Here is a 265,863-nt window from a genome sequence, read left to right on the forward strand (position 1 = left end):
ATGCGACAAACATTCTTGTACTCGACAGCTGCGATTGCATGGACGCATGGTAATTTCTCGTATTCGAAACGCCGCATGTGCATTTTTTCTCTTTCAAGTTCACAACATGCAAAAAAGATCCAGAAGTTACATACAGTAGAACCTCTATAAATTAATAATGTTGTGACTTTAAAAATTTATTAATTTATAGAGATATTAATTTACAAAAGTTTTCTTATTTATATTTTTTGTTTTAAGATATATTTATTCTAAGATAAGAAAAATATTTGATCTTATTATATAGACATTAATTGTTATTTTTTAAATTTGACATTTATATTAATTTTATTATATTATTTGGTGTATTTAATATATATTACATAGAACTTAAATGTGTCTTTAGATATAATATTACTAAATCTCATCAAAAATATATTAAATGTTAAGAAAATATAAAGATAATTCTATTGTGAATATAAATCAAACCATATAATAATAGGTTTTTACTTATATAAAATATGTATACATATAAATTAATAATTTATAATTTTGATGGGATCATATATTTACATAAAAGTTTTTTAAAAAAATATTATTTTATTATTTTATCTATTTGTGTCAAATTTCAAATTGGTCCAAGTTGGTATCAACGAAATTTATTAATTTATAGAAACTATTAATTTATCAAGTATTAATATATAGAGATTTTATTGTATGTAACTTCAATGTGATAAGTATCATTCCTTTGCACCGTCATTGGTCTACCGACAATAAAATGACTCTATTATAAATACAAAATAATATACATTAAAGCTGACTTAGTAACAAAACATATAAATATATGTTAAAACGTTTTTTTAGTATTGACAAGTGCGGGGTAACCATAATCTAAAAATCCGAAATCCGAAAACAGAAAAAATTAGATTTGAACCTTAGATAGTATCGGAACGTCCATAATATACACTACTAACAAAACTAAAAAGAGAAAACTTGAAAATATTTTTTAAAGATATCGAACACGAAATAACAAAATTATATTGGTTGGCAAACCTAGAAGTTCGCCTTAGGAGGTGAACCCAAGAATAAGCTATCAAAATTATGTAACATATTGATAATTAATCTAAACGAACAAAGTATAGAAAAGCATTTCCAGAAAGATATTGGGCAACATCAACACAATAATGGCACAAGGTTCTCTCCAAATCATGACACATCAGATTTTAAAATGCCTATGAGACTGCCATGTCAATAAATGAAAAAACTGTGAAAACCAATAGAAACATTTTGTCTCTCCACGTCACTTTTGTTTGTGCTTTACCTTTTCTTCTTCGTTTCTATCATCACTTTCACTTGTCAAAGATTTGATCAGATGGGTTCTTTGCTCTCTCTTTTCCTCTTTCGATTTGATCGATCTCTCTCTTCCTCTTTCGCTTTGAAATCGAACGAGGATGGGGAAGAAGACAACAAAGAAGGCAAAGGTTGAAGAACTTCAGACCCAATCAGGGATCTTCACCACTCTCTTCTCCGGTGAGGTGGCTGAGGCCGGCGAAAGTTCTGGCTTTTCAAGTCTCTTCTCCGTTAACAACCCTTTCCGGCGAAAGAAGCCTATGCCAGAAACCAACGAACCTAATATTATTACTCATTGCATGTCTCTCTCAATATGAATATGATGGTTCTGTTTGCTGCTAATTAATATTATTGTTTGGATTTGTATTGGTTTGACGCCATCGTACGTTGATGCTTCTCTGCAAATTTGTTTTTAGGAAATAATATTGTTTCTTAATAGGTTCTCATTGTTGGGTAGTTGTTATTTGCCAAACAAATGATTAGAATGAAATAGTATTGGTTTGACGTACACTAAATTTTCTTTGATCAATTCTTTAATGTCTTCTCTTCCTTCTAAACAATGTATATAGATTCGTTGTTCAGTAAAATAGTATATAAACCAATGAAATACAATTCACATGAATTCCTAGAGAAAAACTTTGATCAAAAAAAAAAAAAGAATTCCTAGAGAATTTAAGACCCGTCAATATCGATTTCAGAGAGACAAACATTTACATTTGTGTATTTGACTTGGGCTCATTGAATTTTTCCTTTCTATCAGGCCAAACAACGACCTTCCACGTTCTTTTAAACTCTTTATTAGTTTGTGATGGCTTTTACATAAGGCCATCTTTATTTTTATAGTACTGTCATCGCTTTAAGTCCATACCTGAAGTTTTCTAATTTTCCAGTTACATAGTTTCACAGGTTATAAAGAGTAGTGCTTGCTTCTCCTTCTCTCCTACCAAGCTTTTGTTTTGATGAAGATTGTAGATAAAGGAACAAAATGGCTACACAGGAACATTCATCACTTTGCCTTCCTACCAAACCATCCCATCATACAAAACAGAGAAGATTATAATGTGAGCACGGCAACCTGATATAGCAATCTGCTCACATGCGTTTTTCCAAATATCATGAAAAATCCATTTTTTTTTGTAAAAGGCATTCATAAATCACGGGAGTTACAATAAGGTTAGTGATGTCTATTTTTAAATTGGTCGTATATAAATATATTTTAGTCATTTACATTCATAGGTATACACATGAATGTCAATATTTCAAAACATTCAGGTGTAAGAGATCAGAGTTGTGGTGATTTTCTTGCGTCTTTTTCTTTAGTATGTAATTAATATTTTTAGGTTTCTTTTGTGTGTTTGATTGTTTTGGTGATTATGAGTTTATTAATGATTTACTGATATTTGGTTAAGTGTATGATTTGTTTTATGTTGTTGAACCATTCTTAGGTATTGTTCTTAGGTACTGTATGCACGTGTAAACCTTAACAAAATGACAGTCTATTTACCAACACGAGTATGTTTAATTAACACGAGGCTTAAAATACATCAATCCATATCATGCTATTTTGGTATTTTAAGGAAACATGAAATAAATGGAACAAATAGGAAACAGCAAATAATAACATGGAACCATTTGTTAAGATGTCTAGGACCTCGAAGGACTTGAGAATATAAAGGAGGAGTGATATCAGAGAGAAAATTGTTTGATGCATGCTTTTGGAGTTAGACAAGAGAATAATATGTAAAACGTTGGTTGTGGGGACTTGGTCAGAATAGCTGGAGAAGAAGACTAATGGATATGCGGGAGTAAAATGAAGAAAAATGAGATGATGATTGGCTCGAGTGAAGGTCAAAGAAAATCAAGATGAATGACTCAGTTTAAGACAAAGATGACCAAGCTTTTTTGCAAAGATTTAAATTACTCTAAAATAGATGATTAAAATGAAGTGAATCCATCATGGTGAAAAATGATCAACGAACAAAACATTCAAATTATCTTCATCGAGCAGTAAGATTGGGATGATGATGGCCACAACCTGTGGAAGATTTTATTACAGATGATTTCAAAGAAACTGTCTTGCCGTTTAACTTAAAAATGTTCTTTTTTCTTTATATTACTGTTTTCTTGGCGACAGGGTACGATTGGGCAAATAACATATATTATTAAGAAGCTGAAGGTTTATGTTAGATTGTTCCAACAAGTGGTCGGGACCCATGTCCATGAGAAGGAAACTTTATTTTTCTCTAGAATCTGCAGAGAAAAGATGCAGTGACACATGTGAAAATGTTAAGGAGGTATCGAAGAATTCTCTTCTCCAAAGACAAATTACATTTCGAGCTCTGCTTTCTTTTTATTGTCTTATGTTTGAAATGAATATGGCAAAAACGTTAGGTCTCTGAGGATTACAAAAAAAATACTTTAGGTCTCTGAGTAAAGTAGTTAAACTTTTCACTATTTCAGTTATGTTTTTTTTTAAATGCATTGTGAAACTTTAGTGTTTGTTCATATATACACTGTTATTATTAATGGACTAACCAAACACTGATGCATTTCAAGATGATGCAAATTTGCAAAAAAAATTATGTCTATTTATTCAAAAAGATCAGAAATCAGACTGATGATTTGGCTAGGGATATTTGTGTGATGACCATATCTGATTGCTGGTATAAGATGGTGTACGAATAGTCAAAACAAGTGCATTAATGTTTATAAAATATGTTAATGTTTTTACATTTTAAAATTTATAAATTTTCTATATCGTTTAAGGAAGAGACACTTATGTTTACAGCAGAAACACTTCAGCTAAGCTTCACTTCAGGGTAGGAGGATGATAGGAGAAGAAGTGCCGATAAATCTTCTGCCAAGTGCATTTGAAACACTAATGCTAGGAATTTTTTGAAGATGTAGTTTATATTATTAAATGAAGTTAAAGCCAAGTAGACGAAGGGGATAAAGCACGGATTATATTATGTTTGGAAAGAAGCTTTCTAAAGATAGAGAGGAAGTTGCAATTACTTAGCAAGTTGGGACAAGCCATCTTGCTTTTAAGTCTGATGATTCGAACTGTGTTGTTTTCATTTTTATTGGGAAAAAATTAACAGTTTAATTCGAAGTCAGTTCCGTTTAAGCATGAAATAACATGACTTATAAAAATCAGTTAGTGTTATAATATTCCGCAGCGTAGCGCGGGTTTTGCCTAGTTTAGAAATAAATCACTTGAACACAACGCCAAGAGACCGTAGAGAAAAGTTGAAAGAGTAGCTTATTACCACACATTTGATTTAGTTTACCAAAGCATACATAATCAGAAACCAATTAGCCAATTTTACAGACGTACTTTTTGTTTTTATATTTTATTTATGGAGGTGTGCAAAACAACAACATTCCTTCAGCTCACACTTGCACCTCCGGTTCGGTTCGCCTGGACCAAGATGAAACAATCAAATCATGATCAATCCCAATAGAATCGAAAAAAAAAACAATGACATAGATCTTAAATCTCAACAAGGCCATTGTAGCTTGCTATTGTCTGCCTCATGTTACCATGAGTAATAAAAACTAACTGAATCAAAACGGTGAGAACATTTTGAGATTCCGCAAACTACAATGGTCTGAGAAATAAAAAGCCTCAAAGTAATCAAGAAAACACAAGAAACTCATTACAATTATCAATCATATTCAGGAGGGTTAATCTGAATGAGATGAAACAGATGCTCAACGTGCCCATCTCATTAAAATTTAATCCATTAAGACTATTTTAATCAAAGATCAGCTTAAATTTAACAACAAAAATATTAATATTTAATCAGTTGCAATTCGGATTCGAGATAGCTGATTGAAACTCTTTGAATATTCCAGAGAATTGATTCAATTCAATTTCCTAAACAAAGCTAAGATTTCCAGAAAATTTAAAACATTAATAATTGATAGTTCGCTAACATCAAACAGAGAGGGTCGAATTATATAATCAAAAAACAAAAGATAAGCGGAAAACCTAATTGTAGTAGAGCTCGAGACCCATGCCGTCGTGGAATACGGGCTCGACTTTTGCAACCTTTCTCAGGAGTGGTGCTACTGGTAGGAGACCAGTGTCTCTGGTGACCAAGCTATATACATACCCATACACAGTTCACCTTCAGGCTAAGTATATGAGAACAATATTTTATTTAATAAAACGTCAAACATACCGATACAAGAGCATTACCAAAAGACACTCTATAACTTTAAATTTGAAGTTTTGAGGAGTGAAACTCTATATTTGAAGTTTCACTATTCAAAACTTCAAATTTGAAGTTTCATATTTTTATTTGCATTTTGGTCCCTACAAGTATACATCATATTTATAATTCATAAGTATTTTCTCGTGTATTGTTTTAATCCTTAAAAAATTATATCTCATAAATATATTAAATTTTGTTTGCAAAATTTAAGTTTTACACATAAATTAAATAAACTTTAAAATAAGATTTAAACAACAAAAAAATATACAAAAGAAACTTAACAAAAAAACTTTTAAAAAATTTCATGAAGACATAACTATTACACAAATTTAAATATTACAACAATACTAATAGTCATGTAAGTTTGATCTGAAACCTTCAAAATTTCCAAATATTGTCCAATTTGTTTTGTGTTAATGAGGATGATTTTTGTTGTTGATGTCTTTTTCATACAATATTTTTTTGTTCATATCGAATATATATTAATATCATCGATAAAAGTTAGCATTTTAGCAATATTTTAATATAATATAATATAAAATTTTATTAATTAATATTGTTGTAATATGTTTATATATGTGCTAGTTATTTATAAAAGTTTGATGAATTCAAATTAGTTATGAAAAATATAAGGACTATATTATAAAATACAAATAGTTTTGAAGTCGAGTTTGAAATTTTACTTTTGGAGAAGAACATTTTTAAACTTCAAATATGGAGTTTTGGAAACTTAAAAATAGAGTTTCTTTTTGGAGATGCTCTAAACACGTTTGACCAGCAATGGTCTCCTTGTCAAAATAAATGTGAGTTCCTGACGTGGCATTGAGAAACAAATGGCCTATATAAAAGCAGCTTATCAATATATTAAAAAGGTCCACTATTCTTTATATACAAATATATTTTAATTTTCGATAATGATTTTATGAGGAATTGCAATACCTCCAACCATTCTTGGCTTGATGTTTGTGGTAACAACCACCTTTGGATCAACACTCATGGAATCAAGCCGTCTGTGGAAGGCAATAGCCTTTTATGCGTATAAACATATTTGAAACATATAAGGAAGAAGAGTAACTTATCCATCTTGATTGGGGGCATAACATGATTTTTTTCCTTTTGAAGGACCACTCACAGTACTTTTCACAGCAGAAAGCTATGCTTCAATGTCTGCCAGATGATTATATTAGTAATAGAACTGGATATAATGTAGAACCAAAGTAATACGGTTATCTGGGAGTTCAGTGTTTGTGTCAGCTAGTCCGAGATTAGAAAGGGGGATACGATCTGCAAATCGTCGATCGAGCAATTAGGATTAGAGGGCGAATCTCATGGTCTCGGGCCGAAAAGAGCGACCAAACTCAGAGCCCAACATGCAAGTCACGATGAAAACCCAATACGATTCGTGCTTAAATGAAACGTTGAGTTTCATTCTTATGCGACACATGTCGATGCGAGAGAGACCGACTTATCTCGCTGGCATCCTATGTGGCTTCATGAGAGTGAAGCAAACACTCTTTTATAATAATAGATATTGGTAACGTATGCTATTGGATTTGAGTTTTTTTTGTTTTTTACGTTCATGTGGTTTGATTAGTAACTTGTTTGTCAAGTAATCTTTGGATCTCTAACTAATTTTACTGCAATGAAGTGCTCTGTAATACAATATTTGTGAGGCTTTTTTAAAGCATTTGACAAATGTTTTTTTTAAAGGTTTACTATTAAATAAGGTATATGTGAAGAGGTTTTTAAGTTATTTGAAAAGCAACACATGGAACATTGGGATAAAGAGAGTAATTATTCAAGCTCTCGAAACTCCATTGTAGATGTGGGAGAACATATCAGAAGATCGTCGTTGTCCGGGATCGAAGAGCACGAAGAACCCTAAATTTTGATAGGACGCAGATGAAGAAGATTCAGGTTTCTCGTTATCGAGATGTCTTGCTTGAGTAGTATCTTAAGCACACATAAAAACACATCACATTAATGAGACGGCGAGTTAATGAAACAGTGAGTTTTAAGTCTGGATAGATATCGCAACGTTAGGAAATGACTTATTTAGCTGGAATCCAATGTGGCTTCATTAGAGTGAAGCAAACACTACTATAATAATCCTTGTTCAAAAACTCGGCCGAGTTGGCGATTAAGCGGCCAGTTAAACGTGACTCGGGTGGTGGACGTGGCGAGTTTAGCCAATTCGGTTGAATTATGCGGGAGGCCGAGTAATGGGCATGGACTACGTAGAAATTAAAAACACGGCCGCGTAATTGACGTGGACTGCGTTGAATATGTCTCTTCAACAGCGTTATTGAACTTACATTAAAATCAGAAGCAGATATTGCGGTAGAAGATTGTTTCAGATTCTTGGCGGAGACAGATGGTGTCTTTGGGTTTGTTGAATGAGTTAGTGCCTGATGTCTGGCGTTTTAGGACGAACCGACAAGACTTTAGCTTGTTATGATGCTTGTGCTGATAGATTGACGGTCTTTGGTTGTTACGGTTTCTAAGATGATTTCTGAATTCTGAGGAAGAAGATGATGGTGATGGTGGTGCTGGTGGTGGTGGTTTTGGACAAGATATGGGAAGTGGGAGGCTATATCTTGTTTTGTAAAATCGAGCAATATTGCTTTAGAAAAATACAGTTTGTGTAATGGATGTCTTGAAAATATGAACTTTTCTTTCGAATCTTTGTTAATTATTAAACAAGAAACGTTAGATAGAAGACAAAATATGTAAGTTTCCTTGTTTCATTTGATATGTAACCTCTATAACGTGTTAGGTATAGCGACGAAAATAATCTGTTGAGAGATAAGTGTTGAACGGTTTGTCATTAACCATGAATAGAGTAGATATTGGTACATTGTGTATATACAAATTGATGAACCAACGGTAAAATATGAATTCATAACATTAATACATTAACACGAGATGTAACAAATTATTATTTCTACACAAAAATTGGCAATATACGTATAAAGGGAGTATTATACTTATACAAATACAAAAAATTCCTCCCCGCGTACTCCCCGTTTTTTTTCCGCTTTTCTAATAAATCGCTAGGCCCGGATGCACCGCACGCGTAGCGCCTAGCGAGTTTCCGAACAAGGATAATAATAGATAAATATGAAACTTTTTGTGGTAAATCAGAGGGAAAAACCCAATACGTTGAAACCACCAGGATTCGAGTCCCGACCACTGAAGAATTAACATTTCGGCATCACCAGGGATAGGAGACTGATACGTGGCAACACGTAACTAGTCTGGATCATTTTTGTGATTTTTTTTTTTTTTGTAGTATTGACAGGGTGCTGGGAAACCATTAGATGGTATCCGAACGTCCATAATATACACTACTAAGTACTAACAAAACTAGAAAGAGAAAATTTACAGAAAAGCCCCCTCAAGTGAGAGAGAGTCTCTTTGTTTTCCATCGGAGCAGTCTCTTCGTCCGCCCGAATCCACCCACATAAACCCTAAGAATCTCCAATCCCTCTTTCGATTTGAAAACATTCAGCCCTGAAAAGCTTTCATTTTTCGAATCTGACAAATCTCCGCTGCATAGCGTATTGCTCCGTCTTGTCACTTCCTCCTCCGATGGATCAGCAGCAGCAACAATCCGCCATTCAAGTAAAGCTCTGAAATGCTACTCTCTCTCTCTTTTTCTCAATCAATCCATCTCTTTTTGAATGTTTTCGTTTCGGGTTTTCAGGGGGCGAAAGTGCTAATGGTCGGAGCTGGTGGGATTGGCTGCGAGTTGCTCAAGACTCTTGCTCTTTCTGGCTTCCATGACATTCATATCGTAAGTTTGTGATTTAGAATCTACCTTTGCACATTAGGAATGTTGCTTTATATGTCTCCCAATAAGATTAGTTGTGTTTTTTTAATCACATTACTTGCTTGTGGTTGCAGATTGACATGGACACCATTGAAGTCAGTAACCTCAATAGGCAATTCTTATTCCGTCGCTCACATGTTGGGCAGTCCAAGGCTAAGGTTGTTTTTTTCTTTCTTGAACTAACTCCAAAGGGAGTTCATACGAGTTATTATATCTTTTCTTTTTGCCATATCACACCAGGTTGCCAGAGATGCAGTCTTGAGATTTAGGCCTCACATTAATATAAGGTCATACCATGCAAATGTCAAGAATCCGGAGTTCGATGTTGATTTTTTCAAGCAGTTTGATGTTGTTCTGAATGGACTTGACAACTTGGACGCAAGGCGGCATGTGAATCGTCTCTGTCTTGCAGCTGATGTTCCTCTTGTTGAAAGCGGAACAACAGGCTTCCTAGGACAGGTTACCTCTGCTTCTTATTTTTTCTAACTCATAGCATTTCTCTCTATCTAATACTTGTTTGTGTGTTTGAATCAGGTAACTGTGCACGTAAAGGGAAAGACAGAGTGCTATGAGTGCCAAACCAAACCCACTCCAAAGACATATCCTGTCTGTACAATAACCAGCACTCCAACTAAGGTATTGACACTGTATTGTCCATCTTATCCTAAGACGTAGTGCTTGAGTTTGATTTGCCAGTGGTATTTTGGATTTGATCCTACAGTTTGTGCACTGTATCGTGTGGGCGAAAGAGCTGCTCTTTGCGAAATTGTTTGGCGACAAGAATCAGGATAATGATCTGAACGTGCGTGCCAACAAGGCGGCTAGCTCATCCAAAGAAACAGAAGATGTATTCGAGCGTGCAGATGATGAAGATATTGAACAGTACGGTAGAAAGATATATGATCATGTCTTTGGTTATAACATTGAAGCGGCTTTGTCCAATGAGGAGACATGGAAAAATCGTAGACGGCCAAGGCCTATATACAGTAAGGACGTCTTGCCTGAAAGTCTGACTCAGAAAAACGGAAGCACTCAGAATTGTTCCGCTACTGATGGTGATGATTCCACGACGGTCTCTGCCATGCCGTTGCTTGGCCTGAAGAATCCACAGGAACTGTGGGGTCTAACACAGAATTCTCTAGTGTTCATAGAAGCATTGAAGTTGTTCTTCGCTAAGAGAAAGAAGGTCGGTCTGTAAACTCTGCCCCGTCTATACATAAGCTTTCAGTGTACTGATTATATTCATGGTTTTGTATATATATGCTGCTACAGGAAATAGGCCACCTTACTTTTGACAAAGATGACCAGTTAGCTGTAGAATTTGTCACTGCTGCTGCAAATATCCGTGCTGAGTCATTTGGAATTCCTTTGCACAGTCTTTTTGAAGCCAAAGGTATTGCTGGGAACATTGTTCATGCCGTTGCTACGACTAACGCCATTGTTGCTGGTTTGATTGTTATTGAAGCTATCAAAGTGCTGAAAAAGGATGCGGACAAGTACAGGTTTGTTACTTTGATATCTTATTAGCTTCAGAATCCTTAGTATATTGTTTAAATCATCTTTATTCTCATTGGGTCTCTGTAGAATGACATATTGCTTGGAACACCCAAGCAGAAAGATGCTTCTTATGCCAGTGGAGCCATTTGAACCTAATCCTTCTTGTTATGTCTGTTCCAAGGTATAAACATTACTTTTGTCGTTCTTGTATTTTGTCTGGCATTACCAATCATCAGGTTTTTCTGTATTTTATATTTGACAGACCCCTTTAGTACTTGAGATCAATACTCAGAAATCGAAACTAAGGGATCTAGTTGATAAAATTGTCAAAGCCAAGCTTGGAATGAACCTACCATTAATTATGCACGGGGCATCACTTCTTTACGAAGTTGGTGATGATCTTGATGATATTATGGTTGCAAACTACAATGCTAATCTTGAGAAGGTTCGGTCTCGGTTGTTCTTCAATTTGCTCTTCAGACACAGGCTGAGATTTCGCAGTTTCTTACATGTTAAGTGTTCTTTATTTCAGTCTTTATCAGAACTTCCTTCTCCCGTTATCAATGGAAGCATCCTCACTGTGGAAGATCTTCAACAAGAGCTATCTTGCAAGATTAATGTCAAGCACAGGTATTGATCCTGATTCAGTGTCATTTTGGTTTCGGGGAATCTTAGCGTAGACAGATCCCTGAACTTCATATATTCATCAAATCAAAAATGTGCTGAAAGCTTTAGAATAGGTCATCCTATCATTCCATGTCAGACGATTTAGACATCCTCTGGTTATTATGTTCTGTCACAGGGAAGAATTTGACGAGGAAAAAGAACCGGAAGGAATGGTTCTCTCCGGATGGACACAATCTCCAGCTACCAACGGTGAGAGCGCGTCAACATCAAACAATGAGAGCGCTGTTGATGTCACCGAGAGTTCCTCTGGACCAGAGATTGCTTCTAAGAAGAGAAAACTCTCCGAGACACAGCCCGAGAATCACAAGAGAGAAACAGAGAACGTCGAGAGTGAAGATGATGATGATCTCGTGGAGATTGAAAATCCCATGACTGTGAGCAAGAAGAAAAGAGTTGCTTAGACTTTTCCTTAAGGCATCTCCGAATCCTTGCTCTTTTCTTATATATCTTTCTAACATTCTGAGGTTTTGTCACGAGAATTACAAGTATGAACTAGGGATTCTTTCATGGGGGAAGAAACTACTCGGATTGTTAAATATTTTGTTTAGGACAGGATCCTCTGGAGGAGGAGCTCAGCAACTCGAGAGTCATATAGATTCTGTAACATTTTCACCTTTTCTGTTTTACTAACTGTAAAAGCTCCCTTTGTATCTTAATCCTCGTCACCATATATGATCTACTTCTTCATTTGGAAGAAGTATCAACTACTATTTCAATTCATATAATGATTTGTGGTCATACCCAGGTAAAATCTCAAGGCAGTAAGTAAGAGAGTGGGTTTACTTCACAGACACGTAAGATCAAAACTTGAAAATGTCTTATTGTGAAACCTAAGTATCAACAAGCTACAATATAGGAGGGTGACTAACTAAATCTATCAGAGTATTATTCCAAAAAACAAATCAAAATGTAAAAAAAAAAAAAGAAACAACACATTATATTACAAATCTTGTTTATCTTCCGTTGAGACTTGCAAACTGAGTAAACCTGGTGGTTCCAGAGTGTTGGTCCACGGCCGAGTCATCCTTCTCTCCAGTCTGAGAAACCGGACCTTCACTTGTTGTTGCGGCAGCTGAAACAGGTGGAGCCGCCACCGTAGCAGCCACGGTCTTCCCGGCTTCAACCTCCTGATCAGACTCAGTTTTTCCCTGAGAAAAGGCTTCTTGAAGTTGAAGAGCATATTCCAAGTTCCACAACACATCTCCCATTGATGGTCTATCAACACCATATTCAGCAAAACACTTCTCCGCAGCTTCCGCAAACTTCTTCATAGACTCGGGACACACACTGCCAACCAGATGAGGATCAATGATCTTTTCCAGCAACCCTTTCTGTTTCCATTGCATAGCCCATTCGGCTAAGTTGACCTGTTCCCTCGGAAGCTGAGGATTAATAGCCGGTCTCGCACACAAAGCTTCTAGAAGAACAACACCAAATGAATAAACATCGGACTTATCCGTAAGCTGTTGTCTCCTGAAGTACTCCGGGTCTAAATACCCGAAACTACCTTTAACAGCCGTGCTGACATAGTTTTGTCCGTAACCAACGTCTTTGGAGAGACCAAAGTCAGCGACCTTAGCAACCAAAGCTTCATCTAGAAGAATGTTTGTCGATTTAACGTCACGATGGATAATGCCTTGAGCTGTTCCAGTGTGTAGATAATGAAGCCCACGTGCAGCTCCGATGCATATCTCTAGTCTTTGTTTCCACGTCAAAGGAGAGAGAACTTCTTTACCATAGAGATGGTCTCTGAAAGGCCCGTTGGACATGTACTCATAGACGAGAATCATCTCCGAGTTCTCGTCGCAGTATCCAATCAAGGAGACTAAGTGTCTATGTCTGAGTTTAGAGAGCATTTGAATCTCCGTGTGAAACTCCGTGATCCCTTGCTCTGACTGTGGATTCCCTCTTTTGATAGCCACTTGAGTTCCATCGTCTATGGTTCCAATGTACACGTTCCCAAATCCACCCACGCCGATGATCTCGGACGCATCGAAGTTCTTGGTGACTTCTTGAAGCTCCGAGAAGGAGAAACTGCGTCCGAGACCAAGCGTGGTATTATACAAGTTGGATTTGTGACTTGACGAGAAAGTAGTGTCACCGGAGTGTATGGGCAGCAGCCAAGAAGAGAAACTGTTCCTCTTCTGCCAATCTTGCGGCCGTTTCTTCCACTTGTAAACCATCGCTCCGAGGCCCACGAAGGCGCCGAACATCATCATGAACCCCGCGGTCGCAACCATCCCGTGCCTCCCTGCGCCCGTTGTTCTACCGTCAACTCCAAACTCTCCGTCAAGACTGTCCACTGAGTTGCTCATCTTCATGACCTCGACTCCGTTCAAGATGGCGTTCTTGGTCCCGGTGTCTTCTCCCAAGGGACCGATCTGGACCTGAAGCTCGGGTTTCATGAGCGTGGAGTTGACCACAATGTCTTTGTAGTAAGGAGAAGAGAGACCCCCGGCTAAAGTGGACAAATCAAGTCCGGAAATAGCAGTCTTGCCATTGATGTAGACGTTGAAGTAGAGGTCGTTGAGGGACTTGCTGACGATGTCGCAGAAATGGAGACGGATGAGGTAGTGAAAGGATGGGTTTGATGGGAAGTTCCATGTGACGTTGAAGTTAGGATCCATGGTGTGGGAATCAGCCATCTCTGCGGCGGTTGCGTAAACCGTCTGTGGTGCTATGAGGGGTGTAACCCCTGGAGGATACTTGATGGTGGCCGAAGAGGTTGTGTTGACATCTTTAGCAAGATTCTCATCTTTTAAGTATCCTTTGTCGGGTGTCCATGTTCTTCCTAGTGTGTCATTCTGTGGCGTGATCAAGGGGCCACCGACGTTTACCCTGTAAACCGGCTGGTACGCGTAACCAGACAGACCAGAAAAACTGTTGACAGGGAAAAGAGAAGTGCCTGCACATACCAGAGGTCATTAGCTCAACTGGAAATGACTCTTGGCCATTGTGTCAAAGATCCTCAGTTCGAGTGACCGCTGAGACGAAACTAATATTACATGCTAAGAAAAGAAGTACCTGCATCAGATATAAGCTCGTCTGGAGCAGACACTACTTCTATCGCGTTGATGAAAGCTGCAGAGTCTTTCATAGGTTTGAACCTGAGGGAGAACTGAGCATCCGTTATGTTGACGAGGTACTCCTTCTGAAGAACAGCGTGGCTATCATTGTTGTTGTTACTCAGCTTGAAGTTATGAATCAAGACGTATTTCTCTGTTAAGACAGAGAACGTTGCTTGTTGGAGATCAAACTTGTCATTGGGGAAGGCAAAGAAATGAAGACGAACCCAATGCCAGCCAGGCTGAGTCATGTGGAACTTGTAAATGGCTTCTTGTCGGAAGATCCTTGCGGTTAGGTAAAGAGGAGAAGGGAGTTTATCTGAAGGTGGGGCAGAGATCTGAATATCATCTTTGGCTTCTATGAATTGAACCGTCTCTGAGTCACTCTTGAAGACTCTACCTTCAGGAGTTTTGGCTGAAGACTTGGCCCCACAGTCGATGAGAATGTTATCTGCTGGTTTAAAAGCAGTGGTTGGGCCTCCACTTGATGAAGCTAGGCCGGTTAGGAAGAGGATAATGGTCAATAGAAGAGCCATCAAGGATCTGGAAGAATTAGAATCTAAGACTAGAGTCATGGGGTATATTTGGTTCCTTTCTTATCTCCATCTCTGCTTTGTGGGGAAGAGAGAAGAATGAGAGAGATATATGAAACGAGATTGTTGGGTTGCTTGTGGTTCAAGGAAGAGCGAGAAAGAAAAGTGTATGAAGGAGAAAAAGGATGAGATGATGTTATATGTGTGGTTCTACTATAGTAAGTTATAATTAGTGATATGTTTTATTTTTAGTAAATTGTTAAATTTGCTTTATGAGAATTTATTTTAACATTGAAGCAAAAAAAAGAGACAGCTACTATGATTTCTTATTTCAAGAAAGCTTTAAGAACTAAGTAGAAAATAATCATGATTTCTTACTGATCTTCCTGAAGCTAGGTGCCAGAAGACTATAGTTATAAACGATATGATATGATAACAAGATGAGTTAACAGAAGAAATTACATGCTAGAGCGTCTGCCACAACATAAGAGGAGATAAGAGCACATTAGGCAAAATATATTAATCTTTTTATAGATAGAAACAAAATGATACAATGTTCACATCCACAAAACTATAGAACTCAAAGATTGTGTAAATATAAAGAATTACTCTCTTTATTAATCTTGAGAAAATCACTCAAAACTCAAGAACAAACACAATCTCATAAACCCATAAGTTCATGCCACAACTCAGCATCTTCTTATATAGAGATCTCAATTTCCTATTCTCAATAATTAACTTATTTAGATAACTCCTAAACAAGCATATTTCCTATTCTTCAGTTTAGCTTGGGAAACAAGTTATCTTCAAGTTTACTTTCAACAATCTCCTCCTTAAACTTGAAGTCCATTTTAGACAAATCTTCAACACCAACAAGTTCTCTCATCTCTTTAAACTTCAATCTTCCAAGTGCTTTTGTCAATATATCAGCTCGCTGTTCTACTCCGGGTACATGCTTGACGTTGATCAAATCCTTTTCGACACATTCTCTAATGAAGTGATATCGACGATGAATGTGTTTGCTACGTCCATGGAACACAGGGTTCTTCGTGAGGGCAATGGCTGACTTGTTATCAATGAGAATTGTCACCTTTTCATTCTTCTCTCCAACTATCTCTTCAAGCAATTCTCTCAACCAAATAGCTTGCTTTGCAGCCTCAGTTGCCGCCATGAATTCAGCCTCGCAAGAAGAGAGTGCGACCGTCTCTTGTTTTGTAGAACACCACGTGATAGGACTGTCTGAGTAATAGAATATGTGTCCTGTTGTACTTCTTCCGTCGTCTTCATCAACATTATGGCTACTGTCGCTAAACCCGACAAGCTTTGTACTTGTGTATCGCCTGAAACTTAAGCCGTGCTTGAGTGTTCCTTGAAGATAACGCAGTATTTGTTTCAAAGCAACTCCATGTGATTGTCTTGGTGATTGCATATATCTGCTGAGAACTCCTACACAGAAAGACAAATCTGGACGTGTATGCAATAGATACCTCAAACACCCAATATTTCTTCTGTATTCCTTTTCATCTATGCTTGGCTCTTCTTCGCACTTTGAGATGCTCAACCCCGGTTCCATAGGTGACTGAACAGCATTGCAGTCGGACATTCTTGATTTCTCAAGGACTTTCTTAGCATATCCTTCTTGGCACAAAGTTATACCATCTGTGTGTTGGACAACCTCAATACCAAGATAATATGTAAGTCTTCCTAAGTCACTCATCTCGAAGTTTTTCGACATTCCTTCCTTAAACTCTCGTATTAACTCAAGACTTGAACCACACACTAGGAGATCGTCTACGTATACTGCTATGAGAAGGACGTGATCTTTATCTTGCTTCCGATACAATGCAGCTTCTTTGGAGCACTTACTGAAACCTAAATTACCAAGTACCTTGTTAAGCTTTTCGTTCCAAGCCCGAGGAGCTTGGCGCAGTCCATAAAGTGCTTTATGTAGTTTGTAGACCTTATTCTCTTGTCCTTTTATTTCAAAACCCTCAGGTTGAGAAACATACACTTCTTCTCTTAAATCACCATGTAAGAAGGCTGTCTTAACATCTAAGTGATGTACTTCCCATCCTCTTGATGCCGCTAAAGCAATCAATAACCGCACAGTCTCCATTCGTGCTACAGGAGCAAACACTTCTTCGAAGTCCACACCATGTCTTTGTATATATCCCTTTGCCACTAATCTAGCTTTGAACTTGTTTATACTCCCATCTGAATTTCTTTTAATCTTAAAAATCCACTTGAGTCCGATGGCTTTTGCTCCTCTTGGAAGATCAACTAACTCCCATGTTTTATTCTTTACTATCGACTTGATCTCATCCTCACAAGCATCATTCCACACCTTCAAGTCTTTTGCTTCATTATAGCTCCAAGGCTCGTCATTTATAGTCATCAATAAACGCTCGCAATCAAGCTCGGCCAAAAGAATGTAATCATCAAGATAACTTGGCTTCTTTCTCTCTCTCGTTGATCTTCTCAAGAAACTTTCACTTGTTTCTTCCTCTGTATCATCTTCCTCGTGATCATCTTGAGTTTCACCATTAGTGGTAGCAACAGCATCATTATTATTATCTTCTCCACCTTCGTTTCCTTGTTGTTCCTCAAGAGTATCATCGCTTCTGTCTATTCCTCTGTTTCCGAATTCTCCAAAAGAGATGGTAAACTCCTTTATATTTGATATTTCTGGAACAACATTCTTCCAGTTCCATCCCTTATCTTCATCAAAAACTACATCTCTACTGACCACTATCCTTCGACTCGTTGGATCAACTAATCTGTAGGCTTTAGACCCCGGCTCTGTTCCAAGGTGTATCAGCATGCGCGATCTATTATCAAGTTTCTTAAGATGCGTACTCTCTATCTTAGCGTAGGCAACACAACCAAAAATTCGAACATGTTCTATGTTGGGTCGCTTGTCTTTTAACATCTCATACGGAGTCTTTAAGTTTAGAACTCGTGTTGCTACTCTGTTTATCAAATATGTGGCATGCCTCACAGCCTCTCCCCACAGATAATTAGGAACCTCCATATGTTTCAGAATACTTCTAGTCATCCCTAAAAGAGTTCTGTTGCGTCGCTCCACCACCCCGTTCTGCTGTGGCGAGTATGGAGCAGTCAAATGTCGTTTGATTCCTGAGGTTTCACAGAAAGTCTGAAATTCTCCAGAGACGAACTCTCCTCCTCTATCCGTCCTAAACGTTTTGATAGTGGTACCAGTCTCTTTCTCTACGGTGGTTTTAAAGATTTTAAACTTCTCAAATGCCTCTGCTTTGTCTCCAAGAAGTATTGACCACATGTATCTGGTATGATCATCAATGAGAACAAAAATATATTTCTTCTGTGATGGCGTAGGTGGTGTGATTGGTCCGCAGAGATCACCGTGTATGAGCTCAAGCTTGTGTGTTGCGCGATATGAAGTTGCTTGAGGGAATGTCTTTCTTGCATGTTTTCCAAGTAGACACGATGAGCATGTTTCCTTTTCAACTACTAGTTTTGGCACTCCAATAACCAGCTCTTTCTTGATCATTGTATTCATCGCATCTCGTCCAATGTGGCCTAAACGTGCATGCCATTTTTGGCTTTCATTGGATGTACTCAGCTGTAGGCATCTCGTATCAACAACATCGATTACTACCTTATACAACCTATTTCTTGACCGTTGTGCTCGCGTGATCAACTTGCCTTCCTTATCTCGCAAGGTAAGGTAATCATCTTTCATTCTTATGTCACACCCAGCTTCTGTAGCTTGCCCTAAACTGATGATATTGCTTCTTAAATCAGGTATGAAGTAGACATCAGATATAATCTTCTTTCCTCCTGTTTTGCTGTGAAACATAATTGATCCCTTCCCTTTTATATCTATGCGAGAGTCATCTCCAAACCTCACTTTTCCTGTCACCTTTTCGTTTATAGTCTGAAAGTATGATCGATTTCCGGTCATATGATTACTGGCCCCGTTGTCTAAATACCATATATTGTCTTTGTCCAGGCTTGTCTCAAACTCTTTTGGGTTAACATTCTTTTCATTCAGGAAAACAACTTCATGTACCATCAGTTCTTCAGCTTCTCGTGTATCATCATCTTTCGTTTCTGCTGCTTCTTGGAGCTTGAGTAGTCGGTCAGGACAGGTGGACGCAAAGTGTCCCTTCTTATCACACCGATAGCATGTTATCTTTGATATATCAAAGTCACCGTAAGACCCATATGATCGACCTCGACCTCTTCCTCTGTTATAGTATCGACCTCCGCGTCCTCTTCCTCTGTTATAGTAACCATTATCATCACGACTTTGTTGATTGTGTTGTTGAGGTTGAGTCTCAGAATTTGCAAACATTAATTTGCTTTGGTTGTCTTGCATATCTTCTTCTTCTTCTGCAACACGCTCTTCATATGTTTTCAAACGTCCAATGATGTCTTCGAATGTTGTAGTCTTTAGATCAAGAACCTGTTCGAGTGAAGCTACAATGTGGATATATTTCTTCCGTGGGAGACTTGAAAGAAACTTCTTAACTAGTTTTGGTTCTTCCATTGTTTCTCCTAGAGCGGCTGATTTTGATGATATCTCTGATATTTTCCCAACAAAATCATCAATCTTATCGTTATCTTTCATCTTTAATCTGTCAAACTCAGACATTAGGGTCTGAAGCCGAGCTTCCCGAACCCTATCTGCCCCCATATGTCTCGACTTAATAGCCTCCCAAACCTGCTTTGCTTTATCCAGTTCTCCGACTTGCAATATCAGAGTCTCGGGTATGGATTGGAACAGCAGAGCAGTCGCCAAATTATTTTTCTCACTGTCATCGGAATCATGTTCAATAACCTCCCATACTTTATGCACCTTGAGCAGAATTTTTATCCTTATTGCCCACACCGTATAATTCGTTGCGGTAAGCATAGGGCAGCTTATCGATGATGATCCCCCCTCTTTAGGTTTCATTGAAACCATTGTAATGTCTCCCATTGCTCACAACAAATCGCAAACTCCTGGAAGCTCTGATACCAATTATAGAACTCAAAGATTGTGTAAATATAAAGAATTACTCTCTTTATTAATCTTGAGAAAATCACTCAAAACTCAAGAACAAACACAATCTCATAAACCCATAAGTTCATGCCACAACTCAGCATCTTCTTATATAGAGATCTCAATTTCCTATTCTCAATAATTAACTTATTTAGATAACTCCTAAACAAGCATATTTCCTATTCTTCAGTTTAGCTTGGGAAACAAGTTATCTTCAAGTTTACTTTCAACAAAAACTTAACTAGGTAGTAGGTACGGAGGTACCACATTCATAACTGATAAAAGCCCTACATTAATAACCGGTTTATTCATACGGGCCCCTCCAAGAGTGCCATGTGTTTATGTTTGTGAGACGTTTGATTAAACATATCTGATCACGAGATTGTTTTACCCAAAAGAATGTTCTGAGTCTGGTACTGAAAAAGAAGTTTGGATATAGTCAACAAGCATTGGAATCTGAAGTTGGTGGATAAAATTAAATATACTCTCTTGTTTCATCCTAGAAACTCAAAATTTAGGATTCAAGATTACATTTTTATTTAAATGACAATTTTTTTTTTGTTAGGTTAAAGAGAATTGGCCGAGAAGACATTTTGAGAAATATGCTAGTGCATAATAGTCTAGCAAACTTCTCAAGAAGTCTATTAATTAGTGCATAACTTCTTTGCATATTTTTAATAAGTCTTTTATCTCAAAACCCTTAAATTCGATAGTTTAAATAATAAATGATTAATTAAACATAAAATCAAATTATAAAATGTTTAATATATACAAAGCTAAACATTTAGTATATGTCAAATTTTAATTTAAAAATAGGTATTTAATATTTCAAAATTTAACCGTAAAAATAACATTACTTGAACATGTGCTACTAAACTCTAACCAATGGACAATCATAATTTACAATATATATTCAGTTATGTATGTGGAATTAAATTTTATTAAATTTAAATTTACATGATTTAGAATTTTTAATATTTACATGATTTCAATTTTTTTTTCATCAATTTTATTTTAAAACATTAATTAAAATTAAATACATGAATATGTTTCTTAAAAAAATTGAGTTTAGTAGTCTTCTCTAGAATACTATTTTTTTGTTCATAAGGAGATATTTATAAATGCACTACCATTTTTAGTTATTTTTCTTTTTGGTTGAATTTGAAGTACAGATTGTCATTTAAATTCAAAATTTTAAGTTATTATTGACAAATGCCCCTTCATGTAATAATGTTTATATTTAAATAGAATAGATATTGTTGTAAATGAAAAATTAGAATATTAAATTATTCTTACAAGTACAAAAATTAGATTTATAAAGTTAATAATATATATTATATATATATATATATATATATCAATATACGATACATGCATGGATTTGGTGGTATATCGATTCGTGAATCAGCCCATCTTCTCGAAGATAGAGATCAAAGGAAATAGAAGATTTTGTCGAAGGAATCCAAGATGTCATGCCCTAGACCATGTAAAGAGATCTCATCTCCTTTATTATTATATCTTCGGATTGATTGATTATACTGCGTCAGGTATTGTAGCGTAAACTCTGAGGATCCCATCTGATAAATTATGTGAATCGTATCTCTCAGATAAAATTTTCGTGACTTTTTGCTGAAAGTTAGGGTTTTTTAGGCTCAAATTTGAAGTAGTTAGGTAATGTAAATTGTCACCTATCTGCTGCTATGTTCTTGTAGATTCTTCAATTGTTTTGAGCTAATGCAATCGTCACTTTATGGGTTTCATCAGGTTTTGCAACAGCTTTTGAGGTATTATTGAGCAGTGATGACAAAAAGGAACGAAACTCAGACTTTAATGCATCTACCAAGTTGAAGCACTCTCTCAACGAAAAGAGCGGAAGAAGAAAAAGTGATTCTGTCTCCATTGAGGATGTCAGGGATATCGAGGAGCTCCAGGCCGTTGATGCGTTCCGACATGCATTGTTAACCAACGAGCTGCTTCCAAGTAGACACGATGACTATCACATGATGTTGAGGTTCTTGAAAGCTAGGAATTTTGACATTGAGAAAGCAAAACTCATGTGGGCTGATATGATTCAATGGAGGAAAGAGTTTGGCACTGACACCATTCTTCAGGTAACTTTTTAACAGATGATTGATATTGGAAACCCTTATTATTCTAACCTTTTTATTTGTCGCTAACAGGATTTTGATTTCGAAGAGATTAATGAAGTGCTGGAGTATTACCCGCACTGTTATCACGGTGTTGATAAAGAAGGCAGGCCCATTTACATTGAAAGACTGGGGAAAGTTGATCCTAACAGACTCATGCAAGTTACAAGCATGGATCGATATGTAAGATATCATGTAAAGGAGTTTGAGAGGGGCTTTATGATCAAGTTTCCTTCCTGCACAATTGCTGCTAAGAAGCATATTGACTCCAACACAACTATTCTAGATGTTCAGGGAGTGGTAATTAATCTCCTACAACCTCTAATTAATGTTCTTTCTCAGACGATGACAAAAAAAAAAGTTCTTTCTCAGATTTAGCACTATTGAATGAGTTTTATCATGCCTTGTCTTGCTTCATATAATTATTTTTTCCAGGGATTGAAAAACTTTACCAAGTCTGCTCGGGAGCTTATCACACGATTACAAAAGATCGGTGGGGATAATTATCCTGAGGTACTTTGTAACTGAATCTTCTAATACTTGATCCACTCTGTGTTATATGCTAATATAGGCTGTGTGTTAATTCATGCAGACTCTCCACCAAATGTTTATTGTGAATGCAGGGCCTGCATTCAGACTGCTTTGGAGTACTGTGAAAAACTTTATAGACCCAAAAACAACTTCCAAAATTCATGTAATATCATCTTTAATTACTTGTCTTCAGTTAATATAAAATTCAATTTGGTCCATTGTGATGTAGGTCCTTGGATACAACTATATGACCAAATTGCTTGAAGTGATTGATGTCAAGTATGTGAATCCTATTACTTTGGATTCTTCTTTAGGGTCTGATGCTTATGTCCTAAACCGTCTGCATTTTTGTACAGTGAGTTGCCTGAGTTCTTGGGAGGTGCATGTACTTGCGCGGATCAAGGTGGTTGCATGCTTTCTGACAAGGGACCATGGAAAAACCCGGAGATTGTGAAGGTCATTTTAATTGACTCATATGTTTCTTGCCTATTACATTGTACTAGTTCTGAAGCTGACACAACTGGATATCTTCACTTTCTTTCAGATGGTGCTTCATGGGGGAGCATATCGGACGAAGCAAGTGGTGAAGGTTTTAAACAGCGAGGGGAAAGTCATTGCTTATCCATGGGTATGTAGTTATTGAATCATAGAACTAAGTCAAAAGTTCACATGTGCTTAACCCTGACTTTTGTCTTGAACATAGATAAATGGAAGTGACACTTCCACTGCAGAGTCTGGATCTGATGCAGAAGATATTGGGTGAAACGAGCTTGGCCGGTAGTTTTCCGGGCTATAATGAGTATGTACCCAGTGGCGGAGCTATGTAGTGGGAGAGGAGAGGGGGTCAGCTGACCCCTATCACTTCTATATATAAAAAGAAAAGATATTTCAATTGTGTTTGTTAGGTAGTTGTTCGAATCTTTAGTTTGATCCCCATATTTCAAGATCAAATCTCTCCCTTGACCCAACTTAATACTCTCTTTTTTCAGTCTTTTCTTTTTCTTTTTCTTTTTTTTGGTAAAAAGTAAAAACCATTGTGTTTTCTCTTTTGGTTTGATATTTTAGAACTATTTATTATAGAGATTTTTGTTTCTACTATGGGACATATATATTAACAATATATAGTTTTTATACATAAGAGTATAACAACTTTTTACAATTTTTGGTTACAAATTAGGTGTGAAGGAATGACGAATAGTAAACATAAGCTTTCAGTTTTTTTTCAAGAGACAAACAACAGAAACAATTACAGAAAGCATATCTCCACATTTTAATCTTTAATACTCTTCGCGAGTAATTTTATGTTTATATATATATGGTTTAAAAAAAAATATTTTCCAGGTTTTTCATACCCGAGGCATCATCAAGTCTTTCAGAATCCAAAGAACTGAAAAAAAAAACAAATAAACAATATACTCAAAATGAAGTAAATCTGAATAATCGTCAGAAGAGTGTTGTTTGTGTTTTACCTTCTTCTTCTTTTTCTTCTTCTCGATGTAAGCTACTATCTCTAGCTGCTTAGCCATGGCTTCGTCCAGCGTCTGATATTTTCAAATAAAAATAAATTAGTCGCTACATCATACGTGTTCAACACGTTACATAACACAAACAATAAGAAACTGGTTACCTTCTTGGTCTCAGACAACTGAAACTCAAGCTGGTCGACGCGGGTTAGAGCGGCGTTGAGAATCTGTTCTTTCTCCGCGGAGAATGGCGCCGGCTGATTGTCCAACGACCTACATTTCTCCTCCAGCTCCGCCATTCTCTTCACCATCGACATGTACTCTTGGGTCGACACCATAGCCGTCTCTCCTTTCTCTGCTGCGCCGCCGTAAATGGCTGCCTCAGTGAGCTTCCTCGGCATGTTCTTCGTTAGCCTCACCACCGTCATTAACCCCATGACCAATGACATCACGCCGCCAAACAAATATCCTTCTCCTCCTTTCCTCTCCGATGGCTTCACGGCTGAGTATAAATCTGTTCCAGCAAGTAAAGACACATGTACATGAGTAATACGTTAAGAGTTATAACAGTAACAGAATCACATTTTAGAAATTTGAATCAATGTTTCTGTGTATTGTAACCTTCAGGCTCGGTAAAGGTTGCCTTGTGGAGAGTTGTAGGCCAAGTAGACGAAGCATCCACAGTTTTGTCAACAATTGGTGTGAAATTCTCATTCTCTGCGTTGAATGTGTTCTTCTGCAAAATTGGATATTTACATCAATCAAACAGAGGGATATCTTAAAGGGATAAAAGACTTAAAACTTTATAGACAGAGAAAGAAACTCACCTCAAAGGTTTCACATTTCTTCTATGTGTTGTTACAAGCAAAAAAAAGAAGAGGACAAGCTTTAGAACTTTACTACAAATGTGGGTTAAGAAAATATTGGGTTTTGTGTGTTTTACCTCTGTTGTGCTCTCATACACTGAGATTGTCTTCTCTTCAATGTTTGACAATGTCTTCCTTGGGCACTTTCCTTCTCCGTTTTGAACCATCTAAATAGTTAAAATACTAATGTTCAGTACCCTAAACCCTAATTGTTTTTGGGTTTTGTGCCAAGATAGTGTCTTAAAAAGTACCTTGAAGATGTCAGGGTCGTTCCATGGACCTTTGTCTGAACGCATGCATCCACCTTTGTCTGCACAAGTGCAGTTACCACCCAAGAACTCAGGTAGTTCACTGAACACACACACAAGAAAAAAAAAGCAGAGATTTAATTTTATGAATCTTTGGCTACAAGTCAGAGTTATTTAGGTCTTTGTATCTGTCTTACTTGGAGTCAATAATCTCAAGCAGCTTGCTTTGGTATTTGTTGCCAAGAACCTGTAACAATAAGTAAGCAGGACATTTAAGATTATGGTATTTGGAGTGTTGAAAGCGAAAAAAAAAAGATTACGTGAATTTTAGCAGTGGTCTTTGGGTCAAGGAAAGATTTGACAGTGCTCCACAGAAGCCTGAAGCCAGAACCAGCGTTGATAATGAACATACGGTTCAATGACTATATATGATCCATAACACACACAAAAACACACTATCTCAGTACTATTGTCTTTTGAGTTATTAGCTATAAAACAAAACTAGGTCTAAACCATCATAGTTACCTCAGGGTAGTTGTCACTATCAATCTTCTGGATACGCTGGAGTAGATCCCTTGCAGCCTTACTGAAGTTCTTCAACCCCTGGAGTTAAATACCAGCATAATCATTCGCTATATCTTTGAGTCTGAATACTGAAACAAATGCGGTAAGAGACTAAAAAAACATACCACGCCTTGCACATCCAAGATGGTGGTGCTCTGATCAATGTGCCTCTTGGCAGCAATGGAGCAAGCCGGTAGCTTGATATTGAAAGCCTTCTCAAACTCCCTCACATGGTAATTCACGTACCTATCGATGGTAGTGACTTGCATCAGTTTTGTGGCATCAACTTGGCCTAGCCTCTCTATGTAAATAGGCCTTCCTTCTTTGTCAACACCATGGTAACCTTGAGGATAGTACTTGATGACTTCGTCTATTTCCTTGAAATCAAAGTCCTTTTGAAAGAACAAGAAGAAAAGAGATACAATTTAATCCTAAAGTGAAGATGATGATGATATTAAAAAATGATATTGGTTATGTTTTTTTTTAAAACCTCCATGATAGCGTCAGTACCAAACTCTTTCCTCCAATTGATCATATCACACCACATCTGCTTAGCTTTTTCGATATCAAATTTCCTGGCCCTCAAAAACCTAAGCATCATGTGATGATCATCGTGTCTCGAAGGAAGAAGCTCGTCTAAGATGAGAGCTTGACGGAAAGCGTCAACAGCTTGAAGCTCTTCCACATCAATGTCGTCAACTATTGAGACGGACATCACTCTGCTGTTCCTTCGAGTTTTCTTGGTGAAAGAGTGTTTGAATTTGTTCGAGGCATTGATTGCTTTCTTCTTAAACGAACAAAGCTTTGTTTTCTTGTCATCCTCTGAGCATTCATGATCTACATCAAGAAAATCAGAATCTTTGCTAAAAGATGTCTCCTTCATTGCATAAAATCTTTACAATATTTTGTCCTTACCTGGCTTATTATGTCGATCCATATGAGCAGACATTGTATCCGCCATGCTTTTAGTCTGGATTTAAAATTCTGTTGTCACATAAACACATATATACAGGTTAAAAAATTATCTCTGAATCACTAATAAACCCCACAGAATACAAAATAATTTCATCAAGAGATTGAAAAAGAGGGTTCAGTTTTATAGATATTTGCTAAAAACAAATATCTAAGCATAATAAAATATGTCAAATCATAATAAATATTTTGTCAACTCAGAAAAATGATCTCTGAAACACTAATAAACCCCATAGGAAACCATAGAAAAATGATCCAGAGGGTAGTCCATGTGACGGTTCCTTGGCTAACAATCAAGCAATGAAAGAAGAAACAAAGAAACCCATTTAGACATTTGATCAAACATTCACAATAATCACCCTTCCTTACGAGAATTTAAGATAGCTAAAAGAATATATTCAATAATCATATGAAACGATAAAGGCATCCTGAAAAGGTTAACTTAGAGGAAACCAAACCCACATTTTTTATTATTATAAGAAACAGATAAACGGAAAAACTCAGGTAAAACTATAATCAGGGAGGATGGAAACAATCGTTGTATTCCAACATCTAGCGATTGAGATATAACAAATGAGAAAATGAAGAAGAAAAGACAAAATATAAGAGGGTTCTTGATTTTCCTGAGTGTTTTACCTATTAAAGATCAAAAGCTAAGGGAAGAAGAAAGAAAGAGAGGCGTATATAATCTCCTCTCCCCTCTCTCTCTGTTACCTACCCCCAAATAAAGGATGGCTCCAGATTTACACAACGCCAAATCTCAAAGAACAAATCTAGAAGAGAGAGAAAAGCTTATTTCAGCACAAGGGTATTGACAAAGGGTTTTACCTTCTTTTGAAATCCAGAGAGAGAGAGTTAGCTTAATGATCCATTTAAAGGAGGTTTGAAAAGGTTTGCCTTTTTTCTCATATGAAATGTAAAAGACGAGAGTACATTGTAATTTGTGTAAGAGGAGAGATAGAGAAAGAAGACGCCAGTTTTATAGGACAAGGAAGAAAGGCGCGTGCTTTTCCCGTTTTTTTCTGTTGACAGGATTTGTAAATTTACGAGGAAACCAATAAAATCCTTTTTTACTTACTTAGTGCAACTAATGCCTCCAACAAATTCACATGTTTCATAAAGAAAGGGTGTTAATATGTTCCAAAAAGTGTTATTTGAACATATTTTCCTTTTATATAAATACTATTTTAAAATATCAGTTCAGTTAATATCTACATATTTTGTTTAATATCAATAAAAACACATTGGTCTTATAAATATTTTAATTATCTCAAACCTTATTAGTTAATTATTTTCTTAATTTTTTTGTGAAAATTTCAAAATAAAATTCTCAATAAAACATTGATTATATTTTACAAAAATTGCAAATGTTATTTGTTCAAATTAGGCGACCTCAATAATTCTAAGCTACAGTAATTCATTTTGTTCAGATAATGTTCATTTTCTTAAAGAATACATAGAATTTTTTTTAATTCCATCAGTTTCGAATTATATATTGTATTTTAAAGGTAAAATTTTGTTTTGTATGAGTCGCTTTTATACTTTTTATGCAAATTTTTAACGAAATTTCCAATTTTATTCATATTCCTTCAACTATTATTTAGTAATATTAAAGAATTTTAATATATTAACTAGAGAAATATAAATTTTTTTAATATGTGTGAAAACATTAAACTAATTTTTTGTTGAAACGGAGGAAGTATATGATATTTTACTTGTTTTATAACAATTCTATATATTTATGCGTTTTGGGAATAAGTCACTAAATTACAAAAAAAAGTACTTATATTTCTGATTAAAAAGCTAGTGAAACATTGTAAAATAAATACTATGATCATGATAACTATTGTTCAAAATTAATTTAAACATATGATTTAGTTTTATTCACTCCATAAAATTTTGTGGTTGGCTATGCTACTGCATTTATGTATGGGTAAATATATACTCTCTCTGTTTTGAAATGTAAGATGTTTATGTTTTAATATATAAGATATTCTCATATTTAGATAGTTTTAACTTTATCAAAATCTGTATAACCATTCAAATTTAATAATTCTATTTTGTAATTGGTTAAATAATTTTAATTTATAGTTTTAATAATATTTTTTAGATAAAAATAATTTTTTAATAAATGTTTTACTTAGAATATTTTATAATTAGGAACAGGGAGAGAGAGTATATACGAATTACAATCATACAATATTTTTTCTAACATAAGAAAAAATAATGATATGATAGGGAAGAGCTGGTTTTCTTACTTTGAAAATTGTTAAATGAATTTTCTATTTCCGACAATATAATCATGAACGGGATGGATGGCTTCGGCTTTCCCAAATTAATAAAGCAGGCTGATAAAAATAAACAGTTAGTATCATTTATTTCTTCTTTTTTCATTTCTCTATGTCGACCTTATCATTTAATTTTTCCAGCTAAAACCTATAAACTCTATTTAAATTTTGATATATGGACCGACCATCATGAATGAACACAAGCCTCCAGCTCCTATATTAATTAACTTTATAATATACACATTAATGATTACTCTTCTAAAAAGAATGAGCATTGCAAATAGAAAAATATCAGGTCAACATTTCACAGCGGCCTTACAACATTTTGACATCAAACGGGTTTACAATTTTAAAAATAGAACAAATAACATTGATGGCCCGAATTTAGGCCCTTATCCTTTTTTGTTTGCATCTGATTTGGAGAGACATATCGACGGTTGCGTTCTTCGTCGCCGTCTTCATTTTCCATGGCAATTGTACTGTTACGGCGACTCCAATGTTTATCGTGGCCGAAGATCAATTTCTGGCGCCAAATGCCTAAGAAATTAAGGAGACAAGAGAATGTGCATGGCTATGATAGCCTCGCTTGACATGCATTATCGCATCATCGCTGCATACTTTCTCTATACATGCATCATCACACATGATTTGGTATGTATACATAAGTCCAATTTTAACACTACATTATATCTCGAGTCCAATGATCTCGACTGTGGACACAGTAGCCGCTCTAACACATATGCATATGGATATGGTCAGGGCCGTCTCAAATTAATTTGAGGCCCTGTTCAAAAAAAATATTAATCGTACATTTTATCAAATAATTTATAAATTAATAATTTTATCTGATTTTTTTTTTAATTATAAGTTCTAAATTTAGCATTATATCTAAATTTTTAAAGTTTTTTACCATAATTTATCTATATATTTCAAAAAATCCTTAAATTTTTTATTTTTATATTTCGGGGCCCTGTTCGACCGCTCCACTTGCGCGTGCTGTTAGACGGCCCTAGATATGGTGCAATTGCATAGGGTCCAATTTTATTTTACACATTTTCTTTATATTTGAAGGTTCACTTAAACTAGACTAAAAATATTATTACATTAAGATATGAAAATACTTGTAAAGTGGGGGGTCCATTTTAATATTTGAATAGGGTCCACTGAAACTTAAAGCCGGACCTGCTGTGGAGTAAAGACTTGAAAGCATTTGTTTGGTTTGTTGTGTTTGATAGATCTTGGTGATGGTGATTTTATCCATGTGAGTGGAGATGCTCATGTTAATACATGCATCTCGCATGACTCAAGGCTACACAAAATCAGTTTCAAATCTCCCCAAAAACCACCCTTCCCGGTTAATTAGTACTATAACTTGGCTCATACGTTATCTATGTAACTATGTTTGATCTCTCCCCAAAAACGAAGGCCTAGTGGAAACTTCTGATTTGGATATATTGGGGATGTGAGCTGCTTCATATAGAGCTATGAACGGCTCTTTTAATTCTCTCCTTGTTGGTTGGTTCTTCTCATCATGTTATATGTCTACAACAAAATTAATCATTTTAACATCAAACTGACAGAAAATAAAAATATATATCTCTCTTTACAAAAACGAACAAAATTATACAAAGAAAATAAAAAGAAAAGCTAAACAACATTTTATGCTCGGGCTTTGAAATATTTGTACCCGTATATTTACAAACACACAAAATATATGTGAATGTTATTGCATAAACTAAAGTTTTTCCTTATTCTTCTTTTTTCCTTGCTTTTTTATTTTTCTTTACATCTAAACAATACAAAACTCTTCATCCTTTTGGTTCCTCCTCTGTCTCGCAATGAAAGACTCGATCTTGTATCGGAGTTCATCATCAGAATCATCAGAAGGCCTCTCAGTCTCCGATCTCTTCAACTTCCCACAAGAACTCTTCTTCGAGCCCTCTAGTTTCTCTGACCGACTCCTTTCGTAACTGTTCTTCGGACTTTCCTGTTTTTGGGTAATGATTTGTCTCCGTCTCTCCACAGTTACGTCCTTCTTGCTTTTCTCCTCGTCGGACCTCTGTTTCGCACTGTTCTCGGTCTTTTTCTGTTTCTCTCCCTTATCTCCAGTGCTCTGTGTTTCTCTGCATATCACATCTGTATGTAAAGTCTGTTCTCGTCTAGACCTCTCCCAAACAAACTCGTCGTAAAAATCATTGCTATTTCTCCGTGCATCTGGTTCTTGACCCACAAAGAGACCACACTTGGCGACTATAGTGATGACTATCGCATTCCCCAAGACGAAAGCAAGGTGACGGTTGATGAGAAAACGTGTGAGACCAGAGTCCTCGAACATGATGATTAGTTGGTAACAGAGCTTGGCCACTGTAACCATAACCACAGTTATTTGGATCACCCGGTAAAACAAATCTAAGAGTATTTGAACTCGAGACTTCTTCACAACAGCCTTCATATTTCTTGGTTTAGCCTTTTGGGTACTAGTAAGTGAATCCATCGGCGTCGATGAGGAAAGAATCAGAGGAGGGTCTGAGTCTGATTTTCTCTTAGTTCTTTTGTTTTTATTGTTGGGTTGAGAGAATGCAGCTTCGCAGTGTGAGTATTTATAAAGGGTCATTGAGTGCATTTGCTTTCTTTTTCGGGGCACTAATCTTCTTTTTCGAGTGAATTATTGCTATTTTGTTTTTATATGAAAAAAGAGTTCATACATGTTTCACACTTCAATTTCTTAGAACTAAAAACCTAGCAATAATATAGTCTTGTGTCCTAATATTTCGCGACTTTATTATTCATAAACTTGACATATAAATTAATTAAACATAATTCTTGTGACAGAGATCCAGATTTTTAGTGGTCTGATAACCATCTAGTTTGAAAAAGAATTAGTTTTTTCATTAATTAAAATTATTTGCATAAACAAATGTTTCAAATTATGAGAAGCTAATGATTTCGAACCGAAAATAATGGATCAGAAAATGTATAATTAATTAATTATATAACTCTGAATAGGTGATTCAGAATTGTGGCTCACTGTCTTATAGTATGTCAATCAAACAAGTAACATACTAACTTTGTTATAAAATACTATTTGATCATGGAAAGTGTGCAGTTCCCAAAGGGGTTTGTTAGCTAAAAGGCCATGTCTCACTTGTCAAACAATGTAATACAGTCTATTTTATACTTCTAAATTTTTAATTATGTGCTATGTGATTTACATTTTTGCAGTCAAGGTAAAGAAAAATCATTGAAGCTAAGGAAAAGGCCACAATATACGTTTAGTCATGGAACAAGAAAACGAACACTATTTAGTCATGGAATGGTTGCAATTAGCTTTGGGCATTTCAATTTCCGGTTCCGTTCCGTTAATTCACTTTTTGGTTCTATAAAATATAAGATCCATTCAGATATTTACGAAATCCAGTTCAATTATTATCGGTTTTCGATTCAGTTTGGATAATAAAATTGGAAATCAGATAATATCAGAAAAAAAAGTTTTTTTGGTCCAACTCGGAAAGTTCGATTCCATTTTCAGATAATTTCGATTAATTTGAATAAGTTTTAAGCATAACTCGGATTTTCAGAGAAAATATCAAGATTTTATTATTTTGGGATAAAATTTCAGATAATTAGGATAAAAAAATATTTTTTGATTAAAAATTGGATAATTCATTTTCTTGGATGATTGGTTTATAAAAGTATTTTAGAATATTTGGTTATTTCAGAATAAATATAATTAATATTTTAAGTATATATATTGTATTTAAATATTTGGGAACCATTTGGTTTTCAGTTTGGTTCTGATTTTATTTTGTTTTTTTTTTTGTTTCAGAGATATAAAATCTATGTAGATATTCATGAAACTCGTTTAGATTTTATTTTTTGGTTCAATTCAGTTTTTTGGCTCCGAATAAATGTGTCCATAATTAGCTGCAATGCTATTTTTTAAATTTATCAAATTATTAACATGACTCAAAATTAAAATTATTTTATAGAAATATGTGGATCGACAAATATATATATATATATATAATTGAAATTTAATTATATGCATGTATGTTAATATTTAGCAATGAAAGTTAATATTATGTTGTTAAACAGTCTCTAATGTATTTTACTATTTTCTAAAATAGATGAACTCTATAGTAGAATTGGAGTTTATTTCAATATATTTTTTCAGAATAACACTATCTAATTATAGAGTAAAAATAGATGATTTTTATTTTTCTCCTCTTTGTAGAGCAAAAAATATTAATATTTATTTTAGAGGAAGAAAATAGTTGGATTGGAATAGATTTGCATCTAGACGTTGTTATAGAGATACATATATAGATGAATTGGAGCATTGCTAAAAAGTTACATGCACTATCTGCAGCCATTTGTAATTTCTCACTCAACTCACAGCAGCACACCATTATTTTTCTATATCAATTAAGTAGCTTTTTATTTTAATCAAAATAAAATAATCTCTTAAATTAATATGTATCACCATATTTGAAATTAAAAAGAATTGAAAAAGTTTGTAGGACTTGAATGATTAGTACAAAGCATGTCTATCGTGTCAATTAAAATACTCCGGGATATATAATATAGTATTGTAATCGCCTACGAACTCAATCAAGTTTATAAAACCTGTTTTCATTTTCTTTTCCTTTTTGAACCTGTTTTCTTTCTTTGTTCTATAAACTAGTTTGTAAAGTTTTGGTAACACAGATGACAGATCAACCGCGAAACCAAACGTTCCGGATAAAAAAAATATCAATACTATTAAAAGGGAAGGAGTCCTAAAAAATCTACTTAAAACAAGTCATAGTTGAACCATTTCATTTAACTAGAATTCCTATTATTTCTCATACTACTAACTTAATTATTCTTCATTAAAAGCAAATTAGTCATAAAAAATGGTACTAACCTAATTATCTACTTATACGTTTACTATATACGCATTATTCCATCATAAATATTTTGAGCTAATATTAAATAATGTCCACCCTATATTTATATAGTATATGGTTACTTATGATTTATTTAATAGATAATACCTTCAAAGACTATAAACAAAATATAATATCTATTGTAAAAAATACATTTTTTACAGAAATGAACCATTATTTTATACTAACCTTATTAACTAAACCGATTTCATTAACCATGTTATATATATGAACACTTCAACATTATCATTCACAAACTAAACGATGTTTGTCACAACTTAATATTCCAAGTTGGTTGTATTATTTTAATACCAAACCAGTTCCAATAAAAATCCATAGATATGTTTATGATCTACATAAAACCGGTTCAATCTTTCCATCTGCTATATTTTCAGAAAATGACTATTTATCTTCGGTTCTGTTAGATATTTAGTCTAACCAATTATAAATCGGTTAGTGATAACTTCTAAAACTTTGAAAACACTTTGTTATTTATTAACACTATATCGATACTTTAAAACATGTTAGCAGTAGAATTGTGTTTTAGAACAAAATCTACTTATTTTAAAACATAATATTATTTTGAAAATAGTTTTGATACTATGTGTTATATTAAACATAGTTATATATATTTGAAATAAATACTTATATACATAAATTATACTTTTGGTTAACTAAATTATTTATCAACCAAATAAAAATATTCGGGTAATTCAAGTTTTCGTGTTATCCGGTTTATAAATAGTTTAGGATATGTCGTTATTTAAAAATTGAATGTAATTAATATTTTTAAATATATAATTTTTATTTAAAAATTCAAGTACTCATTTGGTTCTCGGTTCTGTTTCAATTTTTCGGTCATAGATTTATGATTTGCTATATTATTTATGCAATTCAATTCAATTTTGGTTTTTCAGCTTGGTACGATTTGGTCCCTGGTTTTGGATAAATGTGCTCAAACTTATACACTATCTTATTAGAAATTCGTTTACAATATATTTAATTACAAAAGCAAACCCGCGCTTTCCAAGCGCGGGTCAAAATCTAGTTATGTATTATTTTGGCGAAAAGTATATCATTTTACATTCTATGATATTTTTGTCAACTCAAATCCATAGATACTGGAAAACTATGCAACTAAAAACGGTTATGTGGTAATTTCTATTTATAATCAAACTTAATCTAATATAGCCACAATTCACTTACTAATTGTCTGCATAACACTATAATATATAGTTTAATGCGCTGACTTGTACATTTGATAACAATCTTAAACATTACCTCGCTTGTCTGGTATATATCATTGTATTGCATATTTACATGTATAAGCAACCGAATATAAATTCTGATCAATATTTCTACTTATTTCAAGATGCGGATAAATAAAAACCCTTTCTTACAAGAACATCACTCTATTGTACTTTATTTATAATATCTATCATCAATTATGCTATTTTGTTATTAGATCTATCATATAGTACAACTGTTTGTATTGATATGCAGTATATGGAATCTCACACTGAAATCACAAAAAACACAAAAAAATGAATACTTTAAGTCATTCTTTTAAAATATAGAAATAAACCATTCCTTCTTCACTAAGAGATTGAGAGATGGCTTCTACTTCTACAACGTCTCTTTGTTAATGTGTTTCTTTATGTCTTGTCTCTTTCTAACCAAAAAAGCATATATATATGTGGTTTCATTTTAATTTCAATTTAAAATTTGCTATTTGATCGATACACTTTGAAGAAAAGATAAAAGTCCCACTTCTTTGTTCTCACAAGACATCTTCATCAATCACCATTGCCCATGAGCGTAACGTGTCACTCGATGCTTCAATCTACATTGTGCAAATTATGAAGTTTTTTTGTGTACTTTTTTGAACACTAATCACTCTTATTCATATTTAGTTTACGCCTTAGCTAGATTATATATAAGCTAGTTTTGATCCCAAGTAATGTGAATTATACTCAAACACGATTTTGATCCTGAAATTTAGAACACAAACTAGTTTATCAGAGGAGTAACATAAACTAGTTTTACCAGAGAAAAATCTACTTAATGATCGTTCAAAAGAAAATATTCTTAATCATCGTTGCATGGAATCTATAAATGAACCAAGAAGAGGAAAAAGAAAATAAATGGACTGTAAAACACGTTTTTGTTATATCACCCAATATAAAAATACATTAAATATTATAATACTTTGTATTTGAAGATATCTTTTTGAGGTATTTAGACCAAAAAATCTTTTTGAGGTATTTGATAAATTTAATAAAACTATCCCTTTTGTATAGAGAAATGGCTGGACTTAATGAAGCACACGAGAAAATTTCCTTCTACATAAGATTTGTATGTGGGCCTCTCTAAAAATCTATGAATTTCATTTTCATTATAGATTTAGGAATATGAATCTCACACAAAAAGTTAGTTGATGGAAATTTTGTTATATGTTAGTAGATCTTTATAAAATGTTATTCTAAGAAAAAGTATTCGTATGCTTAAACAAAGAATAATTTTTAATAAATTGATTAAACTATCAATGTGACTGACCCTTTTTCTGGTGGCAAATCTATAAAGAAGCAGAATCTGAGTTTCATCAGATAAGGCGACCTGCGATATTTAATTAATCTCTAGTTGATCATCGATAATTATTTCAGTTTTTTTTTTCTGTCTGATACGTGCATTTTTTAACATTTTACCCTAGATCACATGTGAGTGCATGCTGATTCAGTGGGGTGATTCGGTGTTAAATGTTAACAAACAGCTTTAGCAAAAAAAAAAAAAATGTTAACAAACAGTTTCGCCAAAAAGAGGGAAAACAATATGTCGCGCCACGTATTCACTTGGTTATCTTAAAATCAATCAACCATGCAAAATAAAAGCTGTTTCCTTTATTTTGTCTAGAGAACATTCTTTTCAAAAAAAATCATTTAATGTGGCAAGAACTTGAAATAATTAAAAAATATCCGACCTGCCGGAATCGAACCAGCGACCTAAAGATCACAGCAACAACTACAGTCTTCCGCTCTACCAACTGAGCTAAGGTCGGTTTGCTTAGTATATGTCAATTAATTTATTAATAATAGAAGTGACTGAAGCTCATCACAGTGAAATTTCATCTTTATATTACGTTGTTGGCATCCATGATTCATTAATGCATTCCCAAGTCATTTTTACATCCCAGTGTCAATTAAACATGAATGAATTAGTTAAAAGAGTAGTAAACATGCAATTTCATTCATTTACTGTCACACATAAAAGATAATAATAAAGTTTGGCTGACAAAAGGGATACTAAATTAAGATGCACTATAAGTCTATATATAAAGCACGCTTCAAATTAAATTATATTACTAGGTGATTTTCTCGCCCATACACGGATACAAACATTTTACGTAATAACTGAATTATACCGATTGATATATATTTTTTAAAATTTTTATAAGTTTTAAGTTTTTTTTTGTATTTTATATGTATAAGAAAAAATATTATGTATCAGCATGTTCCCATCTTAGTTTGATATGTGATTTCACATATAATATTTTGTATTTTTTCAAATATTTATTTTTGATATGTTGAACTACATCTATTATTTTAAATTAAACAACAATTTATATTATTTTAAAATTGGATTTTTTTTTCTTAAATTCATGTAGTTCAATTATTTAATTTGTAGGAAACAACTCCCATGACTTCCATCAGAAAATATGTTCTTCTTTAGATATATGCAAGATCAAAAGGAATGATACTATATATTGAGATGGTTTTGATTAATGATGAGATAATTTCTATCATGTTTTTCAACTTCCACTAGTCCTACAATTATAAAAATCCATGTTTCATCCTTCAATTCTATATAGCTTATATTTTTATTATTTCATAGGGTAGCCGTATTCATGCAACAATTGAAGATAATAATTTTGTTAAGAAGTTCAAGAATAAGTTAGTAGAAGGTGGATCGAAAATAAATAACACATTTAAGATCACCTCTTACACCTGTGATTTTAGAAATTTAGAAATAATTATCATGGCCAAGTTGAATGTATTGAAAAAATAAATATAGCACCACAACTAAAGTATTTATTAATAAAATTTTAATTAAAATAACATAAAAATACAAAAAAAATAAAATTAAAACTAATAAAATATTATCCAAAATTATTATATTTTGGTTTCTTACAAAGATTCATGTCCGCGCCTATGAGTCACCTAGTTGAAAATAATCGTGGATAGCAATACCTAGTCTTTGCTCACAAGTTCTGTAACTTTTTTGTATTCGACATTAGTACATCACCTAGAATTTAAATTAGTAAAGAAACAAATTATGCAAAAACAAAACTATACGTGAATTATTTATAAATTGCAGATTTAATTATAATAATGTTGAGAAGTGAAAAGTATAAATCAAAAATAAATAAAAAGAAAAAGTTATATTTTTTTATCAGCCAGACACTTCAGTTAAAATACATTCATCTTTATATCATAATAATATTATTAATTTATACGCCAAAATATTATTCCCTCCATTTCACTTGGTGTTTAGGGATATTTTTGTTTAAAAAAGAATGATATTTTTAATTTTCTTTGTAAACAAATTAGTATTATTGGTGTTTGTAACTGTTTGTATTATGCAGACTAGTTTTTATTGATTGAGTTAGTTGTGGTTAATGTTTTTTATGTAAAAACAAGATAAATAAAATAAAAATTAGTAATTTTATTTGGTCTATATAAATTTTAAAATCACATATATTACAACATAAAGAGTAAGTTTTTTTTTTTTGTCAACATGTTTGATATTATTAATAAAGCCCACAAGACACAATAGAAAGAGGATAATGGCCCAAACCAACATACTTTCAAACAAAGAATAATCATACTATACATTAATTGAGAAATCATTTAAGTAATTTTTGCTTACGTGTCATTAATTGCTAAAATATTAAATTGTTTTTATAATTTGATTGGTCGAACTTTAAATTTTATTTGTAGTAATTTTATTTTAATTAAATCTATAAAAGAAAAATTAAGTCTATAATCTTTTAATATCACCTGTCAAATAATCTACAAATAAATACAATCAAATATTTTTAAAGTAAAAAGTATTTTATTAAAATCAGTATATTTACCATATTATTACAAAATTAATTTAAATAACATAAACTAAGATATCTTTAATGAATAAAAATATATTTTTATTTTTATTTAAGTTTCCTTTTATATTTTTCCAAACAACATATATATTAAAGATTCTTTTATAAAATATAAAACAGTTTATACATAATGTGATAAAAATAAAAAATAAAAGTTTACAAAAATAATTTAGATATTAAAATATAAAATAATCTTCCCTTTTAAAAATCGGTTATGTTTTCTTATTCAACTTTGTTTTGGTCATCACTTTGTTTTTTCTAATTTTATTTTTGAAAATCAACACATACAAATTAATAAAAAAATATTTACACATCTAAGATGAAGAACCAAACTAATACAATGACTAAATTTTTATTTGATTTGACTGTATTATATAAAAAATAGTTGTACTTTAATTTGAAGGAATATGTGTAACACAATATACCTATAAACTGAGTAACTAAACCAGTCCAAATTTTTATTCCAAAATAAAAAATTTACCTAAAATAATAATAATATTAGTATATATAGTAATAGTTCTTATATTTGTAAATCAAAGTGGCATTCATAAACATAACTTGTAGTATCTTGAAAATTCATACACACTCATAATAATTGATTTATTTTACTTTTCATATTAATAATGGTTGTTTATTCATATTTTAGTATATTAAATTGTATCAATTTTTTTTTGAAATGAATCACATTTTAAAAAAAAAAGACTAAAATAAGAACATCTTGTTTATTTTATATATTTTGTAAGATTATGTATAATTTGATATATGTTGTTTTCAATAAAATTAAAAAAACAATTAAGTGTTTGAATTTATATACATATTACATTTCATATCAAAATAAACATAGAATTGAGTATATTAAATATTTTTTAGGTTTTAATATCGATTTCAAATAATTTTGTGACGTATTTTTGCGGTTTTATGTGTTTTCAAATTTTCGGTTTACCATTTAGTTTTGATTGCTAACATTTCAGGTTCAAGTACATTTTCGGATCCACTTGGATTTTAGGTTTTTTTTCCCCATGTTTACTAGCTAGTGCCAAAAATTGGCAAATTGGCAAGAGGACGTGAGAGAAATAAATTAAAGGCCACACACATATACATTATTGGGAATTGGTGAAAATGTTAAGAAAGACCACTCATCATCTTTACCTGAAGTTAATTTATGTATTTACCATAGAGGAAATTTTTGGTGGTTGGCTCTTCTCTCTCCTCTCCCCAAAATCCTATGAAACAAAATCCTAATCCGTATTGCCTCTCCTAGCTCTGGCGGCGGTGGTTCCTTTGGCCGTCGTCGGAAGCTAACTTATTCTCTTTTCTCTTTGCTCCGTTGATTTTCCCTCTCTTCTTTACGGTCTTGTCGAACCTCTGGTTTTGAAAGCGTCCTCAAATCCCTTTTCTAGTCGCGATAGATCCTGTGGTTTGGCTTGTGTGGTGGCAGATCTGGTGTCACGACGAGGTTCGGAGTGAAGGAATGTCAACTCTTGTGTGTGGTTAGTGCCGTTTGTCTCTCGCAGGAGATCCTTCAATAGATCTGTCGGTACCAAGGCTGTGTGGAGGAGATGGCTTGAACCGGCATTGATCCTCTCTCCCGCTTGCTCAGATCGATGGAGTGTTCTGCCTATTTTTCTCAGAGCTAGTGTTCCGGCCAGAAGTTTGTCGGGCGCGTGGAGTCCAGATGGGGCTATTATCCGGCGTTCTTCCTCGTATCATCATCGCTTCTCCGCGGTGAGGTCTCTGCTTCTTGGCTTGAATTTAACCTTGGTTTCTTTGTCCCATCCGGATCCACCTTGCTCTTGGGAGATCATGTGGCTGGTTCTCAGTCGTGGGTACGTGTGGGAAGCTTCTTCTTTCGGTGTTGTTGGCCGAGTTTTGGAAGTTTCTGTGGCAGCGTGTGAAGGGTCACGAGACAGCATTCACATCTCTTTGTTGTCTCTGTCTCCTGGAGTTGGTTCTTGACTGTGGCAACGTGTATGTCTCTCTTCTTTCCCCTAGTAAATCGTCATTTTGTGGTGGTGTAGCTTCTGTGTAAGCAGTCCGGTCCTTTGAGTGTGGATTTTAGTTAGTTTGGCACTCGGGCCTCTTGCTAGTTCGAAGGTCGCTTCTTCTGGAGAAGGAATGTCTGACATGTCCCATTACTCTGCGTGTATAGTGGGTTAAATAGGTGTATACGGTCCGGGGTTAAAGGGTTGGTGACAGTAATCTCCAGTTCATCGCCTCGAACGACGGCACCACTTGTTAGAGGACTCCTCCTCGTGCTGTCGGTGTGGTGACTTTGAACGGGTTTGATGTTTTGTGATGCGTTTCTTTGTGAAAGTATTGATTATTGGGTTTCTCGGAAGATGTAAGTTTTACTTGTTACTTCAAGGTTTGAGCCACCTTTCTCTCTGAGAGCTCGCGGCAACCGGGTTTCGGTCCGCTCATACTTTCCATTGGGCCATCAATGCTATGCACGGTCTTAGTATGTCGTAATAGAATTTGCTTATTTACTTGATGATCTGCCTTGACAGTCTTAGTATGTCGTAATAGAATTTGCTTATTTACTTGATGATCTGTCTAGTTTACATTTATGCATTCTGCTATTTTGTGTTTTTGTAAAAAAATTGGTATAATAATAATTTCTGTAAAAAAATTGGTATAATAATAATTTAACATTTTACCAAAAAAATGTATTTACCATAGAGAGAGATCCCATGTATGAAAACACAATATTTAGAGAAAACCGATCTATAGTTAAAGATTAGTGTCCATTGATGTGAGGTTGGTCGAACTATCACTGAAAATTTCACAATTTTTGGTTGAAAACCAACATTACAAAAATCATCATAGGTGGTGGTAATTGACTATATATTTTCTATCTTTCGTTTAATTGGGCTCAACTGGGCTAAAATAACAGTGGATCATATTAAAACGGTAATGGGCTTTCTCGTGCCTGTTATTAACGCTCCAAACTCAGAAACCCTAATATATAACAAGAAGAGCACTGCCTTCCTCACTGTCGTCTCCGTGAGCCTCATCTTCGTTCGGTCTCTAGTATACACACCGATTGTTACTCAACCTCATGGTTACTCTCTCTCTCCGTCTCTCGCAGTATTGATTTTTTATGTTTCTCTTATCTAATCTTGAGTTTCCCGTCTGTTCAGGCGCCAAAGAAGGACAAGGTTCCACCACCATCATCGAAGCCGGCCAAATCCGGAGGTGGAAAACAGAAGAAGAAGGTTCGTTTCCTCTACCATCATCTTTAGTGTAATCTACTTTGTGTTTAAGTTAGATTTTGGGGGTATCTGCTTGCATATATTAATATGATTATAGAAACTCTTTTAGTCGAACTTAATGAATCTTCGAAATGTACTTGATCATTAAGCTCTATGTCTGATTCTGACATTTTGTGTGTGTGTGTGTTAGCTTTGTTGTTTTTATTTTTATCATTTGTGTCTTAATTGTTGTTTTGTTTTTAAAAAAAAAACAGAAGTGGAGCAAGGGAAAGCAAAAGGAGAAGGTGAACAACATGGTGTTGTTTGATCAGGCTACTTACGACAAGCTTCTCACTGAAGCTCCCAAGTTCAAGCTCATCACCCCTTCCATTCTCTCCGACCGTATGAGGGTACTTCTCTACTTCCTATGATGTTGTTTGATTCTTTGCTTCAACAAATGTTGTATCATTCCCTAGTTGCTGCTCTCGTTCTCATCTAGAACGTCAATCTTGTGTTTTACGTTTCTGTCTCCTTGAAAAATACAGATCAACGGGTCTCTAGCAAGGAAGGCTATTAGGGAGCTAATGGCGAAAGGTGTGATCAGGATGGTCGCTGCTCACTCGAGCCAGCAGATCTACACTCGTGCCACCAACACCTAAACAGATTAACTCTGTCGATGGTTTGGTTCTCCAGTCTCATCTCAGTTTCTGCTTTTTGCTGTATACATTAATCTTCAGAGCTCTTCTTTATTTGGTTTTTCTGTACTCCTTTGTATTCGAGAAACTCTTTTTTGGGATTATATGTCTACTTAATTCAGAATCATTTTCTATTTTTGCTCTCAGTAGTCTATCATAATTTCATTCAGATATCCAAGTCAGTTTTTTGTTCTTTTATTTGTTTTCTCAATATTGCTCGTAAGAAATACAAGTAGGCCTGGGCATTCGGGGTCCCAATCAGGTTTCGGTTTTATCCAATCGGGTTTCGGTTTTTCGGGTTCATCAAAATCAGGCCCATTCGGATTATATGAAAGTTCAGTTCGGGACCGGTTCGGGTTCTATCGGGTTCGGATCGGGGTTAGAGAATCTTCAAAGAACCGGTACAACCCAATATACTTTCGGGTTCGGGTCCCAATCGGTTTTTCGGTTTAAAAGTACCTGATTTTTACCTATTTTATAACCAAAACATGAGTAAAATCGATTCTTCAGTTTTAAAATATCTGATTTGTACCTATTTTGTAACCAAAACTTAAGTAAAATCGATTCAAAAATAAGGAACATCAACCGTGATTATTCAAAATCAAACGAAAAGTAAACATATTCACTGATAAAAAGAAAACCAAATAAATAAAAGCATAAAACGAAAACCAAGTTCTCATGAAATGAGAAACATTGGTTAACGAAAACAAAATTAAAATCTAAATACTTCAAGATTCAACGTCCATCTTTAACCATCAACATTCATATAATAGAACCACCAACCTTCATGTAATAGATAAGTATTTTAGATTTTCAATATTTCTTAGTGTATTTTGGATACATATTATGAATTGAGATCATGTTTGGTACAAGATCTTTTCGAGGTTTTGAATGTTTCGGGTTCTATCGGATATCCATTTAGATTCGGGTTCGGTTCGGATAATACCCATAACCCGAAATACCACAAAACAAGACCCATTCGGTATTTACATCGGGTTCGGATCGGTTCGGATTCATTTTTATCGGATCGGATTCGGTTCGGGTTTTCGGGTTCGGTTTATTTGCCCAGCCCTAAATACAAGTATCGAAACTACTTTATTCGAAGTTTTATTTTTAAAATAATTTCACTAATTGTCATGTTTATGGAGTTTTATTTCTTTGCAAAAGAAAAAGTCACTTTTGAGTCATACCCATGGTTTTTTTTTTTTGATCAAACCCATGGTTCTTAAGACCAGCCATCAGTACTCTCAACTCATCCAGTAAAACAAAGAAAGCCTATACATCAGTCAAAACTTCACTCAATAATGGTTACAAAAACGTCACTATCAACACATGACAATGAATGAAATCAGCTTTTCTTTTTCTTTGACATGAAAGCAGTTTTAGATATTTTGTTGCTTGTTCCCTTCTACAAAACTTATCTAGCGATTTTGTAATAATACTATTGGTGTATCACTATTTGAGCCAAAGCTAGTTAATGTATGCGTAAGATGTAGATGTAAAACGAGTTAACCATTGAGCATTTTTAGTGTGCGCTTTCTCAATCTAATCTATTATCGATATAATTTTTCTGATACAAGAAATGCAAAATTACCATGAACAGAAAATAGAGGTTCAGTTTGGGTTTAGATTCTACCAAATCTCTTAGCGAATCCTATATCTTTAGAACCAAAGAATCGGAACCAAACCGAATTAGAACAGAACTTAAAACTGAATGGATACCCAAATTTCTATAATATAATCTACATATTTATAAATATTAAGTATATTTTGTTTTAAAATAATTAAATAATTTTAAAATATTACTTATAAAAAAATACCTAAAAACATAATTACCAGAATATTGTTTTATCCAAAATGTTTAAAATTATGTGAATTATCCAAATTTTTATCCGAAAACCAAAAAAAAATATTTAATCTGAAAAACTCATATTTTCTTGCTTTTAACCCAAATTCACCGAAAAACCAAAACCGAACCGGAACCCAATTGCATCCAAAATTATTTTGGACAATCTATGGTTCCTAACTTTGATATCCAAACCGAGAACCAAAAAAAACAAACTGGAAGCAAACTAAATTTTCTATATATCCGAACAAAACCTAAAACTCTAGAACGAAAGAACTTAAAAAAATACTACACTGGAACCGAAACTAAGAATCGATGCCCATGGCTACAAGAAATTGTGAATAATGAAACTCTTTATCAAAAAAAAATATGTAAACAATCCATTAATTATTTACAAACGTTTTTTTTGAAAAAAGTTTACAAATGTTATTGACAGAAAGGCAATTCTAAGTCGTACATATTTATGTTAATCCTTAACCCTTATATATCAATTAGTAACTTTCGGTACTATCTCATATTATATGATGTTTTGCTTCATTGCACATATATTAAAAATTTTACGTTTTCTAAAAAAATAAAAATAAAATAATTTAATTATAAATAGGAATAGTTAAAATATAATTAGTTACATAGTTTTGATAAATCTAAAGTTATATAGATTTATGAAACATCTTATATTGTGGATCAACAAAAAAAAACTTCTAAAACATTGTATTTAGTTAACCTTTATTTTTTTGTAAATATTGCATATACTAAGTTAAAGAAAAATTGCGTTTAGTATAATTAAAAAGCATTAACATCGTAGAGAAAAAGCTAATTCTTACGAGCGATATGTGACCACAATGTGTGCAGATGAATATGGGGTCTCGGCCCACATTGATCAGACAACAGGTTCCATGTGTACTTGTACCACTAGAGTGAGAGTATGGGAGAAACGAGAGCCGTCAATTTGGCGTTACAATCACATGCCTCCCTGTAAATATTTATCGTACTTTTATTTCTTGAATATAACTTTATTTCAGTTCAACATTTTTTTTATTGGTTTACTGCATATATATATAAATTACGAAAAATCCTAATAACTTTCTTTTTCCAAAAAAATGAGGCATAAAATTGTTTTTATTTCAGATATATTTGTAAAACCTGTGGTATAAAATAAATTGCAAAAAACGAAGAAGAAAAAGTAACAGCTTTCTCGTGGGGGGAGATCACAAGACAACAACCAGGAAAAAAGTAACAGCTTTCTCCGTCAACTACGGCACTTGAGAGACTTGTCCTCCTCTCTTTCTTCGATTTCAAACGTACATCATATTTATCACAATCATAGAAAAATATAGTTTTAATTCTTCTGGTGAGCTTTGTTTCTTAGATCTTCTGTCTGGATCGTTCTTTGTTAAAAAAAAAAACGTTGTCATTACGGTTTTGCTTTCACTAAGCTTAGCGTTTAGCCAATGTGCACTCAGAATCACTCTGTTTTTGGGCGGAAAATCATATTCATTTTTTTTAGGTTCAATTGATATTTGGACAAAGCTTATTATGATTCAAACTTGTTCCTTCTAGTTTTGTCTCTTATTAGGTATATAATATTCACTCAGAATGTTTCTTGCTCATGTTTCTTTCTAACCCAACAATGATTTTGAATTTGAGTATCTTCAAAACTTCAAGAGTTTTTTGTGCTTTGAGACGTATGAGAATTTGAGAATTTCGGGGATCTGTGTTTGTGAACCATCTCTTGGTTTTTCTAGAAAGTTCGTAGCTTTCGAGGATTTATCTATTAGAGTATAATTTTTCTTTTTAAAACTTTTTACGGGGATCTATCTATCTGGTCGGTTTCACTTTAACACTTTGCTTAGATTTGTAACAAACTGGTTTGCATTATTCTATTACTATTTTCATTATATATTTATTAGCACTGAAACGTCCCTTTGTGTGTCATTCACTTTACTTGAAGCTTTAATTATTCTTCTTCTGCAGCAGCCTGAACCCGTCTCTGTTATTAACTTTCTGAGGTTTCTTTCTGTTTCTTGCAGCTCAAAAAAGATGGATTCTTCTCACTGCTTTGCCTCTGGGAAAAGCAGTTCTGTCTTGCCAAAACTTACTTTCAAGAATGTGGACAACAAGTTTTGGGGTGAGAATATCAAAAGCAATGGTTTCTTTAAACGTTTGAACTCCAACCAGTTTGGGAATCGAAAGTTCAAGCACGGTGGTGTTGTTTACGCTGTTGCCACTTCAAAGAATCCTAACGAAGCTATGGTATGTTGATGTTCACACGCATTACTCTTTTTCTTTATCGAAACTCCAGAGGTCTTAACTCTTTTTGCTGGTGCTTTTTGTTTTGTCTCAGATAGTAAAGCCTTCCATGTTTGAGAAAAGAAAGGCAGATCCCAAAAACGTGGCTGCAATTATTCTAGGAGGAGGCAATGGAGCTCAACTCTTCCCTCTTACTAAGAGAGCCGCCACACCAGCTGTAAGTGTAGATAACATTCAAGGCTCCAATGTTTTGTGTAATGATAATATGCTAATGTCTCAAAAAATTATGCAGGTTCCTGTTGGTGGATGCTATAGGCTTATTGATATTCCGATGAGTAACTGCATTAACAGTTGCATCAACAAGATCTTCGTGCTGACACAGTTCAACTCGGCTTCCCTCAACCGACACTTAGCACGTACTTACTTTGGGAATGGTATCAACTTTGGAGGTGGTTTCGTTGAGGTACTAAACCAAAATCTGATTTTCTTACTTAGAGCAAAGAAAAGGTAAAATTAATTATTTGAAACAGGTTCTTGCTGCTACACAAACACCAGGGGAAGCTGGGAAGAAGTGGTTTCAAGGAACAGCCGATGCTGTCAGAAAGTTTCTTTGGGTGTTTGAGGTATATTTTGATCTCATGACCACTTTTTATCAGTATTAATGTTCCTTTTTCTAAAATGGGTGTGGTAATGGTTTCTTGGAAAAGGATGCCAAGAACAGGAACATAGAGAACATACTTATTCTGTCTGGAGATCATCTCTATAGAATGAACTACATGGACTTTGTTCAGGTTATTTCTTTTTATCTAATTTATCATCTTAAAAACCCTCTTTATAGTTTTATTTTTCCTAACTCGATATGTTGTTGTAACAGTCTCATGTAGATAGTAACGCTGATGTTACTCTTTCCTGCGCACCAGTCAGCGAAAGGTAATTAGTTTCCTTGAATCTCTTTTTTTACGCCTTTAATTAGTATTAGAAACCTTAATGTTCATTTTGTGAATATCTTCAGCCGTGCATCGAACTTTGGTCTAGTGAAGATTGATAGAGGTGGGCGTGTAACACACTTCTTTGAGAAACCAACTGGAGTTGATCTGAAGTCAATGGTAATGGTTTTTGTCTAATTCTCAAAACACATATTGACTTAGTAGAAGAGTCTCAAAACATTTCAAGAATGTCTATGACAGCAAACGGACACAACAATGCTTGGACTGTCTCATGAAGAAGCTACTGATTCTCCATACATTGCATCGATGGGAGTTTATTGCTTCAAAACCGAAGCTTTGCTGGATCTTTTGATGCAACAGTATCCGACTTCCAATGACTTTGGATCTGAGGTTATTCCTGCTGCCATAAGAGATCAAGATGTTCAAGTAAGATTTTTGTAAAATCAAAAAAGAACTCAGCTTCTTCTTCTTTTTGTTATCTATCCGTTGGTTGAGGACAAATGAATAACCAAAAGAGTTTCGATCATGGTCTTAGGGATACATATTCAGAGATTACTGGGAAGATATTGGAACTATAAAGACATTCTATGAGGCTAACCTAGCTCTTGTTGAGGAGGTTAGACAAACAAGTCTTATACCCTTATTCTTCATCTCTTAGATCCACTTTCTCTGAACCCTTTTGTTCTCCTTTTTGCAGAGACCAAAGTTTGAGTTCTATGATCCAGACACCCCGTTCTACACTTCTCCACGGTTCCTCCCACCAACAAAAACTGAGAAATGCCGTGTATGTGTGTCCCTTTCTCTTCATGCTTTGTTTCTTTGGTTCTGATCGATTTGCTAATCTTCCTTTCTGATGAACATGTAGATGGTAGATTCGATAATCTCACACGGGTGTTTCATGCGAGAATGCAGCGTCCAACGCTCCATCATTGGAGAACGGTCACGTCTAGACTATGGAGTTGAGCTTCAGGTGGATCTTCAAATCTCTCTTCTGTTTGATTAACAAAACAATCTGAGTATTTTTCTGATCAAACAGAGTTTTTGGATTTGTTTTCCTTGCAGGATACGTTGATGTTAGGTGCAGATTATTACCAAACTGAATCTGAGATTGCATCTCTCTTAGCAGAAGGAAAGGTTCCAATTGGTATTGGTCAAGACTCAAAGATCAGGTACTTTTTCAAAAAGACATAACAAGACAAACCTCTTTTTAACATCAATCAAATTTTGTCTGAAATGAAGAGTATTTTTTTTTTCTGGTGATTTTTAAATAGGAAATGCATCATTGACAAGAATGCCAAGATTGGTAAAAACGTGATCATCATGAACAAAGGGGTAAGTAAGCTTTCCCTTGAATGTCTTCTCCATCAGGTTTTCAAAAGTTTGAAACTTCAAAGACATTATTATTATTTATCCAAATGTTTGCAGGATGTTCAAGAAGCGGATAGGCCAGAGGAAGGATTCTACATTCGGTCTGGAATCACTGTGGTAGTCGAGAAGGCTACAATTCAAGATGGTACTGTTATATGAATGGAGCCTTGAACTATTTGAAATGCCAAAGCAACAATCTAGCCGGAGATTCTATTCGCTTTTTGGCGGGGAGATTTTAAAAGAGAAAGCTTGGATCTTTGAATGTAAAACTTAAGAAAAAAGGGGGGTCAAGTTTAGCTAATCTTTTTTTATTACTACAATCAGAGATGTAGAACAATAAGAACAGAGTAAGGCCTGACTGAACCGCCGATCGGCCAGTCACTTTCTTCTGTATTATGAACCTTTTGATGATTCTCTTTATATTATTAAAAGTTAAACATTTATTTTCACAAAATGTAATTTCAAACAAGTTTGAATTCTAGAACAGCTCCAACAGCAGATACTTCCACAATATCTCATCAATAAAATAAAAAATAAATTAAAAATAAGAAAAAAAAAATCAAAAGTGTTTTAAATAAGCATTTGATACTCTATAGATACGTAACTTTCTCCGTTTCTAAATAATGCATATTCTAACACTTTTTACTTATTTCTAAAAAATCAATATTTTAGATTTTTTATATATTTTTAATAATGAATTGTAAACTTCAAAAAATATTAATTGACAATTTTGGATTTATTAAGTTGTTATTAGTTTAAATTTATGGGAAATTGTTATAATTCTAAAATTGATGCATTGATAGTTAAATATTTTTTTTAATATTTGTAAAAAATCTAAAACATGCATTATTTAGAAACAAAAAGAGTATTATTTTTGGGTTAAGATACTCATTTTGAGAACTTAAGCAATAATGGTGCTCTTATAATTAAATAAGTGAATTTAGTACTCAGAAACATTTTGAGATAAAACTGTTTGTTCAAAATCAATCTAACCAAACTTAAGCAATAACATGATTTTTTTCTTCTGGATAAGCTAAAACTAAATAAAACCCTGGAAGTCTTAATTAAATCCAAACTCAGTTAATGACTCAAATGTTAAATATGGGCCTAGAAGTGACAAACGCAAACTAGTAGGTGAATTTGAAAGAAAGAAAAAAAAAGAACTTTCGGGGGTTACACTGAGCCATACATTTTATTAATTAAAAAAAACCAGAGAACACGAATTCTTGTTAGACATTCTTCTTCCTCTTCGCATCGGTTTGTTGCTTAAAGCCAGAGATCTGCTTCTCTGGTAAGTTGTTTGAATCTCAGCTTCGATTCTCCTTTGGTTTTCCAACTCCAGATCTCACTTTCGCCATCTCTTGAAAATCTATTTGGTCGGTGGAGAATCAATTTCATAAGCTACTTCTTGTCATTTTTATTGTATCTCTATTAGGTTTTTCAAGAATCGCAAATGGACGGAAGCGGCGGCGGTGGTGACGGTGGCGGTTCCATAGCCACACCTGTGCAAAAGCGGGCTCACGAGGCCTGGAGGATTTACAAGTATTACCTCGACAAGACTACGCCTCACTCGACCTACAGGTGGATCGGAACGCTTGTCGTCTTTCTCATCTACTCCTTGAGGGTTTTCTCTATCCACGGTTTCTACATCATCTCCTACGCCCTCGGCATCTACCTCTTGAATCTCCTCATCGGCTTCTTGTCCCCTCTTGTTGATCCTGAGCTCGACCTCTCCTCTGATGGTGGAGCTTCTCTCCCTACTCGAGGCTCTGATGAGTTCAAGCCTTTTATCCGCCGTCTCCCCGAGTTCAAATTCTGGTTACTCTCTACCTATTCCCTCGGTTTCACAAAGAATGTCACTTATACACTTTTCATAGATATTAAAAAGTTCATTAAAATGCATTTATGTTTTCATTAATATCATATATCTAACAAAATTTTGATAAATCGATTTATTTACAAAATCAATGCATTTTGCAATTAATTTTGAGTTGAAATGTTGAAGAAATTGCATTGATATTGTAGAATGACACTCTTTGTGAAACAAAAAAAAAAAGAGTTAAAGTGACACTTAATATGAAACAGAGGAAGTATTTATTATCCTCGTTATTAGCTTCCTTTCTTTTTTTTTAATTTGGATGGGGATTGAATCTGTTTTTCAGGTACTCCATGACTAAGGCCTTCTGCATAGCCTTTCTCATGACGTTCTTCTCCGTCTTTGATGTCCCTGTCTTCTGGCCTATTCTGCTTTGCTACTGGGTTGTTCTCTTTTTCCTCACCATGAGACGCCAAATCTCCCACATGATCAAGCACAAGTACATCCCTTTCAGCATCGGTAAACAGGTAACCTTTCTTTTTTTTCTTCCATTACCCATTTTTTTTGTTATCAGTAGAATCTTCTTGAGGTTGAAGTTGCTAATGTATTCTCAACTGTGTTGGCAGAAATATAGTGGCCGGAGATCTTCTGCGAGTAGCGGTGGTGCCTCTCGTGCTGATTGATTTTGATTATTAGTTCCAGTTTGTTTCATGTTGCTCTCTGTTAGTTCCCTCCGAAGTACCTCTTCTGTAAATATGATTTATTCCTACTTCAAACCGAACTCATTCCCTTTGTTCTTTGTTTCGTTAGTTTCATTTCTTGTTATTGGAAGACTTCTTTTGATGGTCGGAGAGAGCCATAATAGAGAAAGGATCACAATAAAATCACTAGTGGTTATAGAATGGAACAAATTATATCGAACGTGTTTACAATATACAAATAGATAAAGAATATAATCAGTTAATAGTTGGTTTTGTCTTATGTTGGGTTTGATTTGGGAGCATTCTTGAAATGAGAAGGGGCAGGTCGGAGCCACTCTTTGCCACCAATAAAGTCCTTGCTCAAGAAGACAGTAGCTTCTTCGTCCGATAATTGTTTCGACCATTGTACCCTTTGCTTCCTGTCTGCTCCAGGGCCGTAACATTTGTATTCACCGTAATATACAGTACTGCATCATTATTAGAAATACAATTAATTAGTCCAAATTTATAAGAATCTAACCTGAACACAAATAGGACTTTTACTCTTTTCTGCTCGGGTCTCGCCATTCGTTCCATCCTTGAGGTGCGACCACATCGGAGAAGAAAGAATAAGCAAAGACAACCCTCGAATATGCTCCCCATGGTCTTCCCAAAAAAGTTAAACCCGAACCGGTTAACTTGCATCCCAAGAATATAAACCCTGATTTCTCTGTCGCCGACGTTCTCTTTTGAGCCGTTATCGACCCATTTTTTGGTGACAATGAGTGTAGATGACACCTCTACAAAGTATACCCGAAAAAAAAAAATCAAACTTGTAAGTTCTGTCGTCTAATCGCAAGTTTATTTACGTTAGAGAATAATGTAACTCTAGTCAGCTAAAATGTTTCTGTTATTCGATCATTTGAGTATACTATTGTTTCGTGTTTTATTTGACTTAAAATGTTTCTGGTCACACAAATGCATTAGTTAACTCTTTCCATCATTCTAACATTATATCATCTAACAGCTGATCATGTAGCTATAACATAAGTAACGGAACTAAAACTTGACATATATAAGTATAAATAAAAAATTAATTGAGCTATGATATATATTGCATATTATCTGAATTGTGTTTAAATGGAATTAATAATGTAAAAACGAGTTACCTCATAAAGAGAAGATGCGTTTCCACAAATGAAATCGGTGGCTCCTTCAATGTAACAGTTCTTGAAGTAATGGTTCCCATCGTCGTCGAGGAGAGTGTCTTGGTATGACGTTATCACGCAACCATAGAACGCTGCATTATCTCCTGCCACTCGCACCGCGACCGCCTGTCCCCCTTTTCCAAATTTATTCTACTTACAACAAAACAAAGCACGCGGGTCAGGATCAGTCTTTTGTAGTTTTCGAATGTTTATTTGCGTTAACGCTTGATCTACATTTCTACGATCATAACGATTTGATAGGAAATATTTATTTATTTTTTAATTTATAAAATGCATATATACGATGTAAAGGATGACCTGAATAGTGAGAAATCGGCATACGAAATCGGAGGCGAAGACAGTGAGAGTGGGTGAATCCAAAAGGTCTTTACCATCGCTCCATACGAGAATTGTGCTGGAGGCTTTTGTTCCACTCAATGTTATGTAGGGTTTATCCACAGGAATCACCACCTTTTCTCTGTTTCATGTATACTAAACCGCCAATTAGCGTTAAAAAATTAGTTTGTCAAGGATGTGATAAGCATATTAAACTAGTCATCACTAAATCAGCTGCAAAAATGAATTCACAAAAAAAAATAGTTGGTCGAAGTGAATTACAAACATAGCTAGCTGAAGAGGCAAAACCTAGCAACAAAACATATACTAAAATAAAGAAAACAAATAACTAATGAAAGTAGTCTAAACATTGTAAAATCATAAGCCCCAATAAAAACTAGAGTGATTTAGGTAGATAACCAAAATACATAAGTTATTTGGGAGGTAGGACAACACCTTCCTAATTTGGGTGGTCGGTCATAGATGGCAAAGTGAATTTACGGACTTCTCCTGCTTCGTCTATTTGGTAGGGTACATAGGGAGCAGAGACTAGTTGATGCAATCGTAGGCATATGTAGGAGAACAGCTGTCAGGTGTCACCGAAAAAGACAGTTTGTCTTATCCAGTTTCCAACTTGCACTTCGTTTCAAACAAGAAGCGCTTTACTAGCGCGTGAGATAAACTAATAATTGATTTTCATAACCTGAACACAACTATTGTTACATGTGAGCAGTTGTTTAAAATGTGGGCAAGATCTCACAATTATATGATTTTAAACGTGATCTCTATCATAACTAATTTCATAGATTCAAAATAATTCAACAACGAAATGAGGAACTTGAGATATAACATAACACATTTTATAGATACAGAAATTTTGATCAAATACGATTCCCACATGTACGTACTATCTAGACAACACCGTAATAAGGATTAAATCCAAATATATTACAACAATATTAAAAACAGAATTATCTGGAACAACAAAGACAGACTGTTTGGATGACAATATAACAAGTAATACAAACAAGCATAAAGTAGCTACTTTTTCAGAGCATAAACGAGGACAGCAGCTGCGACAAGGAATCCTCCCCAGGAGGAGACCACGAATTTACGAAATTTCTTGTCAGAGTCATTAACGTTCTGTTTGAGAAGCTCTTCAAGCGCCTTCAGAAACTCGATTCTTGGTCCGGTGATACGAGAAACCTCCAAAGCGGCGACCTGAGCATTAGCCTTATCCAATGCTTCCCGCAGCGCGTTTATATCGTGTGTTTGACGCCGCATCTTGTCACGAGCTTCAAGTAAACTTCACTTCTGCCAGAGACATTGTCGTTCTTTGTCGATCCAAACAACAAACCCGTGAGCTTCGCACTTGAAGTACCGCCTTCCTGGGTTATCATCGGACCATGATATGCAAGAAATTGTCGATTGCGAGCAGTGACACAGAGGACCTTGGGTTGTGGAATTATTAGAAGATGATTCTGCCGATGAATACTGAGTCGACGCCATTGAAAGTATTCTCTGTGAAGGAAAGAGATTTGAGAAAATAATGTCTTCTGTTAATTATAGTGAAAAATATTGTGTGGTGTAAATGTAGACGACGTGGCACCACAAGACTCCTAAAAAAATCGAAACACGTAGACCAAGCCGCACAGAAACTGTAATTGCGATTGAGTTATAAACCGGGGTCGAACCGACGAAATCCAATCAATGAAAATGTACCAGAACCGAGATAATCCCACTCAAACCGATTGAATCGTCCGTGTTACGCTCTTCATATAATCATATAATATTGGAGTGTGTCAGAGATATTTTGTTAGCTATATAGGGTATCATCACCCTAGAATAGCTTCTCGGCCGCATTAAATGCTTGGGTTATCTGGAAATGGTAAACTAACCATGGTTAGATCAGTTCTTCTTGCTATAAATGGAGACTACCAGTTAAGAACTTTTAGTGCACAAACAGAAAATCCAGATTTCGCAGAAATCTTCCGGGTACAAACAAGAAGTTCCAGGTTTGTCTCTCTCTCTAGTTTTTTTTGTCATTTATTACTATTTTATAGTTATCGAACGGTTGGAATAAATACACATAAGTTTGGAAACCCTAAATCAGAATCTAACTTATGATCTGCAGATGGCACGAGTCGTTATGCTCGTCCAAGGTCTTTGGACTAAATCTGCTGCTGGGGATTGGACTTTCGAAGAGGACTCGGGATATCGTGGAGATACCATAATGATAACCGGGACCGATTCTTTCGAGGGGCTTGTTGAGATGATCCGTATCAGGCTTTGCCTTGGAATCTTAACACCAGTGGCTCTAACTTACCAGCTCCCTGAGTGGATGCGCCTGCCTGAAGCTTCGAGATTGCCTCCAATCAATCTCACATGCGACAAGGATGTTGAGATATTAGCTAGCGTGAGAGAGTACATGACAGAACCAGTGGTATACGTAACTAGCGGTCCTGAGCCAGTTGCCAAATACCAGTTTCTCTGTCGCTACCCTTTCACTATCGGTGAGAAAACCTACCTTGAAGAAGGGGTTACCGAGGAACAACATCGTCAAGCTATCAGAGGTTTGTGGATCCTTTTAATTTTTTCAAACCTTTATACCTTATTTTTGTGTCCAAGGTGTTAACATCTGATTATTGTTTTAAACGTGCAAGATTTGGTTGGAGCCCATCCGATAGTGTGTAGCAAACACCTCTTGGAAATTATGTTCAACGAGCCACAACTTCTCGTCGTTTTCCGTGTGGCCCTCGAGATAGAAATGGTGTACTCTATTCCCGGTGAAGATGATGATCCTCCTGTTAACTATCACCGTCTCACTGTGGATGACATCATCGAGACGCAACAAGGCTTTCCCTTATCCCCTGATGATCCAGCGAACTATGGTGCAGACGATGAAGGTATTTAAATTTTTCCTCATATTATAGAAGTTACTATGCTGTTAATGTAATAATAAACCAGATCACTAAGAAGAAAGCTATAAGGGATGTGTTCAAATATTAAATAGGCTTTGATTAATATGACTAATAACATCTTGTTTGTTTTAGATATATGTATATTCGCATCAAATATATATAGTTAATTGTAGTAAACTCGTGTCATTAGACTGATAGAATCGGCTATTCTTTGCAGTCTTATATGGAGAACCGATGACAATCGAGGAGTATGACAGAGCCTTTCAAACTCACCAAGGCCCGCCTCCCGTTCACCAATCTACAGCTTTAGGAGTTCAGCCTCAGGGGGGGCTTCCGAGCCTTCCTCCGGTTTGGGAAGAGACAAATGAGATGTCGGAAGATGAACTGACTTACGAGGTATATGTGCACCCAACTCCTCCTCCTGTCAATGGAACTGTAGGTCATCCTATTGGGCAGAATAGGAGGGTCAGTGCTTTACCTCCGCCAACGCTCATAATTATCACCGATAACGATAATGAATCATACACCGGATCCTCCGATGGAATAAACGAGAATGAGAACATCATAACTCTGTCTCCAACCTCACCATTGGCTCCTATCATACCGGACGCCACCAACAACCGTCCAAATGTTGGAAACGGTGAGTTTTTTATTTTCTTGTATTACAAGTAATCTGTAATATTAGCTTAAACCCTAAGAGCTGACTAAATGTTTTGTCTCGTTGAACCAGGAGGTACCCCAGCCGAGAGTTACATGGTTACCCCTCCACCGGCTGCTGACGTCGAAGCTATTGCGACCGATATCTCTAACACTCGCATCAATGAACCTTGTCTCGATCTCAGCCTTGGAGTTGGTAGCGCTAGTGACATTGCTCCTGTTGATTCGGTGAACGACGTTGATTCCTCTTCCGATGCCGAGGATGTTAGCGGTGGGTTGGGTCCCGACTTTTAAATAATAACTATCAATAAGCTGCATGTTGTCTTTTTGTGTAAAATACCGTACGGGGTGTAACGTTTTCTCTTTGTGAACCAATGATGCAAAAAATGGTGAAACGGCTAAGTGTAACGACCTTTTGTAATGTGAAATATCAATATCAATGTAAAATATGTTTTAAGTATCCAACTGTCTGTTTACTAAATATCAACAAATTTGTAGGAAACCAAACAATCGGATATGATCATCTTTATCAAGGAAGGGTATTTAGCAGTAGGGACGATTTCAAACACCATATGGCACTTTATGCTTTGCGAAACAAATTCAGATTCAGACACACTCGTTCCTCGCCCAACAGGATGGTGCTTTGTTGTGTCAGTTTAAAGTGCATGTGGCGAGTTCATGCCATTAAGTTGAAGAATGTGGAAAAATTTGAAATTCGGCGTGTTCAACTACAACATACATGTTCAATAGATGAAAGAGCTGGTAATTTTTAATAACTACCATAGATTAATTTAACAAAAATGAACTTACGTACGCATAAGAGTTATACATGAGACAACACAATATAGATATAAAACCAGTTATAATCCAATAGTGCTTGATTTTTGAAAATACAAGATTATGATGAGCCTTGTCAGAAAGTTATATGTAAAAAGTTACTATTTCCAACTAAATCGTTGTAATTTCTCCAGGATACGAAGAGCAGGCTACACATGGTGTGATAGGAGAATTGATGAGAGCAAGGTTCGTTGGAAATGGAATGGGCCCACGTCCAAATGAGATAGTTCAAGTTATGCTGGGTGATCACAATGTGAGAATTTCTTATTGGAAGGCATGGAGATCAAGGGAGGTTGCTAAAGAAAATGCAAAAGGATCTTCAGGGAGTTCTTATAATTTGCTTCCTGATTATTTAAATAGACTTGTTCTTGCAAATCCAGGCACACTTGCAGATATTCATACTGAAAACGATCCAACCATTGGCGATAGATTCAAATACATGTTCCTCGCATTTGGCGCATCTATTAGTGGGTTTAAACACATGCGCAATGTCATCATTGTAGATGGAGCACACTTAAGGGGTAAATTTGCCGGTTGCTTACTAACAGCTTCAGCACAGGATGGTAACTACCAAGTGTTTCCCTTGGCAATTGGTATTGTAGACAGTGAAAACGACAAAGCTTGGGAGTGGTTCTTCACAATGCTTCTACAATTTGTCCCTAACTCTGAAACTCTTGTCTTCATTTCGGATAGACACTCTTCTATTTACTATGGAATTGCAAAGGTACTTACCTAGCAGATCCAACTTACTTCTACTGAACAAATATTATTAAGAAAATATATATATGCTAACTATTTCGATATGACCAGGTATACCCGACTGCTAAACATTGTGCATGCATCTTGCACCTGAAACGTAACATCCGCACATATTTCAAAAATAAACATCTTGGGTTCCTAGTAGGGAAGGCAGCTAGGGCATTTCGTCTTGCAGAATTCTACAGCGCTTTCAATGAAATAAAGACCATTAATCCCTCATGCGCTGACTACCTGATAAGTATCGGTTTTGAGCATTGGGCTAGATCTCATTTTCAAGGAAATCGCTACAACATTATGACAAGCAATGTGGCTGAGTCATGGAATGCTGTACTTCGCGAGGCAAGGGAGTACCCTGTGTTGTCTATGATAGAATATATTCGTTCAAAATTGATGACATGGTTTGCGGACCGTCGCAACGTTATCAGCAAAGGAAGTGGCCGTTTGACCCCACGGGTTCTACAGATACTTGAAGGAAACTTCGAGCAGAGCGGGGGATTTTTTGTTAGCCGGATCACCGCATTAGAGTTTGATGTGAAAGACAAGAATGGAATCTCATTCCACGTTAACCTCTCAACAAATTCGTGTAGTTGTTTTGCATTCCAGTCGCTCAAGATTCCATGCTCACATGCCATAGCAGCTGCTATAAAGGAAAAAATCAGTGTCGAATCTCTTGTATCTGAGTTCTACAATTTGGAGAAGCTTCAGTCAGCATATGCAGAAGCTGTATACCCCATTTGTGATGCGGCTGGAGATATTGAATTAAACGTGGAAGAGCAGTGTGGAAATGTGACAATATTCCCTCCTGCAACTCGAAGACCACCAGGAAGACCTCGTAAAAACCGGATCTTGTCTACTGGTGAAATAAGGGTAGGTTATATACTACCTAATAACTCTTTTTTGCGATAAGCATCATAATTTTTTTTTTACCTGCAGATGAAAACACCAAGAAAGAGACATCTATGTGGTCGATGCAAGAAATCCGGACACAACCGAGCAACATGCAAGGTTGCAATATATAAAAAAATTTATAAGTTAAAAATAGTATATCTCGGATGATGAAGGTGTTTGAATGAATGGGGGATAAATGGGAAAATAAGTTATAGAATAACAACGACTTTGTAATATACTTCCCATGATATGTATGAGGCAGGAATATTGTAATGCCCGAGATTGTAAGATAAATAACAATGTATTGTTTAATAACATCTAAGAGCAACCACATCCCTGGGACATTTATGCAAGTCCTAAGATGTTTTTATTAATATTTGTAGGTTATGACTTTCTTGTGGGACTTTTATGAAATTTGTGATTATTGGTAGGACTTTAGGCTGGTACTTAGGTTAATTATTTAATTTTAAATAAGGAAAATTATAAAATATGCAAAAAAATCATATAAGTAGTTTAAATTTGGATAACTAATAAGAAAAACAGATTTATTTAGCATAAAAGTTCACATAGAAAAACCATTCAAGTTTTACAAACCGAAATACATAAGTTCATAAGTTGCTAATGAAACAAAAAGAGAAGAGTTAAGATGATAGAGAGGAAAGACCGCAAAAGAGCCATCTAATTTCGTGAGGTAGAAGCAATGCTACCTGCAGAAGAAGAGAACACAAGTTAAAGCAGAAGCAAAGTAGTAACATTGAAGTTATAGACAACACAAAGAAGTCAAATGAGAACACTTACCATCGATTCTGCTGAAGTGGTTGATCAGTAGATCAGTACACTCCTTCCTTTCCGGACATACACACAGTAATGGAGTTGTCGTCCCGTCTCCAACCACGTTGAACACCAACAAAGCTCCGTTGGTGCATCTGTTATCATGACAGAACTTTCTCCACCCTCTGCTGATGTAATATGCGCCGTCTGATTCGCTAAATCCGAAGCGCGCAGTCCATGAGTTTCCCTCCTTGTTGACAAGTTTGACATCTTTGCATTGTTGGTTCAAATCACCACACCTCATAGCTTCCACAGGAAGAAACTACAAACACATACATAACATCAGCCAAGAAGCAGTACTAGAAACAAATAAATAACTAAATTTTACTCACTATTTTGTCGTCCTTTTGATTTGTTGCAGTAACCTCAGCCAAGAAGCAGTAGTCGTATGAGAAAGTAGGAGCATCATCCGCGTCGGCTTCTTCCTTAACGATGTGAGGATGTGTATACTGAATCTCACAACAGCTAGGACCAAAAGGAGTCACATGAAAGACCATGTCTCCTTCGTGTTTGAAGATGACAATGTCACCGATTCGAAGATCATGTGCTTCGGTGTACTCTTTCCAACCTTTGGTGAGTGTCCTGCCTTCTCGGATCACCTCCCAAATTTGATCCGAAGCGTCCGATCTTAGCTTCCATGGTTTATTGATCTCAGCCCCTTGTATGTGTTTTGAGTAGAAATCAAGTGGTATTGTCACGCCACTTTGAAAACCAGGAAGAAGAGGCTTGAAGAAATGAGGTTCTCGGGGAGTTTCCATCTGCAACAATCGAGTTCCAATTACATGTAAGAAACAAGAAAGATGAGAAAGACATGTCCCGGTTCAGTCCAAACCGGAATCATTCCGACTAGAAATCTAACCAAGAACCAACGAGTTGACGCTTTGGTCATTACTACGAGCCACTACTTAGTTACTAACTGAAGTGAATATAATCAAAACTTGATCAATCACTTAGACCAACATAACTAGAATACGACCTGCAAAAACTCAGACACTCAGACACTCTCCACACCAACTAAAACTTGATAAATCACTCAGACACTCAAACACCAATCGCAAACGCCATTCATTTCATCACAAGAAAAATGAACTAGACCCACTAGCAGAGGAGTTAAAGCCACAACAAGAACCACAAAATGTCAAAACTAGGGATTGAGATTGAAATACCATTTCGATTGAAATAGGCGCCGCCGCTTTCGGTGAGTTAACAGAGCAGGGTCGACAGAGCCTTTCGCCGTCGAAATTGCCGAGCCGCGTAGTAATCGGGATGATTCGGGGACCGTAGCTGAAGATGTGTGCGATCGCCGTCGAGAGAGACAGACTCGGGAGAACATGCAAAAGAAAGAAGAGGCAAAACGCAAAAGCCCTACTCCAATTCTATCGACGAATCGCAGGCAGACAGCTGGCACTAAGGACACAATACCGAACCTTCTTAGCTTAGGACAATCGACTTCGTTTCTTCATTAATTAGGCCTTTTGTTATTTATATATTGGTGCTCTAATAGTAGGTAAGGTTTTGTCATAAATCCAGTATTCACTACACTTCTAATTTTGCATTTGTATATCCGGTTATAGCAAACAAAACTATTTTCATAACGAAGCACATATAAGGGGCGAAAATGGAGAAATGATTTCTAAGGTTTTTTGATAGTAACCTGAATTAATTTGTGGTGAACAAACCCAAAAATAAACCATATAACTAACCGTATAAAACACTAGTTAACCGATATCCTATACCTAAACAACACGAAACCCAAATCCTAACCCAAACAACACTAAACCGAACCAAACAGTATTAAACCAAAATTCTACACCAAAACACTAATAAAGCGAAATCCTAAACCCAAACAACAATAAACCCTAAACATTATACCTAAACCCACCAAAACAAAACCTTGAACCTAAAAACCTAAACTCCAAAAATAATAACATAAATCCTAAATCCCAAACCAAAACACAGTAAATCTAAAAAACAAAAGTAAACCCTAAACCCAATGAACACTAAACCTAAATCCTAAATACTAAACTTACACAACCCATGTAACCCATGCAAAGCATTACCCCATCGATGGGAAAAAATCCATCTACAGCGGGAAAAAAATCTACACAATAACCGATTACTGAAATCATTAGCATAAAAACATATCTAAAAAATTGAAACAGTCACCTCTCAATCACGACAGGAGTCTCAAATAACAGTATAAAACAACCAACACATACATAGTCAGTTGAACATAATGGAGATCTAATGTTTTTCTTAATCAAGCAGGACAAGAAAATAATTCATACACGTATATAACACTACAGCTTCTCTGTCGACTCCAAAGCCATTATAGCAGCACTCTTTCCTTCATCAGCAACCGTTTCCGGAGATAAATTCCTACACGCCTCGAAACCATATACAGCATGTCTAACCATTAACAACACCGCGATCAAGCCAGCGTCTGCGGGATTATCACTTTGGAAAACTGACTTTGTTCTATCAAACTTATAAGGCGTAACACATTGCGTTCCCATTTCTTTACCAAATTGTCTTGCCAGATATGGCAACATCTGGAGGAATGGATAAAGAAATCTACCCATCGATGTTTCATTGAATAAAGCCACATTGCAGTCAAGAACATAGAGTTTACCCCTAGATGTGTCAAAGCATACTCCAATCCAATGCTTTTTCCCTAAATTCAGTGGAAAGTAGTAACGTATACCCAACCGCGGTGAGGCATCTCTTTCACCAAAAAAGTCCAAAACTCCTTTGGAAAACTTAAAGGACTCCTTTTTCTTAGTTTTCGAAAACTTTTGGTAGTTCCTGATAATTGAAGTACCAAATCTGGTATCCAGAAAATAATAACTCCTTTCCAAAGATGTCGGCAGTGATACCACACATCGCACAAGACGAATCAGTATATCAACAACCTGATTCAAATAGAGTTGAAAAAAGTACGTTACAAGCAGATTACATTAAACTTATACATGACGTTTCATTGCTAACCTTTCCAGGGTATAGTCGTGATCTCTCCGCCATAAGAAGCATTTCTTTTGAGGAAACCACTAATCCACCAACGTTGATAACACTAACACAACAGAACCACCCTAGATTAAAACTGTCTACACAAACGGCTATTTGGTATTCAAAATAAACCATTGTAGGAATAAGAGCACTAACACATTTACGGAAAGTTTCCTTGAAAGAACGTTGATTTTCCTCTCTATCTCCCTTCTCTCGTAGCATACAAACACCGACTCCCGTGGATGATGCAATCGAGAGTCGATATGAGGACCACATAAGTAATCATGTAGAAGGGCTGGAGGCAAAGTCTTCTGACGCTTGCTTTTACGCAAAGATTGAGGGTACGCTATGTTATCACCAACGTTGATATCAGACAGAGTTGTCAGATCGGCTACTTTTTGGCGTGTTAGAGGTTCTGCAGATCGGATATGTTCCTCTTGTGTAAGTCCTAGGGAGAAAGAAGGTGTCTCGATGAAGTGAGGCGGAACCGTATTGACATCCTCCTTAATATACAACAACGAGGTAATTTAAAAAGACGTTCCACTGCCTTAACGCACAAGTAAATTAAGCTATTAAAACGTTGGGTATCCTTTACAAAACATAATAATCATACCAAAGGAATGATGTTGTCAGTGTGCCTACTATGGTTCTCACTATGGGCTGACATAGCACCGCAATCCGTAGCTGGATCAGGAGTAGCAAATCCGGGTTTTGCAACACCTTCGATAGATGGAGTTTTATTACCGACCTATAAATCATTAGAGAGAACCAATCAACGACCAAAATTCAAGCATAACCAAAATATTAAACTATTACCTACTTTTTACATGTTCTTGTACCTGAATATTTTGCGGCGAAGAAGGCGGTGTAGAGTACTCACTTATGTTCTGAATGATGTTGATGATAGTGTTCGCATTACCATCTAAAACGTGCTTGTCTGGGTGGGCAGATATATCCTGTCCATTCCCTGTAACAACAGTGGGAGCTGCTGGGACTCCACGAACTTCGGCATAGTTTTTGCACAAATCTGGAACCATTGCCTCTACGGATCTGCCTATCTCGTCTTTGAATTTCGACAACACACAATTGACATTTCCAATTACTTTACCCTCGATTAAGTCGACCCTTGTAGAGAACTGTTCGATCTTGTTATTGAAATTTTGGAGCTGCGGCTTCAATCGTTCTATGACGAGATCTGCGATATAACCAGCATCATTGGATTGAGTAACTGAAACGGGTTTCTTAGGTTTCTTCGACTTTGAAGATACTGAGGAAGCTTCTCGCAGACGATCAACTTCACTTCTGCTAACTCCGCCAACAAAATGAGAAGTACTGAATTGATAATTCACATTGATAAGATCAATCATGTTTTCAACGGTTTCATCATGCTCTTCGTCAGACCAAACTAGAGTCGCTTGGTCGATTGGACGTTCAGGGTCTTCCAATAATAAACTGCGCACCATAACCTAAATACATACCACAATAAGTTACATGGTATATTTGCAAAGAGAACAAAACATCACAACAATAACAGATATGGCAACAAACGAAACTAACTTACATTGTCTGTCTTGTCTACAAAACGTGCATGTGCAGTATTAAGAGTTTGTTTCTTCCCAAATCTATCACTGGGATTAAAAACATCATCTTCACTATCAGCTTCCGAAGAGGAACAGCTTTCCAGAACAACTTCAGTAAGAGCAGGGACAGCTTCAACCATGACCAGTTGTAAAGCAAGTACAAATCCTTTAAGTGCGATGTTGCTCTGGGACAAGGCCACCACGTCCCGCTCTCGTATACTAACCATAAGCAAGTCAAACGCAAGTCTTCCCCACGGATATGCAAAAAATTCTCCAAGATCTTCGATTGCTTCTGCATGCTCTCTACAAATCTTCATCTTCAAGCTTGTTGGAAGAAGAACGGAGGACAGAATCGCCAGGCAAGCATATTTGATACGGATTTTCGTATCAGTTACCGTCCTCCTCCGAAGCATCTTGATCACAGAAGCCACCGTTACAACTTCACTCTTACCAAATAGCACCGGCCAGTAGGGTTTCTCCGCTATGGATTCTTTTAACTTCATCTTTGATCTCCGTGGAAACGGCCCGCATGGCAATCCGGTGACAATCGCAAATTCCCGTAACGAAAACCGAATCGGTTTTCCAGCAAAGCGGAACCACGCCTCGTGCTTCTTCTTCGTTTTCAACTGTCTAGACATTATATAACGAGCAAAGCGACCGGAAAATACCGGTTTCGCAGCAATATCGACGATTTTGCCAAAAGCTGAATCCCTGATAACATCAATTTATTCATCTCCCAACGCATTTAAGATTCTTTTTATCGCTCCAGATGATTGGTAAGTAAGGACGCGAACCCCGACTGGTTCTTCGCCGGCCGCAAACATCATCTCCGGAACCGGCTTCATCGTCGGTCCTTCCGGTGAATCGGGTAAATCAACAAGTCGCGACGAAACCATCGACTCTTCTCCAACTCCGCCTGATCTCAAATGGTTCTCTCGAGCTTATCGAAAAGTAGGATAAGAAAAGTAGGTTAAGAAAAAAAAGACTGAATAGAGTTGCTCTAATAATGTAGACAAACGATTCTTTGCTTCTTTCGACATTTCCAGACGCGTGAGATAAACAGTGGTATAGATAGGTATTATTGCAAGTCTAGCTCAGTCTAGATGTCTAGGACCTATAATCTAAGGTATAGACTAGTGTTGTAACGAGATAGGGATAAGAGCGTCATTAATGAAACAGTAAATAGCGACGTCGTGCACATGCCCATAGTTGCAAATAATGTTCCAAACGTGTATATAGAGTGCAATTGCTCTAAAAACTATTCCTATACGGTATAAAATCTGAACCTCTAAAAACAATTCCTAAACCAAAATTCGTGAATCTTAACGTCTTAAACTTTATCTTCAACTATAAACCTAACAGAATATATCTATTTTCTTAATTTTTAAATATACTTAGATTTTTTTCCCAATTGTCTCTATATATGTATGTAATCATATAATATATAAGGAAACTGTTGTGATCGTATACCTGTAAACTCCAGGCTTAACCCAAATGAAATAAAGTTGAGAGTTGTTAAGATTGGGAGGGATGGATTCAATTGCTTCTTGAATCTTATTGAAATCTCCTTTACCCGATTGATCAACCCTTATTAGAATGGCAGTTGAAAAATCAATTGAAGACGACGAAGAAGAAGAAGAAGAAGCCATGGATGAATGAAGATGTGATTGAAGAGAGGATGAAAATCTTGATGATTGTGATTTGATAATAAGTAAAATGTAATGTTTAGACTTTGTTATATAAAGACCCATGTTAGCCATAGCCCATGTGAGGTTTAACGTCTTGGCGATTGTGCAGATGACAAGAAAATCAAAAATAAAATAAGAATCAAAATGGAAATTGATAAATCAATATTTGGCTAATAAGCAAGAATGCGAGAACAAAGATAATAAAAAAGTTTCGTTTATACATAAAGGTATCTTTTCTATATATATCAATGGGTTGACTAAATGTCGAATGACGTTGCCAGCGGCAGTGATTTCTTATGATCGAAGTTGAATGATTGTATTTTCGTCTCCATGAGATTTTTCTGTATCAGATTCATAGTTTAAGATACAAAGTCTATATCATGCTCGAGATAGGGGACTCAAAGCTATGGAACTTGCCAACTTGGTTGGGGAACGTTAGACGAGCTTTCGCAGTCAATTTATCTACATGCATAATTTTTTTTACTTTTATATATTTGATACGAATTATTTTCAAGCTAGATAGCATACCAACATGAGGATACGAAATTTCTTTCGATTTCTCCTTGCTAGTATCGCGTTACGGATGATTAATTAGTTGCTCAACTGTCTGTATACTGAAAATGCAAGTGGAGCTCGTAGATGTCAATGGTCTTCCGTGACTAACTAGGCGACAAAGTCACTGATGTTGGAGGTATTAGTCGTTACTACATAAGGCATGCGGAGTGGTGGGTTACCATGTGGATGCAAGAGATGCTGAGATGGAGAAGGATAAACTGAGGGTTTATGTCTTGACGTAGTCGTTGAAGTAGTTTCTGAGACAGTGTGCGTCAGAGAGTGAACCAGGAGGCATGCAGAGTGGTAGACCATGTGGACGCAAGATGCTGAGCTGGCGTAGGATAAACTTGAGGAGCAAGTTTATACTGTGGAGAAAAGGCAAGAGATAAATTTGGGGAGCAAATTTATGCCTTGAGGAATAAATACATTTCAAGAAAAGGAAAGTGTACTTATTGATATGGAAGTTGTCCATATTCATGTTGCCTTGGAGACTAGGGTTTCAGGAACGTGGAGATCACTATAAAAGAGTTATGGAGTCGTCTGTATTCCATAAGACACTGGCTATTATTATAGAGGAAGGGTGAAAATCCCTTAGGGGTGTTCTTGGGTCGTGTTGAAGCAGATGCTGAAGTACTGACGGGAAAGAAACATGTTTGGGTAGATTAGGAATCTGTCAGTAACGTGTGTTAGGGTGTTAACACTGACGTGTAAAAGCTGATAAGCAAGTCTTGTAATAGATTGTTTAGGCGATTTCTAATAAAGCATAGTTGGTTAGTTGTATCTATTTTGTCTCTTGATTTATCTTCTGCATTACTATATTGTGGTGTCATCTTTGCACTAACATATACTCTTTGTTTCATTTAAGTTTCTTTTTGGTTACCACAAAATGATAACTAATTTGATATTCATGTATAGAAGATATGATTTCTATTATTTGGTAACTTGATTAAAACATATATACCCAATATCAAACTGTTATAAAGTATGTTAAGAAAGTAGACAATAACTTTAGATACACTTAAAAAAAAAAACTTTAGATACACTTTACGTGTTAGGTTGGCGGCTTGCATGCTTCCCGCATTAGCTTAGGCTTAGCAATCTCTCATGCGTATTCTCATTATACCCATAATATAATCAATGTTAACTGGCCGAAAGTGCAAAAACTTAAGGACCATAAAAGAAAACAGTTGCCTAAAACATAGAAGGATTACATTATAAACGTTGGTCTTATATTCTTATGGAGGCGTGATTGAGGTGTCTTGGATCCCGTTTATGATGAGTATAATCGCCCATAATGGGGATGATTCCAAATAACATATTTATTCACATTCATGTACTCGAGTAATGGAGCTAGCTGACTCCGTAATGCGTGACGATCCCAAGATAAAAACATGTTAGGCTATGGATTCGAGTGAGAGACTGCTTGGAAATTTGGAATCGAGGGTACTCATGGGAAATCCAGTTGTTCTCCGAATCAAGTAATTTACACCAGTGCCACAATGAGACACATGTAAAGCTTAATTATCCGCTATGCATTAGTATTATTTCATAAGAAAATTATGTATAAGTTTCTAAACAAAATTAATAACAAACTCAGTCCTTTGTTTTTCGTTTCTTCAAGTTTCATTTCTTGTTAGTTTTTTAATTAGAAAAGTTAATTTGATGGTCGGAGAGAGCCATAATAGAAGGGATAACAATAAAATCATATATCCGATCAAAAAAAAACAATAAAATCATATAGTGATTGTAGAATACAAGTGTTTTGAATAATCATACAATATACAGTTATACACACATTACAATTTACACATTTAGTTACAATCAATACGTCTTCCAAAAATAAAAATTTCAATCAATACCCAAAAAGGATTTTTTTTTTTTACGTCAAAAAACCATTATATTACTCAAATTTGAAGTGGTCAATATTAATCAGTTTATGAAATCATTTATTAGTTAGTATATTACGTTGGGTTTAGTTTGGGAGCATTCTCGAAATGAGAAGGCGTAGGTTGGAACCAGTCTTTGCGTTAGTCTTAGAGAGGGATTACATCTGTCATCAAGGCCCATCAAATACCGAGTTCGGCCTAGTATCAACAAACAACTCGTCCCAAATAATTATATTAATTTATAGTTTTTTTCTATTATATCCCCTGTTCGAAAACGCGACTGAGGCGGCCGAAAAGTCGCCGGAAAAACGTGGTGCGGCCTCCAACCGTGGCGATTTGACCATAGGCGCTTATTTAATCGAAAAAGTTTTAGAACTCATCAAAACTGTCGATTTGGAATCCAAGATTGATTATTCTTTAGCAAATTAGTTATATATTGATTAAAACATATAAGATTAGTAAGAAAAACAATAGAAATCGCAAAAAAAAAAAGAGAGGCGGCTGTAAGAGCATGTACATCAATGAACCCCCTCTTGGGGTTCATAAGTATTGTATATTAATTTAATGGTGGGGCCTGAATAGTGATGAACCCGGATCAATGCTGCTTCTCCATCAATGAACTTGAGAGTGGGTTTATAAGAATAAAATAATATTTTTTATTTGACAAAAAAAGTTAATTTTTTTTTTGAAAAGTGAATATTTAATATAATGAGAATTGTATTCAATATAATGGAAATAAATTTGGTTTTTAAATTTTGAAAAGTGAATATTCAATATAATGGAATAAAGTTAGGTTTTATTCAATTCATAAAAAATTTATAATATTTCTTAAAAGTTTTTATTCAATACATTGAGAATTCATGAACATACAAAGATTATTCATCATGATTACCATATTTTTCCCAAACATTTTCAACTAAATCAGCTTTCAAACGCTCATGTAAATGTGGATCCCGAATTTGATTGCGAATGGTAAGCATAGGGACATTGACACTTTCTCTACTTTTCACCTTTGAACTTCGACTAGACTCTCCTGACTCGAACTCAGATGTATCAATTTGAATGTATCCGTGTCGTTCGTCCTCCACTATCATATTGTGCAATATGACACAAGTTCTCATTATCTTTCATATCTTCTCCTTGTCCCATAGTAGAGCTGGGTTTTTAACAATTGCAAACCTCGATTGCAATACTCCAAAAGCCCGTTCGACATCTTTTCTGGTGGATTCTTGACGTTCAGCAAATAACTCTGCTTTAGGACCTTGAGGGAGTTTGATGGATTGGATAAATGTTGCCCAATTAGGATAAATTCAGTCGGTAAGATAGTAGGCCATACGATAAGTGTGGTTGTTGACCTTGAACTTAACTTTAGGTGCTCGACCTTGTAAAATGTCATCAAAAACTGGTGACCGATCAAGAACATTGATATCGTTGAGGGTACCTGGTAATCCGAAAAATGAGTGCCATATCCAAAGATCTTGTGATGCCACAGCTTCTAAGACATTTGCCGGCTTTCCTGAACCACGTGTGTACTGACCTTTCCAAGCCGTTGGGCAGTTTTTCCACTCCCAATGCATACAATCGATGCTGCCTATCATACCCGGAAACCCGCGTGCCTCTCCAGCGTCAAGTAGTCTTTGAAGATCTTCTGGTGTAGGTCTTCTTAGATACTCACCTCCAAACAATAGTATTATCGCATCCGTGAAATTTTCCAAACATAAAAGTGCAGTGCTTGCCGCAAGTCGGAGATATTCGTCATTCGCATCTCCGGCTTTGCCATATGCCAACATTCGTATTGCTGAAGTGCATTTTTGAAGTGCAGATAGGCCGCACCTTCCGTGACCATTTCTTCGTTGCTGAAAGTATGGAACTTCATTATTTAGGCGTTCGACAATGCGAAGGAACAAAGGTTTGTTCATTCGAAAACGCCGCCTAAACATTTCTGGTGGGTATGTTGGATTTTCACTAAAATAGTCGTGCCATAGTTGATTGTGTCCTTGTTCCCGATCTCTTTCGATATACACTCGTCTCTTCGGGTCGTTGGCAATAACGGAGTCGATGAAATCATCAATTTGTTCGTCGACCATTTCTTCAAATACTTCATATACTTCATCATTTGAGGAGCTTGACATTTTTCCCTTATTTAAAAAAAAACAAATAATAAAATTATCAATTTTATTATCTGCCTAGTATAAAATAAAAAAATGAATTAATCCAAACTAACATTTTTAAAATGTTAAAATAAACTGTGTGTAGCGAAATTATCAATTATATAATTAAGTAAGTTTTAAACAATACCAAACTCTAGTTCATATAAAATTTTACAATTTTAAAATCAAAATATCCAAACTAAAATTTTATCAAATTATACAAAACTCTAGATCATATATATCAGACGTTGGTTTGTGTGTGCTTGTGATAATTATCAAATTATACAAAACTCTAAATCATATATATCAAAACAAAAGTGAAATGCTCTTGTGAAAGAGTAAATTATGTAATAAATATGATACGGATGGTGAAATACAAGTGCGAAACAAAATTGAAATATACCCGATTACTCTTTGGAAATGAAATACAAGAGGAAATGTTCAAATGCTCTTGTGTGCTTAGTTTGTAATAGATCAAGTGCGAAACAGAAGTTGTGTTTTTGGTTAGTAATGAAATATATATGATGATACAGAGAAACAATGAGAAGAAGTTGAGTTCTCATTTAGAAACATACATGAAGAGAGCATATTAATATATGCTTGTTTGTTACATAACCCGTGACATGAAAGTAGTGTAGAAACAAAGTACAACCCGTGAATTCAGAACATAGTAGCAGTGTACAAACTAACAAAATAGTACACTGCATCCGTAGAGAAAAAGCAACAACAGCCAAGCAACATCAGACATAGCAACCCCTGATCCAGACATGATGACAATCCCGTGACCTGCAAAACAAAAACCAAACTACAAAGTTTAAAACTCTTTCTCTTCACGCAAGTTAATAATAAGAAACAAAGATTCTACCAAGTTACAAACTTAATAACTAAACATATTGAGGCAAGTAAATAATGAAAAAACAGAGATTCTACTAAGCAACAAAGTTAGGAAATGAAAAAAACAGTAGTTAACCAATTCAATCTAGCAGTTCAGAAACGAGTTTGTTTTTGAGACTGATTTCGTTTGGAGATAGATCAGTGTCATTTTTGGCAAGGAGACGATCAAGGAGTTTCTGCTGGGATATTTTCTTTCTCGCAGCCAGGATGCTCTCTATTTGATCGAAAGCAGCTTCATTCCCGTGCCGCTTGCGCTTGCTTGCTTTCGCAGCCTTTACACCCGCCGGTCTAACCTCCTCCTCAGGCATCACCTCTTCATTCTCCTTCCTTTTCTCCTTCCCGCCATCTCTGGACTTGGAGTATGACTTCCATTTCTGATCATATCTCAGTTCCCTCCAACAGTGTTCCATGGTGAACTTCGCATGGTAATCATTAAAGAAGATGTCATGGGCAGCCTTCATGACATCATTCTCATTTTGACCACTAGATTGCTCCTTCAAAGCCGCCTCATAACTCCCCACAAACTTGCACACCTGCTCGTTCACCCTTCCCCACCTCTGCTTACACTGACTCCACTCTCTAGCAACTGAGCCAGTAAGCTGAGCGCTTGAATTGAAGTAGAGCTCAATTCTCTTCCAAAAGGATCCTCCTTTCTGCTCGTTACTGACAATAGCATCCTTGCTCGTGTTCAGCCACCCACTGATGAGCACTAGGTCTTCTTTTGTTGACCACTTTCTCTTTAGGACCGGTTTCACTATCCCGGGAGAGTTGCCTACTGCCTCAGCAAAGTCGCAGTCCATTGCTGGACTGCTCTGCGAAGCTAAGAGCGAAGTAAACCCGGGAGAGTTTATGGTAAAGGGATCCATTTTTGTTATGGTTTAGGTTGATGTAATAAGTTAATGGGGTTTGGCTACTCTATTTAAACTAGTTTAAGCGACCACAAGAGAGAAAAATTAAACTCTAGCTGCAAAACATTCAATATAAAAGCCACTATAGAACAACTACTTCACAGAGAGCAGTCATTACACATCAAATCAACCACTTAATACAATCAACTACTCAACACAATTAGAGCAACCAACCAACCAACACAGAGTTAATTACACTGTACTTTTCGTTGTAACTTATTAATACAATCAGAGTAATCAACCAACTCAGACTACTAGTTCAGTTCAGTTTAGTGGAACGAAAAAATTCATACATTCAGAAGAACCAACCAACTCAGACTACTAGTTACAATCAGAGGAACCAAAAAATATTTAACTAGTTCTACTTATTAATTCACGCAAACATTTAGCTAGTTCTACTTATTATTTCACGCAAACATCTAACTAGTTCTACTTATTAATTCACGCAAACATTTAGCAAGTTCTACTTATTAATTCACGCAAACATTTAACTAGTTGTACTTATTAATTCACGCAAATATTCATACGTACCTCTGATTATCAGTCGAAACAGACCTTCTCCAGGGTACCCACCTCGACAGTGAGATAATCAACCTGCTCAGACAGGGTTGAAACCTGTTCCTGGACATGGAAACAACAATGATGCTGTGTTTTAACTTATTGACTCAACAAGTATAATGTAACAAATAACTACAGAAAGGAAATACACTTACCTCCAGGTCCTCAATCCGTTTATTGAGTTTCCACACCCCCTTCATAACCTCCTCTGCCTCATCCAGACGCGTGCTCAGCGTTTTGATCTCCTCCTGGACAGCAACCACCCAAGGATGACGGTAATGCAACCCATCATCCTTATTCACAACAGAAAATAAATATTAGAGAGAGTTCAAGTTACATAAATTATAAGAACATGATTGCAGATTGACACTGACCTCATAGTTTACGCATGTGAAGAAACACTTTCCAGGAAGACTGTCGTAGTCTTCCTTCCCCCGAACCTCGTCAATGATTCTCCCGCCGCAAGCACACTTTCTTGGAACCCCGTACTGTGAATCCGCGACAAACCCTAACATGTCGCAGTGATCCTTTTGCTTCTTTGAATGTCGTCTTTCTTCTGCGGGATCCATCTGCAAGAGGAAGAGAAACAGTTAACTAAGATAAACACAAATCTCTATTTCAATTGACATACAAACGACCCCTATATCAAACCAGAATGACGCTTTACTACCCTAACAAAGAAACCCCCAAAACGATTTCAGATCGCAGACTGTATTGAACCCTAAGAAAGAAAACCCTAACAAAGAAACCCCCAAATCGATTTATTATTGCAGACTGTATTGAACCCTAAGAAAGAAAACCCTAACAAAGAAACCCCCAAATCGATTTCAGATCGCAGACTCTATTGAACCCTAAGAAAGAAAACCCTAACAAAGAAACCCCCAAATAGATTTCACATCGCAGACTCTATTGAACCCTAAACAAGAAAACCCTAAATCGATACAATGAGACGAAGCCACCAACTCGAAAACGGACCTCAGCTCGATGAGATTTCACTACGTCGTCGATTTGATGGACAATTGTGCTCTGGATCGGCGTCGCTACAAGAATCGTCGGCGTCGCTACAAGAATCGCCTCTCGAGTCGCAAACCCTAGCTTTTTTGGAGAGAGGAGGAAATGAGGAGATTCACGCGTTTCTTCTTCATTCCCCGTCGACAACGCGCGTCTCACCAGCCAATAACTCTTCTCCACGTGGCTTGAACTCGTTTCATGCGGGCTCTCTCCAACGGCCCGGTTCAGCGATAAAGATCCATTTTTTATTTTCTTTTGGATTAAAAATCCTATGACTCTCAGCCCATGACCCGCCTATGAACCTTCAATGGACTTGCTCTAACTTGTTCTGAAAATCGCAGATGTGAGGAAGAAGATAAGGTTATTTCTGTAATTTCAATTTCATATAACCTAAAAACTGATTAAATAGATCAAAAACGCACTAGGGGTTTCAAACCTGCGATGGGTGACACTTAACAAAGGTCGCTGACCACTACACCATGCGCCAATATTGTCAATAATTCACATATTTAATATATAAACCGATAAAAACGCATATAAGTACATTAAATTACTCCCCGATTAATTCCCGTATAATCTCCGATTAATTGATTCGGCACTAGGCCCTGCTCGAACGCACGCGTTACGTCTAGCATATTTTCGAACAGGGATTATATCTAAATTACGACAATTTAAACCCACTTATTTATAAGAAAATATATGCAGAATTCCATGTTTTCATATATGAATGACTGAAAGATGCTTACATAGTATAGTATAGTTGTATCATCTATGTTTTGGTAAAACATATTTTTATATATCTATGTTTTGGTAAAACATACTTTTATATTCAAAAAGACTGGTAAATAATAATAATAATAATAATAATAATAATAATAATAATAATAATAATAATAAATAAGGTAAAATGATGGTTTAATTGTTCTTTTATGGTACGAAGAAACAAAAACAAATGTAATATGGCGAAACTGATCATAAGTAACCATATTATCTATTAGCTATTTAAAAATAATAATAATTAAACATTTAAAATCACATTACAATATAAATAACACTTTTAGGAAATAAAAATAATAATTTGAAAATAATCTACTTGATTATTTTAGAATCTTATTTTTATCTACTAATAAAATTTTATCATTTAATTTTAAATGGTACACTATATTCATTATAATATGGCAAGGCTCTAAAAGTGTTATTTATATTGTAATGTGATTTTAAATGTTTAATTTTTTTTTTAAATAGCTAATAGATAATATTTTAGAATGATAACTTAGGGAATATTGTTTATAACATGATACCTAATCAAATAATCCTTAAGCCAAATTCATTACATAAAAATTCATTTATTCAAAAACACAACGAAATTGTCTGCTCGCTTTATTCTTCACAAAAAACCTGAATCTTGTCTCAGTTATTTTTTCTTCAACATCCCCTCTGTAATAAAAATAGATGTAGAAAACTCACTGCACATGTTTAATGGTTACATTCACGGAGAGAGAAAAGGAGATGATTCACACATCGGCAAGTGCAATAAGCTGATCAACAACACTAGGATCTGCGAGTGTGCTAATATCTCCAAGCTCTTCTAATTGCCTTGAAGCGATCTTTCTCAGGATTCTCCTCATTATCTTTCCACTTCTTGTCTTTGGCAACCCTGGTGCCCAATGTATTCTGTCCGGTGCTGCAAATGCCCCAATCTGTAACATTGATTCACCAAAACTCTCATTACATAAATCATCAAAGTTTGCAAATTAAAATTAGTAATTGACACCATATCAAAGTGGCATCTCTAAAGCTTTCACTACCTGGTTTCGGACCATGAGTACAAGGCTTTTCCGAAGCTCTTCGCTGTAAGGAACACCCTCTACAAGAGTGACAAACGCATAGATACCCTGACCTTTCACCTGATACAAAACCAGAGCCAACCGAAAGTGATTTCTACTTCTATTTTCACAACGGTAAACGAAGAACAATGTTGAATGAAGAACCAAATCAAACCCAAGAACAAAGAAGCAACCTTCTGTTCTGTATTTAAGAACCAGGAAACTCTCCATGCTTTCAAAAGGCCAATAAAACTACTTCCAATTACTAGACACACTAAACATCGTACGCTGTTCTGTTTATATACTCGATGACTAACAGGCTGATGTAGTAGCATTACGTATAAATTCTTATCAGTGTCATATGCATACTCTAGTCTACATACCTCATGTTCTACACCTACAACAGCTGCCTCTGCACATTGGGGATGTGAAGCCAGAGCAGATTCCACTTCAGCAGTTCCAATGCGGTGGCCACTGTGCATTAATCCAAACGTAAGTCTAAGTTTGGAAACTCAGAGAGTTTAATGACATCGTTCTAATAATTTGATGTCCTACCTGACGTTGATAACATCATCGACCCTCCCTGTAAGCCAGTAGTAACCATCCTTGTCTCTGGAACATAAAATTAATACGTAAACATGCCACTATCTATGTGATAGTTGAAAGATAACACACTAACTGCAAATTTGTTTTTGTTTTTTCAAAGAAACTAATTAGATTAGATTGTCCTACCTGCTGCAACCATCACCACTAAAATAGTATCCAGCAAAAGGTTTGAAGTATGTGGTTTCATATCTTTCATGATCCCCAAACAAAGTTCGAAACGCCCCGGGCCATGACCCTTTCACACAAAGATAACCACTGCACTCGCCTTCGATTTCATTGCCTTTTTCATCAACTACGACAGGCTGCAGCAGAGTTACACACAGTGAGATTAGAGTGAAGTCCTCCAAAGACAAAATATCTAAAGGACAATGCAGCATACTAAGTCTATAAATCACAGACCTGTACACCAAAGAAAGGGAAAGTAGCTGAACCAGGCTTCTGCGGCCAAGCACCTGGCAACGGGGTTATCTGCCATGCAATTTGATGCACATGAGACAATATGCAAGAGGTATCAAGAGACATAATGAGCGAAAGAGATGAGAGTCCACCATGAAGCCACCAGTTTCAGTTTGCCACCACGTATCGGAAATGGGGCACCTTGAATCACCAACTAGATTGAAGAACCATCTACATGACAGAGCGTTGGTAAACCATTGAATAAACTTCCCCATTCAATTGATCGCATGAATGAAAGATTTAAAGACAATAAGAGTTCCAACCTCCATGCACTCGGATTGATGGGCTCACCCACACTTCCAAGGACTCGTAGCGATTTGCGAGAATGATTTGTCACAAACTATAACAATCAAAATAAGTTGGAAACGAAAAAAAATTAATAAATGCTTTAGATATCTAAAACAATCTAAATGCTTTAGACAGATCAATACTTCTTTAGCGTTTGAACCATCAATACAATGCTGATTAACTTTTAATCACAACCGAAAGATTGCATAAATCTTTACCTTATCATCATCGCGCATGAGAGACCTCACCAACGTTGGAGCAGTGTAAAATATGGAAACCTTGAATTTGTCAACAATTTCCCAACAGCGTCCAGAGTCAGGGTAGTTTGGAGTCTGTTTCAAAAAAAAAAACAGATGATAATATCACAACCATCAGTTCAATCCAAATGACAGAGATGAAAAATGTAACTCATTTGGCACACATTCATAAGCTTAAATGCTGATAGCTATATAAGAAAAAAGAATGTATTGTTATGGCAATGGAACCTAGAATTGAATTTCTGATTCAAGACATTAAATGATGGAAAATAATATCAAGTCTCTAAACATCTACATTTATCCAAATGGATTTACCCCTTCAAAGACAACAACAGTGGCTCCATTGAGCATCGGTCCATAGGTAACATAGCTATGGCCAGTGATCCAACCACAATCTGCTGTACACCTAATGTGAGAGAAGCAAAAGAGATTAGCCACTCTATTGCATATATCTTTTACTAAGTAGTTTGAACAGTCAATGAAAGTGTGTCTTTTGCATACCAGTATACATCTGTTGGTTTGTAGTCAAATGCATATTTGAATGTTGTAGCAGTGTAGACCATATACCCTCCAGTTGTGTGTAGGACACCCTTCAAAAGGACTCATATTAAAGATAGAAAACTAAAACAATAAAAGTCAAAATTCACAAAAAATTACCTTTGGCTTCCCGGTGCTTCCACTGGTGTAGAGTAGAAATAATGGATCTTCCGCATCAACCCATTCCACCTCACACGATGTTGGATATTTGGGAACAACATCCTAAAGAGATTACCATCCATCAACCAAAAGCAGATTTTGAGAAACGGAAACGAATGCATTTTGGCAATTATTGCAGTTACCTGCCACCACACATCTCTTCCATTCTGCCATTTAGTATCTTCCCTTGTTGTCGCTGATGAGTTGTCATAGGTCAAGCATACGTCTGGGTTGCAGAGAAACAAGAGACACAACAGTCACGCTTATGAACCCATCAAACCATATATTTTCTCTGTCGTGCTCAAAGATCGAACTAATAATACATGTTAAAGAGACGTGAAACCCAAAGGGAGATTGGACTAACCTACAGAGACTCCATCTTTAGAGGAAATGTCAAGAGCAGCATCAACAATAGCTTTAAGGTTAATGGTCTTAGGGCCTCTTTTAACAGCATTGCAAGTCAGTATTAGTTTTGGCTTGCAATCAATGATTCTTTGGGCAAGCGAGTCAGCAGAAAATCCAGCAAAAACGACCTGTGGTGTAGAATCAAATTCGGTTCTTGTGTGGATAAATTAGGTAAAATATTGCATTTAAAAATTTAATAGGTTTACCGAATGAACAGCTCCGATGCGTGCACATGCAAGCATAGCGATAGGAAGTTCCATTAACATTGGTAAGTAAATTACAACGGCATCTCCCTTCTTCACTCCAACATCTTTCAAGTAATTAGCAAGCTGCAGTAGGAGGACGACAAGGGTATATGAAGTGCCATCAGCTTAGTGAGAAAGAAGAGTCTAGAGGATCAGTGGCTATACCTGGCAAACTTGTTGAAGCAACTGAGAATAAGTTAAGGAAGCATCTACATCACGTTCATTCCCTTCCCAGAACATAGCTGTTTTATCACCCAAACCAGCTTCAACATTCCTGTCTAAGCAGTTGTAGCAGATGTTGGTGATTCCCCCCTTGAACCACTGGTTGGTACATCCATAATCTCAGATATGTCAACATTTTAACAAGACAAAGAAAAAAACAAAGAAGAGAAAACCAAACCTCAATGTGAATGGGACCCTTCCTGACATCGAGATTCTCGGAAACCACTCGGTCACTCCATTTCTGCTTCCAGTAAAACTCAGACGCAATGTCAGACCAGAACCCTGCAGGGTCCTCCATCGACCTCTTGTGCATCTCCATGTACTGCTGAGGGGAGGAGACAAGAGCCTGGGAGGAGAACTCCTTGCTGGGAAAGACGAGATCATTCTCCTCAGAGGCAATGGATTCACCTAAGACCACAGCGTTTAACTGAGAGATCTTGCCGGCACCTGAGGGTAGCAAGGACATGGACTCCACATGCCTTAGGTGATTGGATGACATTGTCTTACACCGGAGAAGTTTGTCCAACGGAGATGATCTGCCACACCCTTACAAGTCAGATGTCATTTGAATAAAATTTAAAACAAAACCACAAATGTCTTTTTGACTTATTTATCAAAACTGCCTAAACCCCAAACCCAATCATCATCATAACCATATTCATCAATCATTCTATCATTATTGTCATCATTGGATCAGATTATTCATTCACCTTTGAGAAGCCGGAAGAATCCGAGATCCAAGTGATGCGCTTGTTTTCAGATCCTGAAGAAACAAAAACAGATCAAAGGCGAATATTCTTTTTTTATTACAATCAGATCATCAGAAGAAGAAAAGATTGAAACTTTCGTAAACCCAAAACATATCATTATGACAAAAGATCACATCTTTAACTCCAATGATCCCTAAGATTCGACTTACAGGTCGAGCACGAAGAGAGGAAATTTTTTGAAAAATTGTAAGAAGGGGCGAGTGATTGATTAAAAATAGATGTTTAGCGTAAATAAGTCAACTCACCGATGAGCCTGAGCAGGAGACAACGGCGAGAAGCGGAGAAGAAGAAGACGAAGAACAGCCTATTTTCATTTTTGCTTTATTACGGGATTTTATTCTCTCTTTCTCTCTCTTCTGTTTTTCTAATTTTTTTAAAAAAATATTAAATTGTTCTAACAATAATAATTCGTAACGTGCCCACCTACTTATATATCCACTGTGTACTGAGCTGTCACATGTGACATGTCCTGAGAAAAAAATCTATGTTGTTCAGGGTGCCATACCTATTTATATTGTACATCAGTATTGCAAAATCTCCCCACCCCCGAGAAGCTTAGATTCTTATCTTATCTAATTTACATTTGTTTATCTTATCTTGTTAAGATTTATACAATTTTCGTTTCCAGAAATTACATGCATTCATATAGTAAAAATCAATTTGCATACTCTATTACAATTTGACAAATCAAAACATTTTAGAACATGTATGTTTTTGCTTCGATCTATCCCATGAAAGTTCTTGTTGATGGTGTATCCAAGTTCATTTATATAAATAAATAAGTATTTCTCTCATAACGAGAAATTACGAATCAAAGAGATCCTGAAGGCATATATAATCATCAAAAAGGTGTTAAATTCGGAAGCGGCTTTGAGATATCACAGTTCATGTAAGAAAAACAAAGCAAGTGAGAAAAGAAAACACAATAACGGAGGCGCATACGAGGAAATCGATCTTTCCGGAATCATCCGAAAATCTATCGAAAAAGTCCTAGATCGATCTATGCATCTTATACAAAAACTGGAAATCGAAAAAGGATGAAGACTTGCAAAGATCAGAACCCATAGAGAAGATGAATGATTGGGATCAGGGTTCTCAGTAGGCTTGGGCATTTGGGTAGTCAGATTGGTTCTCGTCGGATCCGGATCCTTCGGATCTTATATACTAGGATCCATCCAATAGAGTAATTAGAATTTGTTGGGTTTAAGTTGATTCGGGTCCAGTTGTTTAGAAACATTAATATCAATTATTTTTTGTTTCTAAAAGTTTCAGGTCGGCTTCGGGTAGTTAAGACCCGAAAAATACCCAAAATCCAAAAAAAAATTATAAACCCGAAAAGATATCTGAAAATATTCAAATATCCAAAAATACTAGAAATTTTATCCATAATCTAATCCAAAACTCGAAAATACGTAAAAAATTTATCCAATTATCCGAATTATATTTTTGAAAATCTAAAATTTTACTTGAAAACCAAAACTATACATAAAAACCCGAGTTCAAAACTATCTGTAATACCAAAATTATATCGAAACACCTTATATTTAATATATATTAGAAGCTTCAGATATTTCAGATACCCATGAGGTCTCGGATTCGGTTCTATGTCGGATCAAAAATCCACAATTTCTCACAACAAGATTCATTGGGGTAAATGACATTACATGTACCTGATCCGAACCGGTTTTTTCTAGTCGCTCGGATCACATGCCAAACTTTTGAGGAGAGATTTGGGAGTTAAGTTTGTAATTAGTTTATGTAATTTGACTAGATGGGCCTTCTCTGACAAGTATACTTCCGGAGCTTTCCATCTTTCTGCAACAACGTTTTCAAGACTTGCGCCATCAATTTTACACAACCCAAACCTATTAGGCCTTTCCAAGCCAATTCTCTCTACTGGGCCACGAAGAATTCTCTGGGGCCACTCATCTGATCTTCACTTAAATTGTCTACTAGAGTTTATACTTTCTATTGTGCCAACAAAAAAAAGTATATACTTTCTACGGATTTTTTTTGGTAAATAAAAAGGTATTTTTACCTCTTTGCCGGGAACCCAAACATTGTAAATAGTCTCTCCCACCATTACTTTCTACAAATTTGTAAACTCTTGCAACTATTTTAATCTAATGCACCAAATGTAAGCAAGAAAAAAACCGACTAGATGACGACGCGGATGTATGGGCAAATGGCGAGGATACTTTCGTGATTAGCTTCAAAACCTGTGATTTGGGATTAGATAACGAATCAAAATTTCAAGTAAACCAAGTGGGTTGGCAAAATTCAACTTTAGCTCTCTTCTAATTAGGGTCGACTGGTTAAAACGCAACGTTTGCGTTTGCGGAAGTTTGCGGTTGTGGATGCGGAAGTTTGCGGATACAGATGGCGGTTCCAAGCGTTATTAAGTGTTTTGTACGACTGGCACAATGTTTAAAAATTCTTGCGATTACGGGATATTTGTGACTGGTTGATTATGAGATATTGCAGCGGTTTAATAATAAATTATCAATATTAACATATTATAACATTATAAAAATATAAAACATACTATTGTGATAAATATAATGATTACTAATATAATATGATTTATAATAATATTATGTTTACTTATGATACTCTTTGTGAATTTAATATAAAATGTGTATATATATATTTTATAATATTTCTATTTTAAAATTTTAAAATAATTTTAAAATAATTTTATATTTATTTATTTATATGCAACCGTAAACACTAGCTGAAACCAATTTTTGATTTTAAGAGGTTCAGAGGTGTTTAAAACGTTTTGTAGCGGTTTGTATGATTGGAACAATAAATTAACTGTGTGGTTATGCGGATTCGACAAAAACAAAAAACACACACACACAGAAAGGATGTCAGGCATGGGAAATCTAGTTGTTCTCTGAATCAAGTAACTTACACCCGTGCCACAATGAGACATATAAAGCTTATCCCCGATGCATTAGTATTATTTGATAAGAAAATTATGTATAAGTTCCTATACTAATAAAAAAATTACTACAATATTATAAGATTTTTTTTTAAGAAATCAATGCAATGATCTCTTATATATAATCAGGTACAATTTGGACTGAACATAATGGACGTGGTCGGGTTACAGGTTTGAAAATGTGCCAGGTAAAACACCCCGGATTTGAAACCTACCACTTAGATAAACTGCACACATGTGGGAATATAAAGTATTTTTATGGTTTGTCACTTTGTCTTATGATCTTCGTGATTAGGTCTTGATTGGTAGAGCGTTAGCACTAGCAGTACCAGTATGCTATGGAAGGACTATGTTACATGAGCTATATGTTTTTGTTAAACTATTTAATAGGATAATTGATAGAACAGTATGAGTATACTATTTAAAATTATTATAAAAATTAGTATATAATATATAATATATTTATTTTTAATGAATATATTTTTAAGATATATTTATAAATATAGTAACATATAAAATGAAAAATATATATAATTAATTTATTTTATTTAATAATATAAAAATTATGTTTATATCAAAAAAATATTATTTTAAAATAAATGTTATAATTAAAATATCTATTTAAAAATAATAATATTTCACATTTAAAATACTTTAAATTATATAAAATAAAATTATATGAATTAAATTTTATATTTTAAATGTGAAAAAACTACTTTAAAAAAATTATTATAAATTAATTTTAGAAATCAAACTTTTGTTTTCTGGATATAAAAACAATTCTATGATATTATTACCTAAAAATAAAACAAAAAGATAAATATATAAAAAAAAAATTGACTTTAGATAATGATTTCCTTAGGTAAAAAAAATCATCTACAACAAGATGAAAACAAAGCTAATCCTCCACAAATTATTAAAATTCAAGTAATAGTGATTTAATTGGAAATTTAACTGATTTTGTAAAAAAATAAAGCCAGAAATAAATTTGATTTTTATTATTTTGTTGCAGAACTATAAATAAATTAAATATTAAATAACTATATAGATTCTAATGTGGCTAAAGACATTTGTTGATTAGAAAAATATTATGGAACTGAAAAAAGCTTTGGAACAAAAATCTCCAGACGGTTGGTTGTTTCTAGATAAATTTAACAGGCTAATATGTTTGAGTCAAGGCTAATCTTCAAATATTTTAAGATGCAATACACAGAGAAAAGGATCACACATAAAATGTTACCAAGTTTCTAAAAAAAAAAAAAATTTCGTTAAACTATAAAAGATGAATAGTTATATTATTATGTACAAGATATTTACTATTAACGAATAGAACTGAAATTCAATTTTTGTAAAATATGCTAAAACATGAACAATGTTATTAAAATAGTTTAGTTTTAAATTGAGTAACGAAAATATCAACTATAAATATTTAATGTATATATAAATATATATATCAACTGTATTCTACAGAAAGCATAGAGTGGTAGCCTCGAGATACGATACGCACAAATCCGGTATTATCGTATTCGTACGGGGGCAAACATTCGTATACGTACGGTACGGTATGTCTGCATTGTGTAAGCCACACTTTTACAAGTATCAGATTTCCATTTTCCTGCCCAATTGTTTTTTTTTTTGTAATCGACGTGAATTCTTCTTCATTTCGCATAATTGGCAATGGATCTTTCCATTAAGAAGGAAGAACCATTAGACACATACTGGGTTCGACTTTCGAGAGAACTTCTTCTTCTTGATATGCTTTCCATTTTTGGATTCTCCGTAAATAGTATTCATTACAAAAAAAGAACCATTTGATTCAGATTGGTTTATTGATTCCTTCTTGACGTGGGTTCTTCTTAATCCTTTGAATTATCCCTTACTCTATGATCAACATTTTTTGTAATTGATTCAGACAATTGGATTTTTTTCATTAAGAACCCTAGAATATATTTGATTAATTAACTCGAGGGCTTTTTTTGTTTTACACCTCGACATACTAGTAGTAGATTGTAAGCTTGTGGGAAAGAGCAATACAAACATGCTTAAAGTTGACTAACACATCTTTCTGCGTGTTTCTTTTTTATTCTTGACCATCATCATACCATAGTTTATAGGTTCTGTTCTTTCACTGCAGCTTCATGCTTCTCATCCTGCCAAACAAACAAAATTTTTTAGACATTTAGCTTCTGAGTCTAGTTGATTTTGTTAGTTTTCATGTCAAAGAATCATCCTCCAATATAAGAGAAATATTGTAATTTATGGTAGAAATCTCCGGTTCTAAATCTTATTATCTTAAGCTCTGTTTGTGAATACAAAACATTTAGTATTAGATATTATTTTTGGATGTTTCTTGGGCAATATGTGGGAATCAGTTCATATAAGATACTAGCTAAAGCAACAAGGAATGATTCTAGGCATATTTAGTGCATGTGTGGGTGCTTTTAGTTTGGTTGTAACAAAGCCTGAGAAGAAAACACTTGGCAGATTTAGAGACTCATATTGCTTAGTATCAGAAGTCAGAGAATCTTTGTAAAGTAAAAAGCCTTATGCTGAAACAGACATGCCCTTTCCCTTTTAAGTTTGATTTGGTCTAATATATTGCCATCGCATAGGAATATAATTTGTCTATACAATTATCTTTAAAATGGAACATATAAGTAGCCTATTATGGATATAAACAAAGTGGATTACCTGTAATTATCACAAATTGTGTCTAATTAGATTGAAATAGAAATGGCACCTTTTTTCCTCATCACGCAGCCTGCCCTTAGTGCTGCCTCCATTAGTCTTGTAGTTAGGGAATGCCACGTGCCCATTCTCAATGCTTTCTATGTCACGTACGAGAAGCTCGTATTGTCTCTTAGCTTCATCTGGTGTTGTCCCACCAACAGCTCTAGCGACATTGTACCAACGGTCAGGGGAGTCCTGGTCATAGGTTGCTAGAGCACTCTCAAAGGCTTTGCTCTGCTTAACAGTCCATGCGCCAGATCCATAAGCAGACATTGAGTTTGATGCCATTGTGAAAATGAGTGTATATAAAGTTGATGTTTTCTTTGTAGTAGTAATAATATAATGAGGAAATGATGTGTGTACAGATGTCGAAGAGTTCTTGCTCTTTATAAAGAGATGTGTATGGAGGAGGGATCGAAGTGGGGTATAGTGCCAGTTGGCTAAGATATCTTTGCCAAAACAAAATTAACTTTAGGTCTTTGTCTCCATAGGAAACGCATAACTAATCTTGAAAAGAATATTGAGCAAAAATCGTGGAGATCAGCATCAAAGATCCCAAACTAATCACCCCCAAAGATTACATTTTAAAGTGATTATTTCCATCCACATTTGGCATATGATGCTCGGTAGAGAAATCTTTTCTATAAATGTTGTAATTAATACATTTACTTTTCTTTCCTAATGTGTTATAATGTTATCAATACTATTAAAGCAGAATATTTAATAGGATTATACCCTTAAATTGTTATGTTATTTACAAGTTATGTCATTGCCATATTTTTGCATAAAACAATTTATTAATTTCAACCATAAAATGAACCAATCGTTTTGCAGTATTTGCTACCCAATAGAATTTCAACATTTATTAATATTTCCTATATCACAAAATCATTCGAAAAATTAACCACCCCTAAATATTCTCCTCTATTAAATATCCCATATATTCTCTTTTCCTTATTTTGCATATAATGTAAGTTAAAAACTTACCTAGAACAAAAAAATCTTTTGAAAACAACATCAGATTCAACTTGGCCCATTAAGTTTGTTGTAATCCATGTTAGCAACAAACTCTAATTCATGACAAACTAATTAAATTATTTCCAATTTTATTAATCTTAATGTTTTTAGTTATATCATAGAAACTTTGGATTACCAAAAGCTTTTGAAATGTATATATAGTTTTTAACAACAAAAATGTATCACAATCCTTTATTAAATGTCATATCAAAATTCAAAACTTCACAATCTCATTTATGCCATAAATAAACTTTCTTTCATTTGCAAAAAGAAAAAGTCTATTGAAGGAAAGAACTTATAATTTACATTACTTGGTTCAATTCTTTTAAAAACCATTGTACTATAAAATTTACAAAGTTTGTTTTGTTGTAATGAAAACATATAATATGGAAAAAATTATAGTATAGACCTAAGAAAGTTTTTGTCACAAATATAGATCTTAAAAATAAAAATGATCAAAATATGTTTTATCAAAAGAAGTAAATATATATTTATATCCCTAAGGTTAATTAATCTAAACATTAGGGTTTAGAGTTAAGGGGTAAAGTTTAGGGTTTAAGGTTTAGAGTTTAGGGTTTAGGGTTTAGAGTTGAAGAGTGGGGTTTTGGGGATATGACTTCAAATTTTTAAAATAAAAAAATTTAAAATTTTCAAAATAAAAAAATATTATTTTGGTCATTTTAGTTTTTGAAGTCTATTTTTGTAACAAAAACTTAAAAATGTCTATATGAAGAATTGCTCTATAATATGTCAACAAACTTTTTAATTAATCAACATAAACATTCATGCGTTTTTAAAGAGCTGATCAAAATCTAAAATCTAGTTATCTAGATTAAAAAGGAACAGTTTAGGTGATGAGTAGTTTGGAAAATTCTCTTACTGGAACATTCTGGTCTCTAAACACAGCACAAAGCTAACCGTACCGTAACAAAGGAATTCATAATTATTGGGTTAGGGAGAAGTCTCTTTTAACAGATGATTTTCGTTGACTATAAAGATTTCTTCTTATCGAAATCTTTGTAATTTGCACTAATCCACACGAAAAATATATGGAGCTTTTCATGTGTTTTCTTGAAAGAAAGTGGGGGCAGAGAGCTTTACCTCGGGATTCTGAGTCCTGAAAAAAACATATCAAGCTATCTAGCTGTATGGAACTTTTTTCCCGTACAATCTATAGGCATACTTGTGTGTTCTTTTGTTGTTCTTGTTGGATAAAAGGTCAACATTGTTTACCTACCTTTTATTTCCTTGGCCGGTTGGGTCCATTTTTTTAAGTTAGGTAACTGTGTTTTTCTTCTTGGTCTTATATTTTATCATTTATGTCGATTCTTGGTCGTTAACTTGGTGGATATTCAAATTGTTTTCTGTTCTTTGGTGTCTACTTATTGACTATGGGTATGGGGGGTAACCAAAGATTTACAGCTGTCTTGACCTTGCTCTGATTTAATAGTTTTCTTTAGGCTGTAAATGTTGTTGTTGGTGGTGAGATATATCCACATATCCACTATTATACAGTGGTTTGATACTTTGTTATCTTAGTATCAGCACTTTTGGTTGAAATGACCAATTAATCACTATGTTTGGAAGTATCCAAGTCTGGGATGGACAAATACATTAACGTCCTGAAACTAGGAAGTTAACGTAGACCAAACTGTTTCATTGCACAATAGGAATATAGATACTTGGCTAAAAACAACAAATTCGTAAATGGTGCACTTGTTTGTTGGATTTTAACTCAGAAAGTGAGAACTTTGTTTCAAGTTATGTTATGCTTTATAGATTTGAAGATTTTTCTTCTTTTTTTTTGCAACACAAGTTGTTCATAAATCATCCACTTGTCGTTTGATTTTAACTCAAAATATATAGTTGATATTGGTTTAAAGTCTCAAGATTTTCCTCTCTCGGAAACAGGTGGTATGGAAGATGGATGACCATACACATATCTTATCACTCCTGAATCAGGTTAGTTTTCAGAAGACCCCAAGTATTGTTTACATATTTTGTAAAGTAAAGCTAATAAGAACCCTACTTATTGGATCTTTCTTGTTTACAGAGTGTATCCACTGATTTGTCATGTTTAGTCAAAGTGGTGAAACGTAAGTTGACTTCCCTTATGATAGTTTACTTTGCTTTGCCAATATAATCCCTTATAAGATCTTTATTTCTGTGATCCAAACTATCCCACGTTTATATTATGCTTCAAGTTATTGTATGGATGTTTAGTTTCTAAGATGACATGGTTTGGTTTCAGGGTAGAGGCGAAACTTCTTGAGAAAGATAACTTTAAACTAGAGAAAGAATCTTAATAATAATGAGGCCTTTGTCACACAATATATTCCAGAGATAATAGTTTGCAAGTTGCCAATAAATTTTGCAAGTAGGCATAGCACTACTGATATTCTCATCGTCACTATTCTTCAAAACCGACCCTGGTTGGTTGTTTTGAGCAAGATGCTAGCATATTCTGATTCTTACTTTCTCACTCTGAATAATTACATCAGTAAAGATTTGATCAGGGTTTTATTCCATTGTTAACATCTTTTGATGTAAAAATTCTAGCCCCAGTGATCATTGCTGAGAATTTACCAGGAGGACCTTCTAAGGAATGTGTATGAAAAGGAAGGTAAAAGACAAGAATTCTTTTGGGCTACAAATTTCCTGTTGAAATTTGGAATCATTATCCACAAATCTATCCCAAAAAAAACAAGAAGTATTCTTATTCCTCTCCAAGTGGTTGCTCCTTTAGCAACTTGGAGAACCCGAACATGAAGTAATCACTTGGTTCCTCTATAATGGAAGTTTCTGTAGCTCATGTTCAAGATGTGTGTTCAAGTATCAGTACTGCACAAACTTGAGGAATTTATTTTCCAGCCTAGTGGTGAGATATTATTATCACCAAAGGAATGATCCCTTTACAAATTGGGATTCGGACAAACTTTACTCAAAAGAAGTTTATCACTAAGAATCTATATAGAGCAGTCCCGTTGAGGCACTAAATGTAAGTTACAACAAACCATCAACGAACTCTCTGCAGTTTATAGGAGAGCAAGTGCAGGCTGAAGATGTTAAACGCCAGGTGGGCTCAGCTCCAGTCGAACAACGCTCAAGCCCATTCGTCAAGCTTCAAGAAGGATAAGATCAAATCTGTAGCAAATCTTTTTTTTTCTCTCTCAAAATCTCTCTCGTATCTGTGTCTCTCTCTCCAAATCTCTTTTGTCTTTCCAAGCTCTATAAAACAGAGCTTCACGTTGTCTGTAAAGCGTGTGCGTAAATAATAATAACACAAGTTCTTAACAATCACTTTTTCTTTATAACTCGCTCATGGTATCAGAGCTCCTAACACCTTAACAGGTATAATGGAGCCTAGCCTCGATCCTTATCCGCTTCCTAGCCAAGTTCATGTCGCAAGTGCAGTAACAATCAAGCTCACCGACCGAAATTACTTGCTGTGGAAACTGCAACTCGAATCTCTCCTCACCAGTCAAAAGCTTCTTGGGTTTGTGGATGGACGAGAAAAACAACCACCTGCAACCATCTCTGTTATTGCGGGAACTACATCCACGGAAGTACCCAATCCCCGCTACGAAGCTTGGCTCTGCTCAGATCATCTGGTTCGTTCTTGGCTGTTCGGCACACTCTCTGAAGAAGTACTTGGGTATGTTGTGGGTCTCTCTACGTCTCAAGAGATCTGGAGGACACTAGCAGAAAACTTCAATCGTAGCTCTCTTGCTCGTGTGTTTGAACTCCGTCGTAACTTACAACTGGTTTCAAAAAGGGGAAAGACATTTACAGAATATTGTCGTGAGTTCAGAACTATTTGTGACCAGCTCAGCTCTATTGGTCACCCTGTTGAAGAATCTATGAAAATCTTCAACTTTTTGAATGGTCTTGGCCGAGAATATGATCCTGTCTGTGCAGTAGTACAACACTCTTTGTCTCGTACACCGGCACCTACCTTTAATGATGTGGTCTCAGAGGTAGCTGGTTATGATAGTCGCCTGACTTCGTATGATGATTCATCTGCAGTTTCACCCCACATGGCCTTTCAAACTCAAAAGTCTGAAGCTGACCCTCCATCAAACTACACTACAACGAGCCATAACCACAGAGGAAGAGGATCTTACTCAAACAGATTTGGCTCAAACAGAGGTCGTGGTGGTTACTCCTCGCGTGGGAGAGGCTTTCACCAACAATCAGTTTCTACTGGACAAAACAATCACACGACTTCTGCTACTCAGAGGCCCATATGTCAAATATGTGGGAGAATGGGACATACAGCTCTTCGCTGTTGGAATCGCTTTGACACCAATTATCAAAACGACAACTTACCTCAGGCCTTAGCAGCTCTCCAAGTCTCTGAAACTTCAGGACAGGAATGGTATCCGGATTCAGGAGCCACTGCACATGTCACATCAACTACAGCTGGTCTGAATTCTTTAACCCCTTACAACGGGTCAGAAACAATAATGGCAGCAGATGGTAACTGTCTTCCTATCACACATGTTGGGTCCGCAAACCTCTCTGTTTCCTCAGGTAGTCTACCTTTGCATGACATTCTGGTTTGCCCATCTGTCCAAAAACCCTTATTATCTGTCTCTAAGTTATGTGAAGATTACCCATGTGGCGTGTTCTTTGATTCTCATAAGGTATACATCTTGGATCTGGAAACAAAGAAGGTTCTCACCAAGGGGCCAAGGCGTAATGGTCTCTATGTGCTGGAGAACCAGAACTACAAAGCATTCTACTCAACTAGACAACAAGCCACTGATCTTCTCATCTGGCATCATCGTCTAGGACATGCTAGTACTCAGGTTCTTCAGCACCTTCACAACAGCAAGGCTATTTCAATAAATAAGAGCAGAAGAAATTCCCTTTGTGAACCTTGCCAAATGGGAAAAAGCTTTAGTTTACCTTTTTCAGTTTCTGGTTCATTCACTTTAGAACCACTTGCTCGAATTCACTGCGATCTTTGGGGTCCAGCACCTGTTACTTCTGTACAAAGTTTCAAGTTTTATGTGGTTTTTGTGGATGACTATTCCAGATACAGCTGGTTCTATCCTTTAAAGTTTAAATCAGATTTCTTTGGTGTGTTTAAACAATTTCAGAGTTTAGTCGAGAATCAATTCAATAAGAAAATAAAAGTGTTCCAAAGTGATGGTGGAGGAGAATTCACGAGCAATCAGTTCAAAACTCACTTGGTCGAATGTGGCATTAAACAACAGATTTCTTGTCCACACACACCCCAACAAAATGGTGTGGCAGAACGTAAACATAGGCATCTCATAGAACTCAGCCTATCTATGCTCTTTCACAGTCAAGTCCCGCTTCAGTACTGGGTGGAGAGCTTCTTTACTGCAAATTATCTCAGCAACTTACTTCCAGCTGCAGCTCTGAACTTTAAAACTCCCTATCAAATGTTGCATCAACAAGAACCTGACTACACATCTCTAAGAGTATTTGGTTGTGCCTGTTACCCCTGCTTACGACCATATACTGCCCACAAGTTTGAGCCAAGGTCTCTGCAATGTGTCTTTCTGGGATATAATGCTGCCTACAAAGGTTATCGCTGCCTATATCCTCCAACAGGGCGTGTTTATATTAGTCGCCATGCTATTTTTAATGAAGATTGTCTGCCTTTCACTGAAAAATTCAAGCACTTGGTTCCTGAATACTCCACTCCTCTTCTTAAAGCGTGGCAGTCAGCCTCTTTCAGACCAAAAACAACTCAGACTGAGCCTTATGTCCCCACATTGACGTCTCTTTCTCCACCGGCTACGTCTTTTCAACAAACTTCATCAGATATACTTGTGGCAAATGGTGATCCTGGTGAAACTGATGACAATGATGCTACATCTGACCCACCTTTTGAGACTGATGTAGCTGCAGAACAAGAACATGAGGCTTCTATCAATGTGCATCCTATGACTACAAGATCAAAGGCTGGAACATTCAAGCCCAATACACGTTACCTTCTGCACACTAATCCTGCCTATCCAGCAGAACCCAAGACAATCAGTGAGGCTCTCAAAGATCCAAGATGGGCTGATTCAATGGAAACTGAAATAAAAGATCAACATGCTCTTCAAACTTGGCATCTTGTTCCTGCAACCCCAGACATGAATATTATAGGCTGCAAATGGGTTCACCGCTTAAAACTCAACGCTGACGGTACCATTGACAAGTTCAAGTCTCGTTTGGTGGCTAAGGGATTTCATCAAGAAGAAGGTACTGATTATCATGAAACTTTCAGTCCTGTGGTCAGATCAGCCACAATTAGAGCTGTACTTGGTGTTGCAACAGCAAAAAACTGGTCAGTCACTCAACTTGATGTTAAAAGTGCATTTCTTTATGGTGATCTACATGAAGACATATATATGATGCAACCCCCTGGTTTTGAAGATCCAAATCATCCTACCTATGTATGCAAACTCGATAAGGCGATCTATGGTCTTAAGCAGGCTCCACGAGCTTGGTTCGACAAGTTCAGTGTCTTCCTTCTAGAATATGGTTTTGCTTGCAGCTCGGCTGACCCATCACTCTTTGTTTATCATCGAAATGGGATAACGATGGTACTACTACTCTATGTCGATGATATTATTCTCACTGGCAGCAACCCTGATCAGTTTAAATTTCTCATTGAAGCTCTTAACACTAAGTTCTCGATGAAAGACCTAGGTACACTCCATTACTTCCTTGGGATTCAAGTGGAGCATCACTCTTCCGGGATATTTCTGCACCAAGGAAAGTATGCAGAAGATATTCTATACCAAGCAGGTATGTCGACCTGCAATCCTATGCCCACACCATTACCTCTTCAACTTGACAAGACGCCTAATGGTTCTGAGTCATTCTCCGACCCGACGTACTTTCGAAGTCTTGCTGGTAAACTACAGTACCTGACCATTACTCGACCAGATCTGCAATTCTCAGTCAATTTCGTGTGCCAGCGAATGCATTCTCCCACTATCTCGGACTTTGCTCTACTCAAGCGCATCCTACGTTATGTACGAGGCACAACATCTATGGGTCTTCACCTCAGCAACTCAAACAATCTTCTTATCACTGCGTTTAGTGACAGCGACTGGGCAGGATGCAAGGAGACTCGCCGCTCCACAACTGGTTTTTGCACTTTTCTTGGTCCCAATCTAGTGTCTTGGTGTGCGAAACGACAACCCACTGTCTCGCGGTCTTCAACCGAAGCAGAGTATCGTTCAATGGCTGAAACGGCTGCGGAACTAACTTGGATATCAGCTTTGCTTCGTGATCTTAAAGTTCCTCAGTTGGGTCCTGCTATTCTGCACTGTGACAATCTCTCAGCAGTTCAACTCAGTGTAAATCCTGGCTTTCATGCTAGGACCAAACACTTTGAACTAGACTGGCATTACATAAGAGAAAGAGTAGCTCTCGGTCTCATTGAAACCCGACATATATCTGCTGCTTTTCAAACTGCAGATATCTTTACCAAACCTCTTCCTAAAGCTGCATTTATTCATCACAGACACAAACTTGGAGTTGGTTATTCACCCACCTCAAGTTTGAAGGGGGGTGTAAGTTACAACAAACCATCAACGAACTCTCTGCAGTTTATAGGAGAGCAAGTGCAGGCTGAAGATGTTAAACGCCAGGTGGGCTCAGCTCCAGTCGAACAACGCTCAAGCCCATTCGTCAAGCTTCAAGAAGGATAAGATCAAATCTGTAGCAAATCTTTTTTTTTCTCTCTCAAAATCTCTCTCGTATCTGTGTCTCTCTCTCCAAATCTCTTTTGTCTTTCCAAGCTCTATAAAACAGAGCTTCACGTTGTCTGTAAAGCGTGTGCGTAAATAATAATAACACAAGTTCTTAACAATCACTTTTTCTTTATAACTCGCTCACTAAACAGGCCATGGTAGCCGATAACAGTGGAGATATTTGCTTTACATGTTTTTGTCGTCTCTTGGGAATCTTTGAATAAAAGAACTTAGAATCTCCATGCTCAGAGGCTTTAAATTGGTTTAACGAGAGAATATCTAAGCCCGGACGAATGTGCTAATATTTGCTTTTGAACAACTGATGCTTGTGTTACCAAAAAAAAAAAAGAGAACAACTGATGCTAATCTTCTACCCATCTGAGACAGAGCAAGTGGAAGCATGCATTAGTAGCAGCAGAGAACTGTGTTCATATGTGTTGGTTTTGGTGATTTTTTTTCAGCAGAGAATTGTTGTTTTTGTTTTATTGCATAAAAATTAGAAGCAATGCAGTACATAACTGTTAATACTTTGATTATGTTGCTGAGCTATAATCATACCTTTGTTCTCTGTTGTTTTTTTTTATTTGCAGCAAAGACATGGTTTCTACTAAGCCAAGACCACAAAGAAAAAATGGACTTCTTATTAGTTTGGTTCACATAGCCCATCGTTGGAGACATAATCTATTTTATTAATTTAAGCTCCTATTTGTATCTACTAATAAAAAATTGTCATTCAAATTTTAAATATATAAAAAAAATCTAATAAAACATGAGTATTTAGTGCATTATATATTTGTAATATAATTTTTTGACACTCTCAATTGACATACTCTCAAAAGAATCTAAACAATAAAATAGAACGATATTACTAAAATTTATAAATGAATGTGTATATTATATTCCCACCAATATACTTTTTATTAAATATATTTTATTACTACTGCATGATAATTAGACTTAAGTAATACACTATAAATATGATTTTCCTATACAAGATTGTTATATAATTACAAATATATAATACCAAATATTAATTAACATAGATAATTAACTAAACATCTTAACCAATAGATCAGTGAACCACACTATTTTTACTTAACTAATTTTAAAAATGTAACAAAAGAGAGAGAAACATAATCCACGTTTTAGTTGAGATTTAAAACCAAAACCGGTCCAAAATAGTTCATTTTTTGGTTATAGGCTATTTATCTAATAGGTATTATTATTAAAAAAAATTGTGGGTATCGGTTCTGTTTTGGTTACCAATTAAATCAGATCCATGATGTTTATGAAACATGGAATTGAACATCATAGGAATTCGAACTCATCAAAAGACAAATAGATACCACATAAACATTGAACAATTTCAGCTTATTTGTAGTTACACATTATTAATATATATGTATCAAAATAAAAATATATATTATTTAGATATTAAATGGTTCTAAAAACTCTATAACTGAACTAAAGGGTGGACACAATTCCTTGCTGCTTGTTCCGTATTCGCTACTTGGTCCGTACTCGGCCGCAAAATTGAGTATCCGTCTTGTCCAAGAAGAGTATCAAGTCCTTCTGTTTCAATTATTTGCAAGTACAGACAAGTATCAGATATTAAAATAAAAAATGCTATTTAGCGTTGTTGGTTTGTTACCCGTTTATACTCTTCAACAAAAACTCTAAATTATGGTAGAATAACTCGATTATACGATAAAGTATTGTATACATAATGTTATTGGATGAACAGAGCCGTGCTTATAACCTATTGAAAAAGACATTTGTCTAGGATTCCCAAATTTTATAAAAATTTTAGGGTCCCTAATTACAAAAAAATTTCTTTACATGGTAGTTAATTTATTCTCTTAGTTAGATTTTTATTATTATTTGATTCTAAATTTGACTTCTGTTTAAAATAACTAATTTGTGATCAATTTTACTATATTTTGTAGAACTATAAAGATTCTTCGTCTCGCCGACGCAAGGGTCTTGTGTCATCAAGCGGGCTGGGCTGCTTTCGCTCATGGGAGACGGCAAGTTTGTTGCTTGTCGGTTCGTGCATAGGGTTTGTGTGGTCGTGTGGCTATCGTTCTCTTGTGGTTCTTCGTCTGCATCCTCGGAGGTGTGGTAAAGGTTTGTCGTCTATGGCTTTCTCGTCTGCGTCTCATGAGGGTGCTCTCCCTTTGCTCTCTTCTCCCATGTATCTGGTCGAGCTTCTGTGGCTTTGTTTCGTTTCGTCTTTGACGGGTCCGAAGCGCTCAAAGACCGAGACAGGTGTTCTGTTTCGGATCAGGTCGTCGTCTTGTAGCGCTGGTTGGGTCAGCCGGTTGCGTGGACGGTGAGGTCACCTGGTTAAGGAATGGTCATCCCAGTGCTTGGACGGCCTTTTGGTTTTCTCAGCAGGTCGTTCCTTTTCTTTTAGCGGGCTCTGAAGTGTTCTACTCAGGTTTGTCTCCATCACAGCCTGTGTTTGTGTTTGTTTTGAATAAGGCTCGGCGGTCTAGCGGGTGTGTTAGGTCTCTGGTCTGCCGGTCTATTCATGTTGGACTCGGATTAGGAGGTCATTAGCGAGCTGTTCTTAGATGGACCTTATCTTAAAGACTTGTTCATCGGGTACGCCAACTTTTCCGGGCTCAAGATCTCGTTTTCACAGCGGTCCATCTTTTTGCGGCAAGCGAAGTGTACCAAGTCTGATGTGTTCAGCGTGTTGGTCTTGTAGCCGGTTGTATCTTCCTCTGTTTTTCCAGTTAGAGCTTCTGTTTAGTTGCATTTTAATTTTCTGTTTCTTTGTGATCTCTGTATTCTGTCAAAAACTAAAATTGGTAATGATAATTTTAACATTTTTACCAAAAAAAAAAAAAAAACTATAAAGATTCTACTTCAAATTAACTGCAAATATTTGATCCACATTTATCTTCTTTGTATATATTATGAGTTAAATTTATTTTATATATTTATAGAATTTGATTAAAAATTTATAATATTTTGAATATATAGTTTATTGTATTTAATTTAAACGCTAATATTTAGCTTTTTAACAGCGACCAACATTTCAATCCAACACGCTAAGAATATAGAGTTTGGTTTTTAGTTTATAAAAGTCTGGTGCATAAAATTTAGAAAATGTTTAGGTAATAAATCAAAACTTTTTAGTGTTATATATATATATATGTTTTAAAAAAATCAAAATTTTATATAATTCAAATTTAAATAGAAATATTTTCAAAAAAAATATCATGTAAATTATTTTTTAACTCGCCTTAGGCCTTCAAAAACCTTCGCACGGCACTTTGGATGAAAACCTTTCTATATTTCTTTTTAATGTTTTCATACGTCGAATTAAAACATATGAGAAGCAATAAAAGATTCTTCACAAAATAAGAGAATTGTTTAGTTTGAAATTCTAACTAACTAGACTTTTTCGAACTCATGTACAAATTGAAGTAGCTAAAATATATAAATAGTTATCAAATAATTTACAATTTTTCAAATAAATAGTTCACAAATAATTAGTAAGTATTTCGAAAAAAAAGTAGTGAGACTAGTTTGTAAGTATGCCAATTTCATCAGGTATTTAAAATTGGAATTACTTGTTTTTTAACAAACCAAATACAAGTCCAAATTTCAATTACTAAGTATACTAAAAATGACATGTAGACCTGTGCACACACATGGCCGGTTCCGGGCCCGGGCCCAAGCTCATAGCTCCCGTATAATAAATCGTTTCAATTTTTTTTATAAATCTATATTTTTATACAAAAAATAAAATTTATAATAAATAAAATTAAAAAGAGCCAAAAATATGATATATATATATATATTTATTTCCATCATAAAATATACAAAATATTACTGATTAAATTTTAAAAATATTTTAAATATTATAATTTATATGAATATAAATTTTAAAGGATAAAAAAAAATTTGATCCAGCGCTCATAATAGTGTTAAGCGGGGGCCACGTGCACACCCCGTATTGCCAGTAGAAACCGACCGTATCCAAACCTAAACATTATACGACGGGTACAAAATCACTATATTTGATTTCTTCGAAGACAAACGGTTTTATTTGGGATGTATACCCGAACCCAATCTTTGTTAATGATGAAGAACACCTTTGCGGCTAAAAATGAGAATTTAATCTGATATAACAAATCAATGTGCACTGTGAACCCGTGGTAAAACACTGGATTTTGTAATCTTATGCATGGGCCATGTTCTTCGACATGTGAGTAGCCCAAACCTATAGCTCTTGGACACAATACAATTTTCCCAGAAATTACATCAAGACTAGTACATTTGTTTTTAGTCTTGTTCTTCTCGAGATTAGAGCTTTTTGTAAAAGAAAACTGAATTCATTCATTATAGGATTCAAGGGGATATACATGGTGGAATACGTTGGTAGGAAACATAGTATGGTGAATTATGTGTCAATAATACTGGGAAGTAACACATCATCTAAAGTATGGGTGTAGAAAAGAGCTTAGCTAAGCCGCCCTACATTAAATTATAAGGCCCACAGCAGTTGTAGAGTATAGGGCCCAAAAGAATAGAAATGCTTTATTTCACTCATATTAAGTATTGGACCTATCGGTTGATCACTTTTTGTTTTCTGTAGTGTTGATCTCTTTGTCTATGTGTATTAGCTGACCAAAAGAGAAATCTTAGCTTGTAAATTATACGACTTTGAAACATTCTTTGGTTTTAAAAGAAACATTTGTTATTTAACTTGGGTTCCTTCTTACGAGTGGTCGGTTGGTAACCTTGGTAGTGCAGATATTTACATTCTGTTCAAGTTTCATTTCTATCAGGAACTTCAGCATAACATTATTGGGGAACAAAAATTAAAATGTTTATAGTGGAACGAATGAGCGGCTCTAAATGCGTTGTACTAGCTGCGAGAAAAGTGCGTATAATAGAGTGATTGAGCGTTTCGACAAGTATGGTTCAGATATTAAGCATGACTTGCAAAAAACCCAAAAAGAGAGAAAAATGATTTAACATTGCGTTTCCAGATATTAGATACCTAATCACGAACTGTTACAATCCAAAATAGTACAAACCAGAACCAGACAGCAGAACCAAACATCATCATAACACAGAGAAACATAAACCCGACCCAGAAACGAAACGGTCTCAAACCTAATCTAATTACCAACCACCACCGCCGCCTCCTCCGTAACCTCCACCATCACCACCTCCGTAACCCCCACCCTCACGTCTGCCACCTCCACCGTATCCTCCGCCACCACCTCCTCTCGAGGAGTAGCCACCTCCACCGCCACCACTGTATCCACCCTCGCGTCTTCCACCTCCGTAACCACCACCACCTCCGTATCCTCCACCTCCACCGCGGTATCCACCGCCGCCACCACGGCCTCCTCCGCCGCCGCCGCTTCCCCGGGACTGAGCCTCGTTCACAGTGATGCTGCGACCATCGAGATCCTGTCCGTTCATCCCTTCGATGGCATCCTTCATGGATTGCTCATCCTTGAAAGTGACGAACCCAAACCCCCTTGATCTTCCAGTCTCACGATCGTTAATGATCTGTTCACAAAACATAACCAAATCAGCAAACAAACCACTTATAAGAACAAAAACAATCACAAATTTTTTTCAAAATTCAATATAAAACCGAACGATCTCCAGGCTCATGTTAGCGGGAAGATGAACGTACCGATTAAGAGGAAAAGCAAGTAACAGTAACAAAGAACATAGTAACAGTAATTTCGAATCAAGTAACAGAGAAACACAGATCGGAACAGATCCGTCGAGGATCAGATCACCGGGGAGTCTGATCTCTGCGTGTAACGGACCTTGGAATCAACTAGTTCGCCGAACTTAGAGAAGGCGGTCTCGAGAGATCTCTCGTCGGTGGCCCATGCTAGACCTCCAACGAAGCACCGGTACTCAACATCAGGGGACGCCATTGAGATAAAAAGGTTTACAGTGAAGAGAAGGATGTGTGCTGAAATGGAGGAGACGAAGACTATATTTATAGTCTGGGCTGGGCTGTGATGTTTTAACCCAAGGTTAAGATATTTTCTAGGGTTGGGTCGGGTTTAGAGAGACATCGGTTAACTATGGTTAAGGAAGTGTGGTTTAAATGGGAGTTGTTGGGGACACATCACGTGACACTTTTTTGTTTGATGCGCAGATGGAAAGAGAGAGAAAGATATTTTTGTTCACTTGTCTCGAGAAAAATATCTTGTTGTTCGAAATGACATATTTACCCCCTTAACGTTCATATTGTAGCAGATTGTTTTCGGCTACACAACTACAACCGCGCTATAATTGGGCCGAACCATAGCCCAGAATTAATTATTAGATCGTAAAAATGCAAAAAAAAAAATGTTCACAATGGAATTACGGACCGGAAACTCAACCTTAGACCAACTCTGGCCATATCAACAACGTTATCTGTATTATTTTTTGTTAAATTATAAATATCATTAAACATAATGAAAATTCGGTTACAATACAGTTGAAACTGTTATATTCGGGTTTATTATGGGCTTCCAACTTAAAACCAATTGACAATTAGTGGATTGACCCTAACTTTTTATATATTACTTAATGTCCCTTTGATTTTCCAATGTGGGATACATATCCCTTAATATCCCTCCTCGAGATGATGGCTCTTATCGGCCAGAAATCTCGGAAACTTTTTTTTCTTTTTTTTAAAGACAGTTATACTCGGTCGAGCGAGTCAATTACGACCTATATACCCGGTCGGATAGGGTTAATATTAATTAGGGGTTTTTTAACTTATTAGCATCTGGGCTCTGATACTATGTTAGATTCGGGTTTATTATGGGCTTCCAACTTAAAACCAATTGGCAATTAGTGGATTGACCCTAACCTTTTATATATTACTTAATGTCCCTTTGATTTTCCAATGTGGGATAAATATCCCTTAATAGAAACCAATATCTACTTCTCAGCTTATCAGGATTTTGAGGGCTGTAAAAGGTTAAAAAAACCCAAAAGAACCTAGGGGATTAAGTCCAAGCTTTTCGACACTGGTGCTTGAAGTTAATAAACATTAAAAGACAAAAGACAGTAAGCTAAGCTCCCAATCCTAAGTGCTTCTTGTTCTGGAGAACTAATCAGAAAACAAGAAAATAGCATGAAGGCAAGTTCAATCGAACACTCACCGAAATGGCTCCAAGCAGGCATCGACGGAACGTCAGGCACACACTCTGGAGCTCCACTGGAGGAGGACGTCGACAAAACCCAAGCTATCGCAGCAGACGACAAAAATATTGGCCCATATCAACTCCGCTGAAAGTGGAGAACAAGTTACGGTCAAGCGTAGTCGGTCATTTCAGCTCCTCATCCGGCTATATTATCTCAAACCTTTATGTATTTTATTTCATGTATGACGGTGAAAGTGATTCTACGGACTATAGATGATGAGTTCTGATGCTGACTTTCGCTCTAGCATCAAGGCTTAGTTAGACTTTCATGAACTTGCAGGTAAATGATCTGAGAGCCAAGTTGGAAGCAGAGTTGCTAAGAAGCTTTAACTAATAACTAGCAGACATGTTTTGGGGTTTTTATCTGTGTATCTGCAATAACATTCTCTTTTACTCTATAATCAAAATGAAATCTTGGTTAAGCGATAAATCAACACAAACCGGTGGGGTTTTGATTTTATGCCTACCCATTATCCAAACATACGAAATGTGGACAAACTTGTTTTACTAATGAAATTTTAGCCGATTAATCAAATGTTTCATATACTTAATACAAATTATATGATGAAAATGAATTCTTGGTTTAGAGATGAAAAGACCCAAACCGGTGGTTTGATGGTTTTCCTTATAAAAAACAAGTTCAAAAACATAATTACGCTCGCTCTCTTTCACAAAGACGATGGCTCAAAAGCAAGAAGAAGAAGAAGAAGTAAAGAAAAGCTTCGCCCATCTTCCATACGACGTCACCGAGCACTGCCTCGCAATCGCCCCGAGACGTCATTACCCGAACCTCTCTCTCGCCTCCAAATCCTTCCGCCGTATCCTCCGTTCCCCGGAGCTCTACCAAAGACGCTCCACCCTCGGCGTCACCGAACCCGTTCTCTACGCCTCCGTCGGATTCCCTCCCTCCCAAACCCCGAGCTGGCACACTCTCCACCGCAACCACTTTTCTCTACGCCTCCTCAAGATCGCATCACTCCCTTCCCGCCTCCTGAGCGCCGTCGCCACAGTCGGAACGGAGATGTACGTTCTCGGCGGAAGCGTCGGCGGGAACCCCACGTCGGACGTGAATCTCATCGACTGCAGGTTCCACACGAGCCAGACGCTCCCGAGAATGAAAAGGGCTCTCAGCCGGGCGGTGGCCGGAGCCATCGACGGGAAGGTGTACGTCATCGGAGGGTGCAGGAAGAAGTCTGACGATTGGGTCGAAGTCTTTGACGTAAAGACTCAAGCTTGGCGCGATATGCCAGCTGTCTTGCCACGTGCTCACTGGGAAGGACAGTTCGTGACATGTGCCATGATCAGGGGCGGACCTACTTGAAGAGGTGTAGGGTCACCTGACACCACAAAAAAAATGATAAAAAGTTTGTTTTGTATGAAAAACAGTAAAGATTAAGCAGCGGAATTGATAAAGTATGGAGTATGACCCCACATAAACCAGGGTTTGATTTCCACCTGTGACCTTTTAATTGTTTTTGACACCAGTCTCATTCATTTCTGGGTCCGCCACTGGCCGTGATGGACGGCAAGATTTTCGTTTTGGACCCGAGTGCTACTTGTTTGGTTTTCGATCCCAGTGTAGGTGCTTTGGTGGAGTGGGACGATGGAGGCGAGCTTATGAGTCTGTGGCAAGCGTCGTCGTGTGTGGTTGATGATAAGTTGTATACAATTGATACTGGGCGTTCTCTCAAGTATCCGATCGTTGTGTATGATCCCAAGGCAAAGGTGAAGAGGTGGAAACCAGTTTATGGTGTAAATTTGAGGAGAGATTTGCTTCCTTTTGATTCTTGATATAACTCCAAAATAGCGAATCTTGGTGGGAAGTTGTTGATTCTGGTTGGTAATAACCCCTGGCCTCTTTTTCATTACGGGAGACAAGACGTGTGGTGCGTAGAGATTGCTTTGGAAAGACACGGAGATGATATTTGGGGGCGTGTTGAATCAACTATGCTGGTGCTTACATCACATAACTGGCCTTCCATTGAACTTTCTCGAACTGTTACTCTTTGATGATGCTCTTGAGATGGGGTTGCTTGCAGGTACGTAACTATGGTAAATTCTGAGCTTGCAGATGAAGGATTATTAGTTCAAGTCTCAAGGCTTAGTTATGTTTTCATTAACTTTGCAGGTGAAGGAACTTTTTTTTTATTGCATCTACTGTTTTAGCAGCTTCTTAATACGAGAGCATATATGAAACAAGCAGCTCTTATCTGCCACCTCAAGAGTAATTCTTCCTTCTTAAAACTCTCTGCATAGTGTGAATACTCTTTACAGATTTGGCCTTGAGTAACCATTGTTGTAGCTGCCTCGTGTACATATATACTTCCCAAAAAGGACAGAACTTAGGTTCACCCCCTAGGGTGAACCATTAAATTCACCCCATTCTTTAGGACCAATCAAATTTCCACATAGATTATTAATTAAAAAACATTAAATTAAATAGAAAATAGCTACAAAAAATGAAAACGCTAATTTTAACGATGCTAACGCTTCCAGCGCAACTTTAAACCCTAAATTTAAATTTTAAATCCTAAACCCTAAATTCTAAACCCGAATCCAAACTTTTAAACCCAAACCTTATACCCTAAACCCTAATCCTAGACCCTAAACCCAAACCCTATACCCCAATCCTAGACCCTAAACCCAAACCCTATACTCTAAACCCTAATCCTAGACCCTAAACCCAAATTATATACCTTAAACCCAAAAAATAGACTATAAACCTAAACCCTATACCCTAAACCCAAGTCTTAGATCCTAAACCTAAACTGTAAACCTTAACCCAAACCCTATAGAATCTAAGTTTGGGGTTTGGGTTTAGGGTTTACCCTTTGGGTTTTAGGTTTAGGATTTGGGTTTAGGGTATAGGTTTTGGGTTTAGGATTTACGGTTTGGGTTTAGGATTTACCGTTTGGACTTATGGTTAAAGTTTTGGGTTTAGGATATATTATTTGGGTTTAAAGTTTACGGTTTAGGTTTAGCGTCTAGGACTTGGGTTTAGGGTATAAAGTTTAGGTTTATAGTCTAGTTTTTGAGTTTAGGGTATATAATTTGGGTTTAGGATCTATGATTAGGGTTTAGGGTATAGGGTTTGGGTTTTGGGGTTTGAATTTGTGTTTAGAATTTAGGGTATAGGGTTTAGAATTTAAGATTTAAGGTTTAGGGTTTAGATAGAAGCGTTAGCGTCGTTAAAAATAGTGTTTTTATTTTTTGTAACTATTTTTTATTTAATTTAATGTTTTTAATTAATAATCTATGTAAAAATTTAATTGGTTCTAAAGAATGGGGTGAATTTAAAGGTTCACCCTAGGGGGTGAACCTAAGTTCTGTCCTTTTTCTTATATGAAAGCCACAAAAACAAATAAATAATCAAATATATTTATCAACCAATCAAACTAAATAACAAACCTCAGATAACCAGTTATGTCATATTAGTTGTTTTAAAATCGTAATATTTGATATCCAAGTTTGAAGCAGAGTAGCTAAGAAGCTGCAACTGATAAGTTGATAACTCTTGCAGAATTAGCTACTATATGATCAAAATGAAATATCGGTTTAGAGATGAATCAACACAAACCAGTTTGTTTTTGACGTTTTGATTTCAAAACAAATCTTGGTTTAGATGAAAGCTTTGTTGGTTTCCTTATAAATAAATACACAAGAAGCGAAGCGATCAACAACTTTTTTCAAAAACCAAAGCTTTCTGTTATCTCATTCGCTTCTGACTACTGACTTAACAAGAAGATGGCTCAAATTCCCGGCGGCGGCGATGCAAACAAGAAACCGCAAGAAGAGCCAGTTCTCTACGCCTCCATCGGGTTCCCTCCTTCCGAAAGCCCGAGCTGGTACACTCTCCACCGAGACAACGTTTCTTTAACCTTGCGCAAGATCCAAGAACCATTACCTTCGAGGCTCCTGAGCGCCGTCGTCACAATCGGAACAGCGATGTACGTACTCGGTGGAAGCGTCGGAGGAAACGCCACGTCGGACGTGACTCTCATAGACTGCAGACTCCGGACGTCTCAGCCCCTCCCGAGCATGAGAAGGGCTCGCAGACACGCGGTGGCCGGAGCCATCGACGGGAAGATATACGTTATCGGAGGGTGCAGGAAGAAGTCTTATGACTGGGTCGAAGTCCTTGACGTCAAGACTCGGAGTTGGCGTGTTGTCCCTGGCGTCTTGCCTCACGCTCACTGGGAAGGACAGTTCGTGACATGCGCCGTGATGGACGACAAGATCTTCGTTCTGGACCCGAGTGCTACTTGTTTGGTTTTCGATCCCAGAGTAGGTGCTTTGGTCGAATGGGACGATGGAGTTGAGATGAGGAGTTTGTGGCAAGCGTCGTCTTGTGTGGTCGATGATATGTTGTATACCGTTGATCCTGGGTGTTCTCTTAAGCATCCGATAGTTGTGTATGATCCTAAGGCAGAGGAGAGGAGGTGGAGACCAGTGTATGGTGTAGATTTGAAGAAAGATTTGCCTCCTTTTGATTCTTGGTATGACTCCAAAATGGCGAATCATGGTGGGAAGTTGGTGATTCTGATCGGTAGTAACCCCTGGCCTTGTTTTCATCACGGGAGACAAGACGTGTGGTGCGTAGAGATCGCTTTGGAAAGACAGGGAGATGATATTTGGGGGCATGTCGAGTCAACCACGCTGGTGCTTACATCACGGAAGTGGCCTTCCATTGAGCTTTCTCGATCTGTTACTCTTTGATGATGCTTGAGATGTGGTTTCTTGCAGGTACGTGTCTCTGTGATAAGTAAAAGGCGTTGTCTTTTTAAGTCTCAAGGCTTAGTTTTGTTTTCATGAACTTGCAGGTGAAGGATCTTTTATTGCATCTACTGTTTAAGCAGTTTGTTGATATGATGAGAGCAAAATAAATATGAAGCAAAGTGTCTGTCTTCTGACACCTCAAGAGTAACTCATCCTTCTTAACCTTTGTGGCATTAGTGTGGATACTCTTTACAGATTTCGCCTTGAGTAGATTTCCTTTTGGTTTAAAAAAGGATAAGACCATTCTTTTTAGCTGCCTTTCGTAAATAGATACTTCTTATTGAAATGCATCTTTGGTTATCTGTGTGTTTACATATATAATAACTCCTCTGCGAGTAATCACAATTAGACAATTTCAAGTAGCACACTGTTTACAAATGCTATACTATTCTTATGGAAGATTTCTTCAGCTGCATGGTAGGCCTAGGCCATTCTTTTATTGCGTCACTGTAACATTCTTACGAAACTTATTTGTTGAAATGCATCTTTTTTTAAGCTTATAATTCATAACCACAATTAGATATAACAACAAAAACCAGTCTGCTTCTACTAGACGAGCAAAATGAAATCTTGTTTTGGAGAATAAAGAAAACAAAACCAGTTTAGACATCCGGTGGTTATGACTTATGACCTTATGCTATCCATCCTTAAGTTGGACCCAAATAAGATAAATTAGGATCTGAAACAAGGCCCGCCAGAAAGCAAAAATATAGGTCCCACCGAGAATTGAACTCGGGTTACTAGATTCAGAGTCTAATGTCCTAACCGCTAGACCATGGGACCATTTGTGTTGTAAATTAAGAATAATGATTTCTATCTTCGCTGCTGCTCTGTTTGTCCAGGACATGGGTATTCTTTATGCGGGCAATTGGAAACATGTTAGTCAACTTTCCGTCTTTACTAACCAATAGCCTCTACAAGAAAATCCGACAAGTGGTTAAAAGACCTGAAGTGGTTAAAATCCGACAAGTACACACCATTATGGTTGACAACAGAATTAACTACTGATGAAGAATCTGAGAGGCAAAGGGGAGAGAAGAGATAAATTCGAAGATGGTCTTTGACTCTTGAGGATTGGATTCTCAAGGGTGAGACCATCTTTGATGAGGAGGTTACTTTCTCCGACTACTACTCTGAGAATAATAGATAGTTCGTAAAATGAAAGCTGTACACTAAACATATAATTATAAACTTATCGAATGTGCGAATAAGTCTTACAATGTTAAAACGAAAATATTCATTCTTTAATTGTCTTATAAAAACAAGTTGAATTCCTGTAAATGCAGGCTTGGACAGCAGCTTGGACAAACAGAGCAGATAGGCTTGGACGAAATATTTATTCTTTAATTGCTCTGTACAAGCACCTAGGCATGTATCCACAATCAAATTGATTCGATTCCAATGCGACAGAGGGGATTCTCTTTAACTTTTTTAAGATCCACCTGTGTATACCAATAACACATGAGAATTATAATTACTTTTCTTCAGATATATTTGTATTAAGTAAGATCTGGTACCTTGTGTCCAAACAGCTCGCGGATGTTGTCACATTCGTATAAGATCATTGTTGGTCTGTTTAATGGAAGCAAAACCAGAAAATAATCAGCAAACTTTCTGTGAAAAAGAAAAAACATGTCAATGAATGTCTATCTTTCTATTGTACCTTTCAAGAGAGAGACCCCATGCAATGACTCGAACATCCTCTGGAAGACCCATTGGTCGTAGCATTTCGGGTCTGAACATGCCAGAGTTTCCAATCTCTACCCATTTCTCTAGTCCTGCATGGTAGCTGGTAAAAAGCAGAAGACACATTATCTTCAATGTCTGTTTCTTTTATTAGGGCCTTTTTAGAGATGATGGTTTGTTTGAATGTACCTGAAAATCTCCATGCTTGGTTCAGTGTATGGGTTGTATGCAGGCTTGAAACGCAGCTCGGACATCCCTGTAAAAGCACAATCGCATAAGCCTTTTTTCTCGTAAGTGACTCTGAAGCATCAAAATAAAGAACAAAGAAACTGACCTAACCGAGAGAAGAATTCTTGTAATACACCAATGAGATCACCCAGTGTAAGACCACGATCACAGACCACACCTGAGCGAAAGTGACAGAAACTTTTAAATAGGAAAGTTCTAATGATTCTGACTACGAAAATGTTAAAAAAACTCATTAGCCAGTGCAATTACCTTCAATCTGATGGAACTCTGCGAGATGGGTTTTGTCAACAGCCTCGTTTCTGAAGACACGGTCTATAGAATAGTACTTCTTCGGAGTGAACGGTCCCTACAAAAAAATAAGCAGCGATCAAATGAGTACATAAACAATGTTGCACAGCTTGTAAACGCTTCACGTTCACTAAAAATTGAAGAGAGGAAAAAACTAGTCAGACCTTTGCGAGTTCATAAAGCATCCTAGACGACACCGCCGTTGTGTGGGTACGGAGAAGATTTTTGTTTGCTTCCTCTCTTTTCCATTCACAATTATACCTGGAAATGGGAGATTAAATTTTGAGTTAACTACTTACTATCAGAGGCTAGTAAGCATCGAAAACAAGTTGTTACCCTCGCGATCCGAATCCCCCAGACTCATGGACTTGTTTCACCCTTGCAACATAATCTTCTGGCAATTCCCTTGTTGTCGAAGGAGCTACAATCAAATATTCACATATTACCATTAAGAGTTAAAATCAGATATTCACAGTATTTATTTCCAGAGACAAATTAAGTGACTTGAGGATTCAAGCATTGAACCTTTCAGAAAGAAGGTGTCATGAGAGTCACGAGCAGGGTGCTGCTGCGGCTGGAACAGTGCATCAAAATTCCAGAAGCTACAGGGCAGAGGAAAAAAAAAAGGGTTGAAGAGAAATAGAGAATTCACTCCGTCTCACAAAAAGCTTAAGATATCCAAAAGGCTGATAGTTGCATGAGGTGCTTTCATAGAGAGTAAAAAGAGAGATTTAGATACCTGCTCTCAACAAAGTTGTTTGTTGGCATCTCTTCAAACCTGTGGCCACAAATCATTATTCCCCGGTAGCAGAAAACAATTGGAGAAATACTAGTAACGTGGTAAAAGTCTTACCCCATCTGACAAAATATGTCTTTGAACTGCTTCCGCACCTGAAACGAACAAGAATAAGAAAATTAATAGGCTGCAAGAAAAAAGGTAACCATCATGTAAAATTTATTTCCTTGTGATTTATATAAAACAGACACCGAGCTTCAAGTAAAGACATCCAACAGCTCGGTTTTTACATTTGAGTACCTTTAGAAGTGGGTGGAGATGCCCAGAATCAACAGGCTGTCCCTTAGCATTGACGTTATACTCCTTGAAATCTAACTCTTGCCAACTGCATGATTTCTTTTCTTATTCGCACTATACCAACAATATAATTAACAAGTCGAAAACAAAAGCAGTGGTACATACTTTTGTAGATTTTCTCGAGTCAAATCAGTGGCCAAACTCCTCCTTTCGGGAGCATAGTTGGGACCTTTCTTTACTTCAGAATAGCCACTCCATTTCCTGAGAAGAACGAACGGATGGAAGCGTTAAATAATGTCTCACTTAAGAAAACAATTTAAAAAAAAAATGAAAAGCGCTGTTATTACTCAGTCAATATGATGAGTTTCCTGTATTTGAGAGATTTGAGACTTTCTTGGTCAAGTTCCTGAAGGTGAGAAAGACAAACTTAGTCTCCATAAATTATACAAATCTGGTTTAGAATTCTAAATAATTGTCCTGAAACAAACCAGTCCTTGCTGTATTTGTAAAAGCATCTCCTTCACTTTATCTTCAACATGTTGAACCTACAAAAAGATGGATTTGCTCAGAGCGTATGATAGAGTTAACATAATCACTTACTAACCATATTCCATATACTATATTATAAAGGAGAATAAGAAGTCAAATCACCGTTCTAGAGACTTGCTGTCCCATAGCAACCCACTTTTTCTTGGGAGCTTGTTTACTTCCAACATCGAATACAAAAGGATCTAGTATTCTCTACAAACAAACACAACAACAAAAAGTTTACAGATTGAAGCTAAAAATAAATTATAAGAAGCATGAATCAGCAATCACCTGTAGATCATCCATTGATATGGTACCTTCCTCGGGAACAGCCGAGAAAAAGTGAAACTCCGGCGACCCTTCCGCCGCATATTTCTTCCCTTCATCAGTCAAATTGAAAAACTCCCGTTTAAGCACCTGCACGCACATCACCCACCATTAGAGACAATGCTTAAATCACTAAACCCTCACCCTGTAGGGAGTGAACTGGTGGTGGTACCTTAGCTTCGATGTAGCGAAAAGCCTGTAAGCTCTTGATGACGTTTTTGACTTCTTCGTGATCAAGGTTGTGCTCCGCCGCGAAGTAACCTGAATGTGCGATTTCATCGTTGTTCTGCAGGAACCCTAGAATCGCCTCCTCCGCCATTCTTGCTCACAAAGAAAACTATTTTTTTCCCGTCAATACTCGTTTATATAGAGGAGCGTCGGCTTGATTGTCGGCCCATTTATTCTTAAAGGCCCATATTTGAAATATAAAAATTTCGGCACTTTCACTTGAAACGACATCGGTTTGTTTATGATTCTCAATTTACGCCTATTTGCATGGGAATGCCACGTGGCACATGAAGACGTTGCCAGTGAACGAGTTCTTTTTTTTTTTTTTCTATCAATGTTATGTCACCAAAACCGAATGCGGAAAGAAAAACAAATTCACTAGAGGAAGAAAGACGATGAGGAAGATGAAGCACTTATCCTCCATTGCTAACGACGTCGTTCTTAGATGCTCACGGTATATAGTTCTTCTCTCCCTAGCTATTTTATTTACGGATCTGTGTTTTGATTTAACTTATACAAGGTTAACGATTGATTTCGTTTTTAAGAGAAAAACAAATAGAACCGGTTTAATTTTGATTATGGTTTGTTATGATTGATGTTGAAGGGAGCTAGGGTTAACCATTGATGAAATGGTGGAAGAGTTTGAATGTCAATGGAAGCCTGGAAACGAAGGTACTTCTTACTCCAAGAAGTTTGTAGAATTTTGCAACTCAAAGGTGGCTACTCGGGTTTGTGATCAAAACATACCTGAGAGAATCAAAGATGGTTCTTTTACACGTCTCACGTTCGATATGATGCTGGCCTGGCAACAACCTGATGCTGATGACAACGAGTCTCATCAGGTACCTATTTTTTAACCATTTGAGACTCTGAATCACTTGGTTTCTTGGATTTGGAGTTTGTTAATGCATGTTTACTTTATTACTTGTGTTCAAAGGAAGCAGTAGGTAAGGAGAGTGAAGACAAGAGGATTCAAGCAACCTTATCACCGGAGCAAGACGACATTTCTCTTTTTTATTCAGACATCATGCCGCTTCTTGTAAGCAAATTCTTGTGTGTTGAAACTCGACGGTGACTAACTTTTCAACCTTTGCTTCGTGTGCATTGTTGATTAGGCTGATCATGAACCAAGTGTGGGTGAAGATGCATTTGTGTATTTGGCCTCAATCATTCCTCTCCATGTGGATGTCATCAATGGAAGATACACGTTTGAGACTCTAACCGCTCCAACTGGCCACCAACTTCACTTCCCAGCTTACGATATGTTTGTCAAGGAAATACTTAAGTAACTATTCTTATATATATTTTTGGGTTTTAGACTTTTAGGCTCAGTATGAACCATATTTCTTCTCTTTCAGTTTTTTTTTCTTTCCTTTCAAATTGCTTCAACTTGATTTATTATTCATACAATTTTTGTATATTAAGGTGTATGAAACATTTGCAAAAGCAAGCAAAGCCTAAAGGGGTCGAATTGGCGGATGATGAGATTATATTGCATGTTGAAGGAACAATGGCTTCACAAAGAGTGGTTCGCCACATTAAAGAAACAAGCTGGCCTGGTTTGGTTTTACTATTATTTATTTTGTTATATGTATTTCAACTTAGGAGTCATATGGCTGCTAAGTTTCTTGTCAAAATCTCGTTGTAGGTAGGCTTACTTTGACTAACTATGGACTATACTTCGAAGCCGCGGGAATTATAAACTATGAAGATGCTCTTAAGATAGATCTTACCAAAGACGGTGCCAGTTCTGCAAAGCCTATTTCTACTGGTCCATGGGGTGCCCCTCTTTTTGACAAGGCCATTGTCTACGAGTCTCCCGACTTGTAAGTATTTCTGCACAAGGATGGTTTAAAATAGTGCTAAGCTACATATATATATATATATTGTTACAATTTAACGTGATGGATTTTTAGTGAGGATGGAATTGTCTTGGAGTTTCCCGAGATGACAAGCTCAACAAGACGAGATCATTGGCTTATGCTTGTAAAGGAGATAACATTAATGCACCAGTTCTTGAAGAAAAACAATGTTCAAGCTCCTTCACAAGTATGGGAAGTCCATTCCAGAACAATATTGGGAATCATACGGTTGCATGCAGCCCGTGAAATGCTGAGAATTTCTCCCCCGGATCCAAAAAAGTTTTTAATATTCAGTTTGTTTGAGGAAGTTCCCAAGGGAGACTTTGTACTAGAAGAGCTCGCAGAGATTAGTATAAAGGTGGGTGCTACCAAAAACCCGTGTAGTGCTAGCTCCATATTGAGGAGTATGAACATGGATCAGCTTGGTAACATATTAAAAGAAGAAGGAGAAGCTCAGTGCAAGGAGACAGTTAAAGAGACTGATCATAAAGAAGAAATGCTTACTTCTCTTGAAAGTGCAGTAAATCAAACGAGAGAAGAGGAAAGGGAGATTGAAAAAGCTAAAGCTACAACAACTGAACTCGAAGAAGAAGGGATTACTGAAAGTGTGGCAGTTCTTATGGTAAGAAAGATTTTTGTGATGGGTTAGCATAGTGAACAATAGCAATTAAAATGATTTGGCAAATCATATTATATATATATATATATATATATATATTTTTTTTTGACATATTATATATTTTGGTGGCGAAAAAAAGAAAAATATGAATAGTTGTTTTATGGTGTATTGAACTTACGATAATGATGCATCTTGCAGGAGTTGATGAGGCCATTGCAAGACGCAGTGCCATGGTTCCAGGAAGTGCTTTATTGGGAAAGGCCTTCTCGTACGCTTTTTGTTCTAGCCATAACTATTTTGATCGTCTACAAGTGAGTTTAAAGTAACTTCTAATCTAGAATTCTAATTGTTTGAAGTATATGGTATTAATCCTGAAGACAAATTGATGTTACAGGGAGTGGGTTGGCAAGGGTATAGCTGCTTGCTTAATATGGTTGGTGGTTAAAATGGCTCAGAATAGACAAAAGAGGGTACATACAAAAAAGGAGGATGAGGTAAGAGTGAGCACCGAATCTGACCAAACAGTGACCGAGAGCATTGTGTCGGCTCAATATGGCTTGATAAGACTTCACCAGTTGATGCAACATGTCAACATCACAATCATGAAGTTGCGATCCATATATACATCCAAGGCTACCAAGGTAACTATCATATGATATATGTAATTCGATAATAGTTTTTGTTATTTAGAAATTGTATTCTTTCTTACTCCTCTTGGATCATAGCATGCAAACATGGTGATGGCGTCGATGTTAGCTTTGGCAAGCTTCTTTGCGGTGGTACCGTTCAAGCTGGTCATCATATTTGGTACAATATACTGCTTTGTAATGACATCAAGTATCGGGAAACGCATGAGCAACGATCAGAGTAACCGGAGAATGAAAGAGTGGTGGGATTCCATACCCATTGTTCCCGTTCGCGTACTGGACTCTTCTTCCAAGTAATCCACATAATGTGAGTTTACTAAGGCGACTGTTTTTCGTTCTTTCCTATAATAAACTAAATAGAGAAATAATGTTCAGAAAAAAGTTATGTTTTGTAAAATATTACAACCATATGTCACCATAGGTCCATAACTATTATAATAAATAAATTACAGAGTGTATTTGTTTTCATTTTCATGGATACTTTTGATTAACTATTAAACTAAGAAAACTTTCATATTTTATTCGTCTGCTCTGGAATTTTATTTTGATAATACTATGTTGTTAGTTCAAACTTTAAAGAAATTCTTCAACATGTGTCTTGAAGTACCCATAGATAGAGTATGTTGTAATGTTAAAGACCGTGTGTTGTGTGTTACTGGTTTTGTTAGGGCTGGATATAGTTGCGTTTTGTATTTGTTATTCAGTATCTTTGACTCATAAAACCAGGTAATAGTCTCGACTAAGGGTATGACTGGTTTTTCCGCTACCATCCGCAAACGCAGCTTTTGCGGTTGGTAGCGGTTGTTGGCATTTTGCAACAATCGCTCAAACCGCTCCAAACCACTCCAAATCGCTCTGAACCTCATAAATTCAAAAGCTGGTTCCAGCTAGCGTTTGCGGTTGCGGGCGGTTGCGGGAGGATAAAAAAAATTCTTTTTTTTCCAAAACAATATAAATACAAAAATAAAAATATTCAATAAAAAAATAAATTAGAATTATAAAAATGCTAAAATATATCTATTATATTTTAATTAATATTATAAAACTTTAAATTAAAAATATTTTCTATAATTTTAAAAAAAATTTAAAGTATAACTTTCTAAATATAACTTTTATATATATTATAATATTATTATTTTTGATATTTTTATAATTGTATAAAATGTAAATATTGTTAATTTATTATTTAACCGCTGCTGCATTTAGTAGTTAACCAGTCATAAGTATCCCGCAAACGCACCAATTTCTAACCGTAGAACCAATCGTACAAATCTCTTAAAACCGCTAGAAACCGCAACCACCCGCATCCGCAAACTCCCGCAACCGCAACCGCAACCGCTGGGTTGAACCAGTCAGACCCTAAGAGTCTGACTGGTTCAAACGCAGCGGTTGCGGTTGCGGTTGCGGGAGTTTGTGGATGCGGACGGTTGCGGTTTCTAACGGTTTTAAGAGATTTGTACGACTGGTACTGCGGTTAAAAATTGATGCGTTTGCGGGTGACTTATGACTGGTTAACTACCAAATGCGTTAATAGTCAAATAATAAATTAACAATATTTACATTTAATATAATTATAAAAATATCAAAAATCATAAAATTATAATAAATATAAAATTTATATTTAGAAAGTTATAATTTTAATTTTTGAAAATTGATTGAAATGATTTTTATTATAAAATTTTATAATATTAATTAAAATATAATAGATATATTTTAATATTTTCATAATTTCAATTTTAAATTTTTTATTAAATATTTATACTTTTGTATATATATTGTTTTAAAAAAAAAGAAAAAAATTTTACCCTCCCGCAACCGTCCGCAACCGCAAACGCTAGCTGGAACCAGCTTTTGAATTTATGAGATTCGGAGCGGTTTGAAACGGTTTAGAGCGATTTGAGTGATTGTTGCAAACCGTCGACAACCGCTACCAACCGCAAAAGCTGCTTTTGCGGGTGGTAGCGGAAAAACCAGTCGCCTCCTAAATCGAGAATCAAATAATTTGTTAAAAAAATTTTTTGGTTTAATGTTATAAATAACTAGCATATATTTAACCAAGTTGCTTTGGTCTAGTGGTATAGGAGCTCCAGTTGGAGTGCCCGCCCTGATTTCAAGCTTTGGCCACTGCGGAATTTAACATATAGGCTGCAGCATCCGAGACCGAAGACCGTTACACGGTGAACCACATGGTGACGCCATGGCAGCGTCCATACTCACTTCGGTCTCTAGTCTGGACCACCTCGGTGAGGCCACGATACTCGGTTAGCAAAAAAAAAAGAAAAAACTAGCATATAGAATAAGTATCAAATATTAAAATCCCTTATATATTAAAGGAGAAGCATTGTAATAAATGCATTCACACTATAATAGACACGTGGCAGCCTCACAATGATTTGATAATAAATATGTTAACGCGTTCACACTATATTCATAAATATGTTCACACTATATACTTTGTATTTTTTTTTGAATATAAAACTCATATGCATGGTTCCAATAAAACTTTGGATTTTTCGGTTCGAATCAAAACAAATAACGAATCAAAAGCTAAACTATATATATATTATTTTTATTGTTTACCGATAAAGTTGGGAAAAATATTTATAAGTTTTGATTCAATTCGTTATCCTTTTTGAATTGAACCAAAAAATATGGATATCCGTAACTTTACGAAGCAAATCAACTACTACAATTAAAGAAAAGCAAATCACAAATACCAATATTTTTAGGAGCGATTATCAAATTCGATCTATTATATGCATATATATACATATATGTACAGAATTTTATATATATATATATATATATGTTATATATATTATAGTTTATATAAGTTTTACAATATTTTTATAAATTAAATTTATTATATTAGGTATTAAAATTTAAAAAGTAAATAATATTTTATTTTTGTAATAAAACGTTATTATTAAATTTTCAATTATTTTTTAAATTTTATTTACGGATCAAATCGGATATTCTTTAAAATTCTAAATCATTTCGAATATCATAGTCACCGACTATCCAAGTGGCTAAAGATTGAATCGACATGAATGCCTCCAAATACTCGGACATTCGATCTGTGCCCACAACTATTTATGGATACAGTTGAGTTTTTTATATAAAAAAATTCACTAATGTCAAGGCCTTTTAATTTTTAATTAATTTTAATTTTATCTTTCATGTATTATTTAGAACAAAAATGTCATTAATATTAATTAACAATATCTTTATATATTTGTCATTTATTTTTATATACTTTTACATACACATACATGTGCACCTTGAGGTGAGCACTTTATAAGTGTTTACCACTACTGAAGTATCTATTTTTTTTCTGGAAGTTGAAATATATTTTTTCTTAATGCTTCTTTCACTACCGACCAAATTGTAGTGAAATGATTAGTCTTAATAATTTTATTTTCTTTTTCTTGAACTATTATCCGTTTACAAACTATAATATGAAACTATTGATTCGACATGACGATTATCTAAAATTTATAACATAAAAATAAACAAATAATAATAGTTTTTGGTTTTTACCAAAAAAAAACTAAAAAATCAAACATTCTAACAGAATAAACCAAAAAATAAGTTAAAACTGAACCAATATCCAGATTAAACAGATTTAATGTGTTTTTATTAAAAATAACGAAACTACTAATCACATTCCGCGCAAGGCGCGGGTTATTACCTAGTTGTAATTATTTGGCGCTGTCTTGCTACATGTTTTTACTCAAAAACATTTTCTAAATTACGGTAAAATATTTTATTCATGCCACAAGTAAATTAATTAAATGATATATTTGTCTAGTGTTTTGGAGTTTTGTCCTACTCCACATCAACTAAAACATAGGAAAGCCATAAGTCTTTTTTATAAATAAAACTTTTTTATAAATAAAAAACTTGTTTCGTGATATTCAGTTTTTTTTTTTAATTTTCAATAGAATAACAATGTAAACCAAACTACTTGTAAGTAAATAAAATCTGGGCAGATATTTAGTATTTTCTGGCCGTATTAGCAAATCATGTATGTATAAAGTGGACGCGGATATAGTAACAAGTGCAACCAAAATAATGGCTATTTTCCATGTGCTCATCTCTAATTATGATACAAAAAATTATAAAATATATCGACTATACTAAAAATATTATACATGTAAAATAGATAAATAATTTATTAAATAATGTGCAAGTATTTACAAATAACAAGTAATTGAATAGACAATTATTTTATAATCCGTTATTTTAATAAATACTAAAATTCATAAATATTCTTCTTTTTAACAAATTAATTACAAGTCAAATTTTTATTACCCTTCTGGAACGAGATTATTTCGTGATTTCTATAAATCATTTGTGTAACTACTTTAATTTGTTGTTTAATTAAGGGCATAATTGGTTTCCATATAACAAGAATAAATAAGACCCAAACTGAATTGTATGGAAACAAATGTGTGCCTCGACTTTGTTTCATTAATTTTTGTTATGTTTGTTTGACCAAACTTTATATATAAAGACTAACTAAGGAGCATGCAAGACTTTAAAAATCATTTACAACCAACTCAAAAGTTATTATAAAAAGAAACTACATATATGCGGAAAATGGAAAGCAAGAAATCTTCACATGCTGGAGCATCTTTCCTCCTGATATCAACCATTTTCTTATTTTTCTTGTCACGTAAGTCATTTGTTTTATAAGATTTATACAAACTGAATTATTGTGATGATCTTTGAATGCATAGTTACATTTTCATTTTTGAAAATCAAATACAGGACAAGCAAGTTCGTATCAAATGCTCATATATATGTTCGGGTTTGAGCACATCATGTTCTGAATGCAAAGCCGAGTGCGAGTCAACTTATGGAGCATTATGTATACAAGAAAACTCCAAATCCGATCGTATAATTTGTTGTTGCAAAAAAAGTCCGCCTCCATCATATTATGGTCCCATTGAAGCTCCTTCTTCGTAATCATAATATAAGATTGAATGTGTTCCATTTTGGTTCTATCGTATTATATTAAATAAAAATGTCAAAGCTTACATTTAACAAGAATAGAATAAACATCATAAATTCATTTCATCATATATTTCTTCTAATAATGTCACATTCTTAAATCTTATCGTCAAATAACTTTTTATATAAAGTTTTATGTTTCATAATCTAACATGATCACTGTTCAGTTTACAGCCATGTTAACACTACGACTGAAATTTGTTCATAAGTTTCTTCTTCGTTAATTAAATGGAATGGAGAACAGAGACGCGGCAACATAATAATTGAAGCTTTCCGGTGTTGGGGGTGTCGCCGAAAAAGCAACACATCATCTTTCAGAGGTCGAACCTCATCTCTTAGCTTACGTAGAAAGATTTTTTTTTGAGAAAATAGCTTAAGTAGAAGCTATTCGTAAAAATAACCCTAAATTTTATTCCAAACAATTTTTTATGAATATCTAAATGATAAAAGTGAACATAATTCAAACAGAAATAAAAAAAAAATATTCAAAAAAAAGATGTAATAATAATTTATAAGGAAATAGTATAAAATTAAGAAAATATATAAATATATCTTTATCAGTGTATAACTTTGTATATGTACCATCTTATTCTATTTATTTTTATGATAATTTGATTTTTTCTTTTTTTTAATAAATGGTATAATTTATATAGAATTACATTATCATACGTTATTTCTTTTTGTAACACAGCTCACGCGTATAGTGTTAATTAGCTTTAGTTATAAAAAAAAGCTATCAGTCAAATTTGATTCGACTCTAATGTTAATTTTTTTTTTGATCTATGGATTATATATCACTAAACACTGAACAAACTACAACAAAAAAAATCAAAGGCTAACTGATACATAATAATATCAGTATATCACAGAAGCCAGTAGCCGGACAACCACCCGAAACCACAACCCAGACAAAAATAAACGCACAACTAAAATTATACAAGACATACACCTAATAAAACCAACGAACAAAACAGACTTCACCTAAGTCCAAATCCAACGCCGAAGAAAAATCAAATGAGTGAGCTCTTAGACAACCGAGGCGCCGGACATCTGTTCAATTGGGTTTTTAATATTTTGACTACTAGTAAGTTACAGTAAGTCAACATAGTTAGCTTTTAGGCTTTTAGCAGACAAAGACATCCACAGAAGAAACGTTGTGGTTTTAGTTATCCAAATTTACATGAACGAACTTCTAAATCTTGACAAAAAGTTTGAACTTTGAATAACAATACTCTCAATAAACAAGTCAATAGTTGAACCCAAAAAAGCAAGTCAATAAGAAGATCGAAAAATTAAATAGTTGCAATTTTGGAAAGATACATTTTTACCACGACTATTCAAGATAAAATTGTATGGAAAGAAATTGGTCTCTTGGCTTTTGTTTAATTAATTGTAAATTTTTCTGCCCCGTCAAAAACTATATATATAAGGAGCATACAAAAACTTCTTCAAAAATCTTTAAACAACCAAAAAAGCATAAACTAACATAATATCTAACGAAAATGATGAATATCAAGAAACTTTCACATGTTTATGGGACATTGTTCCTTATGATATCAACTATTCTCTTCCCTTTCATCTTACGTAAGTCATTTTTATACATTTAAATACAAAAACTGAGTTATAGTAATAATAATATATGATATATGGTTACATTATTGATTAGTGACAGGACAAGTGAGCTCGTCGAGCGATGACGAGAACGAACTATGTAACTTTGTGAATGCATGTTCGGGTTGCAAAGCATTTTGCAAAGCCAAAAATAGTTATGTAAGAGAATGTGTAGATGGAGGTCCCGATCTTCAGATTTGTTGTTGCACCAAAAAGCCTCCCCGTGTCGTCATACCTTAATTTCTTGAAACCTTCTTCATAATCGTATTATAGAGAAAATGGTGACAACAATATATGTATAGAGAAAATGGTGACAACAATTTCCGATCAGATTTGGTCAACATATCTTTATACATTTGACAAAATAAATCAAAGAAATGAAAGTAATTTGATCATATTTCATAGATATAATAATTTTACATGCATAAAAATGAATTGCCATAGAAAATGAGTCAACCCCAATGTTATTTAACTTTAAATATTGCAATAACGTTATAATTTATTTCTTTTTCTTTTTTTTTGTGCTACCGTTAAATTTATTTCTAAATGCACATTATGAAGTATCTTGACAATCATTTAATGCGTCTAATTCTGGTATGAAAGAAAATATATGGGTGACAACAATTTTACAATACCATCAAGACCGATTGGGGATATTCTCTCACTACCCAATAATTTTTGAGAATCCAAAAAAATATCTCTCGACAATTACTAGTTACCGTTTCTTAAAACCTCCCGCAAAAATATATAATCCACCATATTTATATATAATCAATCAGAACACCATAGCATAGCAATGAAAAAATATGCATAGTCAGGATCAATTTTACTCAGTTGTCTAGTCCATTTGTGAAAAGAGAAATAAAAACATCCATCTCACATTTCTTCAAAGAGACGCCAATCTCGACGCCACCAGTTCCATCCCTCCTTGCCGACATAGAGATCTGATTGTTCCCGTAAATGGACATAACCTCGGTATTAACGGGTCTTCCCCACCCGAAATCTTACCCGTACATCCCAAACTGGTTAGACCCGCTAACAGATAACGCCTGTGTACCCATCTTGAAGTTCTTTTTTCCTTCCTCGTACTGCTCCCATATTGACTCAACTCCTCTTGAACCGCAACCTTTGACCGAATCGCTTAGAATCTTGACGCCATTAACGAAACCATCTTCTCCCAAAAACATCTTCGCCTTGTATTCATCTAAAACGACGGATACGACACAGTTTCCGAAGTAGGTCTCAGGAACCGGCGGGTCTAACCGGTTTCTGAAATCAGCAGCGTACCTAAACCGAACCGGTCGATCTGGTTCGCCTCCACGCGTCTTCACCATGCAGGTCCATACATATGCGAACGTGACTACGAACGTTGACAAGTGAAGATCAGCAGAGTACGTTGACTCGTTCTTGGCTCTCTCCTTAAGTTTATGGACGTTTTCTTGATTTATCTCTAGCGTGATCCGGACAACGTCGTCATCGACCTCTTTGAAAGGAGACAGTCTTAGGCTTCTTGCGTTATCTTTGTCGAGATACGACATAAGTTCGAGGATCTTTGGTTCAAGTCCAGCTGGAACGTTGATGATCGAACGATAGGTAAATGAGAATCTTGTTGTATGGTTCCATATTTACAGATATGAGCCCATGATTTGTAAAACTTTGCCGCCGTTTGTCCGTCCATGACGGCATGGCCGCATGGTGGTCTGCGGAACCTATGCAGAAGCCTTGGTTCGGGAAGAGAGTGATCTGGAGAGACAGGACAGACGCAGAGTCAGAGGAAACTGGTAACTCGGGCACCAAAGCGCGTAACTCAGCCTCAGGACGAAGCCCTTTGTCGGAGATGCGAGAGAAATCAGCGCTAGACTCGGCCACTGTGAGAGACACAGTGTCTTCCGGGAAGACAACGATGTGTGGCTTAGGATCTTGTGGGTTCCACTTGAGGTGACCGGAGAGTGGAAGGAAGTGCGTGAGGGTGAGGGAAAGAGATCGCTCGAGTTTAGGGAGGATCACCGAGTAGAAGGCGTCGTGAGATGACTCGGTGAGTCTATAGAAGGTGACTCGCTTGGTGGGGCTGCTCTTTATCCACAAAAGATCAAAGAAAGTGAGTGGGAGGATGAGAGGTTCGACCGAGTTGGTTTCAGGGCTGATCCGGGAGATCTTGATCACGTTTACCGCCATCTTTGACAAAGTTAGTCTCACTTTGAGTCCTCGACTCTATAAAAGATTAACAGACACACTTTTGATGGCAACTTAGTGTTAGAGCACCTCCAACGGTTTGGAGCCCCACCACACTTTCTTACAGCTTTTATGTTATTATTTTAACTAAACTTTATTTATGTAATTAATTTTGTTTATATTTAAAAGCTCAAGTGCTAATAACTTGACATTTAGAGCACCCCCATCAGCAAACTCCACCAGTCTCTCGATTTTCAATGTATATTTTTGATTATTTTAATTTTTTTAGTTTGACTTTAGAAAAAAAAAATCAGTAGCCGAACCATTTGCGGGCCGCCATGTGCCGTGGGGCCGCGGAACAGTGTTGATACGGGTTCATAGTGGGGAGCTTTTGTGATACATGTTCATAATAAATGGCTATTTATATTTTTTTTGGGGAACTGTGTGAACCTCTCCTCTTGATACTCCAACGCAGATGCCCTTACTAATATACAAAGAGTTTCTAAAACAATGGTGGCAGAGGACCTTTTACTCTCTCTCTCTCTCTCTCACTTCAACTTTTTTCTTATTTTACATTTTTTATTTATTTTGTAGATACTGTCTTCATTCCTATACGGCTGGAGGTGCTCTAACCCATTTGTTTGATAATGCCAAATTAATCAACCTTTATTACTAATTAATTAATTAATTAGGTAGCTATAAAATAGAGCATGTAAAACATGGTTGTTAATTAGGGACTTATTATTGGGTTCACCCCTAGGGTCCACCAACCAATACGATTATGTTATTTCGTATTTGATATCTTTTAAAAAAGAAACAAAATATTCTCAAGTTATATTATGTTTTTAAAATAAAAAGATAAAAACTAAATAAATAAAAATAGTAGTAATTACAGAAAAAAATATTTTAAATAAAATAAAATAGTAGTAGTTACTAATTTTATTTTTGGTCAAAAAAACTAAACTAATCTTCAAATAGTAATTCATATATCGATAGTAATTAAGAGAACTATAGTGAAACCTTTATAAATTAATAATATTGCGACTACACCAAAACTATAATTTTTTTATTAATTTATATAGATATTAATTTATCGATATACTAATTGAACCAAAAACTCAATTTAGAACTATAAAATTATATTATTTTATAGAGATTTTTAGTGTATATTAATTTATAGAGTATTAATTTAAAGAGGTTATACTGTACAATAATATTCATGGAGCATAAACAAATTTAGAAAATATTACTCCCTCTGTTTCATTATAAGTGTCATTTAGACATTTTTCATACATATTAAGAAAATAATTGAAATGTATTTATGTTTTCATTAATTATTTCTAATTGACCAATGATATTTGAGATAAATAAGTTTATTTATTACTTGTAAGTAGCAAGTAATCGAACAAGACAAGTAACTTGCAAGTAACATATTTTTGAACAAGTACTTGAAATAACAAGTACTTGTTTCCGACAAGTCAAGTACAAGTCGAAAAATTCATTGTTCGTTCAAGGCAAACCAAGTATCAAGTATATCTAAAAAAATAAGTACCCGCCTTCGTCCACCCCTAAAACTTATCTCTATTTATAATTTGACCCAAGTCCAAGTATATAATTACACTATCTAATTTATATACTAATATCTTTAATTTTTTTATTTTGTATTGACAATTAATTCTATTAAGTCCATAATTTTTGAAACGTAAACAATATTGTATAATCTTGGAATATTAGTATTTTTTTTTGTAAAAAATACCAGTACTAATATCTGACAATATTAGTTCTAATCGAAAATTGCTATGCTAAATCAAAAAATTACTCTATACCACAAAACGTATTTAAGAACAATGATCACTAAAATAAACAAAATCGATTACAAAAAAACAAACAAAACCAACTATTACTTATATATACATACTAATCACAACATTATATAATTCTTCATATAAATTAAAACTAAAGAAAATGATACAAGAAAAATAACAACCAAATAGTTATATGTTATAAAATATATGTTTAGAAAATAATTAATCATGCGTTTTAAAAGCGCGGATCAAAATCTAGTTTATGAGTTAAAGTTAAGTTTCCTAACAAATTGATATTGGATTAACTAGTTTTCCAATTGCTTCTAATCATGCCATATTAGCAAAATTGAATTATAATTAAGTGACACATCAGCAAGCTTAATTTGTAAATATTACAAACTATAATGTTACTATTTTTATATGATTCTCAATTAATATATAGGGATAAACTACAATAAGAACATCTCATAAACTACAAAAGGCTAATCCAAGTAACATACATCATTCATCATTTTTATGAGCCCAAAAGAGATACTACACCGAGGGGATTATCATTTATCAATCATCGCTATGGTTTTAATGTAAGAAGTTGATTCTTCAGATATCAAACCTATAATTCCAGCATCAAATGCAATGTTCTGAGGACATTTGAAGCAACATCCTCAACAAGTCTTGTTCATTGTGCTATATTCTGATGATCAGAAAATTTGTTGTTATGTACTACCTACTAGCTAGTACTGAAGCTACTAGCTAATAACTTTTAACACAGTTTCATTCAAGTACTAGCAGCAAATACTTGAAGCACTTTAGCCTTACATGTCCAATATCTCATTGAGTATTTTTACCTTCTCTAACCATTCACTAATCAGATGCTAATGGATCATTTATTCTCGCACTATCCATCTTTTGCCTAATACTCAGATTCAGTTCCCCTATAACATGAACACCCAGTAACCATGCTTACTTTTTGAATAAATAATGATAAATTCAGTAGTAGATATAAATACTAAATTACACTAAGTGTTGTGTCTTTACTAGTATTCTATTTTTTTTTTTGAAGATTATCTTTACTAGTATTCACATGCACACAAACGGATCAATGCTTGCTAGTACTGATGAAGTTCCTTTTCGAATCCTTCGAAACTAACTGTTGTTTCCCTAGCGTTTAAAGTTTCTTCTTAAGCAGGAAACTCTTTGAGATTATGAGTGATACCAACACTATGATGGACCGCTTAGCTTAATCTGATGTCAGGAACTGGTTCATGATCGACGTGGCTAACTCCTTCCAGCCTGAGTCACAAGCTAAGTTTAGAGAAGTAAGAGAACATGACGACCATGGAGTCTTGGTCATGTCTAGAATTGTGAATTTTGTGTTGCTTCTTTGATTTTTCACCTAATGGTGTAAAATGAAATTGTTCTGAGGTTTTCTTGAGGAGAGCTACAGAAGCATGAATCCATCTTATTGTTTAATAAGTTACATGTTTTTCTTTATATGGTCTTCTACCTGTTCTTTTCTTCTTCGGATAATTGTTTCAAATCTATGAAATTACCTAGGATGCATAAACATGAATCAATTTCTTGTTCTACAAGTTACTTGGGATTTTGATATGTTCTGTTTTTGTTCTGATAACCTATATCTGAATTTTCCAATTCTATGGTATAGACATGGTTTTAGTTAAAACACAAAAATCGAAAAAGAGATTCCATTTGTCCATTAATTATAAAAGGAGACTCCATTAGTCCCTTACATGATACTAAAAATAACCATTATTAGATGTTTGCATACATCAAAATTTTAAAGGGGAAGGAGCAGGAGAAGAACCACCGGGATTTGGAGCCTCACAGAAGCCACGGAGGACGTTGGTTTCCTCAGACGTAAAGCCAAGAGATGTTAACATCGACGGCCAACAATCTCTGGTGATGACGTCCACTGCGTGACAGCAACCGGCGCCGAGTTTGGTCTCCCCGTTGAGGAAGAAGAGAACGATTTCGTTGGTGCATGATTTGAGCTCGTAGAGAGCATCCCAACACTCCATTAGTCCTCCTCCGTTAAGCCTCGCCGCTATGTTTGTGGGATCAGCCGTCGCCTCCGGGATTATCCTGCCGGAGGTGTTGAGGGCGAGGAGGAGAGCCGTGGTGGCGAAGAGGAAAAAACATGTGTTAGAAACCATCGTTCTTTTTTTGAGATTTGTGTTTGTGGTGATGATTGGGTTATGAGAGTTGTGTTTTTATAGTGTGGTTTGGATAGACTTGAAGGTTACTGGTGATTTGAGAGTACTTAAATGGTGGCTAAGTATGAGGAATGTGAAAGGGTTAACTTTATATGATGTTAGTTATGAGCGTACTTAAAGCAGAGTTACTGAAACGTATGTTACATTGGTTCGGTGACTGAGCAAATGGAGACGAAGGGTTAGAGTTATTTTAAAAATGACTAATAGGTCTTGCAGAGATAATTACGATAACTAATATTGTTTAGATTTAATCTTCACAAAAGTGGCTGTAGTTTAGTGGTCAGAATTCCACGTTGTGGCCGTGGAGACCTGGGCTCGAATCCCAGCAGCCACAAACGTCTTTCCTTTTTTCTGTTTTGGGTTTAAAACTCGTGGGTTTTCTGTTCCCTGGACTTTTAGCCGGCCTTTATAGCCTAGATACCCATCATCAGGTCCGTACACCCACATTTATGAAATTCGTTTTGGAACATGATGATAATAAATGACAGCGTCGTAAATCCTATCCACAGAAATCAGACCCAATCGATTTTACAATACGAGCAAAGTTAAACTCAACTCCATTTATTCATTACTTTGTTTTGAGAGAAAAATGAAATAATATATTTTGGGAAATTACTCTATTTTGCAAATTCCACAAATATTATGTTCAACGTATGAGATCGCAACATGTGGATGCGCAACTAGGGACCCACTTTGGTGACTACTCCATATTTGGAATCAGAATGGCATACGTGGAATCCACCAAAATGTTGTAATAGAAGTCAAATGCATCTAAGCTAAAAGTAAACCTCATTGAGAAGTAACATATGAAGATAGCACAGCCGTTGGATCAACATGTCAAAACCTAGTGTGGAGAATAACTTCCGATCCGATTCTTACAGATATGATACACATGGTTGCACGAGATCACCACACTCTTAAACTAAAAATTTAATAATTTCAGAAGACACGTTCCTCTTCTTACCAAACCGACTTGTAGCTTCTTCTTCTTTTCCATTGCCCAAAACGAAAAAAACGACAAGATATTTTTTAAAAAATAAATAAAATATCTATCGACTCGCTATTTATTTCTTGAATATTTCGTCTCAGATTAATTAATATCGGAATATGAGCGATCCAATGGGGGAAACTGGATTTTCTGGAGAATCGGCGGAGATGGTCTTCTCCGAGACGGAGATGGCGGCGGCAGAACTGCTTATGCAGCTGAGCGAGGAGGAAACAGTGAGCTGTAGCAGCAGCAACGTCGGAGAAAGTGGAGGAGGTGGCAAGAGAAGACACGAAGATGTTTGCTCGAGAATCGGAAACGACGGCGTAAAAGGCAATTGTAATCTTGCCCGGAAGATGAAGAAGATGAAGGAAAAGAAGTTTCGATCTCTTGAGAGTATTTACATGGCAACGAAAGAGATTAGGGCTTAATAAATGGAAGAAAGGGGGATGGAATAATTACATGTTAATCGTTTTTAATAACCTGTGTCGATGGTTTTTGTGTGTATATGTGGCGCTTAATCTAACGTTGGAGCTTGAGGACGTGTGATAATAGTTTTTGAAGATATTGAGATAAAAATTGTAAAATATATATATTCTCACATAACATGTCTCCGAGTTTTGGCAATATTTTCTATTTAATTGGGTATTAAAAGTAAAATAAAAATAAATTTAATTGAAAAATACTAACCCTTATATTCTAAAAATACTGTTTTTAAACATTTTGTTTTACGTTGGTAAAACAAATTTTTTTTTTTAAATAATTTTTTTTTTGGATTATTTTTGTTAAATTTGTTTGCTACTAATTTCGATGAAGCTAACGGCACAATGCGAACTAGAACAATCCAAAACCATTAACGACATACCAATTATAAACCTAAAACACAATACTATAAAACCCCAAGAAAAGCTCGACATAAGAAAACCGATGAAGTTAGGAATCTTTCCAAGAGCTGAGATCAAGTGAGCTCTTGGTTTAAGAAAGTGACAGTGACATAAAACCACAAAGAGTTTTAGAGAAGTAGGTACATTCATATACAACTGTTGAGAGGCTGCCTGCAAGACATGAATTATTCATGACATATATAAGTTATATTGGACGTTATACACCAGTTCGTATGGTCAAGGCAGGAACAAGCTAACGGCTGATGGTTTGTATTGTCAAGGACAAGAAACGCTTACTTCGTTAATGGATTGAAGGTGTGCTCATTAACTGAAAACCTCGAGGCGAGATTTTACAAACATGGAAGATTTGATCTAGGAAACGAGATGTCACATCAAAGGAGTTTGTTACTCAGGAAATGAGTTTTAAAGAGTTGTAAAGCAGATTTTTAGTTTATCTAACAAATTTGGTAAAGTTCTTTAGCTTCTTTGTATTCTATCTTCTATCCTCTGTATTTTCTGAGAATTGAGCTTATCTTTGTCTAAATATCTACTAGATCCTTTTTCCGCGCTACGCGCGGATAATATATTTAAATTTGTTATATCTATCATTTTTATTTGTATGTGAATTTTTGTATATTAAATTATATATAACTAAACTTCAAAATTTGATTTTTTTTTTATATATATTTTTAGTTTGAAGTAAATATTTCTATTATATGTAACATAATTAACTAATAAAATATGAAGAATCAAGTCCGAGATTTTAGAGTTATGTAAAAAAATAATAATAATGTATAGAACATAAATTATCTTAGGTTAAAAGATCGGAATCTCATCTCAAATAAATTCACTAAAAAAAAGTACTCCAATAACCTACTTAAAATATAAAACCCCCTTTTCAAAAAAAAAATATACTTAATAATAATTTTTTACGTGTAATAGTTGAAAACTGACAATTGAATATCGATCTAGAATATTATTTTAATATATCAAATGGAAAAATATTAATTATAATAAACAAATTTTTAATTTTGTAATATTACATGAATTAGAAGTCTTTAAAATCTAAAATCTATTTTATTAACATAAAATAGTTTTTATTCATTCATTATTTTGACGCTACAAAATATTGCTTTAGTTTTATTTGTATATTAATTTTCTTATAATTTAGTTTCTTTTTAAGTAATTTTAAAATTATCAAGAATATAATATATTTAAAATTATTTATTTAAATATATCCAAATATGATGTCTCATTTTTATTTGTGTTTGCGTTGAGCATATTTATTTATAGTTTGTATATTTAATAACACCTTGTTGCGTGCCGTTCTATTGTTTTAATAAATGTGTTGTCATTTTATTTTTATTACTACTCACATGATTTTTTAGTGATCAGTGATCATTTATTTTTAACATTATGTATTATATTTTATCGTATATTTTTTAACTCTTCATGTTGAGACTTTTTCTTAGAATCATTTTAATTAGATAATGGGTTTAAAGTTGTAAATAAAACTGTGTATGTTGTAAATTTTGACTTTTTAGTGTAACTGGTCACTATCAATTATGGAAATTTTATTATGATTTTATTTTACCAAATCTTTCTTTCTGTGTATATTTTTTGTTTTATTTTGTATTTTTATTTATTGCCTTATTCTTTAATTGCAGAGAATTGCTATTTCTAATTTTTGTTTCACATACCTTAAAAGTCTTCGGTTGATTTTTGTTTGTTTTCTTTCTCCAATTACAATGTACAGATCGACCTTTTTTTTTTTAATCAAACTACTAATATCAATCAGATAGAAAAACTTAAACTCCAAAAAGCGATTATTTGTATTACCAAATACCAATATGGTCGCAAAAGTATTGTCAATTATACGATTAAGTTAAATATTGAAATTCAAGATTGATTGTTAATATAAGAAGTAAATTTGGGATAAGTACTAAGGAATATAAATAAAAATTTAACTAAACTTAGTTATGATTCAACTATTCTTTTATATTCAGAAACATTTTGAAGCTTTCTCCATGTTTTTCCTTTTAATTTTTACACAACTATGTTTTTGGACATTATACCCATTTCCTCTCTACTTAAAACCAAAATATAGATACTATATCTTTGTTTTGACTAAAAGCTTTCAAATTAAAACATAAACAAATGATTACATTGAAAAGACGATAGATCCTATAGTTGGGTAAAGTTTGCATATATACCATAATTATTAATTGGAAAATATGATATACACCAAAAGGTTGTTTCTCAAGCATAAACTCAAATCTTTTGAAAATTTAAAATATGTATTTTTTTTTTGCTTTCTTTATTTGCATCATAAAATAAATGAGTAACTGTTTATGCTTTTACCAGTGAAATTATTCTTTTGAGAAGTTTATAATTAAAAACTTATCATTTTTATATGATTTAAAAAATGTTAGATCTAATGATTATTCTTAAGTAATGCTTTAAGATGTATAATCTTAATAGCTTGTTGATAAATCAAAATAGAACTGTTACAAATGTTGAAAGCAAACTCCATTTTCACATTTTCTAATGATGTTCTAATATTGTTGCAAATGAGGCCATGATTCATCACCGATAAATGTCAGGTTGATTAAACCCACCGACTGAAAAAAAAATGTGAGACACATAATCATAAGAACAGCAGTTTCTAAAAAAACAAAGTTTAGAAGAAGCAAGACGTTAGAAGACTCACTGATTTCTGTCCAGCAAATGAACTCTGAAGGCCATCAAAAGCTGCAGTGAAAATAAGTAAAGACAAAGTAATGTATGTACACCATTGAAAAGAAACAGCCAAAGTTTCACGGCACATACCAAGCAATGAATAAGTTTTCTCCGCTTGTGACTCTGTTGAGTCCTCGATAGGATCCAGAATGACATTCATCACCTTCTTCTTTGTTAGGTCAAAGGGTGCGTGCTAACAATGAGTAAACAATTAAAACCACACAATCAAGCAAAGCAGTAAAAAGACCAAAGTCTAACTTGAGCAATGTCGAAATAATTAAGATATGAAAGGACCTCTTACAGAGAAATAACAGAACAAAACTTAAGAACTGGAAAGACCTATTTGACATGGGTAGCACATTTGGCTTCCTGTGCTTCGCCACTGTTATTTGAGCCACCATTCTCTCATCAGCAAGGTCTCCACATCCTTTGGAAGATGCAGACAAAACATTTCCAGAGAGCAGGGGCAATTCAGCAGTTGCAGCAAATGTGGTTTCACCTGTGGGACTGTCAGAGGTGGGTAGAAAGAGACAACTTTGGTAACAGTTATAGACAAAAGAAAACACCTCCTGCGTTCGTCAACGACCGGGTGATATACGTAGTTAAGCATGTTGATTTGAGTGGCATATCTACAGCTCAAGTTCTACCTTGGCGGATCCTTTCTTGATGTAATCGAAGATTTCACCAATAGTCATTGTCTCAGCCTTAGTTACCTCCCCCTCATTCACCAGCTTAGCAATCTATAAGTTACAATCCAACTTGCAACAATAAGCAAAAAAAATATGATCAAGAGTGTCACTGAAGATTCCTTTGGCATCTTACCAAATACAGAGGAAAAATAGAGACTGAAAACATAGCGATAATATACCACAATGGCTTACTAAAAAATTGAAGAGGCGACTAACATCAATTTCAAAACATAAGAATGGAGGTTTGCTTTCATATTTTTTAGCACTGAATGTTTTTACCAGCTTCCTTCTGAGGAGAAGTAAAGACCAAAAATCACCTCGAGAGAATCCCAAAGAGCTCGGAAATTGGGGGCGTGAGAGACGATACAGATACACTTGTCTGCGTATGTATTGGGTGGTAAACGATAAGCTTCAGTAACATCCTCGCAGACTCGGTCCCGAAACGCAATCTAACAAATATTTTCGCTCCATCACCCTCTGTGGATTGAAGATAACCAGAAACAGATAAAGCAAGCGTATACAAATCAAACAAACTTAAATCAAACAACTTAAATTGAACATGCATAACGACTTCTCCATTGAAGAATGCAAAAATCACATACCCGTCAAGACAATGGGGTAGCTCCGTGGGAAACTCACAGGGTCGCTGGAAACAAACCCAGACGAATGGAATGCCACACCAGCAGGAAGAACACACTATTCAAATCGAAAGAAGCTGAAAATCATCAAACTCTCATAGAGAAATCCGATCCAATTCGAAGTCTCGAAACCTAAACCTAATCGAAATCGGGAATCACGACGGAGTAATCAGAAAGGATTTGATTATAACTTACAGTGGGAAAATGAGGCGGATGGGGAGGGTAGAGAGAATGATCGGAAGGAGGGAACTGGTCTAGAAGAGAAGGCAAGTAACGGCGGTGAAGCTTAGGTGATTTTGCAGAAGATGAAGCAAATATGTCGTTTAGGTTGATTTGGGTGATGTGGCCTAATTCAATACTCTGATAGGTCGATTTAATTTGCCTACGTGGATAGTCTAGATGTTGATCTTATTCAACTTTTAGTATTGTATTGATTCTCGTCTTATAGATTATTTATAATATGAAAAATGAATTATTGTTTCATGAACATTTAATAATTAGTTTCGGTTTGATTCAATTTTGTTGAGCGTTACAGTTTTCTTGTAGCACAAAGTGCTCTCCACCTTCCCCTAAACTCAATGGTTGCCCAAGAGCACCAAAATCTAACTGCTGCTCAAGGACCTGCTGATTCTGCGAATCAATTTGAAGACACTCTCGACTGGGATATGGAAGAGCTTGTTTGGGAATTTCATGAAGAGAGGCTTGAACATTTGTATCTGAACTCGAGGTCAGGCCGGTATGAATTATGTAGGGCAGTATTTATGGTTACGCGTATTATCCAAATCCAACCTAAATCTAAGCGGAAACCCAAAAATCAAAATATAAAACATGAATATTCAAATTAGTACCCGAAATAGTATTCGAAATCTAAATAAATAATTTAATATTCAATATCATGATGTTTTTTTGATATAATATCTAAAAACACCCGAATCCAAAATGGATCTTAGACAGAATTATGAAATATATGTACTCGAGATTTTATTAACTGAACCTGATTCAAACATATATAAAACTCTATATGGGATCTAAGAAGCTGAACACAAACACACACAAAAAACTGCCTAACGGATATTCGAACATCATGTCTACCTAAAGTGTCAATGAATTGATATCCCAACACAAACAAATAAATGAAATCGAGAAACAGAAACCCAATGTTTTAAAGATTGGACGGATCGGGTTGGTTGAATCGCGACATGTAGTTGGATTATGTTTCAATCAAATACAAAAACCTTAAACCATATAAAAACTGACATAAACCATCAGAGATCTATGAACTGGATAAAGCGAACAAATTGTTGACACTGATATACTACATAACGTAAAATTTTAAATATATATTTACATTTACATTCTTTATACTTTTATATGAATTAATTATGCATGTTTTACAATATAATATTGATGAAAATATTAAAATCATAAGTTTTTGGTTTCATATCAACAAAATATAATGAATTAAATTATTAATAATTTTAATAGTTTTTCATTAAATGATTTTTTTATTTTAATATTTTAATAAATTTCATTAATTAATAAAATAGGTTAAATCACAAAGTAATTTCAAAGTTTATACTTAATTTAATACTATTTTCAGTGCTTTTGTGTTTCATATATATAGATATATATATATTTATATACTAATTACAAATATGTTTACTTTAAAATGTATTTATTTACATGCTAACAAAATTTAGATTTTGAAACCAATTTGATCTGCTTGGACTATATATTGAACCATAACCCATATGGTTATTTGGTTGGGCTTGATGCTTATAAACGTTTTTTTTTAAAGTAAATCTCATATTGAGCTCTAAAGATCCACGCGTTATGGCAGAATGAGCATTATGTATAGAGAAATTGGCATGAATACACCTAGAAACCCATGTAATTTGGCATATATCCTTATTTTTTTAAATATTTTTTATGACTATAATACCCTTATCTCTATATCTCTTTCTTCTCTCTTTTATGTGTTCTAATCTCTTTATCTCTCGTATAAATTCTTCAAATCATTTTCTAATTCAACATAAATTTTTATTCTTTTATTCTGATTCTTTTGACACTCATAATGATAATCTTATTATCTCACCCCAATTCCAATGTTTCCAATTTCGAATCACAATCAACTTTTAGATAATATATACGTTAGTAGGTATTTTATTATTTATCTGCTATTATTTAGATTTTAATGGATTCTTAATCGATACATAGAGTGTTAGCTGTTACAAATAGATTTGGAGCTATTTAATAGATAACTAATTAATTGTTAATAGTTTCATTAACTGATATATGATTTGTTAGTCGATACATTTGTTTGGTACATAGATTGTTAGATGATACTGAAATTGTTACCTGATATGTTAGTTGGTATGTAGATTGTTACCTTCTATGTAAATATCTAGTTGATAGATCTAGAGTTACTTGTTTTCGACAAAGCATGAGGGCATTTTCGTCCGCACAGTGTTAAAATATTACTCATTTTTGGGTTATCCATAATTATGGGCATTCAGCTAATTTGGACCTTAATTGCTTATGTATAAAACTTATTTTTATATTTTATTATTTATTTTATGTTTTACATATTATGAAATAATCAAATAATAAATATATCTAAAAATAATTAAAAGTCGAAAACTATTATGTATATAATTAAGTAGGGGGAGCACACAAATCAAAATAACCATGTTTATATATATACAATCATTTATGGTAAATAAATCCAAACAATCAATTTTATATGGTATATAGTTCAATTTAAATGATATCAATATATATATATATATAATATTTTAATATGATTATCTATTAAATAACGTTCAGATTCATATGGTTCTATGATCATTTGTATCTTTTTAAACAATTGCTAAAAAAACTAATGTGAGATTTTAATAGTTTTAATAATTTATAGTCGTATTCTAAAAAATTCAATGAATATTTCAAAACTAAATTATTAAGTTCTCAATACTTTTCAATGAAAATTTTGAAATTAAAATATCATGCATTATTATATGGGATATAGTTTTATTGTACGATATTAAAATATATCTATATTTTAATCTAAAAATCTATTAAATGAAACTTCCTATTTATATGGTTTTATAATTATTTGTATTTTGTTATAAAAAATGTTTTAACCATTGAACACAAAATTTTTAGTGCGAGACTTTTTACAATTTTAGTAATTTATCGTTGTTTTTAAAAAATTAAATATAACATATATAGGAAAATCTAAATTTAATTATGGATATGATTGTTTAATTTATTTTAACAACATAAAATTAAACAAAAATTATAGAGAATACATAAATTATTATCAAATCTTTATTATTTAAAATTATTAATTGTTATACATATTTTGACCACATTAGTTAATTTCTTAGCTTCTATTTTAAAAGAATGAAGAATATTTTTATACTTTAATAATTAATTTTATTATTAGTTTAATGAAAACTATATTATATATTTAAATGAACCAATATATTTCTCTAAAAAAATTGAGAATTATTACGCTAACGATATGACATATTTCAAATGTTGTAATGTTTTTTAATACATAAAAGGATAGGCATACGGATTATACGCTGTATCAGTGGACATATCCAATTGAAGTAGTCAATAGCCACTTTTGAGTTCTGACAATAAAAGCATGTGTTCGTCCGCATAATGCGTGGGTGAAGCTTCTAGCTCTTAAGGAAAATGAAAATAAAAACTAGTGCTTTTACAACTGTAGTTGTAAATACATGAGCCAAAAGATAAACAACCTTACTCAGCTCTTGGTTTTGAGTTTTAAATTAATTTGGGTTTTGAAGTCTTCTCCGAGATCTAAGTCGTCTCTAAAAAGTTACTCCCTCCGTTTTTTTATATAAGTCGTTTTACAGCTATGCACGTAGATTAAGAAAACCATTAATTTCTTATATTTTCTAAACAAAAACATCATTAATTATTTACCTAACCACAATTTAACCAATTGAAAAATAGAAGATATATTATCATTGGTCATACAACATTAATTATTAATAAATTTTACATAGAAAACCGAAAACGACATATAATTTGGAACAAAAAAATTTCTCTAAAACGACTTATATTAAAAAACAGAGGGAGTAAAACAAAAGGTCCATATCTAACCCAGCTTCTCCATTAAATGTGAAGTCAACCAGTTATCAAGTTATAATATTCAGAGGTTATCTTTCAATTGACGTACATTTATTGAAGACGAAACTGTTTAGGGATTTGTTTTAATAATTTATAAATCAGTTAAAAAGATAGACGAGAGTAAGATAGATATAAATCCTCTAGAGAATGATTCAGCAAATTCCAAAATGGTCTCAGATGAGTGTCTTTAGTGACTGTAAATGAAGATTAAAAATCAAATTGGTCTTTAAAATTTTACCTGTTCAGCTTGATCAGTTGATGAGTTAGGATAGATCAAGATTGAAATTTTGTAATTGATTGTGTAACTCTCTTTCCAATGGTTTAGGAATGGAATGGAAACGAGGAAACAAAATTGAATTTAGGGTGCCCAAGGCTTATGGATCAACCTTGAAAGCCAAGAAGACAGAAGATGAAATCACTCGCGATCTCCTTGAATTCGGAAGCAAGTGTTAAGAACATAACACAATCTATTTTATTAGTATAAAAAGGTGAAGAATTACAAAGATGCGAAAGACTTAATATAGTAGTCATATGAACTTAGGTTGAATTAAAATACATTAATTTTATAGAACGAAATCAAAGAAGAAACTACAATAAAACAAACTAGAGATTTTGTGCCGTTTAACTAAAATTTGAATGACAAAGATTTACAAGAAATCATTTAGATAAGCACATTCAATTGCTTTTAGTTTTGGTTGCTCTTCTCCATTTGGTAAATAATTCTTGCTTTGATATTTGGATTCCCAAGAGTGTGATAGGGTAATGACCAAAATGGTGTGCTTTAATTGTGTCTTTGATCACAAGGTAATAATCAAAACGGTGAGCTTTGATTCTTTGGTGTGATGGTAAATAAGATGAATTATTGTTTTTTTTACCAAAAAGGAAGATAAGTTATTGTTTCTCCTTAAGAAATGGCAAATGATTTGGATAAAATCTTGGACCGTCTTATAATAACATATGCTTCGTCTTGGTTGGTCTTGAACTTTTGTTTCATCTCCTTGTCTTTAAGTTTAAATTCTTTTAAGACTTCTATTTGACTAGTCCTGAGTTGGTGTGCCTTTTGTAGAGAACTATTATTTTCTTTCTGATTAATTAAATACTCCACATTTGGTTGAATTCTTCTCTTGATAGTTGATAACTTGATATCGACATTCTAGTTGTGTGTGTGTGTGTCGTTGGGCGTTGACATTTGTGGTTCTATGTCTTCATCACAAGCAGTGCATTTACGCACATTAGGACCTAGCTTTTTATAACATTAACGAGAAAAATCGCATAAAAACCTTAAAAGTGTTATTTACTAGTATCATTTTAAACTTTGATGTTTTTTACTAATATTTTTAATTTTCAAACTGACAATTGTATCACAAAAAAATTTCAAAATAAAAGAAATGACGAATAGTACATGTAAAAGGAAATCTTGCTCCTTTTCAAAAAAAAAAACTAAAAGGAAAAGTTTGAAATTTTGAAACACTTGAGTACGTATTATCGGTTATACATTGCGTTTTGTCTATTAAAAATTTAAAATCTATCATCACTTCCGATAACACTCTCCATCGCAGAATTGTTATCTTCGTCCTTCTTGGGTCACTTGTAGCCATCATTAATTCTGTATGCAATGGTAGGTTTGCTTATTTAATGCTCTACTATGACTTTTCGTTTCAAGCTTTTCAAGGATGGATTTTGAACGTGGGCGTTCTTAAACCTATAAGATAATCTATAAATATTATTGGGATTGATGAAGTTTAGTAGTTACCGTATTTATTCGTTTATCGAAATTCCTATAAATTTATTATAGCGGTATTACCAAAAACAATCACCCACCTTGCCACTATTTAATACCACATGCACAAGTTAAACCACAAATAGAAGTGCGCCTATACTCTCCGGCGGTATTCTACTCTTCCGACGGCTGTCAGTTTTCAGAGTCACTAAGATCCGACATCTCTCGTTTAGGTTTGTTGCTTCTGTTCTATTTCTACTCTCTCTCTCTCTCTCGGTCGCAGCTTAGGTGCTTTTGAATTCATATTTCCATTCATTCTGGTTTATATTCATAAATTTCTATTCCATGTAAGTTTTTTTCTTGGTTATGAAACCTCAATGAGAAGTACAGCGACTAAGCTATAGAGTTCCCCAAATTTTCTTGTCTGAGAACATTTTAGATATCATCTTGTTTCTCAAAATTAACCATGACCTGATGTTTGGAACCTGGGAGCTAGTGATCTGTACTTGCTGCTAACTTGTGAATTGCCTTCTTTTGGATAGTATCTGCTTATGTATATGGTAGTGGGGTCCTTAGAGGAGAATAAGTGACGGGCTGTATCATTTTTTGGGTATTTTTAACTAACACTTGCTTTTGTGCTTGGTTTTCATATTCATTTTTTTTTGTTCGTGTGTCCGGTCAGTTAGGCCAGTAGTATAGTTGCATACGTGATTTGCATATTCGAGAACAATAAAGTTTAACTACTATCTTAACAAACAATAGAGCATGTGTTTTGTTTTAAGAATGATGTATAAGATTCATCCTCTAATCTGGCTAATGAAAAACAAATTCTCAGCTGAAAAAGCATTTAACACTATTTATATATATTAGGCGTGTTAGAGCACCCTTATTTCCAATATAAGGAGTTCTCAAGAATAATAAAACAAGAAAAGTAATAAGTGAGTTTCTCTCCTCCCAGTCAGATATTTGAGATGAAGATGCTCTCATATCTGACATAGGTGTTTTATTTATGTCAACATGCGTCTATTGCAACGTGGCTTTTCTTGATCGTCTATATCCGTTTTTTTTTCAGTTGTGTAAAAGATCAGCAAAATGGTTGCTCAAGGGTTCACTGTGGATCTTGACAAGCCCCTTGCTTTCCAGGTAAGAGTTTAAGTAGTATATGATCTGAATATTGGCTGGAGACCATAACACACAAGATTGTTTTGTTTTTTCAAAGCTGTATTCCCTTGTCAACCCCCCGGCCCTCTTGGTATTGCTTTGAATGTTTGACAGGTTGGTCATCTCGGAGAAGCTTACGACGAATGGGTTCACCAACCTATTGTAACAAAGGAAGGCCCTCGGTTTTTCCATAATGACTTTTGGGAGGTATATATCATTTTTTTTTTAATTTACCATTGAACTTTTCAATAATAAGCAATAATATATTAGATAAGCCCTTGATCCTCCATGGTCTGACATATTTGCAATGAAACAGTTCTTGACCCTTACAGTTTGGTGGGCGGTTCCTGTCATTTGGTTGCCAGTTGTTGTCTGGTGCATCTCCATGTCAGGAAGCATGGGCTGTTCATTCCCAGAAGTTGTCTCATTGGTTGCCTTGGGAATATTTATCTGGACTTTTATAGAATACTGTCTTCACCGTTTCCTTTTCCACATGAAGACCAAGAGTTACTGGTTCGTCACACACACACACACTTTCTTTCTCTGTGTGTTACATTTTATATACTTAGTAGTCACTATGAATCCTCTTCAACTAGATGCTAATGTTATTGTGAAACCATTTCAGGGGAAACACGGCACACTATCTTATCCACGGATACCATCACAAGCACCCAATGGACCACCTTCGACTCGTCTTTCCTCCTGCCTTAACAGCTATTATGTGCTTTCCTGTAAGAATTTGATCACACAGTATATACTGTCCTGTTTTTAAAATAAAACCTTTTTAATGCGTTTTATCTTTTTGCTTGTGTCCCAGCTCTGGAACCTTGCGAAGCTAATCGCAACTCCTTCAGCTGCACCTGCATTGTTTGGAGGCGGCCTGTTCGGCTATGTGATGTACGATCTTACTCACTACTACCTTCACCATGCCAACCCAACTATACCAGTAACCAAAAACCTCAAGGTTTAAACAAGGCCAAGTCTTCTTCTCTTTTGTATACATACAAATCTTACACATCATTATTAAAAAGTTTATGGGTTTTTGTTGTTGTTTTTGTGATATCTGCAGAAATCCCATTTGAACCATCACTTCAGGATTCAGGACAAGGGATATGGAGTAACTTCGTCGCTATGGGACATAGTGTTTGGTACACTTCCCACCACAAAAGCTCTCAAAAGAGAGCAACAAAAGTACTAAGATGGATGCAAACGAAAAAGGATATTAATTTGTAATATACAGTTCATCTTAAACTATTTAATCAATCACTCTATGTTAATCTGATCACGTTTGTTTTGGACTAATAATGTCTTTGTATATCAATATACTACACATCCTATGTAATAGTTTTTATGTGTTTCACAACTTAAAAAAAAAAAAAAGACTTTGTTTACAACAAGTGCACATATATGCTTGTTATGACGCTTATTCTGAAGAGATACAAAAACTAGATGGTTGCGATGTGTGGGTCTCTCGAAGCTTTTCATGTACGAGAGCTAACCACATGGACATCCCCTCGTGTCATAAGAGTGATGGGAATCGAGCTTACCGTGTTCCGTACGTTTCTATCAACAAATTATGATGATCAGTTGACAGTTGACAGTTGATCACAAATGCAAGAAAAGGGCCTTTATCTTGAATTTATTCAAATAAAAAAACCCTGTTAAAGTATGTTAGTCTCTCGTTAAAAAAACTAGAGATTTTACCGCGCTACGCGCGGTTTGTTTGTCTATAAACATTATATAATACTAATGTTAAATATAACTTAAACCTTAGATTTATTTTTTAAAAAAAAAATATTATATCATTTATTTGTTTCAAAATATTTTATTTTTTTGAAATATCATTAATTTATGTTAACATATTAAATGTTTCTATTAATAGTTTAGTAATCATATTTAAATCTTTCTTAAAAATTATAATACTCTACATTTAATAAAATAAAAATGTTTTCTGTTATGTTATGTATATTCTATATTTTTTATAGATCATCTGATTGGTTTTTAATTATTTTTTGAAATATAGGTAAATAACCTTTATTTCATATAAATATATAATTTTATAAATGTGCAATGATTTTTAATACTTAAATCTGTAAATTTTGATAACCAATAAAATGATTCAGTAATTCTTTAAGTTTTGAAGCCATAATTTATTTTCAATAAACTTTTTTGGTATTTATGTTTTTGTAAATAATCATTTGTTATAAAAATGTGAAATATGTAGTAGATTTCAGTATGAACGATTCCATATTAGTTACTACATAAAGTACTATGGATAGATTGCATTACACATATGCAGATATATTAGTCATTGGTAAATTTTAAAAAATTCTAACCTTGGAATATTGTTTGTATGTTACAGTAGAAACTTATTTCCACTATTCTTAAGCTTGCGAAGGTGTTGGAATAGGGAGAAGCAATTTAGAAAGTTTTTAAAACTTGTAAAAAATTCTCAATGCATTAATTGGTGATGTTCTAACCTAAATTCTTATAAATAACGTGGAAAAATTTAATGGTATATAGATAGATTGAAGGTAACAATTTAAAAAAATGTAAATGTGATTTACTGAGAATCAAAAGCAGATCTAAATAACTTATTAAATTGATAAATGTTTATCTTATAATTTTGTGATTAAACCATATTTAAGCTTATTTCTATTTTATATTGACATATATGTTTTTTAAGAATGTCAACACTTTTAAAGTTTACTATATTTATTCTTTTATTTTATGTTATTTTAATTTAACTTTCAATCCGGAATTGTTTTTATACCAATTTCATCTAATTTTAAATCTAATAAGAACTAAAAAAAAGTACCATGATTAACACAATAAATATGATGAAGGTAGTTGGATATTAACCGGTTCCTACTTTTGCTATCTAAATTAAGCGGAAAATTAAAATAATCGAACTAAAACCAAGCTAAATTTTGTAAATACTCAAATGATGTCTTAATTTCTAGAGCTAAACACCGAAATACTCACACCAAAATAGACGCAAAAACTTAACGCTGCACAATTGTGGACATGCGATAGTTTTATTTTTATACGCTTAATTTTAGGTGCCTGTTGTGTTCTCTTTTTTTCCAGGCTGTATCTACTTTGTTGTAAGGCTACAATTTTGAAGATTAATTCCTTATATGAAATGTATTTGACCTAAGATGTCTTGATATATTTTCCAATAGTATTATTAATAAATATTTGATAACCTTATATTTTGAGAAAATTAAGGAAATTACTTGGTAGATTTGTTTTGGTATTATATAGTAATTCATTATTTTTTATCCATAAAGTGTAATAAGGTACATAGATGTATATGCTGTGTTATCTTAAAATTTCGTTGGATGATAGTATTTCCATTATTTTGGTAATCTGAATGATGTATATGTTGTGTTATCTTAAAATTTTGGTTATTTAAATGCACCACTAACTTCAAAATTTTTATATTTCTCTTTTCTTTGCAATGAAACCAAAGACTAAAGAAAAAATCAATCTGTTTGAAAATATTAAACCAAAGCAAAGTTTTAAATAACGTTAAAATCATAGTCTTGACTCAAACTGAAAAAAAAAGGACGACCACTCAGCACGTACGAAGTGAATGGCGTAAGATCTAGTTGCCATGTTTAGGACGCTTAGCCTTCTGTGATTCATCCCTTTTACTGCTACTTTCATTTCCATCATCAGCATTGATTCCAGACCCATCAACGACACTTGCAGTAGCCAAAGAAACTTCATCTTCCGCATCAAGTGGGATTTCAGTTAGAGTTGGCACAGGTGGCAGAATCTCTGGTGAGAAAACCTTAGTAACAGTTATAGCCTGAATCTTGCCGCTGAAGTTGAGGTTAGACACCTTGACCCTGAACTTATGAGTTTGTCCAATGGTGTCAATTAAAGCTTGGGGGGGGGGCAGGCATCTGATGGCCAGCACCAAGTTCTTGATTTGCCTAAAAATTCAAGAGGAATAACGTGAGTTCTAATGAACTGGGTGAGGGCTTGAGTTTATGGCTACGTACCTCAAAGTAGTTGTCAACCAATTCTGCCGCTTGCTTCCCTGTCAACTCAGTTCCTGCATCACCAAGTAGGATGAAAACAGCCTGGTCATTATTGTCGTAGACAGAGATCTTTGCGAGATATCTGTGAATAAAAGTGAACAGAAATCAAATTCTAGAAATATGAAGCATGAAATTGTGAGGTTAGAATGCATACTTCGCTACACCAGAAACGTTAGTGTTGCCACACTTGGCGCACATCAACGAAGAAGGACCTCTGGTGGCCTTAGTTTGACAACCGCCGCAGGCAATATAGTACCATGCACTGTCACGCTCAACATCATCAATTGTGGCTATGCAGTCAAAAGAAGCTTCCTGCAACAGGTTAAAAGACAGTGAATGACATGGATATGCTTCGTTTTTTACAGAGGTATCTTAACGTTCTATTTACCTTGGCATATTCCTGCTTGATGTAAGCAAAGATCTGCCCAATTGTCATTGTCTCAACCCTAGTAACCTAATCTGCATTAACCCGATTTGCAATCTCTGGGTTAGAAGTCAACCTGAGACAATTTACAAAACATAATTATTAAAGCTCACTCAAGAGAGACTGAAAAGAAAACAACTTTGAATTGACAAACATATTACTGTTCTCTCTACAACTACTAACCAGTTAAAGTAATCAATCGTGGGCTGGATATCTTTGTCTATGAAGACACGTGAGGATGACATCGTACTGAGAGCTAAATTACCTGTTTTTGGTTGCCACATTAAAACAGACACACACGTTAATGATACTGTTTCATGAATGGCTGAAACTTCAAAGAGAGAAGATGACCACATATATCTGAACCACAACATAACTCAACGTAAGACAGGAGCCTAAACTAATGAGATATGAGCAACCAAACACAACTTAATTCTTTTCTGAAACTATCAAGCATTAACATAGAGGTTGCGTGAAGAGCATTGACCCAAGTGAGAGTTAATGAGGCAAACAGGAAACGCTTGTATTTGCAGTGGGTGGGTTATGACATGGGAAAAATTGATTAGTGTCTTCACTGGATGTGAATTTCTTGTAAAAATCTTTTGCAGCCTGGTCCCAAAGGTACAGCTTCATAACGGCTCCACTGCAAAAATTTATTTAAAACAGCTTAAGTGTTATCAAGATGTCCTAGAGAGTAAGCTTTACAGAACGTGAGATTGTGATCATAATAACAATAAACACATACTCTTTCGTCTGCAAATGTACCAAAACATGACGCATGCTGATTATTTCGGCCTCATCAAGGACGGGGCGGTCAATGAGAGACTGTCCATTCACCAGCCTCAAGTGGCCAACGACATCTACAACAATTTTTTTGAAGATTAGTAGAGATATCTAAATACAACACAGATTTTTAAAATCAAGATTACCGTAGAGGTCGCCCCTGAGTCCACGGTTAGCTTGGAAATCATCATGTGTGTGGAACCTGAACCTGTCTGCCGGGAAAGAGACAGAGACGGGTATGTCATCGTCGTCAAGGGGAGCGAGAACAGAGCCGTTGGAGAATGAAATTGTTAAACTCTGATCAACAACACGATAAATCTCCTTGCTTCTGGTGGCAAAAAAAATCTGAAGAGTGTAAGTAGCTCCTGCTTTGAGATGAGGCCGGTATGTTTCAGCACGATTAGAGGATATAAAACCTTGCATCACAGTCCCCTGCAGGAGTTGGAATAATTCAGGTTTAATGATGTTGATTTAAAGTACAGTGGAATGAAAGTTAGGGGATTAGAACTCATACATGTTCATCAATGAGTAGGAGCTCTAAGCCAAGAAAGGCCCGAGCTTTGGCTATGTTTCTTGCCTCCCAAAAGTGGATTAGCCGGAATCGAAGCTGTGACTCAGATCGTCCTGGTGAGATGTCGTTGAAATACATGGCGACGGAAGCTTTTCCGGTGGTAAGCTGAGACTTTGCGGTGGATTTCATCGCCATGGGTGTAGTTTTTCCAGATTAAGTTTTTTTTATTTAGGATGGATTTAGGTTAAGAGACATAGATTTGAATAAGAGAAGTATCAAGGAGAGATGGATCACACAATTGAAGAATAGCTTTAACAGCGTCATTGATTGTGAAGGTAACGGGGAAAGATCAGACGTTTGGAGAAGATGAAGTGGAAGGGTCTCGGGGGGGGGGGGGGGAGACTATCGACTCCGAAAGATGCAGATGTACTATCATTGATGGGCCTAATAATAAATCAGAGCCCATACGAAAGTGTGAAAATAGCCCATACGAAACCTGCATGACATATCAAAAAAGTGTGATCTGATTGGATGATTTTTCTAGGTGACGTGGACAGCTTCAAATCTCTCCTTCAATCCCTTTTATATATTAGTTAGATATATTCAACTAATAAGTTGCAGTTAGGCCTGCGGAAATAATCCCAACCAAAATTTTCATTGTTGGTTCAAATTCTGTTAGCAGTTTGGTAGATTTATTTTAATTTTTTTTATCAGTTCAGCTTTTTAGTCGATTTACAAGTTTTTTAAACCAGATTATAACTATTTAAACCAGATTATCCCAATTATAACAGAAAATATATCCAAATTTAACTAAATGTAACTGAAGTATCTGATTTTTAACTAAATTAAACCAGATTTTGACCTATAATCAAAAAAATTGGTCCAATTCGATAAAAAAATTTAAAAATCAAATTAACAATATATATTCAACCGAGGCAAACCAATTTTTGTTTGGTTTAATTGGAAAGATTGAATGGAAACGGAAATAACCAAAAGTCAATTTATCAAAACCAGGAATTGGCAGTTAAATAAACCGGTTTTAGTAGAAGCAATCTCAAGGGAGAATAAGATAAACTGCGTAGCCAAACAAATCATAAACTCGATGAATCAATGGGTTTGGTTCATCAGTAAAAGTAAATCGATAGTCCCGCCTTCACACTCACTCGAATCGTACTCCCTACTCTTTCGCCAAGTTCAATTTCTTTCTCCGTCTCTGTCAATGAGTTATCCGATTTTCATCTCCGACGATGATGCTACTCCTCCACCTCCATTCCCATCCAACAAGAGGCCTCGAAAGACTCCTCCCACCCCTACCATCGAACCCGAAGCTTCTTCTTCTCCTCTGCTCGTCGACGACGACGACGACGTCACCGTCGTCAAATGTCCCCTTGGTTCCGCAGCTGGCTCCTCTTCGCGGCGCCGTGAAGAAATTTTATCCGGTGAGTGTTGATTTTGAACAGTTAGGGTTTGTCTCTGCGATTAGGATGAGCTTCTTCAATTTTTGCAATTATGTTTGTGATTCGTGATGATGATTCTCTGTTAGGGTTTAACTGTAAATATTGGAATTGTGATATTTGGTAAAGGAGTGATATCTCTTGACTCGGATTCTGAAGACACTCCTGGAGCAGGAGCTGAGACTTCGAACAAGTATGGGCCCACCATACTTGTTGATTCTTTGGAGCAGCCTTGTCGATTGGAACCTCTTATCAGTGATTCAGATTCTGGTGAGGAGAGCTTTTACCCCTTGTTATTACAATAATGATATGCTTAGGAATAGTAGAGTTATATGATTGATTGATTTCTTTTAGATAATAGTACTGATTGGTTGCGGGGACCCAGTTCTCAATCTTCACTTCCCAAAGTTGCTATTGAGGTAACACTTTATCTGCCTCTTTTAAATCAAGAAAATGTTTGCTTTTGTCTTCTGTTTTAATGACTATTAAAATCAGGTCGATTCTGACCAAGAGAATGAAGACGTAAGTGTTGAGAAAATGAGTCGCCAAAAGCAGGCCTCATGCTCTAAAAGTCCTTCTCTTTCTGGTAACGCATTGCCAAGAAAGCGGTTGTCAAAGGATGAGAGAATCCGTGCCGCAGAGGAAAAGAAGTTAAGGAAAGAAGTGAGTGTCATTTTTACATGCCTTTGTATTTTTTTTTTTTTTAAGACCAACTGCTTAATAGCCTCCATCATCATGCAGCAAGAGAAATTACAGAGAGCTGCCTCGAAAGCAGAAGAAGCTGAGAAAAGAAAGTTGGACAAGGAAATGCAGAAACTTGGAAAGGGAAAGCTGGCGATTAAATCTATAGTCGCTGAGATTGATCTTCAATTGATTGAAGGAGCCCTTGGAGGTAAAAGACTCTTTCTCCATTCTTTGGATTATTCTTTCCTCTCAAGGCTAGCTATATATTAGTATAGAGGCTGACTGCATTTTGATTTTCTGTTAATATAGCACCTCTGATCACACTGTTCGCTGAGAAATGCATTACATACCGTGTAACCTCTAACCCAATCAAGAGTTCTATTGTGTGGACAATGACGACACCTCCGGAGGATGTTTCTCAGGTACGGTACAGTAGAATCGTGGTCAATTTGTAGGATGTGCCAATGTTATTTAATATGTTTTGCGTTCTTCAGTCTCACCACTGAAATATTTTGGAGGACAAGTGATTCTTAGAACCTTAGAACTTGCAACTTTTATCAATACCCCCAATCTGGTCTCTATCCTTGTTTCTTGTGAGGATAAGCATGTCAGTTGAACATTTGCATTTTCTTTCACTTATGCATCAAACTGTTTGGTCTTGTTAGCTTCATTTCGTAATAGCCTTAGTGAAATGACCGTTTATTGTTCAACGTGCTCTATTCAGTGTTTCAGTTCCAGGCAAACGGGTATTTGATTATCAAATTTATTTTGCTATGTGATTCTGTTAACCTCCATCTTTAAAATGATATATTACTTATTACAGTGTCATTGTATAAATATTTAAAAGAGAAAAGAAATGAATCCCTTGTGTGAAGAGTTGAAGGGATTTCGTTATATGTATCTGATGTATCCAGTATTCTCTTTTGCTTTCTGATTTGCATCTTCTTTTCTCTGTTGCAGAAGATTCCATATGTTTTACTTGTGTACGAGGCTGAAGAATTTTGCAATCTTGTTGCAAATGAAAGACTTCTAGAAAACGTCTCGAGAGTTCGGGACCAATACCCATCTTATACAGTGTGCTACCTCACAAATAAATTGATTTCATACGTTGAAAAAAGGTTGGGTGTGATAAGGTACATTTGTTTTGCATGAAGCTTTCCATCATGGAGCTGAATAATCTAAATTTCTAGGGAAAAGAAAGATTATAACGTGGGAAAATCCAATGGTTGGAAGCGACCTCCTATTGATGAGGTACTACGGTACTTAACACGACCATATGTAGGGTTTATTGCTCTTTTCTTAGTGTTCTTAAACATACTTGCCTTTGTGATATTTGATGTGTAATACAGGTGCTTGCAAAGTTAACAACGCACTATGATAGAGTGCATTCCAGGCATTGTATAGATGGGCCTGAGGTGGCTGCACATGTTGTTGGTTTAACAAGCAGTCTGGCCTCTTGCCACTTCAGGTACTAATCATCTATTCTATTTCGATTTCGTTTCCAATGTATTACCTTGATATGATGCTTTATAGTTGTTTTTTCTTCCCCCCCTCCCAAATCAAATCAGTTAATATCTTGATAGAAACCGATCTAAAGATGATCATGAAAAGTGGGCATTGGCATCTTCTTTTAGACTTAAATCTTACGTGTCTGTGAAGTAAACTGAATGGCACCGACCCTGAGAGCACAGCATCACGTGGAAGTAGAACTTGACACATATACATACATGTGTGGCTGTATGGTTCTGGCGATTGTGTTTCTCTGTATTTTCCTGCTTGGTTTTAGGTAAAACTAATCCTGCTTCTGTAAACTGATGCACAGGAAAAAGTCATCTTGGTTATCAGTAAAGGCTGAAGGTGTTGTAGCCTCCATGGATTCTGTTGACAAGCACTTGATTAAGAAGAGTCCATGGTAAAGTATAAATTAAAACCACTAAAAATGTTGTTATTGTTGTTTAGTCGATCTAAATCACCCGTGGCGTGTTTGATCTGTAGGTTAAAAGCTTTAATAGCAATACCAAAGGTGCAGCCAAGATACGCGGTAGCAGTGGGGAAGAAATATCCAACAATGAAGTCTCTTCTTAAGGTGTATATGGATCCTAACAAATCGGAACAAGAGAAAGAGTTGCTTCTAAAGGACTTGAAGTTAGAAGGGTTAACAGGAAAATACACAAACTTAGGAATAGTTGGTTCTAAGCGGATATATAGAGTTCTCATGTCTAGGGATGGAGAACTTAAGACTGATGAAGTGGCTTCACAGATTTATTCTCCACATGACTTGGACTAGAACTTAGTCAGACAAAAACAGTAGAGTGATTGTGTCTTGAGATTAAATTTTTGTACATGTATGCAAGTTACATAACTTGTAAAAAAAGTTGATAATCTCATAACTTTCTTCTCTATTTGATATCTCATATAGTCTCTAGGTTTTACATCTCTACGCCCTGAACTGAGTCCGGTTCCTTGATGATGCTGATTTTCGAATGCAGTCTAGAACCTTCAGGTATCCCCAAAGGCGGATTCTCACAAGAGCAGTTATCAACAGCAAAGAGCTCCCACTCCTTAATCCCACATTTCTCCAATGCTGACTGCAATCTTTCCCTCTCCTTCTCCTCCGGGTACGAACCATCAGGTGTCACGAGCACAGCCCCGGTGTAAGACTGTCCCGCAACACGAGCCGCTCCATTGTAATGGAACAGTCCCCAACTCAGATCATCAGACACATCCACAATAGTCCAAAACTCGTTTGACACCACACCATTGTCTAAAACACTGAGACGGAAGGTCGCAGGAGTCTTTCCTCTCTTAACCGAGTATCTTCTCCTCCTCCACACCAGTTTCCCTTCAAGCGTCCTCACCTGAAACACAGGTTCGTACCAAAACGATGACTTCCCTTTCCCTCTGTAGAAAAGCTGGTACTGACACGGGAACTGATCATAAGCCGGGTTCTGTCCAGCCGCCACACGCCAGCTCCAGTCCAAGTCCCCTAACCATCCAACAAAAAGGTCTTCCGCTGTCTCATGACATAACTCCTTCCCTCGAAAACTCGTCATGGGAGGCACATAAGGCTTCTCGGGGATCTTTGCATCAAGTTCTAGACAATTATGTTTCTGTAGTACACAAAGAGAGAAGGCTTCAAAGTACGGACTCTCGTAAGAAGCAATGCATCTGTAGCTGCACACCTGGTCCACAGGACTACATTTGTTCAAACACTGAAGAGCTTTCCGACAGTTCGGATCCAAGAGACAGTTCAAAATCTGAGGTCCGCAGTTTTTAACCATACATCCGAGCGTAGAGAACCCTTTGGATCTCAGGTTCTGCAACACGGGAACTGGTCTAACGTAAGCGTTGATGATGACAAGCAAACAGAACCTTATGTCATCAGAGTTGCGGCGTTCCCAAGCATCTCCCACTGTCTTCACAACCTCCGTTCCTTCTTTGTCTGTATCACCGGTTTTGAAATCAGTGCCTCCTAGCCTGTTCATCAAATCTTGAGAAGACTCGAAACAAATCACGTTCTTGATGTTATTGCTGTTCGTCTGAATCCATTTCACGGACTCTGAGTTGTTAACAGCAACCACAACCAAGATATCACTCTGGTTCAGTTCCTGCTTGAGATTCATAGCTCTTTGGTCATTGGACCGTAAGATTTCATCATCAAAGACGAGCATTTCGTAGCCTTCATCAACCCATTTTAGTCTTCTTGCCTGTTAATGAAGATGTAAGGGTTGTAAAATGAGATTACAGAAAGTTAAAAGAGTAATCAGAGATAAGCACGTACAGTGTGGAGCATAACTTCGTGCCAGGAGGTGGATTTGAGTGGACTTACTTCTCCTTTCCCCACCAGAGCAACCAATCTCACCGGAGACTCCGTCTTGGTACTCCTCTCTGTCTCCAAAACCGATTGAACAATCGTTCGCGTGCGGAAACTCACTTTCCGTCGGGGGAATGTTGTGCCATCTATGGAAGGACGAAGCTTCTGGACCGGTGAGAAAGCCGCTCGACCAGTGACGAACCGATTGGAGAAGTTAGCGGATGATCTCGTTCCAGGAAGAGAAGGTGCTTTCAGAGAAATCGACATTACGAAGAAAACTACAGCAGTAACGGTAAGGTAGTCTCACCCTTTATAAATGTTCACAATCAAGCCACGTGTTGAGTCGTGATTGGTCCAACAGCTTTGCTTTTTCTGATCTTCAATAAGAAAGTAGTAGAGATGCCCAGAATCTAATTGAAAGTTCCCAACCAAATTTATATTTTTTAAATCAATAATTTGGATTGGTATAATTCAGAAGAAAAACCAGAACATTTTTCAGAAAGGTTTAACGAAACATTTTATTTAAATGTAATCTCGAGTTTCATTTATATCACCATTATCAGAAACATGAAACCCACGTTTGTGTCTAAAAATCACAAGCGTATTAATAACCGGAAAGAAAGTTAAGAAGACCATTTGGTATTATATTTCGAGTCCATGGTGAGAGACCGACCTTATTAACCAAAAACAGCAAAAGGGAACAATAAAAAAGGGAGAGATCTTTCTTCTGCTTTTCTTGCAAGAAAATCTCAAAATGCTTCTTCTTAGGATCATCATCAAACCTTACATAAAGTTACGGATGTCCAACGATTTCACATCAGGCATCTCCTCATCCTTGAATTCCTCCCTGAATCCCAAGTTCCATACTCGTCTTATAATAAGCAAATATTGAAGATGACAACACAGAAAGAAAGAAAGTAACAGAAGACTTACTTCTTTTTCTGAGATTCCATTGCTTCAAGAGCATCACTCTTCAGCTCATCCAACTGAGCTTTAGCAATGCTGAGCTCCAAGTTCTCCTCGTATTTAGGAAGATCTTCTTTCCTAATCCCAAGCCTGTTGATATTGCAAACATGTAATTTCATTAGCTCCTCTAATATGCAAACCTGTATTTTAAGAAGCAACGGGAGATATTTTTTCTTGTTCAGTTGAAGAGTGTGATGTTAACGCACTTTTTGTTGCCTTTTTCGAATTCAGCAACCAAAAGATCCATTCCTTTCTTGTCGCTTCTCAAGAGAGGCTTCTTAATATCCTTTTCAACTTTCTCCAAAGCCTCGAACATCATGGCCTCAGCACCTAGCTCATCCGTAAGCCCCCTCCTGCGAAGATACAAGAATTATTAACTCAATACTATCCAAAAGAGGGGAATGAAACTAATACAAGGAACATTTACCTGGTGCGGATATCCTTCAACTTCAAGAGGTAAGCACGAGCATCTGGGATCTCCTTAGTCTCGTTCTCAATATCGTATTTGATGCGTTGAGATTCGGAGAACATGTCTGCCCTGCATACAAGCAAGAACACATAACAAGCAAAAACAAATCAGCAACATACAACAACCAAGCAAAATAACAGACATATAGAGAAGGGGGTAAAGAAGAGGCCCTACTTTTGCCTGATGGTCTTCATAACATTAGCATAATGTTTGACCGCAGCAGGGTCCTCAGGATCAAGGGTGATCTTTTCCTTGCGGAGAATATCAACTGCAGCCTGAAATTTGTTCTTGATCTCCGTAAAGACACCCTTCAACATCTCTGTCAAGAAAAACTTTAGTCAATCATAGTAAAACAGTAATGCTCTCAATTCTCACTCAGAACACACACACACACAATACTCGAAATAGACAAAGAGATAATAACAAATTTTCACAAGATAGCTTAAAGACAATGGTGAGTAAGTACTTGTACAAATTCCAAATGGAGAAAGTGAATTTGACATTTTTCTTCAACTAGACACCATGCTAAACTCAAAAGAAGGAACAGCTAAACAAAAGAAAGCATATGTTTTCAGAATAAAAATGCACCCAGAAGCAACAAAAAAAAAAGCAAATCAAAAAATTTGATGACACTAACTAACCATCTCCTTTAAAAGTAGGACGAGCAGCTTCCTTGGCAAAAGCGCGGACTGGAATAGCATGGTGCTGCTGCAAAACGCCCAGGCTCCCTTGTAGCTGCAATAATGATAGTTTAGATAAGTTAGCAGCTACTCAATCAATGAATTAATAAACGGGTTGATATCCGATTGAAAGCACCTTCATTTCGAATTGTATTACCAATCAACAAAGAGTGGCAACGGAGGGATCGATTATCTAAAATTATCAAACTTTGAATCAAATCCATGTGATTCGGTGATGAATATATCAAATCCATCATCTCACTCTCTAATCATCGCATCCAAACACGTGAAAACGAAAAAATCGGGGGGGAAAGTAAAGAAGATGATTGAAATGCATCGAGCGGAGAGAGAGTAAACCTGCTTAGATCTGGAAAGGAAACGAGAAGCGTACGCCATTTTTTTTTGGAAATCGAATCTCCTCTTTCTCGAAATTAGGGTTTGTGCTGAGATCCCTATCTGAGAGAGCACTTGGAGGGTGTTTGTTTGATAGATAGACAGACTACTAACTTTGTTATTCTTTTACGGAGTCAAACTTCATCGTTGTACAGCCTAGATCAACGGCTCAGATTTATCCCTATGTTAAAATACTTAAATTTCTTTTTCCCTGTCGGACCAAATTTTCATTTCTGAAAGCCCAATGGGCAAGTTACACAGACAGAGACAGCCCAATGGGCAAGTTACAACTTTGATTAGTAAATTAAAACAACTTAATCTACTTCTAGGTTTTGATCGGTGACATAAATTACTATCGATTAAGTTTCAGTTAAGATTATAATTCAGAACCAAACATGAATTACTTTTAGAATAGGAATGGTGAGTCTGTGACCAAAAAACGAAGAGAAACAATGCATTCCTTAACATTCCTGAAATTTTTTTAACATTCATAAAGAATAATTTTTCTTTTCATTTCCTTTTCATTCTTTTTGTTGCAGAGAAATATAGAACAAATTTATTTCTCACTAAATATGATAAGGAATCATTATTCTAGCCCCATAAGAACATGACCGGACTTTAAATTCTAGATCCAAAATATTTATGGACCAGACCGGATCAAGCTCAAATATTTACGGGCTTAGCGAATTTGGATCGAGCCGTCAGGCCGGGAAAACCCTAATTAACGCCCCTAACAGTAATATTTTTTAGAATGAAATCTTTTATTGGGGCTCGATTTGAAATAAAGTCCACCAGTATTTGTAAAGAAATACTTTATACATTGATTTATAGAAATATTTTTTTAACCTTAAAATTTTGAAAAATAAGTGTACTAATTAAATGTTCAATTTTTGTTTCTTTATTTTGGTTATATTTATATCATTTTGTTTTGTATAATTTTTCATGTTTAGCTTTTGATACTATACAAATATTTTTTTCAAAAAAAAAAAACAAATTGAATGGGGCCCTCATTATATCGGGCCCGTCCCTTTTTTTTTCTTGAAAGATAAAATTTTAAAACGCTGCGTTTAGTTCTTTAAATGAGACGAATACGCGCGTTTTGAAGTTGGTTATATAACGGAAAGTTTCAGAGGTGAGAGTTTGAGAAGACGAAGAAGAAAAGAACGAAAGAAAAGATCAGAAGAAGAAGTAAGCTTTGCGATGGGTGATGATGATCATAAGCCTCCGCCAACAACGGAGGAGATTCGCCAGAAGATGATCAGCTCCTTTACTACTGAGATCACATCTTCTTCGGAACAAGTCGCTATCCTCATTCTTGAAGCTCATCAATGGGATATCGCCGCTGCAGTCTCCGCCTTCAGAGACGCCGTCGTCGCAGCAGCCGACGCCGCCTCCACCGCCAGGGAAAATGCTCATTCTACGATACGGTTGCGATCACCACGGTCTCCTTCTCGTGCCTTCTCTCCTAGCGATGGGAACATCCTCAGCGACTCCGATGAAAAAGAGTACGTTTCTTTTTATTCTTTCAAGAGATGAATCTTTAGTTTCGAAAGCCAATATGCGATTATATATGTTGAATCTTGTGACCATCTTGCTTTTAGATCATAACAAAAGGTTTTGTATTTTAGGAACGACGATGCTATGGAATCAGATGATGTAGACAGAGATCTACCATCATCATCATCATCATTAGCATCATTACCAAGAAGACTAAAGTTCAGAAGCTTAAGCGAAATTCTTTCAGTTACTCCACAAGTGATCCCGCGCACTGTCACTCTTTATAGGAATGGTGTCACTTTCGATGATGATAATATATTATGGCCATTGGATGATCCCCAATGTGCAGAGTATCTTGAGGTTTTACTATCCTTCTTCTTTTTTTTGTTCAGTTCAAATTTTGTGCTTCTAATTCTCTAGTTTAGCTTGGATTGATTATTAACATAGGTTTCCATGTCGATTCAAGTTCGTAGAAAGCTTGGAGTCACCACGTTCACTCGATTCTCCAGGTGGCAAACGGCGTGTCCTTATCACACTCATTAGGCGTCAACAAGAAGACTTCCATGTATATATATCTCTCTTTCTCTCATAATGCTTATGCATGTTCTCTTACTGAAATGTTGACAGCTCTTTGGTTTTTATCTCTCTAACAACAGGAGCCACCAAAACCATTCCAAGGTGTGGGAAGAACTCTAGCCGAGCCAGACTCTGTCCCACCAGCTTCATCCGACTCACTGACCACAGAAGCAACAACATCAATGGATCCCACAGCTCCAACAACCTCGATCAAGGTCATATTAGCAGACGGCACACCCATTGTCTCCCGGTTCACTACTACTCACCATACCATCAGAGACGTTCGAGACTTCATTGACGCGGCTACACCAGGTGCCTCCAGAGACTACCAATTACTCATCATGGGGTCGTCTCCTCCTACACCACTGACGACTGACTTAGACCAAACCATCGACCAAGCTGGCATCTCCAACTCTGTTCTCACCCTGAAGTTCTAGACCTTCCTCTTATGCACATAAAATATATTACACATGTTGATATCATCAAAACACACGCTTTTTGTTGTTTTGACTTTCTTTTCTCTAGGCTAAAAGTCTTTTACTTTATAAATAAAAACGTTCGACTTTTAAAATTTTAAATAAAAATTAGGTTGTCAGTGTGCAGTTTGCTTTTGAGTTTGTATATGCATAAGTTTAATTTGGGCGAAAAAGGAGCGCCCTTTATGCAACATTTATTTGATCACAATTTAATTTTTCTAATAGTAACTAGAAATAATTATTTGATAAACTTATATTTATTCATTCTCTCTATTATTTGATTTATCTTTTGATATATGTCAACTAGAAATAATTATTTGATAACAATTTATTTTTTATAAAATGTTAAACAGAAGATAATTGTAAAAGGTTATATGCTAGTAATTTTCCTTTCCTAAAATCCTACCCAAAAAATGTAAAATAGTATTTGATATATATATATATATATATTTGATTGTAAATGAAAAGGAGCACTTTTTAAAAACAATCTAAAAAAATTAAAATTTTAAAATTATTTAATAATAATTTAAAAAAAAATTTGATGACAAGTATGATGTTAAAACTATTTAATTAACTTCATACCAAAAAAAACTATTTAATTAACAAAAATTAAAAAAATTAGGATGTTGTCATGATTGCTATTTATATGTGTTTGGTCATATGAAGATCATACACATGTTTGATATGTATTTGCTTGTTTGGTCATAAGAAATAGATTATTATTATTCTCACGAAGTGATTTTTACATGCATTTTGTTAAAAAAATCAAGCTTCATCGCCATCTTATTACATTTTTGTTTTTATTATGTAATATTTTTCTACTTCATTTTTAATTAAAATACTGTTATAGAAATATATCATTAAGAAATAATGAATTAAGAAAATTATTAAGCATCAGATAAGTTTAATAAAATATTAAATTATTACATAAGAAAGTATATGATGTTGTCATTGACTCAATTGACTTTATTTAACTTTTAATTTTTATTTCATTCTAATTCTTAATTCGGGTTGGATTGAGTTTAAAGTTATAGGTATGAGTGTTTTCTCTAGCACTAAGTAGAAAGTTGATAAAAATTACCTATGCACCATGCTTATAAAATATAAATATTAACTGGAATTTGTGTAAAAATGAGTTCTTAATTATAAAATAAGTCTCACACAACATATGAAAAACAATCCTAAAAGTATAATAAAATGATTTATTACTTTTATTTTCTTATTAAATTAAAGCATCAAACAAAATTCGTTGCAACGCACAGACTTATATCTAGTATATCTATAAAGTAAAAGTACAAGAATCTTTATTTTTTTAATGAAATCTATTTTTGTTATTTTTTTTCTTTTTTTGTGCTATTTTTGTCAAATAAATAAAATTTAAATTTTTTTGGAAGATTTGCCCATAATAAATGTTTGTCGAGATATTTTAAACCTATACTAGGTTAGCTTTTGAATCCAAGACAGCTTCAAGAGATGGGTGCTGACAAGCCACTTTCTATTAGTTAACTCTATACTCATCATTTATTCCAAATATAAAATAATGCTTACCTGTGTTTGTGTTTGAATTTAGTTATTTAATAATGAATGAAACCAAAAAGAGAAAATGTAATTGTTTTTCTAAATATTAATAATCAAATTATTCATAATCAACTATCAGGAGTTGTGAAGAGCGCACATTACAATGAGACTGGGGTACTGAATAGATGAGGAGAGAAAATTGATGGACTGATTGATTTGAAATAAACCAACAACAAAAAAAAAACCAACAACTCCACAACTTTAAGAGAAAACCAATAAATAACAATGGAACACCAATAGATCGAATGTTCCAAATGATTTTGATTGTTTGAATGTATCAACAATAACATGAACAAAATTAAATAGAATGCTACACATGAATCAAAACACTCAGGTCGTTGCATGTACCAGTTATTTTGTTACAAAACCGCAATAATTGATATAAACCAACATATGATTAAATAAAAAGACAAGATTAAAAACAGAAGAGCTTCGATTCGATATTATTGATCAGATGTGTTACTTATGAATCAGCAAGAACAGCCTGGTCTTGACGGCTCCTCAAGAATGTCTGTAACAGATGCAGACAAGTCTCTGGAATATCTGCAAATTAAAAGACAAAATAATCAAATTAAGAAAAATTGGAAGAGTTATATATGTCGGAGAAAAGTTGGAAAAGTTAGATGTGTCTATGAATCAAAGTTGATGCACAGAAACTCACATGTAATCTTGTTTATGTTCATTGGAGAGAGCTTTGTGTGCAACACCCAAAAAAGCTTCATCCACATTGATATTTTCCTTTGCAGAGGTTTCATAGTACGGTATGTTTCCCTTCGTACCACACCATTCAACGGCTCTCTTATCCGAAACCTGCATAAGCAAATTTGCTGAAGTTAAGCGTTTTGGTGGGTCAAAAGAGAAGATTCATAGAGAATATAGTCTTACAACTCGGGTGTTTCCACCATCTACATCGGTTTTGTTCCCAATCAAAACAAATGGAAATTTCTCAGGTTCCACAGGATTTGCCTGGAAGGTATCAGTAAAAGGAATCGAATCCGTCAGAAATTTGAATATAAACGCACGGTAACTCTAACTTCTCTCGCAAGAAAATGAATGATTAAGGCAAAACCTGTTTGAGGAACTCCATGTACCAAGTATTGAGTGTTTCAAAAGATTTGAGATTGTTAACGTCGTAAACAAGAACGCAACAATCAGCACCTCTATAGAACGCAGCTCCTAGACTGTGAAATCTCTCTTGTCCAGCCGTATCCCATATCTACAAACAGAGTTTTATAAGATATTTTTTGACAAAAAGTTTATAATATTTTCTGAATAGAAAAATGTTTTACTTGTGAAACAAGGGATGATTTATAAATTTTACTTGTAAAGTGACAGCTTTGTCTTCAATATGGAGCTCCTTGGTGACAAAATCTGCTCCGATCGTGGCCTTGTATTGTCGATTAAACTTCTTGTACACGTATCTTAAGTCACAAGTTAGGGTTTCTTACAAAGACCGCTGAAAATTTAGAGATTTAGCATATAAAAAACCGAAATTTCAACAGAAATCAGACCAATGTATAAGTTTGAACGGTAAGATTTAAAGAGGATACTGGTTCATCAATGAAGTTTTGCCAACCCTGCATAAATAAAGATTTTAAAAGGACAAAAGGAGAAATTTTATTTTATTATTTTTTATAAAAGAACATGATCACAATATAATTCATTTGTATTATGAATTATCAAGAGACAAGTCTCGAAAAATCTTGAAAAGAAGTCTGGGGAAATGATTACCCGCTATCTCCGAGGACGATGACTTTAAGCAATGTTCTGTTCTTCAAAGACTCCATCGTGAAGCTCACGATTCTATGAGATTCTTCTTTTGTTTCTACTGCTTGAAAAGTTTCTTTCTGGTTTTTGACAGAAGACAAGAAAAGAAATTAAAGTCTACGAGATCGGTCTTGATGATCTTTTCTTCTTCTGTCTTCTTGAAAGAGATAGATAATATGAGAAAACAGAAAAAGGGTTCTTTATCAGTTATCACGTGTTAAGATATTGGTTAATGTGAAGAGAAGCCATGTGAATCCTTCGCCAACTAAAAGCAAATAGCTAGGCCAAGCCAGCGAATACTAATCTAAAAAATGTTTTTTTCCCAATTTACTGAATATTAAAAAATACTATATTTTTCCTATTTAAATCATATAATTTACAGGTAATATACGACAAAGGAAATCATTTCATTTACAGGAGAACTGAGTTGTCTTTTCTTTTCTGAACAATTTTTAATAAATTGTCTATATTTGGTCGCCAATTCATTAATTAACAATTATCGGCAAAACAGTTAATTTGAGGATATGAATGTTCTTCTGCCATGAATTAAAAGTCAATGGATACGTGTACAAAGTTCTTTTTTTCTGGTAGTTGTGTTAATTACGTGTATAAAGTTGTGCATCTTTCGCTATTTATCTTTAGCTCCGAATGGTAATTGCGGCTTGAGTTGTGCGGAATAAGAGGTTTAACTGCGGTGCGGTTTTAACAGTTATAAAAGCGTATAGATATATGATATATGTAGAGATTTTTGTTACTGTTAATTACAGTGCAGGGCGGAGCGGTTCGTAACATTCGAAACCTTTATTTGTTTTTATTTTTTTTAATTTTGGTTGATCTTTATTTGTTTTCATAAGTAGTTTTTTTGTTTGTTACCAACAATACGGATTAATTTGCATAGTAGTCATATATCAAATGTAAATTAGATAAGTAACATTGATTTGTCATAATATAATATTCAGATATTTAACACACAGTTTATCCGATTCTGCCATTTCTCTTATCTTACAAATGACATGGTATGTGACGTCGTAGGTTTTGTGGCGTTATAAGAATCACATATCAAAACACAGCAAAAGGAGAAGATTAATTTAGCACAAATGGTTCCATGTAAATATATGTTACGAACTGAGTGGTGTATATGTACTATTTTATATATTTAAAATAGTATGGAATAAATAAGCACATGCTAAGAAAAGGTAAAATAAGATGGAAGAGATTGTTCGGATTTTGTATTTTTTATATGCTAACATTAAATTACCCACTGCTTTGCCTGAGTGAACCAAACTTTCATAATAAATCCAAAACCACTGATCACTAAACCCAAGACAGAAATATAAAGCTCAATCTAAATAGCAAAACATAAAAATAATACAATATTTTGTTCTATTCTATGCAAGACACATAAAATAGAAAAACTGTGTGAAGGTATGTCATGGGGGACGACGGCACCAGGTGTGAGAGAGTATGACGTAGGTACTGGAATAAATGGCCAAGACTTGCTAACATATTTGGCATATGAAAGAATACCAAAAAATCACGTATTAAGGTGTAATTATGAAAGATAGTTTTACTCTGTTAAGGAAACGAGTGGTTTCAAAGTAAAACCCGTAGCAATTCATGTTTCATGCTACATGGGGCACCTAAAATAGAAATCTAGGAGAGAGTAGATGACGTAGTACGTGACGTCGTTGGTTTTGTGGTGTTATGAGAATCACATGTCGAAACACAACAAATGGAGAAGATTAATTTAACACAAATGGTTAAACGAAGGCAGCAAGAAGATGGAAAAATGGTTACCATGTTGAAGTTAAAGTTGTGTCCATTTACATAACAAATGTAAACATATGTTACCAAGTGAGTGGTGTATATGTACTATTCTATATACTCAAAATAGTATAAAATACACATGTGATAAAAAATGGTAAAATAAGATGGAGAAGATTGTTCAAATTCTGTAATTTTTATTAGTTGACATTAAATTACCTACTGTTTTGCCAGAGTGAACTCAAACCCTTCATACTAAACCCAAAACCATTGATTACTAAATCCAAGACATAAATATAAACTCCAACCCAAATAGCAAAACATGAAAATATTACAATATTTTGTTCCACTCTACACGAGGCACCATAGTTTGAAGTCCTTTTCAGTTCCCAACTGACGGAAGATAATGTAATGCACAAAAATGACTGAGAAGGTGTGGGCCTCCTTCTACAATACTTTACCAAACTGGGACGCATTCAACATCACCAAATGCGCTTCCTCTAATGCACTCTTGATCACTTAATCCAACGGAAGTTGAAATAGTTGTTAACTGTTTTCTTTCCAGTTGGTTCAAATCCTATGCAAACATATTCTTAGAAGGCCCAACTCATCTATGACAAACCTGAGATAGTTAAATAACATGTGCAGTCAACAGATGAGATATGCAAATAATATGGGAAATCAACATAGTCGTCAATAATCAGTTATATATTATGTAGTCTAATATTTATATACATTGAACAAAACATACACTAATATGGAATGGAATGGAAATCTTCATACGGGTTGCTAATTTACTCCAGAAAATAGTACAACTGAGTAGAACTATAACATTAAGTAGTGTAAACTATTCTATTTAACAAATCATCCCATTTAACATAACATAATATCCAAGATATTCCATTTCATGCTGCATAGAAATCCAATATAGATCTAATCTCTAAATTTTAAATTCATATTTCAAACATAATTTCCCCAAAAGTTCGCATTAAACAGATGAGTTCGACCAACCGGGACAAGTTCAACCCTAAATCATTTCTTTCTACTAGCCCTACCAGATCCGACATGCAACGGTATTGATGGGTTAGATTTAAGAACTATGTCTTGAGTTGTGCCGATTATATCCCAAATAGGAGAAAAAAGCATCGGCAGAATAGAATCGAAGGCACAAACCCCAGAATTTTCAATGTTTTAATAGTTCTCAGACGAAGAATCGCTGATGTGAAGTAAAAGAAGTTCAGGTTGCTACATCTCGCCGATTGTACTGTAACGACCTCTTGTCTCAAAAAATTTACAAAGCGAAGATGATATCCCATGCGCAACACACTTCGAGATGGCTAATAAACGCAGACAAGAACGACGTCGCCGATGGTGGAGAGCAAAACAGAGAGTTCAAGTTGGTGGAGCAAACCGTTGATGGAAAGTCCTTTCGGCTTTCACTTTCTCAAAATGTACCAAAAAAAGTTAAAATAGATAATGTCAATATAATTAAGCTACGTGTAACTTAACAGTAAATAATTGAAAAAAAAAAAATTTCAGCAGGTTGCACCGGTTAATTTCAAGAACATAAATATATTATTACATAAAATATAATGTGTATACAGAAAAGTTAGGGTATTTGATTATGTACCGAATTATGCTTTTTTCGTTGTCATACTGTTCGATTTTCCTATTTTTATTAGGTCATTTCTTAAAAATTTGTATTTAAATTTCATGACTAACAAAGGCATTTTCACGCAATGGGGGTGGGGGGAATTGTGTCGGTTTCTAAGTGATAGTCTTTTATGGACAAAAATGAATGAATAAATAAATAAATAAATAACAGTGTCAGATTTATTGGGATCTCTGATAAGAGACGAAATAAAAGATTGACAGGCAAAAGTGTGAAAAAGGAAGAGGATAATAGATAGCTGAGAATGGGAAATGTCCTTTGAGTTCGTTGATTGCTGGTAAGTTGTCGACCAGATCGTGCTTGCCTTCACTCCTTCTCATCTCCTCTTTAGTCGTTGACATGACAATACGTGTAGCTGTCAATCATCATATTTGTTTTATCTGATATGTTTATCTAACTTTTGACATAAGAGAAACTATGTATTATTAAATTAAAAAACTGAATAACAACTGGGCAAAACAAAGCTTATAGAACAGGTTTTTGCCCAACTAAAAAAAAATGGAACAGGTTAAACCTAGTTTCCAAAAGAAAAAGTAGCATTAGCATAAAAACTTAACAAACAGTTAAAAATAAATCATGTGATGATAGATTCGAAAGCGCTTCACTATCCTTAATTGTGCGACCAAGCGGACATATGTCCATTGCTTATAGTTCATTCGAATAGATGTAGATAGGTCGATCTGTGGACTAAGTGTAGACCTTGGATACCTATCCTAGATTAAAAGAAAAAGGTAAAAAGGAAATAAGCTCTCTACGTCCGTGTCATATTGCGTAACACATGTATCATCGGTAAGTGATTCATAGATTAAATGATTACTGAAGCACATTTCTACAATTTAATACTTACTATTTATATGTTTCTTAGCCGTTTCATAGAACAAGGATTTCATATTTTCATTTCCATATAGATGATTTTATTTAGAGAAAATTGTTTTTTAGACAAAAAAGAGGTATATCGACTTATTTGACTAATCTCAAATTTATACTATTTTTTTATAATGCTTTTTCCAATTTAAAAAATCAAATAAATAGTTTTATAAACAAATAAATTAGAAAAAATAGGAACTGCATTGTAAATACATATACCAATGTAGAAGTATTTTTTGGTTCAAAAAATTTTTAAATAAAAATTTCAGATTTCGTTTTAAGGACGTTAGAATGTACATTCTACAAAGTAGAAAATAAAATCCACGTTTTTCATTAGATCTACTATAATTAGAATAAATCATCCACATTTTTCATTAAATCTACTAAGATTAGAATAAGTGATCTACAGAAATAACACTAATCTAAAAATATTTGAAATATACATTTTGCGCTATGCCTATCTTTCTAAAATATATAAAACCAACAATCTACACATTAATCAAAATCTAAAACCTATAGAAACAGATTTTAAACGGCTTAAATGTATGTAGATTCTACGGATTAGTATGAACAATTCCGAAAATATGGGAATTGCATTATGAAAATATTAGGAAATATTATGTTACCATTTTTGAAAAATCGTATCTTGCACAAAAAAATACTAACCAAAATAGTAATATTCTTTTCTATTTAATTTATTTATTATTTTTTTTAACATATGCAATTAATTAAATTAATTTTAAATTTTAATTAAGCTAATTTAAAAGGATAATAAGCAACTAGATTTTGATCCGCGCTTAGAAAACGCGGGTTTGTTTGTCTTTTATTTATTGATCGAAAACTGATTTATAAACTACCATTATTTTTGTTTCTAACCATACAATTGAGTTTTTAGGTTTTTATCATTTGTTTTTTTTTTCAAAATATGATATTTGTTCGAAATATGGTAGTTGTTAAAAAAAAAAAGTTCTATAATAATGTTTGAGTTTTAAGAAATGTATTCACTGTGTGACAATTACACTGTGACTAGAGTTATGAGACAATGCATCTGTTTTTTAGTCTAAAAAAATGTTTTATGGCTTCACACGCACGATATTTTGTTTGCTTTGGATCAAATCTGTTGTATCTAGCTTCTTTTGTTTTCTTCTTGGACGGAAATAATTTATTACCCATCTTTTCTATTAAGCATGTTGACAGGGCCGACTCATTATTATTTGTGGGCCGTATGCAATGGTTTTAGATTTGCAAGAATAATAAAGAGAATTTTGCAGAAAAAAGACTCAACTTTAAAAAGCCCCAAAAAGTGCAGATGTTTTTTGAGACCTAGTACAAATGCACCCTTATGCCATAACCATGTAGGGAATATGTATCCAGAAAAGATATAATATGAAGCTTATCATGGTTAGATCTTCAGTCAGATCCTAAATTGATATTTTTCTGTGCAAACTACTTTCATACTTGCAATTATGTTTCCTAGAAGCAGTTATTTGGTGGTGTAAACATTAGTATAAAAGTAAGATATAGAAATCAATTTTCTAGCACACTTTTCTAACTATCATATTCTGCTAGTTTTTTTTTTTGATAAATCCTATCGGCTGATCTGGTCGGTCCGGGAGGAACGCACTTAGTACTACAAAGTGGACTAGTCCGAAAGCGTATCACACAGTCTGATCCGAGTTTGAAATAGTCGGAGGTGGATCAATCATCTGTTATGGCCCACCATGTAAATCATTTGGGCAGAAACCCAAACCCAGACTGACCAGGTAGTGATAATTTAGTTCCTAGAGAAAATCGAACCCATAACTGATGTGAGTACACACGAAGCCTAAGAGATTGCCACTAGATTACCATCACTTGGTTACACTCTGCAAGTTATGTTTAAAATGATTTACATAAGAAGTATTTGTGGTAGAATTGAAATGAACGGTTTGAATCCTTCGTCTTAATATCATAATATGTATGCTATACCCACACCAATTTTTTGTTTGTTTACATTCAATTTGCTAACTTAAAGAATAAAGATACCAAGACATTTATAAACTGAACTAAGTGATTCTTATCTACAAATCAGTTAATATATTTATATACAACATTTACTATCATAATGCATGCGCATACAAGATGATTTCCAGTTTACCCACCCCCCAATTCAGTACATTACAAAACCGACCCAACCAAGTACAAGCGGATACATATGATGCGTGATTACGATGAATATTTACACTATATACACATCTGGACACACAGACTTTTAAGTATGGTCATGGAGCTGAATGTGAATATTTATAAGTACGTGTCTGAAAAGACAAAATGTTGAGAGAGGTAAGATCAAAGTCGTCTGAATCACAATAAACCACAGAAGGGCTTGGGTGATTATGTCTCCCTTCGTAAGTTGTCAACACATAATCAGGATTGCTCGTATCTCTCTCGATCTTCTTCTTCACGATGCAATTGGCGTTCGAACACTTGTGGTAATGCCTGTTTCAAATAATTAACACAAATCGCTTAGTAAACTCTGTCAGATTCTATATGATTTGTAATATAATGGTTTGGTTATAATCAGCTATATATAATAGATAGTGTGGTCCAATAATAATAGAACCAGTGTTAGCTTACAGATAACAATATCGTCATTTATATGTCCACTTGAAATCAATGGTAACATACAACAAAGAACTTAAGTATTATATTCCCATGTGTTAATTGTTATAAGCTTAAGTAACAACTTGTGAGTAGTGAACATAAAACTGGAGCATATGAACAATTTTTTAGTTAACAGAATAATAAGTCCTTGAAAAGTTAATTAGTTTGTATTCAGTAGACGTTAATTAATATATTATATTATATGCCTTACACTTATTGTATATTTAGAACACATGGTCCACATGAATATATAAAACCAACACACACTGAGATATATTATATATATGCTGATGGCATATATATGTATATATATCTGCATGTTGGCTTTTATACACATAAACATACATATAGAAACATGCATTTGAACACGAAACATCTCCTCTGAAGAAGGAACACTAACAATATTACATAGTATATGAGAAACCTTATTAGTCGAAACTCATAAAGGGGTGCTAATTCTTAATTATAAATATAATGATTATTGAAACTTTATCTTTTTTTTTTGGAACACACTTTATCATATTTATATAATCGAATTTTGTAGGTAGAAACAAGCTCATACAAATTGTTGTGTGATTGACTGATTTCTGCAATGAATAAATGTGTAACACAGAGAAACTGAAACTCCTAGACTTTGGTTTTATTTTATTTCTTACTAAACCGATGAACAAGGTTTTGTCTGATTTTGACATACCTCGGTGGCTTAGTGCAAAAAGAGCTGCAGTAGTTAACTTGTAAAACTCAGAGCCTCGACCATGTAAACAAGTTGGCTATTTGACACTTAACTAATACACACACTTTAAGAGATGCATACTTCCTTAATTATCAAGTGGACATATTTCATTTGCGATACTCAAAACCAACACAAACTATAGTTTTTAGCAAAAAACAAAGACAAAAAACACAAACTATAGCACAAGGAATATGCAAATCCTATTATTCAAGTTGTCATAAACTTTAAATATAAGCATGTACGAGTCGATAAATCGTAACTATATATAAAAATAATTATGCATCCTAACGAAGTTAGAATCAATGATTTACCTCGGAAATGGACTGCCCCTTATCGGTTTCTTGCCGTATTTCCTCCATTTAAATCCGTCATCTAAAGCAATTTCTTCAATAGATTTCGTTTTAAACACGTGAATAATCGGATCATCTTTGTGTCTCTTCCTCTTCTTGATCTCAGTTTTGTCCCCTCTATATAAAATTATTATAGTTTGAAATATATCACTGTTATCATATATGGTAATTAAGCTGTATGATAGAAAATTTTGACTTACATTTCAAGGCTCATAGGTGAGGTAACTAGGCTTGTTTGAAGGGGACTTGTGACTTCTGCAGCCAGTAATTTCTCAGATGAAGTCCAACTCAAGGTGGGTGAGTGATCCTCGAGGCTGATTTGTTCCATGATCATCTGAAAAGCATCATCATAATCATCGGATGTGAAAGTTATAGGGAAATCTATGAAATTAGGGTTAGGGTTTGAAGGGTAGTTCATTTTCTTTCAAGAATGTTGTTTAGTGTTTCTTGGCGTTGTTGAACTAGGAGGAGGAGGGATCTTGTTAAGCACATATATACTGTTTATATATACACCAAAATCTAAGGGAAAAAATCAAATAAATAATATAACATCACCAAAGTGTCTTTGCATTTAAATAAGTGATAAAATAATATTTATGGCTACTATCATGCGCTGATTCAACGAAACTTCTTGAATGGAATTACTACAACGACAAGTGTTTTTCTTTATTAGTATTAGTATTATTTATTACTATTTCACATCTTAAAGGTTTTACAGATGTGGAAGCCCCCTGATACAGTGATTTAACCAAAGATTCATTAATGTTTATACACCAAGATGTCTGAATTTTAATTTTTGGAAAAAACATAATTATCCGAATTAATGGAAAAACAGCGTACAAGAGATTATAAAAAGGTTTTACAGATTTTCTTTGAAGTTTGTCCAATCAAATCCTCGAGTTTAAGGTCACGGGTCCCTTGACAATAATGTTACACTAATTAATCACTTTTGATAAAAGCTAGATCCTGAGTGGATTTAGCTAGCAAGCGAACCAATAGATGATGGTTTCAAAATCTTTTGAAATCGAAATATTTTGCGTACCTTTAATCCAAGTCTTTTGATTAGGATTAAACCTAATATATTTTCTAGGAGTCTTTAAAAAAAAATCTTTTTTAGGGATTCTTAGATAGAATTTGCTTGTATGCAGGTTAGATCCAGGATTTTCTTGCATCTCCTTGCTATTTCATCAGAAATAAATTCACATTCTTGACAAAAAAATGGTTTCAAAATCTTACCAAAAACCTAGCTCTGGTTAACAATATTAATGATTTTAAGCTTTCACCTGTTTTTCTACAGACTACAATACCAAGTACTTTATATCGTAATATAATGTTGTCGCGGTACACAGAAAAATCGTAATATTGATTATTCACGAAAGTGGTCAAATATTTAGATACAGTTTTAAAGGCATCATGATTCATGAGTATTCATGCTAAATGTATCAAATTGCAGGAATTACTATTTTCGTAGTTGACAATTTGTTTATAATCATGGATCTGTATGCTGCAAATGAAATTACTATATGACCATGTCTCCTGAGTCTTTCGAACTTTGGCCTAATCAAAAGAGTGACAACCGTTTTTGGTATTATAACATGAAAAATTTAACACTTAAAGAGATCTTTTACGGATCTTATGCTTATAGGACAAGTAGTTCCATGGTTATTTATTTCTAAAAGTAATACTCAATGCCTTATAGGGCACTGCAAGTAGTCTTTAAAAGAAAAGAAGTATGGTCAAACACCAACCTTTGCATGCGTCGCCAAATTAATATATAAACAAGCACCTATCGCATTTTAAGAAATTCAATAAATTGTTACCAACTTACCATCACTGATAGTTTTTTTTTTTTTTCGAGCCAGTGGTTAATTAATTAACTCTCTTTAACAAAATTCTAAACTATTCTTAAAAGCTTGTGAAACATGTAAAGTGCGACTTTTCTTTATAGCCATGTAGGACGCGCACCTTATGTTACCTATATTTTGAATTTATAAACAAAACTTTAGAATTATAAAGTCTCGAATATTCTAGCAACCAATGTCGAGATGTAATAGTTGCTATAATATCTTATTGCATGGTGATATTTGTAGTGTATATAACTTGCTGGTTACTTCTTAGCCTCTAACTTTAATAAGGTCGGAGGCAATGACGTCAGGGAGATGACGTCAACCGTCTTACGTAATTTTCCGTTTGCTGATTGCCGTGGAGCCGAGCTAATTAGTTTTAAGCAAAAATAATTTTATAATTATATGGCTTTTGTCGTTGGTACTTCGTAGGCACATGACTGATCAACGATGCTCGTGATTGCCACGTGGAAAACTTCATTTTTGAAGGACCTTCTTTATAGCATATTCCTCGTTTCTTGATCTTGCGCGATAAATTCACAAGCGTGAAAGTACTTAAACCTTTTTATTCAAGTCTTATCACCTCATCCATCAACTATGGCTGAATACGTTAGCTCTATGTTTTCTTAAGCTGTTTATTTCTCTTTTTGAGTTGTGTTTACATTCTTTTCAGTTTTTAACAAAAGTTATTGACGAAAAAAGTAGGAGAACGAAGCTTGGTCGCCAAGTGGTAAGGAGAACGGTTTGGAATGTCATAACATTTCAAGTTCGATTTATCTGTCATGCAAAACTAAGTTACATTTTTTTTGGTCATCCTATGCGGATATAGACTACTGTTTTTTTTGTCTATTTGAATATCCGGAAGAGAATCTATCTGTTGGAATGCACGTTCCCTTCGAAGGTTAGGTTTGTATTTTTAATAGACTTAGTTTAACATTTTTTCTAAGTTACAAAAAAACAAGTAGTAGAAAAAACAAAACGACTATAATAAACCAAAAATGGCAAACAAGACAATTAATAGTCAAAACACCGATAGTAATTAAAACGAGAGTGAGAAGCTGGGAACAAAGATGAAAAATAAATGTTTGGACAACGTTTCTGTAAAATCTTAATTTCTGATAATCAATATTGATGCATGTATTCTCCCAATAGAAGAAAAAAATGATGCATGTATTCTTAAAAAAAAATGTAAAAAAAACAAAAGATATTTATTTGGTTATATATATCACTATGTATATTTATCTTTTTGGTTGCTTATTTAAAAAATATTATATGATTAAACATGTTTGAGATAAGTTGTAGAACGATGGATGTTTAATATTAAGTGAGCCAAAAACATATAAAAATATTAAGTAGTGATTGTATATTAATTAATTAGTGAATAAGTAGTTTGAATCTTCCAAAATTAACACATCGATCATCCCCGATGGATGGTGAATCTCACATACTGAGTAAACGAACATGGAAAAATAAAGAGAAGGTTAACTATTTCACATTAGCTCGCGGGGGTTGCAGTTTCATTCTGCACCTTAAAAAGTATTGGTTATTAACTTATTATATGAGTCCGATCTTGATAAAAAAACCAACTAACTATACATAAAAGAACAGTTCTTTTTGTTTGTTAATAAAGCTGTATATTTTGGGGTTCTTACATAAACAATTTACTACAATACCAGTTCTATTTTTAATGAAATGATCATTCCTGGAAGGTTAACAATGCTTTGTGTGTTTACAAGTTACAAGTTGGGAATTCACTATCTGGGAGTTGCTACTTGCTACTTGCTACAATACGAATATTTCACAGTGATTTTCACTGTTACAATAAAGTATCTACTTTTACATGATTGAAAGATCAGTATAACATCCGTTTTGCGAGAGTTTTGTAAGAATAAAATGTGATGCCATATTGAATATCTTCCATATATAAACGGTTGTTGGTCTCGCATGTTGGACATAGTCACGTTGACTCATTCGCTATAAATTTCAAATAACCGAGAAGAGCTGTGCCTACTAGACATTATGTCATCTGAAGAAACTTCTCGGTTAATATGGTTGACAAAACCAAAAACATTTTTTTCTTTTACTTAATTGTATTTTAGGCTTGGTTAACTAATATTTGATGCAAAAATCTAATATTCTACTAAAAATCATAGTCATATACGTTGTAATTTCATTTGGTTCATATGGTTCATATCCCTTATATATTAATTGAGAAACATTACTTCTTTTTGTAGCCACGTGGCATCACTAGAATGATTCTTAAAATCATTAGAGAAATATGTTGATTCATCTAATTATATAAAAAGTTTTTTATTAAACTAACCATAAATTTATTATTAGTGTTATTTATTATTTCCTTAAGTAAAAGTTACGGAATTACCTAATGTAGCTAAAGTATATATATAGCAATTAATGATTTTGAATAATAATGATTTGATAAAAATTAATGTATATCCATCATAATTGATTAATTTTAAACTATTAAAATAAATTAAACAACCACATTAACCGTATAATAAAAATTTAGATTTTTCTGTGTATATATGTTATATTTTGAATTTTAAAAAACGAATATAAATTACTAAAACTGTTAAAAGTCTCACATTCAAATTTTGTGATCCATGGTTTAAAATTTTTTTTATGACAAAATACAGATGATACAAAATCATATAAGTAAAAAGTCTAGTTTAATTAATTATTAAGATTAAAAGATATATATATATATATATATATATATAGAGAGAGAGAGAGAGAGAGAAAACTTCATAGGATACCCCTTTTTAGTTTATTTCACAAAAATATCTCTCAAGTATATTTTTACCCTAGGGTTAACTAATCTAGACTTAGGGTTTAGAGTTAATGGGTGAGGTTTTTGGAGATAGAGTTTCAAATTTAAAAATTAAAAAAAATATAAAAAAATTAAAATAAAAAGGGCTATTTTGATCATTTTTTAGGGCTATTTTTGTGACAAAAACTTAAAAAGATATTTGAGAGAATTGCCCATATATATATCGTTTTAAATTAAACTATATACCATATAAAATACATAAATAATTAATTTTGAAATCTACTTTGAACAATTTTATTTTGATAAAAGTTTCGAACAAACATTGAAAAGTTTAAAAAAATTATAAATTACTAAAACTATTATCCCCACAATGAAAATTTTGTTAATAGTAATTGAAAGTTTTTGCTATAAAAAATAAAAATGATCAAAAAGCCATATGAGTATAAAACATCATTTAATAGATAAATATTAAAAATATATTTTGTATGTTAATATCATTTAAATTAATTATATATCCTACCAAATAGAAAAAAATATTGTTTGGATTAATAAAACTGATTTATATGTTCCCACTAATTTAATTATATATGTAATAGTTACTGACTTTTAATTATTCAAAATATATTTATTATTTCATAATAAAAATATATAATACATAAAATAATTTTTATATATAACGTTTATCCCTCGCAAGATAATCTTAACCTAAGTATCATGTTATATTAAACTCACATACATGTGACTATTCAATAAACTCAAATTTATTTGACTGAATTTTGGAAATTGTGATTTGCTGGTCGTATAGAATTGTGTGTCCGTATATTACGAATGGCAATTAAAAATATATTACTTTGCAATATTTGCAAGAATTATCATTAAAAATTGATAAGCTAACGTCATACATGATTCACTACTGAGTTCAAATATCGAATTGTTAAAAGTGAGTAGGTGTATAATATACAACTAGGTGTTTTGTCCGTGATGCGGACTTAAACATTTTCATAAATTTTTGAAAAGTTCTTTATACACAAGTTCTTTGTACACTATATTCATTACTAAAATAAATCTTAAAATAACTCAATGTTATATTTTTAATTATATAATTAAAAAAAAAATATTTGATTAATATTTAATTATATAATTTATGTTTTTAACGTTTTACTAAAATACTTTTTCAGATAACAATACAATATATATATAGAAATTATCTTTTTATTATATTTTTAGATTTTGGATAATTCAATATTCTATTTTTAATTATATAATTAAGAATTTTATTTAATTAATATTTAGTTATATAATTTCTGTTTTTAACTTTTTAGTTAAAGACTTTTTCAGATAACAATACAATATATACAAACGTTATCTTTTTTTTTAAAATTATATTTTCAGATTTTGGATAATTCTTACTATTCTTAATATTAATCAATTATCTAATCAAAATTAATTAAAATTTTGTTTTTATTTTTTAATTTATTTATACATTTTATTTATTAAGGGTATAAACGATATTAACCAGTCTAACTTTTAACGTGAAAAATCTATTGCAAAAATTTACTTTGCAAATAATAGTATAGATCTAAAATCTACGAGTCAATTAGAAATCGCATAAGCACATTCTTGACCACAAAGTTTTGAGGGGTAATCTCATTAGATAAGGACAAGAACCAACCAGTTGTCGTCGGTCGTCCAGATTCTTTTAAAATATTAGATGAAAGAGCAAAGACCATATATAACAGGAAGATGCTAGTGAGTTTCCGAATATTTGCGGCTATTTAATTAGTTATATGAATTTTGTAGTGAATGAGTTTGTCATATGGCTGAATGGTAGAAACTTTATACTTTTTTTTTTGTTCTAAACTTCTTTTGATATAAACCTTACTATTTGCCAGTCAAATCCACAATCCTATATGGCTAACTGAAAGATTCGTTTGTAGTGAAACAATGTTGTTTGAAGATTAAAGCTGAGTGAACATTCAAAAGGGAATTGTTAGGTAATTGATCCACCAATCAATCACAGTGTTTTCATAACAGTCGTCAGATCCTGCACTCAATCTCTATTTCTCAAATATTTAGAGTAGTTTTCTAATTTTCTTAGAAATATCTGCGAGAGGTTACATCTAAAGATGCTTTCGCATATGCTTTTTTATAATGGGAATTTGTCAAATATGACTCAAAACTTGATTTTAAATGCAAAATTATATCCAAACTTGAATCAAATGCAAAAAATAACTCAAAAGCCTTGTGAAATTATAACCAGCCTCTTATAACCAAACAATAAAACATAATTCAATTTTACGAATATAACCCAATAAAGTTGTCTGAGTTTTATAAGTCTTCTAAGGTTCATAAAGTCTTCTATAATTTATAAATTTTGTAAAAAATATTTTGATAGGGGAAAAATTGAAATTATGTAATTATAAACAATTGTAAATGATATAAATTGAGATATAATAAAATTGGAATTTTCTTAACATAGATTAGTGAAAATAGTGAGTCATGATATTCTTTGGTTTAGGGTTTGACAACATATGTTGTAGTATTGTATTGTTAGAGTTAGTTTTTGAGAAGCTTAATTTTTTTTTGAAACTATATTTTGATCTATATGCGTTTAGTTTTGTGCTTATTAAACACTTTTTAAGTTGTATTTAAGTTTAATAAAAATAAATTTATTTAGTTAGTTATTTGAGTTTAGGGTATATTTAGGGTGTAGACAACTTCCAGGAAGTCTTCCAGACGACTTCCAGAAAGTGTTCTTTTGTTTTTTACGTTAGAAGACTTCCAAGTCTTCCGAGTTAAAAATATTAAAGCGTTCTTATTTGCTCTAAAAATATTTTATTTTCTCACTCAAATTCTTGAAGTCGTCTTGACGATTTCCAGAAAGTCTTATTGTGTTTTTTTTTACGTTAGAAGTAGGCCTGGGCATTTTATCCGGACCCGAAGATCCGATCCGAAACTGACCCGAAAAAACCTGGTTCGGGTAGGAACCGACCCGATCAAATTACCCTATCGGGTCTTTGTTGCAGAGGACCCGCGGGTCTTGGACCCGACCCGACCCAAATCCGAAACCCGATGGGTACCCGAATTAATAATATAAATTAAATAAAATGCATCAAGGGGGAATCGAAGACGGGTTATTCATCTAGAGAACATGGGGTCAACCACTAGGAGACAACGAATTGTTGTTGTATCTCGAATAATTTAATATATATACACATTTTAATATAATAAAAACACAAATTTTGAATAAAATTTCGAATATTTTTGGATATATAAATATTAATCAGATATTTTTTTTGAATTTTTAGGTCTTTTTTAAATTGAACCCGAACCGAATCCGACCCAAAACCGAATCGAATCTGAACCGATAAGTTCTAGTTACCCGAATGGGTCTAACTATCTAAGACCCGACCCGACCCGGACCCGACACGACCCGAACCGATCCGAAACCGAAAATTTAAAATTACCCTATCGGGTCATAAACTCTTAGATCCGAAAGACCCGGACCCGAAAAGATCCGATCCGAATCCGACCCGACGACCCGAATGTCCAGACCTAGTTAGAAGACTTCCAATTCTTTTGAGTTATAAATATTAAAATCTTCTTATTCCCGATAAAAATATTTTAGTTTCCCGTTTAAACATTGGAAGTCATCTAGCGACTTCCAGAAAATCTTCTTGTGTTTTTATATTATAATACTTTCAAGTCTTCTGAGTTAAAAATATTAAAATCTTTTATTTCCGGTAAAAATATTTTAGTTTCGCGTTCATTATTTACCAAAAAATATTAAACTGAAAAAATAAAACTAAAACTTAAAATCCAAGTTTCTTTCTGACCCAAAAGAAAAAACTTAAATCTCATTTTTTTTTTTGGTTCTCTCTCTGACGGCTGTTCTCCTTCCCTTGTCATCTTCTCTTCTCCCCTCTCTCTCGATCATTCATGAAGTTGTAATGGTGTTTGGGTCAGATGTGTGAGTTTCTGGCACTGAGATGGTTTGATTTCTTTAATGGAGAGACAGAAGATGAGGCTCGCCGAGCAGAGTTCTGGTTAAAGGTCTAACCTTTTCTTTCGGTTTTGTTTTCTTTACTTATTCACTCTTCCTCTTCCTGGGACCTCCATTCTTTCTGGTTAAAGGTCTGACCTTTTCTTTTCTGTCTCTCTCTCTCTCTCTCTCTCTCTCTCTCTCTCTCTCTCTCTCTCTCTCTCTCTCTCTCTCTCTCTCTCTCTCTCTCTCTCTCTCTCTCTCTCTCTCTCTCTCTCTCTCTCTCTCTCTCTCTCTCTCTCTCTCATCTATGTCTCTCTCTGTGTGTGTTCTTGGTGGAGGAGGATGGAGAAGAAGCTTGACGGAGTTTGAAGGCGGATGAGTCGTGAGTATGCTGTCTGTGGAGAAATTGTTAACATTGCTCAGGTAAAAGCAAGCAACTTTGTCCTAAGTTGATTGAAATTGTTAACATTGCTCAGGTCTTGGCCAGCAGCCGATAACTTTTTTCAGAGAGGTAAAAATAAGTGGGCTTTAATGGTTTTTATCTGTTATATATCTTGAGTCAACTTGTAACATCTATGCATCTCAGATTCTTACTTTGTGTTCCCACACGGCTTTGTTGGAGGAGAATGCAACTTCTCATAAGTTCAGAGAAAGATGGAATCCTCTGTCTTATTCCTCATACCCATTGTACTCAGTTTCCATTGCCCTTCATGGCGGAAGTCTGGTATGTTCCTTATGTATGGCTGATGAATATATCCTATGCTTCCTAGTTTATTGATAAGCTTATGATCGTTTCTATGAACAATTAGTCTCAAATATTGATTCACTTTTTAGAACTGTTTTCATTCATATCTGATCACTTTTTAGACATTTTCTGAGTTGTTACTGAGACTGAGACTTTGTAACTGTCTACGTTTTTGCTATGTTCTTATTTAATTTAATGTCTTGTAGGTTACAAGAGACATGAAGTGTTTGGTTTCAGACAGCATATTTTGTAGGGGTTCAAATGGAAGCAAGTTGCAAAGATAGTGAAAGTAAAGAGTAGAGACCGGAGACAAGGCAACTGAGTGTGGTGGGTGCTGTTAGAGTTGCGGTCAGAAGCTCTTTCATGGTGACTTGCTGATAATACTATATGAAGTGAAATCAACTGTATAAACCATTGTACATGAGTATAAGGTCTTTTGTTGAGCTGATCATTAAAACGTTGTATGTGGGACGTAGATACAACATGAGAAGAAGTGAAATCAAATGAGATCTTTTTAGTTTTCGTTACCAAATTCAACACATCAAGGATCTATACTCATACCAAGAAACATTTTTATCACTCTACCCGATAAAAAAAACTAAGTCAAATTCACAAAAGATCAAACATTACACAAATTCAAAAAGTAACATATAATAAGACATTAAATCACACAACTTGATCTCCCATATGAAAAAGTAACAATTTCTTCTCATTAGCTTACAACATTTATCTAATTAACAATTTCTTCTCATTAGCTTACAACATTTAGCTAAGGGGAAAGACTTCTTAAGAAAACTTAGACATTAAACCACATAACTTGATCTTCCATATCACTTGATATTCTTGAAGTTACTTAACACATTTTGAAAGCTAAAAAAATATATTTTAAAGTTGAAAATACAAGTTTACAAAAACTAACGTAGAAGACTTTTGGGGAAGTCTTCTCTCATTAGTTAGAAACATTAATAAGCATGAACGTTGTTAACCCCATGATTATCATCAATTAAGTTATAAATTTCATTTAGAAACCCCAATATTGACTAATATACATGAATTAACAAGAAAATATTCAAAAATCTTTATAAAATTTATAGAAAATTAAAGTTTATTAAACATTGACGTAGATGACTTCGAAAGTCGCCCAGCAAACTTCTAGGAAATCGTCAGAAATGTCATTTTTGAATTGAAAATTTACAAAGGAAGATTTCAAGAGAAGTCTACTCTACAACACACTTCTTTGGAAGTTTTGCTTTGTAAATATTGGCTTATTTTTGTTTTTAAAAATATTTCAAAAATTCCAAAGAAGACTTCAAGGTAAGTTGTCTAAGATAAACATGTTAGTTTTACATTTGACCACACTGTCTCAGAAATTTGACTTTTCCTAGACGATGTACATGGAAATCTTCCACAAAAAAATAAAAATTCAATATTTAATTTTTGTTAGACGACTTCCATGTAAGTCGTTATTGGGTTACTTTTGCAATTGAAAAAATAAAACTTAAATATTTAGTTTTATCCAGATGACTTACTTGTAAGTCTTCCGGTAAACGACTTACACGGAAGTCGTCTGTGGTAACCAAGGTTTGACCAGAATCTCGAAATAACATCCTGGAAAACTTCCGTGTAAGTCATCCATCGAAAGACTTACATGTAAGTTGTCTGGATAAAATTAAATATTTAAGTTTTATTTTTCAATTGAAAAAGTAACCCGAGACGACTTACATAGAAGTCACAATAATTAAATATTGAAGTTTTATTTTCTTGTGGACGACTTCCGTGTAAGTCGTCTAGGAAAAGTTAAATTTCTGACACAATATGGTCAAATGCAAAACTAACATGTTTATCGTAGACGACTTAAATGGAAGTCTTCTCTAGGATTTTCGAATTTTTTTTTAAAACAAAGAAAATTGGAAGACTTCCAAAAAAGTCGTCTAAAGACGACACACATAAAGTCAATTGAAAAACTAACATCTACATTGACCAGAAGACTTCCGTGTAAATCTTCTACATTCAGAAAACTTACACAGAAGTCTTCTGACGGAGAGATCTGGAAAAAAAAAAATTGATTTCATACTTAAATTTGTGAGATAACTTCCTTAGCACGCATAAATCTTTTCCAAGCACTCATAACCTCAAACGAAAGCGACCCACCAAGAATTGTGAGCTTGAATGGCTCTATGAACCTTACAAAATTTTAGAATCAAAATCTTGGATTTTTTTGATGAATAGAGAAAGGAAGTGAAAGAGATATTGTTTTTACTTCATAAGAAATGAGATAGAAGGAGACAAAATCAATTTTTAGGTGCATTAAGAGCTTCAAGTTTGTTGTTCATGGTGATTAGTGTATTGATGGCAATGTCAATATTGTAAATACTTGATGAAGATGAAGATGATAGAGTAAAATTCTCATTTTCGGAAAAAAAGAAACAAAAAAAATTGCATTTTCGTGAATATTTCGAACTTTTGAGGTGAATAGGACACGTCAAAGTTCCAAAAAAAATATGAGTTAGTTTTGTGTTTTACTTTGAGTTTTAAGGTGATGATTGTTTCAATAGTTTTTAGTTTTAATTTTTGGTTTTTAAATTTTAGTTTTTGGTTTTTTGTTTTCAGTTTTTCGTTTTTGGTTTTTAGATTTTGATTATAGTTTTTGGTTTTGCTGTATTTTTTTATTTTTCAAAAATTAATTAATATATTACTTTAAAATAATACAAAAAAATTTCAAAAATATATAGATTTACAATTAAAATTATAAAAATATTATGATTATTATTTAAAATAAAATACAATAACATATTTAATTATTATAGTTTTATATAAAATTATATTATGATAAAATATTTATCATAAATATATATAAATTGTACAAAAATAAAAAAATATTTAAAAGTTTGAAACTACTTAGAAAAGATTCTTATATAAATTATTTTTAATTTTTAAAACTGTAATAGCAATATTTTTTCTTATAAATTATGAAAAAAATAAAAAATACTTAAAATTTTGAAAGTAATTATAAAATTTCTCATTTAAATTATTTATATTTTCTTAAAATTGAATGGCTATTTTTTTTTTCATGACTAATACAATATATTGTATTAATAAAACATATTATGTTTTTATAATTTTTAGTTCTTTTTAATGTGACTAATAATTATTAAAATTATTCAATTATTTTATATATAGAAATTAATAACTCAGTTTTAAAATTAATTAATATTATTTATAAAATATATTAATTTATTTTACAGATATGAAACACAAATAAATTATATCACATTATTTTTTAAATTATAGATAATGTACAAAAAATTGTATGATTATTTATCTTTATGAAAAATATTATTTATTAATTATTAATTATGTATATATTGTAGTTTCTACAAAAAAAAATCAAATTTCGTTTTTTCTCTTAAAAGCTCACAAAAGTTGGTTTTGGTTTTTTTTTTAATAAATTGGTTAAACTTTTCAAAAACTAGTTTCTCTAAATTTTAGGAAATTTATTTATTAGAAATTTTGATTGGCAAATCAAATGGTTTCTATAAAAACAAAAACTAAAAACTAAAACTTGATTGGATGAAAAATGGTTTTCGGAAAAAAAAATCCAAAAACTAATCCAAAATCCACAAACAATCAACATCTAAGACATATTTGGAAAAAAAAAAAACCTTTTTATAAAAGGTAGAATTTATGGAACAGTTTGCATAGTTTACTTTATTTCAGAGAATAGGTTGGTTACAAAACTCAGAACCAACTTATGGACGTTATATAGTCTAAGAGATCTTCATTGTCATACTGTTGTGATCATTGCTATCGGTTATCAGCTTGTGTCTGAGACTATTATTTTCCAAACCGTCTGAATAGCCATGTTACAAGACTTTATTACATTTCTAATACATTACGTAGCGAAGATTTGGTACCTTGAAATGGTCGGTTCCGGTCTTACGTTTCATTTTGTGGTCGGTCCTCAATACATGATCAAATCCTTTCATAGGCCCGCTTTGGTGGGTGATATACGCTTTTACGTCTGCATTCTTCTCTAATTTTTTATGTTTTTGTTCTTGGTTTTGAACATTTTGGAACTTCATATCGTAATTTATTTTATTCATGCATTCTGAGTTGTCTAAATTAGTTATTGATTATTTGACAAGCTCTATATATCATATCCTTGAGATTACCTGCATTTACAAAACAAGGTAGATCCGCATTTGATGTTCGGGAGAAAATCAGAAAAGGTTAAAACTTGTACATAAATCTATGATACGTGTGGGCATCGGTTAAGAGAGAATAAGTAGAAGTAACTCTAGTTTAATAAAAGAGTAACCATGGTTTAGTTACTTTAACTTTATGGAAGGATATCTCCACTTATCAATGAGAAGAAAAAACTGTTCAATGACTTGTTGACGGCCAAAGGCGATTGGGGGTTTCACGCACGACGAAGGCATGAGTACGGCGGATCCGCCGGATGTTCCGACGAGAGAAAGCACATCTTTGGGGGAGACGCGAGTTTTGGATGGATCGATGAAGGTTTGTGTAGAAGGAGTTTCGGCGGACGATGGATCTACGGAGAAATCACCGACGATCTCGAATCTGGGGGTAGCAAATCCGGGGATCTCTCCGGAGAAGGTGATTGAGAATGGGGTTAAGGAGAAAACGCAGGTGGTTTCAAATCTGGAGGTATCAAAAGAGGGATCGAAGAACTCGTGGGTTGGAGTGGTTCAAGGGCAAAAGGTTCTGAAGAAATATGATGTAGAAATACAGATGCAGGATGGTATTGGATCAGTAATGGTACCAGAGGAGATTACAAAGGGTGTAGCACCGCTATGGGATGACTTCTTGATTGGGAAATTTCTTGATGTAGCGCCGCATATAGCAAAGGTTCATGCCATTGTAAACAAGATATGGACGCTCAATGACAAAGCTCAGAGGGTGGAGGTTTTTGAAGTGAATGAAACAATGATGAAGTTTAGGATACTAAATAATGCTGATAAGAACAGGGTGCTGCGCAGAGGAATGTGGAACATTGCTGGTGTCCCAGTGGTGTTAACGAAATGGTCACCAGTGATTGAGAAGGAGAAGCCACCCACACAATCAATTCCTATGTGGGTGCACATCAAAAATGTTCCAGTGAAGCTGTTCTCGTGGCAGGGTCTGAGCTTTGTGACAAGTCCATTGGGGAGTCCAGTGAGATTGCATCCGGAGACAACTCAATGTCTCAACATTGAAGTGGCAAAGATATTTGTGAAGGTGGACCTTTCAAAAGATTTGCCAAAGAAGATGAAGTTTAATATAGAGGGAGAGGAAGTCATGGTGGAATACATCTACCCGTGGTTACCAACAAAGTGCCCAAAATGTGAGAAGTGGGGACATACAGTAAAGAGATGTCCACAAGGGAATGAAGAGCAGTCCGAGGAGAAAGACCAAATTGAAGAGGGAGAAATAAGAGAAGTTCAGAGTGAGGAAAAAGTGGAGAAGGAAGGAAAGGAGGAAGACAGAGTGGTTCACATGGAAAATAAGGAGGAAGAGAAGAAGCTTGAAGACGTTGAGGAAAGTACGGAGAAAGAGAAGGAACTAGAGTGGTCAGAAATCACTCCAGGGAAAGCTAGCCGCTCCCCTAATACGAGTCAAAGGGGATTGGAATATGATCAAGTTTCTCTTATTACAGAATCCAGATTCTCGGTTTTATCACCAGAAGAAGGAATGCAAGATGATGAGGAGAATGTAGAACAGATTGCAGTGCAGTCTAATTCGAAATTGAAGGAAAAGGAGGAAGTAAGAGTGTCAAGGCAAGTCTTGCCTAGAGACTCAAAGTTGAATCACAGATATTTGGGAGACAAAGGAGGTCAGAAAGCTCAGGAAGGCGATCCTAGCTATCTGAAAAAGAAGAAATCTCGACGATAATATGTCTGGATTCTATTGGAATATAAGAGGTTTTAATAAAGCATCTAAACAGGAGGTGGTCAAAGAATGGGTGAAGAAGAGAGGTTTTCAATTTGGTTGTCTAATAGAAACTAGAGTGAAGGAGAATAAAATCAGGAGGATTGTAAATAAAGTGTTTCCAGGGTGGTCCTATATGGAGAACTATGAACACAATAGGTTGGGAAGAATGTGGATTGTGTGGAAGCAGGGGGTAAGGGTTACGCCTTGTTTTCAGAGTGAGCAGCTTATCACAGTATCTATACTAATGGAGGGTTTGGAGGAAGAATTTTACTGTTCTTTTGTTTATGGTTTGAACTTGGAGGAAGAGAGAAGAGAGCTTTGGAGAGATCTCAAATCCCATCAAGATTCTCCAATTATCAGCAAAAGGGCATGGATCATTCAGGGAGATTTTAATGAGATATTATCAGGAATTGAGCATTCAGTAGAAAGCTCTTCTCATGATTCAGTGGGTATGAGGGAATTTCAAGAAGCTGTTGAGTATTGTCGTTTGTTGGACATGTCGTATCAAGGTCCAAGGTTTACCTGGTCAAATAAGAGAGAAAATGGTATTATCTGTAAGAAGTTGGACCGGACTTTGGTAAATGAGGTATGGCTTCAGAGCTATCCTCAATCATATTGTGTATTTGAAGCTGGTGGCTGTTCGGATCATCAGAGATGCAGGGTTATCATAAAAATGGATCTGTTGAAGCCAAGAAAGCCCTTCAAATTCATAAATGTGCTTGTTGACACTCCGGAATTTCTCAGGGTGGTAGAGAGCTTCTGGTCTGGAACTGAGAATCTGTTTGTCTCAACTTCTGCTTTGTTTCGGTTGTCAAAGAAGCTAAAAGCTTTGAAGCCACTACTGAGGAAGCTAGGAAAAGAAAAAATTGGAGATATTTTTAAAAGAACGGGGGAAGCATATAAGGTTCTCTGCGAAGCCCAAATCAAGACATTGGAGGATCCTAATCAGAATAATGTGGTGGCAGAATCAACTGCTTATGGAAGGTGGTCTCTTCTGTCAATGGTGGAAGAGAGAGTTATCAGTCAAAAAGCAAAAGTCCATTGGCTAAGTGTGGGAGATGGAAACAATAAGAACTTTCATCAAGCAGCTAAAGTGAGAGAAGTTAGAAATGCCATAAGAGAAATCAAGAGGCTTGATGGTTCAGTAGCAGAGAGTCAAGAAGATATAAAGAGGGAGGCAGTAGATCATTTTCGAAACTTCCTCACACATATTCCATCAGACTACAGAGAAGTGCCAAGGGATGAATTGAAGCTGCTTTTAAACTATGAATGTTCTGAGGAAGATGGAAGAATGTTGATTGGGGTAGTTACTGCGGAGGAGGTTAAGAAAGTTCTATTCTCTATGGCAGCGGACAAGTCTCCAGGCCCTGATGGCTACACGAGTGAGTTCTTCAAAGCTTCATGGTCTATTACAGGCAGGGATTTTGTGGTTGCGGTTCAATCATTTTTTGAGAAAGGTTTTCTGCCAAAGGGCATCAACTCCACCATTCTGGCTCTTATACCGAAGAAGAATGATGCCACCTACATGAAAGACTATAGACCTATCTCATGCTGCAACGTATTGTACAAGGTAATCTCGAAAATTCTTGCCAATCGCATGAAAAGACTTCTGCCATTGTTTATATCGCTAAACCAATCAGCATTTGTTAAAGATCGTCTGATCATGGAGAACGTTCTTCTAGCTTCGGAGTTGGTAAAGAGTTATCATAAGGACTCAGTCACAGAGAGATGTGCAGTGAAGATTGATATATCAAAGGCTTTCGACTCGGTTCAGTGGTCGTTTCTGTTATCTGTGTTGGAAGCTTTGAATTTTCCAGCAAAGTTCATTCTCTGGATTAAGAAATGTATAGAGTTGGCTTCTTTCTCTATTCAAATTAACGGGGAGCTGGCAGGATATTTCAATAGTAGAAGAGGGCTACGTCAAGGATGCGCACTCTCGCCATACTTATTTGTGATATGTATGCAAGTGTTAACAAAGCTTCTTGATAAAGCTGCAGTGGAGAGAAGGATTGGCTACCACCCGTATTGCAGAGATTTGAATTTGACTCATATATGCTTCGCTGACGATGTCTTAGTCTTCTCAGATGGGAAAAAGAGTTCAATTGAAGGGATTCTAGAGGTGTTTCAGGAGTTTGCTAAGATATCAGGCTTGAATATTAGTCTTGAGAAATCTACCCTGTTCTTGGCGGGAGTTAAGAGTGAAGATAGTGCCTCTATACTGGAGCAATTCCCATTTGAAGCTGGTTCACTGCCAGTAAGGTATCTTGGTCTTCCTTTACTAACAAAGAAGATGAGTGTACAAGATTATTCTCCTCTGATATCAAGAATAAGAACTCGTGTTTCTTCTTGGACTGCAAGGCACTTGTCATTTGCAGGAAGACTTCAACTGATTGGTTCAGTGATATACAGCATCACCAACTTTTGGATGTCGGCTTTTCGCCTTCCGAGTCAGTGTATAAAGGAAATCCACAGCATCTGCTCTGCTTTTCTCTGGTCTGGACCAACGCTATCCACACGGAAAGCAAAAATTGCGTGGGCTGATGTTTGTAAACCAAGAGATGAAGGTGGGTTGGGTTTGAGGAATTTGTTGGAAGCAAACAGAGTGGCTTGTCTGAAGTTAATATGGAGAGTGTTATCTGCAAGGTCTTCGCTATGGGTTAGATGGATTTGGAAGTATCTCATAAGGAAGGGATCGTTTTGGAGTGTAAATGAAAGGAGCACTCTAGGCTCTTGGATGTGGAGAAAACTCCTGAAGATGAGAGCTGTTGCAGTGCAGTATTTTAAGGTGGAGATAAACAGTGGCTCTACTACTTCTTTCTGGTTCGATAGATGGTCACCTTTGGGGGTTCTTATTGATTTTACTGGAGGAAGAGGCTGTGTAGAATTGGGTATTCCAATAAATGCAACGGTGGAGAGAGTCATTCAAACTTATAGGAGAAGAAGGCGTAGAGTTCCTATTTTACAGCAGATAGAACAAGAGATTATGGTTCTGCAGGAGAGAAGTCTTAATCAGCTGGATGATGTTTGTTTGTGGAAAAGAGAGAGTGGTGACTACGCATCGGAGTTTTCTACTTCCCAAACTTGGAACTTGTTACGAGAAAAGAAACAGAAGGTTCCCTGGTCTAAAGGTATTTGGTTTCCTGAAGCCACACCAAAATTCTCCTTTATGGCATGGATTGTCATTCATAACAGGCTGGCTACTGGTGATAGGATACTTAAGTGGAATCCTCAAGCAGTGTCTGTTTGCTGGTTATGTAAAACACATTTGGAGACTAGAGATCATCTTTTTTTCGAGTGTGATTATTCAAAGGAAGTCTGGTTGGGGTTAACTAGAGGCTTAACAGGCAGTGGAGTGTGTCAATGGGCGCAGGTTATGCAGATACTGATCAATGGCTTACATGAAAGGGTAGTGACGTTCTTATGGAGGTATTGTTTCCAATCTGTTCTTCATGCGATTTGGATGGAGAGGAATACTAGGCGTGTGGAGGATAAAGCTCTGCCAACTTCTTGTCTTATGGTAAAGTTGGACAAACAGGTCAGAAACAGAATTACTTCTTTGAGAAGAAAGAATGGAGGTAAATATGAGAAAGCAATGGAGGAATGGTTTAAAAGAAGGTGAAGAAAGGAGTATAGAAGTTAAGCAATAGATATAAGTTCTTTTTTGTAATAGGAAGCAGTCCCCTCTGTAAAAAAGTTTTTTTGAAGTGAATAAAATTTAAAATTCTTTCAAAAAAAAAAAAAAAAATACTTTAACTTTATGCTTTATCTATATATGAGCTGTAGGGTTTTGGAAAGGGGGTATCTGAGTTTTTAGGATCATAGAGAGAGTATAGACGCCATGAACGTCTTTGAAAACCTTGTACTTGTTCTTTCATCTATGAATTTCATCCTATTTTCTTGAGATCATTTGCTTTTGACCAGAATCGTTACATTTCACGTAACAATCTATTGCTGAACTGTGTTCAGAAGCAACTTAACCCTATGCTTTATGTGAAGCTAAATGACAAATGAGAAATTGATATGACGTGGAGAGGAAGCAAAGTAAGTGTTGGCACTACAAGAAAACAGCGGTATACTGAGAGAAAAAATCGCCGGTATGTCGTCGGAATAACGCTATTCCGAGGACATACCGACGAAACAAGTCGTCGGAAATATCTCCTCGGAAAATCATATTTCCTCGGAATTCCGTTGGAAATATTCGACGGAATTCTGAGGAAACAAAATTCCGAGGAAACTCCGAGGACACAGAGTTCGTCGGAAGGTTCCTCGGAATATACCGAGGGACGTCTTCCTCGGAATATTTCGATGGAATTCCGATGGCCCAATCCTCGGAAGTTTCGACGAAATATTCCTCGGAATGTATATCGGAAAATTCCGAGGAACTTTTGTCCCTCGGAAAATTCCGAGGAACTTTAGTCCCTCGGAATATTCCGAGGAATTTCAGTTCCTCGGAAAATTCCGAGGAACATGTTTCCCTCGGAATTTTCCGAGGGACAAAAGTTCCTCGGAATTTTCCGAGGGACTAAAGTTCCTCGGAATTTTCCGAGGATCTGCTTTCCCTCGGAATTTCGAAAAAATTAATTTTTTTAAAAAGTTATTTTTATTTTTAAAAATTAAAAATTTTAAAATTTAAATTCGAAAATTTAAAATTAAAATTAAAATTGAATAAAACATAAAACATTAAAACATAGTACTGGTCTGGAATGTTCGGGAGCACCTCGTTCGGGTACATCCTCTTCATCATCTCCATCATCTGCTCGTTCAGCCTCTTCTGGGTCTCATAGCCCGCCTGTTGAGCTGCCATCTGGGTCTCCAACGCAGATATCCGATCATCCTTGTCCTTCAGCTGAGCCGTAAGAACTTCTGGATCAACATATGCCGGTGGTGCAGAAGAAGGAGCAGCTGACCGGGAGCGACGACCCAAACCGACCAAACGTCCCTTTTTCTTTGGAACCGACTGAAATATAAATAACCAAATTTAGATAATATAAATTGATGATAAAATAAAAATCAAGAAATAATTAAATTGAACTTTAAAAAAAAAAAACTTACCGATTCAACGATTTCGTTGATTCGAACCCGGGACAAGTTGGTCGAGGACGTCGAATCGTCATCATCGGTTTGAAGCTGAGACACTTCGTCATACACCTGAGTTTGGACCAGGTCGACCACGTCCCTCACAAGACCATCATCAATCTGGCCGGTCTTCTTGTTGGTATACGCCCTTTTCATAAGGACGAGATCATCAACCGGGTCGCCCTCATTTTCTTCCGCCTTGAAAAAAATAAATTAAACAAACATTAGAAATATTGAAAAAATGTACAAAAAATAAAATTCTGAAACTTAAATAATTGAAGAAAAAGCGGTTGAACTTACCATGCGATCCGCCAGAGTGGCAATAGATTTAGCACCCAAGTTATGCTTGTAGATGTCCTTTCCTTTACGGTCGCTCCTGCGGTTGTTAGAGTTGGTGGAAGAAGTTTCTTTCGTCTCTTCTTTATCCCAATGCGCACACAACTCCTTCCAGACCGTGTCGTTCATCGACTTTGGGACCTTTTAATTTTAAAAAAAAAGTTTAATAATTTAAAAAAAAGTTTAATAAATTAAAAATTGTTAATAAATTAAAAACTACCTTGTTTACTTCCCACTTCTTCTTCCACTCGTACATCTGCTTCCCATAGTTGTCCATAACTTTATGGACAAAATGGTGATAGATAGAGAGCGTATCATCGGAATTCCAGTTGAATTCTTGCTGAAATAGTTTAAAAATAGTTTTTAAGCACAAAAATTACAAAAAAAAGTTTTAATAAATAAAAAATAGTTTAATAAATATAGAAAATAGTTTAATAATTACAAAAATAAGTTTTAATAAATAAAAAATAGTTTAATAATTAAAAAAATAGTTTAATAATTAAAAAAATAGTTTTAATAATATTTTAAAATGTCTAATAAATATAGAAAATAGTTTAATAATTACAAAAAATAGTTTTAATAATATTTAAAATATCTAATAAATATAGAAAATAGTTTAATAATTACAAAAAATAGTTTTAATAAATAAAAAATATAAGTTAAAAATTTGAATACTTACCGCAAACTGACGAAACCACAGATGCTACTTCTCGAGAGGGAAGTGAGTGAAAGTCGGATGTCCCCTGTCGAGGGCCGAGTACATCATACGGTTGATCCATGCGCTGATCCCGTTCCCGGATCGGTTGAACCTAATAAAAAAAACAAATTATTAATAAAAAAACCGTTTAAATAAAAAATAGTTAAAAAAAATAAAAGTTAAATTACCATGTTTGACCATGTCCATGTGGATACTCAGTGAGATAGGGAAGATGGTCACGACCGGGCTGTCGAACCAACTCCGCAACACTCATCACTCCCGGAGGACCCGGAGGAGCAGGAGCGGGTGCAGCAGCGGGAGCGGGAGCAGCAGGAGCGAGTAATGGAGAGGGAGATGTATGGTATGAGCTGTGGGACGAAACGGAATCCTGAACATGGCTGGAAGAACCCCGAGACTGGCTCCCCATACCACCCCGGCTACGACGCTGGCGAGGCCGGATCTGATCATCATTAGACCTGTAAATTAAAAAAAAACATATTTAAAAATTAGTTCTAATAATTTTAATTAAAAAATAACAGTTTAAATAAAAAATAGTTAAAAAAATAGTTTTTAATCACAAAAATATAAATAGTTTAATAATTAATAAAAAAAGTTTTAATAAATAAAAAATAGTTTAAAAATTTAAAAAATAGTTTAAATAAATCCCAAAAACAGTTAATAATTACGAAAAATAGTTTTAAAAATATTTAAAATGTTAAATAATTACAAAAAATAGTTTTCATAATATTAAAAATGTTTAATAAATATAGAAATTTATATTTTATATATAAAATACATAAAACGTTTTATAACCACAAAAAAATGATTTCCTCGGTATTTATATTTAAAAAAAAAAAAAAAAAAGGTCGACGCTAGTCTGTTTCCGAGTCGTCATCACCAGATGAATCTGAATCTGGATCTTGGTGAAACTCTCCAATCACTGATTCATCCTCTACGTGAACGGCGGCTTCCTCTCCGAAGTCGGTTAAATCGACTACAAGGCCAACTCCACCTAAATCTTCTGCTGCACTTAAGTTGCCGGATGTGCTTGGTTGTAGTGGGTCTTCCAGCTCAGAACTTCCCTGAACTCGGCCTCTCGGGTTGAGTCTTGTAACAGTAACCCATGGATCATCTATGTTCCTTACCCGGGGGTACTTGATATAACAAACCTGATCGGCCTGAGAAGCAAGAATGAAAGGATCATAATATTGCAGCTTCCGTCTTGAATTTACTGATGTAACACCAAATGCATCTGTTCTCACACCTCGATCTGGAGTGTTGTCGTGCCAATCACAATAGAAAACAGTACAGCGCAATCCAACCATGCCCAAATACTTGATTTCCAAAATCTCATTTATGTGTCCGTAGTATACATCATCTCCTGATGCAGAACAAACACCAGCATCGTAAGTCGTACTCGAACGTCTCGTCTCCTCTTCTGAGTTGTGAATGCATATCCTCGAGTACAAAATCTCGGATATGACTTCACAACAAAGTTTGGTCCAACGACCATCTCGCGTATCCAATCGTCAAATGTTTCACCTCTGGCCAAACCATCACTCACATAAGTAAACATCCATCCACCAAATTCTCTCTGCTTCATTTCTTCTAGTTCGTCCTCTGTGGCGTATCTATATTCTAACCGCTTTTCTGCCATGAAAATCCTTTCATATTGAAGAACATCTTCGCAGTTGGTGAGTAAATATGTTTGCAAATGACTGCGCTCCTGATCAGTAAGTCGACGGTCCTTTGGTTTTCCGCTAAGTCGTCCAACGTCTGTGAAAATGTCTGGAACCTTCCAATGATATGTTGCTCGTTCGCCTCTATCATCATGCCGAGCAGGTCTTCTGTTTTTGGTCTGAACTTCTGCTGGAAAGTAGTACTCGGCAAAGTTTGAAGTTTCTTCATTGATCATCTGTGCGACTATAGACCCTTCCACCCTACTTAAATTTTTCACCATCTTCTTCAAATGGAACATATACCGCTCATACAGATACATCCATCTATACTGCACAGGACCACCAAGTTCCAATTCTCTTACCAGGTGAATAACAAGATGCTCCATAACATCAAAAAATGAGGGAGGAAATATCTTCTCAAGGTTGCACTGAATCACAGCTATGTTAGTTTTCAAATTTTCAATACCTTCAAGAGTCACTGATCTTGTGCATAAATCGCGGAAGAAACCACTTATCCCTGCAATTGCTTCATGAACATTTCGTGGTAATAGTTCCTTGAAGGCAAACGGAAGGAGGCGCTGCATCATTACATGGCAATCATGGCTTTTCAAGCCAGTAAACTTTCCTTCCTTTCTGTCGATACAGTTACGCAAATTAGATGCGTAACCGTCTGGAAATTCCACATCGTTTGAAATCCAATCAAAGAACGCATCCTTTCCCGCTGCATCAAGTCGGTATATGGGAAAAGGAGCCCTACCACTCTCATCAACATGAAGTTCTGAACGAGCACATATATCGACTAAATCCAGTCTTGACTTCAAATTATCCTTTGTTTTACCTTGAACATTAAGGATCGTGTTCATGAGATTGTCTAAAAAGTTCTTCTCAATATGCATGACATCTAAATTATGCCTTAGTAGATGATCCTCCCAGTATGGCAGATCCCAAAAATACTTTTTTTGTGCCAGTTATGTAGGTTTCCAACACCATCTACCGGAAAATGCTCATGTCCACCGACGTCTGGCGTCCTTTCTGCACCAAAATCTCTAAGTTGTGTCTTCAAATCTTTCCCACGAATTTCCGGAGGTGGACTGTCAAACACCCTCTTGTTCTTCGTAAACAAATTCCTACTTCTACGATATGGATGATCTGGTGGTAGAAATCTCCTGTGACAGTCAAACCAACACGTTTTCCTTCCGTGTTTTAGTTGGAAAGCATCAGTGTTATCTTGACAATATGGACATGATAGCCTTCCATGCGTTGTCCATCCAGATAACATACCATATGCTGGAAAATCACTTATTGTCCACATTAGTACTGCCCGCATTTGAAAGTTTTCTTTATACGAAACATCGTATGTTTCAGCACCTTGAGCCCATAGTTGTTGCAACTCATATATTAGTGGCTGAAGAAACACATCAAGTGATCTCTTAGGATGCTCTGGTCCGGGAACGAGAATCGAGAGAAACAAAAACTCTCGTCGCAAGCACAAGTTTGGGGGTAGGTTGTATGGTGTAAGAATGACTGGCCATAGAGAATACTGTCTTCCACTCTTGCCAAACGGGCTGAAACCATCAGTACATAATCCAAGGTAGACATTTCTTCTCTCATACGCAAAGTCGGGATACTTTGATTGGAAATGCTTCCACGCTTTTGCATCTGAAGGATGTCTGATCTCACCATCTGTTGAGTGCTCCGCATGCCATCTCATTGGTTGCGCTGTGCGTTCAGACAGATACAGCCTCTGCAACCTTTCCGTCAAAGGCAAATACCACATCCTTTTATATGGTACTGGAACTCTTCCACTCGTATCTTTATAACGAGGCTTCCCACAAAATTTGCATGAAACCCGCTGTTCATCCGCCCTCCAATAAATCATGCAGTTGTCTCTGCATACATCTATTACCTGATACGATAAACCAAGACCAGCTACGAGTTTCTGAACCTCGTAGTATGAGCCAGGAGCTACATTATCTTCGGGTAGAATACCTTTTACATAATCAGCAATCGCATCCACACAGTCTTCAGCCAAATTATAATCCGTCTTAATGCCCATCAATCTTGTAGCAAATGATAAAGCTGAATGACCATCTCTGCAACCTTCGTACAATGGTTGCTTTCCAGCATCCAACATATCATAAAATCTCCTAGCTTCGGCATTGGGTAAATCTTCCCCTCTAAAATGATCATTTACCATCTGCTCAGTACCTACACCGTAATCTACATCCGTTCTAATTGGATCTTCTAATCTAACCGCTGGCTGAGGTTCGCTACCATGTTCATAATCAGTTTCTCCATGATGATACCAAATTTTGTAACTTCGTGTAAACCCACTCAAATATAGATGAGTCCAAACATCCCATTGTTTAATAACTTTTTTATTTTTACAATTAGAGCAAGGACATCTTAACATACCTGTTTTTGCTTCCGGTTGTCGGTGAACTAACCCCATGAATTCGGTTATACCTTGTTGGTATTCTTCCGTAAGCAATCTCGTGTTCGGATCCAAATGAGGTCGATCGATCCAAGAACAAAAATAATTTGAAGAAGACATGTTTTTTATGAATCAAATTCGTGTGTAAAGAAAGTGAGAGGGAGGATGAAGATATGGAGTGAATGAAGAGGAAGAGGGGTGCTTGTATTTATAGTTGAAATCCTGCCGACGGTCCGAGGAAATTCCGACGGAATTCCGATGCAAACGGCTAGTTCGTCGGAATTTCCTCGGAATTTTTAAAATCCCCCAACGGCTCTCCAACGGCTCTCTAACGTCTATAATATTTCCTCGGAATTCATCGGTTTTTTCCGAGGAATACTAGTTTCCTCGGTATTCCGACGAGATGAATTTTCCTCGGAATTCCGTCGGAATATTCCGAGGAAATTCCGAGGAAGCCAAATTTTGTGTTTCCTCGGAATTGCCTCGGAAATTCCTCGGTATATTCCGAGGAATTCATTTTCCGTCGGAACTTCCGTCAGAATACCGCTGTTTTCTTGTAGTGTGGAGATGAGCTTGTTGCTGAGCTGGCATTTCATGAGTTGAGTCAAGTTGTAAAACCGTACCTTGTCTATATAAAAGGAAGGAGAGTCTTTCATAGCTTTTCATGCTTATTGTGCATCTCGTTGCTTGGGCTTGTTTCTCTGAGGAGATTCAAGATTTGGTGAGCTTGCAAGTTGCAAGTCTAACAAACTTGAATTCTTCCTTGCAGTTCATTTGTTCTTATCAATATATTGATTGTGTTCTTATCAGAAATTCAGAAAACAAATTTACAGTAGCAAACAAAGAGCAAGAGTAGATAATAATTATAAACAAAGTGTCAGAAACAAAGAATATGATCAATGAACCCTCCCAAGTATATAACCACAACGGAAGAACAAAAGATGGAGTTGGTCACTGAAGTTGAAAACGAGTTAGAGAAAACAGTTCGTGATTCTACTAAAGAAACAATCATTCAAAAATTCTTGCTAATAGGCTCAAGCTTCTTCTTCCTCGGTTGATCACAGAAAACCAGTCTGCGTTTATTAGTGGAAGGCTTTTGATGGAAAACGTCTTGTTAGCTTCAGAGCTCGTCAAGGACTATCGTAAGGAGACAATATCTTCTCGCTGTGTGATGAAAATTGATGTCTCGAAGGCTTTCGACTCTGTTCAGTGGTCATTTGTGATTCAAAGTCTAGAGGCGATTGGAGTCCCTCTATGCTTCATACACTGGGTAAAATTGTGTATCACAACTCCATCATTTTCTGTTCAAGTTAATGGTGAACTAGGAGGGTATTTCCAGAGTTCAAGAGGTCTGAGGCAAGGTTGTTCTCTCTCCCCTTATCTATTTGTGTTGTGCATGAACGTGCTTTCTCATAATATAGATAAGGCGGTGAGGGAGAAGAAGTTTAAATATCATCCCCGGTGTCAAGCTCTATCTCTTACACATCTCTGTTTTGCCGACGATTTGATGATCTTTGTTGAAGGTTCTAAGGAGTCAATTGAGGGAGCTTTATCTGTATTTGAAGAGTTCACAAAGTGGTCGGGGTTGAACATCAGCATCGAGAAGTCTACTCTTTATATGGCTGGAGTTTCTACAGAAGAAAAGAGCAGAATCCTGAGGAATTTTCCCTTTGCTGTTGGTTCCCTTCCAGTAAGGTATTTGGGTCTTCCCCTTATGACCCAGGTGATGAGAAAGCAAGACTACTTACCTCTTCTGGAAAAAATCAGGAATAAGATAGGCACTTGGACCAGTAGGCATTTATCTTATGCGGGTAGGCTGCAGTTAATCAAGGCAGTTCTAGTGAGTATTGCTAACTTCTGGGCATCAGTGTTCAGATTGCCAAGTCAGTGCATTAAAGAGGTTGAACAGCTGTGTGCTTCTTTTCTATGGTCTGGTCCGGTTCTGAAATCAACTGGAGCAAAAGTGGCGTGGAGTGATATATGTAAGCTGCAGAATGAAGGAGGTCTGGGAATAAGAGCTTTAAAGGAAGTTAATATGGTCTATGGGTTAAAAATTATCTGGAGATTGTTGACGGGGGAATCTCTTTGGGGAAGATGGATTAAGACTTATCTTTTGAAGAATAAGAACTTTTGGGCAGTTAGCGGGAAGACACAGCTGGGATCTTGGATGTGGAAAAAAATCTTGAAGTTGAGAGAATCTGCCAAACCTTTCTTTAAAAAGGAGATAGGTAATGGTCGACATGTTTCTTTTTGGTATGATAACTGGTCAGACCGGGGTGTGATGGTTGATCTATTTGGAGATAGAGGAATAATAGATTTGGGAATTAAGAGAGAAGCTACAATTGAAGAAGTCTGTTTGGGTAATAGAAGAAGAAGAAGGCATCGAACTGAGCTTCTTAATGACATTGAAGTGGAGTTGGCTAGCGTGAAAGAGAAACTAAGAGAGGATGTGGAGGATGTAAATCTTTGGCAATGGAGGTCGGGTTTCAAATCAAGATTCTTAACTCAGGAGACGTGGTTGATGATACGTAAAACTTATGTATGCTGTAACTGGGCTAAAGGAGTTTGGTTTGCTATGGCTACACCAAAGTTCGCGTTTATGTCTTGGCTGGCTATGCTGGACAGACTCTCCACCATGGACAGGGTTGCTATATGGAATCAAGGAGTGGATTCTATTTGTGTCCTCTGTAAAATGGCAATGGAGTCCAGAAATCATTTATTCTTTGAATGTTCCTATTCTTCACAAGTTTGGGAATATCTTACTCTTGGAATTCTGAGAAGCTCATACTCCAATGTCTGGTCCATTATTGTGCCTCTTATATGTGATGGTAGCAGAGAGAGGATGAGGTCTTTCTGCATCAGATATGCTTTTCAATCAGCTATCTATGCAATCTGGCGAGAAAGGAACAGAATAAGACATGGGGAAAAGGCTATGCCTATAGCTATATTGAAGAAGACCATTGATAAGGGTATAAGAAACAAGCTGAGTTTGATTAAGAAGGATAGGAGGAAGGGTATGGAAAGAGTTCTCCAATTTTGGTTTGAGACAAGAATATAGTTTCTGATTTAGAAGATCTATTGTAAAGGGTTTTTCTTTTGAAATAGGATCACACATGATGTAAACAGGCTTTTTGATGAATAAAATTTAACATTCATTCAAAAAAAAAGAAACAATCATTTCAATGTTCTGAAGATTGTCATAGAGAAACATAAGATTCTCAACCTGACCAGGGAAGATAGAGATTGTACGTCGATCCGAATCCACATCCCAATACTGAAGATCCTGTTCTGCGATTCCTCCAATGTCAACTCTTCTCATGCTTTTTTCTTGGGATCATAAGACAAAACACAAAATGGTGGTGCACGCAAAGTCTCTGGTGCCAAAACAAACTCGCCAGCATCATCATCAATGACACAAAACACTTGACACATTGTGTTCCGGTCAGCTAAGAGAGGCAAAACGAAATTCTGATTAGACCATCCATGTTTGGCAGCATCTTCTAGAACCCACAATTCGATTCGACCAGGGTAACTTTGAAATCCACCAGAAAGCATGATAGCAACCTTCCCATTGTATCTTATCATCCTTGTAAACTGTGTTGCTCTTCCTTGTGGTAATTTGATAAGATCAAACTTTTTAGACCTAACATCAAAACTCATGACTGCATGATCTTTAGTAAGTTTACGTGAATCTAAGTCAAGATAAGCTCCATAGTATAAAACACCATCTATACATATACGAGACCCAGGAGAGTGAGGAGGAGGACCGTCTAGTGCTAGGGTTGTACACCATGAGCTTAGAAGGAGGTCCATAGCAAATCAAACCGTGAACAGATGGAGTTGTGGCTGTGTACGGTTGAGAATGACATGTCAGATGGTAACTTGCTACACAAGATAATGATGATTCATCTCCATCTTGGCGTTGACTCGATGAGAAGAAGAAATGTTTAATGTGACGCCTGCTCTTAAAGGTGAAGATGAGGCTTTGGGGACGAGTCGACGACTTGATCAAGTACGATTCACGAAATCTCGGTTGCGAATGATGGATCTCCAGGGCTTGGATACGCAGATGAACCTTGCTGGGGTTTCCATGGCGAAGAGAGGAATGTTTTCTCCTTTTTTTTCTATAAGAAGAGGACAGGGAATTAATGAATAAAATATGAATGTTTTTTTTTGCGTGATCATCAAGTCACATTAAAATAAACAAACGTGGGGACTACTAAGACCATCTCCAATGCTACACTATAATTTTTTCTATATTTCACTCTATTATAGAGTTACTCTATTTTAGAGTGAAATATAGAGTATTATTGTTTTTTTCACTCTATATTTGGAGTAAAAAAATAAAATTACTCTATATTTCACTCTAACCATTGGAGCAAATTCAACTATATAATAGAGTTACTCTATTTAGTGTAAATTATAGAGGAAAAAATAGAGTTTCCTTGGAGATGCTCTAATTAGACAAGAACAAAAGAAAGATGGGAACGAGCTTGTAAGAAAAGGCCAAAAAGTCTGTCTTTCTGGTAGTCCTGACATATATCTTGGATAGGCACAAGATCATATATAGTCCTGAACTGTGTTACAAAAGCAACTCAACATTAACCATTATGTGAAGGTGAAATTCTTAGGCTTAACAAGCAAATGGGAAATGTAACCAATATTCCAATATAACATAAACAAACTGTCGTTATGGTGAAAATGTAACCAAATATAACACAAACATGAGACTTCCCAATAAACAAAAGACCGGCTAGGTCACATTTCAACATAGTTTGAAGGTTGCAACAGACCATCATCTTACGATTCTTACAGAAACATGGGACTCTCAACCTGACTGGAGAAGAGATGGAGCAGACTACAAGAATCGGGACGATTAAATCGTCTGTTGCTGTCGTAACGTATAGGCACTTTGATTCCATTTACCGCGACTTTTCTCATACTATTTCTTTTTGGATCATAAAATAGAACATAGTGTCGAATACGCACACTTGACGGTGCCAAAACAAATTCACCCGCATCATTGACGTCAACGAAACGATGAAACCAATAAGCTGCTGTGCTTTGGCCCTGAACTAAACTTGTCCACGAATTAGGCAAAACAAAAACCTTCTTCAACCATTTATGTTTCACTGCATCCTCAAGAACCCACAAAACCACGCTACCATCAGCTGAAATTACCTTGGATATGATAGCCAGCTTCCCCTCGTACGTTACCATTGCTGAACATTTGACATTATCGCCGGACATTTTGACACGTTCAAAACTTTCGGACCTAACATCAAATCTCATGATGAATGCAGTTCCCTTCAAGTTCTTGTCAGCACAAGCTTCATAATATAAAACACCATCGATACATATATGTTTCTTGAGAGGAAAATGAGAGTACTGACCAACGTTAACCGTCTTCCATGAACTCCCGTCTCCTAAGGTCATGATCTGAAAAACAGGATTTGGTCCTGTCCTACACAACACTTTGTAAACACCACCAATACCATCATAACCTAAGAAGTGGTTTCTGACAGGAGTCCCGGGTTGGAATATGGGCAATGTGGTCAATTTTCTGGTGCTGGAGTTGTATACTAGAACCCTCGATGCACAAGCACTTGCATAGCAAATCAAACCATGAAGATAGGAACAATTCTTGGCGTCGACATCAAATGCAGGATGAGTCATAGCTACGGAGGCTTCACATGGATTTAGGGTTTGAAGGGATGCCGTGAAAAGGATACTATCTTTGTAACGCTTGAAGGTGAAGAAGAGACGACCATGTCGGTTGGTAAGGAACACTTTCATGAAATCTCGGCTGCGGATGATGGATGCACAGAGCTTCGAGACACAGATAAGCCTCGCTAGAGTTTTGACCGGTAACCGTTTGAATATCTGCATAACTAGATCGATCGGAAGCAGATCTGAAATCGTCTTCTTCCTACGTTTTCTAACCCCAAGTGACGGCGGCGTTGGTTCCATGATTGCCTGGCTGGCTGCAACTTTGACAGTATCAGAGATTATTCTGCCCTCATTTGCTGTCTCTTTTTTTATTTTCATGTATAAATAATATACAGCCCAAATATCATTGATTTGTTTTAGGTTTGAAGCCTATCGAATTTGATACGGTATAAGAGCCCGATCCACACAAATCCAGCCCAAAAGGCTCATCGATTTTTATCCAAACATTTCAAGATTTCAAACCGTCTTTAAAAAACATTTCCTTATCAGAAAAAACGTGGACATGTCACAAATTAGATTTGGAGGTGATCATCGTGGTTTTCAGAACCGTGCTTACATGATGAAAAAAGGTAAACATTGGCCTAGAGCATCTAATTTTTTTCTTTTTGTAGCTTGGTTCTATTTTTTTTAAGTTTTAAGCATTTATTATGATTTATTCTTTTTATTAGATGTAAAAAAAACTTGGTTTAAGGGCGTCTATTTTTAAAAAGTTTTAAGCATTTCTTATGATTTATCTTATATAAAACAACTTTATAAACATAGCATTGTTAGTAGTTTATGGATAATCAAATAGCTAAAAACAGATATTAGAATGAAAACATGCATGGTTTCTTTAAGAAACCAAACAAAATATGGAAACAATTGTTTTTCCCCTTAAAATGGGTAAATGATTTGTTCTTGGACGTTACACTAAACTACAATAGCTTTTATTATTGTAGATTCATAAAAAAAATTAGTATCGCTTACGGAAGCTGACGGCTCTGGTGATTTTGCACAAGAGAAAAAAAAAGAAATGGGGTTAAAGGACGTGGACATGTTACAAATTAGAGAAAGCAAAGAAAAATATCAAACGGCAAGGTCATCGTCGTTGGACGGACATTAATTTTGCTAGGATGAAAATGAGCTTAAAATGATTACAATGATCAGTTCCTAAAGAGTTGCCAGCTCAGACTGACGATCATATTATCAGTAGGCTAATGTTGAGAATACGAAGTATGATGTTTCAAGAAAGATGTGGTGGAGATAAAACACAAGGTTGAAGCTCTTAGGGCCTAGAATGATCGCTTTCACGGGACCAAGTTAAAGGGCCCAAAAAAAATGTTGTGACGGATCAGACGCGCTCCTGGGCCAGATGCTCTACTAGAGCCAGACCGGATGTTCGTGCTGGAGGCCAGACGTTCAACTAGAGCCAGATGTACGTCACGAGATGTCCAACCTCTCGCTTAGTATGATATTGTCTGCTTTGGGCCTAAGCCTTCACAGATTTGTTTTTGGGTCGTTACTCCCAAAAGGCCTCATACTAAATAGGATTGGACCAGCTATATATATTAGACTTTATTTCTGTTGTGACGGATCAGACGCACTCCTGGGCCAGATGCTCTACTAGAGCCAGACCGGATGCCCGTGCTGGAGGACAGATGCTCAACTAGAGCCAGATGTCCGTCACCAGATGTCCAACCCCTCGCTTAGTATGATATTGTCCGCTTTGGAGCTAAGCCCTCACAGATTTGCCTTTTTATTTATTCTGACAGAAAATTATGGGAAATCTTATAACATAAAGAAGAAGACAACTCTCTTTTTATGCTGCCAGCGCAACAAATAAGGCGAGGAGCTCGCGACACCTGTCCCCTCTGATCAAAACTCATCGTTTCATTTATGTGATGACTTATACTCTGCGTTTCTTCTAGCGTCACGTGCCAGCCGCAAGATATTTAGGGTTTGGTATTCCGCTTCAGTAATTAACGAAGAGTCTTCTTCTTCAATCTCTGATATAGCTATGGAGTTTTGATATCTTCAATCCACATGAAGAATCGTTTTTGAATCTTCGACCTGGCCTTCTGTCTTCTCTTCAGAGGTAACCTTTCTCCTAATTAAATCATCCCCTGTATCATGCTCTTTAACATCACACCTCTTCGAACAGATCTGTTACTGAATGCACCTTATTCATCTGCAAGGCGGTTTCTCTACTTCTATAAAAGGTATGCCTTTCTTTCCTTCCCCTTCTGATCTTTTCCTTCTTCACGACTGTGACGTTTGTTTCTAGGGTTCATCGCTTGAATATCTTAACTTCTGAGATTTTGTACCTATGATAGAGATTTAGTGTGTGTATTAATATGTGCTCTCGCTTGAATATCTTAACTTCTGAGATTTTGTACTTATGGATTCAGATTTTTAGTTGTCTTGATGTGTTAGATAGAGCAGCATTACGTGGCTCAAGGTTTGAGTATTGTTGGCTACTTTCATACGAACAAGAGGTTTGGCAAAGTGGAGCTCTCTGGTGTCGCTAATAATATCGGTGATCACATCTCTCTCTATTTCCCTCATGCGCCAATCCCCTAGGCAAAGCTCTTACATTCTGCTTTCACATCATATATATAGATTAGTGCAAGCATTTTTTGGGTTCTGGTGGTGTTATTTAGACATCATAATTTCTACCATAGCCTCTTAAAAGGGCAAGGAAACCTCGCTAATGACGCTGAGAAGTTAATATCTTCATCACAGCAAGAGGTCTCTATCTTATCCCACTCACAAGTAAAATTATCTAACACCGATTGATCTAACTCTTTCTTTGAAAGTATTGGGTAAGAAGCTGCTGTAAAGAACAACTATGGAGGGCTCATGCCAAAGAACCTCCTCTGATTTCCAAGGTCGGTTCATTTATCTACATCTAAAGAGTTTTTTTTTGTGTTTCTGTGGTGTGTTGTTTTATATAAGGATTATGAGCAACCATACTTTGATTCAGCTGACTGGGCTCTTTGAAAGGTAGCAAATGTTCAAACTTTGATCCAACGAGTGTTGTTTTCATTCAGATGATCAAATATAACTCTCAATAATGTTTCTATTCTCATGGTGTTATGATAACAGTAAGCAAAACAGATGGAGGAGGTGGCAAAATTGATCAACGGGAAGGAGATTGACTTTGAGGAGTTAAAACCCAAGCCAGTGTTTTAAAGGAAACGTTTCGTGACAACATTTAACAGCCTTTTTGTTTGAATCCTATGTTCTAAACGTAATCTGCGACGTTGATTCTTTCTAGCCAAGAGCTATTCTCTCTCATTATTTGTCGCTGCAGGCTATCTTTGTCATCAAATATAGTTTTATCTGGCCTCTGCAATGATAAAAATTATTGATAGGCAGATTCTAAACCAGTGTCTCACACTGGTTTCAAAGAGGACTCTACGGAGCTGTCCTTCAAGTATGGCTAGCTACAATCTCTGTTTCCAGTGTCTCAAACTGATTTTAAAAGAATGTTGTGTTCTGTTTTACAATCTCTGTTTCCAGTAGCTTAGTCTCTAAAAAATGACTATTTCTTAATAAATTTTACATATTATTCACAAAAAATAGAGATATAGTTTATCTGTTATAACTAAATTTGATACTTTTTTAGATGTATACTTCCTTCTATAATTCTATGCATCATTGTTAATTATATTAGACAAGGATTGTTTTTTTTTTGTCAAGGAGATGGGATTGTTTTTTTTATTTTTAATTCTCTGTCGTTTAACTTTATTTGCTTGGTCTTTACCAAGACTATAGTTTCATTGTAACAAAAGTAATCCACGTTTAACTCTTGAATGGATCCTCAAAAATTAAAAGAAGTGTATCTAAACAGTATACATATCTCTTTTTCTAAAATCTCTAAGCACTATATCTAATTATTACAAGTATACATATTTCTCTTTGTAAAATGTAAGACCATTAGATCTAATTATAAGAAATCATTTCAAAATCAACAAATAATACAAAATGTTACAAAATACTCTGATATAAAATGCTAATATATTCTTATCCACGTATTGGAATTTTATTTTCTTTTAAAATAATTTTAGGAACAATGATGCAGGAGTGAAAAAAATTAATGCATCTTTATATGTTAGACAAATACTTAATTTTTCAAGACCATAAAATTAATTCAAGACCATAAGATTAATTTAAATTTCACTGAAACATATATTATCATCGAAATCCGGCGCGTAGCGCCGGGCTCCCCTAGTTTAGAATATGATGATCTTGTTTCTGGTGTCCCGATTAGTTGCTTTCAAGACCCTCCTGCTGATTTTCCTCAGGACCTCATGGAATTGACGAATTTAGATTGAATGCCGCTCTTATTCCTCCGCCACTGCCACTGGTTTTGCTAGTCTTCCTCAGCATCAGCCTTGATTTTTCTTTTCTTAATGTTTTGCTTGTCTTTCCATCTATTTTTTTGGTATACTGCCTATGGGTGTCAAAACAACTCACTCGCATCAGTGATAGTGATATGCCGGAGTTTTGCATGACATATGCTTAGGTTTGTGAAATCTCGCTACAAGTTATTTTGAAAGATCCTGTGAAGAAACTTCAACCTCATGACGTCTCCTTCAATACTTAGAGATGTTCCTATCAAACACCAAGAACACAATGCAGAGAAGTAGAGCAGAGGAATCAACTTCAAGCCCGAAAACAGAGCGAGAACTGAACAAAGAAATGGCAAGAGCACACACACTATTACTAAGTTTCTCAGGTTCACACCTATCAACGAAGGTTCTATGTATGGCTGGGATCTCTCTCTCTCTCGGAATCCACTAGATTAGACGTTATAAGAGAGTGAATGCCCAAAGCCCTATAACCTTTTACAATGCTTCTCTCGTTTTATATCTCTAACTCAACCCGAAGAACAAAATACAAGTTTATGCTTTGTAACGTGTTCTCCATACACTCTTATCGTATATATATAGTAACCACCATGACCTAGACTCCCTTTGGGTGCTACTACAAATGCTCTTCCACGTACGACTTCATTAATGAATTTGTCCTTATCTTCTTGTTCAATAGCCGACAAAATGCAGGTTGCTTTTATCTTTATGAGTTGAATCAAACGGCTACTCTGGTCCTGCACGAGTGGCTCATGATCTTATCCTCTATACATAGTTCATTCCTCTCCATGTCTAAGTGTTATTATTCTTTCTTGATCTTCTTTACTAAAGCTCAACAGTTCCATGTCATATAATTTTCTTTTTGAGAATATGATGTACATTGTGTTTTTTAGTTTTAGCTACTGACTGCCAACTGGATTAATTTTTGCATGTAGTCCTAAGAAATAATTAAAAAAGAAGAAGTCAAATTCATGGAATAAATTTTGTAAACCTAATTTCTGATATTCAATATACACATAGATATAAAAGTCAATACTCATTGACAAAGCAAGTGTTTATTAAGTTTTTGGTAGTTCAGAGTGACTCAGACAAAGGCAAAAGCATGTGAGAAACAGAGCGTGTCGCAATCTAACATCGAAGACGGAAACATCGACCACCAACTTTTCAATAGTGCAATAGACCTGTTGTTGGAATAGATAGCTACCAACCTCTTTCCTAATTCTTGTTTTTTTTTTCGTGAATAAAAAAATATAAATTCATGAGTAACTAGTTATCTAGTTAGTAGGTTGCATGTACATCTGAATATATCACGTTTGTGCGAAGTTAACATTAAGCGATCTGATTTTAGATATGAAAAAATTACATGCTCCGGACTAAAATCTTGTGATCGATGTTCAAAGAAACGTTATGGGGGTAATTAGGCCATTTATATGAGATCATCGATTGGTTGGATGTCTAGGCCAATTTTTGAACATCTAAACCATTTTTTTAAGAAATCATTATTTAAACAATAATTAAGGAAAAACATGTTTGTGGTCAAAACAACTAATGAGACGCTTAGAGGCCAGCACCATTTCTGGTTTCACCAACCCCCTCATCTTTGTTCTGTATTAATTACTCGTCCACCCAAATGGATTAGTCACTTATTTAATTAATCAAAAAAAAAAAACTTAAATCTGAGAGAGAGAGAGAGGTCCGTCTCTGCCAGCGGGAGAGAATTTCAGGTGAAACCCTTTTGTTTCCTTTGATTTTTCTGTATAATTTGTCTTTCATCCTAGACTATGAAGGCCTGAACGGTTGTAATTTTCTGTTCTGTAATGGAGTTTCTTAGGGCTAATTAAAATTATGATCTTTTATATGTTTTTGTTTCGGAACTCATTCTTATTTCCCTTCTGTTACTCAATTTCATTTGAATAATCATTTCTTTTTCATAGAAAGCTCGAATTTTCTGGTTACACTCTGACTTGGTAATCATTCTTTTTTTGTTTATCCATTGATTTCACCACAGCTTTATCGATTTCTTTTTTGCTTTAAGAAAAGAAAGAATCTTCCTTTGATGGAAGCTGAGATTCATTGGTGATATTGATGCCCGTAGAGCAATACTTGTCCTTAATTATAGCTAAAGTCTCCTCCTTTACAATGATGTTTGGTAGCTGCAAAGGAAGCTGAACCCAGTTAATATTGCTTTTTTGCAGGGATTTTGAGTACTTTGTTATAAGTGTTTTGCATATGGAAGCAGCTATTGCTCAGAGGGTTCAGTACCCTTCATGGGTTGATTGCAGAAAGTTTGAGGGGAAGCCGCTTGGTTCATTGCGGTATTCTCAGCGAGTTAAGGAAGATAAAAGGTTCAGAGGTCTTGTTGCTTTGGCTCATTTGCAACCTGACAGAAGATATGATCAACGGAGATCGGTTTCTTCAGAGGTTTCATGTTCTGACAACAACTCTTCAGGTTCTTGTGAAAACATCTCGATAGCTTTTGAGTGTCTCAAATAAAGGAAAATCTTATTCCATCTTTAACTTATCTTTGTAGCATTGTTGGAGGCGGGAAGTGTTCATCCATTTGATGAAGATCTAATCCTCAAGGCAAGTAACCCTTGTATAACATCATCTTCTCTGTTAGATTTGTGTTAATTTCCTCTATAACAGAGAAAAGCAGAAGAGGTTAGGCCGTATTTGAATGGACGGTCTATGTACCTTGTTGGTCAGTTTCTTTGCCTGTTCCGTTTGTTTGCATATGATTTGTTCTTAATACTTTCTTGTAACTTGATGATTCAATGATGAACACAGGAATGATGGGTTCTGGGAAAACAACCGTGGGGAAGTTAATGTCTAAAGTGCTCGGTTATTCCTTCTTCGACTGGTATGTATATTGCTTCTTTCGAGTTGTGTTAATAAGCCTTTATATGTTGATGTTATGAATTTGTAACATTCTTTAAGTTTTGTGGATGCGTGTCAGTGACACTCTGATTGAGGAGGCGATGAATGGAACTTCTGTGGCAGAGATATTCGAGCATCATGGAGAGAGTTTCTTTAGAGGAAAGGAGGTTTAGTTCTATGACTAATTCTTTTAGTCTGTGGTTTATGTTTCAAAGCTCTTCTAAAGCTTAAAAATCTCACTTTTCTTTCTTTCTTTCTAGACTGATGCACTAAAGAAGCTCTCTTCAATGTATCAACTTGTTGTTTCCACTGGTGGAGGTGCAGTTATAAGACCCATTAACTGGTGAGTTTATCTTCATCCCATCTGAAGTCGCAAACATATGAAACTCAGGTCTCCTTCTGAGTTCATTTGGTAATCTGATGATATTATCAGGAAATATATGAACAAAGGAGTCAGCATTTGGCTAGATGTGCCTCTTGAAGCCTTAGCACATAGAATCGCTGCTGTTGGAACTGATTCGCGGCCACTTTTACACGATGAATCAGGAGATGCATACACTGTGGTACTCACCTGACTGTGTTGTACAAATCATAAGCCTTGGATACTTACAAATCATTCATCATTTTTTCTCTTCTCTCCAGGCTTTCAAGCGTCTTTCAACGATTTGGGATGAGCGCGGTGAAGCATACACAAACGCAAATGCTAGAGTCTCCTTAGAAAGTATGTCCTGTTTAGTGATGAGAGACTTTGTTCTCTGGAGACTTCTGCTAGTAACTTGACTTTTCTTTCTTTGTGTCCTTCAATTGTCAGGTATTGCAGTTAAGCTTGGCTATAAAGACGTCTCTGATCTCACACCAACTGAAATCGCCATTGAGGTAAGTCAGGTCCTTTCTCCGTGTCTTCATTATTAATCTGTTCAATCAAACTTAACAAAACAAATCACTCATCATCAGGCCTTTGAGCAAGTTCAGAGCTTTCTAGAAAAGGAAGAAACAGTGGAGATCCCTGACGGTGACCTCTAGTATCCCAGCCTCCAGTTCTGTCTTTTAATTTATCTGTTCAATCAAGTCAACGATGCAATCACTCATAGCCAGGCAATTGAGCAAGTTGGGAGCTGTCTAGACAACGAGGACCTGTTTAGTTACTGGTTTGTGGGTTAGTGGGGTTTACAGGAGTCTGATTTTGAATGTGGAAAACCACAAAAAATAATGCTTTATTCAATGAAAATGCTGCAATACATGTATATAAAACTCTACAAAGCTCTCTTTGTTTTCAGCAATGAGCAAGACAAGTGAACCAGCCAATCTTACTGGTTTTATTAGAAATCTGAAAGTAGCTTTCGCATGAATTACAAACTCATACGAAATGAGACAAGAACATACAAAAGAAAGCTGATTAAAACCCAAAGTACAAAGCAGCAATCTATAAACCTTCATTACACTTGCCAGCTGCTTCAAACTTGGCTCAGGTTCTCCGACCAAGCTATACTCTTTGTCAAGCCACCGTTTCCAACAAAGCACTCTAAATCACTATGTTCATCAAAATGATAGTACTCAAAGCCAACAGAAACAGACCTATATGGTGATGCTTCAGAGAGAGTAAACATGTATGTATCATCAATCAAACTGTAGCCGCTAAGCAATTCACAATGGCGGATTTATCAGGAACCGTAAACACAGTATCAGACCACAGTATCTTCCCCCAAATCTCCCCTTCTCCACGCCTCTCAACCTCAATCTCCGCACACCAAATCTCCATTCTCCTAGCACCTCCACTCCCAGCTTTCCCTTCCCACAGAACCGCAAGCTTCCCACCCCTATTCGCCATAGTAGCACCGCAAAGAAACTTGGGAAGCGACTCCACACCCCTCACCTCTCTCCAAACCCTCTCTTTAGGATCATACCCTCTAATCTTCCCCAAGTAATCATAACAAAACAGAACATCCTCAATCACACAAGCCCTCCCTCTCCACCCCAAATCAAGCCTCTTCTCAGGCACACCCCACTCCCCTTTATTAGGTTCGTAAACGACGCCGTTTCGATCGGCCATCGCGTAGACTCTCCCTTCCATAACAGCGCTCGCGTGCATCCACTTCTCACGCACCTCCACCCCTGGGCTAGCAACCGCCTCCCAAGTTTGGGCCTTTACGTCAAACCTCTCGGCCCAGTTAATCGAACGGGCCCAATTATCAACCACACACCCTCCGATCACGTAGATCTTCCCCTCGATCACACCAGCCGCTGCGAACTCGCGACCTACTCTCATGTTATTGACTCGTCGCCAGGTGTGGAACTTGCAATCGAGAACCCACACGCTAGAAGAAGGCACGTCTTTAACAGATCCGCCGATGACGTAGATCTCCGAGCCGACGACGGCGTAAGCGGTTCCGACGAGGGAGGGTGAGGGACAGGAAGGGATGGGAACGAGGAGATGAGAGTTCGTTGCGGCTCGGCGGAGGAGGGTGAACCAGCGGGCGCCGGTTTCGGGAGGGACGCGGATCGCGACGTAGAGGATGTTTTCGGTGGCGTTGGCGAGGGATCTGATGGAGTATAGGAGGGGAGATTTGGGGAGGGATCGGAATGACTTGGAGACGAGAGAGAGGTTTGGATGGTCGCATCTGGAGACGCGTGCGAGGCAGTTCAGAGCGACGTCGTCTGGTAACGACGGAATCAATTGCGTAGGCGTTTTCGGTTCAGGTGGATCGTCGCTGGAACTCGTTGTCGCCGCCATGGGATCTTAGTCGATCACTGACTCGAGATTTTTAAAGAGAGAGAGAGAGAGCTTATTTTCTGGTATCTGTTCGGTTCGGTTGGGTTATTTTCTGTAGGAAAGTTTATAATCAATTTAAGAACCGTAAAATATTTGGTTCGGTTCAGTTGAATAATTTTTGGTTCGGTTTGAGTTAGATAATAAAAGAGAAAATTAAGTTTTAATTGGTAAAATAAGCAATTTTGCCATTTTGGGTTCGTTTTAGTTCTAGTTCAGATTTTTTTTAAAATAACTAGGGGGTTTTCCGGGCTACGCCCGGATTTTTCCTATAATATTAGTTTAATTTTATATTTATATTTTAAAATAAAACAAATATGATATACACTGAAACTTGTTATAGAATTATAAACATAAATGCAAATTTAAAAATATTTGAAACAAATTGTTGTGTTTTATTGGAATTTTATGTAGGATATTAGTAATATTAATAAAAAGTTAACTAAATTATAAGTTAAGATCTATATATATTATTTATCTTGGTTATTTATTTTTATGTAAAACAATTGTAAAGCTTATAATTAGCATTGTATAAATTTTGATTGGTTTTAAAATTATTAAATTTTATTTTTGTACTTGTCTTTAAAAGAAAGTACCACCGACTTGTATACCGGTTCTTTATTTGTTGACTTTTTAGATCTTTTATCTGTGCTACGCGCGGATTGTTTGGTATAGTTGAACTTTTATTTATTTAATTAATTTATATTTATTTTAATATTCTATATTGTAATTTGTAAAGTGATTTTTTGCCTCTGAACTCTCATACTTAAAGTTAAAGCCACTAAAAGATTTATAATCCTTAATAAATAAATATATTTGTTAGTATATAATTAACAATTAATTAAAAGAAATTTAATTGATTTATAATTATCATTGTCTAAAAATAATTTATATTGTGTTATAAAGACTTCATATCTTAAATAAATAATAAGATTTGTTAATATATTATCGTAAATTAAAATGCTTTTTTATTTGGTAATTATCATTATATAAAAATAATTTATATTGTGTTACCAAAAATAATATTTTACATCATTATTATTTTTTTAAATAAAAGAGATATATCTCTCTATATATATTGTATATAATTTTATATATACATAAGTTTTTTATATTCTTACACGATAAAGGAAAATTTTATTATAATAAATAACTTTGTGATATGTAAAAAAATTGATATTTATTTTTTTATTAAATATTTCAAATGCATGAGTATTTTTAAACTGTATTTTACGTGATAAAAATAATCTTGCTATGATAAAAAAACTCTGTATGTTTGATTTAATATTAAATATTCTGAATATATGAAAATAATTTATTCTATTGATATTTAAATTGATAATATATTTATTTATATGCAATTATTGTGTTTGCAACCAATGTACCGTTGCAACAAAACTCTTTCTTGAGGTCCTTAAATATCTTGCTGTAAAATAAACATGAACATGTCCGAGTTCAGAGTCATGAACCAATGTACTGTTGCAACAAAACTCTTTCTTGAGGTCCTTAAGTATATTGCTGTAAATATACTCTTTCTTCAACCCTTGGACTGTTGTCAAGCTTTTCCTACCATTGCGCTGCTGCACACGGATGTGGACGTACTCCTTTGTTCCCGCACCTGAGTCCTCAGCATTCGCATCAGCAAACGGGTCTGCAGGTAATTAAAAAATAAACTGATTAGCAAATGAGAAACATTAACCATAGCCCATGTTCCAAATATAAAAAACTGTAACCAAAGATTTAAGATAAGTCTTAAATGGACAAATGAGGCAGATAAGCAGAGGTATTTTGATAGACTATGGATCAAAGTGGAACTTACCAAAGGCAGTAGAGACCTGGGAATCAAGTTCAGACATGAAACTTTGTTGATCTGATGGGCAAAAGGACAGAGAATCTGAGACCTGAGCAAGAAGACCAATGTCATAATAAGAGTTTAACACACTCAGATGGGTACAAAACACCATGATATAAACAGAACAGTTACCCATCAAGTAAACTACACTTCAGTATGAGTTACACAAAACACTAAGATACATTACGCTTGAAGTAAACGATTTCAACAACTCCTGAGTACCTTAAGAAGGGGATGGAGATAGCTAGCATGAAGAGGTTGTCCCTTAGCATTGAAGTTATACTCCTTGAATTCCAACTCTTGCCAGCTGCATGTGAGTACTCATTTTTCTCTTACTTTTCCAATGCCAACAACATAATTAATACGTCTAGAAAACAACCATTAGTGATTAGTACTCACTTGTGTAGATTTTCTCGAGTCAAGTCAGTAGCGAAAATCTTCCTTTTGGAAGCATATGTAGGACCTTTCTCAACATCAGAATATCCCGTCCATCCCCTAATAAGTAAGGAAAGGAGGTAAGCTTTAAAAACAATGTCTCCCAAAAGATAAAACAATTTACAAAAAAGGAAAAGCGCAGGTAGTTACTTTGTTACTAAGAGTTTCCTGGTTTTGAGAGAGTTTGAGACTTTCTTTGTCAAGTTCCTGAAAGCAAGAAAGGCCAACTTAGTCTCTTAAATTATAAAAAGCTGGATTAGATTTCTACATAATAGTTCTGATTAAACAAACCAGTCCTTGTTGTATTTGTAGAAGAGACTCCTTCACTTTATCTTCAACATGTTGAACCTAAAACAAAAGATTACAAAGTCAACATGATGAATAAAAAGAAGCCAAGACAATTCAATTCAATACCTTCCTAGAGACTTGCTTTCCCATTGCAACCCACCTCTTTTTAGCAGCTTGTGTGCTTCCAATTTTGAAAACAGAAGGATCTAGCTTTTTCTGAAACAAACAAAAATAACAATTTTTAAGGCACACACCAGTGAAAGATAAAAGAAATTATCAAAGCAGGAGCTTGGCTTATATTTTGGTTTCGTATCCATTAGCTGATATATAGAAGAACACGGAGTGATTATCACTTTACCTGGAGAACCCACAGACTGAGAAGCGCCTCCAAGCAGAAAAGACCGCAGCCGACAAAGTAGAATATCTGCAGTAAGTATCAAAGTTAAGCTAGGTTAATAGTTGGCGACAAAAAAATTGATCGGTGATGAATTATAGAAAGGATGCCAAGGTTAATACCCCGGCTAGTAAACTGCCTCTGATTACATCAATCGCTGCCAGCACACCCCTGCAGATTGGAAGACAATGAGGATCACTTGTAGCAACACACGATTGTTTGCTTTCTCGATTACATCAATCGCTGCCAGCACACACTTGCAGATTTTTTTTTTTCCAAATGACTGGATAGTCGTCACACGATTGCTTGCTTTCTCACGAGATGAGCGATGGACGTCGGCGAGATCGGCGGGGAAAGGTGGTGGTTGGAGAGAACGGTTTCTCCGGTGCAACGGGTTGTCGTAAAAGTATGTTCTTCCTCTCCGTCTCGCTTCCGTTTGTTCTGTCCAACGTCAGCGCGTTGATTCCACGTCCCTACCTCAAGCGGGAAATTCACAATGGCCTTAGACCCTCGAAGTTTAAACGCTGCTTGGTCGTAAGCCCTAGCGGCTTCGATCGCTGTGTCAAACGTCCCGAGCGAAACCCTAGTTCCCGACGGTTCGGATCTCGGATCTCCGCCGCGAATTTCACCCACGGCCTCATCCTCACTCCTCTGTAATGCATCTTCTCTTCCGCGGACACATGTACGGGAAGCTGCTCTGGCTGGGGATTTGCGGTTGCGAATTGGATCCACTCGGTTCTGTTCAGCGGCTGGATCTTCAACGGCGGTTTCCGGTTCGATCTCGAGGCTGAATCAGAAACACCGAGTGGATTCGATTGAAACGTGAAAGATGATTCGCTCGATGCTAGATGAGACTTTATGATAAGCAAATGAACTTTATGAGACTTAGATGTGGAAGCGAAGGAGAATCGGAAGTGGTGTAATGGGAGGAAGACGAAACGGAGAGGTCCGTGTGTTATGTGAATGAACGAATGACATGGCAAAAAGAATCCATCTTATTGGATGATTTTCCATGCTGAGGTGGATAGGCTCAATGGAGCTCATATATCTATTTTAATATAGTATAGATTTAGGTAAAGTATCAAGTAATTCAGAAAAAATAGCATATATTTGAATGTTTTAAATAAAAATACTAAACTATTTATTGAATAAAAATATTTAGTTAGATATTTTTGTCTCAAATATTTGTTTTTTTTAAAATAAAACTGTAAATTTTATTTAAAAATATTAATTATTTTTATTTTGATATAGTTATTATAAATATATATTTGTATTATGGTGTTTATTTGATTTTATTCGATACAAAAGTATAAAAATAGTGTGGTATTTACGAATAGCGGTTTGATTTCAGTTTTGAATTTCGTACGTAAAATGTCACTCTACTTTTACATATTTTCGGTTCGATTTAATTTTTTAATGAAACCGGTTGAAAAAGAAGGAAAACTGGAATTAAACCGGAGATACTGCCGTTATCTAAAAGCACTGACGTGGCGGAAAGCAATGATCGGTGGTGTGAAAGACGCCACGCGCTCTCTTCCTCACCTTCCTGGGAGAAGAAGACGACGATGAAGCATTAACTGATTCTTGTTTCGTAAAACTCCGAAAAAACCATGGTTGCATTAGCTGTTTCTTCCTCGGGCATTGCTTCGTTTCGCCGGCATTATAGCTTCCGGTTACGTCCACGAAACCCTCCGACTCAAGCAGCAGTTTCGCCTTCTTCTTCTTCTGCTTCGGCTTCTCCTGGGGTTGACTTGAGTACCCTCGAGTCCGCCATTAACAAGGTCCCTCCTTTTCCATTAATTCTATAACTAGATGAACTCTCCTCGTAACTTGGAAGTGGGTTTTTGAGTTTGACGCAGAAAGATAGTAGTGGTGTGAAGGAAGCTCTGGATCGTTTGGGTGAAGAAGGTTGGGCTAAGAAATGGAGTTCTCAGCCTTACATGTCGCGTCGTACGGTGTATATCCGATCTCTCTATCTAAGCTTACCCGTATATTCAACGAATGAGTGGATGAGAGTTGGAGTTGAAGAACTCATGCGTCTTTGTTTTTTTGTTTCAGACATCGCTTCGGGAGCTGACAACTCTCGGAATCAAGAACGCAGAGACTCTTGCCATCCCTAGTGTCAGGAACGATGTAAGTTTTATTTTTTTTCTTGTAAGGTTTGGACTGTGTATGTTAATGGAGGTTGTTCTGACTGAGTTCGTGTAATGCAGGCTGCTTTTCTTTTCACTGTTGTCGGAACAACCGGTTTCATAGCTGTACTTGCCGGCCAACTTCCCGGGGTAAACCCTTTACAGTCTCTTGGACAATGGTGGTGTTATTTTTAGTATTGTACTGTCTAACAGTATTTCGGTTTGTGTTAGATTCTATACTGATAAAATAACTGTTGAACATGGACAGGACTGGGGATTCTTTGTGCCGTACTTAGTTGGGAGCATATCTTTGGTGGTTTTAGCCGTGGGAAGCGTTTCACCGGGGTATGAAAACAACTAAAGCACTGTATGCTTGTTAACATTATGTTCTCTAAGTTACAGATTTGATATATTCAGCTATTTTGCTTGTAGGCTTCTTCAAGCTGCCATTTCCGGGTTTTCGACATTCTTCCCTGATTATCAAGAACGTATTGCCGCACACGAAGCAGCTCACTTCTTAGGTACATTTGTAAAAGAGTGTGTATTTTTGGGTTGTGAAATGTTTCTGATTGTGTTTAAACTTGAAACTTCCAGTGGCTTACCTAATTGGACTTCCAATCCTCGGGTACTCGCTAGATATTGGTAAAGAACACGTCAATCTCATCGACGAGAGGCTAGCTAAACTAATATACAGCGGCCAGCTTGACTCAAAGGAGCTTGATAGGTAATAGTTTCTTTTTAAAAAAAGAGAGAAAGAAGAATATAATCACAACCCAATATTGAATCTTCTTGTGGTTTCTCAGATTGGCTGCTGTTGCAATGGCTGGACTTGCTGCTGAGGGTCTGAAGTATGACAAAGTGATTGGCCAATCTGCGGATCTGTTCTCTCTTCAGGTCCTCTTAGTTCTTATTACCTCACCACTCACAAGTTCACAAACACTGAGTTTTAATTTCTTGCAGAGGTTCATCAACAGGAGCCAACCTAAAATCAGTAATGAACAGCAGCAAAATCTAACGAGATGGGCTGTATGTTCCTTTTACATTAACAGGCATTATCTCTCTCATACATGTTTCTTTTGTTTACAGTACTCGTGAATCTTCATTTTTGGTTATGCAGGTTCTTTACTCTGCTTCTCTTCTGAAGAACAACAAGACCATCCATGAAGCTCTAATGGCTGCAATGTCCAACAATGCATCTGTTCTTGAATGTATCAAGACCATTGAGACAGCTTCCTAGACTTGGCGCAGCTCTGGATTCTTCAAATACAGTGAACTATCTCTAACTCTCTTTTGATCAATCCAGTTCCAAGACCACTAAATCGAGTCACATATTTTCTTAAATATATAAACGAGAAAAGACAGAATAGATTATCTATTTTTATACTAAAAGTTTCCTCTTGGCGCCTGACATGTTATTTACATTGCCTTAACCGCAATATTTTGTTTTTCAAAATACCAATTTAAAACTTTTTCCACTGATCGAATCCAAAAAAGTCTTGCACAAATGGTCTTAAGAAAAATAGGAGACGCATAAAACAAAATTACACAATCTTAATATGAAATTGACATAAACAGTAGCTCCAAATCCAAAAGCTTTGTATCCCACCGAGATGACTACTACAACACTTTTTCGAACTCATTTTGAATATAAATAAGAGCGAATAACTGACAAATACTCAGCAAAGAAAGCTTTAAGAATCCTGAAATCAACTACCAAGAATCATCACAAAACATAGAAAAAGTTTTAATAAATTGAACATCAAGTAAATATGAAAGCAAATAATAAAAACGAGTGAAAAACTCCGACAGTGCAAACAAGAGATCGTGTCACCTCCTTTTGTCTCCATGTTCTCATGTTGTCTTGTGACTTAGTTACCGTGAATTCAATGTTAATTTTCATGCGGTCACACCACCTCTTTCGGCCGCAGTGTGATCCGCACAAACACGTCTCCTTTCACAAAACGATAAAAAAATTGGGTTTGCTTTTCATGATCCAAGAGGTGACACTTTCAACTAGGTATGAGAGTTTGAATATCTGATTTAATTAGTTCAAATCGGTTATTTGGGTATTAGATAGTTTGGATAAAAAGGATTGCTGAGAAACAAAAAAAGGTTTAGAGAAGTTCAAATAATTCTTAACTAGGTGAAGACCGCATTGCCCAAGATGACGAAGGTGAATGAATATTATATATACAAATTACTTTTACATATTATTATTTATTTTGTGTTCATTATATATTATGAAATAATAAATATATTGAATAATTGAGAACCGAACTAGTAACTATTAGCTATATAATTAAGCTGGAGTAATCACATAAATCAAAATAATCTCTCTTTTTATTTACAATAATTTTTATTGGTAAATAAATAAAAATAATCATTTTATTTTTGTTTATATATTATATAATTAAATTTAAATAATCTTGACATAGATATATGATATATTTAATATGGATATTTATTAATTGAGGTTTCCTACTCATATAATTTGATTAACATGTGTATATTTATGTACCAAAAAATTAAACTATTAATCACAAAAAAATTAGTGTAAGATTTTTAATAGTTTTAATAATTTATAATCATTTTTAAAAATTCAATGAAAATTTCAAAATTAAAATATTAAGGGTCTCAATACTTTGGCAATGAAAGTTTTGAAATCAACATATTTATGTATTTTTATATGGTATATAGTTTAATTTTAATAATTATATATATATATATATATTTCATCCGAATATATATTAAATAAAACTTCTTATTCATATGATTTTACGATCATTTGTATCTTGTTATAACAAAAAGTTAAACCATTGATCACAATTTTTTTAATGTGAAAATTTTAACAGTATTAATAATTTATAGTCGTTCTAAAAATTTTAAAATATAACATATAAGAAAAAATCGATTTTTTTATTATATGACTAATGTCATTGTTTACTTGTTTAGTTTCTTTTAAGAATATAAAACTAAACAAAAACGATGAAGGATACAAAAACTGTTATCAAATCTTTATTATTTAAAATCATTAATTATCATATATATGTTAATCATATTAGGTAATTTCGTATTTTCTATTTACGGAATTTTTTTTTGGAACACTACTAATCAATTTTACATTTAGTTTAATAAAAAAATATAATATAGTATATGTTTAGATGGATCAACTAATTTTTCTAAAAATTCTAAGAAGATGTCATGTGGATACAAAAAAATATTGTAATACTCCTCAGTTAATATATAAGTGATTTGATTCGATTCAAATAATAAATTTGAAAATCAACTAATACCAGAAAAAAAAATCTGGATTCAGTTCAAGTGCAATGTGGCTAACACGAGTTACAAAAAACGAAAAATAATAAGTTTCCATAATATTACTGTTTTGGCAAGAAAACATAATTTTATGTTTTTTTGAGAGAACATATAATTTTACAGTTTCACTGGAAAACATAATTATCTTAGCACAAAACTATAATAATTAAGAAATAAGTATTGATACTATTGGACGTCCATTGACCTGCCTATAAGTAATTCAGACATTTTTTGGACCGATGTCTATTACGTACCGACTAATTGTAACCTAAAAGGTAATAGTCCGTGTCGACAGTTCAAATGGACGGACCAATTGAAAGTTTTATACACCATGATGATCCCGAATAGTCCATCCACCAAAAACCTTATTCGTTGTTGAATCTTAACCTGCATCGTAATTGGAGTTTAAATGGCCTGGCCGAGGTCGATTCCAACGGACTCGATGATTTTGCAAGAAGATTACTCCTGTTGACCGTATTTGCTTTATTGTTGCTGTTTCCATTCTTTGACGTCTGCCTGAGCCAAGTCTACTGTCAGCTTATGTGACTAAACCTTGTCAATTTTTGAAAATAAAATAAAAAACAGACCTGAATAAATGTGCATGTTATTAACCTGAAATAGTTTCATATAATTCATCCTAAAGAATACATCACATTCCTAAAGAATACGTCCCATATGCACCCATAGACATATCATCATGATTAGATAATCACATTTCAATCCACAAACCAAGATCTATCTTCGTTCCGGCCACCTTCTCCATCCATATACAATCAAGAACGTACCCATATATTGTCTCCGACCATTACATCAAATCAAACTCTTACGAAGAAGATACTAAGCTCTGGTCCATTATTCCCTTCGGGACTCAGCATATAAAACGTCTCTGAATCTTTAGACCCAACGACACGCTCAAAGTAAGCCCTCATGTAAGCCATCTCCGAGTCAGGTCCTTCAGCCTCCGAGTTCCCAGGCAAAACACCAGCACCCATCGAAACCGGTCTTAACAACTCCATCACGTTAAGATCCTCCTCCGTCGCGTCACGTTTCACACCGTACCCCGTTTTCTTACCGTTACAATACATTGTCCATAATGGTTCGTCCATTATCTTAACCTTCTCTTTATCAGCTCGTTTCTCCGTCTCTAAAGCGATCCGAACCATTCCTCCGCTCAGCTCCTTTTGTAGCACCATTGTTTGCATTGCTAGCTCGACGACGAGAGATGGAAAACATTTAGAGTTTTCTTGAATTGAGAGGCTTACACGGCCTTTACGGTATCCGAACAAGGTCCCGGAGACTCTTGACCCGCTTGACCCGCTTCGGTGCTGGTCGGGTAAGCTACCTCCCGGAAGGACCGGGATTTTACAAGCCGCCGGCGTGATGATGGGAAAAGAACGGAACACGGAGCGGAAGACACGGAAGACTTTCTTGCCTTTTTTCTTGTGTTGGTGAGATGGTTCGAGTAACGTGACGGGCTGACGTGGAGCTGGAGTTGGTGTCGGTGACGCTGAAGGGGTTGAATATGAGTCCGTGGAGGAAGAAGCACCGCTTACCCTTGGCTTTGGCTCCCCCATGGCCATTTACGACGGAGACGTCCACTAAGATACGACAGCGTTTTTGTTGAATGGTTTTGTCTTGCTATTCGAGAAAAAAAGATTTTAATCAACTAATTTACATTTGTTTTCTTTGGCTTTTCCTTTCCCACCACACCTTTGAGTTTTTTTTGGCTTACTATTTTTATTAGAAATTGGAATGGTTAAATATTTGTGTTCATATTGGGTAATACTTTATATATAGTTGTTGTTTTTATTTTTGAAGTGTGATCAGCCAGCTCTATGCTCTATTTTAAGAAGCTGTTAATTTCAATAGATGTGAAAACAAATCAACCGACAGTTACCAAAAATAGTGAGAGATACATCAAACCGTAGTTGTTTGTATAGGTCAATGTTCAACTGTTCAGGTGTAATCTGCTGTAAATCGTCTAAGTCCAACTTGGTGTATACTGGATCTTGCAAGTTTGTTACCACAATTTAACCCAACCACGGTTAACTGAATTAAGAAACTGAAAATAAATAAAAAACAATAACAAGACGTCGATGAATATTTCAATATATAAAAATAGTATATTGGTATAACAAATAAAATATATTTTTAGGCTGTAACAACAGAAGACAATATAAAAAGATGAGTGAATAATAAATACGAACATTTATTTGTGTTTTTGTAAGAATGGACTATCTATTGCATAAGGAACACTGGTCCAAAGAGGTAAAGTAAAGAGGACGACAAAAATAAAGATCCATAAACAAAATTATGAGCAGTAAGAGACAAAGCACCCTAAGTTATACAACTACATATATGAATATAAAATCTAATTTTATTGTCATCTTACGAATGCACTAGCTATAGTCCAGGTTTTTTACGTTATGTTCGTTTGAATTTGGCTTCCTTTTAAGGTATAAGCTTCTTTTCTTTTTTTTGTTGTTTTGTTGTATAATTTGACTTCCTATGTCAGAATATGACATAAGCTTAACTTATCAATTGGCTTGATTTAAAATTTTGGATTCAGAATCAATAATTATTTTAAGTATTTTTGGTGATTTGAGTATACTTTAACTATTTCATATATTTACTTTTGACTATCTATATATATTTTCAAGTATTTAAACCAATATAAAAGTATCATTCTTGATGTTTTATATACGTTAAATCTAAAAATAATTAATATATATAAATATATAAATATATTTTTAGATAAATTTGGGTACCCGAATACTTTGGTTTGGATCAAATTCGGTTTTCTAAATAACAAAATTTTGAATAATTCAAATATTTAATCAATTTATGTTCGGGGTTGGTATTATATTTTCGGATCGGTATCATTTATATTCCTCGGATTCATTTTGCCAAACCCTAATTACATGAAAAACAAATATTAACATATTTTTCAAAATATACATTCGCGCAGGCGCACGGATCAAAATCTAGTTTCAATTTATAAGCTAAACTAGTCAGTTTGTAACCATTATTTAAATAAAGAAACATGTTTATAAAAAAAATATAACAACTAGATTAACATTTCTTCAAAAAAATTTACTACGTTTTATTTGCTGTTCTTTTTCAGTTGGTAAACTTATCAATTTCCCTCCGTTTAATTGCTTATGGGACTTTAGTTGAATTGTCACCCTAGTTATTTTAATAATTAAATTTAATAAAAATGTATAATATTATGAACAGAAAAGTAAGAAAAAAATATATTAAATGCAAAGTAAGGTATGTCTGTGTAACAACACAGAGAAGCAGGTAAGGTCATATGTGACCCAACACTTAATGCATTGAGCAGAGGAAGAATTAAGTAGAGAAAAGAGAGCAGAAAAATGGAAGTTAAAGGAGAAGAAGAGAGAAGAAGCAGAAGAGAAGACGAAGAAAAAGAAGTTTACTACTCTCTTCTCAACTCTCCATGTTCTGCCTTTCACAAAACTGTTCAAGCCATATTGAAATGTCTTGGTCTTGAGTCATTATCAATATCACCATCCTCCTCCTCCTCCTCCTCATCATCATCATCATCAGAAGAAGACCATGAATCTGAAATCGTAAGCTCTCTATGTTCTCAATCTGGTCAGCTCATTTTTATCTTACGGATTATACTACTAAATTTACATATATAAGAACATCAAGTGAGGTTAGAAGCCAATCCGGAGCATAAGTGTTTAGTAAGCTAAAACTACAAAAGAGGAAGTTTAAGATATAAGTAAGAAAGTTAATATTGAAAATATATAGAATTAAATTCCAACTGTATTTTCATTGATATGTGTGGTAGGTAAAAGCTATATTTATGTTAATGAATAGGTTCAAGAGACAGGATTTATGGCGATGGTAACAAGACTGGTAAGAAGGAGACCAAGGCCAGCTTACAGCTCAGGACGCCCTGGTCAAATCGACTGATTATGATCAAAGACTTGTGTCTTTGTGTTTGTATGTTTTCATGTTTAAACTCACGTATGGGGTCTTAATGTCCTCAGGCCGTCTCCATGGCATGGCAGTCTCTGTAGAAAGTATCTAATCCAAGAAAAAATAAAAGTAAAGAAGTTTGGTTTTGATTTCATCATCGTATATACAAGAAGAAAAAAGACTTAGAGACCATCGAGACAGACACAACATACCTTTGTTTTTCTTGTTTCAGCTTATTTATCGTGTACTGTAATTTTTTCTTCCTTTTCTCCCACCTAAACTCCTTTTGTTCGGTGTTGTGTCTGCTACATTAAACTGCTGCTGCAAATACCCTGAGCTTCAGCTGCTTCATCTGTGATGATCAGGCCATCAGCGACGTCTTCCTCCTCGTTATCTCTTATAACGCTAATAACCACAGAATTGCGTAAGAAACATCATTGACAATTGAGAAGATGTCTAGTTATGCAAACATAACATGATCGATGTGAACACGGAAGCAAACAATAAAAAACTAGATTTAAGAGCTGTGGCACCCAAAATATTATACTCCAAGAGACATTGAAACCCGCAATAGACTGTATCAGGACAGTCCATGCTTGCAAAAAGACAAAATACATCATGTTGCTTCTGCTTTGAATCCTCACTAGCCTCCAAGAGATTCAAAAAAAAATTTTGGACAACATAGATTCAAGATTATACCAAACATATTGGTGCTGCGACATGTATCATAGAAACAGTACAACACAATGTAAACAAAAGGAAAAAAAAACTAGAATAACCTGCTTATAATTTGGAGGGACAGCAATATGTTATAATAAAATAGAGCATGCATCCAGTAATTCTTATTCACTTAATTAGTATACTCTCTTGTAGTGCAGTCCTCATAAATCTAACTGGACGGATAACCAAAGTCGAGGTCAGACTGATTACTTGTGCTAGGCTTATCCTCTTTTTCTTCACTGAAACTTCCATCACTCTGCAGCAACATGAGAGGATCTCTCAGGAATGGATCTGCATTGACCACGAGAACCTTTTTGCAGTATTCTTTGCTCGATCATTTACGGATGTAATAAGATAAGAGTATCATAGGCTAAGCAGCAGCAGAGTTTCTGCTCAGTTGTGTGAGTTACTCTATTATGTCCATCATCCATAAAACGTTCTATCCACACGAATTATTTCTTCTTCTTGATCATCTGTAGGGTAGGACTCGATATATGACTAAATAACTTGCCAAGCCTTAGTGATATCAGCTTCTATTTCCTAGTGAGAGAATAAGAACTGATCTGAAGAAAAAAACAATAGGGAAAAAATGAGACGAAAAAGAAGAAAGAAGAGAATAGTGAAAGAGAGAATGAATTAGGTTTAGTGGCAGATGAGAATCTATACTGATTTTTCACCTCTAAGTTCTTAAATTGAACTATGGAAGGACTCTTGCATTTTCTTGGATGAGAACCTAAAACCTATGGGCCCTATTAGAGAGGAGGCGCTTGATCTAACGGTGGCTGACATCTTGACATCTGACCTTAAAGGGAATAGAGGAAGAATTAAAGAGCTCTTACCAGCGTTTGTTCCTCAGATCCTAAGCATTCAACCAAGCGTCAAAGGGGCAGAGGACTCGTTTATTTGGAGAACTACAAATCTGGCATTTACACCGCTAAATCGGGTTACTTTGCTGCTTATGTACCTACACAAAACTCATTGTCAGTACCACAAGATGAGTTCAGTTGGATTAAGGTCGTTTGGTCATCGAAGTCCTCACCAAAAATGAAGACTTTTCTTTGGTCAATCCTTCAGAATGCACTCCCTCTTGGAATTAACCTGTTGAGCAGAGGAGGAATATCAGCGAGAGATTGCATCAGATGTCAAGAGAGGGAAACAGTAACCCTATATAAGCCTATATAAGCGGGTAATATGAGAATAAAATTTTGGGAACAAGAGTATTATTTGAAGCCGGTCATACTAGGTTAATCACAATTCTTCATAGTTTTCATCTCAACAACATACATGATGTGTAGCGCCTCCAACCCTGAACAACCACCACCTCATAAAGATAACCATCTTTTGTCATTGCCTGAAGATATCGTTTTAAGCTGTCTAGCCCGTGTCCCACGAAACTGTAACCTAAACCTCACTCACGTATCCAAAACCCTAAAAACCTTTGTTAGTTCGCCTGAGCTCAACCGCTTGAGATCCCTCCTGCACAAGAGTTCCCTTTATGTATGTTTCTACGAAATTAACGATAATACGTGGACCCACCGGTGGCTTACCATTGAGAAAACTACGACTGAGTATCGATTGGTTCTGTTCCCTTGTCATCCTTACCCTATCAAGTCCCGCTCTTCAGCTGTCTCTGTGGGACCAGAGATCTACTTCCTCTCGGATGATCTTTGGATTCTTGATACTCGATCTGGAAAGTTTAGCCAGGGACCAAGCCTGAAACCTGGGTTCCGGAGTAAAGCCGCGGGAGTAATCGATGGTAAGATATACGTGATCTGTCGTTGTTATATATTCGGAGGGGTTGACAGGAAGAAGATTAACGTAGAAGTGTTGGATCCAAAATCAAAAATTTGGAAATCTGAGGGGCAGGAGAAAGTGCAACCAAGAATGTGGTGTGATAATATGGTAAGGTTTGCTTCACTGGAGCGAAAGGTTTACATGGTGGAAGCTGGTCTAATCAGTGTATACAATCCAAGAAAAGGTGAAGGAGAGCGTATGGATCAAATGGTAAGTAACAGACTGGCTGAATCTAATCCGAGAGAGGGCAGAAGAAAGGAGAAGCTAGGTGAAGCAGTGTCTTGGGTGTGTGTGGTAGAGAATGTTCTCTATGCTTGTTATTGCAGTAGTGGGTTAATGTGGTTTGATACCAAGCTCAACGTTTGGAGAAGAGTGGTCAGTCGTGCTGAGGAAGTGTGTCACTTTGGTGAGAAGCAGGCAGTGGCGGAATACCAAGGGAAGCTAGCGGTTTTTGAGTTCGTTAAGCATGACCTAGTCGATAATACTAAGAGCGTTAAGATGTTCTTGTTCTCGTTCCTTACAGTTGGAGAAAAGATTCTTGGGACGATCGAGTGGTCTGGTATTGTAGCCACGGTCCCATATGGCAGTCAATTTTTGCATTGCTTCGGAATGTAATCATATGAATAATGTGTTCTTTTGTTCAATGGAATGCCAACTAAAAACGATTTGTCATGGAAGAAAGAAAATAATAAAGGCTAAAAAGTGTATTTTAAAAATTTATCGCGATCTTACTCTCTCTTTATGCACCTGAAGGAAGATAGTTTTTAGCCTCTTGTATTTTCTTATGCACCGGTGGGTGGCAAGTTTATTGCGTTGCTGGAGCTGAAGGTTTACATGGTGGAATGTGGTAGAAACTAGTGTATACAATCCGAGAGATCATGTGGTGAGGATGTTCTCTATGCTTATCATGACGGGACTATTGGTTTATTATCGGTATAGTGTATACGGTTTAGTTGTACATTTTAGATTCTATAACCGGTTTGTTCCGGATAAGCTGTTAACATGTATATAACGTGTGTTGCTCACACTTTATTCAATAACAGAAAAGGCATTTGCTTTACTCTCTCTCTCCTTTGTCATCTTGTGTTCTTATCTTCCATGAATGACGTAAGGAGATCTTCATCTTCTGTTCACCTCTGAAACACTAATATGGTATCAGAGCGTTGAGCTCAAGCTCAACATCGTTTCTTTCTGATCATTTTGAGCTCCGTTTTGCTCTGTTTCTTCAATCTCGGTTCTTTTGTCGTTTTGCTGCGTCGCTGCGATGGTGGTTAATCTCCGTCGTTCTCGCCGAACTGGTCGTTTCACACGTGCTGGCAGCTCGAATCCACAGCTTAACAGCCCCTCTCCCTCCGCTGGAACCATGGGTGCTTCGCTTGTTCCGGATCCGTTTGCCACCGTGATGAACCCAGATAGCGTTCACTCGCCGCTGTTTCTTCACCACGCCGATCATCCCGGGCTGTTGATTATCTCCATTACTTTGGATGGTTCCAACTACACCCAATGGTGCTCTGCGATGAAGATTGCTCTCGATGCGAAGAACAAGATCGCATTTGTTGACGGATCTCTTCCTCGTCCTGATTCCGCTACTCCTCTCTTTCGGATCTGGTCTCGTTGCAACAGCATGGTAAAATCTTGGCTTCTCAACTCGGTTTCTCCTCAAATCTATGGTAGTATTTTGTCTTTTGATGATGCCACAGAGATATGGGTTGATCTTCATAATCGCTTTCATAAGACAAACCTACCACGAACCTTTCAGTTGATTCAACAGATACAGGATCTCCGTCAGGGTTCTCTTGATCTATCTGGGTATTACACCACTCTCAAAACCCTTTGGGATAACTTGGATGGCACGGAATCACCTGAAACTTGTCTCTGCTGCAAGACAACGAGTTGTCTCAGTCAACGTGCTGCCAAAGCTAAGATCGAACGAGGCAGAATCATAAAGTTCTTGGCCGGTCTCAATGAGAAATATTCTATCATTCGTAGTCAGATTCTCATGAGAAAGCCTCTCCCTGACCTTGCTGAGATATGCAACATCTTAGACCAAGATGATAGTCAGCGCCAGTTCAACTCTGTCATTACTCCTACTGCCTTTCAAGTTAGTCATGGTGTCTCTCAGCCTTATGTGCTGCCTGCATCTTCTAACTCAGCCTTGTCTACTGATTCAAGCGCTTCTTCTCATGGTGCAGTGAATGCTTTTCAAAGGAAACCTGGAGCAGTTTGCTCTCACTGTGGAAACACTGGCCACATTGTTGACCGTTGTTACAAGCTTCATGGATACCCTGTTGGATGGAAGAAGGGGAAATGGAATACTGATAAACCTTCACAACAGAAACCTCCTGCTGTTGCAGCCAACGTTGCTGTCCAGGACTCTCCCTCTGTTGTTTCTGGTCTTGACAATCTCGTTGGAAAGCTGAACAAAGATCAAATTCAGAACTTTATTGCCTACTTCAGTTCTCAGCTTCAGCTCCAGCCTGATCATGGTGCTCCTTCTGCATCTCAGCCTACTGACCAGTCGGGTATATCCTTCTCCTCTTCAACATTCAGTTTTATTGGGATTCTCAATGTCACTAAATGTGCCACTGACAAGCACACATGGATCGTAGACTCTGGTGCAACTCACCATGTTTCTCATCAACGTGATGCTTTTCATACTCTTGACACTTCTGTTGAGCATTACGTGAATCTTCCCAATGGTTCCACACTCAAAGTTAGTGGAATCGGTCGGATCAATATCAATGACACTTTGACTCTGCAGAATGTTCTCTTTATTCCAGAATTCAGACTTAATCTTCTGAGTGTCAGTTCTTTAACTGACGACATTGGTGCTCAAGTGATCTTTGATTCTGGTTCTTTCACTATACAGGATCCTATCAGGGGATCGATGATTGGAAGAGGTAAAAGGATTGCAAAGCTGTACGTTCTGGATGCTGCTGATACAAGTCCTGCAGCTGCTGCTTCTTCTTCTTCATTTGCTAATAGTGTTGTTGATGCTTCTGTTTGGCATCAACGTTTTGGACACAGTTCTTTTGAGCGTATAGAACTTCTTTCTGATGTACTTGGATTTTCAAAGACAAAGAATAAAGGTTTAATGCATTGTGAAGTTTGTCATCGTGCTAAACAAAAGAAATTGTCTTATCACTTACATCCTAAGCTGTGTTCCAAGCCATTTGAACTTCTTCACATCGATGTCTGGGGGCCATTTTCAGAACCCACACAAGAAGGATTCAAATACTTTCTCACCATCGTTGACGATCACACACGCGTCACTTGGGTTTACCTTCTCAAGTTAAAGAGTGATGTTCTCACTGTCTTCCCGGACTTCATTCGAATGGTGGAGAAACAATATGACGCTCGCATCAAATCTGTTCGAGCTGATAATGCTCCTGAGCTACGTTTTGACGCTCTTTACAAGGAAAAGGGAATCATATCTTATCACTCCTGCCCTGAAACTCCTGAGCAGAACTCTGTCGTGGAGCGCAAGCATCAACACCTCCTTAACGTGGCAAGAGCACTACTTTTTCAGTCTGGAGTTCCTCTTAGTCACTGGGGAGATTGTGTGCTTACTGCTGTGTTCTTAATAAACAGAACACCCTCCTCTGTCATTGGTAACAAGACCCCTTTTGAAATGCTTACATCTACACTCCCAGATTATTCTAATCTCAAGACGTTTGGATGTCTTTGCTATGCTAGCACATCTCCTAAGGGTCGTCACAAATTTCAAGATAGAGCACGAGCTTGTGTCTTCCTTGGTTATCCATCGGGTTATAAAGGCTACAAGCTTCTTGATATTCAGAGTCATACAGTGTTTATCTCTCGGAATGTGGTCTTCCATGAGAACCTCTTTCCCTTTCTTCAGTCTATTCCTACTGCAGGTCAAGCTGAGTTCTTCCCTCAGTTGTATACTGATAATGCTGGAGTAAACACGCCAAGCTCTTCTACTGATGGTCCTTCCTTGGCTACTGATACGCAATCTTCTACACGCCGTGTTTCTAAAACCCCGCGTTACCTGCAAGATTATGATTGCAACTCTGTTAACTCCTGCACCGAGCATCCTATTTCAAGCTTTCTCTCTTATGAGGGTCTCTCTGATCCTTATCGGATTTTCATCAATGCTGTCAATAGCATTCCTGAACCAAGAAACTTTGCTCAAGCATGCAAGTTAAAGGAATGGTGTGATGCTATGGGAATTGAGATCACTGCCTTGGAAGAGAACAATACTTGGTTGGTATGTTCACTACCCGAAGGAAAACGAGCAGTTGGTTGCAAGTGGGTGTTTAAGGTTAAACTGAATGCAGATGGTACACTAGAACGCTACAAAGCAAGACTTGTTGCAAAGGGCTATACTCAACAAGAAGGAATTGATTACGTCGAAACTTTCTCTCCCGTTGCCAAGCTCTCTACTGTCAAATTGCTTCTTGCCGTCGCTGCTGCAAAGAATTGGTCCCTTTCTCAACTTGATATTTCAAACGCTTTCCTCAACGGTGACTTAGACGAAGAGATTTACATGTCTCTACCTCCGGGATACTCACCAAGACAGGGGGAATCTTTCCCTCCTAATGTCGTTTGCAAATTAAAGAAGTCGCTTTATGGTCTCAAACAAGCTTCACGCCAATGGTTCCTGAAGTTTTCTGAGACATTGTTACAGTTGGGTTTCAAAGTGTCTTCGGGTGATCATACTCTCTTCCTTAAACACTCAGGAAATGCTTACATGGCCGTCTTGGTTTACGTCGACGACATCATCATTGCTAGTAGCTGTGATAAGGCCACAGAGTTACTCAAAACAGCTCTTCATGCCTCTTTCAAACTGCGTGATCTAGGCACTCTACGCTATTTTCTTGGCCTGGAGATTGCTCGATCATCAGCAGGCATCTCTGTATGCCAGCGCAAGTATATACTTGACTTGCTAACTGATACTGGTCTACTTGGCTGTAAGCCTTCTTCTATCCCTATGGACCCGAGTGTTAAGTTGTCCATTGAAGACGGTGAGCTTTTACCAAGTGCAGAAATGTATCGTCGGCTTGTTGGCAAACTTCTCTACCTAACCTTTACCCGGCCAGATATTACCTTTGCAGTTCACAAACTCTGTCAGTTCACTTCCTCTCCTCGAGCTCCACATCTCCAAGCAGCTTACAAAGTCCTACATTACCTCAAAGGCACAGTTGGTTTGGGCCTCTTCTACTCCGCTAGTTCGGACTTGAAGCTCTCTGCTTTTGCTGATGCTGATTGGGGTTCATGCCCTGATACTCGCCAGAGCGTGTCTGGTCTATGCGTTTTTGTTGGATCTTCTCTCATTACTTGGAAGTCTAATAAGCAAGACACTGTCTCTAGCTCCTCCGCTGAGTCAGAGTATCGTGCAATGTCTGAAGCAGTTAAAGAGATGATCTGGTTTCGAAATATGATGGAGGATCTTTGGATAGAGACTCGGGAAGCTGCGCCTCTATATTGTGACAACACTGCTGCCATACATATAGCTAACAATGCTGTCTTTCATGAAAGGACTAAACATGTGGAGCGTGATTGTCATATTGTTCGAGAATGGGTGAAGAAAGGTCTAGTGAGAACTCTTCATGTCAGGACAGCGAATCAACTCGCCGATATTCTTACTAAACCTCTGTATCCTTCTTCTTTTCGACATCTTATGAGCAAGATGGAGTTCATTAACATATATGCTCCATCTTGAGGGGGAATATTGGTTTATTATCGGTATAGTGTATACGGTTTAGTTGTACATTTTAGATTCTATAACCGGTTTGTTCCGGATAAGCTGTTAACATGTATATAACGTGTGTTGCTCACACTTTATTCAATAACAGAAAAGGCATTTGCTTTACTCTCTCTCTCCTTTGTCATCTTGTGTTCTTATCTTCCATGAATGACGTAAGGAGATCTTCATCTTCTGTTCACCTCTGAAACACTAATAGGGACTTTGCGTGATGTTGGTTTACACAAATCTCAACGTTTGGAGAATCGGTTATTAAGTGTTTTTCTTTCTTTTATCCGCACTCTAAAGTGTTTATCAAATTCGATTGGACAACTGATAACAACTGTAATTAAGACGAGTGCAGAGATGTTCTTGATCGCGTTGGAGAAAGGTTTTGTGGAACAATCGACTTTGTCTGTGTTATGATCGTAACTCCTTTTCTATCAAAAGAGAGCTAAGGTCACACAGAGTTCGATTAACGAATATTCTGCTAAGAGTAAGACACTGAATTAGATGAGCAATAGGCTTGTCTATCAAACTGAGTCGGACAAAAATTAAACCGAATGAAAAAAAGGAAAACATACAAACAAAAATCTATAAAAGAAAATACTGACTTGATGTTAAATATCAGGAAATACGAAATGAAACAGAAAAAAAAACGGAGATAGAAGAAAGAAATTCCAGACTTGCATGTTTATCATTCTCATGCTCAGCTCACATCATCTGCAAAGTACGGAGCTGAAGAAAACAAACCAAACATAACTTTCCTGATATTGGCCTTTAGATAATATAAAACGTATATATTTCATGAAATTAACAATATTATTACATGATTAGATGAGAAATGATTGTATCAATCTGAATATATGTGGTATAACCATAAAATAATTCTCTTGAATCAAATACAACTAAGAAAAATAAAAAAAAAATTGGAAAGTGAAACTTTGAAAATATTTTTAAAACTGCAAACTTTGTAAAACTTCTACCACAAAAAAAGTCTGGGGGGGGAATTGAAAAATTTGAATTGGCGCCCAAACAAAAAACCCATAAGTTAGAATCTCTCGCCCCTCTCTATCTTCTTTGGTTCATTTCATTTACTTCTCTTCTCAAGGGTTCTCTCTCCATCTCTCTCTCCTCTTGCATCACGAACTGAGATCTAAGAATTCGCGTCATGGATCTATGGGAGGAGAAAATGAACAAGAGGGAGAAGATGAATGAACACTTCGACATAATTTGGTACGTAACCGATGTCCACTACGGGATTCTAAACCGTTGCCTATGTAGTGAACGAGTCATCGACGAGGTCTCTCTAAAACCAAAGTATCCAACATATTTTGATACTTTTCCTGGGAATATATATTTCACCTGCAAGGACTTCGAGGTAATCTGTCTAATTTTAATTAATTTTAGATTTTGTTCCATTAGAGCGGATATAACAAAATTCTGAGTTTTACTTGCAGAACGACGGCCTCCAATTTTGCCCTATGTTACATGGAAACGGAAGCGGGTACGTGGAAGCGGAAACGTAAAGAAGCGTAAACAGGAACAATACCCAATTTTCATGGTCAAAAAAAGGAAATTAAAGAGACAAACATCAAAACTAAATTAAAACCAGAACTAGAGAGACTACAAACATGTGTGAGAAACATCAAATACCAAAACCAAAACCAAATACCAGAACCAAAACCAGATGAGCGAAGGAGCATAGTGAGCGATTGGATCACATCAGATTGTAAAACTTAATTAGTGCAACACTAAAACCAAATAAACCAATTATATGAAAAATATGCATCTGAATGAAAACAAAGCTCATCAACTTTCATCCCCACCATCACCGACCTTACACAGCCAATAAAAGAAAGTAAAATAAAAATGTCACAAAAAAACTATATAACCAGAAACTACAAATAAATAAATGAAACCAAAACTATTAAAAATGAAGAAAATAAAGAAAACGATGTCACAGTGACAAATCACCTAATCAAAACTTGAAAATAGTCCAAGTGAGATTGATTAAATTAAAGGCCACTGATGACAATTTTAGGTATTAATTCTTGTACCAGTTCCACCTAGAAATACCCTTTCTTCTGCTTTGAGGCCATCACATTAACAAGTATACGGATTCAGAGTCATCTTTTTGATACTACCATACCAAAAAGCCTTATAACATATATATGAATATTTATTACGGAGCTATTAAGAATCAGATTCATGAAACATGAATATTGATTACGAATCATGCAACATTCTATCTGCTTAAGAAGCCTAATCTAAGCACGCGTTACGAGCCATGTAATAATATATGTTAATCCAAAGACATTTAAACCATAATATGAGCACATGCATACATTGCTATAAAACACTAAAGGTTACAAGTGAGGGTACCATGAAAAGTTTGAGTAGACATGGAAGGAGCCACCAGCATCAGAATCTTTACTATTCCCCGGTCAGACCAAATCAGGATAAGCACTAGGCAGACACTGACCTCTAAAGTAAGACCCGATACCTCCTGATATACCAACACCTGCTTGCTCACCCATCTGACTCAACGCACTAGCCCACATGGGATGCATGTAGCCTCCACCTGCTGCTGCCAATGCTGGATTCCTTATAATTCCACCTCCATAAACAGGACGGTATTGGTTCCCTAACATAAACAGGGTAAACATATGTTGCCCTTGCAACTGCTGACAGTCCCTGATTATCCGTCGAACCAAAGCCCGGACCCGTCTGGCACGTCGCAGTTGTATTAAGAATCAATCCTTTTCTGAGGCTCCTTAAGAGCCTCTTTAGCCCCTTTCCTCGTCTTGAACCTTTAGCTTTACCCGTGTTCTTATCTATAACCACGGTGCACTCCTCAATCTCGCCGTATCCTTGGACGACACCGAGAAGAGTACCTCGCGTGTGGTCTCCCATGGAAGTCCGTAAGCTTGACGTGGAAATTGAATATGGAGTTGAGGATTCAGGTTCTTGTTGATCTCACGAATTTGAGCTTATTAGATTTGTCTAGGGTTTTCGCCATTGCAGAATTACAGAACAGAGTCCTAAGTTAGTTACTATTTCAGTTTGTCGGGTAATGAGTTTGATGCATCTATCGCGCGTTTGAGATGAAACTTGCGGTTCGATGTTAAATTTAGCAGCCAATAGTGATTTGTGACTGCTATACTTTTTAGTATGTGTCGAATGTCGATGGTTCTATACGGGTCAGACCCGGTGATCCGAGGTGCAGATAGTTAAAACTTAAAAAAAAAAAGGTCTTTATGAAAGAAAGTAAAATCTCAATTTCAATTTCCAGCGAGTGGCAGGCAATCACACAAAACCATGTACTGATCAGTGAAGACATGTCTGCATAAAGACGTAATCTTCTTGGACCAGTGAGGGTTCTGTGTCATCAGATCCTCAGAGCACCACTAGAAAGAAGAAAAAACAAATCCTTCTCTCTCACAAATAAGTATAGGAAAAATTCACTGTTGAAAAGAAATGATGGAAAAACCAAACCAAAGCTGATTCTACTGAACAAAACCATAGGTGGGTTTCGCATGGACAGCTGCAGAGAAAACATTAGAGATGAAGAAACAATAGAAAACCTAAAACAAGATTGATCCTCTAAAAACACAAGGATTGGCATCGGTCATAAATCTGTAAACTCTAGATATTGATGCTCAACCAGAGTTATACTCTCTACTGTCCAAGAGCGAGTAAACTGGGTACATGGACCAACGAACCAAAACCATCTTCAATCGTAGGCAAGAAAACTTTGAAACACAGATACAAAAGCAATCTCAGCCAAAGGCAAAAAGAAAAAAGAGTGCGAGTGATCAAAGAAAGTAGTGCATAAAACCTTTGCTTGAAAAGAAAAAAAATCAATGCTTGATAGATAGCAAAACTTATTCCCAGAAAAATCAAAAGGAATCTTTCAAAAGAATCTTGAAAAACTAAAGAAAGATACGATTTAAAACGAAACTAAGAGAAACGATTTAAAACAAGAACGTTATACCATCACGTCCGTTCCTACAAACGGGTCTCAAGACAACTGCAGATTAAGATACAGACTTTTAGCAGCTATGACATTTAGCATGACCCTTTGCAGCTATAGAAACCAGACCTTTGATGGTATAACGTAAAACACACAAGAGAAAATTCCATACACGAAGCCACAGAAAAAAAAGAATCCGAAACCCAGCAGCTTGTTTGGTAGTGGAAAAGAATATACAAGAACCAAAAGGGAAAACAGAAGGTAGCAAACAACTTCAAAACCACTAACTTCAAAGCGATCTTTTCCAATAAGAACAAAGCAGAACACAGTGTTAAAGAGCAAGAGACAATATGCATTTAAGCACATATCTCCCTCACAATAAGTCATATGGGGATAAACACTTGTTGATAAGACAGAACACGAAACCAAGATTGAAACACTAATGTAGAAGATAAAGAAACGCAAAACAACTCCGGCAATTCCCAAAATATCAAGTACCCACAGAAAGGCAGCAACCAGACTAGTCATTAAAAATCTAATCAAACAAGAAGACAGCATTAAATATCTTTATCTGAGATACCAAGCACGTTCACCATCAAAACTAGGACCAACACCATTACCCTCACCACCATACTGCCCCGCCATCCCCATATGGTTCGCCGGCCCATGGGTCATCATACCCGGCCCAAACATAGGAAAGTTCGGTACACCCGGACCCATCTGATTACCCATAAAATACATTGGATTAAAACCAGGAGGAGCGTGACCATGTCCGTAAAACGGCATGTTCTGTCCACCATACATCTGCGGCACATTCTTGTGTCCCTTATCGAGACCATAACCCAAATCCAAACCCGGCGGAGGCCCTGGCAAAACCACCTCACTCTGAGTCAAATCAATCTTAACCGACTCAACCGGCTCCCTCGCCTTCCCAGCGCCAGCCGGTTTAGCCGCGGCTAAGTTACAGCTCACGGTTCGGTTAAACATCCTCTTCTCGGGATTCCTCAGCGCCTCCCTGCACCCTTTACGCGTCTTGAACATGACGAAGCCGTAGCCTTTGGCTCTCCCCGTGTCCTTGTCCATCACGACGGAGCACTCCTCGATCTCCCCGTAGACCTCGAAGGCCGCCTTGAGAGTCTCGTGCGTCGTGTCCCACCCGAGGCCGCGGACGAAGATGTTCCGCTTGGAGCTGTCTAGCTCGGCGGACTCGAGGACGGCGGAGATGAGGCGGGAGCCCTTTTCGGCGGTTTTGTGGATGAGGTTGACGAGCTCTTCCTTGGTGTAGGTTTCGAGGAGGTGCTTGAGGTCTTCCTTGTCGAACTCGGAGTCAGAATCGGACTCGTTTGTAGTGGTGGTGGTGGTGATAGGGATCTTAATTGGATGAGAATCATCGGGAGGGACGGTTACAGTCTCTTCGGATTCGGATTCGGATTCAGTTGGTTTCTTGTGTTTCTTCGATTTCTTGAGTGGTTTTTCTTCGACGACTTGGAGTTTCTTCGACTTCTTCTTTGGTTTCTTCTCGGGTTTCTCGGCCGCTTTGGATTTGGATTTGTGCTTCTTAGAGATCTTCTTCTCCCTCACCGCGAGTTCTTCAGCCTCGCGGCGCTTTCTCTCCTTTTTCTCTTTCTTCTCCTTTTTCTCCCTCTTCTCCTTCTTGCGATCTTCTCTATCTTTCGCCATTGTTGACGGCAGTGGGGGGGGGACAAAACCCTGGAGAAAGTAACTCCCTTTTAAATAGGTTGCCATGGAAACACTATACACATTTGTATAAATACAGTAAGTTAAAATCATGAACAAAAGCGTCTGGGTGGTGTAGTCGGTTATCACGCTAGTCTCACACACTAGAGGTCCCCGGTTCGAACCCGGGCTCAGACATTTAGTTTTTATTTTTTTTAATTCTTCATGTTTATAGTTCAAAGGTTTCCAAAATTCGTCTTATACGGTCCCAAATGTCTTTACTTATCTTATATATAAGCCCAGTTATTATTTTAATGGTCCACAAGCACGCAGCCGGGCCAAGACGATTCTAATTAGAATTCTTTTTGAAGTAACCAAAAAAATTATTTAAAAGGTTATCCAAAATCCTAACACTTAATTACGATAATCTTCATCTTGTAATAATTAACTAATGTGATCTAGAAGGGCAAAAATGTCAATATGGTACTTTCTGCCGGCGTAGAACCGGTGCCGAGTCATCATCTCACAATTACTTCTTCTCTAACGGCAACCAAAAACAAAAAAAGGTCGAGAGCGAAATCGGATCGGAGCTCTCTTTTCTCTCGCGCTCTCTCTCTCTCTGGGTGTTGGTGGGGATTCGAAATTCAGATGGCGGACGAGCTGGAGTTGTCGCCGTTAGTTCCGCCGTCGCCGATGGTGGATCCTTCCGAGATCGATCTCGAAGCGGGACATGGCGAGCAAACTCAGTGCCGAATCTGCCTTGAGACTGATGGTAACCCCTAGTTTCGCTTCTCCTTTTAATGGGGGTTTTTGCTAGTGATCGATGCTTGGTTAAGTTGTGCAAGCTACTTGTTGCTCAATTTTGTTAATGTTGTGTCAGGTAGGGATTTCATTGCCCCTTGCAAATGCAAAGGAACTTCAAAGTATGTTCATCGTGATTGCTTGGATCACTGGCGAGCTATAAAGGTACTTCCTTTTCTTTTAGAGGTCTTGTTTAGTCAGTATATCAGGGTAAACTTATTTGCATTTCAGGAAGGCTTTGCGTTTGCACACTGCACTACTTGCAAGGCTCCCTATTATCTCAGAGTTCATGGCGCTGGTGATACGAAATGGAGGACACTGAAGTTTCGCTTCTTTGTTACTCGTGACATTTTATCCATCTTTCTTGCTGTTCAGCTTGTAATCTTTTTCACTTCTCATCTCTCTCTGCTTTTCTTTTCATTTTGGTAATTCTCAGACTTTCATCTTCTCTCTCAGGTAATTGCTGCATTGGCCTACATTGTCTATTTCATTGATAGTTACCAGCAATCATGGCTTCGTCATATTTGGGGTTTTGACAGTGAGGTCACCTTTTATTACATGTGTGGTATGATCCCAAACTCTCCTCTTTGATAATATAAGGATATGCCAATTGATTCATTTATTTACATGAGGGTGTTTGTTTTTGTCTCAGGAGCTTTATTATTCTTTGCTCTGTTGGGTCTATCTGGATGCTTCATAACTTGCTACGACCGCAGAGTTCGCAATGACTTAGCTCAGCCTTGCCGTGAATTGTGTCTCTGCTGCTGTCAACCTGGGTATAACCCATTCATTCATACTTCTTACTATTTATTGTTCCTTATTTGAAAAAAAAAAAGACAAATTTATATGTATCCTAGAACTGTTCCTTAGTTAGTCACACGATAGAGTTGTGTTAGAGATAACTTAACTGAATATTGAGGGTTTTTGCTTTTCTCGGGTTCTTGGATGATATCTCTGTATAGACAAGCCATACCAATAGTATATTTGTAGTAAAACTAGAGAACTTGGTGGATAATAAGAATAGGCAATAGATAGATAATCTTCCGGTCCGTGTTGACTTTACCCATTTATTGAAACTTATATGCAGGATATGCGCAGACTGTCATCTACCAGGAACTATTTGCATGTGGGCAGATTGCACCGCATGTACCGAAGGATGTGCAAGTGCAGTTAGTGAATGTGGTGGCTGCCTTGGAGGTGCAGGGGAAGCTGGATTGCCATTGATCTTCATAATGACATTAGTAGTTCTCGGTTTATTTACGGTTATAGGTATATTCTACAGCGTATTGGTTGCAACCATGGTTGGTCAACGTATTTGGCAGCGCCATTACCACATTCTCGCCAAAAGAATGTTAACAAAGGTGAGATTTCTTTTTTTTATATTACCTTCTTCATTGGTTCTGTGAGCATGTTTTTATTTTTTTGATTTTGGGATTTGTAGGAGTATGTGGTTGAGGATGTAGATGGGGAAATGACGGGATCTGATTGGTCGCCACCGGTTTTACCGTCTGAGCATGTCCAGCAGCTGAAGACGCTTGGCCTGCTATGAAAGCCATTATAGCTTTGTTGTCATAGATGTTTCAACTGCTCACAGGGAAATTTATCTGACCAAGTGGTGAGAGAGAACTCAGATTAGAAAGATTATGAATGTTAAAAAGTTTAGAGATGCGTCTTGTTTGTAAAGAAAGGCTCGAACTTTAGAGTCAGAGACCTCTCTCCCGTTGACGAATTGAACTTTTGAGTTGCATGTTTGCTCCTAATGTTTTCTGTAGAGGTAAATAATAATATACATGTGTTGTTTTTTCTTGGGATTACTACTAGTCTATTTATCACCGACTCACACGTAAGCCGTCAGTACGAAGTGTTTGTGATAGGAGTAAAGTACTGCACGCTGTGTTACAAACCTCCGAACACGGTATCTCTCCGTGGCTGAGCCCAGACCACTAAAGAGTGTCTTTAGAGTCCACTAGACAAACTTCATAAAAGTCCAAACACAATAGACTCGTACTACAAGTACTTATGCTCTATAAAGTCGACTCATAACGATCGTAACTGTAATCCTAACGGTCTAACTAACTCCCAACGGTCAGTGCCACATCAGCTGAGTCGCTAACGGTTTCTCCTTTCTTCTCAAGCTCAGCTTCCTCTTCTTTCTTATCATCTTTGCTTCTCAACCTCTTCCTTATATTACACCTCCAAGGCTTATCAATACATCCCTCGCTAAAATTGAATTTGTCCCCAAGTAAGCTCTCATGACCTCTCGTGAACCGGTAAGCTCTTCCAGTGAACTAAAGCCTCTAGATGACCTTCCTCATCATAGAGAGAGCTTACTAACTGTTCTGGCTGTAAGATAAACCTCTCCGACTCCTCAGATAAGACTGATAATTTAAAACTATGTGATCTCATCCTACCACAGGCTTCAGTTGGGACACGTGAAATACTGGAAGAAATACGGTATGCTACTGAACCAATACGCTCTATTGCCGGAAAAGGACCATAATATTTTGTTGCAAGCTTTTGGCAAAAGGTCTTGGTGAGAGACGTTTGACGGTAAGGCCGTAGCCTAAGAAAAACCAAAGATCCAATAATAAATTGTAAATACCGTTGATGCTTATCACCAATAAATTATAAATACCATTCTTCGTTGCCGCCTGAGCCCTTAGTAAATGATCCTTTGCATCACATAACATAGTATCTCTGTTTTTTAGCATCTCTTCAAGCTCAAACTTACTGTTGGAACCATGTTCAAACCTCAACAACTCCGGGATCTCTTCTGTATACCAACTTGAATAGGGACGTCTGTATGGAAGAATGGTATTAACAATTGTACCAGTACTAGGCATGGGCATTTTACCCGGACCCGAAGACCCGACCCGAAAAATCTCGGTTCGGATAGGAACCAAACCAATTTTTTTTTATCTTATTGGGTATTGTTGTTGAGGACCCGTGGGTCTGGGACCCCCGATCTGAATCCGAGACCCGATGAGGTACCCGAAACTTCTAGTATATATTAGTATATCTGGGTGTTTCAGTATATTTTTGGTATTATGGGTATTTTTTTAAGTTTCAGTTTGGATTTTCGGGTATGGTTTGGGTCTCGGGTAAAATTTTAGATTTTTCAAAAATAAATTCGGATAATCAGATAAAACTTCAGGTATTTTCATTTCTTCGGGATCAGATTGAAGGTAAAATTTTAGATATTTTTTGGATATTTAAATATTTTCAAGTTTTTTTTGTGTTTTTCGATATTTTTTGGGTCGGACCCAAAGGTCACAAACCGAACCGGAACCGAACTGAATCTGAACCGACAAATTCTAAATACCCTATTGGATCCAACTATCTAAGACCCGAATCGAACCGGACCATGATCCAAACCGAATTCTAATTATCCTATTGGGTCTAAATATCTAAGACCCGAAGGATCCAGACTTGACAAGACCCGACTAGAATCCGACCCGAGGATCCGAATGCCCAGACCTAACCAGTACCCAGCCCATGATAAGAAATGATGGCATTGCTTGGGGTGTGTCGAGGTAAAGCATCTCAAATAAGACTCCAAGCAATGGTTAAGGAATTATGTATGAACATCGCTTTGGGGGTGATAAGTTGTATTGAACATAAGTTTTGTCCCTGCCAAACGGAAACATTCCTGCTAAAACTTACTCAGAAACACTTTGTCTCTATCTGAGATGGAGCTTGGATATCCATGCAATTGTACGATCTCTTTCACGAATACAGCTGCTACTGTTGACGTTGTAAACGGATGTTTTAAATTCAAGAAATGCCCATATTTACTGAGTATATCCATGACTACCAAAATCACATCCATTCCCTCAGATTTCGTAATTTCTCAATAAAATCCATAGACAATTCTGGCCATATTTGTGTTAGCAATGGTATGGGTTTAGTATCCAGCTAGATTAAGTGTTGAGTACTTGTGGATTTGGCAAATCATGCATTCAGAAACGTATTTACAAACATATTCCTTTAACTTTGGCCAATGGAATATATGTTGGATTCATTTAGTAGTCTTCAAAAATCCAGCATGCCCACCCATTACTCCATCATAATATTCACTCAAGATGGAATAAATTTAGAGGATCTCGAAATAACCAGTCTGTGTTTGTAAAACAGGCAGCCACTAATCACATAATATCATTAACTATGTTCTGTTCCTATTGTCATCTCATACTTTGTAATTCCTCATCCTTATCTACTTCCTCAAAAAAATATTCTGCATTTGGAGATTAAAGGTAACCGTGATAGCACCTAACATGACATCTTTCTTCTCTTTTGTTTCCAATACAAAGACCGTCTGCTACCTTATTGTCTACTCTTTTTGTATATGATTTCTAAATCATAATCCAACAGCTTAGTTAACCATTTCTGACAATTTACTGATACATCCCTTTGTTCCATAAAAAATTCAAACGTGTTGGTCTGTATGTATCATAAGGTAGTGCTTCCATTTCTGTACAGCTAAAACAATGGCCATTAGCTCTCTCTCTCTCATAGATAGGTTTCAGTTGCTATTTGTTTGAGAGACTTTGGCTAAAGTATGCTATTGGTTTATAATGCTACATTAATACGCTTCCAATCCATAACCAGACGCATCTGCCTCTATGATGAACTTATCTCGAAAATCTGATTAAGTCAGAACTGGTGCTGAAGCCATTGCTCGTTTCAGATTGTCAAACACCAACTGAGTCTGCTGATTCCACACAAATATGTCAGTCTTCAACAAGTCTGTTAATGACCTTGCAATAGAACCGTATGATTTCATAAAACGTATGTAATACTCAGCCAGACCCAAGAAGCTGCAGAGTTCTTTCACAAATTTTGGAGTTGGCCAAGCTGTCATGACCGTTGAGACTCCTTCTTTTGAAATTATGTGGCTTAAGTAATCCACATGACTCTGTCCAAAAAGGCACTTCTTTCGATTTGTGAATAGAGTATGTTTTTGAAGTAACTGCAACACTTGTCTCAGATGCTCTTCTTGCTCATCTACTAATTTACTGTACACTAATATATCAACGAAGAACACTACCACAAACTTCACAAAAATGTCTTGAATACATCATTCATTAGTGCTTAACTGAATTTTCATCTAGCTTATGTTCTTCATTGAATTATATTCAACGAAACTCATATATGATTTATATTTGTATAAAACTGATAAAACATTAGTATATAGTAAATTGGAATATCAACCAATATAAAATTTAGTAATACCAATAAAAAATTGGTAGATATGATACTACTAGACTGTGCTTTAAATAAAAACTCAAATTGTTTCAAAATGGTCAAAAATAGTGAAACTATATTGTGAAACTGACAAAAATGGTATATTCTTCATCACCAACAATATTTATTGAATTGCTTGGCTGATAGATTTCTAAAATTGTAAATGATTTTTGTCTTTTCCACTCTCCCTACTTCTTTTATTTCAATATCATGATTTCCTTAATACTATAAGTTAGAAATTAAAACACTAGAAATCTGTCAATTTATTTCATTTGTGTGGCCTTTACGGTCAACCAGGGACAAATTGTCCCCTGCTCTCTTTTATTAGATCCAAACTCTTTGCTCGTAAGTTACTCATCAAGGAACAAACTTTTAAAATTTGGTCATATGAATTAAATTCTTTTATTAAAAAACTTATAAGTTTGGTCATATAATTAAATTCTTTTATTAAACAATCATATGCATATAACTTCATTTGTAACTCAAAAGTATATACTGATACGATCTCAAATTGCCAGTATGTTAAACGTTTTAGTACAGATAAATGTTTTGAGTTAAAAGAAGTATTACAGAGCTAAGCTTTTTAACGTCATTTCCTTAAATACTCTATCACAGAACCACTAATTATGTTTTCGAAAATGATAAGCATTTATTTAACCAAACTAATGAAATGCACCTAATTTATAAATCGAAAGTGCTCGCCTTTTATTCTTACCAGTTAATCAACATAAAAGAAATACACTAACTAGTATAAGTTGAAACCACTCAAGCACCAATATACAATTGAAGTCAATTCATCATAGCATTTCTCTGACAGCATATTAGCACTAACACAGACTTAAATAAGTTATCGCATCATCATATATCTATGTATATATATATGTGCGTGTGTGTATATGTTTATAAGCTTATTTAGAAGTAATACACATAACGAAAAGTTCAAAAAAAAACATGCATGGATGCATAAATAATTATATAAAATTTATTCTATATATATAAACCCGTAAATAAACGTACTTGTTTTATTACCATAATCCGTCATTTACGTTTTCGTAAAATTTTCTAGAACTAGTTAAGACATGCATGTCCGTGTATATATAAATCTAAATAAACTATGTGGATATATTCATAATGTATAAGTCCAAATATATTATATTGTATGTTGTGGTGGGAGATTAGTGGCCAATAACTCCTTATCTGACGCTTATCATTCCCCTTCTCAAATCTTTTTTTATAGTAAAACTTAGTTTATGCAATTGGTGCTTTGACTAAATTAACAATGGACTGTTAAGAGTTTCAAAAAAAAATTGGATTGTTAATATTTATATCCATATTGAAGCATATAAGCAAAAATATTCCTAGTAGTTAAACCAGTGTCGGCCTCGAGTTTTATTTTTGTAACTTCTCGAGTTTTTTTAAGACTGCATATTAAAGATCACGTTATGTATTTTTCAAAGAAAAAATTGTTTTGCGTTTTAGAATTTGAATATAAAAAGAGACCGTAAGTCTATGCTTGACCTGTTTAGGCTAATTAGGACCGACTAAGACGAATATGAACGCTCAAATAGTATCCATACTAGGTTAAGACCCGCGCCTTGCACGGGATGAACGTTATATATATAAATTATTTTATATATTATATGTTTCTAACCTATTATGAAATAATAAATATATATTGAATAATTAAAAAGTCAGTAACTATTACCTATATAATTAAGTTGGTGCGAACATATAAATAAATTTTATTAATCCAAAAGAATATTTTTTTCTATTTGATATAGTATATAATTAAATTTAAATGATAGTAAGATATATATAGCATATTTTAATATTAATATTTATTAAATAATGCTTTTTGCTCATTTTTTTTTATTATCATTTGTATCTGTTATAGCAAAAAATTTAAATTACTGATAACAAAATTTTCATTGTAGGATTAATAGTTTAAGTAATTTATTATATTTTTAAAATTTAATTTGTCAATATTTTTTTAAATTTTTTATCAAAATAAAATTGTTCAAAGTAAATTTCAAAATAAAGATATTTATTTATTTTCTTATATGACATATAATTTAATTTAAAATAATATATATATATATACATATATATTTTTTTTTTAATTTTTAATACTTATTAATGAGACATTCAACTTATATGATTTTTTAATTATTTGTATCATGTCATAACAAAAATTTTAAACCATAGATCACAAAATTTGAATGTGAAACTTTTAATGGTTTTAGTAATTTATACTCGTTTTTACAAATTCAAAATATAACATAGAAATTTTTTTTTAATTTTTATTAAATGGCTACTATGGTTGTTTAATTTATTTTAATAGTTTAAAATTAAACAAATATAATATAAGATACACTTATTTTTATCAAATCTTTATTATTCAAAGTCATTAATTGTCATATATACTTTAGCCATATTAGGTAATTCCGTAATTTTATTTATGGAAATAATGAAGCACATTAATAATGTATTTATGGTTAGTTTAATAAAAAGTTTATTATATATTTAGATGGACCAACCTATTTCTCTAAGGATTCTAAGAATCATTCTAGTGATGACATGTGGCTACAAAAAAATGTTGTAATGCTTCTCAAATAATATATAGGGGATAGGATTTAATCGAATACTAGAGATTGACCCGCACGCCCGTGCGGGTGTTAATTTTTACTTTCTTATAAATCGATATTTTATTTTTACGATTAGTATTATATATTTTATATGTGTCATAATATAATTAATTGCATAAGTACTTTTAGATTTCTATACATCATAATCGAACCTGAATCAAATAGAGTAATATGATTACTTTTGGTTATTTGGTTATTTTTAGTTTAATTTGAATTCAACATACCCGAATTGAATCGGTTAATATTCTTACTTTTCATACAAATATCCGTACCGGCGTCAAATACATTAGTTTTTGGATATTTGTAGGTTTGTATATATCAAGACTGAATTCATCTGGACCCGATTCGAAACACACATGAAAATTTATAATACCGAAATGAAGTCTAGTTTCAAAACTCAAAAAGCATGATAACCCACAGAAATAACTCGTAGCTGAATAAAAAAAATTGTTAACCATTTTGAATTCTTATCACAAATAGAGTGGTTTCATTCAAATATGTCGAATTATTATAGTTAATATGTAAATAATCCTGATAAAATATTATAGTAAATATAATTAATGAGATAGTTAAAAAGTGAGAAAATGAATGTAAAAGATAAAATAAAAAAATTGAAAACAAATAAGTTTTGTTTTTCATGTCACTATTATATATCATATATATGTCATCATATAATTAATCATATTTTATATGTACCATAATATAAGTAATCATATAATTAATATTATTTTATACATACCATCATATAAATAATCACATATATTATATTTATAAACTTAATATGAAATATAAAAAGCATAATTTAAGTTGGTGTTTTTAATTAAGTTATGTATTGTATTTTTCTTATATATAGTGAAAATATTTTTTAAATGGTTATTGGAAAATATTTTAGTAAATTTTCTTAAAATATATATATATATATATATATATATATTTGAATCAATTATTTATATAAATTAATTTTAAATTATTATTTTGATTTGAATTTTGTATAGAAATAATTAAAATTGAGAAAAATGAATGTAAAAGATAAAATAAAAATTGAAAACAAATAAATTTTATTTTGTACTTCTGTAATAAATGATATTAACTTATTTAGTAAATATAATAGATGAAGGGTTAGAATTGATTAACAATATAATAAAAATCTTTTAAAAAATCAATTAAGATAAGCAAGTATTATTTTCTACTGCTATCCATGTTTCCAAACAATTCTCATTTATACTACTATCCATGTTTCCAAACAATTCTCTTTTATACTATTATCCAAGTTTCCAAACAACTCTCAAATGTACTTCAGTTTTAATAATATAGATGTATACAGAGCCGGTCCAATAATTATGAGGGTAGAAGCAAATCTAATTTTTTATTATATAGTTAATGTGATTGTCTAATTTATTTTAATAGTTTAAAATTAATTAAATAAATATAATAGAAGATACACTATTTTTTATCAAATATTTATTATTAAAAATCATTAATTACCATATATACTTTAGCCACATTAGGTAATTCCGTAAATTTTATTTAAAAAAATAATAAAGAACACTAATAATTGATTTATGGTTAGTTTAATAAAAAACTTATTATATAAATAGATGAACCAATATATTTCTCTAATGATTTTAAGAATCATCCTAGTGATGACACGTGAGTACAAAAAGAAATTGTAATGTTTTTCAATTAATATTAGGTGACCGGTCCGCACCCTGTGCGGGTATAAGAACATGATCGGTCTGCACCCTGTGTTCTCTCTCGGTCCGTACCTCACGAGAGGAAACACAGTAACGTCAGTATGAAGAGACATATATTGTGTGTATGTATAATTGCAACGTCACAAAATATTTTGTGTGTTTACGAAGATACTTTTATTCAAAAAATAGAATAAATAGTGTATAGTTTTAGAAGTAACAGATTTTATATTATCATTAATTAGAATTGTATTGTATATGTTTCGTAATTCTTTATTTTAGCTGAATAATATTATTTTTTCATAAATAATAAACAAACATTTATGTAGACATATTAAAAAAAAAATCAAAATATCATCCATAAATAATATAAATTATGAAGTACATTTCTCGATAAAGAAAACAAATTCAATTAGAAACTTGAAAAAATTAAATAAAATTTTTAAGCAATTTGACGGGTTAACATTATTTGATAGATTTATAAATTTCTAAATTTTATTGAACATGAAATAATATTAAATTGACATACTGTCATCGGTCTCCTAACTCATCACAACCCATCTAGTAAATACAAAAAATAAATAATTGCAACAGTTTATTCATTTTAAAATTTGTATTTGAAAAAAAAAAGTAGATTAAAATTACGTACCGTGACTACGAAATATTCTGAAAAACTTGTTTGTAGACAACATTCAATATTTTTGTCTGCGACTTTCCTTCTTTACCAGTTATTAGGATTTTTAATCCAGATCTCGACTTAACTCTTGAAAGTGAAACTTTGCCTTGCATTTTGTAAGCATTTTATAAATTATTTTAAAATTATGATAAATTTATTCTTTAAACAATGATAACTAATTTAAAAATAATATTAATAAACATTTTTAGATTTTGTAATATTTAAAATAGTTAATATATAATTATATTCGAACATAATTCATCAAGTAGAGTATAAAACTATTATAATTATCTTATATAAAATTTTGTTCATTGTATTTTATAGTTTATAAATATTAAAAGTAATAAATAAAACATTATTAATCTTTCTATAATACTTCCAAGGTAAAGTGGGTGGCAGAGTCGATGAAAGTGGGTGGCAGAGTCGATTCATCAAGTAGCATATAATACTTCCAAGACAAAGTGGGTGGCAGAGTCGATGAAAGATGAGAAGCCTTTGCGTCTAAACACATTTTTCTTAGCACACAAGCAACATCGTCGTAATATCTTAATAGTATGAGAGGAAAGATTTATGAATAATACTTTAAAGAATGAAAAGAGAATGTTTGTATTTTAAGACTTTGGTTGTCTCATATATATATACAGTCGATTTATTTCTCATATTAATAACGCACAATATTTTGCACAATAAATAATGAAATCGTTTAAAGAAAGATATTAAATGTGTATTGTCAAAAAATGATTTGCATATGATATGATTTTAACTTGCGCAAGTAATCCGTATTAGAAAGGTAAGTTATTAAAAACAAACAACCTAATTAGAAACATTAAAATATTTTGTAAGCAATGTAATAAATATGATATCAACATGCGCAAGTTTACCGTTTGAATAATAAGGAAAGTTTTTAATATTTGTCATAATTCTAAATTTTGCCCAAGGGTAAACTAAATCGATAATATTTAATGATTTCAACTTGCGCAAGTAATCCATATTGTGAATAAGTGATTTGCATATTTAATGATTTCAACTTACGCAAGTAATCCATATTAGAAAGGTAAGTTATTAAAAACAAATTTTGTCAATAAGTTATTTGCATATTTAATGATTTCAACTTGCGCAAGTAATTCATATTAGAAAGGTAAGTTATTAAAAACAAACAACCTAATTAGTAGGGGTGGGTACTTTACCCGATATCCGAAGTGGCACCCGAACCCGATCCGAAAATGCATGTCAAGTTTTTTATTTAAAAAATTAACAAAAAATTACATCCAATTTTTTTTTTAAAATAACTAAATTAATGCCTTTTTAGTTTTAAATTTTTATGTCTAAATCTATTAACCATTCAATCTACTATAAATAAAAAATTAGTTAACTGAAAGTTATATTTTTAAATATAAGAAACTTGAGAAATGAAAATTTTAATTTTTTTTTTCAAAATCTAAATACCCGAACCCGATCTGAAATAACCGAATCCGAACTAAAAATACCCGAACCCGACCCGAAGTACAGAAATACTCGAACGGGTTCTACACCTCTATACCGAAATACTCGAAAATCCAAAATACCCGATCCGAACCCGAACGGGTACCCGAACGCCCACCCCTACTAATTAGAAACATTATAATATTTTCTAAGCAAATTTAATTAATATGATATCAACATGCGCAAGTTTACTGTTTGAATAATAAGGAAAGTTTTTAATATTTGTTTTAGTTCTAAATCTTGCCCAATGCTAAACTAAATCGATAATTATTATCCCCTAACTATATATGGGCTTAACGTAATCGACAATACTTTTGGGCTTGTCTACATAAGCGATTGATTAAAATAAATGAAAAATAAAATTCAAAAAAATCGACCAATAGAATTATAACAATTTTTCTGAGAAGCTCTATATTAATGCCATGTCAGCAGAAATCTCTAAATTGACTTCTCTTTTAATATATAGAAGGATATAGGAGATTTATACAGTGCAGACTTTTTTTTACCAGGGTCATTCCTATAATAAACATATATTATAGGGGTCAATAACAAAATTCTGCAATATTTTCAAAGTTTTTTAGATATATACATGTAAAAATTATTTTAATCATAAATTCACATGGATCAACTGATCCCCTTGCCAATGATCTGACTCTGCTGTATGTATATAATACTCTTACAATAAATTGATTTATGATGTGTTATTTTATTATTAACGTTTGTATTAACGTGAAGCTATAAACTTAAACCAATTAAGCCTGAATAAGAAACAAGCATACGATTAAAATATGTGAAATCGTTTGAGTTATTCTATCTTTGTTTTATAAATTATGTTTGTAACCAGGCGAAGTATAATGAGTTTAAAGTGCATAATAGCTTACTGTCGAGTGTTTTTTGACTAAATTGATCGACTGTTTTTGCGCCGAAGATAACAAGATTTAGCGATCTATCAAAGCTGTAAAATGTTAAAATGCGTCGGTAGAAAAGTGTTCTGTCTTAAAGAGAAGCAACCACATATATTTTTAATCTTTCTTTCTCAACGATTTACATAAATAACTAGTAAGGTGATTATTTTTGTCAACACCTAAACATACTCTTTTAAGATTATGTTAACCAAACAGAGGATTCCGTATCTATATGGATAAAGTAGGACGATTGAATGTGAACACCACAGGGACTATTCGCTCCTGAATTTAAGTCTAGGGTATATGTTTGGTCTCAATATCGCCGAAGCTTCCTTGTGGTTGTTGTATTTTTTTAAGTTGCAAACATATGTCATTTTTTGGTTTGGAAACCATCTTCCTAACTGAGAACAATTTATCGTAAACATCACTCTCAAAAGTTGAAATTGTCGTAGTTTTATCATATATTTCATCACTATATAAAAGTTTCAAACTCTATCTCCAATGTTTTACACTATTTTTTACTCTAAAATAGAGTAACTCTATAATAGAGTTTAAGTTTTCTCCAATGGTACTCTATTTTAGAGTAAAAAATAGAGTGATGAACAAAAAATAAATAAGTTACTATATATTTGGAGTAAACCTACTTTTAACTCTATTATAGAGTGAGAAATATAATACCATTAGAGCATTTTTATTTTAAATTCTATTTTAAAGTGAAAAATAGAGTGGGAAAAATATAGTGGGGTTGGAGCTTTCTTGAATATGTCTTATACCTCATCAAACCTTCAAGTCTTTCTAATTCTAATGTATTATACCGACCTTATCTACCCTTTCTGTATAAAGAGTTTTGTATCACCACCTCCTTAATTTGACTTTGTTGTATTTGAGTTCCAGTTCTAGTAAGGTGATTCTTTTTAAGCAAAGTAGGATGATTCGAAACGTTAGTCTCAGACGAATTCTATGTATTTATCCGACACGGACATTCGATGGTTGGTGAGTTTTTCTTGGTCGGTAAATTTTTTTTGGTCGGTGAATTTTTGAACGACGACAAAGTTATTTAGCATCATAGTAGCGTAAACCTGCAAAATTTACTATTATCATAGAATTTCATAAAGGCTTAAGAGCCGACCTTAAAGCGAAGGTGACCATAGTTAGTTAACGCTTCCCTTCTAATTCAATCTTAGATTAATGTGTGTCCCTTTTTTCACTTACTTGTGTTACATTATATTGTAATCAAATGGGTTATGCTGATTGTCCAGAAACGGGGTTATGCCAACTAATCTGATTTTTAAACTTATTCTTTGTTGTGTCACTCACGAATAATTTATACATGTAATAAACTAATAAACATAGATTTTGTTTTTTTTGTAAAACCTTTTTTATCACCACAAAGTTACCCATCCATTGGAAAGATGGTGTTTTATAGATGAATCATAAAAATGACAACTTTTATGAACAAGTCTAGTATAGTACACTGTAGGATGTGAAGAGTTTATTGGGCAATACGAGAGCTAACCTCTCATCCACGCATTCGGAATTGAAGCGTTTATCTAGATAATCGAAAACATGAAAATTTTAAACTAGTTTTATGTGTGTATAATGCGACAGATTGCTTTTAATTGGTAAAAATGGTTTTGAAATCAGAAAATGATATGTTTTTACAATTTATTTGAAAGATGTACACGATTATAATAGAGCTTTAGTATTTGGAGATCATACACGTTTCTTTAACGCATAATACAAAGGATCATTTACTTTAAACTAATTTGAAGCTATAATACTCTTTAGCCGACCAAAAAATAAACTAAAATTTTTAGTCGGCAATATAGGTCTAAGTCAGAGAATTAATCAATTAAAGAAAGGAAATAGCGAAAAGGAAAAAGAGAACGAGCGTGGAGAAGCAGAATGATTAAAGTGGAATCATATCCAAACGGTCATAAAAGAATGGCTGTTTCTCTATAAATAACGACTCTTCTCTTCATCATTACCAAACTCATCCTTCAGTACTTAAATCTTTTCACAACACTTCCTCTTTTGTCATAATAATACTAATAATCATATTAATTACATAACTGAAACAGAACACAAAATGTCTTCGATGGGAGCAAACTACGCACAACTACAAGTCATGCAGAAGAAACAAAAGGAGAAGATGATGATGAAGAAGAGACTGGAAAAGGAGAGACATGGAGGGGTGGACAGTGGAGAAAGCGTCGGAGTTTCTTCTGCCGCCCCTGGAAAGAGTGGTACCAGAATATTTCCAGTCAAGTCTTCTCTGTCGGCAACTTATGAAGAAGTAAGAAGGCAAGATTGAAAGTGTGAGACGGTCTTGTGTTGTATAAGTTAGACTTTGTGGTTTTGTGTGTTCTATAAGTTTGACTTTGTGGCTTTGTGTGTGATGTGATACAAGTGCCATCCTTTGCGTCTAGGTTTTAAGTTACGTAATTTGTGTTACTTTGCTAAATGTTATTGTTGCCAATTGTATTAAAAACATTGCATTTTTCGTACAATTCAATCAACATGTAAACTATTTCTTTATCCACAGTGTATTTTGAAATAAAAGTATTGACTTTGAGGCCTGGTCACGTAGATTTTCCCTTTTATAGAAAAGTTGTTACAAAACGATGTTGATGTTGAGATTATTTTATTTATTTCAGACTTCTTTGGCAAAAGTTTTGTGGTTGACATTTTTTAAATAAAAAGACTAAAAAGAAAAGTGTTATGATATAATGAGGATCTGAGATAGAGATTGAACGTTGTTCAAAAAAAAAGAAGAAGATATATAGAGATTGAACTCAACGTCCTTAGAACAAAAAACTGAAAGGAAATCTGGTGTGAAATGATCGAACTGGATAGAAGTAGAGTAGAGGTTATATATGGGGAAGGTTGAGTGGTTTGATCGGTTACTTTCCTCCCATTATGATGTCGAGATTATTTAATTGTTTAGGTAGCATAGATTAGTTAAAGTTATTATGAACGAAAACAATAGTAAATGATGGCGTGTTTATGTTTTTTTTTTCTAAAAAATGAGCGAGATGGGATTTTTTTCTTCTTCTTATGTTTAGAGGTTTTGGGTCAGAAACGCTACCATACTCGACCAAGACAACCTTGACTAAGCCATTCCCTCTGTCCGTAGTGGCGGAACCAGAAACATTTTTTACTAAAATTATAATATATAAATTTAATATTTAAATTAGATATATATATATTTTATTATAACAAAAATAATTTGTTTTAACAAATTAATGGGAACATATAAATTTTTTTACAGAAATTAATAGGGCCAAATGCTAAATTTTAACTAAATATTATAAAATCTTTAGACAAAAAAATACACTAAATTTTTTCCCTAAATTTTACTAGGGTCACCTGACCCCACGTGTTTTTATCTGCCTATGTCCTTGTCTACCATGATAAGTCAAAAGGAAGGTTACACATTAAAACCACTAGATTCATGTCCATTCCTTCCCAACAGGTCTAACTCCAAGTTCTGTTTATCACTATCGAAGATCGACTATTCTAAAAGAAGAAATAGATCAATAGCTCAAGAGAATCAATAACTTGGAATAAAACCAACTTTTCAAGGCAACCACATCAAAGGTGAGAAAATAAAAGTTGATTTCCATTCAATATGATTATCTTGAACTAATAAACTTGATTTATGTCTTTGAGACTTTGACAACTTGTTTCAAAATTGCTTAAAATTAGCTAATGAAATGTAGCTTGTCATTTATCCTTTTGATTCTCGTTTTTGAATTTGACCCTAGAAGGTTATGAGCTGATAGGATAATTGAATAAATTCCCCTTGCAGCTCTATAATTGGTAAGACTTTTATTAAAATAAAACACTGAACTTTCTTCACTTGAGTTTCATATAACACTTGTTCTTTCTAAGACTTTCTCGAGATCCAAAACTCCATTGTTTGAGAAACTGTATTGTAGCATAGGTCTTCCACAAATTGTGTGGTGAAAATCAATCCATCCATTACCTAACTCATTTCCGTAGCTCCTTTGTCTAAAACTAAATCAGCTTTTTGAACCACTCATCGACCAATTTCTCGCTTTAGAATCCTAGGAGTAATATTTAGTCTTTGGCTTATATCATTCTATATTTAGAGAGTGGTGGGCAAGACTCAGATCATACATATAGAGTGGACATCGCAAACACTAGGAAGAATCAGGGGTGGACCCACCTTGGAAAAGAGTGTGGCACATGCCACATACTGTTAATATAATTCTCATGTGAAATGCTTAGACATATGAAAATGGGTAGCTCTTTTGGTTTAAATGGCTACATTGTGTTCCAAATGGCCAATTCCAATTTCAAACCCTTTAAATTGTCTTTCTAGTTTCTACTTTTCGACACATTTTTAATTACTTTTTAATAAAATAGTTTTCTTTTCCCCTCATTTTTGCTACCTAAGATTATTTTTTTTGTTTTTCAATTTTCTACACATTTTTAATTAATATTTCGTAAAATAGTTTTCTTTTTCTTTTCTTCTCTGGTTTACACAAAACTATTTTTCTTTTCTTTTCTAATACTATATTTTCTACAAAAATCATTTATTCTAGTTTAATTCTAACGATTATTTCTATTATTTTATTTTTTCAATACATAGATTTTTAAAACTAATAGGAATAAAGGTTGTAACTATTATATGCAGTATATAATTTAAAATTACTTAAAGTGTAGATTTAAAATTGTGAAAATTAATTACCAAAAATATAAAAATTATTATTTCTTTTGGTTCATTTAAAAATAAGATGTAAAATTCTAGTGCCTAATGTAAGTTTTTGTAAAAAAAATGAAACAAAGTCCAATTCACTTAATTATTTAATATTTTAATTATATATATATATATATATATATATATATTTATTATGCCACACATTAAAAAAAAAATCTTGATCCGCCCCTAGGCAGATTACTTCTTTTTTTGTCTAAGTTCGAGGAGCCCAAAGGTGTTTGGATGAGGTGTAAAGATACTTTTGTTATTGCTTGGCTAACTAAACAAAGATATCGGGCCTGCCTAGGAGATCTACAAGACAGGTAGGGCACTAAATCAATTATTAGGACCATAATCTATTGGGATCATAATCTTCATGATTGTTAATTAGTTTGCGAATAATGTGGCATGCAGAATAATTGGCGATAACGAAAGAGCACATGTGCACCATATGGTTATACATAATTTTATTTTTTTGAAAGCTTTCTATTTAAATGTGAGTAACCATTGCAGCTTTGACAAAGATCATACAGTTTTTGAAAAGTAGCAGAGACAAGCCGTAGATTAAGCTAGTGATGGAAGCAATATGGTTATGCACAATTTACATATCATATGCTTTCATGGGCATAGTTGTCGCTAGAAACAAAACATGCGTCGTTGGAGAACCAGAAAGCTTTGAGTCGTTTATTCCCAATTTCCCATTAGCTAGGCATGAGGCCATGTGCTTTTCGGCGTTTTCGCTTTCCCACGTTATATATGTTACCATCTTTTTAATTTGTTACCCCGACTTCTCTCACTTTCGGACAAAAATGGCTGTCATTTTTGGACAAGATAGAAACATCATGTCAATGAAATAGTTCGAAATGATTGTGATTGTTGACAATTGTTTTTAGTAACTTCCACAATGTATTTGGTGACACATACCTTCGCCATCACAATCGTGATGGACTAATTACTCGAGTTTGGTAACTAATCAACATATAGATCCAATAACAACTACAGCAAATCTAATTTTTATCGATTTTCTTTTGCAATTTTTTTTTTATCGATTTTTCTTTAATATTTCTTTTTTCAAAACGCTGAATGAAAACTATACAGAAACTGATTTTAGATATAGACTCAGTTTTAAAAATTGAAACATGATTGTTTTTTAAAAAGACTACAAGAATAAAAGTGGTTCACAACTTCTACAACATCTTCCAATCAACTCCTATGTTAGTAATGGTAATTTTTTCTTGTATCTTGCTTATTATTGTATACACAGTAAAAATTCTATATAAATTACTAATGTTAGGACTATGATAATTTATAGAATTTTTAATTTACAGAAAATTTTCATCTTTAGACTTATATTTTTAAAAGTATTTTTTATAGAAAGTAAGAAAAGAATTTGTTATTTCATATTATTATATTAGTTAAAACTTTATAGATTTGAATTTCATCTATTTCTATGAGATTATTTGATACATTTTATGTATTTTGAACACATATGGACGTATACAATTTTTGTTATATATGTAATTCGTTAAAGTAACATCAAAATATTAAAATGAAAATTAAAAACTCAAGATACAATACATTATCAAATTAATAAACAATAAAATTCTTTATTTATGTATATATAATTTTTTTATATATCGTAATTATTAATTTGTGATTTCAATGGAACTATATATTTAGCTAGAAGTTTTCTAAATATTGTTATCTTATTTTTTTTGAATTATGTCATATTTTACACTAGTACAACTTGGCACCAGAAGTATTTATTAATTTACCGTGTCTATTAATTTATCAAATATTATTTATAGAGTTTTTGCTATGGTATTTTAGGTAGCTTGTTAATGACAAGTGAAGCCTAATAGCCATATTAATATATTTAAAATAAATAATTCCTTATTAAATCAAATAATATGTTTTATATCAAACCAAAAATGAATTAAAATTAATTTATGAATAAATAATAGATAACATATAAATAAATAAAATTATAAATTAAATTTATATCCAATTGAAATGATATTAACATTTCAATTATTATTTTGGGTCATCTAACTGTAAATTAATGGATTAGCAATTGTATTCATTTGTAGTAATCCAGTCTAAAATTTGATAATACATGAACATTTAAAAATCCATCTTATACTCTACAAATGGATATATTAATAATAGAATAACAATCAACTGATCATTTATTTTATAATCTAAATTTACATAAGAGTATGATTTTTTATCAGTTATTATATTTTTTTATTGAAAAATCAGTCAGTTATTAGTTAAGTTTGTAAATTTTTAACAATAGACAAAAAAAAATCAAACAAATTGTAAAACTGAATTTGAAAAGTGAACAAATTTAAATGTTAATTAGCCACAAGAACAGCTTTATGAAGCTAATCTTTTACAGATTTATTTATTAAAAATTAAATAAAAGAAATATTACAAGATGATCTTAAAACTGATAAATTTATTTATTTTGAGGATTTAAGCCTAAAGATTCTATTTGCACTACAATGAGTTTTCTTATGGACATGGATTTTTGATGTTATAACATGCTGGAAATTTTCAATAATCTTTTTTCATTAATTTTTTTTTCCATTAATCTGCATGATAAACCATATATTTTCAGTGCAAGACATTATGAAATCTTTGATCAAACCACTATAAAACTGAAAAAAATTCTAATTTGTAAAAGAAATTGGGGCATTATATATCAAATAAAATCATAATGACACTGGCCTTAGTTTAATAGAGTCGGTAGCTAAGCCGAGTTGAGCTGAGCCGAGCCGTTTAGTTATTCGAGTGTGTGTCGGTGGAGAAGCCAAAGCCGGCTCCAGTATGAGAACACTCTGTCACTCTCCACCAGCCCACACCAGCTCTCTCTTTTATACTTTTTTTTTTGTAGTCAAATAATTACAGAAAGAAAGAAAGAGAATCCGAATCTCCTCTCTCTCTAATCTCGTCTTCTTCGCTTCTCCTCTACGAAACTGAGAAATGCAGAACTGATTGTACTTTCTCTCCTTCCCTCTTCTCGCATTTCCTTTGAGGTTAGTTCAGTTTCTTCTTCAATGGATCTATCTGCATGCTTTAGTACATCGGATCTCTTGTGTGTAGACTAGATGTCGATTTCAGTGAGATCCGAGATTCAGCTCCGATTAGAAAACTAGATTGCGTCACGATCTGAATCCTGCATTCGCAAAACTTTCCTGATTTAGCTTAGTTCGAATCTGGAATCTCACCATCACGATTTGGATCAAGATTTAGCTTAGATAGAGTGATTGGTTTGCCATTGCATATAGCTTTGTTCATACTTGTGTGGTATATTTTATCTGATCATCTGCTTGCATGATATCTGCAGGGGCGTTGATGTTCTGAGGGTGTTTGGCTGAGTAGATCCGGGCAAGGTCTTTGGGTCTAGTTTTGATTTGAGGAGAAAAATATGACTAGTGCACTCGGTTGGAGATTCGCTTCTGCTTCTGCTCATGGGAATGGCCTTGCCCCTAACGACACTGTAATCACTTCTTTCATTTCTCCATATTAGTGTTAAGAGTGGGGGAAATACGATTAAAAAAAAACATGAGTTTATCGCTTGCGTATATTCCTTGACTCATCTTTTGTTTTATATTTCTTGTTTCATTTTTCCTTCTACGTCTGCATCCAGCAAAAGTAATGTCATAAAGTTCCCTTCTTTACTAAATCCTAAACCAATGTTCAATACTACAAATGCAAAAATTAACAATTGGCGTTGTTTCAGTTTGTGATATCTGATAGAGCGTCATGATCTTAGATGATATTCTTTCACTGAACGCTTTCAATTATACGTCTTACAAGAAATACTTTTTTTTTTATAACTTGATTTACGTTGCGTGGTCATGATTGCAGGAGAGAGCTGGGGATGTGAAGTTTCCAGATTCAGAGCCTCCAACTCCACATTCAAGCGCCAAGATGAATTTGAGGTAACGCAAATATTTGTTTGTTACTGTATAGGAGCCAGTCAGTGATATATGTTAGCGATCATGAGTGTTTGTTGCACCGCGATCTTAGTTTAAGAGTGCATTTGAAGATCACTGTTATCCTTTTCAATGAAAGCATTTACGTAGAAAGGTACACCTATGAGTGACTAGTATCTAACATTTCCCTGTCACCTGCAGAGATCGTACAACCAGCATGGAAGATCCAGATGGGACATTAGCAAGTGTTGCCCAATGCATTGAGCAGCTGCGCCAAGGGTCATCATCTGCACAAGAAAGAGAATACTGCCTGAAACAGTTACTGGACCTTATCGAAATGCGTGAAAATGCATTCAGTGCTGTCGGATCACACTCCCAAGCTGTGCCAGTACTTGTCTCTCTTCTCCGATCAGGATCACTCGGAGTGAAGATACAAGCTGCAACCGTCTTGTGTTCACTCTGCAAGGAGAACGAACTTAGAGTTAAGGTGTTACTTGGGGGATGCATTCCCCCATTGCTTGGTCTTCTCAAGTCTAGTTCAGTTGAAGGACAGATCGCTGCAGCAAAGACAATCTATGCTGTTTCTGAAGGTGGGGTGAAAGACCATGTTGGATCGAAAATATTTTCCACTGAGGGGGTTGTACCAGTTCTGTGGGACCAATTGCGCAGTGGAAACAAGAAAGGAGAGGTTGATGGTTTGTTAACTGGTGCACTTAAGAACCTTTCTAGCACCACGGAAGGATTCTGGTCTGAAACAATTCGAGCTGGGGGAATGGATGTACTTGTGAAGCTGCTTACAAGCGGGAAGGCTAGTACAGTATCTAATGTGTGCTTCCTTCTTGCTTGCATGATGATGGAGGATGCCTCTGTTTGCTCCAGTGTATTGACTGCGGACATTACAAAACAGCTTCTCAAGTTGTTAGGATCAGGCAATGAAGCCTCAGTAAGGGCAGAGGCTGCTGCTGCTCTCAAGTCACTTTCTGCTCAATCTAAAGAAGCAAAGCGAGAAATCGCTAATTCCAATGGTATTCCTATTTTGATAAATGCAACAATAGCTCCATCGAAAGAATTCATGCAAGGTGAATATGCGCAAGCATTACAAGAAAATGCAATGTGTGCCCTTGCTAATATTTCCGGTGGTTTGTCATATGTCATATCAAGCCTCGGTCAGAGTCTTGAATCTTGCTCCTCACCTGCTCAAACTGCCGACACTCTTGGGGCTTTGGCTTCAGCTTTGATGATATATGATGGCAAAGCAGAAACGACCAGGGCATCAGATCCATTGGTCATTGAGCAGACTCTGCTGAAACAGTTCAAGCCTCGTCTACCATTCCTTGTCCAAGAACGTACCATTGAAGCACTTGCAAGTTTGTATGGGAATTCAATACTCGCTGTTAAACTTTCCAACTCGGATGCAAAACGTTTGCTTGTTGGTTTAGTAACAATGGCAGCTAACGAGGTTCAAGATGAGCTTGTGAAGGCTCTTCTTATGCTGTGCAACCATGAAGGTAGCCTGTGGCATGCACTACAGGGCCGTGAAGGGATCCAGTTGTTGATATCTCTTCTGGGTCTTTCATCCGAACAGCAGCAAGAATGCGCTGTTGCACTTCTTTGCCTTTTGTCTAACGAAAATGATGAAAGCAAGTGGGCCATCACTGCTGCTGGAGGTATTCCTCCACTTGTTCAGATTCTAGAGACAGGGTCTGCCAAAGCCAGGGAAGACTCCGCAACTATCCTTAGGAACTTGTGCAATCACAGCGAAGATATACGTGCTTGTGTTGAAAGTGCTGATGCTGTCCCTGCTCTGTTGTGGCTACTAAAGAACGGTAGTTCCAATGGTAAGGAAATTGCTGCCAAGACATTGAATCACTTGATTCATAAATCAGATACCGCAACAATCAGTCAGCTTACTGCTTTGCTGACCAGCGATCTACCTGAGTCTAAAATGTATGTTTTGGATGCCTTAAAAAGCATGCTTTCCGTGGTCCCATTCAGTGACATGTTGCGTGAAGGCAGTGCGTCAAATGATGCTGTTGAGACCATGATCAAGTTGATGAGCTCCGCAAAAGAAGAAACTCAAGCAAATTCAGCCTCAGCTCTTGCAGCTATCTTCCAGACCAGAAAGGATTTGCGTGAGAGCGCTCTAGCCCTCAAAACTCTCTTGTCGGCCATAAAACTCTTACATGTTGATTCTGAGAAGATCCTTGTCGAGTCTTCCCGCTGTATGGCAGCAATTTTACTCTCAATCAAGGAGAATCGCGATGTGGCCATTGCTGCCAGAGAAGCATTGCCTACTCTGGTTTCACTTGCCAACTCTTCCGTTCTAGAAGTTGCTGAGCAAGGAATGTGCGCATTGGCTAATCTGATATTAGACAGTGAAGTTTCAGAGAAAGTCATTGTTGAAGAAATTATTTTGTCAGCCACAAGAATCTTACGTGAAGGAACAGTGTCTGGGAAGACGCTTGCAGCTGCAGCAATTGCTCGCCTGCTTAGTCGTCACGGAATTAATTCTGCTTTGACAGATTCTGTGAACCGTGCTGGAACTGTGCTTGCTTTAGTGTCTCTTCTAGACTCTGCCGACGGAAGATCTGATGCGATATCAGAGGCCCTAGATGCGCTTGCTATATTCTCGAGGTCAGGAGCTAATGGAAATGTAAAACCAGCTTGGGTTGTTTTGGCTGAATCTCCTAACAGTATGGCCCCAATAGTCTCATCTATAGTGAGTGTTACCAATCCCTCTTTACAGGATAAAGCTATTGAAGTGTTGTCAAGACTTTGCCGAGATCAGCCTATAGTTTTGGGAAACATGGTCAACAATGCCAGAGATTGTGTGTCATCTATAGCTAAAAGGGTGATAAATTCCAGGGACCAGAAAATAAAAATTGGAGGAGCTGCTATTATTATCTGTGCAGCCAAAGTTAACGACCAGAGGATGATAGAGAATCTGAATGAGACGCAATTGTGTGCCAAATTCGTTCAAGCACTTGTTCGGATTCTAGATTCACCTCAGATATGTGTGCAAGATCAGGAAAAGGATGAGAGAGATAATATCTGCATATGCATTCATCCCAAAGAAAAGGTGGAAGATGAAGAAGAAGAAGCAACAGAAATCTGGGAGGGTTCCACGGGAGCAACACTTATCTCTGGTGACAATTTAGCCATCTGGTTGCTATCGGTTCTTTCTTGTCATGATGAAAAGAGCAGAGCAGTAATATTGGAGTCAGAAGGCATCGAGTTGATTACTGATAGAATAGGCAACCGTTTTCTCCAGGTATTTAACTCTCTTGTAGATTGCAATCTTTGATTCAAAGTTTATTATAAGCTATTAAGAAAACATATTACCAATCTAAGCTACACTTGACTCATTTTGGCACGCTAGGCTGTGTTTATATTGTTGTAACTCCTAATACTTTTATACATTTCAGGCTGATAATGGAGAAGACACCAACATTTGGGTCTGCGCTTTACTGCTAGCCATACTTTTCCAGGACAGAGAAATCACTCGCGCAAATGCAACGATGAAAGCTGTTCCAGTGCTTTCAAATCTGGTGAAGTCAGAGGAATATGCAGACAGATATTTTGCAGCACAAGCGCTAGCTAGTCTTGTCTGTAATGGTAGTCGCGGAACTCTTCTATCTGTTGCAAACTCCGGTGCTGCGGCTGGGTTCATATCCTTGCTTGGTTGTTCTGATGATGACATTAAAGAACTTCTGCAGTTATCACAGGAGTTCTTGTTAGTGCGTTACCCAGACCAAGTTGCCCTTGAGAGGCTTTTTCGAGTTGAAGATATAAGAGTTGGGGCTACTTCACGAAAGGCTATTCCCTTACTCGTTGATCTTCTTAAACCAATTCCAGACCGCCCCGGTGCTCCACTTCTCTCACTTAATCTTCTAACTCAGCTTGCTGGAGACTGTCCACAAAACATGATTGTCATGGTAGAGTCAGGTGCTCTCGAGGGCCTCTCCAAATATCTTTCTCTTGGACCTCAGGATGAGCAAGAAGAAGCTGCAACAGTTCTTTTAGGCATCTTATTTAGCAGTGCTGAAATTCGAAGGCATGAGTCGGCATTTGGCGCTGTCAGCCAACTTGTAGCAGTTCTGCGACTAGGTGGAAGAGGAGCAAGGTACAGTGCCGCCAAGGCATTGGATAGCCTCTTTACTGCTGATCATATAAGAAATGCAGAGTCTTCCAGACAAGCTGTGCAGCCATTGGTAGAAATTCTCAATACTGGTTCAGAGAGGGAGCAACATGCTGCTATTGCTGCACTTGTTAGGCTGTTGAGTGATAATCCATCTCGGGCATTGGCAGTCGCAGATGTGGAGATGAATGCGGTGGATGTTCTCTGCAGGATCCTTTCTTCAAATTGTTCGATGGAGCTGAAGGGGGATGCAGCAGAATTGTGCTATGTTCTGTTTGCCAATACAAGGATTAGATCTACGGTTGCTGCAGCGCGCTGTGTTGAGCCTCTCGTCTCTCTCCTTGTGAGTGAATTCAGCCCTGCACAGCATTCCGTCGTTCGGGCGCTGGACAAGCTTGTCGATGATGAACAACTGGCTGAACTAGTTGCTGCTCATGGTGCTGTCGTTCCTCTTGTTGGCCTTCTCTATGGTAAAAACTATGTGCTTCATGAGGCTATATCAAGGGCTCTAGTAAAGCTAGGTAAGGACAGGCCTGCATGTAAACTGGAAATGGTGAAAGCTGGAGTTATCGATTGCGTACTTGATATTCTCCATGAAGCTCCAGATTTTCTTTGCGCTGCATTTTCAGAACTACTCCGCATCCTTACAAATAACGCTACTATAGCCAAGGGACAATCTGCTGCAAAAGTGGTGGACCCTCTTTTCAATTTGCTGACGAGGTTGGAGTTTGGACCTGACGGGCAGCACAGTGCGTTGCAAGTTCTAGTAAATATCTTAGAACATCCTCAATGCCGAGCTGAGTATACACTTTCTCCGCACCAAGTGATTGAGCCACTAATCCCACTGCTGGACTCTACATCCCCGGCAGTACAGCAATTGGCAGCTGAACTTCTGTCTCATCTGCTCTTCGAAGAGCATCTGCAGAAGGATCCATTAACACAACATGTGATTGGTCCCTTAATCCATGTTCTTGGATCTGGCATACACCTATTGCAGCAGAGAGCTGTGAAAGCTCTCGTTAGCCTTGCTCTAACATGGCCAAATGAAATAGCTAAAGAAGGTGGTGTGAGTGAGCTGTCGAAGGTGATACTGCAAGCTGATCCATCGGTTTCAAATGTTTTATGGGAGTCAGCGGCATCGATTTTGGTAATCATCTTGCAATTTAGCTCCGAGTTTTACCTGGAAGTTCCTGTTGCTGTTCTCGTAAGACTGCTACGCTCTGCATCTGAAAACACAGTGGTTGGTGCACTTAACACTCTACTAGTGTTGGAAAGTGACGATGGAACCAGTGCTGAATCTATGGCTGGAAGCGGAGCCATAGAAGCTCTTCTTGATCTTCTAAGGTCACATCAGTGTGAGGACACAGCAGCGAGACTGCTGGAGGTACTTCTCAACAACGTGAAGATTAGAGATTCAAAAGCCACCAAGACTGCAATATTACCCTTGTCCCAGTATCTCTTGGATCCACAGACTCAAGCTCAGCAGGCGCGGTTACTGGCAACTTTGGCTCTAGGTGATCTATTCCAAAACGAGGCACTAGCTAGAAGCACCGACGCAGCTTCTGCTTGCCGGGCTTTAGTCAATGTCCTTGAAGAACAACCCACAGAAGAAATGAAAGTAGTGGCTATATGTGCTCTGCAAAACCTTGTTATGCATAGCCGGTCCAACAAAAGAGCAGTTGCCGAGGCAGGTGGTGTACAGGTCGTCTTAGATCTGATCAGTTCCAGTGACCCGGATACGTCTGTTCAGGCTGCAATGTTCGTAAAACTACTTTTCTCTAATCACACCGTGCAAGAGTACGCATCTAGCGAGACGGTCAGAGCAATAACTGGTGAGGAAAAAATACCCTTTCTTTCTTTATCGTTTCGCTCTTCTCTTTCTTACTGTTCATCTTATGTTATCCTATCTTTACTTCCTTCTAATTCGCAGCTGCTATTGAGAAGGACTTATGGGCCTCTGGAACCGTGAATGACGAGTATCTAAAAGCTTTAAACTCTTTGTTTAACAACTTCCCGCGTCTGAGAGCCACTGAGCCTGCAACACTAAGTATACCGCATCTAGTTACATCCCTCAAGACAGGGTCAGAGGCGACTCAAGAAGCTGCCTTGGATGCGCTGTTTCTTCTCAGACAAGCTTGGTCAGCGTGTCCAGCCGAAGTTTCTAGGGCCCAATCAGTTGCTGCTGCAGACGCCATCCCTTTACTTCAGTACCTAATCCAATCAGGTCCACCGCGGTTCCAGGAGAAAGCTGAATTCCTCCTGCAGTGTTTGCCAGGTACTCTAGTGGTCACGATCAAACGCGGTAACAACATGAAGCAATCTGTTGGTAACCCCAGCGTGTTTTGTAAGATAACTCTCGGTAACACTCCTCCAAGACAAACCAAGGTAAGAAATGACTCATCCCCCCCCTTACTTCAGCTTACTGCGACTAGTAAGTCCCGAGAGACTAACTAAATTTATCGTTTTGTTTATTCAGGTTATATCGACTGGTCCAAATCCAGAGTGGGACGAGAGTTTCTCGTGGTCATTTGAGAGCCCTCCCAAAGGTCAAAAACTCCACATTTCATGCAAGAACAAGAGCAAAATGGGAAAGGTATATATATATATATATATCCATCAAACTTGACTCATATTCAACAGTTTCAATGCTTGCATTCTGAATCAGTGGCTTATGGCCTCCGTTTTTGTTTCTGCAGAGTTCATTCGGGAAAGTAACGATCCAAATCGATCGAGTGATAATGCTGGGAGCAGTTGCAGGTGAATACAGTTTGTTACCAGAGAGCAAAAGTGGCCCCAGAAACCTTGAAATCGAATTCCAGTGGTCTAACAAGTAAAAACATCACTTCATTTTATACTCTTCTGTTTTTTGAGGGCGAGAGTTCTTCAATCAAAACTAGTTTTTTGGCCAATTTTTTTTTCTGTTTTTGTTTTGATCATTGTATTGCTACTGTGTATAGTTTGTATTGTAATGTAATGTTTTGATGATTTACAACTATTTTTAATCATCTTTCTAACTGTTTGTTAGTGATTATATTCATTGTTACATTTTGTTTGTCCTCATTTCTATTTTTGTGTAACTTCATTCATTCATCTTCTGGTGTGTCACTTTGGTTTAGTTTTAGTTTTTCTTGACAATAGCACCTTAGCAAATTGAGAAATTCTGACTAATGAAACCTATCCGAACATTTTTATTAAACATATTAATCAAATGAACAGATATGTCGGAAGTGTCAAATAACTAAAGAATGCAGTTAAGTATAACAATAGCATATTCATTATCTGGCACATGATACAACAATTGAACAAGATCCCCAAGCTCTTGCTGGTCTTATGCATTCCTTACCTAGAAAAAGAATCTGAGGGCTTTCTGACTGGTAACTGGTAAAAGCTCAGAAGTACAGTCTTTTTTGTTGATGAAACTTCTGGACGAGTATCATTAAGAAAAAATCTATTGACAAGAAATCTTCTTTCAAAATAAAACTATTCTTCAAGATTTGTAGTACTAAACTCATTTCGATTATCTTATTAGCTAAATCCATTCATTTGGTTTTCAAACCCCCCCCCCCCCCCCCCCCCCCCCCCCCCCCCCAAAAAAATTGTTCATTAATTATTCGCTCTTTTTTAAAAGTCATTTTCTCTCTAATTACTATTTATAAACAATTTATTGTTAAATTTTTGTTTCTTCAAGATAATAATTACACGGACCACATGTAGATATT

The 265,863-nt window shown here is 35.4% G+C and overlaps 41 protein-coding genes, 4 long non-coding RNA genes, 5 other non-coding genes and 4 pseudogenes across 66 annotated transcripts; 24 read left to right on the forward strand and 30 right to left on the reverse strand.

Annotated features, from left to right (window-relative positions):
• The first annotated feature begins 8,897 nt into the window (after positions 1–8,897).
• On the forward strand, positions 8,898–12,300 carry LOC106446366 (SUMO-activating enzyme subunit 2). The gene is made up of 11 exons (XM_013888076.3): positions 8,898–9,170; positions 9,253–9,342; positions 9,453–9,536; positions 9,619–9,837; positions 9,913–10,014; positions 10,100–10,564; positions 10,651–10,880; positions 10,963–11,056; positions 11,138–11,320; positions 11,408–11,505; positions 11,678–12,300. The coding sequence occupies exons 1-11, from the start codon at positions 9,138–9,140 to the stop codon at positions 11,961–11,963; spliced, it is 1,884 nt and encodes a 627-aa protein (XP_013743530.1). The 5' UTR covers positions 8,898–9,137; the 3' UTR covers positions 11,964–12,300.
• A 122-nt stretch (positions 12,301–12,422) lies between these two features.
• Positions 12,423–15,233, reverse strand: LOC106449742 (annotated as a pseudogene).
• Positions 15,234–21,574: 6,341 nt separating this feature from the next.
• LOC106448447 (phosphatidylinositol/phosphatidylcholine transfer protein SFH8) lies at positions 21,575–23,916 on the forward strand. Its single transcript, XM_013890331.3, has 9 exons — positions 21,575–21,672; positions 21,951–22,297; positions 22,367–22,633; positions 22,769–22,846; positions 22,926–23,027; positions 23,094–23,143; positions 23,221–23,320; positions 23,409–23,492; positions 23,568–23,916. The coding sequence occupies exons 1-9, from the start codon at positions 21,654–21,656 to the stop codon at positions 23,625–23,627; spliced, it is 1,107 nt and encodes a 368-aa protein (XP_013745785.1). The 5' UTR covers positions 21,575–21,653; the 3' UTR covers positions 23,628–23,916.
• A 57-nt stretch (positions 23,917–23,973) lies between these two features.
• On the reverse strand, positions 23,974–27,991 carry LOC106446368 (phosphatidylinositol/phosphatidylcholine transfer protein SFH3). Of its 5 annotated transcripts, none has more exons than XM_022718127.2 (14): positions 27,806–27,991; positions 26,921–26,989; positions 26,496–26,842; positions 26,131–26,397; positions 25,967–26,044; positions 25,762–25,863; positions 25,639–25,688; positions 25,445–25,544; positions 25,271–25,360; positions 25,155–25,172; positions 24,949–25,063; positions 24,492–24,841; positions 24,334–24,405; positions 23,974–24,251 (listed from the first exon to the last, which is right to left on the reverse strand). In XM_022718127.2, the coding sequence occupies exons 2-14, from the start codon at positions 26,964–26,966 to the stop codon at positions 24,237–24,239; spliced, it is 1,650 nt and encodes a 549-aa protein (XP_022573848.2). In that variant the 5' UTR covers positions 26,967–26,989; positions 27,806–27,991; the 3' UTR covers positions 23,974–24,236. The 5 variants fall into 5 exon arrangements, with proteins under 5 accessions (XP_022573848.2, XP_013743532.2, XP_013743533.2 ...); XM_013888078.3 differs by having other exon boundaries at positions 25,155–25,175; positions 27,806–27,990; XM_013888079.3 differs by having other exon boundaries at positions 25,155–25,175; positions 27,696–27,826.
• Positions 27,992–30,818: 2,827 nt separating this feature from the next.
• On the reverse strand, positions 30,819–31,889 carry BNAA04G12250D. The gene has a single exon (XM_013888081.3). It carries the CDS (start codon positions 31,886–31,888, stop codon positions 31,055–31,057), a length of 834 nt encoding a protein of 277 aa, XP_013743535.2. The 5' UTR covers position 31,889; the 3' UTR covers positions 30,819–31,054.
• A 5,275-nt stretch (positions 31,890–37,164) lies between these two features.
• Positions 37,165–37,248, reverse strand: TRNAY-GUA. Its single transcript is given in 2 exon segments — positions 37,165–37,200; positions 37,212–37,248. It is a non-coding gene; the product is annotated as a tRNA-Tyr (tRNA).
• Positions 37,249–42,281: 5,033 nt separating this feature from the next.
• LOC106446370 (40S ribosomal protein S25-4-like) lies at positions 42,282–43,368 on the forward strand. Its single transcript, XM_013888082.3, has 4 exons — positions 42,282–42,409; positions 42,489–42,563; positions 42,815–42,949; positions 43,085–43,368. Exons 1-4 carry the CDS (start codon positions 42,407–42,409, stop codon positions 43,196–43,198), a joined length of 327 nt encoding a protein of 108 aa, XP_013743536.1. The 5' UTR covers positions 42,282–42,406; the 3' UTR covers positions 43,199–43,368.
• A 3,080-nt stretch (positions 43,369–46,448) lies between these two features.
• LOC106446371 (probable glucose-1-phosphate adenylyltransferase large subunit, chloroplastic) lies at positions 46,449–50,084 on the forward strand. Its single transcript, XM_013888083.3, has 15 exons — positions 46,449–46,587; positions 47,111–47,333; positions 47,425–47,547; positions 47,623–47,793; positions 47,861–47,953; positions 48,038–48,121; positions 48,205–48,260; positions 48,343–48,436; positions 48,518–48,703; positions 48,813–48,893; positions 48,975–49,061; positions 49,143–49,247; positions 49,340–49,446; positions 49,549–49,609; positions 49,703–50,084. Exons 1-15 carry the CDS (start codon positions 46,532–46,534, stop codon positions 49,802–49,804), a joined length of 1,629 nt encoding a protein of 542 aa, XP_013743537.2. The 5' UTR covers positions 46,449–46,531; the 3' UTR covers positions 49,805–50,084.
• Positions 50,085–50,765: 681 nt separating this feature from the next.
• On the forward strand, positions 50,766–52,286 carry LOC106446374 (protein RER1B-like). Its single transcript, XM_013888086.3, has 4 exons — positions 50,766–50,936; positions 51,081–51,463; positions 51,808–51,988; positions 52,088–52,286. Exons 2-4 carry the CDS (start codon positions 51,099–51,101, stop codon positions 52,142–52,144), a joined length of 603 nt encoding a protein of 200 aa, XP_013743540.2. The 5' UTR covers positions 50,766–50,936; positions 51,081–51,098; the 3' UTR covers positions 52,145–52,286.
• Positions 52,287–52,439: 153 nt separating this feature from the next.
• On the reverse strand, positions 52,440–54,969 carry LOC106446373 (putative pectinesterase 11). Its single transcript, XM_048778154.1, has 5 exons — positions 54,731–54,969; positions 53,668–53,827; positions 53,311–53,499; positions 52,706–52,941; positions 52,440–52,629 (listed from the first exon to the last, which is right to left on the reverse strand). The coding sequence occupies exons 1-5, from the start codon at positions 54,967–54,969 to the stop codon at positions 52,440–52,442; spliced, it is 1,014 nt and encodes a 337-aa protein (XP_048634111.1).
• Positions 54,970–60,425: 5,456 nt separating this feature from the next.
• LOC106349763 (B3 domain-containing protein REM9-like) lies at positions 60,426–61,467 on the reverse strand. The gene is made up of 4 exons (XM_048778155.1): positions 61,438–61,467; positions 60,944–61,336; positions 60,546–60,840; positions 60,426–60,454 (listed from the first exon to the last, which is right to left on the reverse strand). The coding sequence occupies exons 1-4, from the start codon at positions 61,465–61,467 to the stop codon at positions 60,426–60,428; spliced, it is 747 nt and encodes a 248-aa protein (XP_048634112.1).
• Positions 61,468–62,878: 1,411 nt separating this feature from the next.
• Positions 62,879–66,813, reverse strand: LOC106359305. The gene is made up of 7 exons (XM_048778156.1): positions 66,635–66,813; positions 65,146–65,875; positions 64,424–65,050; positions 64,198–64,332; positions 63,741–64,087; positions 63,567–63,648; positions 62,879–63,490 (listed from the first exon to the last, which is right to left on the reverse strand). Exons 1-7 carry the CDS (start codon positions 66,811–66,813, stop codon positions 62,879–62,881), a joined length of 2,712 nt encoding a protein of 903 aa, XP_048634113.1.
• A 3,355-nt stretch (positions 66,814–70,168) lies between these two features.
• On the reverse strand, positions 70,169–71,425 carry LOC125608189. Its single transcript, XM_048778157.1, has 2 exons — positions 70,831–71,425; positions 70,169–70,380 (listed from the first exon to the last, which is right to left on the reverse strand). Exons 1-2 carry the CDS (start codon positions 71,423–71,425, stop codon positions 70,169–70,171), a joined length of 807 nt encoding a protein of 268 aa, XP_048634114.1.
• Positions 71,426–72,417: 992 nt separating this feature from the next.
• LOC125608190 (glutathione S-transferase T3-like) lies at positions 72,418–73,203 on the reverse strand. Its single transcript, XM_048778158.1, has one exon. It carries the CDS (start codon positions 73,201–73,203, stop codon positions 72,418–72,420), a length of 786 nt encoding a protein of 261 aa, XP_048634115.1.
• A 2,941-nt stretch (positions 73,204–76,144) lies between these two features.
• Positions 76,145–81,064, reverse strand: LOC106446375 (acetyl-coenzyme A synthetase, chloroplastic/glyoxysomal). Its single transcript, XM_013888087.3, has 19 exons — positions 80,831–81,064; positions 80,526–80,578; positions 79,994–80,351; positions 79,759–79,914; positions 79,555–79,677; positions 79,308–79,476; positions 79,087–79,169; positions 78,905–79,006; positions 78,749–78,837; positions 78,563–78,653; positions 78,209–78,322; positions 77,966–78,042; positions 77,795–77,873; positions 77,646–77,714; positions 77,373–77,548; positions 77,196–77,252; positions 77,024–77,114; positions 76,623–76,721; positions 76,145–76,514 (listed from the first exon to the last, which is right to left on the reverse strand). The coding sequence occupies exons 1-19, from the start codon at positions 80,897–80,899 to the stop codon at positions 76,329–76,331; spliced, it is 2,241 nt and encodes a 746-aa protein (XP_013743541.2). The 5' UTR covers positions 80,900–81,064; the 3' UTR covers positions 76,145–76,328.
• A 4,352-nt stretch (positions 81,065–85,416) lies between these two features.
• On the reverse strand, positions 85,417–86,630 carry LOC125607978 (protein RADIALIS-like 2). The gene is made up of 2 exons (XM_048777593.1): positions 86,273–86,630; positions 85,417–85,682 (listed from the first exon to the last, which is right to left on the reverse strand). The coding sequence occupies exons 1-2, from the start codon at positions 86,548–86,550 to the stop codon at positions 85,658–85,660; spliced, it is 303 nt and encodes a 100-aa protein (XP_048633550.1). The 5' UTR covers positions 86,551–86,630; the 3' UTR covers positions 85,417–85,657.
• Positions 86,631–86,854: 224 nt separating this feature from the next.
• LOC125607979 lies at positions 86,855–90,244 on the forward strand. Its single transcript, XR_007339016.1, has 2 exons — positions 86,855–89,241; positions 89,333–90,244. It is a non-coding gene; the product is annotated as an uncharacterized LOC125607979 (long non-coding RNA).
• Positions 90,245–99,981: 9,737 nt separating this feature from the next.
• On the reverse strand, positions 99,982–101,076 carry LOC106446376 (glycine-rich RNA-binding protein GRP2A). The gene is made up of 2 exons (XM_013888088.3): positions 100,817–101,076; positions 99,982–100,547 (listed from the first exon to the last, which is right to left on the reverse strand). Exons 1-2 carry the CDS (start codon positions 100,928–100,930, stop codon positions 100,152–100,154), a joined length of 510 nt encoding a protein of 169 aa, XP_013743542.2. The 5' UTR covers positions 100,931–101,076; the 3' UTR covers positions 99,982–100,151.
• A 1,641-nt stretch (positions 101,077–102,717) lies between these two features.
• Positions 102,718–104,509, forward strand: LOC111215243 (putative F-box/kelch-repeat protein At2g29810). The gene is given in 2 exon segments (XM_048777595.1): positions 102,718–103,493; positions 103,712–104,509. Coding segments are annotated over 2 exon segments (1,113 nt in total). The 5' UTR covers positions 102,718–102,878; the 3' UTR covers positions 104,210–104,509.
• A 1,118-nt stretch (positions 104,510–105,627) lies between these two features.
• Positions 105,628–107,904, forward strand: LOC106449747 (putative F-box/kelch-repeat protein At2g29810). The gene is made up of 2 exons (XM_013891453.3): positions 105,628–106,942; positions 107,020–107,904. Exon 1 carries the CDS (start codon positions 105,944–105,946, stop codon positions 106,913–106,915), a length of 972 nt encoding a protein of 323 aa, XP_013746907.2. The 5' UTR covers positions 105,628–105,943; the 3' UTR covers positions 106,916–106,942; positions 107,020–107,904.
• Positions 107,687–107,758, reverse strand: TRNAQ-CUG. Its single transcript has one exon. It is a non-coding gene; the product is annotated as a tRNA-Gln (tRNA).
• Positions 107,905–108,129: 225 nt separating the features above from the next.
• LOC106446377 (phenylalanine--tRNA ligase alpha subunit, cytoplasmic) lies at positions 108,130–111,428 on the reverse strand. Its single transcript, XM_013888089.3, has 18 exons — positions 111,259–111,428; positions 111,051–111,176; positions 110,883–110,972; positions 110,720–110,776; positions 110,579–110,637; positions 110,397–110,492; positions 110,235–110,319; positions 110,052–110,089; positions 109,938–109,976; positions 109,724–109,800; positions 109,535–109,619; positions 109,363–109,459; positions 109,160–109,256; positions 108,996–109,067; positions 108,851–108,917; positions 108,639–108,764; positions 108,493–108,547; positions 108,130–108,417 (listed from the first exon to the last, which is right to left on the reverse strand). The coding sequence occupies exons 1-18, from the start codon at positions 111,403–111,405 to the stop codon at positions 108,358–108,360; spliced, it is 1,473 nt and encodes a 490-aa protein (XP_013743543.2). The 5' UTR covers positions 111,406–111,428; the 3' UTR covers positions 108,130–108,357.
• Positions 111,429–111,540: 112 nt separating this feature from the next.
• Positions 111,541–114,965, forward strand: LOC106448450. Its single transcript, XR_007339017.1, has 10 exons — positions 111,541–111,768; positions 111,919–112,156; positions 112,252–112,353; positions 112,430–112,599; positions 112,740–112,873; positions 112,963–113,140; positions 113,231–113,798; positions 113,994–114,106; positions 114,190–114,436; positions 114,521–114,965. It is a non-coding gene; the product is annotated as an uncharacterized LOC106448450 (transcript).
• Positions 114,966–121,811: 6,846 nt separating this feature from the next.
• Positions 121,812–123,436, reverse strand: LOC106449748 (annotated as a pseudogene).
• A 3,299-nt stretch (positions 123,437–126,735) lies between these two features.
• On the reverse strand, positions 126,736–128,174 carry LOC106409699 (egg cell-secreted protein 1.2-like). The gene has a single exon (XM_013850276.3). The coding sequence runs from the start codon at positions 127,215–127,217 to the stop codon at positions 126,834–126,836; it is 384 nt and encodes a 127-aa protein (XP_013705730.2). The 5' UTR covers positions 127,218–128,174; the 3' UTR covers positions 126,736–126,833.
• On the forward strand, positions 127,540–127,611 carry TRNAH-GUG. The gene has a single exon. It is a non-coding gene; the product is annotated as a tRNA-His (tRNA).
• Positions 128,175–128,224: 50 nt separating the features above from the next.
• On the forward strand, positions 128,225–128,903 carry BNAA04G12450D. Its single transcript, XM_013861528.3, has one exon. It carries the CDS (start codon positions 128,385–128,387, stop codon positions 128,691–128,693), a length of 309 nt encoding a protein of 102 aa, XP_013716982.1. The 5' UTR covers positions 128,225–128,384; the 3' UTR covers positions 128,694–128,903.
• A 2,712-nt stretch (positions 128,904–131,615) lies between these two features.
• On the reverse strand, positions 131,616–136,398 carry LOC125607981. Of its 2 annotated transcripts, XR_007339019.1 has the most exons (7): positions 133,408–136,398; positions 132,892–133,270; positions 132,452–132,643; positions 132,187–132,384; positions 131,976–132,078; positions 131,857–131,897; positions 131,616–131,767 (listed from the first exon to the last, which is right to left on the reverse strand). It is a non-coding gene; the product is annotated as an uncharacterized LOC125607981 (long non-coding RNA). The 2 variants fall into 2 exon arrangements; XR_007339018.1 differs by having other exon boundaries at positions 132,187–132,643.
• Positions 136,399–139,065: 2,667 nt separating this feature from the next.
• Positions 139,066–141,617, forward strand: LOC106420608 (dihydroceramide fatty acyl 2-hydroxylase FAH1). Of its 2 annotated transcripts, none has more exons than XM_013861467.3 (7): positions 139,066–139,326; positions 140,166–140,236; positions 140,369–140,461; positions 140,571–140,767; positions 140,880–140,985; positions 141,072–141,218; positions 141,324–141,617. In XM_013861467.3, the coding sequence occupies exons 2-7, from the start codon at positions 140,186–140,188 to the stop codon at positions 141,450–141,452; spliced, it is 723 nt and encodes a 240-aa protein (XP_013716921.2). In that variant the 5' UTR covers positions 139,066–139,326; positions 140,166–140,185; the 3' UTR covers positions 141,453–141,617. The 2 variants fall into 2 exon arrangements, with proteins under 2 accessions (XP_013716921.2, XP_022576437.2); XM_022720716.2 differs by lacking the exon at positions 139,066–139,326 and adding an exon at positions 139,882–140,031.
• Positions 141,618–144,760: 3,143 nt separating this feature from the next.
• Positions 144,761–146,219, reverse strand: LOC125608191. The gene is made up of 6 exons (XM_048778159.1): positions 146,028–146,219; positions 145,660–145,945; positions 145,476–145,590; positions 145,243–145,373; positions 144,914–144,995; positions 144,761–144,806 (listed from the first exon to the last, which is right to left on the reverse strand). Exons 1-6 carry the CDS (start codon positions 146,217–146,219, stop codon positions 144,761–144,763), a joined length of 852 nt encoding a protein of 283 aa, XP_048634116.1.
• Positions 146,220–147,067: 848 nt separating this feature from the next.
• On the forward strand, positions 147,068–150,600 carry LOC106420765 (crossover junction endonuclease EME1A). Of its 6 annotated transcripts, none has more exons than XM_048777599.1 (11): positions 147,068–147,463; positions 147,568–147,748; positions 147,833–147,897; positions 147,974–148,141; positions 148,220–148,370; positions 148,472–148,584; positions 149,123–149,295; positions 149,353–149,413; positions 149,512–149,630; positions 149,985–150,074; positions 150,158–150,600. In XM_048777599.1, exons 1-11 carry the CDS (start codon positions 147,272–147,274, stop codon positions 150,447–150,449), a joined length of 1,605 nt encoding a protein of 534 aa, XP_048633556.1. In that variant the 5' UTR covers positions 147,068–147,271; the 3' UTR covers positions 150,450–150,600. The 6 variants fall into 6 exon arrangements, with proteins under 6 accessions (XP_048633556.1, XP_048633557.1, XP_048633554.1 ...); XM_048777600.1 differs by having other exon boundaries at positions 147,078–147,463; positions 149,123–149,280; XM_048777597.1 differs by having other exon boundaries at positions 147,093–147,463; positions 147,608–147,748.
• On the reverse strand, positions 150,471–152,306 carry LOC106420766. The gene is made up of 2 exons (XM_013861610.3): positions 151,944–152,306; positions 150,471–151,869 (listed from the first exon to the last, which is right to left on the reverse strand). Exons 1-2 carry the CDS (start codon positions 152,241–152,243, stop codon positions 150,592–150,594), a joined length of 1,578 nt encoding a protein of 525 aa, XP_013717064.1. The 5' UTR covers positions 152,244–152,306; the 3' UTR covers positions 150,471–150,591.
• A 170-nt stretch (positions 152,307–152,476) lies between these two features.
• LOC106420767 (probable ATP synthase 24 kDa subunit, mitochondrial) lies at positions 152,477–154,652 on the reverse strand. The gene is made up of 7 exons (XM_013861612.3): positions 154,449–154,652; positions 154,053–154,146; positions 153,586–153,730; positions 153,370–153,480; positions 153,149–153,295; positions 152,910–153,032; positions 152,477–152,823 (listed from the first exon to the last, which is right to left on the reverse strand). Exons 1-7 carry the CDS (start codon positions 154,485–154,487, stop codon positions 152,760–152,762), a joined length of 723 nt encoding a protein of 240 aa, XP_013717066.1. The 5' UTR covers positions 154,488–154,652; the 3' UTR covers positions 152,477–152,759.
• An 815-nt stretch (positions 154,653–155,467) lies between these two features.
• Positions 155,468–158,614, forward strand: LOC106420735 (plant UBX domain-containing protein 5-like). The gene is made up of 4 exons (XM_013861568.3): positions 155,468–155,989; positions 156,113–156,341; positions 156,448–156,546; positions 156,638–158,614. Exons 1-4 carry the CDS (start codon positions 155,685–155,687, stop codon positions 156,992–156,994), a joined length of 990 nt encoding a protein of 329 aa, XP_013717022.1. The 5' UTR covers positions 155,468–155,684; the 3' UTR covers positions 156,995–158,614.
• Positions 158,615–158,831: 217 nt separating this feature from the next.
• LOC106420672 (ras-related protein RABG2) lies at positions 158,832–160,661 on the reverse strand. The gene is made up of 7 exons (XM_013861519.3): positions 160,343–160,661; positions 160,162–160,188; positions 159,933–160,032; positions 159,681–159,827; positions 159,497–159,577; positions 159,273–159,421; positions 158,832–159,154 (listed from the first exon to the last, which is right to left on the reverse strand). Exons 1-7 carry the CDS (start codon positions 160,396–160,398, stop codon positions 159,082–159,084), a joined length of 633 nt encoding a protein of 210 aa, XP_013716973.1. The 5' UTR covers positions 160,399–160,661; the 3' UTR covers positions 158,832–159,081.
• A 5,554-nt stretch (positions 160,662–166,215) lies between these two features.
• Positions 166,216–172,053, reverse strand: LOC106420725 (probable WRKY transcription factor 59). The gene is made up of 3 exons (XM_013861560.3): positions 168,608–172,053; positions 168,369–168,524; positions 166,216–167,159 (listed from the first exon to the last, which is right to left on the reverse strand). The coding sequence occupies exons 1-3, from the start codon at positions 168,823–168,825 to the stop codon at positions 166,943–166,945; spliced, it is 591 nt and encodes a 196-aa protein (XP_013717014.1). The 5' UTR covers positions 168,826–172,053; the 3' UTR covers positions 166,216–166,942.
• A 5,259-nt stretch (positions 172,054–177,312) lies between these two features.
• On the forward strand, positions 177,313–178,301 carry LOC111216257. The gene is made up of 3 exons (XR_002664887.2): positions 177,313–177,535; positions 177,611–177,748; positions 177,976–178,301. It is a non-coding gene; the product is annotated as an uncharacterized LOC111216257 (long non-coding RNA).
• An 18,785-nt stretch (positions 178,302–197,086) lies between these two features.
• Positions 197,087–198,198, reverse strand: LOC106420635 (F-box protein At2g21930-like). The gene has a single exon (XM_048777601.1). The coding sequence runs from the start codon at positions 197,736–197,738 to the stop codon at positions 197,241–197,243; it is 498 nt and encodes a 165-aa protein (XP_048633558.1). The 5' UTR covers positions 197,739–198,198; the 3' UTR covers positions 197,087–197,240.
• A 374-nt stretch (positions 198,199–198,572) lies between these two features.
• LOC106420680 (putative F-box protein At5g44220) lies at positions 198,573–200,212 on the reverse strand. Its single transcript, XM_013861522.3, has one exon. It carries the CDS (start codon positions 199,971–199,973, stop codon positions 198,735–198,737), a length of 1,239 nt encoding a protein of 412 aa, XP_013716976.2. The 5' UTR covers positions 199,974–200,212; the 3' UTR covers positions 198,573–198,734.
• A 1,293-nt stretch (positions 200,213–201,505) lies between these two features.
• LOC106362155 lies at positions 201,506–202,989 on the forward strand. Of its 4 annotated transcripts, none has more exons than XR_007339020.1 (6): positions 201,506–201,729; positions 201,796–201,853; positions 202,051–202,170; positions 202,254–202,382; positions 202,451–202,637; positions 202,740–202,989. It is a non-coding gene; the product is annotated as an uncharacterized LOC106362155 (long non-coding RNA). The 4 variants fall into 4 exon arrangements; XR_002653689.2 differs by having other exon boundaries at positions 202,068–202,170; XR_002653688.2 differs by having other exon boundaries at positions 202,254–202,637.
• Positions 202,990–205,544: 2,555 nt separating this feature from the next.
• Positions 205,545–208,210, forward strand: LOC106420775 (shikimate kinase 1, chloroplastic). 2 transcript variants are annotated; one of them, XM_022720717.2, is made up of 12 exons: positions 205,672–205,731; positions 206,016–206,098; positions 206,203–206,456; positions 206,538–206,590; positions 206,654–206,708; positions 206,795–206,867; positions 206,964–207,051; positions 207,145–207,227; positions 207,318–207,447; positions 207,527–207,605; positions 207,696–207,760; positions 207,839–208,210. In XM_022720717.2, exons 3-12 carry the CDS (start codon positions 206,237–206,239, stop codon positions 207,905–207,907), a joined length of 915 nt encoding a protein of 304 aa, XP_022576438.1. In that variant the 5' UTR covers positions 205,672–205,731; positions 206,016–206,098; positions 206,203–206,236; the 3' UTR covers positions 207,908–208,210. The 2 variants fall into 2 exon arrangements, with proteins under 2 accessions (XP_013717073.1, XP_022576438.1); XM_013861619.3 differs by lacking the exon at positions 206,016–206,098 and having other exon boundaries at positions 205,545–205,731.
• Positions 208,080–209,740, reverse strand: LOC106420773 (F-box/kelch-repeat protein SKIP6-like). The gene has a single exon (XM_013861618.3). It carries the CDS (start codon positions 209,613–209,615, stop codon positions 208,506–208,508), a length of 1,110 nt encoding a protein of 369 aa, XP_013717072.2. The 5' UTR covers positions 209,616–209,740; the 3' UTR covers positions 208,080–208,505.
• Positions 209,741–210,974: 1,234 nt separating this feature from the next.
• LOC125607982 (protein translation factor SUI1 homolog 1-like) lies at positions 210,975–211,866 on the reverse strand. The gene is made up of 2 exons (XM_048777602.1): positions 211,471–211,866; positions 210,975–211,302 (listed from the first exon to the last, which is right to left on the reverse strand). Exons 1-2 carry the CDS (start codon positions 211,637–211,639, stop codon positions 211,013–211,015), a joined length of 459 nt encoding a protein of 152 aa, XP_048633559.1. The 5' UTR covers positions 211,640–211,866; the 3' UTR covers positions 210,975–211,012.
• A 1,048-nt stretch (positions 211,867–212,914) lies between these two features.
• LOC125608192 lies at positions 212,915–213,598 on the reverse strand (annotated as a pseudogene).
• A 525-nt stretch (positions 213,599–214,123) lies between these two features.
• On the forward strand, positions 214,124–216,162 carry LOC106420566. The gene is made up of 10 exons (XM_013861417.2): positions 214,124–214,401; positions 214,480–214,575; positions 214,679–214,753; positions 214,834–214,902; positions 215,021–215,097; positions 215,185–215,273; positions 215,347–215,476; positions 215,556–215,646; positions 215,713–215,778; positions 215,870–216,162. Exons 1-10 carry the CDS (start codon positions 214,231–214,233, stop codon positions 215,987–215,989), a joined length of 984 nt encoding a protein of 327 aa, XP_013716871.2. The 5' UTR covers positions 214,124–214,230; the 3' UTR covers positions 215,990–216,162.
• A 1,979-nt stretch (positions 216,163–218,141) lies between these two features.
• Positions 218,142–220,138, reverse strand: LOC106420731 (protein MIZU-KUSSEI 1-like). Its single transcript, XM_013861565.3, has 2 exons — positions 218,680–220,138; positions 218,142–218,583 (listed from the first exon to the last, which is right to left on the reverse strand). The coding sequence occupies exon 1, from the start codon at positions 219,645–219,647 to the stop codon at positions 218,883–218,885; it is 765 nt and encodes a 254-aa protein (XP_013717019.1). The 5' UTR covers positions 219,648–220,138; the 3' UTR covers positions 218,142–218,583; positions 218,680–218,882.
• Positions 220,139–221,235: 1,097 nt separating this feature from the next.
• LOC106420708 (elicitor peptide 6-like) lies at positions 221,236–222,172 on the forward strand. Its single transcript, XM_013861542.3, has 2 exons — positions 221,236–221,660; positions 221,917–222,172. The coding sequence occupies exons 1-2, from the start codon at positions 221,445–221,447 to the stop codon at positions 222,010–222,012; spliced, it is 312 nt and encodes a 103-aa protein (XP_013716996.1). The 5' UTR covers positions 221,236–221,444; the 3' UTR covers positions 222,013–222,172.
• A 589-nt stretch (positions 222,173–222,761) lies between these two features.
• LOC106373108 (F-box/kelch-repeat protein At2g22050-like) lies at positions 222,762–225,187 on the forward strand. Its single transcript, XM_048777604.1, has one exon. It carries the CDS (start codon positions 224,023–224,025, stop codon positions 225,145–225,147), a length of 1,125 nt encoding a protein of 374 aa, XP_048633561.1. The 5' UTR covers positions 222,762–224,022; the 3' UTR covers positions 225,148–225,187.
• Positions 225,188–231,762: 6,575 nt separating this feature from the next.
• Positions 231,763–233,582, reverse strand: LOC106420637 (annotated as a pseudogene).
• A 1,090-nt stretch (positions 233,583–234,672) lies between these two features.
• LOC106420580 (UBP1-associated proteins 1B-like) lies at positions 234,673–236,195 on the reverse strand. The gene has a single exon (XM_013861441.3). The coding sequence runs from the start codon at positions 236,004–236,006 to the stop codon at positions 234,783–234,785; it is 1,224 nt and encodes a 407-aa protein (XP_013716895.2). The 5' UTR covers positions 236,007–236,195; the 3' UTR covers positions 234,673–234,782.
• TRNAV-CAC lies at positions 236,017–236,090 on the forward strand. The gene has a single exon. It is a non-coding gene; the product is annotated as a tRNA-Val (tRNA).
• Positions 236,196–236,317: 122 nt separating the features above from the next.
• LOC106420606 lies at positions 236,318–238,685 on the forward strand. 2 transcript variants are annotated; one of them, XR_007339021.1, is made up of 8 exons: positions 236,318–236,664; positions 236,773–236,858; positions 236,925–237,071; positions 237,150–237,258; positions 237,346–237,469; positions 237,781–238,054; positions 238,135–238,368; positions 238,549–238,685. XR_007339021.1 is itself a non-coding variant. In XM_013861465.3 (7 exons), exons 1-7 carry the CDS (start codon positions 236,373–236,375, stop codon positions 238,240–238,242), a joined length of 1,140 nt encoding a protein of 379 aa, XP_013716919.2. In that variant the 5' UTR covers positions 236,318–236,372; the 3' UTR covers positions 238,243–238,497. The 2 variants fall into 2 exon arrangements, 1 of the variants encoding a protein (XP_013716919.2); XM_013861465.3 differs by lacking the exon at positions 238,549–238,685 and having other exon boundaries at positions 238,135–238,497.
• A 12,623-nt stretch (positions 238,686–251,308) lies between these two features.
• Positions 251,309–251,874, forward strand: LOC106420690. Its single transcript, XM_013861527.3, has one exon. The coding sequence runs from the start codon at positions 251,426–251,428 to the stop codon at positions 251,648–251,650; it is 225 nt and encodes a 74-aa protein (XP_013716981.2). The 5' UTR covers positions 251,309–251,425; the 3' UTR covers positions 251,651–251,874.
• A 5,063-nt stretch (positions 251,875–256,937) lies between these two features.
• Positions 256,938–265,189, forward strand: LOC106420694 (protein CELLULOSE SYNTHASE INTERACTIVE 1-like). Its single transcript, XM_048777606.1, has 8 exons — positions 256,938–257,103; positions 257,415–257,567; positions 257,939–258,012; positions 258,208–261,277; positions 261,432–263,976; positions 264,075–264,529; positions 264,621–264,737; positions 264,841–265,189. The coding sequence occupies exons 2-8, from the start codon at positions 257,496–257,498 to the stop codon at positions 264,976–264,978; spliced, it is 6,471 nt and encodes a 2,156-aa protein (XP_048633563.1). The 5' UTR covers positions 256,938–257,103; positions 257,415–257,495; the 3' UTR covers positions 264,979–265,189.
• The last annotated feature ends 674 nt before the right edge of the window (positions 265,190–265,863 follow it).

The sequence above is a fragment of the Brassica napus genome, chromosome A4 (assembly GCF_020379485.1).
Source record: "Brassica napus cultivar Da-Ae chromosome A4, Da-Ae, whole genome shotgun sequence".
NCBI classification, from domain to species: Eukaryota; Viridiplantae; Streptophyta; class Magnoliopsida; order Brassicales; family Brassicaceae; genus Brassica; species Brassica napus.

What these genes read in the sequence shown, in the direction of transcription:
- LOC106446366 (XM_013888076.3), top strand. Translation starts at nt 9,138, where the DNA reads ATGGATCAGCAGCAGCAACAATCCGCCATTCAA. An exon ending in TCTTCGCTAAGAGAAAGAAG is followed by an intron (nt 10,565 to 10,650) that starts GTCGGTCTGTAA and finishes ATGCTGCTACAG; the next exon opens with GAAATAGGCCACCTTACTTT. An exon ending in CTTGTTATGTCTGTTCCAAG is followed by an intron (nt 11,057 to 11,137) that starts GTATAAACATTA and finishes TATATTTGACAG; the next exon opens with ACCCCTTTAGTACTTGAGAT.
- LOC106448447 (XM_013890331.3), top strand. An exon ending in GCACTGACACCATTCTTCAG is followed by an intron (nt 22,298 to 22,366) that starts GTAACTTTTTAA and finishes TGTCGCTAACAG; the next exon opens with GATTTTGATTTCGAAGAGAT. An exon ending in GTGGGGATAATTATCCTGAG is followed by an intron (nt 22,847 to 22,925) that starts GTACTTTGTAAC and finishes TAATTCATGCAG; the next exon opens with ACTCTCCACCAAATGTTTAT.
- LOC106446368 (XM_013888078.3), bottom strand. Translation starts at nt 26,966, where the DNA reads ATGGCGGATACAATGTCTGCTCATATGGATCGACATAATAAGCCAG. An exon ending in GGATCGACATAATAAGCCAG is followed by an intron (nt 26,843 to 26,920) that starts GTAAGGACAAAA and finishes TTCTTGATGTAG; the next exon opens with ATCATGAATGCTCAGAGGAT. An exon ending in AGTTGTCTGAGACCAAGAAG is followed by an intron (nt 24,406 to 24,491) that starts GTAACCAGTTTC and finishes TGAAAATATCAG; the next exon opens with ACGCTGGACGAAGCCATGGC.
- BNAA04G12250D (XM_013888081.3), bottom strand. Translation starts at nt 31,888, where the DNA reads ATGCACTCAATGACCCTTTATAAATACTCACACTGCGAAGCTGCATTC.
- LOC106446370 (XM_013888082.3), top strand. An exon ending in GTGGAAAACAGAAGAAGAAG is followed by an intron (nt 42,564 to 42,814) that starts GTTCGTTTCCTC and finishes AAAAAAAAACAG; the next exon opens with AAGTGGAGCAAGGGAAAGCA. An exon ending in TTCTCTCCGACCGTATGAGG is followed by an intron (nt 42,950 to 43,084) that starts GTACTTCTCTAC and finishes TGAAAAATACAG; the next exon opens with ATCAACGGGTCTCTAGCAAG.
- LOC106446371 (XM_013888083.3), top strand. Translation starts at nt 46,532, where the DNA reads ATGTGCACTCAGAATCACTCTGTTTTTGGGCGGAAAATCATATTCATT. An exon ending in ACCTAGCTCTTGTTGAGGAG is followed by an intron (nt 48,894 to 48,974) that starts GTTAGACAAACA and finishes TCCTTTTTGCAG; the next exon opens with AGACCAAAGTTTGAGTTCTA. An exon ending in TGATCATCATGAACAAAGGG is followed by an intron (nt 49,610 to 49,702) that starts GTAAGTAAGCTT and finishes AAATGTTTGCAG; the next exon opens with GATGTTCAAGAAGCGGATAG.
- LOC106446374 (XM_013888086.3), top strand. Translation starts at nt 51,099, where the DNA reads ATGGACGGAAGCGGCGGCGGTGGTGACGGTGGCGGTTCCATAGCCACA. An exon ending in CTCCCCGAGTTCAAATTCTG is followed by an intron (nt 51,464 to 51,807) that starts GTTACTCTCTAC and finishes TCTGTTTTTCAG; the next exon opens with GTACTCCATGACTAAGGCCT. An exon ending in CTTTCAGCATCGGTAAACAG is followed by an intron (nt 51,989 to 52,087) that starts GTAACCTTTCTT and finishes CTGTGTTGGCAG; the next exon opens with AAATATAGTGGCCGGAGATC.
- LOC106446373 (XM_048778154.1), bottom strand. Translation starts at nt 54,969, where the DNA reads ATGCGGCGTCAAACACACGATATAAACGCGCTGCGGGAAGCATTGGAT. An exon ending in GCCGATTTCTCACTATTCAG is followed by an intron (nt 53,500 to 53,667) that starts GTCATCCTTTAC and finishes TGTTGTAAGTAG; the next exon opens with AATAAATTTGGAAAAGGGGG. An exon ending in CGAGACCCGAGCAGAAAAGA is followed by an intron (nt 52,630 to 52,705) that starts GTAAAAGTCCTA and finishes ATAATGATGCAG; the next exon opens with TACTGTATATTACGGTGAAT.
- LOC106349763 (XM_048778155.1), bottom strand. Translation starts at nt 61,467, where the DNA reads ATGACCAAAGCGTCAACTCGTTGGTTCTTG. An exon ending in CGTCAACTCGTTGGTTCTTG is followed by an intron (nt 61,337 to 61,437) that starts GTTAGATTTCTA and finishes CGATTGTTGCAG; the next exon opens with ATGGAAACTCCCCGAGAACC. An exon ending in CCACTTCAGCAGAATCGATG is followed by an intron (nt 60,455 to 60,545) that starts GTAAGTGTTCTC and finishes CTTCTTCTGCAG; the next exon opens with GTAGCATTGCTTCTACCTCA.
- LOC106359305 (XM_048778156.1), bottom strand. Translation starts at nt 66,813, where the DNA reads ATGGCTTCTTCTTCTTCTTCTTCGTCGTCTTCAATTGATTTTTCAACT. An exon ending in GTTAAGCCTGGAGTTTACAG is followed by an intron (nt 65,876 to 66,634) that starts GTATACGATCAC and finishes TGATGTTATCAG; the next exon opens with GGATTCAGCTTTTGGCAAAA. An exon ending in CACGACTATACCCTGGAAAG is followed by an intron (nt 63,491 to 63,566) that starts GTTAGCAATGAA and finishes TATTTGAATCAG; the next exon opens with GTTGTTGATATACTGATTCG.
- LOC125608189 (XM_048778157.1), bottom strand. Translation starts at nt 71,425, where the DNA reads ATGTCAAGCTCCTCAAATGATGAAGTATATGAAGTATTTGAAGAAATG. An exon ending in CTGCCCAACGGCTTGGAAAG is followed by an intron (nt 70,381 to 70,830) that starts GTCAGTACACAC and finishes ACAATATGATAG; the next exon opens with TGGAGGACGAACGACACGGA.
- LOC125608190 (XM_048778158.1), bottom strand. Translation starts at nt 73,203, where the DNA reads ATGGATCCCTTTACCATAAACTCTCCCGGGTTTACTTCGCTCTTAGCT.
- LOC106446375 (XM_013888087.3), bottom strand. Translation starts at nt 80,899, where the DNA reads ATGAAAATAGGCTGTTCTTCGTCTTCTTCTTCTCCGCTTCTCGCCGTT. An exon ending in AGTGGTGATGGTTGCAGCAG is followed by an intron (nt 77,253 to 77,372) that starts GTAGGACAATCT and finishes TTTATGTTCCAG; the next exon opens with AGACAAGGATGGTTACTACT. An exon ending in TTGTAGGTGTAGAACATGAG is followed by an intron (nt 76,722 to 77,023) that starts GTATGTAGACTA and finishes GTTTTGTATCAG; the next exon opens with GTGAAAGGTCAGGGTATCTA.
- LOC125607978 (XM_048777593.1), bottom strand. Translation starts at nt 86,550, where the DNA reads ATGGCATCAAACTCAATGTCTGCTTATGGATCTGGCGCATGGACTGTT. An exon ending in CTGCGTGATGAGGAAAAAAG is followed by an intron (nt 85,683 to 86,272) that starts GTGCCATTTCTA and finishes TTTGTTTGGCAG; the next exon opens with GATGAGAAGCATGAAGCTGC.
- LOC106446376 (XM_013888088.3), bottom strand. Translation starts at nt 100,930, where the DNA reads ATGGCGTCCCCTGATGTTGAGTACCGGTGCTTCGTTGGAGGTCTAGCA. An exon ending in GCGAACTAGTTGATTCCAAG is followed by an intron (nt 100,548 to 100,816) that starts GTCCGTTACACG and finishes TTTTGTGAACAG; the next exon opens with ATCATTAACGATCGTGAGAC.
- LOC106449747 (XM_013891453.3), top strand. Translation starts at nt 105,944, where the DNA reads ATGGCTCAAATTCCCGGCGGCGGCGATGCAAACAAGAAACCGCAAGAA.
- LOC106446377 (XM_013888089.3), bottom strand. Translation starts at nt 111,405, where the DNA reads ATGGCGGAGGAGGCGATTCTAGGGTTCCTGCAGAACAACGATGAAATC. An exon ending in TGCTTTATGAACTCGCAAAG is followed by an intron (nt 109,257 to 109,362) that starts GTCTGACTAGTT and finishes ATTTTTTTGTAG; the next exon opens with GGACCGTTCACTCCGAAGAA. An exon ending in AGAATTCTTCTCTCGGTTAG is followed by an intron (nt 108,918 to 108,995) that starts GTCAGTTTCTTT and finishes GTGCTTTTACAG; the next exon opens with GGATGTCCGAGCTGCGTTTC.
- LOC106409699 (XM_013850276.3), bottom strand. Translation starts at nt 127,217, where the DNA reads ATGGTTTCTAACACATGTTTTTTCCTCTTCGCCACCACGGCTCTCCTC.
- BNAA04G12450D (XM_013861528.3), top strand. Translation starts at nt 128,385, where the DNA reads ATGAGCGATCCAATGGGGGAAACTGGATTTTCTGGAGAATCGGCGGAG.
- LOC106420608 (XM_013861467.3), top strand. Translation starts at nt 140,186, where the DNA reads ATGGTTGCTCAAGGGTTCACTGTGGATCTTGACAAGCCCCTTGCTTTC. An exon ending in ACAAGCCCCTTGCTTTCCAG is followed by an intron (nt 140,237 to 140,368) that starts GTAAGAGTTTAA and finishes AATGTTTGACAG; the next exon opens with GTTGGTCATCTCGGAGAAGC. An exon ending in CAGTAACCAAAAACCTCAAG is followed by an intron (nt 141,219 to 141,323) that starts GTTTAAACAAGG and finishes TGATATCTGCAG; the next exon opens with AAATCCCATTTGAACCATCA.
- LOC125608191 (XM_048778159.1), bottom strand. Translation starts at nt 146,219, where the DNA reads ATGGCGATGAAATCCACCGCAAAGTCTCAGCTTACCACCGGAAAAGCT. An exon ending in GTACATTTGCAGACGAAAGA is followed by an intron (nt 145,374 to 145,475) that starts GTATGTGTTTAT and finishes AAATTTTTGCAG; the next exon opens with TGGAGCCGTTATGAAGCTGT. An exon ending in ACGATTGATTACTTTAACTG is followed by an intron (nt 144,807 to 144,913) that starts GTTAGTAGTTGT and finishes AAATTGTCTCAG; the next exon opens with GTTGACTTCTAACCCAGAGA.
- LOC106420765 (XM_048777597.1), top strand. Translation starts at nt 147,127, where the DNA reads ATGAATCAATGGGTTTGGTTCATCAGTAAAAGTAAATCGATAGTCCCG. An exon ending in TTCCCAAAGTTGCTATTGAG is followed by an intron (nt 147,898 to 147,973) that starts GTAACACTTTAT and finishes TATTAAAATCAG; the next exon opens with GTCGATTCTGACCAAGAGAA. An exon ending in AAAAGAAGTTAAGGAAAGAA is followed by an intron (nt 148,142 to 148,219) that starts GTGAGTGTCATT and finishes ATCATCATGCAG; the next exon opens with CAAGAGAAATTACAGAGAGC.
- LOC106420766 (XM_013861610.3), bottom strand. Translation starts at nt 152,243, where the DNA reads ATGTCGATTTCTCTGAAAGCACCTTCTCTTCCTGGAACGAGATCATCC. An exon ending in ACGAAGTTATGCTCCACACT is followed by an intron (nt 151,870 to 151,943) that starts GTACGTGCTTAT and finishes CTTCATTAACAG; the next exon opens with GCAAGAAGACTAAAATGGGT.
- LOC106420767 (XM_013861612.3), bottom strand. Translation starts at nt 154,487, where the DNA reads ATGGCGTACGCTTCTCGTTTCCTTTCCAGATCTAAGCAG. An exon ending in TTGAAGGATATCCGCACCAG is followed by an intron (nt 153,296 to 153,369) that starts GTAAATGTTCCT and finishes GTATCTTCGCAG; the next exon opens with GAGGGGGCTTACGGATGAGC. An exon ending in TTCGAAAAAGGCAACAAAAA is followed by an intron (nt 153,033 to 153,148) that starts GTGCGTTAACAT and finishes CAATATCAACAG; the next exon opens with GCTTGGGATTAGGAAAGAAG.
- LOC106420735 (XM_013861568.3), top strand. Translation starts at nt 155,685, where the DNA reads ATGGGTGATGATGATCATAAGCCTCCGCCAACAACGGAGGAGATTCGC. An exon ending in AATGTGCAGAGTATCTTGAG is followed by an intron (nt 156,342 to 156,447) that starts GTTTTACTATCC and finishes TGTCGATTCAAG; the next exon opens with TTCGTAGAAAGCTTGGAGTC. An exon ending in GTCAACAAGAAGACTTCCAT is followed by an intron (nt 156,547 to 156,637) that starts GTATATATATCT and finishes CTCTAACAACAG; the next exon opens with GAGCCACCAAAACCATTCCA.
- LOC106420672 (XM_013861519.3), bottom strand. Translation starts at nt 160,398, where the DNA reads ATGGAGTCTTTGAAGAACAGAACATTGCTTAAAGTCATCGTCCTCGGA. An exon ending in ATGGTGGAAACACCCGAGTT is followed by an intron (nt 159,422 to 159,496) that starts GTAAGACTATAT and finishes TTGCTTATGCAG; the next exon opens with GTTTCGGATAAGAGAGCCGT. An exon ending in GAACATAAACAAGATTACAT is followed by an intron (nt 159,155 to 159,272) that starts GTGAGTTTCTGT and finishes TTTAATTTGCAG; the next exon opens with ATATTCCAGAGACTTGTCTG.
- LOC106420725 (XM_013861560.3), bottom strand. Translation starts at nt 168,825, where the DNA reads ATGAACTACCCTTCAAACCCTAACCCTAATTTCATAGATTTCCCTATA. An exon ending in TCACCTATGAGCCTTGAAAT is followed by an intron (nt 168,525 to 168,607) that starts GTAAGTCAAAAT and finishes AATTTTATATAG; the next exon opens with AGGGGACAAAACTGAGATCA. An exon ending in AGGGGCAGTCCATTTCCGAG is followed by an intron (nt 167,160 to 168,368) that starts GTAAATCATTGA and finishes TATTTGAAACAG; the next exon opens with GCATTACCACAAGTGTTCGA.
- LOC106420635 (XM_048777601.1), bottom strand. Translation starts at nt 197,738, where the DNA reads ATGGACCTCCTTCTAAGCTCATGGTGTACAACCCTAGCACTAGACGGT.
- LOC106420680 (XM_013861522.3), bottom strand. Translation starts at nt 199,973, where the DNA reads ATGAAAATAAAAAAAGAGACAGCAAATGAGGGCAGAATAATCTCTGAT.
- LOC106420775 (XM_013861619.3), top strand. Translation starts at nt 206,237, where the DNA reads ATGGAAGCAGCTATTGCTCAGAGGGTTCAGTACCCTTCATGGGTTGAT. An exon ending in GTTTCTTTAGAGGAAAGGAG is followed by an intron (nt 207,052 to 207,144) that starts GTTTAGTTCTAT and finishes CTTTCTTTCTAG; the next exon opens with ACTGATGCACTAAAGAAGCT. An exon ending in TGCTAGAGTCTCCTTAGAAA is followed by an intron (nt 207,606 to 207,695) that starts GTATGTCCTGTT and finishes TTCAATTGTCAG; the next exon opens with GTATTGCAGTTAAGCTTGGC.
- LOC106420773 (XM_013861618.3), bottom strand. Translation starts at nt 209,615, where the DNA reads ATGGCGGCGACAACGAGTTCCAGCGACGATCCACCTGAACCGAAAACG.
- LOC125607982 (XM_048777602.1), bottom strand. Translation starts at nt 211,639, where the DNA reads ATGGGTAACTGTTCTGTTTATATCATGGTGTTTTGTACCCATCTGAGT. An exon ending in CCAGGTCTCTACTGCCTTTG is followed by an intron (nt 211,303 to 211,470) that starts GTAAGTTCCACT and finishes AATTACCTGCAG; the next exon opens with ACCCGTTTGCTGATGCGAAT.
- LOC106420566 (XM_013861417.2), top strand. Translation starts at nt 214,231, where the DNA reads ATGGTTGCATTAGCTGTTTCTTCCTCGGGCATTGCTTCGTTTCGCCGG. An exon ending in GTGGGAAGCGTTTCACCGGG is followed by an intron (nt 215,098 to 215,184) that starts GTATGAAAACAA and finishes TTTTGCTTGTAG; the next exon opens with GCTTCTTCAAGCTGCCATTT. An exon ending in AAAATCTAACGAGATGGGCT is followed by an intron (nt 215,779 to 215,869) that starts GTATGTTCCTTT and finishes TTGGTTATGCAG; the next exon opens with GTTCTTTACTCTGCTTCTCT.
- LOC106420731 (XM_013861565.3), bottom strand. Translation starts at nt 219,647, where the DNA reads ATGGCCATGGGGGAGCCAAAGCCAAGGGTAAGCGGTGCTTCTTCCTCC.
- LOC106420708 (XM_013861542.3), top strand. Translation starts at nt 221,445, where the DNA reads ATGGAAGTTAAAGGAGAAGAAGAGAGAAGAAGCAGAAGAGAAGACGAA. An exon ending in AAGACCATGAATCTGAAATC is followed by an intron (nt 221,661 to 221,916) that starts GTAAGCTCTCTA and finishes GTTAATGAATAG; the next exon opens with GTTCAAGAGACAGGATTTAT.
- LOC106373108 (XM_048777604.1), top strand. Translation starts at nt 224,023, where the DNA reads ATGATGTGTAGCGCCTCCAACCCTGAACAACCACCACCTCATAAAGAT.
- LOC106420580 (XM_013861441.3), bottom strand. Translation starts at nt 236,006, where the DNA reads ATGATTTTAACTTACTGTATTTATACAAATGTGTATAGTGTTTCCATG.
- LOC106420606 (XM_013861465.3), top strand. Translation starts at nt 236,373, where the DNA reads ATGGTACTTTCTGCCGGCGTAGAACCGGTGCCGAGTCATCATCTCACA. An exon ending in ATCACTGGCGAGCTATAAAG is followed by an intron (nt 236,859 to 236,924) that starts GTACTTCCTTTT and finishes TTTGCATTTCAG; the next exon opens with GAAGGCTTTGCGTTTGCACA. An exon ending in CTCTGCTGCTGTCAACCTGG is followed by an intron (nt 237,470 to 237,780) that starts GTATAACCCATT and finishes ACTTATATGCAG; the next exon opens with GATATGCGCAGACTGTCATC.
- LOC106420690 (XM_013861527.3), top strand. Translation starts at nt 251,426, where the DNA reads ATGTCTTCGATGGGAGCAAACTACGCACAACTACAAGTCATGCAGAAG.
- LOC106420694 (XM_048777606.1), top strand. Translation starts at nt 257,496, where the DNA reads ATGACTAGTGCACTCGGTTGGAGATTCGCTTCTGCTTCTGCTCATGGG. An exon ending in TAGGCAACCGTTTTCTCCAG is followed by an intron (nt 261,278 to 261,431) that starts GTATTTAACTCT and finishes TATACATTTCAG; the next exon opens with GCTGATAATGGAGAAGACAC. An exon ending in ACAAGAGCAAAATGGGAAAG is followed by an intron (nt 264,738 to 264,840) that starts GTATATATATAT and finishes TTGTTTCTGCAG; the next exon opens with AGTTCATTCGGGAAAGTAAC.